This window comes from Anopheles coustani, chromosome X (assembly GCF_943734705.1).
Source record: "Anopheles coustani chromosome X, idAnoCousDA_361_x.2, whole genome shotgun sequence".
Taxonomy (NCBI): domain Eukaryota; kingdom Metazoa; phylum Arthropoda; class Insecta; order Diptera; family Culicidae; genus Anopheles; species Anopheles coustani.
In genome coordinates, this window is record NC_071290.1 from 160456 (window position 1) to 414147 (window position 253692).

At 45.8% G+C, this 253692-nt stretch overlaps 25 protein-coding genes and 1 pseudogene across 52 annotated transcripts; 18 read left to right on the top strand and 8 right to left on the bottom strand.

The window, feature by feature from the left end:
• Positions 1 to 15818: 15818 nt before the first annotated feature.
• LOC131269056 (receptor-binding cancer antigen expressed on SiSo cells) lies at positions 15819 to 70039 on the bottom strand. Of its 4 annotated transcripts, XR_009178986.1 has the most exons (5): positions 69867 to 70039; positions 69292 to 69800; positions 69050 to 69225; positions 53534 to 53708; positions 15822 to 17234 (listed from the first exon to the last, which is right to left on the bottom strand). XR_009178986.1 is itself a non-coding variant. In XM_058271369.1 (4 exons), exons 2-3 carry the CDS (start codon positions 69694 to 69696, stop codon positions 69076 to 69078), a joined length of 555 nt encoding a protein of 184 aa, XP_058127352.1. In that variant the 5' UTR covers positions 69697 to 69800; positions 69867 to 70039; the 3' UTR covers positions 15819 to 17234; positions 69050 to 69075. The 4 variants fall into 4 exon arrangements, 3 of the variants coding, with proteins under 3 accessions (XP_058127352.1, XP_058127353.1, XP_058127351.1); XM_058271369.1 differs by lacking the exon at positions 53534 to 53708 and having other exon boundaries at positions 15819 to 17234; XM_058271370.1 differs by lacking the exons at positions 15822 to 17234; positions 53534 to 53708 and adding an exon at positions 55592 to 55686.
• LOC131269057 (uncharacterized) lies at positions 28329 to 29750 on the bottom strand. Its single transcript, XM_058271371.1, has 3 exons — positions 29619 to 29750; positions 28756 to 28879; positions 28329 to 28683 (listed from the first exon to the last, which is right to left on the bottom strand). The coding sequence occupies exons 1-3, from the start codon at positions 29748 to 29750 to the stop codon at positions 28463 to 28465; spliced, it is 477 nt and encodes a 158-aa protein (XP_058127354.1). The 3' UTR covers positions 28329 to 28462.
• Positions 32842 to 36555, top strand: LOC131269059 (uncharacterized). Its single transcript, XM_058271372.1, has 3 exons — positions 32842 to 33045; positions 35819 to 35942; positions 36017 to 36555. The coding sequence occupies exons 1-3, from the start codon at positions 33004 to 33006 to the stop codon at positions 36232 to 36234; spliced, it is 384 nt and encodes a 127-aa protein (XP_058127355.1). The 5' UTR covers positions 32842 to 33003; the 3' UTR covers positions 36235 to 36555.
• On the top strand, positions 51355 to 53102 carry LOC131269055 (ELAV-like protein 2). The gene is made up of 3 exons (XM_058271367.1): positions 51355 to 51547; positions 51639 to 52137; positions 52546 to 53102. The coding sequence occupies exons 1-3, from the start codon at positions 51355 to 51357 to the stop codon at positions 52892 to 52894; spliced, it is 1041 nt and encodes a 346-aa protein (XP_058127350.1). The 3' UTR covers positions 52895 to 53102.
• On the top strand, positions 63261 to 65862 carry LOC131269054 (acetylcholine receptor subunit beta-like 1). The gene is made up of 5 exons (XM_058271366.1): positions 63261 to 63400; positions 63660 to 63796; positions 63899 to 64053; positions 64125 to 65166; positions 65698 to 65862. The coding sequence occupies exons 1-5, from the start codon at positions 63340 to 63342 to the stop codon at positions 65860 to 65862; spliced, it is 1560 nt and encodes a 519-aa protein (XP_058127349.1). The 5' UTR covers positions 63261 to 63339.
• Positions 70040 to 77396: 7357 nt separating the features above from the next.
• On the bottom strand, positions 77397 to 84654 carry LOC131268741 (fasciclin-1). Its single transcript, XM_058271018.1, is given in 13 exon segments — positions 77397 to 78800; positions 78858 to 79002; positions 79090 to 79249; positions 79335 to 79561; positions 79637 to 79727; positions 79811 to 79962; positions 80320 to 80480; positions 80548 to 80817; positions 80820 to 80827; positions 80924 to 81060; positions 81128 to 81330; positions 81415 to 81547; positions 84505 to 84654. Coding segments are annotated over 13 exon segments (2073 nt in total). The 3' UTR covers positions 77397 to 78564.
• Positions 84655 to 87405: 2751 nt separating this feature from the next.
• Positions 87406 to 108658, bottom strand: LOC131269252 (tropomodulin). 3 transcript variants are annotated; one of them, XM_058271592.1, is made up of 8 exons: positions 108581 to 108658; positions 100104 to 100256; positions 99862 to 100029; positions 99447 to 99791; positions 99056 to 99307; positions 98723 to 98870; positions 96678 to 96888; positions 92976 to 93009 (listed from the first exon to the last, which is right to left on the bottom strand). In XM_058271592.1, the coding sequence occupies exons 1-8, from the start codon at positions 108656 to 108658 to the stop codon at positions 92976 to 92978; spliced, it is 1389 nt and encodes a 462-aa protein (XP_058127575.1). The 3 variants fall into 3 exon arrangements, with proteins under 3 accessions (XP_058127577.1, XP_058127576.1, XP_058127575.1); XM_058271594.1 differs by lacking the exons at positions 92976 to 93009; positions 96678 to 96888; positions 108581 to 108658 and adding exons at positions 87406 to 88214; positions 102784 to 103689; XM_058271593.1 differs by lacking the exons at positions 92976 to 93009; positions 96678 to 96888; positions 108581 to 108658 and adding exons at positions 90898 to 91067; positions 102784 to 103689.
• Positions 103872 to 125461, top strand: LOC131269253 (J domain-containing protein). 6 transcript variants are annotated; one of them, XM_058271596.1, is made up of 4 exons: positions 103872 to 104105; positions 121631 to 121925; positions 123631 to 123732; positions 124182 to 125461. In XM_058271596.1, exons 2-4 carry the CDS (start codon positions 121839 to 121841, stop codon positions 124533 to 124535), a joined length of 543 nt encoding a protein of 180 aa, XP_058127579.1. In that variant the 5' UTR covers positions 103872 to 104105; positions 121631 to 121838; the 3' UTR covers positions 124536 to 125461. The 6 variants fall into 6 exon arrangements, with proteins under 6 accessions (XP_058127579.1, XP_058127578.1, XP_058127582.1 ...); XM_058271595.1 differs by lacking the exon at positions 103872 to 104105 and adding an exon at positions 120281 to 120575; XM_058271599.1 differs by lacking the exon at positions 103872 to 104105 and adding an exon at positions 120691 to 120824.
• Positions 125462 to 127741: 2280 nt separating this feature from the next.
• LOC131269250 (prolyl 4-hydroxylase subunit alpha-1-like) lies at positions 127742 to 140668 on the bottom strand. Of its 5 annotated transcripts, none has more exons than XM_058271590.1 (6): positions 140533 to 140668; positions 131129 to 131363; positions 130323 to 130983; positions 129487 to 130038; positions 129045 to 129210; positions 127742 to 128969 (listed from the first exon to the last, which is right to left on the bottom strand). In XM_058271590.1, exons 2-6 carry the CDS (start codon positions 131335 to 131337, stop codon positions 128884 to 128886), a joined length of 1674 nt encoding a protein of 557 aa, XP_058127573.1. In that variant the 5' UTR covers positions 131338 to 131363; positions 140533 to 140668; the 3' UTR covers positions 127742 to 128883. The 5 variants fall into 5 exon arrangements, with proteins under 5 accessions (XP_058127573.1, XP_058127570.1, XP_058127569.1 ...); XM_058271587.1 differs by lacking the exon at positions 140533 to 140668 and adding an exon at positions 140119 to 140341 and having other exon boundaries at positions 129487 to 130035; XM_058271586.1 differs by lacking the exon at positions 140533 to 140668 and adding an exon at positions 140119 to 140341.
• LOC131269248 (neutral ceramidase) lies at positions 134719 to 140339 on the top strand. Of its 2 annotated transcripts, XM_058271584.1 has the most exons (4): positions 134719 to 134897; positions 137623 to 138102; positions 138253 to 140078; positions 140157 to 140339. In XM_058271584.1, the coding sequence occupies exons 2-4, from the start codon at positions 137959 to 137961 to the stop codon at positions 140332 to 140334; spliced, it is 2148 nt and encodes a 715-aa protein (XP_058127567.1). In that variant the 5' UTR covers positions 134719 to 134897; positions 137623 to 137958; the 3' UTR covers positions 140335 to 140339. The 2 variants fall into 2 exon arrangements, with proteins under 2 accessions (XP_058127567.1, XP_058127568.1); XM_058271585.1 differs by lacking the exon at positions 134719 to 134897 and having other exon boundaries at positions 137984 to 138102; positions 138231 to 140078.
• A 785-nt stretch (positions 140669 to 141453) lies between the features above and the next one.
• LOC131269255 (nuclear receptor binding SET domain protein-like) lies at positions 141454 to 143309 on the top strand. 3 transcript variants are annotated; one of them, XM_058271602.1, is made up of 3 exons: positions 141454 to 142297; positions 142604 to 143089; positions 143163 to 143309. In XM_058271602.1, the coding sequence occupies exons 1-3, from the start codon at positions 141635 to 141637 to the stop codon at positions 143259 to 143261; spliced, it is 1248 nt and encodes a 415-aa protein (XP_058127585.1). In that variant the 5' UTR covers positions 141454 to 141634; the 3' UTR covers positions 143262 to 143309. The 3 variants fall into 3 exon arrangements, with proteins under 3 accessions (XP_058127585.1, XP_058127587.1, XP_058127584.1); XM_058271604.1 differs by having other exon boundaries at positions 141454 to 141859; XM_058271601.1 differs by having other exon boundaries at positions 141454 to 143089.
• Positions 143310 to 143704: 395 nt separating this feature from the next.
• On the top strand, positions 143705 to 146175 carry LOC131269673 (caspase Dronc-like; annotated as a pseudogene).
• Positions 143745 to 148973, top strand: LOC131269672 (caspase Dronc-like). Of its 5 annotated transcripts, XM_058272155.1 has the most exons (5): positions 143745 to 143776; positions 147232 to 147371; positions 147433 to 147990; positions 148057 to 148280; positions 148360 to 148973. In XM_058272155.1, exons 2-5 carry the CDS (start codon positions 147240 to 147242, stop codon positions 148739 to 148741), a joined length of 1296 nt encoding a protein of 431 aa, XP_058128138.1. In that variant the 5' UTR covers positions 143745 to 143776; positions 147232 to 147239; the 3' UTR covers positions 148742 to 148973. The 5 variants fall into 5 exon arrangements, with proteins under 5 accessions (XP_058128138.1, XP_058128137.1, XP_058128139.1 ...); XM_058272154.1 differs by lacking the exon at positions 143745 to 143776 and having other exon boundaries at positions 147152 to 147371; XM_058272156.1 differs by lacking the exon at positions 143745 to 143776 and having other exon boundaries at positions 147152 to 147371; positions 147773 to 147990.
• A 517-nt stretch (positions 148974 to 149490) lies between these two features.
• Positions 149491 to 151969, top strand: LOC131268745 (STAM-binding protein). Its single transcript, XM_058271023.1, has 5 exons — positions 149491 to 149556; positions 149635 to 150607; positions 150679 to 150791; positions 150857 to 150956; positions 151014 to 151969. The coding sequence occupies exons 2-5, from the start codon at positions 149666 to 149668 to the stop codon at positions 151071 to 151073; spliced, it is 1215 nt and encodes a 404-aa protein (XP_058127006.1). The 5' UTR covers positions 149491 to 149556; positions 149635 to 149665; the 3' UTR covers positions 151074 to 151969.
• A 552-nt stretch (positions 151970 to 152521) lies between these two features.
• On the top strand, positions 152522 to 161843 carry LOC131269693 (calcium-binding mitochondrial carrier protein Aralar1). 2 transcript variants are annotated; one of them, XM_058272183.1, is made up of 10 exons: positions 152522 to 153191; positions 156246 to 156386; positions 156677 to 157126; positions 157214 to 157437; positions 158603 to 158647; positions 159280 to 159446; positions 159530 to 159648; positions 159727 to 159897; positions 160280 to 160718; positions 160798 to 161843. In XM_058272183.1, the coding sequence occupies exons 1-10, from the start codon at positions 153162 to 153164 to the stop codon at positions 161061 to 161063; spliced, it is 2052 nt and encodes a 683-aa protein (XP_058128166.1). In that variant the 5' UTR covers positions 152522 to 153161; the 3' UTR covers positions 161064 to 161843. The 2 variants fall into 2 exon arrangements, with proteins under 2 accessions (XP_058128166.1, XP_058128167.1); XM_058272184.1 differs by lacking the exon at positions 158603 to 158647.
• An 838-nt stretch (positions 161844 to 162681) lies between these two features.
• LOC131268742 (uncharacterized) lies at positions 162682 to 163740 on the top strand. Its single transcript, XM_058271020.1, has 3 exons — positions 162682 to 163147; positions 163222 to 163391; positions 163504 to 163740. Exons 1-3 carry the CDS (start codon positions 162682 to 162684, stop codon positions 163738 to 163740), a joined length of 873 nt encoding a protein of 290 aa, XP_058127003.1.
• Positions 163741 to 167199: 3459 nt separating this feature from the next.
• LOC131268937 (corticotropin-releasing factor-binding protein) lies at positions 167200 to 171900 on the top strand. Its single transcript, XM_058271239.1, has 5 exons — positions 167200 to 167256; positions 169558 to 169633; positions 170149 to 170664; positions 170895 to 171043; positions 171109 to 171900. Exons 1-5 carry the CDS (start codon positions 167200 to 167202, stop codon positions 171361 to 171363), a joined length of 1053 nt encoding a protein of 350 aa, XP_058127222.1. The 3' UTR covers positions 171364 to 171900.
• Positions 171901 to 172203: 303 nt separating this feature from the next.
• Positions 172204 to 176510, bottom strand: LOC131268935 (phosphoribosyl pyrophosphate synthase-associated protein 2). 6 transcript variants are annotated; one of them, XM_058271233.1, is made up of 5 exons: positions 176389 to 176510; positions 175303 to 175843; positions 174569 to 174688; positions 174280 to 174399; positions 172204 to 173653 (listed from the first exon to the last, which is right to left on the bottom strand). In XM_058271233.1, the coding sequence occupies exons 2-5, from the start codon at positions 175320 to 175322 to the stop codon at positions 172783 to 172785; spliced, it is 1131 nt and encodes a 376-aa protein (XP_058127216.1). In that variant the 5' UTR covers positions 175323 to 175843; positions 176389 to 176510; the 3' UTR covers positions 172204 to 172782. The 6 variants fall into 6 exon arrangements, with proteins under 6 accessions (XP_058127216.1, XP_058127217.1, XP_058127218.1 ...); XM_058271234.1 differs by having other exon boundaries at positions 176361 to 176437; XM_058271235.1 differs by lacking the exon at positions 176389 to 176510 and adding an exon at positions 176067 to 176258.
• A 643-nt stretch (positions 176511 to 177153) lies between these two features.
• On the top strand, positions 177154 to 179709 carry LOC131268715 ((Lyso)-N-acylphosphatidylethanolamine lipase-like). The gene is made up of 4 exons (XM_058270975.1): positions 177154 to 177430; positions 177527 to 177594; positions 177708 to 178359; positions 178564 to 179709. Exons 1-4 carry the CDS (start codon positions 177345 to 177347, stop codon positions 178904 to 178906), a joined length of 1149 nt encoding a protein of 382 aa, XP_058126958.1. The 5' UTR covers positions 177154 to 177344; the 3' UTR covers positions 178907 to 179709.
• A 1352-nt stretch (positions 179710 to 181061) lies between these two features.
• On the bottom strand, positions 181062 to 190535 carry LOC131268743 (synaptic vesicle glycoprotein 2B-like). Its single transcript, XM_058271021.1, has 7 exons — positions 190514 to 190535; positions 186443 to 186896; positions 186015 to 186372; positions 185037 to 185484; positions 183995 to 184151; positions 182329 to 182456; positions 181062 to 181637 (listed from the first exon to the last, which is right to left on the bottom strand). Exons 1-7 carry the CDS (start codon positions 190533 to 190535, stop codon positions 181600 to 181602), a joined length of 1605 nt encoding a protein of 534 aa, XP_058127004.1. The 3' UTR covers positions 181062 to 181599.
• Positions 190536 to 199004: 8469 nt separating this feature from the next.
• On the top strand, positions 199005 to 201989 carry LOC131269073 (uncharacterized). The gene is made up of 4 exons (XM_058271390.1): positions 199005 to 199076; positions 199928 to 200081; positions 200161 to 200436; positions 200512 to 201989. The coding sequence occupies exons 1-4, from the start codon at positions 199005 to 199007 to the stop codon at positions 201987 to 201989; spliced, it is 1980 nt and encodes a 659-aa protein (XP_058127373.1).
• Positions 201990 to 205728: 3739 nt separating this feature from the next.
• On the top strand, positions 205729 to 214208 carry LOC131269072 (glutamate receptor-interacting protein 1). The gene is made up of 9 exons (XM_058271389.1): positions 205729 to 206032; positions 208260 to 208382; positions 208481 to 208678; positions 208793 to 208983; positions 209072 to 209373; positions 209442 to 209608; positions 211945 to 212758; positions 212822 to 213776; positions 213841 to 214208. The coding sequence occupies exons 1-9, from the start codon at positions 205729 to 205731 to the stop codon at positions 213946 to 213948; spliced, it is 3162 nt and encodes a 1053-aa protein (XP_058127372.1). The 3' UTR covers positions 213949 to 214208.
• Positions 214209 to 215940: 1732 nt separating this feature from the next.
• Positions 215941 to 217847, top strand: LOC131268744 (pancreatic lipase-related protein 2-like). The gene is made up of 5 exons (XM_058271022.1): positions 215941 to 216037; positions 216114 to 216379; positions 216461 to 216616; positions 216700 to 217490; positions 217562 to 217847. The coding sequence occupies exons 1-5, from the start codon at positions 215941 to 215943 to the stop codon at positions 217845 to 217847; spliced, it is 1596 nt and encodes a 531-aa protein (XP_058127005.1).
• Positions 217848 to 219304: 1457 nt separating this feature from the next.
• Positions 219305 to 221257, top strand: LOC131268746 (pancreatic triacylglycerol lipase-like). The gene is made up of 5 exons (XM_058271024.1): positions 219305 to 219434; positions 219537 to 219814; positions 219900 to 220061; positions 220133 to 220784; positions 220851 to 221257. The coding sequence occupies exons 1-5, from the start codon at positions 219305 to 219307 to the stop codon at positions 221255 to 221257; spliced, it is 1629 nt and encodes a 542-aa protein (XP_058127007.1).
• A 233-nt stretch (positions 221258 to 221490) lies between these two features.
• On the bottom strand, positions 221491 to 240108 carry LOC131268747 (guanylate cyclase soluble subunit beta-1). Its single transcript, XM_058271025.1, has 12 exons — positions 240087 to 240108; positions 231696 to 231889; positions 229026 to 229099; positions 227064 to 227164; positions 226423 to 226983; positions 225916 to 226278; positions 225732 to 225843; positions 225506 to 225665; positions 225331 to 225413; positions 224712 to 225258; positions 224487 to 224644; positions 221491 to 222749 (listed from the first exon to the last, which is right to left on the bottom strand). Exons 1-12 carry the CDS (start codon positions 240106 to 240108, stop codon positions 222617 to 222619), a joined length of 2508 nt encoding a protein of 835 aa, XP_058127008.1. The 3' UTR covers positions 221491 to 222616.
• LOC131268777 (uncharacterized) lies at positions 223324 to 224465 on the top strand. The gene is made up of 3 exons (XM_058271052.1): positions 223324 to 223645; positions 223710 to 223923; positions 223985 to 224465. The coding sequence occupies exons 1-3, from the start codon at positions 223324 to 223326 to the stop codon at positions 224463 to 224465; spliced, it is 1017 nt and encodes a 338-aa protein (XP_058127035.1).
• Positions 240109 to 253692: the final 13584 nt, after the last annotated feature.

Sequence of the window (253692 nt, forward strand, 5' to 3'; positions counted from 1 at the left end):
GCAGTCTCGGACCCGACCGAGTGCCCGACTTTGCTATACGCACTGCTAATGATCCCGACTGTTATGTTCCCAGTGCTCGGGCGATGTGTGTGTGTGTGTGTGTGTGTGTTTGTTTGTGTGTGTTTGTGTGTGTTTCACGGAAAATGAACAACGAAAAAACCCGGGCTCGATCTATTTCGAATGGTGCCGCTAGATCGCATGGCGCGTGTAGCAAATCTTGGAGCACTTTAATCGCTCAATCTCTCCCACTTGGGATGCATCTACATCGCTTGCACTTAAATCCCTTCCATGCCCTCCCCCCCTTCCCTCCTCCACTCAGCTCGCTGAATCCCGACTCACGGAAAAGTGGAATGAACCCGCTCCTGGACCGACTGTGTGTATAGCGACCGGGTCGGTGCGCTCTATTCAGAGCAGCAGCGACAGACATACACTAGAGTTTGGTTGAGTTGAAAGTGGGGGATTGGGGCGAAGAACAGCATGTCCAAGAATATCCACAAATATACGCCATCTTCTATTTTTTCTCTGTATAGCTCTTCACCGGGTGCAAATTTTGCCTGTACAGTTTCCTTCTTCTCCTTGTTTTCACCTGAAGCCTGTATCGGTTTTGGCTTTGGGACCATTTTCTATGGGTTTATTTTCTATCGTTTTCTTTACCTTCAACTCTTTAGCTGTCTGTAAGTATGTTTTACTTGTAGCTGCTTCTGCTGCCTTTCCTCAAGCTGACGAATTTACGTGGCGCTTATCTACGTGGCGTCAGCCCAATTACGCCGCTTACAGTGCCCGTCGAGGAAGGAGGTTGTATAGCTTTCACCCTTCCCAACTCATTGCGAATCCTTTTTGGTTTTTCATTTGAGATGAGCCTTCCAAAAATACAGAAGAGGAGGAAGAGGAGGGAATGAATCGATAGGACCCTCCCCATGCATCCTTCCAACAATGACGACATCATCGTGCGATCCCTATCTTGCTACAGCATTCGGCTTCAACTCCACAACTACAAACCCTACCCTGCATTTGCCATTATCCATTCAGCTTTTACATATTCCATTTCATGGCTTCCTTTTTCAACAGTGTCCACTCTGTGCTTGTCATCCTTTCCACTTCCCGCCCCTCCTCGGTGGACGCTCTATTCCATTTACGTTTACTTTTGGACTTGCATAATTTGCATGGAGAGTCCCAAAAGGACAGTGTGCAACGACGGTCGTCTTCTCGGTTCAGTTTTATGTTCATGTAAGTTTGACAACATGCAGTTTGATTCAAACTCATTCCAGTCTTTGAAATAATTATATTATAGAAAACGTCTTCAAGCTGGGCTTCACCCCAAACAAATGAAAAATATTAAGAAATGATTTAGTGTGAGTAGTAATCCTTTTTATTTGTTTGATTATAGGTCCACCATCCAGCCCACTGTGCGCCGGTATGGCTCGTAACCGCAACGAAGCTCGGTGGCTGCTTGAACAAGCTTTTCGCTCGAGCGCTCGGTAAGCCAGCCTTCACTCCTCCGGCAACCGTTCTTACCCCAAACTCGCGCTCCTGTCCCATTCAAGCAATTCTGCTTTATCCTGTGGTTTTGATTCATATTTTGTTTCATGCTGCTCGTTGCGCAGCAAATGTATGCAGAACCGACGACGCTCTATTTAGCACCGTACCACTGACATGGAAACCCCCACAGTCTCGCACTCAGTTTCTTCCTGATATCTCTCTTCCTCTCTTCAGTTTCATACCCACTACCCCTTTTTCTGGCGAACATAGTAGCCTCAATTATTTCGACGATTGCTGCGCCGCTGGAATCAAAAACAGAGAGATGAGGGATGGGGGGGGGGCGGGGGGGGGGGGGGCGGATCAGCGTCGGCCTGGAAAAATCTTTACAGACACGTATGCGTACTCATGGCGTTTAGAAAAAGGGGCTCTGTACTTCCAAGGCGGCCCAAGCAAGTGTGGAGGATAGTGTTGGGAACTTTTTCTGTTTTATTTCTCTGTTTTGGGTTTTTTTTTGTTGGAAACGCATTTAGGCGCCTCTTGCGACGCCAGGCTGCCAGTAACGGAAGTTGGTTGTGGTAAGGATGAGGCCGGAAGGGGATAGTAAAAGAAAATGGAGTGGCACGGGAGGTTCAAAAGCGAGCGGCTACTGTACGAGCATGTCGAAGGCAATCGATTTTTTGTTTGTTCTGTATGTATGTGTGTCTATTTTTGTTTGTTCTGTATGTCTATTTTTTTACTAGATGGCTTGCATTTTACCCTCCGCTACCGAGTGTGTGTGTGTTTGTGTATATATATATAGTATACTATATATATACACACATGTGTATGTGTGTATTTGTCTTTTATGTTCCATTGTTTCGGCGCACAGGCCCTGACTGGCAAAAAATGTGTGCGATTTTTCGCGAACTTTTTGCTCTTAATTTTACAAGCAATTATTGTTGGTGACGCGCGCTTCATCTCTCTTTCCTCCTACAACAACACTTCCCAACATTTTCCTCCCTTTCTATATAATTTACTTTCTTTATCAGAAAAAGAAAAATGAAGCAATTTCGGCATGCGAAAATCCACCAAAGTTGAGCAAAAACGTAAAATTGTGCAACTCAACCACCCAAAAGGGGAACGAAACGTAGCAAAAAGGAAATGAATAGATATGTAAACGTAAGTGGAAAAAGAAACGAAGCAGAAAGACAACCCCAAAAGGATTGGGAAACAATTTTTTGGTAGCAGAGAGCTCTATCGTTTTTGCCAATTCCTGTGTTCTTTCAGCTCCGTCTGAATTACGGGAAAATCCGTTGCATGAAGCAATGGAAACCGTGCACTTGCATCAAAAACAAAAGCAACAGCGAACAATGAAGTCGGCACAGATCAACGACGTCGGGAATTCGTCAGGTGGGTTACCAAAGCACGGAAAAGTCGCTCACGACCTTCGCCGGCTTATCTCATCTGTGCGGGCTCTTTATCAAGGTTTGTTTACTAAAACATTGCCCTTCTTTTTTGCGGTTATTTCCGTACCTGTTTTGCATTGGAGCCAAATGACTAAACCATCGACTTTTGTAGAGTAATCGCCCCAAAGGTGCGTTTTGCAAAGAAGCTAAATGTATAGTTTTAAAAGAACTTAACGTCTCCTCGTTCACCACACCTAATTTGCTCTTGTAATAAACTTGTTTGATACGGGTTGTGATTTAAACAGCATATTATAGAAAATTCGTGGGTTCGAATCCCAACCGAGACCGGACCCTCCCCTGTACGAGAGGACTGACTATCCACGTACAACAGGGAAACAAGTCTCGTAAGCCCTTAACGGGCAGGCATGACCAAGAGGTCGTTACGCCAAGAAGAAGATTATAGAAAATTGCCTCATATAGAATTTAATTTGCCTCGTTCTGTACGGGCATCCAAAAATTTACATTATGATTTGGCGGCATTGAAATTTATTCTTAAAACTTTTACAGACTTTCCTCATCCTCCATGCAAGCGAAATGGTAGTCATCAAACCGGTGCTGAATTTGAAATGGGGAAATCCAGATTGAGCAAAGTGCATCAGCAAGCTGCTGGAACTTTCGATACAAACTCCTTACCAAACGTGAATTTTGCAGGTTTGGCCTTTGTTAGCCAAACACTGCAGCTGCTGGCCGGATGTCCAGAAACGCCCGCCCTAGTGAGCGAGGGCGAGTTTCAGATCGAGCAAATGTGATGCCATTGTAACGTTTGTTTTCTTCTGCTCCTTCAAGACAGGTGTGGTCCCCTACCAAGACGCCATCTTGAAATTGACATTCCTACCCAACCCAACCGAAAAGGGAGACGATACAAAATGTTCGTTCACAACAAGACCTGGCGACTTCCGGTCAAGGCAAACTGCTAGCACAGAGCAGACTTTCCTTTCACGGGAGCACAACTTCTCCGGTAGAGACTGTCCCCTAACTTCTCGGCCCATTGCCAAGGCAGCAAAGATAAAAGGCATGGAAAGTTTACGATTTTCAGCCCCAGCATTTGGTTGGGAAACTTTCCATAATCAACTGCCACCGCGTGAGCGCAAAATATAGCCTTACAGATAGCTTGATAATTATAGAAATCCAAAATTTTAATTCCGTATTTTAGATAACTCATATTTAAATATACACAATCAAATACAACAGTACGAAATCCTTCCAATGCAATAAACATACGTTGTACGTCAAACAAAGTATGTTTTCTACGGAAACAGACTTTGGCACTTCAAACCAATGTTATCTTTTCGAGTGATGAAGTATTTGTTCTATATTCGAGACTGAATGCAGATCAATACTACTCTGATCTTTATCAAAAACACAACCAAAATAATCAACCGTGGTTTCGATAGTGCAGATAAGATTAAACCAACAAATCGATAGCATAATGTCAAAATAAGAGGTGGTTTTAATATGATTGCACGAACTGTAGTGCACACCGGTTTGTCAACGATTTTCGGGGCTCTGACGCGTTTCCATTGGGATCCATTTCATTTAAGTGCCTTTGTGGGAAGCGAAGCTAGGAATGCAAGGAAGCTAGGAGCATTTTTGTTTTATTAAGAATTCTTGCTTTGCACCACCGTGAATTAGGGGCGCGTGAAACACGAATTGCATCTAGGGCCAACGATAAAACACTTCTTCCGCGAAGATGCTAGTGTGCAACCCTACGGGAACCGGAATGATGTCTCCCTCTAAATGTCTCGGAGCGTGTCGTATAGGAATGAATTTAATTAAAGCCCTAGTAAATAGTGAGGAGGTTGTTCTTTTGCAGTTTCGCATGCAAAAGTAACCTCGCTCGGTAGCTGGTCCATGCTCGAGTACCTTCAAGTGAGCGCCTCAAGTGAATTTCTCAAGAGCCCTACACGACAGGACTTGCAGCCCGTTGGACCATCACACGTTTCGGGAAGTGTATTTTTGTCACCCCTTCCCGTTACAAACTACTCAAGGCGGCCCAAGGCACACCGAAGGGCGAATGTTTTATAGGGGAAGATTAGCCAGCGGCAATTGATTTTTCTCTCGTCTTGCTGATGGCGTCACTAACACACATACATTTCCCTCGTTGGACGCATGCCGTTGCTGACATCACAGCACGATACATCAACATCTAGCTCGCAGCGCACCTGTGGCACCAATAAGGGGGAAACTTATTGCTATTTGCCATTTCCGTTGCTAATTTCTTCGCCAGTGTAGAAATGTCCGGAACTAGTGAAAAATATTGTCTCACGTACTCGAAGACAGCCCTCTGGAGGGCAAACCCACACACACAACAAAAGACAAGAAATAACGGCTGATAAGATCCTTGAGCTGTGGCGAGTAGCGGTATCCTCGATTGCGTCAGCAGATTCAACCGGTCTTGATCTTCTGCGCCATCGAAATTGCTCTAGAGAGCATGTTGATATCATTTTAATTAAAAATAAACATATTTTAAACCATCCCCAGGGGGCAGTCGTCTTCCGATAGGGACAATGTCGTATTTCTTCGCTTGAAGCAAAAATTCCCCTTCAGACACTGCAGCACGAACGAAGCACGATAAAGTGAAGTGAACACATTGGTAAAATTTAATACTTTGGATTAATCCATTTGTTTTACTTTTTAACTTTGAATTGATGTTTGTATGCAATTACAGAACTGGGAACTGATCTTTGTCAAAACATTTCAATCTACGGAGAATCAAAATCGTACATATGACTCAGACATTTTTCATTCAGGTTTATCGTTACACAATCCGTCAAAACAAGAATAAGTAATCCTTGCCTGTATACAACATATTTTTTGAATCTTACATTATGTTTAATAATCACTGCTTGCTGGTATTGCTTAACAAACGTTCGTTCACTCATAAATGTTGCCAATAAAGCCCATCGTGCTTGCCTCCAACAGTTTTATTTCCGTTCTGCACTAGACTGGGACGTCCTTGTCTATCGCTTTTCACAGTCACTCATGCAAGAGCTATGAGAATTTTATTGTATTCCTGCTCCAGCGCCAGAAGCGTCCACTTCGCGCCTGGAGATTGATAAGATCTGTGCACAGGATTGGAAGTAATGAGCCTGCCAGCCTAAAGATCCAAAACATGCGACAAATTAAGTGGCTCGGTCGACGTCGTCGTAGTCGTCGTCGGCGGAAATCACGTACTGCAAATCAACGGAAACGGAAACGATGTTCTGCAAAGATTTCGGTAGCGGTGACGATAGTACAGCGGTGAAGCATTACCGTTAAGATACTTCTAAGCTGAACACAAGAGAGCAAGGAAAACAAACATAACCCCGAAGCATTAGTTCAAGAATTCAGGCGAATGTCGCTAATTCTACCCCACTCCGAAGTTTTTATCTCCAGCTTAATTTTTCCACTTTCCAACCGGGCTTCCTTCCGGGAAGGAACGAAGGGAGGATGACCACTTTCTGCCCAAAACATCATCATGTTTTCGTTTAACAACAAAATCATTTCGTTGGTGGCGTTGTCACCGACATTTTGCGTCTTGTGGCAGGCGACCGGGAAAAATGGTGGATCGGTGGGCAGGAAATCTAATTAAAACCTTGAGATATACTCATTTTTATTCTCCCCACCCGCTCCTTCATCGCACCAGCAGCACGATCCCTTGCCGTGAACGATCGAGATTAATTTTTGGACCGTGGCAAGATAGTCACTTTTATTTCCAGGATCCCACTGAACCTCTTAACGAACCGGTTTGCCCACCCCTAGGGTTACCCTGTGTTGCTACGATTTTGATACGTTTTTTCGGCTTGGCTTTGCAGCGGAGATCATGCAGTTTGCCCTTTCTTCACGCAGCGTGTACGGTTGATTAGAAGCAACGTAATGAAGGGGAAAAAGGAGAGCATCATAAAAAAGACCAGACGGGAAAAAACAAACTCGAATAGGGCAAACTAATTTTTGACAACACCGAACGGGACAGAAGAAGAAAAAATGTACGTGCATGAGTGACTAGCAAGGGAGTCCATAGAAAAACCATTCAAGTGGTGAGTAGAAAAAAAAATTTCTTTGAATATTAGAACGACCGTGACCAGCCGACCGTCGTGCGATCTCTGCTTCAAATTATAAGTGGCCCCATACCAGTGGAAAATGTTATTCTCATTTTGCACTTCTTTTCGATTTGGTTTCATATCGTTGGTTTTTTACGTTTTGGTTGGTTGGCTTCGTTTTTACCTACGTCAACTCTGACACCAAGCCTCGAGACATTCTGTGCGACTGGGGCTGACTTTCCAGGAGATGAGCCAGTCATGCACCAAATCCTTTCCCGACGGTGACCCTCTATTTTCCAGGCATTCAATGAGGTTGATACCTCTGATAGGTCGCGTTTTGGAAACAGAAAGAAAGCGGTTCGCTCATCAGCCCGGAGGCCAGGCAAGCAGTCTTTCGATCCCCCACCATCAACTTCCCCGGAACCATCAATTTCCCTGATAATGCCTGGCCTCGGAAAGAAACGACAATGAAACAAAAATACCACCACTAAACACGGATCGGCCCTTTTCCCGTGCCAACCGTCACGACGTTCCGTCTGTGGCCATGATGTACGGAATGGTGCGTATCTTCTAGTGACGAGCTGGGCAGTTGATTTGAATGACAGAAATTTGCTCATTTAAAATTCCACCAAACCTGCGAACCTTTGCTTACTCCAAATATGCAAGGGCTGCAAATCCAATTTGTCCTACGTGTATACCAACCGAACTCGCATGGCATGATGGCCTTTTCCACGTGTCTAGCTTGCGGTGGGAAAATCTAATATTCTTAAGCTGTGGCTAGACCGAAGCAATTCGACCGAGCGCTGCGCCGTTGACACGTGGCCCTGGTTGGAGATGCTTAGTTGCAATACAACTCTTGATTCTCCCCTAGCAAAATTTGGTCAGTAATGTAATATTTTAACAGTTCAACACTATTTTCATCTAAGTTTGACACTATTGTTTTTTATTCAATTGCTGCCGCTTTCGAGCATGTAAACAAACTGTTCATATACAAATTTGACTGCTCGGGCGAATAAGTTCGTTCGAGCTGGATATTTTGGCAATACTCGGCTACTTTTATTCATTCGCGTAAGGCGAATTTCGTGCTATTTTTAGAGACGGGCCAACACGATGGAGACGCCTGGTACCTCTCAGATGGAAACGCCTAGTATAGCCGCTTTAAACCCAACCGTATTGATGTATATGATCCACTTGTTATTTAGAAGCATCATTCATAATGAATGGGGTCCGCGACAGCCGAGCGGTAGCACCGGTTAGAAAAATCGGCCCATGAGCGCCGAGGCTCACCACCTTGATGGCGTGGGTTCGAATCACAACCGATACCGGTCCCTCCCTAGTACGACAGGACTGACTATCCGCGTACAACAGTGAAACAAGTCTCGTAAGCCATGGGAGGTAGGCATGACCAAGAGGTCGTTACGCCAAGAAGAAGAAGATGCATAATGAACTTGATAAAAAGAAAGTTAAAGTTACATAAAATCACGAGGATCGTTTGAACCAAATTGGTACGCACAATGCATTTTTGGCAGTATCAAGTATGTAGCATGTCAGCGAACCTTCACCAGGGACATATCAACAGATAGCAAATTACATAATTCTAGGCTTCCGGGAATTGCCCATTCCATAAATCAATGCCAAATAACGTTGATGCGCGGTATTGTCTTGTCTTTTCGTTGTGGGGTTTTTCACAAATTTTAGCCTACATTTTCCCCTGCAGAATGAAAGATTTAAATTATTTCCTCTAATTTTGGACTCGAAATTGATGGTGCACCATCGATCGATGGAGGATTGAAAGTCACACAAACTCGCGCTGGATCCAGCATCGATCGACAACCAGAAACGGACGGGAAACTCGCCTCGCCTTCGCCATAACTAATTCACACTTGTATGACCCACTTTGCCCTCGGAAACGCGTTGCGTATGTGATCGCAAAATCCTCTTGCTTGTGTATATGTTGCTATGTACCATTCGACGCACATGGGCGAGAATATGTGTAAATGAACGAACAACGGATTTGAGAGGCAAAGAACCAGAGATGCACTGGGGGATATTATTTCGCATATGAATTATTTAAAATCAATAGCCCAACACCCTCACCGGCCGGATGGGCTGGATTCTTGAGCACCAATTCCCAGACGGCCGTTTCATGGAGGTCTATAACTTCAGTTGCAGACCGCAGCACCAGGTGGAGAAATGCCACCGTTTTTCAAACTGTGATTTAATACATGCATACATACATACACACTCAACTATAAAAATCCCTCAAACTCATGCGCGCACAGGTTGCGTTCATAAATATCCGTTAGAGTACTCGGTCGGTGGACAAAAGGGCAATATGCTGTCAGATAGCCAGGAAATGCCCACATTAAAGAGATACGTTTCAAACATGCCAACACACACACAAACTCACACAACGCGGAACGCCTTGTGAGCATTGAGGATCGCTGTGTGAAGCGACGGACACGGTGCTTCCGAGTGAGAGCTGCCGTTCTGAATTATTATCATTATTCCGGCACGTATGCTTCACCCGGAACGGATTCGTCCTGCAGGCCGCTTTCCTATCGAATTTGTCGTCCGATGGGCCGTTCGTCTGCTGGCCTCGGGCCTGCTTGGAGCAGGTAGAGATTGACGATAGCCATCCTGAGAACGTTCGAGCGAGAGAACGAACGAAGGAATGAAAGAGCAAACACGGAACTATTGTGGCAGGCCGAGAGTTTGCAGGACTATCGGCCCCAAAATGTCTACTCTCCCGACGTATACCGACGACATCCGTGGCAAGCCTGAATGGGTTGTTCCAATAATGAACCTCGCCGGGCCAATGAAATGCAATTGAATTTTAATAAATTATGTGAATTCACCGAAGCCGAATTGGTGCACGTTATCCTGTTAGGTCACGGGACGCTATCGTCTGCGGATGTTGTCGCTATCGAGCGTGTGTGCATGTGTGCGTGTGTATTCGTGTTTATATATTTGTATATATCCTTCTTCTCCCCTTCCACTTTCTTTAAGACCATGGTATGAGCCGCTGGCTTACAAGTTAGAAGGACTAACGGACTGTTTAAAGCAATAGTTGCAGCACCTTGGCAGACCAAAGAATAGCGGAAAAGAACCGAAACGGACCTCCAAACGCTATTCCATTGGATTTTATTTAATTTCTAGGATCTATCTTTAAATCTCTAAAGCGCCCATTATAATTGTCTCGTTTCTGAGCTCAATAGACTGTTTAAATAGTAAACTATGTATTCATAGTTGAGCCCGCAATTTGCAGCACACTTCAATTAGTAACAGCCCGCTTCCCATGCCCCGTTGCACCGATTTCTACCACACTTTAAAGTATATCCCTCAACATTGGACTGGATAGCAACTCCAGCAAACTAAAGCACCAAAACGCAGGTGTTTCTGCGTTAAAAGGGTTTATCCCCGGTTATAATAAACAGTCGCTGCCACCAGGTAGAGTTTTGGATACAAGTTTTATACAGGGAATTTTTAATTTTGTTAGTTGAACTCCGACGTTCAAACTTTTACGCGTGAAACAGTAGCCACGGTTTTTGCCAAGTTTTTCACTCCCCAACCTTTTCCCAGCTTAATCTGATTGGGAGTAAATTAAAATTGCTTCTCTGGACTTTACTCCTCCTCTTTCAAACAATTAAAAGTTACAGAGAATCGATCACGGCACCGCCGTGAAATCTGCGAAACGTTCGTCCCGAGACATTTGAATTTGGTAAAAAATTTGGCAACATTTCCAACGAAGTGAATCCCCACGGTTTCTGATATTTGTGATTAACTCTCAGTGTAATGGTGGGTAATAAGACAATAAACTCATGTCTCGAGAATTGATTCGATTATTATAAATTCTGGTAAGCACAATTCGATTCCACGCTTTAATGGGATACGGTTTTTGAAAGTAATCTAAGAGACTTAAGTACTTATACCTACCATGAGTCAACGCGCTTGGTTTTTCTGCGAGACATACTGTGGGCAGCAGAAGTTTGTGCGGAATATTATCATCGGTACGACATACGGTCACTGGTTGTACTGACTGAATTGGTACAACCAGAATTGGTTGTACTGTTATGCTTCACTGCGTTCTCCATGTCCCAAAGTCTCTGTACTGTTTTACAGAAAAGGGGCTGCGACTTTGCAGTGCAAAGACCAGCACACACTGAAATTCGGTGCGGTTTCAGCAGTTCATATGGTGCAGCATGGAGCAAAACGCTGGGTAAGGATCTGCTGTAGATGGGACACAATAGACAACTCCTACACAATTCGTTTTCAGACACAAAGTCCCAACTTCCTACAGCGGGCTCCCGCGTACTTGATACACACCAGCAGGCGATAGGTCTTCCAGCATCAACTCCAGCACTTTTGTGAATGCGTGTCACCGGGTATTGTGCTCTTTCTTTTTCGCAGCGAAAAGCGAAGGAAAACGAGGAGGCTTCCTTCGGAACTGTGAAGCGGCTATAGAGCCCCTGTAGTTTCGTCGGATATATGGCACTACAACAAAAGCCATTCTGAGCCATATCGAGTATTTGTTCTATCTGCCATTCCTACAGGAATTTCTTTACTGATTGCCACACACATATTTAGCAGCAGCATGGAGCCTGCATGAAGCGGCCATGGACTGCGGAAAACAAAAACCTAGCCCGTAACCGAGTGGGATTGACATACGGCAAGGACAGCGTCGAATATAAGCGAATCGTAAAGTAGGCCACTGAGTAATGGAACGAGGTCACCGATTGGTTTGGTTGCTGCCGGGAGCCCGCAGGAACTATCTTTTATCGGCCCGGCCAAGTTACACATATTTCTGGCGCGGGGTCGCTGTGATGGCGCTATCCGATTCTGGTCTCTCGTATCGCAACCCTTCCATCTGTGGGGAGAGCGTTCTGCGGGATCCCATGTTCTGCTGGACAAAGTTTGCGTCTATAAACTCGGCGCCCAAAAGCGGTTGGCCCTAGGCCAATCTTCGTTTATCACCGGACCAGGTTTAATAAACTAACCAAAGGCCGCCATTGCCATCGTATGAGAACAAAACGACGGAACAAAAAAAGAAAACATAAATAAAATGTTCCACTCCCTGCCTCATTCAGCATGGTATTAGGCAACCGTTTCTTAACAGGAGACCTAGTAATAATGGCCGCTCGGGCTCAGTACCATTTGGCTGGGCTGAAGTTTTGCCTATTTGAAATGTCCGGAACCGTGTCCATCCAATACAAAGTTAGCTTTCGAAAGGCACCGGGACAGTGGACCGGCACATTCATCGAAAGTTTTCCCAGGTCCCCGATATCAACCTAATGTCCGATGGAAATTTTCGAAATGACTTAATAAAGCAGGAAACACATTCAAAATCATCTCGCCCACGTAATGGCTTCCGTTTTTCCCCCTGGAAAAGCGGACTAGCCTTATCCGCTTGTAATTGAATGGGTTTGTACAGACGCGCACTTTGTAAATATATATTGATTTGTTCTCGCTTGAGCCATTTAGTAACATTGGCTTACGATGCTTGCCATGCCAGTAAACCTCCTACTTTCCCAAGCGCAACACTTTGGTTGGTGGAAACTCTAGCCATTCTCTTCGGTCGTTTCATGCTCGAGTAGTGCTTGCGACAGAAAGCGAACCGACGAATATGGAAGTAGCGAGTAAAAACTGTATCGTATTTACACAAGATACTCTATTTCTTGTGCTTCCTAGAAACAGGCACACGCAAAGACACAATATATAATCGTGAAGGAACGCATCGAAACCAGGACAATCGAGGAGGCGTGGAGCAGGGATATTCACAAACAAGCACATCATCAGCATAATGTAATCAAAACGTAATCCCTTCGGTGTCTGCTATGCTTGTCCATACTCGCCTCTGCAATGTTGAAACTTCACCTTCACGCTACCGACGCCACTGAACTATGCTTAACGAGTCAACTGAACTCGCTGCCCCTCTAAGGGCAACAAAACAACTCGACAGTGCTCTGGCAGGACTCGTTTTTTCGATGTTCACTGTTTATTCTTTCTATTTTTCTGTTATTTATATATTTTTATAGTTATATTTGGTTTTGTTTTTGCAAACCCCGTGATCTCAGTTCATCAGCAAACTGTTTGTCAGCAGCACAGGCATGTTAGTGGTACCTTCTCCAGCTTTCGCGCTTAAATTTGGCTAAGCTGCATCGTTTTCCATCGCACAGCCTCGGGAACCGAAGACCAGGGTTCGTAATGTATCCTCGAGGTGTCGCACGCTGAGCGGGAGCACTCGTGCTGCCGCTAATTAGAACGTTTAAATTATTTTTCGCCACGTACCCGCTGGCAGTGGAATGGTTAGTAAAGGGCAGTCAATTTGGCACCATGGGTATCTATATATACTATAGCGAAGCTCCACAGCACGTGCGCTTTTGAGTACGCCGATAAGTGGAAAAAGAAGTATTAGCGATTAATCCAAGTATTGTGTACTCAACCCATGCCGAACCCACTCCGGTCCTTTTGAAGGTTTTAGTTTTAATAAAAGGTTATACGCTTTTGTGGAAGGTGTGCATGCAGCTTAGCACGGTAGCAACAGTAATTTGCATACATCTGTTGGAAAGTTTTACGAGAGTCAATTATTTTCAATCAAATTTAGCCCAGTGTGAAAATGACGCTGGCGCTAAATTATAGAGGATCTAGCTTTGGGTTGAGTATCATGACACTTCAATGACGATATCTTGTCCTGCAATAATGTGCGTCACGAAAATCGAAAGCAAAACTGTATAAACTGTCGTTTATGACTTTGGTAGATCCTGCTGAAACGACTTACGGCCTACTTACTAGCGGCTACACTTTTAATAAATATGTCTCAGAAGTTTTGTTAGCCTAGCAATCTATAGGGTCTCCGACACATGTAAAAAGTGTTAGTGGTACTTACCTGGAAGCATGGTGACAATTCCTATTAGCAGCGAGAGCAACTGCCGCACGCCGGCCGTGACCCAGTGCAGGTCTCCGCTATAGCACGTCCCGGTCACGACGGCGTGTTGGCGCGGTGTCACGAACCCGGGACCACCACGAGTCGCAGTGGCAATGGCGGCGGTGGTGGTGGTGGCAGTGGTGGTGATAACCAACGGAATACTACCGCTCCGTCTTACACTGGCTCCGGCGAGCGTGATCAGCGCCACCGTAAGGGTCGTTGAAACAGAACAGAGTGCCAGCATTGCATCAGGTAACACGCCGCCCAAAACACCGAAGATCACCGCCGTCGGGTGATCGTGTGCCGTGGTGTCGTCGGTTGCTCTGTTGGAAACCGGTGAGGCGTGGCTGCCAAGCATCGTGGACGTTGCCGCTGCCGCCGCTGCTAGCGTGAGCGAAATCGCCAGCAGCAGCAGTAGCATCATCAGCGTTACTACGTACACCACATCCATGCTGCAGACAGGAACCGGAGGCAGTTAGGGCGCCCGACGCAATGACAGGCGTCGGTGCACGTGGACACTGGAAGCTGCGTTTGCCGTCCGACGGCTGGGCGTTCGTGTTGTCGAATATGTTGTTGGTTGTTTAGGGTTTTTTGTGGTTGTTGTTGTTATTGTTGTGTTACAGGTTTTCGTTTCGTTTTTTTGGCAAAAAATGACGAAGGATTGCTCGTTCGATTGATTTAACAACAACGGGAAAGGCAGTACGAACCGGTCCGAACGCCGGAGAGTCGCAGAGTAGTTACGAAAATGTTCGTGCAATAAGGTTGGTGGGGGCGGAGGGTTTTGGGAGGTCGGGGAAAAGAGAGAAAAAGATAGTTTCGGTGTGTATGGGGTATGGTTATTCAATGTATCAAATACATGCTTATCGGGGGCGGGGACAGGGCGGGATCAAAGAGAAGTCTTTCCAAAACGTATTACGCCCGGATTTTGGGTTATGGGGCAAGCTTTTTTCGTTTTGGTATTTTCTTTTACGAATTTAACTAGTTAGAATTAGTTTAGTCGTTGTTTCTTTGTTCTCGTGCTTCACGTTCGACTGGTGTGTATGTCTCTGTGTATGTGTGCTTTTTAAGGTGTTTAATTGCGCAAGACTTCCTTCCTCGCGCTCGCGTTTTAAGATTTATTAGGTTGCGTAACCGAACCTTGCTACTTAGTGTTTGGTAGTTATTATTACTGTTTTAGGTTTAGCATTGCTTTGTTTTACTTGGTTTACTGTTTAATTGTCGCGTTGCGTAACCGCTTGTCCACCCAACCGGTCGCGGGCACATTTCCGATGGGAGTCACGCACCATTCTGACGCTTCAACGACACACGGCACATTCAGTTACGTTCCGATACTGTTTATGGGGGCTCTTTTTACTTTGCTTTAGGGTGGCGAAATTTAATGGAAGTTTGCTTTTGTTGTTGTTGTTTGTTAGGCATTCCGTTTGTTCGTTTGTGTTCGTTTTTTTTTTTAACAAGAGTTTGGATATTGGAATTTGTTAACTGAGCGAGCGTCCCTTGGTTGTGGTAGCGTCGTTTAGAAACCGCACAAGACACTACTGTTGCTAGAAACTGTCATGTAGGATGTTGGTAATATTCCTTTATCGCTTCCGCTTTTTCTCTTTCACTTCATCCTTTCCTTTCTCTCTCTCTCTCTCTCTCCCCCTCTTTCTCTCTCTATATCTCCCTCTTTTTGTCTCTCTCTATCTATCTTTCTTTTGCGCTCGGAGAAAACCCAAAGGTAAATAAAATTAAGTAGCTTTTGACAGACAACTCTCGGGAGCGGCTGGTTTATGCGCCAACGTCACTTCCACTAGACGCTCTAGTGCTCGTGTGTTGCAGGATCGGCGTGTTGCGACTCATCTGCCGCACGCTGGTGTCATTGGCGACCCACCGGAGTGGGGGAAATCGAAACGGATCTTCTTAGTTGCAGGTGCCACCGCTGTTGTGCGCTGTACCAGTAGTGGTACAGGCCCGCGATTGTGAAAAGAGTGTATTGCAAAGGGTACGGAACAGCACCCGAAAGTGCCGGAGTGACGGCGAGCAGGATCCCGACACTAACAGACGATACGAGCAGGCACTACAGCGACGCTGGTTTTAGCCGCAGAACATGCCGCCCTCAGTGCAGCTGTCAGTGGAGGAACTGTTTCGGGCAATATTGAGCAGATTATTGTGGGAGTGGTGAAGAAGAGTTTCATTGTTTCGTGTTCGTGAGGGTACAGAATCCGTGTGGTTTTTGCTTCTGCTACCTTTGAAACTTTCTCTTAGCGTCGATGGTTCGTTTCCTGTTGCTGCTTTAGTAGCTGCTGTACTTACGAGGTGTTCCTCTTCTTATCATCTTCCCTCCCCCTTCTCTCCCTCTTTTGTCCTCTGTTTACAGTCTGTTCATGGTTGACATGTTGTTGTTTTTGTAGTAGCAGTTGTTGTTGTGGGTTTCTTGTTTGCAACGGTAGATGATACCCTTGCTCTTGTTTCCTTTGACTTTTATTTTTACTACGACAACTTTTTCCTTGTGTGTTCTTAGTGGGACTGTGTTTAGCTTGTCTTTGGATGTAGTTGTTTTGCTTCTCAGCTGATGGTAAGTTTTACGTGATTTGGTTTGCTATTGTTTTGTTTATTTATTTGTTGCTCCTACCGAGAGCTTTAATGTGCAAGGATTTTAGCGGGTGGTTTACTCGTATGGCTGGGAGGATTTGTTTCACTTTACTTCATTCTTCCGGCAGCTTCCTCCACCGAGCGTAGATCCGGCAGGATAACCTGTGGCGATGCTACCACGCACCACCGGCATCACTCGGACGCTTGTCAAACTGCGCTGGAAAAACTATCAGGATATAGAATAACAAACAACAACCCAACGTGGCTAGCTTCGTGGTCACACTGGCGTTCTGGTACGCCCCAGTGCCTCCTGCACGAAAAACCTTAACCCTAAGTGTTCTCCTTGCCACGTGTGTGAAGTCACTCTTTTTCGCTCTATTTACTTTAGCACGTGCAGTCTACCATCTTCACTCGTGCTTCGCTATATCGCACACAAAATCGCAAACGCGAACTAACGTCGAGAAACCCCGATCAGCGATTGGCACCGATTAACATTTGATTGCACACACGCCTCACATACGCTATCATATTTTTCCGTAACCGGGGTGTTTTCCGTGTTGTTTCCTTTACGCAATAACGAACGTGACGTGGTGCAATGACATTTGTTTAACACCACAACATTAGCGTTTGCTCACTGCACCAGAGACGCTTTGTGCTACGGCGGTAGCGGCACTTGTTTTATTTTGTTTTATTGTGTACTTCTCCCTCTGTCTCTCTCTCTATTTCTCTCTCTCTCTCTCTCTCTCCTCTCTGTCTTGTGTGTTCGGGTATATCTTGTGTCTGGTCTGGCTCTTCCTGTAGGTAGAGAAAAAAAGAAAGCAACCACATGAAATGTACGTCTAGTTGGTGTTACCGAAAGTTGCGATGATGATCCCGACATCTGCCATCTGAAATCCAGCCGAACTAGCGTTTTGGACTGAACCAAAGCTAATGACAGAACCAATGTCGAAGTGATGTTAGGTTTCACCAAGATTGTTCAAAGAAAAACCTCAGTCGTATCCATCAGAGAAACTCCAGAAGAAGCTTGTATGAGGTGTTGGCGATCGGACCAATTAAATGATAAAGGCAATTAATACATCAGGGTGTTGAAAGCTTGTTACGTATGGTGTAGAAGTGAGAAAGTTATAATACCACGTGCACTCAAAGACACGATCACTTTGAACAAGGTCGGACCACCGAATGAGGTTCGGAGAGTATAAACACTAATGCATGGGCGCTGGCAAAGGTTCACTAAGCCTGCCACTACGAGACAAGGCTTTGCACTCACAACACGGAAACGGTACGGAACTTCAGGGACTATGCATTTCCTGCCGACGCACGTGTGCTCGGACGTTTGGTTGATTGAGGAAGCTTCTGCTTGTTGGGTGATTGTTGTGGTCCTTGGCGGCCTGTGCTATCCCTGAATAACACACACACACCTGAACAACAACACCGTATCTCCAATGGGTTGTTTGTCGAGGCCGAACGAGGTTACGCTTTTCCTGCAGTGCGTCAGTGTATGGGATAAAGGGGAGAGGAGGTTGGTGGAGGGAGGGTGGAGGGGGGGGGGGGGGGGTGTTAGGGGGTCAGTGTTTAGCTGGGCTTGAACTATGCAGAGCTCTTACTCCAACTATACCGTAGCTATCGTAGCTGGAGTCCCATGGAGAGCTACTCATGTTAACTTGCTAAATAAATTCGTACAGCAGAATCGAAAAAGCAGCAGCATGGGGTTGGCCAGGGAAAAACCTATTACATGATAGCTTAAATCGAGCATACATTTGCCGCCAAATAAAAAGCCTACATCTAAAAGAATTGTGTAATTCCACCAGCCAGCACCAAATTCATGTGTCCAGCTGTGGATTTCTGCTGCTTTCAAGCAGCAATAGATGCAGTTCGCAAAACAAATGCTTTTAAATCACATCTTCTGCTCGTAGAGATGAGATTCCAAACACGTACACACACATACACACACAAAGAGAGCACCAGGACGTGCAGATTTGCAACCACACTGCAGTGGCTGGCTAGAACATGCTGAAACCGAATTAGCTTGAGGAGGGAGAAACGCCAGGAGAGAAGCAATAGTAGAATAGAAAACTTAATCAACATTCCAGCTCCGGAAAGGCTGCCGCAGAAGCCGGCCAAAACTATGCCACAAGTTTGCCAATATTGTCAGGCTCTCCCGCTGCCCTACACCGGGCCACCGCTCCAGTACGTGGTGGTTCTTTCAACAGGAAAACCGTCCCCAGCATGGAATATGGGTGAGGAAGGGGCAAGGGAGGAGCGAAGAGGAAAGGCTAGGTGTGATTTGTGTCTCTTACACCGGAAGACATAGCGGCAAAGGGGACGCGTGATGGAAATTGCATCGTCAAATGCTGTCCCCAAAAGTGCAAGTACTTGCAGGCGTAAACCTCACTCCGGTTTCCCACCTTCAACAGTAGCAGCAGCGGTAACAACACCTTAGTACAATAGCAAACAACAAGCAACTGCAGTACAATAGCTCCCGTCGTACAACGCGTGGTCCGTTGGATCGGTCGATTGGAGTGTTCGGGGTTTTCCATCCGATGGGGTAAGGGTTTTTCCTTTCTGTGTTTTGCTGATTTACCAGCTAGCTATTATTCCACTTTACGAAATCACCACTAGTTGGTCTGGAGATAAGGTGTACTGCAAGGATATGTGCATGTTACGTGTTCAAGGATATGTGCATGATCAACCGATATATATCTATATATATATATATATATATATATATATATATATATATATATATATATATATATATATGTGTGTGTGTGTGTGTGTGTGTGTGTGTGTGTGTGTGTGTGAGCACTTTGAACTGTTACAGGAAGAAAGCGTTGATATAAACTTTTTTTAAATGTCGCGGCGCTGGTGGGTGGGTGTGTGTACGTTTGCGTGTGTGTGTGCGAGTGTGTGTGTATGTAATGTACGCGTGTAAAAAATTATCTACCCGGGACAGTCGTCGGCTTTGTCGAGGACCAACGTGCAGCCCACAAAAATCCCGTTCGATAGGATCGAGCCGCTACGGTAAACTAACGGCAGTCTCCAGCATCGCGCTGCATCGAACCCCGACTAAAACGCAAGAATGCCGAAAATTATACGAACTTACACACACACACACACACACCCACACACACACAAGAATTCTCATCGTGTCATCCTCTCGGGAAGAAATAGAGGAGCATAAAAAACAAAGCACACGAGCAGGATGCTGCGAACATACTTTTCCTTCCAGCTCGCACCTTAACAGGAACGTTGGTGGCGAGGATGCGATGCCAGACGGATCCAGCGCCTTCCATCACCCTCCTTAACCAAACCTCTCATCCTCCCCTCTTCGCAACTTGCTCTAAAGTAAACCCGAATGTGTACGGCGTGTGCGCATCTGGCCACGTAACGTTCTGTAACGCTTCGTAACTGGCGCGCGCGAATGCTTCGCGCTTTACCGAAGAATGAATGAACTGGTGCACCGTTTCGGAGTGGGGAGTCCAAGGGGAAATTCGCCCTCCTGCCGGTGGTCACCCACTTCCTTTACAAACTCTTTTCCCGATCCTTAGGACTAACATGGCTGCGTCAAACCAGTAGCGTTAAATCCACAATGTAGCTCCGTAAAGCTATGTGTGGTTGTGTGTTGGTGTATGCGTGCCAGATAATGATGGCATCACCCAGTGGGGTAGAGATTGGTATGCAGTAGAATGGTTGGGGGATGATCCATAAAAAAGAACACACAGAAAACGAGCAGGGCACAAAAGCCTTGCTCTGCTCTCGGAAGCGGCGACCCTCCGCACGGGAAGACAGGGCTCAAAATGGCGCAAAACGATGACGTGTCACATGCCACTTGGGAAAGGGGCTTTTCTCGGTGGGGAGGAGGGTGAATGAAATTGGTTCCACCAGCACCAGCACCAGCAGCAGCAGCAGCAGCAGCAAATCTCTTCTCTTGGAGCCTCGAGGGACGCGCGTTATGTAAGCGACTCGGCAATTCCTCGTGGAAATCATGGAGGGAAAGAGCGAAAGACAGTGAGTTGAAGAGAGCAACTGAGAAAAAGGGAGAGGGCAAGAAAAAGTTAAATTGCATCCAATGGGTTTTCGGGAATACGTCGATTTGCATAATGCATCATTTCGATCGCCGGACGCTGGGCCTGCGATGATAGACGGTACTCGGCGATTTCCATCGCGGGATCAACCGATTCTTGAACCTCTATACCGACCATTCCTCTACCGCAGAGCAATCAGGACCATTGGAAGGCACGCATCGAGAGCGAGAGTAAGAAAGAGCAGCAGAAGTGGAACAACAGCAAGCGCAACATAAAAGCACGCTGGATTCTCGAACGTGGACGCATACGATTGAAAAACCGCAATGTACCACGTGAGACGAAAACGTGCCTTCCTGTCCCCATTGCAAACCGGTGACGCCGAACCAAAACCGAACACCCGAGGTCCTCGTGGCCGGCTTCGAATCCGAAGACTACCCGAATGGCACAAATGAATGCACGAGCTGCTTCGTCGTTCGTCGATCAGTGCAGGTTTTTAGTACAAACAGCATCCGGTTTAGTACTTGCTCTGGCCGATGACGACGAGCGTTGGCAAATAAACAATGAAAACAGTTTTATTCCCATCATAATTGGTGCCTCTTTTATCCTGCTGCATATACCTAGCAGTTTTGAACAACCGAGCTGATTTTTTTCAGGTAATTATCATCATCGGCACTTTGTTTTCGAAGGCTGCCTTGTTATTTAGCAGAGTTGAATAACTGTTGAATAACTACAAAATGGTTCTAGAAAAAAGCAAAGCATCCTGGACACTTTTAATACATTTTCTTATAAAACATTAACATTGATCCATTATGCAATGGAAAATCAACAATAAAATAGAACAAGAGTTGTTTTGTAGAATTAAATTCAATAAATAGTTTTTGAGGCATGTGAAAGAAGTCGAAGTACAAAACAGTTTTCTGAAAGCTGTAAGAAAAAAATAATCCTCAAGAAGCGTTCCTGCACTGATTGTACTTTGCATTCTATCGGTAGGAAGAACCACTGTTCGTTATGGATTATGATGGCGCGTTGCTGAGTCAGCCTTCCGTGAACGGGTTTCACCATTATCAATGGTTCGATTTTGTTGCAAGATTGCTCCTTGGTTTTGTGCATCGAGTTTTCCCAAAAGGTATCGCTATCCCAGCGAAGCGAAGCGAATAATATTGGAAAGCGAGGACTCTAAAGCCGTTTTCTTATGGCTCACGTAATGGCAGAAACAAACCTGGGAAGCGGTAGAAACAATGCCAAGAACCAAGACATTCCCGGCTTGGTCGCACAATGGCAGCGCGAGCCGGTGGAAAACGGCAGCAGGATGGGGACAAAGCCGAGCTTAAAAATGCCCAGCACCCGGCAGAAGATTACCAAGGTGCTACAAGCGCCAACGAACTGTTCCTCCAACTTCTTCCTCGATGACACTGAGGAAAAACACAGCTGGACAACCCGATCGACCTGAGAAAGAGGAAAAGAGCAAGGGAAATAGAAAAATAATCAACGCCGGCGCCACTGGAAATGGTAAGGAATATTTCGCATTTAGGTTTTCCCTTCTACTGGGGCCATCCCATTTGCAGCTCAGTTTGCGTGTATCGTGCACTTCGACAGCATCAGGGACTCTCGCAGAGGCCCGCAAATCATGATGGCCCAGTGCCAATTATCAATTGGTTTGTCAAAATGAGCAAACGCACCCCTAAGACAATCCAGAACCGAGCCGAGAAAAGGCGATAGTCGAATGGGGAGACCTTAGGTGGATGCTAAGAGTACCGACGGGTAACGGTCGAATTATCTCAAGGACAAGAATTGTTTTCCAAGCCGACTTTCGTCGGATCGTGATTCGTAGAGGTATTATGATAGTGTTGGGTGGATTTCAAATCACTCTCCCTCCCTCTTGAGTAGCCGCTCTAGAAAACTTTGCAATCTGTGAAATTAACGAATGGTTTGAAAATTATTTGAAAGTGAAAACATCATCCTTAAAATCTATAATACATATTAGATCAAGAAAACTTGGCGATTTAAAAACAATATTATAAAATGAAGTGCAAATACATTGATTAAGTTCCTTTTTTTATCGTGTAGTGCATTTTATTTGTCATACAATACATCTCCACTCAACAAAAAACGACGCCCATGTAAATATAGGTTTGACGTCGAACGTCAATTGCCCGTATGTCAAGCATTTTACGACATGTAATGTATTTGATTAAAAATTCAAAACTTTATCTTTACAACAAATTTGCTGTAGTTGCATTTTGTTAGCATTTAGCAAATTGATAGCTATTTTAAATGGTCAAATTTTGCATCTTTACACTGTATAGGTTTAAGCTGCGTGTTTCCATTTGAACTGGAAGCCTCCATCACCATTAACAAACTGAGCCTATTCCAGAATTTATAAAAACACATTCTATAGTAATAAATAAACTCCCTTGGTCGATTCATTATAACACATTATCCGAAAAGTTTTTACGCAGGTAAGTAAAACTGCTTTATTGTCGTTTTAAATGTTTGCACTATTTTCAAGTATTTGCACGAAGCAAATTTCGCGGAATGTGCAATAGCTGAGATAGTGTTAATTATATTCGAACACAGTCAAACCACCACGATCGTAGTTTCTAGATTTTGAGCAGATTCAATGGAAGAAAATCGATGTTCTACAAATAAACTCCTTTCAAGCCTTTTGGATTTCCGCAAAAACGAAATGAAAAGCAATAAATGAATGTGCCAGGGCTTTTCTTCCGGAACTCCGCATTTTTTTCTTCTGGAACCCCACGCCGTTGTGTACGCCCAGCTGAAAAAAAGGAGGCACCCTCAACCGCCTATCCATTGGGCCACCACGTTGCACCACGAGGCGAAAAGGCAAACATCAATCGCCTGGAAAATATTGCAAACAGTGCTGCCTTGCGGAGGAGCCGCTTTGTGCTCCAAGGACCTGGAACTTTCTTAGTGGTGCACAGGCTCTTACTGGTCCGCTCACGTTCAAGCAACATCTATCCGTGTCTGCGCTCGGATGGCGCACTTGTAAGCTACACGGAGCGACAGGGATCAGGCCTTGAGGTACGAAGAGTTGCGCTCTAGAGACAGAAGTAGAAGAAAACAACATGTTCTTGCTCGAACAGTGTTCGGCACTAAACTTAAATCGCAATAAAGAATTAAGTAACAAGCTTAAAGTATTTGAATTTTATACTTCACCGTTGATATAAACAAAGATTAATGTTGATTATTCCACAAGCTACTTATTTTACTTGCTTCTATATTAATAAAAAATTGATAAAAAACTATTTGTGATGGATACATATTTCAATCAATGTTACCGCAGACTTGCTATGCAACAAACGTAACGTCAAATGTATGCAACTGTTCGGTACATTGCGGAAAAGAACTGCTTCACATCGTCAATACCCCTTGTGCCGGATCCTGGTCGTTGATGTAAAATATTTGAAATAAATCTTAAATGTTGCAATGATGAAAGTTACTAGATACGAAGGTACGTGCACGACCCGCATATAGTTTTATCCTTTGTGAATCCGGGTCTTACACTTTCCGCACGTTCAAATATGTAGCTACGTATCACAGTGTGTTTGAGTTGTCGTTGCATCAAAAATCTGGCCCCACCGATGCATTTTGTTTTGCTTTTCCGCCAGCACGTGGCCCCAGGACTGGCCGAAATTGCATGTTATCCATTCCTGTTCGCTGGTGCATTTAAATGGTTGACTGCTGTACGGTACTTTTCGATAGTGGTGTTTGCAAAGAATGTGAGACTTGATCAAAGGAGAGGATAAACGATGAGAAAAAAACGAAACAAGAAACTGGTACACATACGGCAATCAACTAGGTACTTCGTGCAAGCCATTTTCTTTTCCCGTTTTTATTTTTTGTGAGAATCAGTCCCAAAATTTTGAAGAAGTTAGTGGCTGTGGGCGGATGAAATGAATAGACTGAATAAATATGCACCAGTGTTGAATATTGGCGCAGATTCAAAATCATCTTCCAGCAATAAATAAACCAGCACGATCGAGTCTTCATGAGGAAGCCGCGGAGGACTGAAATGCGGAAAGGTGAGAACAAAGAAGGGAAAGGAGGGTACGGGGATTTCGCAGAGGCTCTAGCTCGAGCTCTGGCGTGTTGCCTTGATGTTGCCAACGTTTCTCCTTTCCTGATTAGGCAAACTCGGTGCAGTGCGCAGTAGGCGTGACTCTGTGTGTGTATGTGTGTGTTTGTATGTATGTTTTTTTTGTATGTATGTATGTATGTATGTATGTATGTATGTATGTATGTATGTATGTATGTATGTATGTATGTATGTATGTATGTATGTATGTATGTATGTATGTATGTATGTATGTATGTATGTATGTATGTATGTATGTATGTGACTGTGTTTTTGCTTTGCGCGAGTTCGCAGGTGGTCGAACGTTTGCCGGGCATGCCGTTGCATGGTGCTACATGACAAACGGCTGCCAGCACCGACTGATGAACGCCATAAGGAACGAGCTCCCGACGGCACCAGGCATTTGCAGTTGCCGACGAAGTGGAGTAAGGGATGGCGGAATTGGACGAGAAGGTGTAGATTCGAATTAAGAATGAACAAAGCAAACATTTCCCAGCTAACCTCGACTTCCGTTGAAGACTTCCAAATGGGGAGTAGAGGAACCCTTGGCGCTCGAATTTCCGTGCGAGCTTTTCAACGTAGCATCTAATCACGTACCTTCAATACCCTTCAACCTAGCACTTCGTAAACCACGACTCACCCCAGTCTTCTCAACGGTAGGCCAGTAGATTTAGTTTCAGCTGCTACTCGTACTGCTTCCAAGATAACGCTCGCAAGTGCCGTGGTGGAAGCCGAGTGGGTGGCTGGGTATGGGATGAGGGATTGAAGAGCACGGACTCGATCACACCGGCGACGAGAGAGCATGGTGATAGATCCCATCGCCACGTCGCCGTCAACGCCATCAACACCTGCAACCCTGGGAATGCAGGTGTGCATGCGGTCCTGCAGAGCTCTGCACCATAACGAACCGCAGCACGGTGGTGCAAAGGATTTGTGCAGAGCCGAAGTTCCGTTGCCACCGTTTGCCATCAGGAACCCCCATTTTGAATTCCCTTCAATTTTGGCCAAAAAAGGGGCGAAAAAAGTGGTTTGGAGAAAAGCGCGCATTAGAATGATTATAACTAGCTTATCTGAAACAATAAAAATCAAAACGCACAAAAAATAAATTACACTTTATGTTCTTTTTGTTCCGGGAAGGTAAAATGTATGCAAGTAAAATATGTTCCATATATCTTTTGTAATAGTTTCAACACAAAAACTATTCACAAAAGCAGACTTTATATTCACGATTAAACAAATCTTAAAGGCAGCTTATTGTATTCTATTTTTTAGAGCATATTTAATAAGAACTGCTTGTGTTGTCTTCCATCGTTTGTGCTCTTCGTGCACATCTGTCCAACTAGACGATCTGAAGGCGTCATTTCGCGACCCTCGACCGTTCAATATGTATTATTGCTTAGTCCAATTATGGGTGATTTAATTATTCACTGGATGCGCGTTTGTAAGATCTGACCTCGAGCGGCAGGAGGCTCGATTGGGGCGACCTTGAAAAATTAAGCCTAACACCTGCTAGAGAGAGCGGGGTGGCACAAAAATAGTTTTCCCACGACGTACGTTTTGCGGGCCCCGATAAGTATAAATGCTGGTTTTTGGTGGTAGGAACGTCGATCGATGCGAGCCGAAGCTCGTGCAAACACACACCCGAAAGTCCTGAATTTCGCGTGCAACCTCGATGCGTCCCCGAGAGGGTGCAAGAGGAGGAGAATGAAAGGAAACGTTCCAGACCGTCTTCATTATGCCTCGTATCTACACGTGGGGATGCTCATTTGCTGCTAGCGGCCACCATGCCAGTCTCGATTATGCATTGTTTAATTAAAATCATCAACGCTCACCAGTGGGCGGATGCAACGACCTTCTTGCTAAATTGGCTTGACTCACGCATCCCGCGCTATCATTTTCCATGCCTACCCCCTCTTCCCCTACACAACATAACATGAAAACATAACCTACCTCGGAGATGCACATGTGCTTCTCTACCGTTCGTCGACAAACTGGTCGAACTTCCGGTTGGTCATGGACGCGTTCGCTGCTGCGCACCTGCCACGCCGTGATTAATGCAATGAATGTTTATGAATAATTGCCAGCCCCAGCACCGGAGCATCCAACAGCCTAGCACCGGGACAAAATAAACCTAGCGAAACGTATGCACCGTGGAAGGGACGTTAAAATATTGTAGTGAATTTATTTTCTCCCGCAAGATGCAATATCCTTGCATTTCCTATGCAGGCGCACATTTTCTTCGAATGCTTTACCAATCGTGTGATTGAGATGTAGCTTCGCGTGATTGATGGCAATTGTCGGGGGACAGGAGAACTGAGTCGATACTTTATAACTTCCACCAAATGCACACCGGGACAGAATCGTTTCTAAGAACAAAACCGCTAAATTCCATTCTTCTAAATCCGTTTGGTATAGAAAATAGAAAAACTAAATATATGTGACTGATTTTTCTTTCTACGAAAATAAATACCATACATTTTTTAGAACAACTATGACAAGAACAAACAAACGATGCAAGACCGGGGATCCTGCTTTGTTTGTCCTTCAAAAGAATCATTTGAAAGCCTTTATCACTATTCCATTGATATTTGAAATGGAAATTGATTATTACATATTTGATTGAGGAACATTTTCAAGTAAACAATATGTTTAACGGTCACAGAATCCGCAATCACCTTGCGTCATAGTAACGCTACGTAACGCTCACGTGGCATGGTTTGAAAATTCGCGCTCAAACATTTTGCACCCGAAGCATTTTTAGTACTCATGCACACACTCATACACACGGACATCAGTGTAGCAACATCGGGTTTCGTTGTCCCGATTTGCCCTGACTCGACGCTTTGTAATGCGCTGCAGAATAACCAAAGCGGCGTTGGAGCCGAATCCTATGGCGTTCGTTCATCGTTCGTTCATGCGCGTCGTCTACTCCTTTCCTCCATTCCTCCCCCACGGTCAATGAAATCCACCAAGAATCATAGACAAGATATAGAAAAAAAACGGATTACCTCGGGTTTTGGCAAACGCACCGAACGCAGCATCAGCAGTGTCGTCAACCCGAGTTCCAAGTTCTGGAAAGTCCTCGAAGGCCTCGCACCGTGAAGCGCTTAAGTGTGTCACAGAGGAAATAAAGTTTTTTAATTAACTAAACCAGACACAAAATATATAGCGTGCTTCCAACATCAGCCCCTACACACAGCACCACCTCATTTACCCGCTCGCCGGGAAAAAATCAAACCCGGCCTCGCGGAACTAACGAGAATGTCACGCCAAATTGGAAATAAACAATCACAAACTCGCCCGGACGAGCAAATTGATTCATTCAGTGATTAGTCCTTCGTGAGCAATTTTCGATCCAACGCAAACATCCTGCGGGCTGCAAGTCTATTTGGGACATTGGTGTTTGCATTTGATTCGTCCGTTTGTTTACTTTCTTCGTTTTTGTTTCGATAAAGCTTCATTTAAAATATTTCTTTCGCGTTCGTAGTCGGGCTTAACGGTGACCGCCTGAAGCTGTTTCCGTTTATCCGTTTGATAATTCAACGCTACAAATGTAACACCTTATTTAATTGGGAAACTTTTGTCACTCACTGGGCGCCTCCATTTCGGTTTATTATGAAACACCAGGCGTCTCCACCATAGCCTGGTTAAAACTGATCGTGGGTGGAAAAGCTTTGCGTTGCTGCGTATGTTTTGATCTGTAGAATGATTGTGATAGGTAGCTCTCTCGTGCAACCAACGTTAAAACTGAGGAGGGAACTATAAACAACATAAACGCTCTTTATTAAGTTGAATGCAGCCAAGACCAGAGACGTGATGTGATGCAGAAGGCAGAGTAGGAGAGGGTCTTAGCCAGTTACACATCCGACCAAATGGTACCGATGCAGTGACACCGCTGCGGTTTACTTGCGCTCGCGAAAGGTAAATATGGTGTCCATCAGGAAGATCACGCCGTTGATGATCGCGATCGAGCCCTTGGTGATCGCGAGGTCACGCATTCTAGTCCGGAACGCGTGCTTCCACGCCTCGATGATGAACACGCCGGACGTGAGGAAGCAGGCGCTGCCAAGCAGGCTGTAGAAGATGGCCAGACGACGGTGCAGGTGTGCCTTGATGAGGTAACCTGGTGGAGGTGGAGGATCAAGACACGGCAACTTTAAAACTTGCTCCGCGCTCTCCCTTGTATCGCACTTACCGGCCATTATGGTTGACAGTATCACTATGAACCCACAAAACGTCCCAGTTGCAAGGAAACCCGTCACCAAATCACCATCGTCAAAGCTGTAGTAGTGCAGTGTAGTGCATGCTACCGCAAGACACTACAAAGAGGATGCATAGGACTGTTTTAGCCATTGGCTGTTCCAACATCTGTTTACTACGGATATTGTATGCTCGTTCGAGTTCTACCATGAAGCATCAATCTTTGAACTATTCGAACTAAAACAAGTCACGATTTGGCTAAATTATTTACTTTGATTACGTATATTGTCTCCAACAGCATAAGAAAGGTTGATTTACTGAGATTAAAGTCCTAAATCGGACCTGAGGAGAATGAATTTACGACGTGTTGGATTATGTAACCGAGATCAGTTCGATGAGCAGAGTAAACCTGCTAGCTGAACAAATTTTTGCTAATCTTATCAGAGATTTTTGGACTCGGTAAGTTACTTAAGAAGATAAAAATGATGAGATATTTTAGCATGTGGATCATACTGAAAAACAAAGTTGATGACACTTCGCTAGGCTACTAAGATATTTGTTTGACGCAATTAATTCAGAACTCATTGAAGTGATCAGAACAAGCTAGATGGTATACGGCTCAATTCTGCATGTGGTTAACAACTTATATCATCACAATAACGAACTACCAAACGCCAAAATAGATTGGTGAGCAAATTACTGGGAGAACAATTTTGATCACTTTGCCTCGAGTTCTAGCTCACGCCATGTTCAAACACCTGTACGAACAACGTGCGCTCGTGGTTAGCGGTCGCAAAATTGATTGATGTAAGTGAAAGTTGATTCAACCGGCTCAACACAGACAGACAATGGAATTACCAGTTCGAGAAATTTGATCACCGACAGCGGAGGCGAATGGTTTTCTCCAGATGGCACTGGAAGGATAGCGGGCGGAAGCGCCACACTTGAATGGTGATGCCTTGGTGGAGCCACTACTGTATTTTCCGGCATTTTTAGCACTAGCTTGAATGCTGCTTATCTTATATTCGACTCCTGCCTGAATGTTAGCTACACAATCTCACAACTGACGTACACTTGTTGTTCAGTACAGTCTAGCTTAGGGTCCACCAAAGCAACGACGACTGCTATCGTGAAAACTTCTTCGCCGACTAAACACTAACATCATTCCCGCTCAAAACCATGCGGTTGAAAACCAGACCTACTCCCGGATCTCACACAACAGTCGCTTCAATAAGTCGCGACTTACCAAACCCGTACCAGCAAGCAAACCTGATGAAATCTCGCATCGGCTTTCGGGCGGTGAGCTGGTGAAGTGGTTTCTCGTCGAAATCAGCTGCTACAGGCGTTCTTCCTCATCGCAGCCTTTCACGATAACCTCGGGAATCTAGATGTTGCGTTCTCAAGTGTCTCGCCATTCCATCCTTTCGCACTTCAGTGGCGACGCAAACCTTGCGTGTAAGGTTCGAATCAATGCACGGAACAACAATTTTTCCAGCGTGTAGAAAACTCCCAAACCCTTTTCCCAGTATATTTCAGACGAACCGGTTCGTCAAAAGGAGCATGGCGCGCAAACAATTAACTTAGGGTGGCTTAATTTGGAAACAGCGCTACCTATCGCTAGCTCCACTACCCGCCACAATGAGAGCAGGGTTGCCGATCTGGCAAATTACATCCGCAAGGTCGCAAGATGGCCACTCAAAAACCACAACTGTTCGGTTTCGACAGTGTGCGCCGCTTGACTCCAAGCGCCACTGACAGTGACCCCGATTGCGGCACCGGTTCCCATCCATTGCCCGTCGCGCAATAGATTAGATTCTTAAACAGACGGAACACAAGCGCAGATGTCTAGAAAAGCTGACGAAATGAAATCACGATGTGAGACGAGTAAGTAGGAAAGGAGAGGAAAACGTATAGATGGTCGATACATAAAGGGTATATTATGCAGCTACATTATGCGCGTTAGTTGTTGGAACCGCTGGGTCGTTTCGGTCCAACGGAGCTAGCCGAACGGAAACGTCGCCGCGATGGCGATGTTTTCAGAAGGTATAAAAAGATCGAAGGATGCGCTTTCGGGCCATCTTTACTATGGAAAACAGTGAAAAGCCGGACAAGTTTTTGGTTCACCGAAAAACCATTAACAGATGAATAGAAAAATTAATTCAAAGCCAAGCAAAGCTGTTTGGCTTTCATTTGATTCCATGACGATGGAGGGGTATTCACCAAAATTCTATTTTAGGCCTATATCAACAGAAAATTTATATAATTCCATATTGCATATGTGCGTTAGGACCATTCATGACACGGACAACAGCTGACCTACACCCCTACATACCGATTACGTTCATGAAAACTGGAACTTTAACTCAGAAGAAATTCATTTCAACTCAAATGGACGCTATATTGGTAAACCAAATAAAAGGTTATCCAATAAGGAAGCAAACAGGTTTGGTTCATATCGCGTGATGGAAACAAAAATCTAACGACACGATGGAATGACAAATCTAATCAAAGTGCATTGATTAGTAGCACCTGACTTGGAACCGATCTTAACAGCGTTTTATATGAGTTTACTGGGGGGAGGTGGGGCAATAGACCTCCCAAGACAAGAAAAATCGAGGTGTTGTTGTTTTACCAGCACATAAATAGCTTTCTTACGATTGTTCAATGTTTTTATGTTTCGCAACATGCCAGTTTACATGAACTCAGAAGAGATATTTGATCACGCATTCCCCTTTAAAAAATTGAACCCAGTTATGCACGTGCATTCCATGTGACGCTATGCGAAGGATAAGTTTAGCATAAGCATAGAAAACTTAAAAGCTTATCTGCCTTACAGCACCATCTAGCGTTCAATCATCCAACTTATGCGCATCGACTACTTTGAAAGTTGTGCCCATACGGCCGTGACTAAGAGACATACAGATGGCGCGTATTGCAGTTATACAAACAAAATATTGAATTCCATTTTGCTCATAAAAAACATACATGATTGATACAAGATTGATTAGAAAATAAACCAAGAAGATGATTGATGTACATCGCTGGACTCCGTAGTGAAAAAATGGGTTTCCCAATGATTCACTGCGAGCTAGAAAGCGTGATTATCCACACGATTTGTGGAATATACATTAAAAAGATGTGCGACAAATACAATTACCTTATTTGCCCCAGACATATTTAACCCCAACTTTGGGGTATCCACATAACTGTACATGTTTACCTAAAATCAGTATCTAGTTTACAATCCTACCTATGACGAAGTGGCTAGTTCACGCACTCCATGTGCGAGGATACATTGCTCGATCCACATATGACGATCTCAATGTGTCAACCGATGCATCATCGCTCGCAGACTCTCCTTTCTGCAATTCTAGGTTGCCTAGAAGTTCCGCCCATAAAACTTGTGCGATCATCATGCAGAGAGCTAGCCGCACAAAACAAGATACGCGTGCTAACTTCATTCATCTTCCTCTCGCATGATAGTTGAGGTGCGTTTACATGCAACAGACTCGTAATATTTCTAACAACTGGATCAAAATCATGTTTGACAATAATACTGTACCGCAAAGTCCAGACCCAACATAAAAATGTAAGTGCCAAACATATTATTCACGTTATTTAGATTATTCAAATGATTTGACCATTGACGTCGTGTGTGAGTATCAAATACAAATAATTTAACATTGGTTTCACATTCCTTTGGTAGGATGTTGGTTCTGAGGCAGCCAAAGAAAATATCCTTTGGCAGAAATATATGGCAGAAATTCTATGCGAAAAAATAAGTTTTCTTTTCTGCGACTGTGAAAGGTAAGAGTGTTTTGTCTGTTCATAGTACGTATATACACACGCTTGTCGTCTACAAACACCTTAAACATTCAAACAGTCGGGTAAAGCGTTTCGGAGAACCGATGACATCATCGCACCTTCAATGCATTAAGCATTCGCGCCACGTCTCGAAGATTGCGGGCTCAGCTCGCCGCCTCCCCTCCCCAACCCCCAAAGCGCACCAAGCCAGGGCTTAAACGCGATGGAAACCGGCATCATCGTCAGTCTCGCGCGAATCGTGCACGCAACCGGTTGATCTTCCGCTCCCAAGCATATTCACGAACACACCGTACCACGTGTTTTCCGCTGTGTCAAGACTGTGTGAAAGAGTCTCGAGCGTCCTTCCCCTATAACGCACCGTGCTCAACCTCGATTCCTCGTCAACCGTTCCCGTGACCTTGTGGGACACACATCCACAATGGCCGTCAGTCGATTGTCCATCGTCAAGTTTCTGGAGCTGGTAGGTAGCTGGGAACCGTGCATACCGTTCGACTTCTTCAGGAAACCTTGGAACGCAATTCCGTGTTGGTGTTGGAAAAATTACGTCGAGACGAGTGTGTTTACGATTGCGAGCGTTTTCCAACACCCTTTGTCTTCTGATTAGCGAAGCTCATGTGCAGGCGCCAGACGTTTTTCGCGACAGTTTGCCCGTAGCGAAGGAAACGTTCGATCATGGCGCACAAAAGCCGCTGTTCGTAGGCACTGTTCGTTCTGCGAATTCGGCGGGATGAGATCACCGTGGTCTACCCGTTGATGATTTGGCCACTTCCTGCTAGATGCTTATGCGTTCCTCCCCGAACGGGAAACGAAAGACGCTCGACGGCAATCGCGTCGCTTCGTTTAAACCATTGTCTATCTTTAGCTGGTTTCGGCCATTTCCTTTTGTTCCCCAATTGTGTGCGCGTCTTTTCACGGATGGCTGAATTTATTGAGCATCCTAACCCTTAGCGGTATGAGGTATAGCGCATTTAAGATGCAAAATATTGTATACGCAGCCAAAATGTTATGTTGATTCGTCGACCATGCCTCGTTTAAGGGCTTGCAAGACTTTACATGGAGTCCGTTCTCGTTAGGGATTCGAACTCACGCCATGGGCCCTCCTTGGTCGATTTTCCCGCGGGTGTAGCCGCGATAAAAACATAGAAAATATATTTCCAATTATTTGCATCAGTAGCCAAGTTTTCCAAAAGCACAAAACAACTATTGTTTTAAAACAATAAGGGTTTCCGGGAGCCATTCCCCACTGTGGTCGTTCATAGGTCCGGAGAGGTTTTAGTACTGAACACCGACGGAATCTAAATTTAACAGTCTACCAGACAAACACACTCCTGCACACAGTTCCAGTTGAATGTGAATCGCTAGTACGTACGTGTCCTCAATCCGTCATGCAATTGAACATTTGTGGGGAAAATATTTTGTTTTCCCCGGGGAATCTGGCAGAGAGCAGGGGGTAGCCATGTGTTACACCCTGCAAGGGCCCCATGTCACATGACTCATGTTACACCCTGCAAGGGCCACCCCTGTTCCTCAGCGCCCGCCAGTGGTGTAATTTTGATATCCAAAAAGAAAACAAACCATGCGGAAGTATAATTATACGGCTATGCTAAAGTCAACAATGTTGCGATCCACCGACACGTTCGGGAAGCTGCAAACGAAACATGATCGACATTCCCTCACACACACACGCACGCGCACACCCCTTTTAATACAGCTAATGATGATGATTTGCTGGTTTGGTGTCGGATGACATCACGTGTAGAATAGGTACGTCATGTTTAAAATAATCTATTTTCTCATCAAACGGACCCGGAGCGAGAAGCACAGTCATAAGGTCCATTTGTAAGGTGCTGGTTTTATTAATTAAGAAAATGAGACTGTTAGCAAATGAGAGTAAGGGGGGGTAGATTGCTTTTACATACGGTGCGTGCTGGTCGGCACCGGCTAAATGTGTATCACTGTCAACAAAACACTCCATTAATATTTCATATCAAAATTCATCCATGTCATTCCATTATTCATTCCACACTGCCTCTAATGACAAGAAAATCATTTAAAAAAAAACAACTGTAAAGAAGCAAACAGATGGGGACTCAGATGACCGCTGAGTACGCGCAGCATAAAGTTAAAGATTAACGCAGAAAGAAAACAGACAACTGAGATGGAGACTCGTTGCTTCCCATTTGGTTCGTTCACCAACAAACACGATGCGCGCGCATGTCGGCGATCAACTTCCCCTATGAACCCGTCGTTACTGGTTCAACTTGACCCACTTCCACCCTAACCATACCAAAAGTGCCGAAGGGTGGCCCTTGACACTCCAGTCGAACGAACAAATGAACTCCACGAGTATTTTATAACGTTTCTGCGATGCGCATTATAGCAACGAAAAAAAAAACCTGTTGCAAATGTGTATCTCTATGCCTGTATGTGCATATTCTTAGCACAAGGTTTCTGGCCGGGCTGCAACGAAAAACAACACCATCGCAGCGTCGTATGAGTAATCGCAACTTTACAGTCGGTAAACAATTACACCATCGTGCAACTCCCGATGGCCGCATCGTTGTTTCGCTTCCATGGCGATGATGAATGCACAGCGAAATAAAATAAACAGATTGCCATGTCTGGCTGACGAAAGTTGTGAGTGTTTTGTGAAAGGTGTGCGTGTTTCTGAATCGGGTTTTAAAAGAACATAATCTATGATTTCACATCACAGGATCTAAATCTTGCTAATTGTCCTTTTTAATATTGAGAACACTCTTTCACCAATGAGTTCTTCCATAATAAAACTCATCAAAATACTCTAAAAAGCATTCAGTACTCTCGCTTTCGTAGAAAAAACATATCAAAGCCCACTTGAAATACCAGTCGCACGCCAAAGAAAACTCAAAAGCGGCACAGATGTTAACGATTCGGATGAATGAATCCAGTGTTCGTTTGAACTGTGGCTTAAGTTCTCCATTTCGTGAATTGAGCTGTTCGTAGTGGACTAACTCGAACAATGGCGGGCAGTTTGCCAACCTCGGTGGATTGGATGACTTCACGGGGATGATCTCAGCGCGACGGCGCGCAAGGTGAACGAAAAAAAACACCACAAAGCGTACCCATGAAGCACGTGCGATACGATCGGAATCGGATCATTGCCACGCGCGGGCAATCTAGAAGCGACCTTTCCGCGATCTCGCCTATTAATTTTGTTTTGTGTGTTTGTTTCTATCGCTATCTGACTCTTTCAGGCCCTTGCCATTGCTTGCGTGGTGCTGCACTACAAAAGTCTCGGTGAGCGCGACCCCATCACTCAGCTGCTGACTTCCGGCACATTCGTAGGCTACAGTGTCATCCTGATCGCGCTGTTCGCCGGTAAGTGCCAATGCTGAAGCTAAATTCGATCCGTTCGGTACATGAATTCGTTTAACCTCCCAATCCTTCCACAGGCTACCTGCTGAGCAACCCGCTCAACAAGAAGCTGGACATGTTCTTCAGCCTGATCGGGTGCGCCATGTTCATCGCTTCCGGCGTGCTCATCCTGAGAGAGTGGGAAAATAGCATCTGGAACACAGATACAAAGAAGATCGCCATCTCGAAGGGCTCGCTCGCCATCGTGAACGGGGTGTTGTTCCTCTTCGACGCCGTCTTCACTCTGCGCGACTAAACACTCTGAGTAACCGTTTAGTTTCTTTGCTTAACCTCCCATCTTTGATGTACTAATCTGTGCCGAGCGAGAAGATGCTGCTATCACCTAACAGATTCGTTTCGCGTTATCAATCAACGTGGTGCCATTCACCAACCATTCAACATCCATAAGAATAACTGCTCTCCGGATACGCTGGTACGAACCGTTTTCTCTAGGCATCATTATTTGTTATCTAGAATTAAACCTTCTTATACTCATGCTACTGTTATGGTGTGAACTCGTGTGCGTAATCTCAGCTATCATGCAGAATTTGATAAACGTATTTGTTTTGATATAATATATTGTCTACTCTATAAACTGTTGTGTAATCCAAGGCTTAACTTGTTGGAAAACTGCGTACCACACAAAAGGCAACCAACACGAAACTACATCTCCATTCAAATGGCGCTGCAACAGTAGCCAACCGTTTCTTCCAAAGAACACAAACCAAATCCATGCTTCTGTCCTAGAGGGCGCTGCTAGAGACGATAAACTCACAACCAGGGGGGCGCTAGTAATGGTGCCACCGTTGTAAACCTGCAGTTTTCCGTTACGAGTAAAAGGTAACGAGCGCGTTCTTCAGGCAGGATTGTTCCAAGGAACGCCAGGACCACCACCGACTTGATTCTTTGACTATACTCAAATAGGAATAAGCTTTTATACGTCTCAGTGTGAAATAAAGTGTTATAAATTGGTCTACATGTAAGTTCTAGCGATTCATTTAATCTCGCTCAGCAAGAAAGAAACGAATATTTCCATTGAAAATTGATGCACCATTTCTCCCTAATTAAAAATTGATCCTTGAAGGTGTATGAGACGTACACGTAGAGTACTAAATGCAAAGATGAGTAACCAACCAAATATGTGTAAATACATAAACTTTTAAACACAAAAAGAAACATATGATACAGTAATTGACTGCTATCAACATCGTCTCAAATGATTCGAAAAAAATCTATCCAAGTTTATTCTTGCTACCATCTTACATATAATTTCCTCGGTGGTAGCTTACATGAAAGTAAAATGGTATGAGTGCATGCATGGCCTGTTTTTGTCTTTGGATGTTCACTCGACATTGTATTTAATCGAACTGATTGCAGCATCACGCCAATTGCTAATGAAAAGTCCACTTGCGTTACACTTTACATGTATGCAACCAAAAGTACACAGTAATCTTTCACGAAATTATGCTTCAGCTAGTATGACTAACAGATGCAGAACAACGTGCGTTCCTGGACTAATATATACAAAGAATAACGCTATTGTATTGCAAATGGGAACAGTTCTTTAGTAACTCTGAAAGCTGCTGCTAAAAGCACTTCTATTTGTAGGAAAACGCATTCACATTCGATGCAGGAATACCCAACCGTTAACGGTCGGAAAACGTTACAGCTGAAGACGCATTTTACGGTACTCGGAATGGAGCTTACTGACGCCACAAAAGGTTATCTCAGAAGGCCGGACGATACGTCTAGAACCTTCCAGAGTACACTGCTAGAAGTGGTTGCAACTAATAGTGAGATTTAATCCTGCTAATGGAAAATGACACTTGAAAGAAAAAGCGTGGACACTCCCAGCAGGCAAAGCAAGATGCAAGTGTAACCATCCGTTCCAGGATGAATTATCAATCTGCCTTCAAATCGGTCTAAGATTTTACGCAAGACCGAGCAACGAGGTCGCTTTGGAGCCGTTGATTGGTGATATTAAATTCTCTCGTGGAGAGTGCGAAACGATCAACACTAGTATGAAACATAAAATACTAAACGATCGATTCGATATCTCGTTAAGCAGGGAAATAAAATCGTTCGCCTGTTAAACTAAAGTAGAAGACTTATATACCGCTGAATGGTGCCTACTTGTATCAACTCATCCGCTTTTTTGTTGCCTTTCATGCGATAATTGCCATGAAGCAGACCCAGCGAAATGTAAAGACAGTAAAAAGGCCTTCGATGATGAGCGTGGAATCATACAATTGGGAAAACTAAAAAAAGGCTAAGTAAACTGATATAATTGCAATATTAAGCTAATAATAACTTGCCAACCAATTAAGCACATCCTGTTAATAAGAAGGATGCAGTTGGTGTTTGAATACAGAAACAGAGAAGAACAATATCGACGACGCTCGAGGAGAGTGATTATCCGACTTAAAGCGACTTCTAAGAAAGTGCAAACCGATGCAAAAGCCAATCATGCAGCCGAGCGTAAACGATAGCTTCAACCCGGGGCGGGATGACATTTTCTACGGACAGTGACGGACGTAACAAGATCTAATTGGCAATCGTCAAACGGAAAAGCGCTCGCTTTTGCGATTTTCTCAGTACTTCGTTCTCAGTATTAAAATCTATTCGCGAGCACCACCGAGCGACAATTATTTGCGATTTTCCACTTCACTGTCCGGGAAAGCGTCCGTTTCTTCATGATGCTGCCAGCACGATTTACTTTCGAAAAGTAAGACCTGATACAGAGAGAGAAAGATAAGAGATTGGGGCCTTGCAAAATAGCAATGCAATACGCAAATGATGTTCCAAAACACCCACCGCCTATAAACTCCCACACACGATACAGCACGGAAAGCGTCGCAGCGCATGAAAATGATAAGCTTGAGCGCCCCCGGAAAAGGCAGATTTGTTACATGCCGAACCGACAAATGAACCACATCGTCCATACTGGACAAAATGCCTACGACGCTTCGGGGAAATAAATTTTCAGCATACATTTCAAGTAATTTTATCGCCCGGCTTTGCCAGCGTCGGGCTTAAGCGAATTTCACGAATGCTAGAGACGAGTGCACACAAGTCTATTCTTACCGATGGAATACATTAAATCCCTCCCTCCCTTGCATTGTGCCATAACGTGGAAGAAACCCAACATTACATTACCATCAGCAAGCATCCTAGTGTTGTAGTGTTAAACTAGCTTTACACAGAAGATCCTGCGTTTAAATGAACAGAAAAACACATAAAAGGAGGTTTTACCCTACATTCCCAATATTAACACTGCATATCAGAGCCGTAGTGCAATGGATTCAATTAAGTTTACACCATTTCACAATTTCGACTTTTTCATTATGGATAAAACGCTCAATTTGTTCCAAAATGTTCGCTCTCTTGGCCCACTGTGCCTTACCGTGAAAAAGGCGCGGAGATCGTAGAGTCAATGTTAGTAGAGTGGAAGGATGGATAGTAGGAAGGGTACCTATAGGAAAATATAGGTTCATAACATCGTAACATCTTCAAACACTGACACATTAAAGATACTTTTCCAACAAGTTTCCAGCAAAGGTAATTGGCTAGACCCTGCAGAGTACTCTTCGTAATCAAATGAAAACGAGTACGAACGAGTGTTATGATTTAAAAGAACTTGTACACTCTATTGAGCATTAAACTATATCGAATCCACTAAGATAAATTCGCTTTAAAAAGATGCCATTTACAACCATTCGAGGAACCTCGTGTTACACGATCTTGCATGTTGCTGATGGGCTCGGAAGAGCAGTACGATCTTCTCAAACCTGAGGACAACGCAAATTACGGGTCCGGCAGCAGTGCTGCACTTTGCTGTTTGTGCTCTCAATCGTATTTCAGTTGCATTTTCTTTCGAACCGAAAGCTGCTTTACATTTTACTTCACACATTTTTTTAAAAGAGAAAGGAGTAGCCCATTTCATTTCCCAAATTGTATTCCTGTCTTGTTCTCTTAATGACGTTTCTTTTCTTGTCCTTCATCTTTTCTTTCTTCTGCCAACAGTCCAATCAGAAGAACAAGGCGCTAACTACCGATCAATTCAATTTTCCCGACGTGGCATAGAGATTTTCTTTTTAATTGTCATTCACGATGAGATGACTTTTTTACGATAAAGCAACATTGGTTCGCGTTCATCCAGGCCGGACTCCCTGTGCACTGCCAGGATGTCTAGTGCAACCGATGATGGTCGTCTTTCTACACCCTCTAACAATCAACCACTCCCTTATGCCCCTAGCAACTCCCCAGGCATGACCGATTACCCGCGGAAAAGCATCCGGTGTGTTCGGCCGAGATGCGCTTCAAAGACGTTGACCATCGTTTGGCTAGCCGGAACATCTATGAAAAGCCGGCACCGATACACAATCATAATCCATCAAACAGAAAAAGGATATGCTTGTCTGAGGGAGAGAGCGAGATAGCGATAGAAATTCATTTTCCTGTTTCGTGTGTATCGCCCTCTATGACATTCCTCTTGAAAGAGTGAGAGCGAACGCGAGACGGAAAGTGGTGTGTGCGCATGCGGCCCTGGTTACCGATTATTTTTCGGGTACCAGTTCAGACGTGCCACCGTTCACATCCACCCTGTGCCACCCACCCCATCGGCAAGAGTAATTCGCCAACTCCCCGGCTACACACTCGAAGTGAAAAACAATGCGGTTAGTGCGACACACGGAGGAAAGAAGACTTAATGTGGGAGAAACCAAACACAGTCACACACCGAACCATAAGCGGCACCCGGTGTTCACCTTTACCAATCCACAAAATCCGGAAAAGATCTCCCGGAAAAAAGTCAAGCAATGGCAAGGGAAAACATGACAAACTCAATTTTCGGTTTGAAAAATATTTCCTTGGGAAAAACAACGCCCTTACTGGGTGCTCCTCCACATCCCGTAGTACCCATACATCCCCTAACATCATCGGTCCACTTCCCAGTAATTCGATGCACTAGCACATGCTCGAATTCGGGGCTACGATGCGCAAAAATGGCCCACTTGGGCGTTACGCTTACGCTCCTGGCAAGAGAATGGTGCGAGACACAACCGACAGTAAGGATAACACTGGACAACTACTAGAATACAACACAAACACAAGAGGCCAGATAGAGAGAGAGAGAAAGATAATGTGCTCTGACCAGTATATCAAAGCAAGACGACTCAGTTCACCACCACCCCCTCCCTTCCCCACACACACACGCGCATATCGCACATTATCTGTGCGTGCGTGATCCATTCTGTTGATGTAAGTGTGCGAACGTGCACCCCAACTCGTCCTGTTCATAGTTCTCACTTGGCTCCGAATTTGTTCGTGGTCTCGACTCCATTCCAGTGTATATTTTCCCGTGTTAGACAGGCTTTATTTGTTCGTCTGTTCGTGAGTGCATCTCATCTTGGTTTTTAACCACACATTTTGAGTTGTGTTTTTCAACAAAACGCCAAACAAATCGCCCAAGCTTTAATTGAAGCCATAAACGAAAAATACCCACGTCGACGGTGCTTCGCAGCACGCAGCATTTTTCAGCACCCAGCAAACCAGTGGGAGGGAGTTTTGGCAGGTTGTGCTGCCGGAATATACCGGACGCGGCCACTCCAGAGGCGCGTGCAGAGTGCGGAATTTTCGGTACAAGATTCTTCCACCAGAAATCTGTGCTGTCCACGCAGTTTTTCACGCCCTACGTTCGTTTGTTTTCGTTGTTGCTGGAGGTTGTTGCGCAAAGTAAGAAAGTAAGTACCCCGTGGAATCCATTAGATCAAATAGACCCTGCAATTATCCTACGTACACTGTAATTTATTAGTCAACGTAGTAAACAGGAAGAAGGTCCCAAACTTGTTTGGCCGCCACGGACCGATTGTGTGCGTACGTGTGTGTACGAGTGTGTGCATGTATATTTGAATATGTGTGTGGTTTTCTGCACAGGACAGCCTACTCCGGGCAGAGATAAAACACTGGAATCCTAGCAAACAAACGAACGAAACCGACCAACTTCTCCCTTCTTTTTCTGTATCGGAAAATCTACCCTCTTCAAAAAACAACAACAACACCAACAACAACAGAACAACCACATGCCCGATAGCCGAATCAGCGAATACTGCAGCACCCTCTAAATACATCTCCACCCCGAAGACACAATCACACTTTCACGCAAGCATAAATCAATGTAAGTATGGGACCTGATATGTAGCCGTAGTTTGACGTAGATAGCATGCATTTTTGCGGGAAAAAGGGGTTGTTTTTACATGTTAATTACCCGAGCCTTCAACCTTTCCTGAGCAATGTTAAATTTGGGGTTTGGAATGGATGTTGGCCGGAACGACCTCGTAGTACTATTCATCAAAATGACGACCTACAACAAACAACTTGCTACTGAGCACTCCACAAATTTTGTTTTTGCCTAGTAGAATTCTTCTTTGTGATGATTTGCTAGTTTTGCGCCGTAAATCTGCAATTCGTGAAACGATCACCAATGATCGCTGGAATGGTCATCTTGAAATTTTTTTATCGTAGCAAATGGTTTCTGTTAGCTAGTCAGTAGGAAACGGGCTGAAATTATCGAGAAAAAAACACACGCATACTTCAAGCGAAAGTGATCGAGAAAAGGATGTTTAGTGTTCACTAACTCCTTCGCTTTGTAGCGGTCTTGCTCACAATACTATTCTCAGCCTGCTACGTCGTGGAGAATGAGAGAGAAAACAGCGTAGAAAGTGAAACGGAGCGAGCGAGCGTGTGACACAGGCTAAAAATGGACGCCCGGATCCTGTGAATGAATAAAATCAGGGTCTATTTGATTCGCGATCGATGCTGAAATCACGGAAAGACCGCAACCGAACACCATAAAGCAGCATCAACTGGCCACGAGCTCGGTGTGCAGTACCCCCCCCCCCCCCCCCCCCCCCGCTCTCTCTTTCCACGGCGAGACGTGATTAAGCCTGTACGTTTTGCTTCGGTCCAGAAAGAACGCGTTCCGATAGCCCGAAGTTTTTTTTTCGACGTAGGCGAGTACGCCAACGCACACGAACGACATACGGTCGGTCATACGGCATATCCTTGCGAATAGAAAAAAAAACACGCTAGAGCGGGAGGGAGAGCAAAAGACACAGCGTCGACAAGAGATGAGAGACATTTAAAGGGAGAATGGGACAGGGAAAGATATATAAAGACAAAGAGAGAGATATAGAAACGAGTATGACAGCCTAGTAAAGAAAGTGCGGTGATGCTATGGACGTAGCCTAACCTGGATCCTGGAGTCAGAATCAGTCATAGCGCGAAACGTTAACCACACATAGTGTTTACTGTCTAGTGTCAATCTAAGTCGAACCGAAAATAGCGCACCAATATACCACGAGAAACACAAATATACACACATCCTTCATAAATACAGAGGCACGCTACGCACGTACAGAGACACACACCGAAAGGCTAAACCGCGAGTGCAGGAAAGTTTCAAAGCTCTCGGTTCTGGTGCGGCTTTCAAACGCATAGTCCAAATTATAGAATCCTTTCGGTCGCGAGTTGGTGCGCGGTTCGTTGTGCCTGGCTAGTGCTACTATCACAACTAGTGAAAAACACGCGTTCCAGATCCTTTTACATCCAGCCATACCCTTTTTCGGATGCACTTTCAAGCCTAGTGGAACGAAACGATCGCGCTCGATAGCTTTGTGAAGCCGAGCCGATAGCAAATACCACGATACCACTCATCTTTGGAGACGTGAAACTGTCGAACACAGACGACGGATTTTGATAAAGACCACTTCAAACAATAAACCAACAAACCAACCCAAAACTCCCCGCAAGGGTGGCTGTTGACGATTTACCGTTTAGGACACTTTTTGGTAAGTCAGCATAACATTGCCGTTCATACCCATAGTCGATGGATGCAATAGCATTCTAAGGTATAATATTTGTTTTTTATTTTTCGCCGTGCTGTCACGTCGATTTTACGGTTTTCTTTAGCTTCTTTCTCATTCATTCCTATCGCATTAACAATAAAAAGATTTTCCCAAGGATTTTCGTTTCGCTTTCCTATTATATGCTCATGGGTCACTCGCTATGCTCTCAAAGGCCGTTCGATATTACTTTGTAGGTAGCGGTACCAATTTCGCGTTTGATCTTTTGCATAGGAAGTGGGAAGCCATGTTTAGTGTAACATAAAAGACCACCATTTTTCCCACCGCCGAGTGAATGTTCGCATTCGAGCCAGGGGTTGACGCACGGGCGTTACCGAAACCAAAAGACGCGAGTCCCGTGCGGTACGTACTTACAGCAGGTGGGAGATTTTCTGTTCCCGCGAGCTTAAGTAAAATGGAAGGTAGGGACTTTGGATGAAGGCAAAACATTTGCCGGAAGCCTATAAAGGAGCGCAAGAAGAAAAGGGAGAGCACGCGCACTGGTGGATGTTTCTTACTGGAATGAATGAGGGGAGAAGTAAAACTTAGGACAGCAAACACCAGCGGCGTGTGTTTGATACAAACTCTCGATTACTAAAATAATCTTTACGATTCAAGACCCTATGATAAGCTCATATGTTTTGAGCTAGTAAAAAGTAGTAGTGATTCATAACAAGGTAAGATTGTCATTCTAATCATGCTGATAACCAATCCGTTTTGCTAATCAGTAATATAATATAGGTTTATACTTGTTGAAGGTACGCTAATTAAAAAGATCTCACCAACACATTAATTTCTGGCATCCCAATACCGGTAAGAGCTAATTCTCTTCTGAACTGAATTGTAAAGTTGTCCTATCCGGTTCCAGGATATTGTAAGATAAATAGTTTTATATCCATGGTATTCAAACAAAAATATCAAACGAATGTGATAATCAACTATATAGGTGATAAGGAAGGCATACTTGTCACTTCGTTACAGGGTTCTTATAGAGCCGCTATTGCGTGATATTGGTCAGGAAAGGTCCATCTGTACACCTTGCTATGGGTAGCATCATTAGATAGCGACCTACTTACGGTAGCGTGATCAACGGTAGTTTCGTGTTGTTGTTATTTTTGATTCGAGAAGCTGAGAGTCACTCGAATCGACCCTGCCTGATCGAATGTGATTTTCCTAGCAACCCAATTATTAGCGGCACAACTAGAGGTGTTAAGAACCTCCCCATTAGGTACCATTCACTTCAGAAAGAGCTACAAACTTTTAGGTCGCTCTAATCAACGTATTTTGCAAATTTCCATCGCCTGATGGGATTTTTAAGACTAGCTTCAGATTTTAAATGTGTCAACGAAAAAAACAGTAATATAACCACCATTAGAATCCTCAGATACTGTCGCGTAGCTTGGAGTTTTGTGCAAGTAGAAAGACTTCTCAAAAACCAATTTAAAGTAACAAGTCTTTGCATTTAGACGAGAGGTATATTGATTCTGATGCCTTGTCTAGTGTCACGACCTGTTTCCCTGATCATCTTCTGAACAAAATCTCCCGAAAAGGACATAAATCCTTACAAACCCGTAGAATGAACCTATTACGCCATACGCGCTACATCTTCACTTTCACACTTCAGGTCCGTCTTTACCTCCGCATAGAACATCCGCTGAACGGTGCAACCAGCGAATAAGAAATAGGTCAAAAGGCACGGAACACAGCTCCTTCCTTGGCCGCCGATCGCACACTGTGTGGCGAGCTGAAAAAGAGAACACCCCCGTGCCAGGCATTAGACCGGAGAGGAATGCCGAGAGTTGGAAGCTCCTCGTATCCCCCCTGGTGTGATAGAGTGGCGAACTTCGCAGTACCGGTGTATGTGTGTGCGTTTCCTAAGGTGAAAATTTCCCGAAATTTCCGACCGATGGAACAGAGAGCTTCAATATTGAAAGAAAGTTAATCCTGCACGTCAATGTACGAGAGTATCGGTGTGTATGTAAATTATAATGGCATACTGTAGGTGTAGGAAAGCATCCTTTGACAGTTTCGCCACCAGGCTAGAGTCCCGAGAGACGAGAATCCCCTTTTTCCTACGACGGGATGATGTCCATGGAAACCGGCATCGGCCTCGGATACCGACATCTTTGATAGCTAGGGCACTCACACACCACAAGATAGGCAGGGCACAAATTGCATAATTTATTGTCATCTCCATCCTGGACACTAGTGACAATACAGGGCGTTTCCTTCACGAGCCTCCACAGGGATGCTTACCATTTGCGTGTGGTAACTGAGGAAACCGGTAACAGTTGTGTTCTGTAAGTTGGTGTTTTCTTTTTCTCATCAATACCTTGGTTCTCGCGTGTACCTTCAAGCAGATACGAACCCCGTGTCCTTCTTCCTTAACTTTTCCTCAACCATGTTAAAACGTGAGAGGCTGGCTGCAAAACAGTCGCGTGCGATTCACGTCTTAACGCAACTTCCGTTTTCCGTAACGACCGTCCGTCTTGGTCATGCCTGCCCATTAAGGGCTTACGAGACTTGTTTCCCTGTTGTACATGGATAGTCAGTCCTCTCGTACAGGGGAGGGTCCGGTTTCGGTTGGGATTCGAACCCACGCCGTCGAGGTGGTGAGCCCCGACGCTCATGAGCCGATTTTCAAACCGGCGCTACCGCTCGGCTGTCACGGACCCCCAATAGTTATAGACCCCTGTCGCAATAGTTATTACAAACGAATAACCGAATAAAATCGATTTGGTAAACCCTACCCTCCCCTGGTAGCAGTAAGAGCAAGAATTACTTTAAAGCAAAGCTGAATAAGAAAAGATCGCAATGTTTTTGTTAAGCGCCTCGCTTCGCCGGTCAAAGCCGTTTGGTTGCCTTACTTCACAAGATACTCTCTTTTTCACGAGCCTTAATGGTCTCCTTCTGTTTTGGATGGAGTGTAGCATTTTCTAATTTTCTACTGAACGCCAGAGCCACACACCCGCGCTGAAGTTCCTGTGTCCTTCGTCGAGCTGAAGGGCGGCATACGTATATCTTTAGTACTTCGCCCACTCGCTAGCCCAGGATGGATACAAAGCAGCAGGGTCGCGTCGAAGGACATGCTCAATCAGTGTGTGCGTGAGTTTGAGCGTGTGCCTATGTGCATGCGTGTTTATTTGTGTACGTGCGACAGTAACAGGAAGGGTTGACGATGGCTAGGTTATATGCGCCCTAAGCGAGGCACTGTTTCACAATTCCACTTCAACGCGCCGGCGATGGGCGCGCATTTTCCGCCACACCCTCACACACACAAACACGCGCACAGCGCGTGTGAAAGTAATGAAAACGATACTCATGGGATGTGCCATTTAATTTGGGCACGGCTTTTCAGTCCCAGTGGCTCGTTTCCGGTAGCGATTTTTCCATTTTCCACCCGTGTGTGTATGTGTGAGTTGATGTACCGCTAGGCTCCGTGTGTATGTGTCCCTTTTTGCGGTCGACAGGACCTGCTCTCGAGCAGGCGAGCCCCGAAGACAGAGGGTTTCGCGTGCACCCATTCATTCATTCTGCGGCCTTGTCTACCATCTCTTTCCGCTGACCGTGTTCTTCTTTTTTACTCTCCCCCCTATGCTGACGCTGCTGCTTGATATCCTTTCATTCACGTCCCTCTCGCTGTTCACTCCTTTGTTTTCCTGTCTTCATGTTTTAAATCGTACGCTCTGGTGATTTTCATCTAAGTTGCGAGAACTGAGCAATAATATCCGCTTGCACCGTACCCTCCAAACCCTCCGTTGAACAACCATCCTCTATTGCCGCTCTCTCGCTCAATCACCCCTCGATTTCGTTAAATTTAATCGCTCTCATTTTTTGGTTCGCTCGGAGGGATAACGGATCCTTAGCGACCGGAAGAGCAACCTTGGAGAGAAACAGGAGAAAATCGCCAAACTCGCACACTGACAAACGGCAAAAGAGCGCTCGTATATACGCACACATGCCAGCCCTCGCGGCGCTTGCGGGCACTCAGAATGCACCGGGAATGCTCGGGTAAAAAGGGGCCTTTCGGTCTGCGCGAGCACGTTCCGCTGGCGTAGTCGTGCGTCGAGTTCGCCAGCGATAACTCCATCCGTCGATCCGTTCTAGGGCCGGTGGTTGCTAGTGTACAGAGACAACACCAACTATAGCCGCAAGGGGCACGAAAATGTAAGTAAGCATAGTGGAAGCATACCAGAAGGAGCCGGTTATCCTTTCGAAGGGGTTTGCAGTTTTCCGTGTGTTGCTTACGGGGTCCGTTCGTAGACCCGTTTTGGGATAGTTGGTGTTCACACCGAGTGCACCGGGAGGACGATTCTCAGCCATTTCCCCCAGATGGAAATAGAAAACGGTTAATTATTTTTGGTATACGACCCCAGGTCATCGAACGGCCGGAGCCCAGTTTTTGTGTATAAGGGGCTGGCACGAGGGGGGAAAACCGTATCCGGTGTGATGTTCTGGGGCGCCTCCATTGAAGCACAACGGCTCTGTATGTGAGCTGTGTCATGTGCGAGTGCGCACTGCCGCCGTCCAGGACCTTTCCCCGTGATGTAGAAGAAAAAGCAAGCCGCAAAGTTGAGGGACGAAAAAAAAACACACACACACATACACGCGCGCGCGCGCGCACGTGAAGTACGGTACATCGACCGCGACGCTGAACTATCATCGTTCACGTTCGCTCATTTCGATCGATTTTCCTTCCCTCCTGCGAGAGAAGTAGAAGGAGAAGAACGAAGAAGAGTGAGAGCGCACTAGCTTGTCCCTTTAGAAGAAACTCGAAATACATGGTAGCCGTGCGCGCGGGGCAAAGGGGTGATAGAGAAAACTTGCGATCCCATCAACCTTACTGTTACTGTCCAGTTGCTTAAACCTAGCGGACCTCTAGCCGTAAAACTAACTCATCCACCCCCTTTTTTCTCGCTCATACTCTTATCTATGCCCACCTAAAACTACCAACCACCGTCCCCACTCTCAATTCAATCCGGTTTCATTGCAGATATTCGGAGATTTGAGGATTTGAGGCTGCGACGTCTTTTCTCGGATCCGCACACGTATATACACACCGGCAATAAAAAAATACAAAAAACACGCGTCTCCATTAGGGAACAGGTTGGACAAAAAAATAGCAGAAATTAAACAAGGACAACCATTTCAAAGAAGAGGTAAAAACGGTTGCCTGTGACTCATCAAACGAGGGAGGCCCTGCAACACGTGGTACTACCGTTTTCTTTTTTTCCGCGTTGACAAACAAGGATTGCAAAACAAACACAATATTTACAACGGAGTAAAGGACGAGAAGAAACCAAAAGCCGGCGAAAGAAAACCGAAACAACGGTGGGTGTGAGAGAGAAAAGAAAAAAGATCAATTGCTTCCTATTTACAAAATTATCCTAGTGAAGATTAATTATATAATCAAAACGGTAAACGAAAAAGTATTATAGTGCAAAGGAATACGAAGCACTCTCACGTAGACTCACAGACAAACACAGGAAACAACAAAACAACCACATACAACCGTGGGGCGAGGTAAGAATCTGTCATGTCCGGCTAAAGGACGCAACGCACGAAGCCATCGCTGGAACGAAGGACGGGAAAAACGAAACGACAACACACCAGCGAACACCCTCTAAGCCACTTTTGTGCAAAAACGTAAAACAGAAACGGAACGGAAGCACACAGGCAACTGAAAATTGACAGCACGCGGAAGATTCTCTCCGGAAAAAACAAGCCGAATCTCTCATCTTCCACGGACTAGAGTCTCACCGGACTTACAAAGGTAGGCCACAACTCCCTGGCAAAATAAAAAAAAAATTGCCGACAAAGCAAAATAATCAACTGCACCGGGTTGATAGATAAACGCTCGAAAAGGGCTAGGAGGAAATACTACAACCGTACCTTAAGCGTGAAGCAAAGACAAGCAGGCTTTAGTAAGAAGCGGTACCGGTGGGCTCCAGTTTTGGGTAGCCACATAAAAGGGTAGTCATCCAAACTATCACCACCGCCACCAAAACAACCACCTCACTAACGAGGCCGTGAGCGTCGCGTAATTAAAAAGGAGTCGCAGTTTAAACGACAATCAACATTAGCATTCAACACAACCAAGAGTGAAATTTAAAAGACAACAACTATCATCAAAGATCACCACCAAACTAGCAAAAAACCCATAAAGCAAAATCGGTTACACGACGGCGTGCGTGTGCGTGAACGAGAGCATCTGAGCGGAACCGGTTCACTATCGTGTTTGGAAGGATTTACCCCGAAGGAGCTGTAGCTAGTCTGCCGCTTTTCTCAGCGAGCAACCTGAAGCAGTAACCTGCAACATTTTGCATACATACACACAAATACACTCACACAAACACAAAGGAAATCAACTCCCTCATAACCCATTGCCACGTTAACGCCAGTTGTTGTTCCTTCCGTTGCGCTGGGATATCCGGAACACCGGCAAAAGGGTTTATTAAAAGAAAAACCGCAAAGCAAAGCTACACCGCCCGAACGACGTGTTTATAACCCTCATATAAAACTAAATATATGTATACATGTATAAATATATTAGCACAAATTCCATGTCATAACAAATCAACGAACGTGTGAGCACACGCGGGCTGGTCAATAACAGATTATAACGGGAGGCAAGGCAGTTTTCCCTAGAGACATCGATTCAAGCGCAGAACACGAGTAATACACGATAGAGAGTGAGAAGGGAGGACGAGCAACGCACAATAAAAACAATTGAGCAGGAGGAATCGTAAAAACCAACGAGGGTGTGCGTGTGCGCGTGCGCCAAAAATTTGTACTTATTATAAGCGAGCGTGTAAAGATAGTTAAAAGAAAGGATAGCACACCATTTTAACGGCAGCAGAAAAAGTAAAGTAAATTTAAAAAAACCACCCACAGCCAGACACACACATACAGGTTGGTGATTGCGCTGTGTTTGTGCTAAAGACTAAAGAACTAGCATAGGACTAACTAGGCAGAAAACGAGACGTCGGGGACGACGTTCGGTTCGGTGATCGCGTTTTTCCTTTTTATAAAGCGACAAGCGCCAAGCGCTTCGAGCCTATTCTTATCCATATTTTGCCACTACGCGAAGGAAATATACAAACGACTAACACGTGGAGCTATCCGTAAACATTCGCATCCAAGACTAGTGAGAGAACGAAAAGTTTGAACAGGATTCCAAAAATATAAAGTGCGCAAAACTTCAACCACAAAGCGAATGTACTAGGCGAATAGAAAAATTATTAGAAAGCAAATTACGAAACGAAACGGTTTTAAAACGAAACGGAAAGCAACTTGACGGCTGAGTGTACTGATAGGAGCAGAAATAGAGAGACAGAGAAAGTGGAGAATAAAAAAACTCATCAAGTAGAAGGTTCTGACTAGCAACAGCAGCAGCATCAACAAATTAAGCAACAGAGAATCCATCCATCTTTAAGATTAGCAACACCGAAAAGCACGGCAGTATAGACAGCAAGATGATCTCGAACGGGTTAGAAACCGTACAGCAGAACGGCCGGTCCGGATCGATCGGCAGCGGGCAGGAGGACAGCAAGACGAATCTGATCGTCAACTATCTGCCGCAGACGATGACCCAGGAGGAGGTGAAGTCACTGTTCTCCAGCATCGGGGATGTCGAAAGCTGCAAGCTCATCCGTGACAAGGTCACTGGTAGGTAGTCCTCGCTGAAAGCATTCTCGGAATCCAGCGAGGTTTCGTACTGACTAACACCATCTCCATCGTCTTTCCATCAAATTTGCAGGCCAGAGTCTCGGGTACGGCTTCGTCAACTACCACCGACCGGAGGACGCCGAGAAGGCGATCAATACGTTTAACGGACTGCGGCTACAGAACAAAACGATCAAGGTATCATTCGCGCGACCCAGCTCGGACGCGATCAAGGGCGCAAACCTGTACGTGTCCGGGCTGTCAAAGAGCATGACCCAGCAGGACCTGGAGAACCTGTTCAACGCTTACGGGCAGATCATCACCTCCCGCATTCTATGTGATAACATTACCGGCCTATCGAAGGGCGTCGGCTTCATCCGGTTCGATCAGCGCTCCGAGGCGGAGCGAGCGATCCAGCAGCTGAACGGCACCACGCCGAAAGGCGCGTCCGAGCCGATTACGGTGAAGTTTGCCAACAATCCTAGCAATAACATCAACAAGGCGATTCCACCGCTAGCGGCGTACCTGACGCCGACGCCGAACCTGCGACGCTTCCCACCGGGTCCGATCCATCCGCTGAGCGGCCGTTTCAGGTGAGCATCTGCCGTATGGCATAGGAATATTTCACGTAAAGCCCTCGAGTGGAGCTAACTCGATGCATGTACCTGTTGATTGAAGCGAGTGGACTACATGTGCATCATACACACACACTTTCATATCGATCAACCCGAAGAGACTAAAAACTCTGGTGAGCCAGAGTGTTGGTTATTAGCGTCACCAATCAAACTTAGCCTACAATCTGATACTGTGCATCATCGATCAACCGAGACGGTGTCAACCTGCTCTGTGAAGCTTGTTAGATGCACCAAAACGTGTAATGACTCAACGGAAGGAGTTTATCTCCGATTCTTCAGATTTTCGTGCATAAACGACACCATACTATTTCCCTAGATAACGTTTGCACTCTCTGTTCTTATTTCCGAACCTCGACTCGGGTGCAGCCTGCCATCAAACTTCAGCCGCTATTCTCCACTGACCGGCGACCTGGGCAGCTCAGTATTATCCGCCAATGCAATCAACGGCTCCGGCTGGTGCATCTTCGTGTACAACCTCGCGCCGGAGACGGAGGAGAATGTCCTATGGCAGTTATTCGGTCCGTTCGGGGCCGTCCAGAGCGTCAAAGTGATCAAGGATCTGCAGACCAACAAGTGCAAAGGGTTCGGCTTCGTCACAATGACCAACTACGACGAGGCGGTCGTCGCCGTCCAGTCGTTGAACGGCTACACGCTCGGCAACCGCGTCCTGCAGGTTAGCTTCAAGACCAACAACACCAAGTCGAAGGCCAATTAAAAATGGGAAAAATTTTAAGTTTTCTTTACGTTCGTTCGGAATTTCCATCCTCACCCGGGAATTGAAACAGCGAGAAACGCAAAAGATAAGGAAGGAAGAGTAGAAGAGAGGAAGAAAGAGTAGAATGAGAAACCGAGAAGGAGCGAAGAAAAGAGTTGGGGATTAGGTTGAGTTAGGATTTGGTATTCCGTTCGTCACCGTCATTCTCTGTTTGTCCCCCATTTCCATCTTCAAGATTCCTGCTTTGTGCATTCATTTTGCATTGCCAGGCCGTGTGTGCTTAAGTTAGTATCGGAAGAAATTGAAGTAGAATTACCTTACTTTATCGCTGAGAATAAGAACCGCGAGCAGCCGACAGAGGCGATACTCCGGAGCAGCAAATGATGCGCACAGATATTAATACGCACAACCCTGGAACCACGAACCAGGAACCCCATCGGAGTGGACAAGGAAGCTAACTAAGTAGCTTGGGATATCTGAGACATGTTTGGCTCATTGAAAACCAATGCAACACGATACCACGCCAACCAGCTATCGATTGTTTTGAACGGGTAAAACTTTGTGCAATATGTCCATAGAAAGCGAGCGAAAGGAATGAAACATCATTACATTAAACTAGGTATTTGTACAAGGACTTACGTGTGCTAATCAGGACGTCGGGGGCGTTTGTTCTTTTCGCTATGCGAGTACCTTCTCTGACTACCCAACGAGGTTTTCCATTCGTACTCGTACATGGTGTCAGACATCCCTGCGGCACCTGGCGTTCCGCATATCTCACCTCAGAAAAACCAAGGACCGTTTTTCCACCAGACACCTAGTGAAATTGAAACATAATTAGAGTCAAATTTGCCCGCGAAAATAATGAAAAGAAAAGCAAAACCAAAACGCTCAACTACGCAATGTAAAGAAAATATATTAAATGTAAAGATAATTTAGAAAACGATGAACAACTAAAGCCGGCGTCGTGGCAGGAAAGGGATAGATAAAATGGAGAAAAAAGAGAAGATACGAACGAGAAAAGATCAAAAAAGACGTACGCTTGCAAAAATCTGTTTTAGCTAGGTGAGGCTGCAATTAGAAACAATCTTGGCTGTAAAAGGCTGCTCTAGGTAAATATCGCGGGGAGGAAGAAAGAGTGAAGTGGCGGAGATGAGAAGAAACGGGGTGCAGTTTAGAACAATATGTGTGTATGTGCAATAACAAACGACGTCAAAACAATGCACGCGTAAAAACGGGGCGTAAATTCGAGGATGACTGTGAATTTATATTATATAACTTAGTCAAATCCAAAAAAGCAAGTATCGGTGGAAAAACTGGTGCCTACCGTCCGGTCCGTCGTGGGTTTGTGAGACCTGGAAACGCCGGAGGTCCGTTAGTTGGATGACTGGCAGGCGAGACAGTAGAAAGCCCCTCACCCCAGAGCTAATGCAAGGGTGAGAGAGTACAACGTGAGAATGTCCTTATTTAGTCGACTAACATTTATTTAAACTCCCACGCGTCGAGTCTTATTTATTGTACCTATATTCATTAGTAAGCAAATATCTCCCTATATTTATTATCGCAATGATTGATATTAGTATCATTACTCATAACTGTACACGACCCTCGGTTTTCTCGGGGCAGGCGCAGGGTATTGGTTCAAACTTGGGCCCTCGAGCGAGTTCCTTTACTATTGACGATGGGCCACAGAACACAGTAGAGCGTGTTGAACTAATCGTGCGGCTAAAAAAAGAGGTTCGTTCCACGTAATTTCTTTCCATTTCAACTATTTTATTCTTATTACTCGAATAATTGTATCATATTCTCCCTTCTATTCATATGCTAAAGCAAAAAGGAACACAAAAAAGCAAACATGAAAAAAAAACATTATGCATAGTAATTTTTAAATGGCTCCCCTACGTAAACGAAACGAAAAAGTGGGGTTTTTTTACTCCTACAAACTATATGTACTTAATATACTGTTGCTGAAAGTCCGATTGGATGCAAAACACACAAATGCCAGCTAAAAATTCTTCGGCAAAAACAGAATCAGTATCGACTTAACAAATCGATGCAACTCCAACCAAGGGGGAGGACTAAGGAGCTTCACCTTCGGCAGGGTCCGCGGCTCTCTCAGGAGATTAAAATATTAAATTAGATTAAAATTAAATGTTTACTAATTTAGACCTATGTTATTCCTAGCATGAAAGGTATGCAACAACAGAACAGGGCGACAAAGAGATATAACAGGCAAACAAATCTGACGGGAAAGAAGAGAACAACGCAAATCGAAAACAAATAAAAGGTGTAATCTAAATTCGCAAAACTTAAAGCGTATTAAGCGCTTAAGTAAGATTTCTCACCGTTTAGGCGCAACTAGTCAAAAAAGCAAGCTTTCCAAAAAACAAGCCTGAATGGAAATGTGGGAGCGACATTCAGTGATTTCACTAAAAATGTAATGTCTACAATGTATGGATTTAGTTTCTTTTTCCTTTTACCGGACCGTGGAAAACTCAGTAGGAACTCGGTAATGCGTTCTAAACTTGACAACTTTTAGAAATTGAATGCACAAATTATTAATTTAAACGCGGAGGCTGAGTGGAGAAGAACAAAAACAAAAACAGCTGCAATTACCATCACTTAGGTAAGAACAGGAGAGGAAAAAGATGGGAAAGACGAAGAAAACGAAAACGGAAAGGGTGGAGAATATATCTTGTAGTAAAATTTTATTCTGTAAATTTTCACTTTTTCAATGTTTTTTGTCTTCTTTGTCCATCGGTGGATTTTTTCGCTGAAGAAAACGATATGATGAACTAAAAAAAGAAGATCAGACCTTTAATTAATATTTAGCCGAACTAAGTTTAATAAATGAAATCTAATTGTGCTTAAACTAACCAATTCAATCAATTTAACCTATATTTGAGAATATACGAATAAAATGTATTTTATTTCTCTAACAGTCATGGAATTATGCACGTCACGTAAAAACCACTGTGCGTGTTTTGCGTGAATGTAGTTTATATGCCCAACAATATAAGGAACATTGAAGTGCGCCGACATAACGTGGATGTGAAATGAAATCACTGTGAGATAAATCAAGAATTGCTTTACTTTACTTCATCATTATATAAATTGATAAACTATATTGAGCATCCATAAAAGCAACCCCACGCGGATTGCGAAAAAGGAATATTTAGTCGTAGGATAAGTTATAATTTTGTTCCACGATGCAATGGATTCTACTAAGCAATTGAGTTGGAGCATGAAATTATATATTAAAACAAACAAAGCAGAACATGATGCGTTTGGGTTCGCAAAGACTTGGTTATGGAAGGGCAAAAACACGACCAAACCAAGCAGCAAACAGGCAAAGAGAAACGAGTAAACAAAGTATTAAGAATTGCACACGTACACACAAACACACATACACAAAACCTTATACAGCCAGCTTGTAAAAAATAAAAAAATAAACAAATAGAAGTGAACTGTGAGCAAACGTAAACGAAAGCACAAAATAAGACAAAAACACAACAACTGACGGTGGAAAAGGTTTGTCTATTCTCATGAAAACTGATTTCTACCATTTTAGTAAAAATTCTTACCTATTTAGACTATTAAAGTATGTCGGTATCCCTATATTGATTTACGTACCCATACGTAGGTATATTGATATAAATATATCTGCATACAGGAACTATTTATTTAGAAGTATACATCAATGTTTATCATGAGCAAATTTAACGATGAAAGCAAGAAGAAAGCTGGCATTAAATTAACAAATTCTAGTCTCTTTTGCGATGAGCAGGGAATCCGAAAGGATTTTACTTTTTAGAGAAGTTTCATTTTCGAGCTTCTGAAGTTCTATTGCATAGCCTATTGATGTCTAGAGCAGAGAAGAACACAGTTTTGCTATCACATTTGCATACCAACACACACAAACACTCACTGATACAAATGCGCTTGCACCCACAGGTATATGCACTCACTCACACACATACACACACACACACACACACAATCATGAAAATGTTATATTGGAAAAAATGCATATAATTTAACTTAAATATCAATACGTTTATGTAAACTAAGGTATTATCCCATTACTAGTTGTTTAAATGCTTCGCTGTATCTGCACTGACGTTAAAATTTAAACAACAACCAAAAGGATCAACTGCACAGTTCAGTACATTTTCCCCGTCGAATACACTTCACAGCATATTAAGATTGGAAGTAATAGAAAAAAACGCAAAGGTCGTAAAAAACACTTTCCACTCCATAACGTCCCTCACCAATCAAAGTCTGTTCTTTATTTGTTTGCATCTGAAGGGAGAAACAATGAAAACGCCTATGAAAAAAACAAATTATATAATCCTACACACTACCAACCGATTGTTTATTAGGCAATGGACAAGGAAAAACATTCAAATTTAAACCTTCTAAAATGAAAAACACGCAATCACGAATACAAACCAAATAATGCAAAAAATTCATGCATCGGTTTAATAGATAGCAGGAATCCCATTAAAATCCCCAGCAGAGCAGGGAAAGGAAAATCTTTCTTACAGTTAATTTCAAATATCTCCACCGCAGAAAAAATACAGCAGGAAAATAAGCGAGCGAAAAAATTAGAAAACTCAACCAGCAAAACAACAGAGCTAAACGGAATGGAACAAAGAAAACGTGCAATAGGAGCTAGGTTCAATCGAAGGGGCATTCGAAATATACACAAAATTGAAGAAACCAAACACGGAAGAATTTCTTTTCCTTTACAGTTCAATTGATTTTGTTTTAAATTCTATATTTTAGACTTCCAAAACAACCAAAAAGAAAATAACCATTTGATCAGAAAGAAAATTTCCCGCAGATCGTTTCATCAAACGAATTGATTTGTTTTAGTTTTCTGCTCCAATTGGGTGTCGGCTTTTTTCATTTTGTTTGTGTTTTTGATTCGCTTTATGATTTTTTGTCGTTTCCAGTGACTTGGTATTGGTGGAAACTACTATGGTGGGGTGCCGATTTCGGTTTTCGTCAAAACAAATCACTGGTCTCATTTGGACCTAGTACTGGTCTTGGTCGTTGAAGTGCCAGAAGAACTTCAACGTAACATGGTGGGAAGACACATCTGTGAACAATGACCAGACCGTACTATGTGATTTTGCTCCGGACAGCCAGAGGTGGAATTACTGAAGCAGTCCGAAATCGTATGCAGGATGCTGACATTATAACTGTTTCCCACTGAAAGAGCTAAATTTGTTTATAAATTGCAAGTTCCACTTTACTGTAAAATATATACTAGCTGTATGTGAGGCTGACGATAGGTAAAAATTTAACATCTAAGCAGGAAAAAGTTGGAGATACTGTAGAAAAAAAAATTTAGTCGTATGTTTGAGAAAACCCTTCATCATCTACTGTTCGAACTAAGTCTTACAAGTGCCCAGAGAAGGAAAAGCGCATCCCTTGCGGAAGTTGAAGCTACTTTCCAGAGAACCCTTTGATCAATGAACATGCATAAACACAGAAGAGACTGGAACTATTGTACTTATTAAATCCCATAAGCATATGTAGATGTGACGTTATGTAACGATGTGCAAAATTGGTATGTTTGACGTGGATGCTTCCCTAACGCTGCTAGATGTATACAACCAGAGGAAACATTTATTGGTGAGGAATGAATATAATCCACTTCCAGTAAATGGTCAGCTTAAGTGCAATGAGTGACCTTACAATTTTGGCCAGGTTCGCGTGGAAGGGCACGCATCAAATTCACGAGCCTATGCGTAATCCCACGCTCAATGCAGATACCATGGACATATGGATACAGGCAAATGATATACTTAATATAGCTATATTTCTTTAGGGAAAATTTTATAAATGAAATTTATAAGAAAAACTTAGAGCGTTTAGCTAAAGAGAAACGTGGTGCACATATGGACAGCGGTGACCTAGCGCCCAAGGGAAAGTCTTTGTGAAAAAGAAGCAGAAACCAGTCAGGACATTTAAAAAACAAAAAGGATACATTTACGAAAAAGATAAATGAAGGTAGATGTTTTTAATTGACGAAGCATGCGTAAAATTTTTGCAACCCCCTCATTAACACCACCAGAACAATAACATTATGCCAACAAACAAAAAAAGAACCGTAAGGCACAGGAAATTGGCACAGGAACCTGCTAGCAGGCAATAAACAAAAAAAAGGTGAAAACCACAACATACAACGACTGCGAAAGTACATTTGAAATACATATAAAACAAGGGTAGATACATCGGCAAAAGTCCGCTTCGCGGGTACAATTCATCACAAGAAAATTTAATAAAAAAAATTCACACAAATGAGCGAAGGAAATACACAAATACAAGTCGTGTTTTCATTCTTCCAAATTCTAGTATAACCAAACAACCAAACTCCAAGCAGGAACTAGCGATTTAGAGAAACTTTTGTGGAAGTGACACTATTGATTGGTTAATGCGTTAAACGAAAACTCAACTAAATCGTAAAACGAACACTGCGACAGAGTGGGAAAATTGCATGTGAATAGAATTTCAAACCAGCGAGACACCAATTTGAAGAGACGAATTGTGAAACAAGAAAGAGTGATAAAAATAGGATTAAAAACAAAAATCTTCGTCAATGCACACCTTTTTGGGGCGAATGCTACTAGTGACTCAAAGATCAAGCTAAACACCAGACATGCACAGTGCATTTGTTGATTGACATTCATCCCTTGAGCCGTTTTACAAATAGATCCATTTAACAATCTTTGTTGCCCCGCGATGAGCGACCAAGTAATTAAAATTCGCAAAATATGGTAGCTAATTTTGCCATTTCCACCAATGTAAGGCATATACAACCTAAAAAAGTGAAAAGTATGTCATCGCGTCCAAATAGTACACAATAGACAAAACATGTTACAGAAACGGTTCAGACGAACTAGAAATATAACAAGCAAATAAAAAAAAGTCATTGAGGGATATATAACTAGCAAGCCTCACCATGCAATAGCAGATAGAGCGAGCAACCTGAGCAGAACAATCACCTGAAAACATAGAAAATCGGCAGGATTTTCTGTCGGGGAGACGAGCACGTTGACAATTAAAATGCAAGAAACACACAGCATGCTAGAGTACGCAAAATCGTACTATAATATATACAAGTTACAACCAGTCAAAAAGCAGTTGACTGTGTCTGTTTGTATCAGTATTAAACGTAATCGGTGTTTGTTGGTGTTTAGCTGTACCATCCTACCAGCGTGGTGGAATAAAACCCCGTAGCAAGTGGACACATTCGATCGAGAAAAAACAGAAACACATGACGTAATACCGGAGAGGAATAAAGTGTGCATTTCTTTACGCAGGATTACTATCCTTTTCCTTTGACACACTACTTTGTAACTTAAGCATAAACGTGAAATAAATGGAATAAGATGCATGTATATCCAAGTATAAGTAATAACTATTTGATTTGGGCGTTGCACCTGGGAAGTGTTGATTCATTTATTACCTGCTCACCCGACCTTCACTGGAACTCAAAGGGAGAAAGTAAGTGATCACATACAGTTTGTGCTTCTATAAATTGGGTTTTCAGGCTTAGGTCATCATTGACTGCGGGCCGACATTATATACCGACAGTTTATGCGTAAATTTTGTTACATGAAAAGGCTTATGAAAGCATAGCATTTCTACACAACCCGCAGAACACTGAGAGATAATAAAACTCAATGATCGAACGAACGACAATTTAAAACTTTCAATGTATAGCTAAGACATTAAAAGAATACAAAAACACAAAAGAAAAAGAATAAAGAGCAAAATATCAATATTTTAAGTTGCCGGATCACTTTCACAAGCAAAACTTAAAAGTTAGAAGCATGCAATCGGTAGAATTGATATATCCCATCATCCCATCAACTATAACCAGAAGGCAAAACAAAAAAAAACTAAAAGCTCAAAATCATAATAAAATATTTAAATGATTTTTATATCATTTCAAAACAGGCCAATAAAACCAGGCAAACGGTAATATTTAAAATAAAACAGAAAATAAACTCAAAAAATGGTTCAAATGCTCGACAAAAGAAACGCGGTACAATCTCCGTCTTAAATTTGCAACGGAAGAAACTGGTAGAACAAAAACACGGTAAGATGTGCGTGGTGTGACGTTGTAGGGCTTGGTCCGTAGAAAGTTGGTATATAATTTTTGATGCGGGTAAATAATTACAATCTCCACAGTTAGGACAAAAGCAGAGCAATATGCACCGGCATGTATTTTGCTCAATTATGCGATTTAAACCCCAAAAAATATTTCAATATTTCCTCGTTGTTGTATGGGTTAAGAATTGCATAATTGAGCAAAATACATGCCGGTGCATATTGCTCTGCAAGGCAAATTTCAAGGTAGAGAGAAAAGGAGATAAAACTGTGAAGACCTGGAACCTTACAAACCGAGACGTCATAATTGGACAACATCTGGAAAGCGGTCGGTACATAAAAAGAGACCGTATTTTTAACTGCCCCCACAGAATCGCCAGAAACATTAGTAGTCGAAGCGGAGAATCATGTGTTGTTGTTTACGCAAATTGCTCTCAATGCAATGAATCACTAGCATGTTCAGCACATATTCTAGAGTACGGTTCTTTTAGTCTAGTTCTGCCATCATGTGGTACGCCCAAAACGGAACCAGACGGAATGAGGTTGCAAAGAAATTTCTCAACAACACCCACCATTGACTGGACCCCTACAGAGAAACGCTTGCCGGAGCTTGGGATGCTTGGGAGGTGGACAAGTTTTCCCAACGCTTACCCGTGGGAGAAAATGTATGTCACTCTGGGAGCCATGCTTCTTGGCATAGGTTGGATGCGCGTGTCGAGATTGTGTGAAGCACCCGAACGCCAAAAGTCGGAGCAGCCCTTTTACGATACACAATCAAATCCTTAAAAGCAATAAAAAGCAAAAACCAGGCGAGCAAAAGTGGAGATGCGCATGCCCAAAAGGGCACACATTGGTGAAAGGACTGGTCATATCCAACGTTCCAACTACCCACACCACACAGCTCCACCCGCCCGTCCATCCAAGATAAAAAGAAACCCATCACAAATATCCCTTTTCGCATCCTCATGACCAAGCGCTGGATAAATAGGCAGGTCCGGCGAGGAATGGCGGAGGACAGAGGAGAACAAGTGCCTTCCGTCTTCATCTCCCGATTCCTGACACATGCGCCCGGTTATTTTGGGGTTTTCTCCGATGGACCAGCACCACCACCAACACCACCACGGCGCGGGAGATCGCTCAGCAAAGTCAGAAGTCAGCAGCCATATCGTCGTTATCAGCAAGCAGCAGTAGTAGCAGGACTGGTGCCGTAGGATAAGCACCCACCCAAAGCGCGAAGGCATATCCTGCAGGTAGGTGCTTTTACCAACGACCTACCCACTCGAAACAAGTTCATAACCATCAGAAGAAAGAAACAACATCACAGTGAAACAGTAAAATAGAGAAAGAGAAAGTGAGCACGAGGAAGAAGGGAGAGAGAGTTAATGGTACAGAAAGAGAGAGATGTCTGAAGGTAGGAAAAAGGGACGGATGTAAAAAAGACATTTCTTTTTCCATCCAACCTCACCCTATCTTATCCACGTGCACAAAGGCACACAGGCATACACACACATACACAACCATACACACGTACACAAATACCAATACGAAACGGGCACATGATAAGGGAGAAGGGAAAAATCGATAAAACCATTCGTAAAGGCGGTGTTACTTTGTTCAACAACAGTCTCTCTGTGTTATTTTCCCGCAACGTTGGCGTGTCCTGTCCAGAGTACCTCGCACACAAAGGAGGTGCAGCAGCAGTTAGTAGCATCGCTTAGTACCTCTCTACGGAAGGCAGAGAGCCCTACTCCACACCAGGTGGTGGATGCATAGCATTCCGCAGAAATGGACCCGTCCGCTGGCCTAAGCGTTGCGAAGGTAGCTTGATTTGAGGCTTTAAAATTCCCGGAGCCCCAGCCATCAGCACGTCGGAAGCGTGTGAAAGTGTGTAAGCCTGCCGCACCCGAACGGACGGAAGCGCCTGCTAGTACCTGTTTTTGACACCCCGCCCCTGGTCATACGGATCCGAAATGATGTCCAGCTAACTAGACCGCATTTGCGAGCCTGACAGTGCTCTGGAAGGCGCATAACCCAACACCCCTCCTCTCAGCGTAGGACCTTCCAAAGGTTCACTTGAAAAACTTGGCGACCATCAATCTCTCCTCGTAACGAAATTCCGTGATACCCGAGTTGCTGTCATCACTGTGTGTTGGGTTTACGGGCGTGTGTGTCTGTGTGTGTGTGTATATGTGTGGTTGAGAACAAGGTGGTGGCCAGCGTGTGCTGCGCTTGGGTGATAGAACAAGAACGTGCAGAAGGTTGGCGTGACTTGACGCAAACGAAGAGCCCTGGGAATAGCACACGGCCGGTAGCATCCAACCATGCGTCCCAGCGTCCTGATCGTGTCGGTGCTGTTGGTGCTACTCCAGTACCTCGGTAAAGGTAGGTGACACCTGCGTCGCTCTGGAAGCCATTTTCTTACGTGACTTTTCCAACCAATCCAAAAACTTGAGATCGGCTGCGTTAATCAATAATTTGGAACAAGCTTAAATCTTCCTGCTCCTATTAACACAACAAAAAATAGAACTTAGTAACGGTGCCCTGTGCACTTCCCTTTATGTCTATCCGCCTGTCTAGCGGGCGGCACAGAAGAGCTATCTTTTTGTCCTCCTGCTGACATTCTCTTCTCAACGTTGCTTAGGTTCCTGTTCCGAAGATGAGGAACGTCTGGTGCGGGATCTGTTCCGTGGCTACAATAAGCTCATCCGACCCGTACAAAACATGACACAGAAGGTGGATGTGCGGTTCGGGTTGGCTTTCGTCCAGCTGATCAACGTGGTACGTACCTAAGTGATCGGAATTAATCTTTTCCATTTTAACCATAAAATCAACCATCGCCATTATTCGTTATTCGCTCTGCTCGCTACTTCGAATGCATAGAATGAGAAAAATCAGATCATGAAATCGAACGTATGGCTGCGGTTGGTGTGGAGCGACTACCAGCTACAGTGGGACGAAGCCGACTATGGTGGCATAGGCGTGCTTCGTCTACCACCCGATAAGGTTTGGAAGCCGGACATCGTACTGTTCAATAAGTAAGTTGATTGCTTCCATCGCCAGGTCGGAGGAAGTTCTTATGTGCGTATGTGTAATAATCTTCTCGCAGCGCCGACGGTAACTACGAGGTGCGCTACAAATCGAACGTGCTGATCTATCCGAACGGTGAAGTACTCTGGGTTCCGCCAGCCATCTATCAAAGCTCGTGCACGATCGACGTCACCTACTTCCCGTTCGACCAGCAGACCTGCATCATGAAGTTTGGGTCGTGGACGTTCAACGGTGACCAGGTGTCGCTTGCGCTATACAACAACAAAAACTTCGTTGATCTGTCCGACTATTGGAAATCGGGTACGTGGGACATCATCGAGGTGCCCGCCTACCTGAACGTGTACGAAGGCAACCCGACCGAAACGGACATCACCTTCTACATCATCATCCGCCGGAAGACGCTGTTCTACACGGTCAACTTGATTCTGCCAACGGTGCTGATTTCGTTTCTGTGCGTACTTGTCTTCTACCTGCCAGCCGAAGCTGGCGAGAAAGTGACGCTTGGCATCAGTATTCTGCTGTCACTGGTTGTGTTTCTGCTGCTCGTGTCGAAGATTCTACCGCCAACCTCGCTGGTGCTGCCACTGATCGCCAAGTACCTGCTGTTCACCTTCATCATGAACACGGTCTCAATCCTGGTGACGGTGATCATCATCAACTGGAACTTCCGGGGACCGCGCACACATCGGATGCCCATGTGGATCCGATCGGTCTTCCTGCACTATCTGCCGGCGATGCTGCTGATGAAGCGTCCGCGCAAAACGCGTCTCCGCTGGATGATGGAGATGCCGGGCATGAGCGTTCCACCGCAACCGCACACTCACCCGTCGTATGGTTCGCCAGCCGAGATACCGAAGCACATCAGCGCGCTCGGCGCAAAGCAGTCCAAGATGGAGGTGATGGAGCTGTCCGACCTACACCATCCGAACTGTAAGATGAACCGCAAGCTGAACAGCGGTGATCTCGGCATCGGCGCCGACAGCTGCCGTCGGGAGAGCGAGAGCTCCGACTCAATTCTGCTGTCGCCGGAGGCGAGCAAGGCCACCGAGGCGGTCGAGTTCATCGCCGAGCATCTGCGCAACGAGGATCTGTACATCCAGGTAGGTGGAAGCTGTTAATCAAATCAAAAGGCTACAACATCTATATAGCCTCTATAAAAAGCCATAAGAAACCTTCATGAACGAAAATGGTGTAGGCGGAAAGTATCAAGTTCCACACAAAAGACCTTTGACGTTAAATTAACATGTTGGCCTTCATCCATGAAACAGGCCGGGAGAATGGCCCTGCGACCAAGAAAGCAGCTTTGGCTGCACCTGGTTGCTCCCCAGGTGTTCAAGCAGTCCGAAACCCCGAACTGCCCACTCTCTTTTTGCCTTGACATGCATCACCATCCTCCCAAGGGTGAATTTAACCCGTTATGCGGGGCTACATGTGCACACTCTGTTTGTGCACGTGTATACATATATTACACGGTCTGTCTGTACACGGTACGAGAGCCTATGTAGGTTTCAAGAGGTATCGTAGCCTACGCCATACACAGCTCACTAGTCTCTTCTAAATAAGTAGAATAAAGATGTATGTTACAGTTGCATTCCAATTTATGTTCTTTTTCCCTGCCTTTTCCACAATAGACTCGCGAGGACTGGAAGTATGTGGCGATGGTTATCGATCGGCTACAGCTGTACATCTTCTTCATAGTAACAACGGCGGGAACGGTCGGCATCCTGATGGACGCACCGCACATCTTCGAGTACGTCGATCAGGATCGTATCATCGAAATCTACCGCGGAAAATAAATTGTAATACCAAAAACCGCCAGGAAAGCTGCGAAGAGTAGCAGCCGCCACTCACCCACTTACAACACACAGCCTTATACGTTAAAACATGTTTCACACTTTACCACGACACGAAAGCCCCTGCTTCCAGGGCAGCAACAGTCATCTGTGCGTGTGTGTATAGCGAATTCTCATTTCGCTAGCCTCCAACAAATGTTCTTGCTCACAATTTCAACATCTGATTGAAACAACAGTCGTTCCTCAACCCCAAAGCAAGGGGCTCCCAGGTTCTGCTCCATTTTCCATCTCCTGATAGTGGGGAGACGTTCGATGTAGACCGGCACCTGACACACTAGGATGGTAAGCACAAGCAAACCCGGACAGTTACGCACAGATGAATGTAGTACCATGTCTAATCCGAGTATCCGTTGCGCAACACGAGCTATAAATCTGTAGTAGATTAAGTGAAGCACGACACCCAGCAGTTAGGCCAGTGCGGGCTCCCAAAGTGTACCGTTCCGGCAGAGGGAACGCCAAAAACAAACTCGTCTGTGACTGGCGGCGATGTAACTTGGCCTCTCGGGTATACCGAAATGGCCAATGACGTTGACTGTTGATTTTTTATATCGAATAAACTTTAAGTAGCTCAATATATTACCTATTCGTTGGTGAAAGCCATACGGGTTATGAGTGTATGTGTGCGAGTGTGAGATTGCCCGTGGCGGCTAAATAGAAGTCATCTAGTTTAGTATAAACAATAAAGTGACGAAAGCACATGGTAATACACAAACTTGTTCACCAGCAATCGCCACGGACAGGAACGTTTCTAGCGTTTGCTAGAAAAAATGCTACACCGCCTAGCCGGTGGGCCGTATGTTACGAAAGTTATCGTTTTGTTTACGAATAGAATCGTTTAACCAATCCTGTAAGCTAAGAAAACCTGATCGGTAGGCAGCATAGCGTGGATATAGTCCGCATGCTCTCCATCCATGTTTCCAGTTATTCGAATAACATTCGATGTGCAACGCAAACACATGATGTGATGTCTGCGCATGAGAGCGAATTATGCACAACCGACACCTAAGTGGTAAAAGCGAAGGAACTAAACTCATCTACTCATTATCGCGCATTTCCAGGTACTCATCGTACCCCTTGCTATACGAACAGCAAATCAAAATAATACAAAAGTATAGGAATCTACATTAGCAAACGCATACGCCGTATTCGCAAATTTAAACACACACACACACACGCACGCACACACACACACATACACACACACAATTAAAGAAAACCTATTGGTTACGAAAGACAGAGGAGAGTAACAGTTCTAGAGAATATTTCTAGCGTAATATGATTGATGTTTCTATTAATAACAACCACGTATCGTATGCCAAAAGAAACTCTATAAACGACAAACTAACTAGCGAAACTTTTTCTGCCTCATAAACAGAGCAGCAAACAAACTAACGAAACGAATTTTCAACATCGCAGAAAAGTACTAACCACTTCCAGGATCCAGCGTGCTTTGCTAGCAATTCAGCATCGTCACACACGGAGGAACACACTCGAAGCAAAATAAAAACGAAAACAGAACGGGCATTTCTTGATGCCCAGTGCACCAAACGCATTTCGCAAGGCAAGTTTAGAAATCAGAACAAAAAACAAACAAACAAAATACCAACGTGATACACAGGTCACAATAATTAAGTAAATAATAATAAACAACGATCGAACCGATACGTTTAACCACGATAATGATAAACAAAGTACAGGCCATTTTGAACGGGTTTGAGGGAGGACTGGGGTTGAGGAGCAGGAGCTTAGCAAAAACTGGCGGTGCCGGAAAGACCGCAAGCGTGGGATAACGAACAGGCAAGCCGCGAACTGCTTGCGCTTAAGGTTATTGATCAGGCGTTGAACACAACGAGAGAACACAGAACCATCTCCACTTCCGCGCACGCAAGCCAATCTCACCAACCAGTGGTGGTCAAATTTAAGCTCAACCAAACAAACGTAAACATAATCGTGCAAAATTACCTAGTATCGACAGCGCGTTATGGCTCAATTTATATAAAAAAAGAATAAAAATGAAACTACACGAACGGGTGAGCAAATTTAAGAACAATATGTAGGCAATACTATTTCAACGTAAGTTACGCTTACACCGGATAGATTCGAATCAGTGGGCGGACGATGGAGGCGCATGGTGGAGAGCAAGCCACGTTGTAGCGAGTCATTTTGAGAATGTGTTTTTTAAGCATGAACTGGAGAATTTAAAAAACACACAATGGCATTACACTAGGAGTAGATAGTAACGATGGGATGGAGTGAGACTCAAAGAACAAAACAAAAGCCAAAAGAAAGTAATACCCAACCAAAACTATATTGGCACTCTCGAGGCGGGCTCGCCCCTCCTTGGTAGTGAAGATTAATTTATGCTCACAACATCGGATATTAATGTTGATTATTGTTGTTAGCATCCATTCGTACTCCCAACACACGTACTTTAAAACCGGGATGATCCGGCTAGCAGTTTTGACGTTTCTCTTCCGATAGTCTTACTTCATTCCCATTGGTACAAAATAAATCGAAACACTACCGCACAGTTAACCACGACGAGACACAACCAAGCATACCGCAGTACCCCTTATCAACGTAACGCATTAATGGAACGACATCCAACGGCTGCTGCTTCGACCGCTTGGCAAGGAAAAAGAATTGATTCGTTGACGCGGCATGGAACATCAGCACATCACTGAGTTCAGGAGTAGCAGCAACACCTTCAGCAGTAACAATCGCAGCGCGAAAGCGTTGCCGTTGGACGACGCTGACTCAATTACCAACATAACACGTACCATTGTATTGGATACACATTTTTAATGAAATATTGCAAAAAATAGTCGATAATTTTAAACAAAACACTCCCGTCTTTGTTTCTTTCGACCCACACTTCGAGAAACGCTTCCGTTCGACACCTCATCATCTAAATACGGTGATACCCTAAACCGGTTAGTTAAAATTAAAATTATTCTGGTTTTATTCGCTATATCCTATCCGAACCGACTGGCATCGAAAGCTTATACGCTCGAATTGCCTTCTGGCGGACTTCCACGAAGTGGAACATAGCCCGGTAGGCTCATAGAAAGAAACGTTAGTTCTTGTTATAAATGTACGATAAAGAGTGTAGGATAGTCTCTGTACATACTTGGGTGGTAATGATTACGATGCTGCTCATGTGTAGGACGCTTCCGGCTGGTGGCGATTATGGTATCGCTGCGCTCGTAGCTCTTTCCTAGTTTCCCTTATTAACTGTTTGGTCGTCGTTTCATCCGCATCGTCCCAGCCGTGCCTATCACCCTCGTTCCAATCCTCAAGTTCATTCTGCAGATACGATGGAACAGTGATCAGCTGAGCATCGCCTGAAACAGGGAACATGAACGTCCTTACCACGACCGGAATGTCGATTTTCGCCGTTAACCTGCTGAAATCGCTCGGCTCGGTGTCGGTAGCAATGCAGATCTTTGGCTGCGACGAGATCTGCGGAGCCATATCCTGAAAGTAGTCCATCTCTGCCTTTGGTTCCACCGGTGACGGGACCTGGGCCAGCGTTTCCCGGTACCGCTCTATGTGTTCCTCGACAGTCTTGGGCGAATCGTCCCACGAGTTCCAGTCCTTCTCCGGTACGTTCTTGAAACGCCCTTGGTCCCGGTCGACGCTGACTGTGTTTAGCACCTCGCATTCACCCAGCGACAGTTTCCGGCGGCGCGAAAAGCAGCACATCGCACGCTTTAGCACGCCGATCAGCGCCAGGAACAGTTGCCGGACCCGGTTCATCACCAGCTCCGTTATCATTATGGAGTAGGATATTATGTGTGAATGTGTTTTTGGGCCCAGTTGAACAGGCAGCAGTGTTTAGACAAGGAGGTGCTCGTCAACGTACGCGTGGATAATTAAACCTGCGATGGAAAATAAATCATAGATAACATTTGCAGAACATGTTGAACAGAGCCTGGGGAGCATACAAATAGAAACAGCTCGAATAGTGCAGACTGCGTAGTCGGCTTGCGCGGGATATTTTATCACAATCCCACGCAATGAGACTAAACATCAATGATGCCAGAAGTAATCTATATAAGTACGGTTAACAAACACACTAGTTTAACAAATTTCTACACTTTTTACACTTTTAACACTTTTACGCACCCCGACTGTGTTGACAGTACGGTTTGTTTACATGCTGTGCTGCTTTGACAGTTATCATGTGACCACGTTTTCGTGTGACAGATATCGTGTGAACCAACAACAACGTAAATGGCGTTGTTTGACATAAAATGTACAAACCAGCAATAGCGATTTTTAAATTAACCGTTACACGTAAAACTTTGAGCTTTACTGATAATGATCCATGTTCGGTAGTGCGTTATTATATGAGTAAACGCATTTAAATAATATTGCATTAGTTGATTGGTTTAAGATAATTAGATAATTTAGCAAATGCGTAAGTGAATAACTAAAAATACCATGCAGCGTTGGATTATTGAATAGTTTAGTTCATTCCTGTAAATAGCACACTTTCCCTTGTTAGCCATGAAGTCAGTCAAACTCTGCAGTCTGCTCATCCAATGGCAGTTGCACTCTACATCTGTCATCTCTTCTTCACGTTTACTCCAAGGTCTTTTTTCCTTCTCGCTCGGGAGGTACTGTGCAGTATGCACCTTACAATGCAGTTACCGTTGCATCCTAAGCCGGATGCTGCTACCCTGTCACCGTGAGGGCGTCGGGGAATCAGGAAACCCGTTCGTTGCCGCTTGCTAAATTTATTTTCGTGCACCGATAAGGGGAACCATTTTTTGTCCTATACTGGGCCGGATAATTAGGAGAGAAAATGCGAGATGACAGTAAAAAGAATAGGTTGGCAATCATATTTTTCCTATGCAAACACGACGCACCATCGCGGGATGTCGAGAAAAGAGCATGCACTCCAAGAAATCATCTTTTCCTAGCGAATCAATTTCACTTTTAATTATGAATTGATTTAGTTATTTTAACAATCCCTACACTCCTGTGCTCGTTCTCACTCGACCTTTTTAACGCGATAGGGAAGCGCGCTACCACCTCAAAATGAGCCAGTACAAGGACAACCAGCACCAAAATTCGGCCAAAATCACAAGCTTCGTTTAGTGTCTTCAACTCGACCATTGCTACCAGTAGCGAAGAGCGCTCAGGAGGTGCGATTGGAATGATGCCAAACGACCAGTTGATCGCAGTCAGTATACCGCTGGCACGCTTACACCAACGTTCGGGTGAAAGTACCGACAGTAGTTGACGGAAAATAGTCTAAATTTGAGTTTTTTCTCAAAATTTATCTATTGAAAAATAGAGATTATTTGTATACAAAACTAAGCTAAACCCAATGAACGAAATATATATGTATTTAAAACTAAAATTATAAAAATCTCATAAAAGTTTTACTTCCCGGTTAACAAAAATTCAAATTTTTTGCAGGTGTCATGTAGTTACAGAAAGTTTTTCCATGGCAGATTGCTGGGACTCTTGCTGGAACCACATGATAGCAGCAAACATTTAAGTATCTGTCAACCGGGTTGTATCTACTGCTAGCGGCTAGTTATATTGCCTTCAGCTCTTTCGGACGCTTCCGGTTCCGGTTTGCTATGGCGCCTTGCAGGCTTTTCGTCAATGTTTAACAACTTGTTTTTAGAATGTGGATTTAGATTCACAATATAAAAACGATATTGATCACCCATGCAATTCAAATTCGAGAAATAGTTCAGAGAATAAAAGCAAATACTACTGGAAACATATGTTTCGCAACCTACTGTACTATGCTTGGCTCACAATCTTCATAAAGAAACATGTACCAGACAAGGGAAGCAACCGAGTAGTGCCGGTTTCGTTTCGCACATGTCGACGCTTCCACTGCATTATGGCAATGCAAGCTCTGACAAGAGAAAATCAACCTTCACCGTTGGTGAAAACCAACTTTCACCAACAACCTTACAATGTAACCGAATGATCTTCAACGAGTCCACGCGTACCAGGAGCGCAGGCAAACGCAGAGCTGCTGTCATCATACAAGGCAGCAGCTTGCTTTAAAGGCGTAAGCTGTTATTTTATTTTATTTTTCGAGCAGTCGAGGACGGCTAATCTTCTTTCGACTATTGCCAACGGACGACGCGTGACGTTGGGTTATCAGTTCCTTGTTAGAAAACAAGAGAAAGAATATATTAAAAAAATAAAAATAATAATAATAAAATAGTCACAAATACAAGTGTGGAACTTGGTAAAGTCCGATGTCATGGCTGTGAAACCCGGTGTAGATTAGACCCACCTGGGCGAAGTTACGGAACATTTACGGAAAACTGTGCTTCCTAAACTTCTGAATGATGCAAGTGTGTGCGATGCCTCCCTTTGGTTGGCGCCGAGCGAACGCGATGACGAACCCGCCAGCAGCAGCGCTATTCAGCGCTGCACCCTCCGAATGGTCTGCGCTCCTGTGCAAACGTGTCTTCCAGTATCCCACTTGTGGGACTGTTCGTATGGCAGATATAAACGTTCAACCCCGACTGCTTTATAAATAAAAAAAATGGTCTAGAATCATTGATTAATAATTTCTTTCGTCGATTTTCTTCCAACTCCTCTTATGTGCAGCGGCATGTGACGGCAAACATGACAAATTAATCGCTACCATAGAGTTACATCATTCTATTAGAAAAGTCACAATTTCATTGCAACGCTGCGGCATAGCATCAATCCTCTATCGAGTAGGTACATACGTATGTAGATTATAATAAAACGTTAGATGATGCTTGCAACTATGTGCACATTAGATCTCGCAGTACGCAGTTGCTTTAGTGTACATTTAAATTTAAACTTCCACATGCATGATGCGTGTATATCAATCAATTACCTTTTCGTAAAAAAATACACCACACACCGTTTCGTTTGGTCGGTATGAGGATTAGAAACCCCACCATGTGTTTTACGTACTAGGATCGCATGATCCGCTGGCAGTGGATCTAACGCATGTGCTACCACATATGAATGCCTGCCCACATGCCCCGGCGCAGGTGTACATAGAGCGACGGAAGGGTGAGGCAAAAGTGAAGTGAACATTAGAAACCTCTCATGTGGCCGCCGATAGCTCATCGTCAACCTCATGCAACACGAGCGAGAAAGAAAAAATCAACCCAGCTGAACGTATAGTTTTTCTCAGCCGTTGCAGCGTGTTGCTTAGAAAACCGACTCTACACAGCTAGTAGGGACCCAGGATTTTCAGGATGTACCACTTGCTTCAGCCCGGTCGATTTGTCTGAAACAGACAAAAATGGTAGAGAAGCGAACCGAAGCAAAGATCGCAACGAAACTATTGCTAGCGATGCCAATACAAAAGACAAATCAACGATCCCGTGCTAGAACAACCGTCATCACCACTACTGCTCGAGGCAAGGTTTCTATCGCCGATGCCGCGTTAGCAACGCGTTGTCAACGTATAAAATTTGCCTGCCTACCATCCACGCTCGAAACGAATGCTTGTTCTTTATTTTGCACACCAGTTTTTTTTTAATTTTGCTATGCGAAATGAATGAAAACTATTTTGAAAACCTAATAAGGGATGATTTATGTGCACTATCATTTAATTGAAGGATGTTGACAAGAAAATATACATCAAACGACACGCTGCGAAGCGCTGTATTGCCAACACAAAGCCTGATCGCCTGGTAGCTAGAGTAAAGCTTGACCTGCATCAAAGCTAGTGCTCACATGCTAGATGGAGCTGCGACATCCGCCAACCGTTGTATGACGGTGTTCGATGGACACGCGCGTTCACAACACTGCCACACGCTGGGCCGTTTAGCGTGAAACGAGTGCTCTAAAAGCGCCGGTACATCTACACTGCGTCCTGCTTGCTTGGTATCTGATGAACGGCGAGCGACTTGCTCGCCGCTAGAGCCGATGAACCTGACGGAAAGCGAAATGTCCCCTGCCATGTCGCCTTTCGGCTGGCGGCCAATATGTGGACAGATGTGCGGGCTTTCGGGCGAGCTGGTTCGAGCGATGCGATTGCCCGAAAGCCATCCCTTTATCCACCAACCATCTCATGATTGAAGCTCCCAATTAATCGACCGCAACTTGATAGACTTCGGTTGTCAAGCCGTGGTTTTGCAAGTCTGCGAACGACGGGGACGGGGAAGAAAACCAATTTTTCCAATCAGAAACCGGGAATCGATGGAAAACCGATCGGTTAAAGCCATCGACTCTTCGAGTGCCTATCAGGCGTGCAGCACCGGCAGTAGCAGTGCTGGGAAATCGCACGCGTTCGAGCAGCAGCACCAGCAGTAGAAGCGCGCGCGGGATGTTCCGATGCGGTAGCAACGAGGGAAGCACGCAATACGAAAGGTGCACAAGGGACGACCCAAAGGGAGATAGAAGAATTTCCATCCACACTATTGGAACGACACGAAGCTCCAAACGGTTTACAAAAAAAAAAAAAAAAAAAAAAACGGTGAGCTTCCTAGCTCAAATTTGCTTTGTAGGAAAATGAAAGGGCACGCACTATCGACGCAGCAACTTTCGCTGAAAACTGTGGTGGACCAAACGAGCCGAAAAATAAAAGTTTGTGGCACCTACACGCAGTATGTACCCTAACACACGTTGGTTGGTAATTTTCCCTTTGTCAATTGGAACAATGATTCACAATGCTTCATATTTCGCATAATGTTCGCATAATTATCTAAAAGAAACTTTTACCATACCACCCACTTGGTCTGATTTTAACAAATGTTTTTAAACCAATTTGTACCGCACTCAATTTTAATATCTTATCAATAGGAGTACATCACTTAAAGGATGCCTGAAACAATAATATTGTTCATATTCTGAACACTAGCAAACACGAGCAAAAGAAGCAGCCATCTTTCCATTCTTATATGTGTCGTTAGAACAGAGAAAAACCTCACACAAAAATTACTCTCTCATTGGAAGACAACGGCCGAATGTTGATGAATTTTGATAGATGGATGAACATTTTTGCAAATCCAAAAAATGTTCGATTTGATTGGAGAGTTTCTTAGATTATTAAAATGTGCAGGGCACAATCCGCAGGGTTGGACGTCGATTATGTACCCCCATGCAGGGTATGGCGTAAATGCTGGCGGGCAACCCGTCCCCATCGGATGCTATCTGTGATGGATTTATTAAACCGAACCGTTTATTATTTTTTCGCTCGATAGTCCGCTACAGCGGTGGCGCTTCTTCACTACGAAGCAAGCAACAGCGAGCCCTTCCAAATATGGCCACCGCGGGACGTACCACAATCTGATGCGCTCTGCTCTACCGTTAGTGTGTTAGTTTTGGCCTAACACAAGATGGATCGAGGCATGCGCATCTGGCGTCCAATTTGTAGCCGTGTTCGTTTCAATATCGCCAGCAACAGTAACGATGGTTTTACGGTACACACTCCCATGTAATTGGTCTGACGCTCGGAAATGGGTTAGAAAATCCTAATACCTTTACTGCATCGGACAAGCAATATAAGTTGCTTTTCTTATCAAACAGAACGAGATGATAAAAAGAGTGGTTAGTGGGCACTGACTTCAAACATTTCAATTCAATCAACATCCGCTCATGCTACTCGTTTCACAGTACAGATTCTGCATAGTCCTACGTCGTAGTTTTGTTTAATTGAATACATTAAACAACTCTTGTATAATTTCTCCATGAATAAAATTAATTACATTCGATGCGCTAGAAAGCGATCCTAGAAGATAAGTCCGTTCGTTAAGATGTTCCTTTTTGGTAGAACAAGTTACACGAATTGTATTTATATTTGGAAGTTTATGCAGGTGATCGGTAACTCGCTTGAAGGCTGCCTATGGAACGCATCAATTATGCTGGCGTTATTTCTTACGGGACGAATATGCCCATCCCCAGCCAACCATCGCTGGGAAAAAGTGAAACGAACAAAAAATTATTGCCGGGGGAAAATGCTACAAAAAAACCCTCCCCTAGGCACGCATTGACGCCTGGTAGAAGTTTGAAATAGTGCATTGATTTTTTAAACCTCCGGCCCAACCAGAGGCCATTCAGGCCTTTTTCATTGAGTCACTTGAAACAGGCAACGCAGTTACAGCGGCACTCCAGTTGCACATTATTCTCAATCTCTGTCGCTGAATTTGAGCAGGCTTGGGATGACGCGTTGTCCCTCGACATAATGTCGCCATGGTACCGAGAAAGAAATCAACTAAAAAAAATATACAATGAATAAAGGTGGGTGCGAAAAAAAGAAAATCCAATTAACACCATACGTCTACATCAACGGCAAGCATAAGATTAGCCGTTGCTTTTTTCCTTTTTACGATTCAATTCCTCAGAGCTGTAAGTATAACAAACGATCTACCGTAGTTGCGTGTCACCGTCGGAAATATCCAATTGACCGGCGGCCACGAATGTGTGGTCCCTCTTCGCTTTCTTTGCCAGGGGTTCTTTAATTCCTTGTTAACTTAGATTAACCGAGAGGAAAGCAGGGATGGTGTTGTTGTGATTGTTGCTGGCATCAGCGTTATGTGGTTTCAGGTTTCGTTAGGCTTAGTCAACCGTAACAGAGAGGCTCCCGCCCTTCCTACTTTGCATTACCTTCGCCACGTCAACTGCTTGCTGGCTGGAAAAAAAGATACAATTTGGAGACAAGAAAATGCTGTTACCAAACATCAGTGAGCAAATTTTGGAAGCCCTAATTACACGTGGTTGCGCGGCTGGGGGTTGAACTTGTTACGTAACTGGATCGGATGCCCCGGTCGACGTCCTTCGAGCCGCATGTGGTCATTCCGTGCAAGCGGAACTTTGCGCTAGCCCAGTGTTAGTAACACCCCATCCGAGAAGATAGGTATTTCACGACAACTACGTTTCACGTAGCCAATGACGCATTTCTCATTGTTAAAAACACGTAGACTAATAAACAAACACTGCTAATGAACTAAATGTCTCTTATCGACCCGGCTTGTAAGTGCGTTCCTTCGGTTTCTGTTTTCTCTGCTCATCAGGCTTGCTTCATATCTTTAATAATTTAATTAATACATGTGAACCGATTAAATTAAATTACACACATTAGCCTTTTCGGATGGTGTGAAAGAGCATGTTCACGCCCGTCGGCTCGGATACAGAAAATTATTATTTGGTCACTGCACGTCTATCAAGTTCAAGCATTCGAGAATTCATATCGATATTCATACAACACTTTTGCGTTCCTAATGTATGCTTCTTCTGGCAGATTTTCACCTTAGCTTGAAACTATATGAACCTTAAACCAAGGTTTTGTGAATATTGGACAAACTGTAGAGCCAGACTGCTAGGCCTCCTGCCTTTATATAAATTTACGATAGCACACTTCATTGGTCTTAAATTCACCTGTTACTTATTTTGGCAATATAATATGTATATATATATATATATATATATATATATATATATATATATATATATATATATATATATATATATATATATATATATATATATATATATGTATGTCTATATATTAATTCTTCTTTCCTACCTGGCTTAAACTAACACAATACACTAGAGAAAAAGAGAGTTATGAAAATTTGATAGTTTCCCACCAAGTTCAAACGGTAGTCTTCAACAAAACGTCTAGGTTTTTGGTTTCATTTTTTGCATTGCCCTGTTCTACCTTTTTACGAGGTACACACTAATTTATTACGTTTGCGCACACGTCAGGAGTAAGTGTACGATGCATAAGCTTAAACATGATGTAAATACTCTGAAACCTTCTTAATATACCATTCACATTCAAATAAGGGCACACAAAATTTGTCTTCCAATTTCAGGCACGTGTTTGCTAGTTTTTTTCAATGTTATGTCCGTTTTGCTTCATACGGTTACCTTACGTTCGATGCTCTAGATCAGGGGTCTCCCCGTCCCTCCCCTTAAATTTTTTTTAACGCGCGCCGCATTGGGTGGAATAACCGTAGCGTTGGGCCACATGTTCCCAAGGGGAAAGGGAGAGCGGCTCTAGATGAATGGCTAACAAAGGATACGAAGTGAGAGCAGAGAGGGAGGGGGTTTTTTAGTTGACGACTACTAATCTTTTTCTCCCAAACTGAAGACATTTGTTAGTTCTAGGCACTATCGGGCATGAACCGTTCATCTGCAGGGAAGGACCTCTGTCGGACTTGTACATTAATTATGTATTTTAAGGCACACAAACACTTTAAAAAAGGAAAGAGTAGAGGAAAAAAGTCGATAGGACACGATGCCTGCGGAAGGGATTTTTAGCAACATATAAAGCGCGTAAATCATTTCATGAAAAAAGAGGAATAATGTAAAATATGCCTTACATCAAACTCTGTATGACATGACACTTGAAATTAAACTTCGCAACATACATCATTTAATGCACGTGCGGTTTGTCATGTAGTAACATGTGCAGTTCTCGCCGTTCAGCTACGTATAAGCGACGGAGAAACATTCGGTGCGCAAAGGAAAATTTGCGAGATTCATAAATGTAATCACAAATAAACTAAATTAACCTGGAAAGTTGTATCTTCAAGAATCTAATTCTCCGGTAATGCGGGAACTAAGGTAAGTAAAACCAAAACATATTCAACATTCATCGACACAAGGGCGGCACGGCTTTGTCGCGCGGTAAAATGCATTGGTGTGCCTTTGAAAAGTTTTTCCACACTAGTTCATCAAAAACACCGACACGGCAAGGAAGAGGTTGATTGCAGTCATAAAGACGGTCACCTCAACAGTCTGTTTCCACCGCATCATTGCAGCGTTCGTACCACCTGGTACGATGACTTCTTCCTCCAGCACGAAAGGATCATCGATGACATGGATCAACCCGTTGGTGCAATCCACATCAGCACGAAAAACGGTCGCCCACCGTCCCGTCTCCTTCCACTGGATGTAGTACCCTGGAACAAATATAATTTCAATCACTTGCTCGGCGAGGATTCACGCTTGGTACTTACGGCGATCTTCCTCTTTCACCTTGATCTGCAAACGATCCCGACCTAATGTAGGCAGGGTTAGCGACTCGTAGGACATATTGCGCAGTTCACCAATGGTGAAGACGCGATCGGCCACGACCAAGTGGCGTTGAAGAACTTCACGTGTCTGCAAGGCAAAAATTATGTTAGGTAGGTTAAACGATCCCTGATCCAAAGCGATCCTAACGATCGGACAAACGCCTGTGATGCATACCCGATCGTAGTTGCGCACGAAATCTTCCAAGTTAGCAGCCGGATGGTCGTGGAACCACTGTATCCAAGCTTTGTCACGCGGCACAAAATACGTGAACCGTTTGGTCGTCTTGTTGAGCTGCTCGTTGAAGCGATTCAGTATTCCAAAGTGATATGTTAAGCTGTGGGAAAATGTATACGACAAAAACCCGTGATTAAAAAACCTATCAAATGATTCCACAATGACTTCGGGATGCGGTACAGTACTTCAGCATTGGATCGGTTTGTAGCTTCTTCTGCACTGTCATGTACGGTACGCCCAGCATGCGATCGATGATGTGTATGTAACCGTCCATGGTCGCGATGTCACCCAGCACAACGGTAGCATTCACGCCACCACCCTCGATTGTAATCGATCGGGTGCGGCTGGTTCGGTTTTCGAAAACGTTACAATAGATGAACTTGCGCGTGGAGAGTGTCGGTATCTGGAAGATCTGGATCGTTGCAAGTTGCATTAAAAACGATTACCATTAAAATTATTCATAGGTATGAAGTAAACAGTTACTTACATGATTCTGGTTGTTGCGACGAATAATTTCGATGGTAAGTGCATCTGGTACAACATGCATCAAGAGCGCCTCACGAAGCTTCTGTCGATTGCTGTAATATTAAAGAAATAGAGAAAGAAAGAGAGGAAGAGAGTTGTTTAACCTTCCTCTTTCCTTCCTAAATAAAATATTTACCTCATAAAATTGGTTTGCATCATCTCTGCGATAGCATCGTTGTGCGGCACGAAGATCGTCTTCTGTGACATATCCCTTATGTGCTCCACGAACTCTGGTGCGTAGTCTTCGATCAGATCGCGAAACTTTGACCAAAGGAAGTAGTTGTTTTCCTGCGGTCGAAAAATGAAGAGTGTGTTGTTGATAGCAATTGGCTAATGAACTTTTAGAATAAAGCAAGCATGAGAAAGAAACGAAAGGATGGAAGGGTCTACAATATAATCAATTCGGTAAAAAATCAGTCATCCATGCATGCATCCTTTTTATAAAGGATAAAGTCAAATGGTGGAAAAATGATGTGGTAAAGCGGTGTAATTTACAAATATATAGAAAAAACTAAATAGGGTATAGAAAAAAACAAAACACGCGAACTGATTAGTAAAGAGATATAGCTTGTGTGGCAATTAGATCTTCCAAGCGGTGTACTGTTAAGAAAAAGGGTGCATCTTAGAAAAGGAACATAAAAGGACCGTCAGCATCGGCACGCCCTTCATATTGACGACGACCAGCGGGCGTTGGATCAGATGAACGACACCGTTTCGAACCGGGATATTGGCCTTGACGACCTCTGCTATGACCGCACCCGAAGTATGGCGCGAGTTACCATACATGGTGTTGGACACGACGTACACTGCGTGATGTAAAAAGAAAATAGCATGTAAGTGGGTGCTAACTGAGTTGAAAGCGGAACTACATACCCCGTGCCTCCTTTGCCTCGCCGTAGCGGAGGAAGGTCACCGTGATCCGCAGCGCATCCTCGAACGCCATCGTCGGCTGTGGCAGACCGTACGGAGCAGGTGCGATGAAGATAGTCTTATTCGGAATGATGTGCCCATCGATCACCTTCGAGTCGATCATGTTCACGAGGTTGTGTGGTTGACTCTTGAACGCGCTCTCCACAGGAATTAGAAACGTATTTCGGCCGGACTTGCGATAGTTTTGCTGTATATCTAAGCGTATGATCTTCCCCGGAAGGATCTAAGTGAACCGTAGATAAAATAAATACAATCTTGCGTGAAGAAATTTATTCAACGAGCCACAAAGTGATCCTTCTTGCCCTCGTTCTTCTCTTACCGAACACGATGCGGCTCGATATTCATTGCCTCGACGTTCTCCAAGAACTCCCAAGCGTCAGGATTGGATCCATACGATTTGTTCAATCCGGGCGTCACACTAACCGGTACTAATACATCGTCGATAACGTGCAGAATCTGCCAAATAGAAGACACCAATCATGATTAGCCAGCACGTCGGGTGTCCCCATCCTCCTGTTTTCACCTGATCATTGCCAAAACCGTTCCGAAACTGCATATCGGAGCGCTCGCGCAAGATCTTTGCATTGTTGACGTACAGCAGATCTCGAGCGTAGCTTCCATCTCCATAACGCGGCTGGCGAACACGTGTGATGTACAACTGTGGGTTACCTTCGTAATTGCTTATCAGAACATCCCCAAGTCGGTCCAGTTTGTACGCCGAATTAACTGCGCAAGACAAACAAAAACACATTTTGCATAAACGATAAAGAATAGCTTATTTCCCTCTACTCTTACCCCCGAAACACTTACCGAAGTGATAGAGCAGTTGCGTCTTGTTGTGCGCGAATCGCTGGAAGGCCTGATTGGTCGGGGCAAAAACGGTAGCCGCGCTATCCTTTACCCACTCCAGGGCTGCTCTGTCTCGTTCGATTAAGGAGTAAAACTGAAAGCGAAAGAACAACCAGTCATTAACGACATTTACGCGGTACATATAATAGTGAAGTTAAATAGATGATAAAATGAATTATTGACTTTAAATAATAACACGCCTATGTAACACCGTATCGCAAAAAATTGAAAAGAAAATGAGAAATATTTCGTTTTTATAATTACATACTTTGTTCAACATGATCTAAAACGGGGATTGGCATAAATTTAATAAAAGGACCAGATGATTAGTAGGAAACAAAAAGCGCGGGCCGGATACCTGAAACGATGATTTAATGTTTTGAAAGTAGTATCCTTTTGAATGGAGTATCAACTCTCTAAATAGTAAAGTTACATAAGAAGGGGGAAAAGATAAAATATTTAAATGTAATTGTTAAACTTTTTAAATAAATTTCATGTTTATTTTCGTTGAATTTTGATTTTTTTTCAATATATAACAGGAACGCCTCGTTAAACAATTTTAATCTTAAATTTTGGGAAGAAAACAAACCTGACGTCGTGTAGAAATCCGATAATAATTGGGACGGGTTTTTTGTATGAAGCACTAAAAGATTCTTACGGGCCAGATAAAATTGCTGCTTAAAATATTATTTCTCTGGTATAAGTATAGCAGTTGGAACTGTTAACAATAAAAGGAACAATGAATGTAAAATTTAAATTTGTGAAAAAATGGATACTTTAAAAAATTACTAAGCGCAAACAAACTTCCGGCTAACATAAACTATTGATGATGAAAAACAGAGTAATCAAATTTGCTTTTACATATCTGTCTGCCACTAAAATCGGATAGCCTGTTTCGAGATGCTATGCTTGAAACTAGGTTGGCAGGTTTCTCCAACTTCCCGAACTCTTAAAAAATGTTACTTTTAGGGGTTGTTATGTGTAAACCAAGAAGAAACCTATGAATCAAAACCTTCAAGCCCGCAGATAGTGCTATGCTAAGGATAAAATGCTTTTGCGTTACACATACCACCCTAGGATATCATCTTCCCTTCCCGGTTCATCTACGCCCCGGTCACAGTGTTTGCTGGTTTTCGGGTTACTAGACTTTTCCTGCTGCTCTTTTGGCTTCCTTCAATCCGGAAGAGAGCCGCGGGTATGTGTGTAGTGGAGTGACGTTTTCACCATAAACCGACAAGTGAGTGTGTATGCGTCATGCAGACGGTGCGGCGCCAAACCGTGGCCATTTCCTTTGGCGATGACGGTGGATGTGGCCGGATAGGACGACAGGGTCGACGAAAAACCAAGCCATTGCTTTTCCTTCCCCCCGACCGAGCGGTAGTGTGTTGTGTGCCAACAGATACTCACACTAACATCCGGCTAGTGGACGAAAAGGGAGGTAGGTTCATTTTCCGTTAAGCAATTTTCATCTGGTTTTCCCTTGTGATAGCGGCATAAGCAAGGCAGAAGCTGGCATTCATTTCTTGAATCCAAAGGGAGAAGGACACGCACTTTTCTTCACGTTCACCTCCTTCCTCCAAAAAAAACAAACTTCCTCGAGTCAGTCCAATATGAATCCTGCTCTCCTCCGGGGTGAGCAACTACAAAGCTTGGCGCCAACAAACCCACAGCAACAGCGAAAAAAATCAAATAAAATGCAACCAGTAAATATTCGCACTACAATCCTAACTCTGTCAAAAGGAAAGGGCTGGAAAAGTCATTCCTTCCTCCCCCCCCCCCCCACCCTCTGCCACTACCAGCACCACCACCACCATTTGTCGATTCGATACATCAGTCATTCTACTTCAGTTTTAGCATTATCGCGTGAGCACATCGGGAAAACTCAGAACGGGCTGCCAGCCAGTATAGCATTTTCATTCGCAGTTCGGGAAAATAGTGTGCTATGACATGAAGGGGAGGAGGAGATGGACTCGCATTGATTTTTTGTCTATTTACGTCCTGGATTACATCCAAAGGGAGTAGGAGGCGGAGCGGCTTGTGGCTTGATTGAACTAGCGCTTTTCTTTTCTATTGGCAAACTGTTCCTGTTTCCACTTTCGCGAGCTGGGGCATACACACATTGTGCAGGAGCTATTTCCGTACGCTGATAGCCTCACTCTATTTCCCTAAATAAGGGTTGACAGAAAAAGACAACATTAAACCGACGCGCACATCATCCTAATATACATTGTGGAGGTGTTTATGTTCTCTACGGGTTTGGATACTGCGGCCTGGACACTTGGTTAGGGTCACTTGGGTAACCCCGCAAGAAGCGTAGATTTAAATTTAAACCGCGTCATACGTTGAAAGATGATCTTGCGCGGGACATAGTTAAATAGCCCTCATACCACTACATACACTGGCGAACGCGGTGGCTGTGTGCAAATGACCCCGTTTTGCAACTGGGCTGCCGAACTTTTACTGTGCTATTATTCCATAACAGATAAATCCCGCTTTCCGGTTACGGGAACAACTATAATCTAAGATCTCATCACATTTTCCTTCCCACACGCACTGCTGCCGTTCGTTTGGAAGAGGCACAGAATCCGATTATATATAAATTCAGGCATCCTGGAGATAAAGGCGCTGATTCACTGTGCTCCGTAATAATATATCAGAGCCACACGGACTTTGTATTATTTTTTTTTTTTTTTAATCTAAATGTAGTTCGAAGTTGCCAACATCATTAACATACTTAGCAAATGCTTTAATAGTTCAAGAATATTCTATCTTCCGTCCAGAGAACGAGTTTTCAGGCAACAAGAAACCCACACTTTGGATTAGTCATAAAAAACAAGAGCCGTAAAGTGTAAACATTGTTGCTGATAAATAGGACTAAAGGAGAAAGGAAATGATCGGCGAAACTTTTAATGGGTTTCGAAAATGGAATGGATGTAAAAAAAGGCAGCAGAGAAGTGAAACGGTGTTGTTTTGGCGAATTTTCCAACGAACGAAATACAAATAGGGCTAGAATGTAACTGAAGAGTTTTAAGGCTTAGCTGGACTCCTTACCTCGGATAGATCCGGATCGTCGCGTAGGTGCATCTCGAGCGAAATGGCATCGGAGGATGTGATCGAGCCAAGAATAAGCAGTATGGCACCGGCGAGCAGCATCACGCAGCGCTTTAGCGTCCAGAGAATCGGAGAGTTCTTCGGTGCCATCTGGAAGCCACTGGAATTTGCAGGGTTTTTTGGCAGTTGTTGATTGATTGGAGGCTCGAACGCGAGCTCGCATAGGCGGTGACCCTTGTGCGGGTGTTGAACAGCAACTAATATGGCACTATTTTTCAAATTTATTCTTTATAGCCCGTGGAAGACAGATAACCTTAGTAGCTAATCGGGAACACAATTTCCAACCATTAAATCACTGCAACTGACGAACAACTGCGCAGATCACTAGATCTGATGTGGTTACCGTACACTATCCCGGACTTCCGGAGGCTCGTCTAGTTCCGTGAAACTTCAGGTAAGTTGTCAGGACCGCCGTAACAACGCACAATATCAAATAGTTGATTGTAGAGAATATCCAGAGGAACACAAAGGAACGCGTTGTTTGGCCTGTCTCACCCACCGTCAACCCGGACTAGGAATCGACCGTGATCACGATACAGGTGCGGTGCGTCTTAGCTCACACTCTCTTACTTTCTGTGTTCAACCGGTCGTTTCACTTTCCAACAACGAACTGAGCCGTGTATCATACGCACCGACCACCCGGACGAACATTGCAAGAAACAATAGTTCGAATCCGTGCGCCTCTATCCAACACACAAACTCTGACGGAGATTGTGTTTGTGTTCAGTATATGCCTTTGGTGCCATCCAAGAGTTAACCCTTGGCTGGCAAGTCGAACATATTTTATCCGTTTCTAATTTCAATATTTGAGTTAAATAAAAATATCAGAAAACTACTTCCAATACCTAAGACCCTGTTCATTAATGGATTTAATAAAATTATTACATTTCAGCTCTGGTAATTTTTAGTCGTGAGAGAAGGCGGAAATCCCATCCCGGAAAATTAACAATCATAATGGACTAGTGAGGCATGGTAAACCTAATTTAATGTGCAAGAACAGCCAGAATACGGAATTTGGCTTATTGTCGACGAGAGCTGTGGTGAGCAGATTTTTTTAAAGAAATTTGTAGCATCAATTAAAAATGAATGAAAATAAATTATACTTTTAAATGAAATGATCCAGTAAATAAAAATTAAAGGAATCGAACAACAAACAGGGCCTGAAATGTTAGCTTATATTTGGAGTAATGGCGGAAAGTGATGTCTATCTTTATAAGCCATAGTTTCTTAGAAGGGCAATCTTTAGTCTTAATATAGCTACTCTATTCCGTAAGGGTAGAGGATTGGAAGGCATGAAATCACCAAAAAGGAAGTGTTACAAATGGTTTGTAACGGTAGCTGCTTAATGTAACGGGCTGAGTACCAACAGATTACTTTTGCCCGTGGAACTCACGGACAAAAGGATATAAAGATGTGGCACACTCAGTGTGAAAAAATAGACTAATAAAGGACTATTTTTTTAGTTTTTCCCACAAACGAAATTCCCAAAGAATTCCTTTATTTCCCACTCACGTTGGATTCGCAACAGGTAGAGTCATCTCGAACCACGCAATCACATTTAGGGGTAATGGACCATAATGCATGAACTTGACCAAAAATCAACTCAACACTGGACATTCAACGGTTAAATGCAGGTCCGCAACTGTTTGATGTACCGATACACTACACATACAAACACACACGCACACGCACACGCACACAGACGACACACACACACATACACACACACAGCACATTCACACACCGATTCCCGTCTCGCGTATTTGTATGTATGTGTAAAGCATTATGCTTTATGCGCAGCACAGTCAACATTCCGCGGAACCGGTTAAGATGATTCACGCACTACCAAGCTTTTAATGAGTTATAGCTGCTGCTGTGAGCTGTTTATACTGTAGATGAAACAATGGCGGTGGACGAATATTCCTATTCTACTATTAAACAATTGTAAAACAGCTAGAACTATACCGAGCAACGCGTTATTCTTTCAGATAAATTATCCAGTGTCGGTTGGTCATCATGCCAGTCCAGCCAAACTATCTGCCGCTTTGAGACCAGATGGGCCACAGGTAAAGCTTACATTTTATTTTATACCATAAACAGTTGAATAATAGAATAATTTAAAATGTATCAGAACTGCTCCTGGTTGCCGCGGGATCACGACTTTCGGGTATCGAAGCTATAATTTGTTTAAAAGAAAAATATCCTTAAACATGCTTGCTCCTTACAGCGTTGTTCTTTTCAATTTTTTTTCATCAAAAAGCTGCACACCACGTGCTTTCTCCTACGCAAGGAGCATCTCCTCCAGCGAAAGGCTGTCAAAACGGGTAAGAACAGTTGAGAAACGGTTAGGGCATAATTTAAAATGTCAAAATAACTAATTCGAATACCAACATACCGCAACTGCGCTTTTCCGCCTACGCCTTTCTTTGATTGTTTTGTTTTTTTATGTTTATCATGTGATGTCTAACTAGTCTAGCAAAAAAAAAACAAAACAAAAACACATTCTTTTAAATATCTCGCGTAATTTATCATCTAAAGGATGCAGCCAAGCTTGAAGAAAAGGACCTACCAACCGAAATATAATTTTAAATTTTAGTCATCCTAGTAAACCCTCACCTATCAGGCCCTGCTACGGATGGAGTACGGACGCTAGGGGTTTTTTCTTTTGTATTTATATTTTTGGAATTCGGCGATTCGAAGTACTCGTTCGTCAATTTCGACTAAATAATACACGAATGAAAAATGGATGCCAATCTTATAGTACGTCGCTAGTCAAGCTTATTGAGCGTAAACCATTATCGTTTGTATCTGTGTTTTCGTAAGGACACCAAGCAAAAAGAATCAATCACATTTACGAGACGTCTTTATAGAATACGAAACAATTATGATATTTAAAAGATACATCTTGAATTGTGAACGACAAAACAATAAGACCTTTTGCTACTGAGACATTTTTTTTTGTACAATTGCGGAAATTAGAGCTAATACAGAAAGAAGAAAGGTTCACTAATCAGCTAACTGAACAATTTAATATTAACGCCCTTTTCTATTAATAAAGTATTCTTCTTGTATTGTTTCGGCGAGAAAATGATTTAGATAGATTTTTTCATCCTTTTCTTTGGTCGTTCAATGAACGTCTGTTTTTAAATGTTTTCATTTTGTATTATTCATTATTTGGAGAAAAAAAAAAACAAATAAGTTACGTAATATTAAACATAATGATCGGTAGAAGACAAAGCAAAAGTAAGCCCAAACGACTCTAGCTCGCGGTCTTATTGCTTTGTGTGTCACTAGTCGCTAGCTTTCTCGTAAAAGTTAAAGTATGTAAAACCCATCAATGGTGATTAAGAAGTAGTAAGATTAAAACTGGTACTCAGGAGGATGCACGGTTGCTTCCGGTTCTCTATTTCACCAGGGAGTGGCTGGTTGCTGTCGGCGTCGGTCATCTTCGGTTGGTACATATGATGTTTATGTGTGCGTGTGTGTGTGTGTGTGTGCGCGCGTGTGTGTATGTGTATGTGCCGTTTCTATAGCGCCACCATGCACCGCCGGGGTCTGTTGGCCGTTTTCTTTCCGGCTTGGTTTTGCTGAATGGACGGGATGTCCCTTAGGTTTCGCTTACTTGCGCTCATTCAGCCGCGCCTGACGTACTGCAAACGAAGATAGCAGATGAAAAATAAAATGGAAATAGTTAGTCCCGATCAGGTAAGTGCTATGCTAGTGCAGTGTCAGTTGTTTAGATGTAGTGCTTAAATTCATATTATTCATACAAGTACTCAAGCAACGAAAATACACACAACACACACACGCGTGTTTAGTTTCATGCGATTTGGGCAATCGGAAACGAGTGTTAGCGCGAAATGACAGGAGAACCATCCTAACTTTCCCGGTACAACCCGCACCCAGAGCGAGTATGCTAGCAGGAGATATGGTTGCTTTTATGGTTGCAGTTTGAACTTTAAAACACGCAACATTCAATTCTTTGGGAACATTCGAGCCAGACGCAATGGCATGTTAAAAAAAAGTTTGAACGTCACGCGTCAAACAACTCACATAATTTGCATGGACTTATATTCTGGAGGGGTTTTATTCTCAACCGCACAGGACGTGGATCTAGATGGTTCCTGTTGGGGCGGAAATGGTAGAAAAACGAATGAACGTTCTCTTCCCCCGGTGGCCGTGGGTGGCTCGTCGTTTGCATGCCAAGGAAAGGAAGGTTAGCATGGAGATATTGTTGAAGTTTAATTTAATGTTCGCTGTTTTTTTCTATGCACTCTTGCAAACCATGTAGTTGAGTTAGTTGGGTTCGTACAATAATATTAAATATTGTTTCTGTTCAGATTGATTTCGTACGGTGATGATGCCAAAGATAAACGGTTATAGCACACATAAAGACAGAAAGAGAGCAAACACACTACTGGCGGGAGCATTAGACAAACGATGCAGTAAAGCCAATCGAATCAATAAGAACACGCACGCGGTTGAAGGGCTCTCTACGCGGTCGCTCGAGCTGCTGATTCTGATGGTCTGTGTTCCACTTGATCCTTCCGCTGCAATTTCCTTCGTTGGCATTGTTTCTTTCCGGTGCGTCGCTGCAAACCGTGCCAAACCGGCACAAAACCTGCTATTAACGGTTTTAAACCGTGACACACGACAAAAACCCGCGAACACTAAGGTGAACCACACCCGTGACCCAAAGAACGAAGGACGGACGCATGTCATACACATACCCACGCGCTAGAACGTTAAGCTCTATTTCATTTTACCACCTCAACCGAAACTTTTCAACTAGCGAGAGACAGGGGGATTTTTCCCGTACCCTGGAAAACCCCTAATCTTTCTCTCTTTTTTCGCTGGGCCCTAGGTTCTACGGTAGCAAGTTTAATCGATTTCGAAAGTAGATGCAATATATTCATAGCTATACATACATGTATGAATATGGTTTTACGGTGTTTTTTTTATTTCTGTTTTATGATTAAAGCAACTACCACAAACTATTCGCAAACGTATCGCCTGCTGCTTCCTTTTGCTTCTTTTTTGCATTGTGCATATGTGTTTATGCATGGTGTGTAAGTGAGAACATTATTCCATATTCAAAAACACTAATGGCACAGATTGCTGCTGATAGTTCCGGTTCCAGTGGTTTTGGCTAATGCATAGTGAAATTATGTTCACCAGGAAAACATTTCTACACGCATACACACCCGCGCACACAAACACACACACACACCAACATACGCACGCCCAAGATGCAATCAAATGGACGAAGGAAAATCGGGTATCCTATGCGAACAATAACACTTCTTGTCGGCCGGAATATTGGGGACTTTTTAACATTCAAAACCGACTGAACCAATCTCGAACTAATCTTGCATCCTGGTAGACAGTTGATTGGGATGGCCAAAATACGTATTCAACAACCGCAACCAAGATCCTGACGCCATCAATTTATTTGATTTATCTCTTGCTTTGTTGTGCCTCTTGCACTCCCTATAACTTTAGGTGAATAACAAATTGTGCTATATATCTAAGTGATTGATAAGAATTGTATACTTTAATGATCGAAAACAAAAAAAACATGGTTATGTACTACCTTAAACAAAGAAAATTTCCAAATATTTAAAACCAGTACAAATGACCGGGCGCACAAAAGCCCGCTCTAGCACACACTCTTACACACACACATATTCGGATACCGTACTTGTTTTAAACTTTGTATAAAGAAGGCTCGTCAAGCAATTTCGATAAGGAGACGATGAACAAATTGTGACAGCAAAACACTTGATAACAAAATAAACACCGCTCCTTCACAGGCAATCTCTACCATGAACCGATGAAAAGCTCCTAATGCTAACAACCGAGGAAAGAACCCCCCAAGGGGTTTAGTTTGTTTTAATTTTTGTTCGATTTCCTCGCAAAACGTTGTGCACTTTCCTTTTGATTTTACTGATCATCTACAACCACTCAAAGGTTCACTATTCAAGCTGTCAAGATAACTTTATTTATCCTCCATTTCATTATCTTAGGCCTCATTGATAAATATCGAGTGTTAAAATTCAATTTTTGTTTAAAATCTAACTTTTCCCTCCACAAAATCGAATAGCTACTCGCTAGAGAGAATGAGCCGGCCAGGGCCAACAGGAAAAATAAACTATTATCTCAATTATTAGAGAAACAATAAGCGCATCCCGAAAGAGAAAAATAAAACCAACAACAAGCGAAAGAGGTACCATACTGGAAAATAACCGACATATTTTTAAACAACACGCTCTTGCAGCAAGCAAGGCGCACAACACTTCTTGTTTCGCTAGTTAAATGTTTTGGGAAAAAGACGTAAAAGGAAGCGCACTACGGCTTGGTACGGTTTAGCTCAACCTTTCTGCCTGTTTTTTTTTTCTTGCTTTGTTCGCAATGTTTTTGTTGTAAGTTTTTATCGTACTGCGTAGTTCTATATCTTCTTTTCTAGATAACATTTTTTGGTATCTTATAGTGTGATCTCCGAGCTACTTATAAAAATAAAAACCAAAACAAACAAAAATTATACTCCAACAACCATTTTTGCATGATTGACGATAAATGAAACCCGATAGCATTATTGATTCAATGAGAAAAAAAATATGAGAAATTTGGAAATAAAAAAGAAAAAAGGAAGAGAAAAGAAGAAAACAAACATCAATTACATCGTCCAATTAAAGTTCAGTAAAGGGTAAAACAGAACAAAAAAAAACAAAAACTGGATTAACATTGTTTAACAAGGGGGAAGAAAAAGTGGTAAAAACCAATCCAAACCCAAACGGGAAAATTACAAACAATAAAGCGGATGTGGTTGAGATCAGCTTGATGTATCGAACGAAAACAAAAAAACATCAAACATCAACGGAAAGTAAAAGATGTGGCTAGGTTTTGAATCAGCAAAAGAAGTGCATAAACAAACGCTGTGATCGAAATGGATGTGCAAGATGTGGGCGTACATAGTGGAGAGGTAGAAAATAGAGAGAGGGAAAAGCGTAAATAACGCGGCGGAGGCGAGAGCAATATCCTGTCCAGGTCAAGTGCTAACGTACGCCACAGAAAATGGAGAAGATGTTAAAAGGATCATCATAAAAATTGAGAAAAAATAATGTGTGTTATAGTGGTGAGGTGGATGTGTGTGAGTTTGCGTGAGTGTTTACAGTGAGGATTCAGCACTTTTTCAGCGTAAACATAAGACACACAAAACATTAGTAAAGCTAACAGAAATGTAGATTTTAAGCAGAAAAGCACTTTACACATAGTTGCAACACATGAAGGTAAATTAGTTCAAGATGATAAGAGGAACGAACTAACATGGAATCAAACAACAACCAATTTTGCTTATCCATCCTTGGAGTAAAGAACCGATTTGCGCGCAAACGGCATTAGTTTAAATTTGTTCAGAAAGCATTCTTCACTCAAAACAAACCCTTTGTGTACATAAAATAAGGAACAAGAAAAGCAAGGTTAGAAAGATGTGCTCTTTATGTTCGCAAGAACCAACAAATCGAACAATTTTAGTAGTTATCCACAACGGCCGAAAAACAAAATAACGCAGTGGAGCCAAGTAAAGCTTTCAATTACAGTATGTTATGGCAGTATGATTTAGTTAATCTTACTATGTTACAAGTACACTAGAAAAAATGGACGAAGAGCAGCATAAAGGAAGAAGAATAAAAAGAAAAGATTGTCAGATTTGCTCAAAACTCGTTAAAAGAAGGATTTACGAAACAAGAAAACAAGCAATGCTTGTTATAGGTAAGCAATCAACTAGCGAAAGTAAAATGTAAAAGTATACCTTCAGCTAGATCACATTCGGATACAGTTTTGTTTCGTTCTTTTTCTCTTTCCTTCTCTTATTGCCATGGCAGATAGTGTGTAAGTTTGATAGGCTTGACCTGCTTGTTTTGTTTGCATAATGTACTTTTTTGTTGGTCGGTTAAATCCTGTTGAACAATATGTGATGTGTTTCTAAAATTTCACTCATTATCATTCTCGCAATGACCAGGTGCTCTTCTTCATCTTTTCTTCCCCGCTTTTAGATCGACTTATTTGTGGTTTCTTGCAATTTGGCTGCGGGCTGGTTGTTTTTGATCTTTTTGATAAACCATGGTCCATGGTTTGGGCAGCAGCTCCTGTTTCTGGTTGCCGTAACTGAGTGTGATGACTTGAAGTTTCTTTTTATGGTTGTCGGTAGACTTGCACAAAAAGTTGCACACTATTGGTAGCAATGGTGGAAGTGGTGGTAGTAGTGGTAGTAGTAGTTACAGTACATGAAGAATGTGTCGGGGAAGAAGTAGACAGAAGTAGAAGCGGCCGCGCGCGTAAGACGCATGCCGGTAAAATCTGCGACTCACTGTATCATGGTTGTCTGTTTTCTATGCATGTTTTGAAAAAATCTAAACTGCAGCCGTTGTGAGAGATTTTTTCTTACTGGAAGTGGATGGAGAAACGAAACAAAAAAACGTCGAATAAAAACAAAACTCGAAAGGAATTTCGAGACACAATACACAATGTACAATATAGACAATTTAAGGATATGAAAAGCAACGAAAGTAGCATGGGTAGTAGTAATACTTAGTAAATAAGATACAATGGAGGAAGAAAACTGAGTCGCTACAGGACTCCCCAAAAATATGTTTTCATGGAAACGTAAATCAGTTGGGAACGATAAGTTACATGCAAAAAGTAAAAAATGAAACGATGCTATTTATGTTACAGAAAAACATCCGAAAAGTAGCTGTAACATGGAAAGCGCCAAGCCGAGAACCGATGTCGCGACAAGCGCATCAGGTTGGCCAGTGACGTTTCTTCATGAAAATGCGTCCAATGCCGATGATATGCTTTTGCCTAGTGTATACATACATCTACAAAGACATGCTGTAACATATGGAAAATCTTCAGAAGCAATATAGTGTTTCCCATTTGTAACATTTCCGAGGTTTTCGTCATTAAAAATGATACAGCAGAGAACATTCGGCCATTGAAATGGGCGATGAATAGCATGATGTTGGTGCTGACGATATACATAGATGGTACGTTCATCCGAGTTTTTCGGATAGATATTGACTACTCTAAGATGCAACCAGAAAAGAAAACAACGCGGAAGGAAGACAGGGAGGCTGGGGAAGCCAATGATTGTGTATACTATGAACAAGGTAATCATACACATACATATACACCCACACAAATACACAAATGTAGAATTATTCACATGGAGAGAAAGATGTCAAATTAGCATATATCATTGTGTATTTATATGATAAGGAAAACGGGTTACAACGATAGTCTATTGTGATTACTTGTTCCATCACCCGATATCGTAGGGGACTGAGGTTCTGTGAGTGTGTTTGTGTTTGTGTTTGTGTGTGTGTGTGTGTGTGTGTGTGTGTGTGTGAAAAAAAAATTTAAATCTCGAACCAAGAACGCATGACCTGGCAACGCTAACGGTAAAGAAGGAAAAAGACATGTTTCATATAATTTAATCAAAACGTGTTATGTTGGCGAACAATAAGGGAGAATGGCAATAGCACAACGAAGAAAACAAACTGGAAGATGAAGCGAAATCCTGTAACTGGAACAAATAATTGAAGAAACAACGAAGAAAGTATGGCTTTACGTTGTTGACTTGTTCTAATACAGTTGTAAAACTGGAAGTAGGCAAGCTTCAGATTTGTATTTTAAAATCTGTTCAAGCTTGATTCTATCTGTATATGTGTTTCTCGCCGTGCGCCGTACAAACGAGAAGATAACAAAATTGGGTCTTCAAAGAAAAAACAAATGAGAAGAAGTTGTACGAAGGAACATTCTGCCAGCAGTCGAGCATGACTGTGTGTGTGAATGTGTTTCTGGTGCACATGCACATGCAGCAAACCGGTAGGTGCAGACGAGGCGTTCACCGAGTGACAAACAATTTTTATTTTGAGGTGGCGGCGTCAGCCGATAGTGTGCTGAGGTGTGATGACTAACGGGCTCTGTGAATCGATGGAGGTAGCGGGTGGAACCGGGGCGAACACGGCCGAGAGTCCAACGGCGGTTGATGGACGTGATCGAACGGACATTTCCTATCAGGTCATATAACACAAAGTAGGGTAAAAGAGAATGGTTGTTGGTAAGAGGGTTGGTTAGCGATTGGAAGATAGAAATCTGTATTAAGCACAACAACGAAAGCAGGGGATATCAGGCGAACAATCCAAGTAGATGGAAACAAACTCGTGACTCACTTTTAAATGCTTCATTACTCGCGGTACCCACCAAGTTGACCCGTAAATGGTCAATTACTTAAGATCATACCAGGTCCAGAAAATGTGCAGACCAAAGAAAAATTTTAGAAAGGAACAAGCAATCCAAACGGTAAAATGAAATGAGATACAAAGCTAGTTTTACAAATCAACAATACATGACAAAAATAAAAACAAGTGTAAAAAAGCCTACAAAAACTATCAGAAGAACGAAAAAAAAATACAGCTCGATGTGAATTTTTATATTATCAAGTAATCTTAGTTGGTTACAAAGTCATCCAGATCAAAATTCAAGTAGTTACATTGAACTAGCAGGGAACCTGGCAGAAAATGAGGGAAAACAATTCCTACGTCCGTGTTCCTAGCGTTGTGATATTTGGTTTTTGATTGCCTCCGGGTTTCTGTTCTAGTGTCAGCCGATAGTGTGCTGAGGTGTGATGACTAACGGGCTCTGTGAATCGATGGAGGTAGCGGGTGGAACCGGGGCGAACACGGCCGAGAGTCCAACGGCGGTTGATGGACGTGATCGAACGGACATTTCCTATCAGGTCATATAACACAAAGTAGGGTAAAAGAGAATGGTTGTTGGTAAGAGGGTTGGTTAGCGATTGGAAGATAGAAATCTGTATTAAGCACAACAACGAAAGCAGGGGATATCAGGCGAACAATCCAAGTAGATGGAAACAAACTCGTGACTCACTTTTAAATGCTTCATTACTCGCGGTACCCACCAAGTTGACCCGTAAATGGTCAATTACTTAAGATCATACCAGGTCCAGAAAATGTGCAGACCAAAGAAAAATTTTAGAAAGGAACAAGCAATCCAAACGGTAAAATGAAATGAGATACAAAGCTAGTTTTACAAATCAACAATACATGACAAAAATAAAAACAAGTGTAAAAAAGCCTACAAAAACTATCAGAAGAACGAAAAAAAAAATACAGCTCGATGTGAATTTTTATATTATCAAGTAATCTTAGTTGGTTACAAAGTCATCCAGATCAAAATTCAAGTAGTTACATTGAACTAGCAGGGAACCTGGCAGAAAATGAGGGAAAACAATTCCTACGTCCGTGTTCCTAGCGTTGTGATATTTGGTTTTTGATTGCCTCCGGGTTTCTGTTCTAGTGTCAGTTTAGCTCACACATTACTCGAGATAATTAGCATCACAAAAAAGGGAAACTTCGCAAAAAAGGAAAAGGAGCTAACTAATGGAAAACAGTAGAAAACAAAAGAATGGGATAGAGTTGATTAAAAATAACACTGAACAGCGAGAAGAGTGGCAAGTGTCACGGAGAAGAAATCATCTATGGTAGAAGAGATAGTGTACATATTGGCAGAAGAAATAAAATTTACAACAATGTGGTGTGAAAGTTGTAAGAAGTGGAGAAAAAGAGGAAGAAAAAGAAAAATAAGTGAAAATAAAAACCATGCGTGCTGTTGACAGCACACAAGGTTTCCCGTCCTCTTTAATGGAGACTGGTTTTTTATCCATTTCGTGTTTCATCTGCGCTGTTGCAATTCATGTTTTAGGTTTGGCATCATTGTTGGCTTCTAGAAGGAGAAGGACAAGGACATGGAAAACAGGATGGTGGGAGCAGAGAAAGTTGTTACGCAAATGGCACGGTGGATGCGGCAAGCTAGAAGTTGCAGGGTGGGGTTTTCTTTGGCGTTATGCGTTTTCTGGACTCTAGCTTGCGGTACAATGGATGGTGCCATATAAAGTTGCTTGTGCTACTTTAGCTTTTGATGGATTTTATCGTAATTTGGCTTTTCTTCTTGGTTTTGATGTTTGCTGATGATGATTTTCCTTGTTTTTAATTTTGTTTTGCGATTTTTCCGCAAAGGACGACATTTACATCTCTTCGTCGTCAGATGGCGGTGGACGGATGACCACGTTGTCGGGATCCTCCTCGACGTCGTAGTCGCCCGCCGGCACCTCGGCCTCCGGCTCCTCCTCCGGTTCCTCCTCGACGTCGGACATTTCCGCCACCTCCTCCTCTTCTCCGAGGCGGACCGGGCGATAGTAGCTGCCACGGGACGATCGGCCATCGCGTTTGTCCACCCGAACTATTGTTTTAAAAGTTGGTTTTAATTGGTTTTTGTTTGTTTTTTTATGTGATTTTGTTTAACGTTCAATAACGTTCGTTCGTTCGGTAGGTGGATGTTTGTTTGGTTTCAAATTTGTTTTGCGCATTCAAGTTTGGTGGTTCAGAGTAAACAAAAATAAAAAGAGAAAGATAGAGATAGATAGACGAGCAGGAAACGCAACTGACTGGTCGATTTTGATTGACTTTGTAACGTCAAAACAAACAAAAGAAATGCAGTGAATAAGGAAATCTGAGCAAGAGTGGAGGATCAATGACAAGACTAACTCAAACCCCACACATTCAAGAGAGCAGAAAATTTATGGAGGATAGTTGGGTATTCACAACAAGATTCTATTGCAAACTAGTTTTTATAAAAAAAAAATCTCAGGATCAATAGCGGAAGACAGAAAGAGGAAGGTATCCACAGAAACGTAGCGAACGGGAGAAAAATAATAACGACACATATACAGATAGACGAAAACAGGATCAAACAGGACGATGCCACAAAAATGAAACGTAAAGAAACACAACGCATAAGTTTTTAGAGAAATAAATGTCTAAATGAAATAAAATAATGAGGGTTTGACAACAAAATCATTCGATACATCATTAATGTTATCGCAAGCACTGTGCCGAACCGTTAAGACATACATAACAGTCGAAGGAAATAAAACGTTTTATCTTTACGGGAGGTGAATAACAAGACGGCAGAAGATTTATCATGCCGGGAAAACTGAGAGGACACAGATGAAATAGATCCTGTCGAGACGATTCGTGTGTACCGGAAGTTGACATTATCCGGGCACGAGATCCCCAAAGGCACCGAATGTTATCCTTCTCATGGGGAATAATTTAGCGACGCATATCTTTTGGTTAGACACTTTTTCCAAAACGCACAGAGACACGATTCAAACCTGTTGATGCTGAGGAGAAGTTGCGATAGAAATACCTTCGGATGTACTGCCGCTTACCAACGAGAGCCTTCGCATGTGCCCTGATGCAACAAAACAGCAGTGCAACGGAGCATACAATATCGACTACGTTGTTGGAAAATACTACAGCCAAGAGAGGGGGGAAAAGGCGGAGCATCCAACGGTAAGATGCGGTGCACTCTTTCGGTGGTTAGCCAACAGCAAGCTAGGGAAGTTCGTCCCACGTTTTCGTCGGTACCGGCTCGGACGGGATCGGTACGTGCAGAAAGCGGTAATACGGTATCGGATGGCAGTGTTCCGGATCATCTGGCGGAATACATATGTACAGGGCAGTTTAAATTGGGGAAAATCTTTCCTGCTACAATAGGGTGCATCTTAAAATGATTGGTGGCTTCCATGCCTCGGCATGGCTGAAACACATATATGGAAGTCGTATAAATGCCACCAAAATAGTATACGGATTCTGTTAAGGTACTTCATTTTGTCTAAAAAGGTAGATTAAGATTGGGAACATTGCGATGCACCATGACCGAGATTTAGCATTTAGCAAGTTTTAGCATCCCACCCGATTCCTTTAATTCCGTTTCTACTAACACACGCAGTAGACAAACACATTTCATGGACCCAACCAGCTGTTGATGAAGCAAACGTTTCAAACGGCTACAGACAAATTATCCCAAGCTACAAATTGACAACCCTTTCTCGGCGAATTCCGTAGAAGTATGAAAGAGCGATGAAATCGGAAAACCTTTAACAAGACGAATGTAGGATGGTTGTATAGGAGAAAGGTAGAGTAAAGAGAGTAATATGCGAATATGTGGAACCTTTCCCTCCTCTAAAACGCAGGGCTGGCGGCCCAAAATTCGGCTACGCCGTACTCACTTCTGTCGATGTTACGTTGCAGATGGGCGGCTACCCGATGCCGGGCATCGTTGAACTCCAAATGCAAACCCAGCCGCAGCAGGGTGGTATTCTTTTCGACCAGCTCCGTGATCTCCATCTCGATCTTGTTACCGAACACTTGCGATCGCTGCAGTGGTGGTTTGATTGCGTATTGATCGAGGCGGAGACACAGCCACGTGTTGATCGGGGGTGCAATGCGATTGATGGGGTGTCAGCGTGTTGCCAATCGTGTTGCAAAAGGATGTAGAAGGTAGAGAGCATTAAAATCGATTCGAACTATGCCTCTCCCGTAACCATAATCTGAACCCATACCTGGTTCGAGGCTCGAAACTCCTCGATTGTCATCTGCGTCAGCAAGCTCTTGACCAGCGTCACGATGACCGGAGGGCTGATAAAGTTCGTTTCGACGTTCAGCACCCGCAGGGCGTGATTCTGTTCGATGGCCGAAGCCAACATCAGTGCGGTGCGATCTGTCAGTCCGACGTTGGTCAGCGACAGTACCTCCAGGTGTGTGTTGCTCTTGAGCGCCTCGAATAATTTGTCGAACTGTTCGTCTGAGATGGTCTAAAATGCAGAGAATGGTTTTTGTAAACAAGCTCATAACTGACCACTCGTAGTGTTGCTTTGAGTTACTACAATCCGGCAAAATAGGATAAGATTAAGATAAATTTCGGTTGCATTCAAACTGACAAGACAACCTCACCTTGATGTTGTTGAGGTTCACCTCGACCAGCTTGCCATCGTCGCTCTTGATGCGCTGGATCGTCTCCTCCGGGTCGGTGGTATTCGGTGCCTCAGCCGGGAAGATCTTCGGTATAGCCGACTTGGTGATGCCATCCCAGCCGAGTCCGACCGGCTGGCCCTTGTTCAGCAGCGACGCGTGGTATTGGTCCTGGTTCATCATGGAGTGGAAGCCGAGGATTGCGGCGAGATCGATAATCTCTTCTTGCGTGGCATCCGTGAGAGCCTGCTCGTACTCGTCGCCGAGATCAATCGCTATCTGCTCATCGGCGGCCTGCAGCTTCGCCGCTGGTGGCGGTGGCATCCACTAGGAAGCGGGAAGTGTAAGCAAGTTGTTTACAAAGCCAAGTTAAATCGTAGGTGGAAAATTTGCCTACCTTCTTTCCGCGCACCACTCCCGGTACGTACGGTTCAAGCTCTGGACGGTCGGGCGTTTCCAGTGCTTGCTTGTTAATATGTTCGATCAGCTTCTTGCGATCGAGCGGACCGGTCGGTGCCTTATCACACTCGTAGTTCGTACGCTGGCTCGGCGGTAGAAACGAATCCTACCGGAACACAAGCCAATATAAATGTCAGTCGATGCGACGCAATGTTTCTCGGGACGGGGATTTTTACTCACATCGGGATCGACCTCCTTTGCCAGCATGGTGATTTCCTCCGGCGACAGCTGGGCAAGCAGCTCGTCCACATCGATATCGTCGTACGCGCCGACATCCTTGCCGTACAGTTTGGCCGGTGTCGTGATGGTTTTCGTGGTAGTCGACGACGAGGTCTGCAGGTGAGATCATCGCAGACAAAGAGGAAGAATAAAAGCAATGAAACTGGCGTTAGTTTATGTTTCCGGGACACGATGCTAAAGCATGCTACAAGTGGCGATGATGACCACAAGCCCGCATACAATTATGGGCACGTCATCAGGGTTGATTGTGTCAACACTTCCTGACAGCGCACAATATGCACACTCTCGCCTTATTAGCAGCGCTTAGTCACAAACAGATGTATGTTGTATTTTCTATTATATATTTGCGGCTTTGTGTAGCATATGGTAGTTGATGTATGTATGCGTTTATCGTGTGTGTATGTGTATGTGTCGAAAAAACCAACGATCGTTATGAATTATGAGCTGCTGAGGCTTCCCAGGTCGCAAATGTTTTGGAGTTGGCGTTCCGCGCGGTTCAATCCAGCAGTCAAGGAGCAATTAAACAATCCATTCCAGCGCGTAGGCAACACGTCGGCTTGCATTTCCCATCTGAGCAGGCCGCGATAGTATTCCGCCACCAAGTGGTTAGCCTTTTCGAAAAAGACTTCCCGGGACCAATTGGCTTGCGCGGAGTAAACCATCCGGTAGCATAATTAAATTTAGCTGGGGTGGCGGCGGAGAGCACTGTTAGCTGGCCGCATTTTCTTCTCCTACTCCTTGGGATTGTTTTAAAATACGTTTCCCACCCCCCAACCCTGACCGACCCTTGTTGTTCCAAGCTAAATGCAAGCGGTTGCATTCGGGTGAAGGCACCGTTTGTCTTATTTAGATTCCTTCTCGCCGGGTGAGTGTGCATAAGTATATATGTAAGAGAATGGTGTAGTGCCATGTTTGCGTGGTCGCCATGATGTTGCCTGAGGTGCAATGTATGGAGATGGAGGTACTTGTATTTAATATTTAATGTTTTTCGTATCGCCAGATTGGTCGAGTGCTGTGATGTCAGTGTGAGCAACATGGAGGAGCAGCAATTTTTCACAAAAAATCTTCCGTATAATTCTGTGCTTAATTTTAAAACACATACCGTAAAATGTAAGCGAAAAATCTTTTTTTTTATGTGGCACGACATCCCCTAGTGGGACAAGGCCTCTCTCCGAAGAGAGTTTTTGTGACCGAAAGACGGATATATTATAGATCGGTGGTCAGCCTTTCGTCAGCCACAAAACAAGAATGGATGTGTCCTATTATCGCCTTTCGGTAACCTACCGCGATGGTGGTCAGATGACCATAAACAGCGCTGCGTTGGCTACTGCAGAGGCTCTGTAGGAGCTACTTTTGAGCTTGGCGAACGGTTTTTCAACTGCTGGCCCGGGCCTAGCAGGTTCAGTCCCTTTTCCAAGGTAAACGTGCTACCACTACTCGCTACAGCACGGTGGCTTCAGCACGAATCCGAAAGTAAGGAATTTGCAATGTAGCTTTACCATACCACCGAACCGACGAAGTGGGGGTGGTGATGCTGAAGGTGATCGAGCGCTATGATCTCACCCTCTCCTAACGCTAACGCGCCTGTACCGTTTCTTTATTTTACCCTCTTCTTCCCTACACCCCCACTGGTACAAACTCCACAAGGCAACAAACGATATTGTCACGATTCTGCCTTGAATCCGACTAGTGGATTGAATCTTTATGAGGATACAGTGGCTTTCGCTGTATTTCTTACTCTTGTAGATGGGGTATGCGTCTTGACCTGTCCAGTTGTATTCTTGTAGCAAATGCCTCCATGCCAACGAATATGTTTTCCCCATTTATTTTCTGTAACCATTGCTTGTTTCTCAAATCTATGGTAGCAATAATCCACCCAACGTGCCTCTCTGCTACCAAAACAACTGCCACTGATGCTGCGGTGTGACGGTACAGGGTGCGCAAATTGATGATGGTTAACACATGCTGTTTTGGTTGAGACAGTGGTCAGAAAGAGCAGACACGGTTCGCGCCATCATATGTAACATACCAACCATACCGGGCAGTAACATAACGAGCGAATGCAAACGATCAGCACAACGGCGACAAACAGTCGGAAGTCAATGTAGAAATGATAATAATAACAGCAAGAGCAGCAACAAAAACAACAACAAAAATCTATCCCGTTAATTTATCATCTACGATTGATTGGCCCTCGGCCCAGGGTACGCGTTACATACTTTGTGCCTCGCGGCGTTGTGCAAGCATCGAACGAAACGTGCAAAACCAAACCGAATGATGCAGATGTGGCGCGTTTAGGGGGGATATGCTTGTATTATGAAGGAAAACAAACAGACGTGGTAATATTATTATTACATATTCGCCATTGCTCATCGTTAGCAACTGGAAAACTGCGGATCGGTAAGGGATAAACGGACAGAAAGTAACACATTTGTCATCCAACAAACACAAAACAATGGGAGAAGAGACAAAGTATTTGCCGTGCAGAGCGCGCATCGTAAAGGGCAAACCCAAAGAAGTTAGACATATCACACAGGTCTTATGCTTTTGGTCCAGAGCGTGTGTCGAAAACATTACGATGTATTTTTAGGGTGCTAGTAATTATTGATTGAAAGCTTACCATGTTGCACTAGGGGTTTCTATTGGCACACGCGCGCACACACACACGCACTGTGAGCAAGGAACACACCCTGGATTTTCTTTTTTTTTTACTATTGGGTCTCGCCTCTACCTTCGCGATGGAACACAAGCACTTTTGGTTATTTTTCCCTTTCTCGCTCTCTCTCTCTCGTTTTATGTCGTTTATGCACGCTTTAAAAAGGGCCTCGAGTGTACGGCAGGGACTGGCAGTATGTACACTTGCGAGCGGAAGAAGTTGTCAACTGAATGATTCAATTAGCTGGTAACCCCCTTCTTCTGGTTCGTCCTCGCAAAATCTACCCACAGCCTTTGGTTCGCTCCTATATATGGACCACCTCTTATCAGTGCCGCCGACGATGACGATGACGGTGATGATGTTGCCTTGAGCACCCTCCGAGTGAGCCGTATTTTTACTGGAGGTTAATTTTTCGTGTTTTGCATGGGAGAGAATCGGTGGAAGTAGAAAACAGTTTTCACGTTAATCGAGGCTGGAAAATTGGGCTACTGCGATTGGAAAAATTGATCACGGCAACAATGGAAGCTCGATCGCGATTTTGGCGGGGCCGTGGACCACCACTGCCGATTGATTCGGTTCGAGGGGTTGGTAGGGTGCGGCTGAGGCCAGCGAGGAACAATTTACCCCGGTAACAGTAAAAAAAAAACAGATCGGATCGATGCACACAACGGAACGGTCCCGTTTGTTGGCCTGGTGTATGCCCAGAAACGACAACAAACCAGCGCGGGAGGTTCAAGCACCAAGGTACATTCGGTTGAACACACGCGACACGAATGGGATTTTCACAATTTCGTGATTGTTTCACGAAAAAAAACACAATGCAGAGGGGATGAACAAGAGAACTTAGCAGATGCTGACCCCGACGAACATCTAGACGCTACAAATGACGTACACAGACTGACACTACCCGCGAGCCCGTTGACACTGTGTGGCTACGAACGGACGAGTTCGATACTTGACTTTGACGTACCAAACACTATGGGCCACAGCACGAAGTGAGAGTAACGGGGATCGCCTTTCTTGCGTACGTCGTTAACATCGTCTGCGGAAGTTAACGCTGGATTGTTTGTGCCTTAAATTCCCGTGAAAAATTAATTGCTTTGATTTCTAATCAACTCCATCAACCAGAAGCACTGTTAGGAAAATGAAGCTTATAACAGCTGAAGTGTAGTTCTATTTGCTCTCCATTAGTTTTTGTTTCCTTTTCCCGGTTGTTTGCCGTCCGGTCCCAAAACAGCAGTTTACCCCAGCGTATACCATGACTGCGGTGTGTAAAGTTTATACTGGTAAGTTTAATGCTTAAAACAGAATTACTCGAGCGTCAAATCAGTTTATGTTATGTATGTTCTGTTCTTAACTTGCTTGCTTGCTATTCATGCTACATAAATCTTAGCAAAAAATCAGCAAAGATACGGTATAAAGCAGCAGAAAACCAACTGAATTATTGTCTGAAACCAACTGAGTCTTTGAAATCAGTTTTTACACTTTCTGTACTGGATTTTTCAAAATGTTTCTTGAGCTACCATTGTATTACCGTATGTTTGAACCGATGTGATAACAGTTTAACGTAATCAATCAACAATGAGTGACACTTTCCAAATAATATTTTTTAGTTGCTACACGGTATAAAAATATTCAGTCGTTTTTCCAGTATTTTTGTTAAAATGGATTTGCAGTAAATTATACTTCGCACCATCTCATCATTACTGGTGCTGCCACACAAAGGCTGAAGCCGTGAGAATGCACCTTCGCCTACCTGGCAGGAAGGTTGTGGCGCTAGAGGTAAAGATCACCCAGCATCTTTACGACGGTCCGATCTCATGACACGCTCACGTTTGCGTGTCCAGGAAGGGAACGTTTGTTTTTTCGAACCCCGCCATTTTTGGCTTCCTTTCCGCCAAGGACCAATTCCCCCCATTGGCCGGTGGAGTGCATTGTGGGTCGGCTTCCAACTCCGAATCTCCGAATCTATTCACCTAACAGCTCTGAAATCTAGACTTGATCACTCCTAGAAAATATATTGAAAATAAAGCAACAATATTGCGCATTTACGAAAATTCTCTGCGCAAAAACATCAAAGCTGCCAGTGAAAGAGAGCAAACAGAAAAAAACACATGCAGCATAAAAAAACATTAACCAGAAGACAGCAAGAAAACTGACATGAAAAAGTATTTATCAAAGAATACAAGAACGATCATTCGTTTAGACATTTCAAAACAATTTCTTCGACACACGTGTAGTAGCGATTGTTGCGCAAACGAAGAAGTGGTCGTTGAAAAACTGCTAGTAGGAAAATAACGTATTTACACAACAACGGCCCGTTCCGATTGCGTTTGCTTATTACGCGCAAGCACAGTATGTACAGCGAGTGGCCGCTCAAGTGGCCACGTGGTTTGGTGGCAACGTGTCGCCTGGCCGGGGGTGTGGCAAGTAGGGGCCGTACGCCGCAGCCCTGCCACATAAACCACGCACACACAGAGTGCTGACCATTGTTCTGCTCGTGCATGGGTGGTACCGCGTTGTCGATATGGGAGGTATGTGCGTATATAGTTGCAATAAGCCTTCTAAGTACGAAACATAATAGCTTCTATCTCTCTTCTCTTTGTACCTCATGTGTCAATGCTAACCCGAAATCATAGCGCTCACTCCACAGCAGAAACATGAATAAATAACATTTGCTCTGGCTGTGCTGCCAAATGTCGCCTATGGCTGTTTTCGAAATTGTACCACATTCCCATTGTGTTTGTGTATTACTATTGTGTGTATATGTGTTTCTTTTGGTGTTGCTGAGCCAAGTCAAGTCGAACCCGCATCTTCTCTTGTCCGGTCGTGGTACATTTTCCACATTATTGTACAGAGAGCTATGTTTTTCCTCATCCCCCTCCCCCGACGTAAGAACGTGACGATCAAACCCTGGAGGGATCCAGCAGTTTCCCTTGTTTTGTCTGTTGCTGTCCGAAAAGACCACCCTGTTCCGTTGATTGATTAGTTCTATTTTGCTGGTACTGTCGGCGCTTGTTGATAGGTGTGTCTCGGCGTGGAACGGGCTTTCGATTGATTGTTGCACTTGTTGCGGTATGTAACTTACCTGAAAAAGCAACCAAAGAATACGAAAAAGTTGAAGTAAAAGCCACAACAAGGAGTAAGATTTACTGTTTGGAAATATTTGAAGCGTCGAACGGAAGAAACAGGAAAATGGCTTAACACGGAGAGAATATTGCAATAGGAACTAAATCAAAACTATCACACAAGAAGGAACAGAACTTCGGGCCAAACTTATTAGTATAAGCATTATTTAAATTATTTTAAAAGCATGCTGGAAATTAGATAGTTGGGTTTGTTTTAAAATATTCATTGTTACGCGTAAGTAGTGAGTTAAAACCAAATACAGTCAAAATTTAGAATAACCTTCCGAATTCTTCCGAATTAGTCTGAACGTTAAAACACTAAGTAGTTGCGTTTACGACTTATGTAATCTGGGGGTCCGCGACAGCCGAGCAGTAGCGCAAGTTAGAAATTCGGTCCATGATCGGCCGAAGTTCATTACCTCGACGGCGTGGGTTCGAATCCCAACCGGGGACCGGACCCTCCCCTGTACGAGAGGACTGACTATCGACGTACGTACACATAGGGTAAAAGTCTTGTAAGCCCTTAACGGGCAGATAATTTTCTAAGTTTGTAGTAACAAAAAAAAGAGTTTGCCTTTTCAAACTTTGCGAGAATCTTTGCTGCCCTCGAACAGCTGCGTTGAATTGGAAAACTTACATGGGACGGAAAATCGAATAATTCACGTTCACACGCGTCAAGCTCTCAAAATAGGGTTGGGCGGGTTACATAACTTCCGTCGGAGCAGAATGGCAGAATGCCGTGAGACAGGCGGATTGTAGTGGTCCAACGGTTCCGGGTTGTTTGTGGTGATCTTTGGCAGCATCACTAATCGAGGTCCCAGCATCCCTCTCAGACACGCACACACAAAGAAGCAGAGAAATCAAAACCAAAATTTTGCTGGCCGGAAAGATTCACCCGAAGATGCAGGGATTGACGCATATGGCTGTACGCGTTAGGGTACTGCCACTACCGACCAGCGCTTCTGCTAATGTTAGTACATCCAACAACCTCAAAACGAGGAAAGCATCACGGACATGTTTGCTTTTTATTCCCTTTTATTTTTGCATCATTTTCCCAACTATCGCGATGGCTACTTTCCTCGCGACTGTTCAGCAGAAGTTTGAGTTTCTTTTTCCTTGAAAATTAAAAAAAAAAACTACGGTTAGATGGGATGGAAACCACTGTGTGTCGCGTTTGAACTTGTCTTTCATCGGACATGATTATTCGGTCGTCTGTTAGCAAGTTAAGATCTTCCTTTTGGTCGTCCGAAATCCGGCGGCAACTGTAACTGAGCACACATACACACACACGCACGCATGCTCACAGGTTGGGCGGAGGTCGGAAAACCTAGCTTCACCTAGACCACGAGTGTCCTTCTACCAGTTGCTGTTGTCTGTTTTGCTCCCCTTAGTGTTTTTTTGAAGTTATGTTTACCAACGAAGTAATCAATCTTCTCCACACACGGGCGAGGACAAACTCGAGCAAGGTGACAATGGAAGAGGTGACCAGTTGTCCGTGGGTGCTAATCGAACAGCGTGTACAAGGATATCCCTTTAACGACCAGTTGAACCGCTAAGGGCATCCACCGAGCGAACCCCGAGCGAACTATGGCAAACGGAAGTAAGTGTTTGTTAGTGCAAGCAAGCGTAGCTATTACCAATGTGCCGTAGCGATGGTTTGTCCTGCTCGTGTCCTATCTGCGCAATCCTTGCCCCCGCCCCTCCGCGGGTGTGTGTGTGTGGGGTGCTAGCGAGCACAGCGACTACACTAAGCAATACATCGGCTAAATTTAAATTGGTAGGACTACTTAAAATAAATAGTCAACACAAGCAAACTACAGATCTGCTCGCGATGGTTTGCGTGTAACTTCAGCGGTTTTGGTTTTTATTTTTCTTGTGTTCTGTTTTTCCTAGTGTGTTTCCTTTCGAGCCAATAATAAGCGTGTATGTATGTGTGTCTGTGCGTACACATACGATGTATACATGTATCCTATATGTACGGAATGGTAAAATCAACATTTAAAAATAGTCCCACAGACCCTGTTGTTGTTCGCAGCCGTTCATGCGCTTCTTTGGCCGTGCTCTTGCGTATCTACTACTGCTTCTGCGGATCTCTGTCGCTTGATAGTAGCAGCCCCAGTAGCGTAGACTACTTCTGCAACTGCTGCGTGAGTTATTTCACATCCTGCAAACCAGAAAGGGGCCACCGGAAAGGATTTGAAGTTTTCAGTCTTCAGATCTACTTCACCAACGCTGGGGGTGCAATATGCCCAGCAGCTGGCTGAAAAAGGGTGGCTGGGTAGAAAAACAAAACGAAGAACCTCGAGCAGCAACTATATTGAAAAGTCAACAGACGCAGTGTGGTCCACCGTACAGGCGTGTCCACTGTAATACCTCGTTTCGAGCGTGGCGGGGGCGTTTCACAATAAATATACCACACATCACCAAAGTACTATGCGGCTACAAAGTGCGCAATCGGTGAACGTGACTTCTGACTGCGGGGCTATGAAGTACGGGTGGCAGCTGTCCGTCGCAGTTGCAGTTGCAACCTAGCCCGCGGCAAAAGGGGTGGGGAAGAGGATAAGAAGCAAGGCAAGCTGGGACTCGCTGGTAGGGGTTTTGGCAGAAAAAGAATAACAAACTTCCTTACTTACTTCCTCGATCTTGAAGGTGGTCACGGACTTTCTGGTGACATGGTGCGTCTCCTCGTACTCCTCGTACGTTTCGGCCATAATTGGAAATTAAATCGGCTTAAAATCAGTTCAATTTCTATTTTTAACACCCGGAGTAAGTATTATGTGTGTGCGGCTGTGTATATATATATATACATAAATGTACGTATTATTTATATATACAGAGACACTGGCCGCTAGGTTGTGTGGCGCTTAAGGGTACCACCGAATACTTCCGTCTCTATCGTCCAGTCACTTTCTATCTATCTCTCTTTCTCTCTCTTACTCGCCTTCCCCTACAAACTCGATCACCCGTTTTTCCCGCCCGCATACCCGCTTTCGAGATCCTTCAGAGATGAAGGAAAAACTTCAAACAACAAAACACGCATGTTCCGCGCTGGATATTATGACGTTCAAAAAATCTCGCAACTGAATGTCCGAACCGAAGAAAAACTTCTGACGCATCGAAAAGATCGTATGCAGGAGCAAAACTGGAAAATTGTCCCTCGTGGCCTGCGTAATAGAGTTCCGTTTTCTATGCCGCTGTTGCCGCAAAAACGTCGTTAGAAAATATATATGTTACATAAAGGCGAAATTTTCCCCCAACTTTTCGCGCAACACGGGGTTGATGCGTGTCGCATTATCTCGAAAAATCTCGCCTTCGTTTGTCGCTTCGGAAACAGTGTGGTGCTAAACATTCGGAGATTCATGGGGTGAAGGAGAGTAAAACAGAAAGAAAGAAAAAAATGGAAAAAAGTCGCACATAGTCGCTCCCCTTCGTACGCTGGTCTACTGAACATGAAACGAATGCACAAGATCAAGAACTAAGAGCACACGTACATTCGCACACATACACATACACGCACACTTCAATACAGTATCGATAACAGCAGTAGAGCGGTGATCAATTCGGTTTGGTGGTTCGCTGGGGATGTCGGGTTCCCGGTTAGATTTTGATAGTGAGGAGTAACCGTATGGCTCGTGGCAAATGCCGTCACGGTGGGCGCCACCTGGAAATGTCCGGTGTCTATTTAAAGCCTGGCATATCTGGCAAGCCTCGGTGACTGGTGATCGGTTCAGCTTTTCTACTAATTGTTGCGCTAATTATTTGGCCCTGCCGGCAGCAGAACGATCGCCAAACCGAACTATATTTAATTTAATTGTTTTTCACCCTATATTTTCTAATTCTTATTACGGTCGGAACACGACACGGGATTGACAAGATGGGTAAGGCAACACGCACAGGCACACATACATACGCACATTTACATACCGCCACACACGAAAAAACCAAAAAATACTCTTCACGCGGTTGTAATGACCGTAACAATGTATCTTCGGAGAAAGCGTTCAATCCTGAAACCTATTCGCGCACCTAACAAATTAAAACTACATGTGTGCTCCACACCACACGACGGGAAGGTGGTTGAAACTTGAGCAAACGGTTCAAGAAAACCATCACCAAACTCTCGCTCACTATACGATCTTATTTCTGAAGTCTTTTGATCTTCTCTCCTTCTCCCTTTGCTTGTCCCATATAGCTCCGACATGCTCGATCCGCGATAATTACGTATTTTCTTTTTTTTTAAAATTATTTCGATTCTCTCCCTCTTTTTCTCTCTCTCTCTCTCTCTCTCTCTCTCTCTCTCTCTCTCTCTCTCTTTTTTCTTGCTTCATACGTGCGTACCTTAATCTCACGTCACGGGTTGAAAACCCACCCCAAGATTCATGCTGTGCTCTTAATAACGTTAGAAAATCATTTTTCCTCCAAACGCAACGAATTTTCCTAATGCATATTATTATTACTCGAAAGGAACTATTGCGTAGTGCGTATGCGTGCGAGCGCGTGTTACTGTTGCGAATGTGTATGCGTTTTTTTTTAGCCACAGTGTTTGATAGAGTTCGTAAAAAATCGACCCGCCAATACAGGATCGGTACACGTGATGCGTTGATAAGCTTTATCACTAACTGAGTATAACAGGTCTGTGTGTGTGTGTGAGTGTGTTTATGTATGTGTGTGTATGTGTGTGTGTGTGTGTTTGTGTGTATTTGATGTAAAAAAAACAAAAGTAGAGAGGAGGAGAGAAAGGAGAGCGAGCGAAAGATCGAAAGGATGTGTACGTTTCAATGTAGCACTGGAAATACAGGACTGATCGAGAATCTACGTCTAGACATAGAAATATAGAGTAGTACGATCTACGTTAACAAGCTGATCCACCACCGTCCCACACAAGGGCAACAACAAAAATGGCTGCACACGAACAGGGTGTGTTGGGTCAATATTCCGACGACCGACAGTCCAATGTAGCGATCGAGTCAAACGATGGTTTCGGTTTTCCGGACACTGTGCTACTCTGGCAACGTTTTCGAGCGAGTAGAAAATCTACACGGGGTTTACCGCGCGCACGACTTTTCTGAACCTCACACGGAAGCTGCAGCTGCAACCACACTGCTACGCTATGGCCGGACTCTGCTCTGGCACCGGGGCGGGACTACGGCACACACTGCCGGCGCGACCGTGTCATACAGCCGTTCGCAGCGCCGATCGGGCCCATCGGGAGCGTCAGTACCGCATCGGCGCGAACAGGAGCGGTACGCCACATCCGGCGCCGTCTTCTCGTTCTCACAAGTCGCGTGTGAATGGTGTGTGCGAATGCGCACTGGCCGCGCAGAACACCGGTGGCTTGGTGGGTCCAAACAAGGAGGTTAGGATCACTAGGGGGGAGCAGCTTTGAAATGAAATCGATCTTCAGTTCGAGCACTGTTTCGTTCATCTGGTTCGAAAAAGAGCGAGAGAGGGTAAAATACAGTTGTTTGGGAAAACTGAGTCGCACCGAACCCGAGATTTTAAACCTCTTCCCCAACCTGGGGCACAAGCAAACCTTTTGACCGGTGGCGCTAATCGTTTGCAGCACGCAGAAAAATACATTGATTGGAACAGTAATACCCGTAGATTACAAGCAAAACTTGTTGAAAGAAAGACTTGATTATTTGAAAGACTACAGTTGTAAAAAAACCAACAATTCACCAAAAACATTTTGAGTTTGCTTCCTCAAGGACCCACGTCAGTTGAAGTGCATCCACAATAACAAGGGTGAAATGTGGAGTGAGATCTAAATTGTGTGAGAACGCGCTCTATGGTAATAGGTTCTCTCTTGAACTCGACCAGCGCATTGTAGGTTCAAATCCCTAGAGTCGCTTTTTAAAGTAAAGTTTTAAGTAAGTAAAGATACTTTTCTAGACGCGAAAAGGCTATATCGCAGTGCACCTGCGCCAAATTTAAGAAGAAGCGTGAAGTAATCGCAGAAAGCATTGTTCATTATATGTCCATAATTTTTAAATAACAAAGTTATATATTAAACTTCAGTTATAATAAAATATAGCAAACCTTTGCTTCGTTTCGAATTGGTTTGATGATTGGCCTTTCGAATTTCTACTATTACTATCCTATTATCAAACCTGTCTGTCAAAACAGTGACCACCGAGAATCGAACTCACGACTAGTAATTATACCTAGTCATGATATGGCGCTCCTCCTTGACGATGACCTGTGTGTATCAAAGATCCTATGTTTAGTTGCTGGTCGCGATTTTCACAACCTACACAGTCGCGTAACCCTTCGCGCAAGATTCGCGTTTCCCTGTTCCCAGCTGGCGCTAAACTTCCTCCGAATCGAGATTTTCCTCTTGTTGCGTGTAACGTACGAGCAAAAACGGTTGCTTTGTAATAATGTGCTAGATGAAAAACGCGACCAACGATCGCTCGCACATTGTGTGCGTGTACTTATGATTGTGTGTGCAGGATTGCTTGTGTGGCGGCACAAATAATTGTGACGAAATATGGCGCGCGCTGTGTGCTCAGCAAGGCATAAACATATACCCACCCTCCCCCCACCGAGTGGATGCGATCATTGTGGGAGGAGTGGGAAAATAAATAAATAAAAGTAAAAACCGACGAACAGCCGTTGTCTGAGGAGCTAGCGACATCTCTTGTCGTCGCGACGATCTCTGGATGGTAATCGGTGATTGAGTTCATTGCGGAGAATTGATACGAGGACTTCCTAGCATTTGCATTCGAAAAATATACTGACCCCAAATCATTCCTTAAGCAGCCTTTTCCAAACGATAAAATAAAAAGAAATTCCGTTGAATTACTTCCTGAAACTCTTTCGCCGTAATTGAAAAGGTTTACTCCCATTTCCGTCGGTGCTCGGTCGGAAGATTGTTTTTTTCTCCGCCATTTTACTTCGAACTCCTCCCGCCCCTGTAGTCTACCTACCGTCCGCTGCCTATTAACACGGATTTTCGCACGAATAATACAAAGAATAAACTTTACTACCTCAAATTAAAAATAAAGGAAAGAAAAAAGCGTCAGGGTCTGTGTGCGGACAAAAAACTGGCGGCTGCGTGTGTCTGGTGCGTCGGGCTGGTCCGGTAGGTGGTTGCAGGAAAGCGGGGTAGGCGAGAGTGGATTAATGTTAAATCGGTTGGAAATTTTCCATAACTCATCTACCGTCCAATACGGACGTCACCATGGAAAAAGCACCACGATAAATGCGCGCATACACACACGCGCGCGCGCGAAATACGTTTGTCTCTGACATGCTCCTCGTGTCCTCTCCCTGCCACTCAATGTCCACACTCCAGCTCCAACCCCAGTATTCATATTCTACATCTTGTTGTATTTTTTATGTACGTGCAAATTACATCGAGGATATCTGCGTGTACATGCAAATCCTACGACAGCAGGGACGTTAAGAACCTTTCCTTTGGTAGTTGCATGGTTTGTCTATTCGTTCGCCCACCCAAGGCCTGTCAGTGATTTCTGCCTCTTCTCTAAACACTAACTACTCTATTTGCTTAACATGCACGATATTTATACTTGTTTGCGTGCACGGACGTGTAAGGGGTAACGGTGGGTCAACTCGAGCGAAAGGGGTTATATTTGCAAAAATGCGTGAGAGTCCGTGGGAAAATGCGGGAGGTACATCCACAACCGGGCAAGAGCAAACGGACAGGGATAGCACCTGTAGCGTTTTGGGATGATGAAAATCGCCCAGCTTGAAAATGATTTGAAAGTAGAGGATTTTTAGCCAAGTGTGTCGAACGCGATCACATCATGACTACCTTAAATTTGCTGCGATAAAGGAAGTATTGCGATGTTTAACGAAACGTAATTTTGTATGTATAAAATGAAAATGAAACCTTTATATTATAACTAATCCTCCTACGAGGAACTAGTTTGCCAGCCCTGATACAAAACGTCTATGTTGATGGAAAAAGGAAATACGGTTTACAGAGAAAACTCAACCATGAGAGGCAGTGAAAAGTCAGAGAAAAAGAGAAAAATGTAACGATAGAGAGTGAATAGCACACACATACTCAAACGCACAGTGATATGGTGATATTTTCATTTTCTACATAAATACATAGAATGGGGTGCGCCTCTGTGTGCAAAGCGCAAATAGTACCCTCAGTGCAAATTGATTTGTTTAAGCGTGGGGAACGGTAAAGCCAAGACCAGCAGAAGGAGGAACGGGGTGTTAGTTGGATGGAGGAAAGCACATGACACACCGAAAGACACAGACACGAGTCGAGCAAATAATGAAAAGCAAGTTCTCCAAAGGCAACCGAGCACCGACAGGCATTATTTCGCAGATACTTAGCGCAAGTTTTTCCTTTTTTCCTCCCAACACCCCCTTTGGGAGGAGGGATAGGGAAAAAAACCACCCGCCTGCGTGGGTCTGGCTAAACTTCCCTAATCCGGTCGGGTCGGCGATTTTCCATCTGCAGCTTTCATGCTTATCCGCATCCGGTGGGGCTAAGATTTTCCGCAAGGTATTTTGTTTTTGTTCCTTCTACCCGATATTTCCAGGCGCACAATTTCCTTCGTGTGCCTTGTCTGGTGATCTACACCGTTTCTTCATTTCTGCCCGCTCCACTTGTCTCGGATGGCTTCTTAATTTGATTGCTTTTTGCTCGTTGTTTTTTTCACTTCCAACTCGGAATGCCTGCGTGTGACCCTCGCTTCGGCGTCGATGGAGGCGCCTTATCTTCCACGATTTCCCTGTGGGCGCGCAAAATCGAATGACCTTCCGGGGGTGTTTTTCCTGGCATTACTCACGGTCGAGATTTAGCTTGCGAATTGCAAACACTGGTTTTGACGTGTCGCCGCAGACCTTGGCAAGAGGGAGGATGTTGGAAGAGAAGAGATGATAAGAAAAGATAGCACATATACGCCACACCGCATCTTGAACATCCTTGCTGGTGCCCGTAACTCCATTCCGTTGTGTTTCCCATGTTTTGCCCTTGTTTATTGTTTTCCCAGCTTGCAGCGCTTTCTTTATTTGCTGGTGGCAAGCGTATTTTTTGTTTCCATTTTCCAATTGCGTTCTCCACAACCCGGAACCATGCCTTCCCCACTGCTACTCCTTTGATCCTCACCGTTACAATGCAGATCATACAACACATCTTTGTCCATGCTAGGAACGGTGGGCGAAACATCTTGAAGGTCGGATGTTTTTTCCAGCCCTTTGTGCTGCTTGCGGTTGCGACTTTGACATTTTTAATTGCAAACAGCTTCCGGTCGTGTTGAAGCAGCGAAGAAATGCTGAAAAAGGTGTCAATGTCGACCGCTTTCTTCACACCCCGTACAAGGAAGATAAATAAAACTATTTTTAATTCGATCAATTAGTCAATGTCATCCCAAGTACCGTTGAACTGGCGGGGGTCGCTGTGGTGGGATTACCCATAGCGGAGTGTTTCGGTTTCAGTTTCGACCGCATGTCCTTGCCAGGGTGCAATCGCCACATTTCCACCCCTTTCCACCGCGCTACGACGACCGGTCGGTGAATTTCTGGTACGCCAGAGGACGCGCGCGCGCGCTCGCGAACTCGCTCGTTCGCTTGCTTTGTCGGAATTTAACGAAGCTCTTTGTTCTTTGCAAATCGCATAGCCGAGAGCAGGACTTGAAGAGTGGTTGAGGTGGTGAAGAATCTGTTGTCGGTCGCAGCAGCTCAAACTTGAATGCTATACTGTTGCGTACGTACATCATCGAGTGGCACAGGTCACTAAGATATGAACCTATAGTGGGCTCCCTGTAGGTTATTTGTTAAACTTGTTTTCAACGAAACAAAATACAAGACCCTGAGGTACAAGAACAAATGTGCTATCTCGAACATTTCAAACTTTTCCGAATCTAAGGATAAGTGTTTAAATTTTGACCGTTAGTTATGGTTACTACTATTCGCACGCTACCATCAAACATCGATCAAATTGACTACCCGAAAGCATTCGGGCATGACCCCTTTCTAGTATTTAAAACAATCTAGTTTCGTTGGTCACGTGATAGACACGAAACGAACTCGATACTCTTGAAGCCACGGAGATGTGTATAAGTTTACATAAAAACATTCTCAAGTACAGGGTGGAATTTTTAAGGTCCGTAATATACAACTAGAAACTATAAACTAGTCCATGCAGTATTTGGAACTCTACAAGCATGGAGTAAGGATACCCTTACCATATTACCTGTTGAGCTTTCGACGATGTTCGAAAATTGATCTCGAAGAATCTTTGAGGACACAAAATTTTCTGTCATCAAATGAAATTTCCTTTCATTGCAACAGTGGTTGAAAAGGCTGCTTTAAAACCCATCCAAAAAAAAAACTCCGAATGTGAAAATCCATTACCAGTTCCATAACTAGTTGGAAAACGGTTTCTAGTCGGTAGGCAAAAACTGGCGACGGTCTACCGTACGAGAAGTAGCGCCAGAAGTAGCGAATAAATATCGATCACTAGAACGTTCCAATTGCTTTCACAAGAGACCGAAAGAAAGAAGCGAGTGATGGAGAACTGAGGGCTCCAAACCCGTTCACATCTGCTCTTCTCTTCCCGCAAATTCCGTGTCAAAGCAAAAGGTTCACCAACTCCCTTTTTAACGGCATCACTCATCACGGTTGGGCTGGTTCGGTCAGGTATCCGTTTTTCCGTTCTTACTCCAGTAGTCCTACTGGTGGACCCTAAAGAGATGTGTTTGCTGATGCTGGGAGCATGTGGGCGCGACACGCAACTCCCCGTGGTATAGTTCTAAAAATGGGACTAAGAAAGTCGAACGTCTTCGGCGTGGTTTCACTGTCAATAAAATACACACACAACGAGAGCAGACGAGCAAAGGTTCAGCTTTTGGATAACTCACGAGGGTAGTTTCGGCAGTCCTTGACCTTTTGGAGAAATCTTATTAAATGATGGGATAACATTTCACGAAACTTGTACTTTGAGCATAAATATGCTTCGAAAGACAGCATTATCCTATTATGTGATAGCTGGACCTTACCCCAATTAACTATTTCTACTGTAGAGCTAAAGAACCCACATCTTCAGCTGAAGTACTCACCGACGGCATTTCGACATTTTCTTCATTTTCATTTTAAATCAGCCCACTAAACGTCCCGTCAGATACTTCTGGAACATCCCTCGTACATCGGGTATGGAGGAAAACGTCCTGCAAATGGAAAACCAGAAAAGAAATGAAAATCCACCCCGCCTCCAATCACCGCGTTCCCCCGCTGCAAACATCACCATTGATAGTGGTAAATGATAGAATGTGTCGGAAGGATTAGAACACCCAAAAGCAGGAAGGAAGTATATTAAGTAGTCATAGAGAACGTGGGCCGGACTGCCCACCTGTAAGGCCACCGTTAGTCGGCAGGCCATCGATAAAAACTTCATTCTAGCGCTACAACGTTTAACGATGGAAAACGGGGGAAATAACTGATGGCTGTTCGGGTGTCGGATAGCAAACTAACATACCGATGGAGACGAGAACGATGTTACTCATGATGATGATGATGATGATGATGATGATGATGATGATGATGATGATGGGGACGTGAGTGATGCATTGACACGCAGTGGATACAAGTTCCCGAAATCTGCTGACTAACCATCAGCTCTAGGTTAGTTAGTCGTACATAGGCCAAGGAACAGGGCCCCATATTGAAAAGTGGCGGGTGTTGAACTTGTTTCTAGAACACAAGGATTAGAACCATACACCATACGTTGTCGATGCATAATTGGTTATACTTCTCCGTCCATCCAGCTAGTCGGGACTGGCCATTTTCGAAACGGCCGATATTATTGGGTTCGTCATGATATGGAGGCTCATTTCGTAGGGTCCTGTCGGTGTATTACGCGAGAGAAAAAGAAATGGGTAGACACAAACACACCATCACACACTAGCAGAGTATTATGGCATCTCTCTACTCTGCTCGGTGAAAAAGGGAAACGGGTTCAAAACCGAGCGCAAAAAAGGATAAAAGACATCCAGGAACGTGCGCTTCTGGAATCCGTAGCCGTGGGAGGCTGAGAACAGTTGGATGGTTTGAAGATTGTTAAATATGGCTATTTTTAAAACTTGGGATGTGGCCACCGGGGCGGAGATGCTGCAGGGATGCTGAGTGAAAAGCTATCCAGCTACGGCAGGCTGGTTTTATGATTCCTCGTACGGATGAACACGAAGCGATGGTTTTGAAAAGCTTGGTTGGGTCTTGAAACGAATGAAATGTGCGAATGAAGGACCCGTTATTTGTGCATGTAGGTAGCACTTTTAACCTTTTAAGTGCAGGTAATTTAATGGACAGTGCTGTGCTTTCGAAACTTAGTTGTGGCACGTACCGAGGAATTTTATTTTTTTTTTTCAATTAAAATATGTTCGAAGTTCAGTAAAGAATTACCGATGCACTTTTCGGAGTTGCTGAGATGTAAATTCTCCCTCACTGAACCTCAGCCTGTAGAACACAAACACGAGATGATGGTTACATGCCATTGCCCACTAGAGTACCTGTGGCTGACACTATCACTTGGAAAAATTAATCAACTGCACAGTAATAATCTGTGAGCGAACAAATCCAATTGCCCATCACGCTGATCCTGACTACATCCAATTTGCTGAATGACAATGTCTTACTTACGGGTAAAAATTGTAATATTAAAAAGTAATTAGATCTAAACCTGGCCTTCCATCAAGCCAGGCGTAACTTTCGGCACTTTTGGGGCCCCCTGAACAGTGTGACTAACAATTCCATTGATTTGATTTCAGCCGACATGCAAACCGATCGAAGTATTTCAGCAATGCACGAATGTTTTCTTTGATGTTTTATTTTCTTTCGCTCGGTCTTGCTTCTGGTGAATTGGACAGTTTTTTCTTTCCGTTGCGGCCGAACCCAGCCTCCAAAGTTTGCTAAAATAGTACAAACAGCGCAACGAGAGCAAACCGCGTGGGCAGCGTAAGCAATTATAAGGGGAAATACTTTGAATTTACGTTCAACAATTTCACCGCATAAACTTGGCACGAGAACTGTTAAACGTAGGTAAACCTGTTGTGTACCAACAGTAGAATAACAATACGAAACGCTTGCTTGTGACGACAATCGATAGGAATTTCTTGTTTTCCTACCGAAACACAGTTGGTTTTGGATGCACGGGCCACGCGAAAGAAGTGTGGAAGTAATTGTTTTCCTACCAGAACACAGTTGGTTTTGGATGCATGAGGCAAGCGAAAGAATTGTATAAAATTCTTGCTAAAGCAATCTTTAATGATTCCTACAAACACTCAATGTAATTTTTTCTATAAAATCTTTTGATATAGTACAGATAGCTTGCCATTAAAAGAGATATTTTGTATCAGATTAGCTTGCAAACGTTAGGATTCCCGAAGAATCCTCCGTACAAGATAAACCATATATGCGAAAGGCCTTAAGAATTATATTTCTTTTGTTGTGTTCATCGTAGGTGAAGCATCTTCTTAATTTAAGAGCGTACTTTACATGATGGCCTTAGCACACACAAAACGCTAGCTGATAAGCTCGTGAACGAGAGAGTGCATGTGTGGTATCCATAAACATAATTTACGTTAAGGTAAATCGAATTCGGTAACAAATTAACCTTGCTATTTAAATTATCTTGTGAATCTCTAACTGTATTGGGGCGATGATGTCACTATACCAGACTAACTATGGGGCAAAGTTTGTGAATCGCAGATAGCTATATAGTCCTCAACCGAATGGTTTTAGTTTGTTTATTAGACTCCACTATCATTTCCTACTTTGTGTCTGTACGGAATCATACGCGTTCCAAAGGATGTGTCCTTATTTCGGCGGTAGCAGATTATCCGCATTGTATCTGATGCGTGGCAAGCAAGACCGAATTAAAACAGTTTTTCTGTTTTGTGCTGCTTAACACATCCTCTACCGCTGAACCTAGGCTTCAGCGTGGATAGCTTTTTGACGGCAGTCGATGTAGTTAATGAAGTGTGTCACATCCGGACGGTACTTTTGCACCAACCTCACGACCATGGTGTGTGCGCTCTCGCGTGCCCACCGAACGAAGAGCACGATTACTCATACCTTCGGCTCATCGATCGCTTACGGCCGCGGGTTCGAGGCTGCTGCGCGCGGGCCGTCGTGCTGGAGCACCACGCTTCCGCGTCGGACCAGCCAGCAAGCCCCACTCGCGGCTCTTGCTGGAGATGAAACGATAATGGCCCGCGCGCACCTCCCATTGCCCTCGCTCCTCGCGCGAACACTGGGATCGGAGCCTGCTGATGCCGCTGGCTCGGGTCGCGCTGGTTGTCCTGAGCTGTGTGAGCTCCAGAGTGCGGTTCAGTCGGTCGTTGGCTACAGTCGGGCTTAGAGGTCGGTTCAGTTTCGGTGTTCCTAACAGTCGAGCAATAGCGCAGCAACGGTACACAGACCCAGACACGCATACATATCAACACAACATTCACTTGCAGTGCATCTCACAAGGCGCTTGCTGCAGTGCGGTGTGCAGTGCGGTGCAAGGCCGTTTTTTCGGAGGTCGACTGTGTGTTGTTGCGTTGTGTGGAGCCCAGGAAAAAGGGCGGCCCAGTGTTGAATTGTTGTTCTCTTCGATTGACCTCGTCGATCAGCCTTTTGCGAGTGTGTACGTGCGAGCTGTGGGTAAGCACGCATTACGGCGATTAGATTTATTTTAAAATCCAAAAGAATAACAATCTCTACGCGCTAGTCCCCTGCCTAACGGACACTCAACCAAAAAATACCCGAAGCTATCCAGCCAGCCAGCAGCGATGCAGGCAACCACCCAATCAAACCGCTCGTCAAAGTCAAGCGAACGACATTTTGCCGCACTTCAGCATACAGCAGCAGCCGTCAGCTGCTTGGTGGGAAATATTAAGAGATTTGGACGGGGTAGGAAACACCTAAGTGAAGAAAAACCCCGCTGCCAACAACATGCACATATCGACCGACTATGAACAGGGAAACGTTCCGGACCGCAAAGCGCGTTAACGAAGTCACAAGCAACAACACCAAAAAAAAAAAGGGAAAGTTTCGCGGGTTCGCCAAATGCCCGCCACTTCAGCTCGCGAAGGTCGTTATATGTCAGTGTATGTGCGTGGGGGCTAGCATGTGTGTGTGTGTGTATCTGTGTGCCGTGCACCTGCACAAGAGCCCACCATAGCCCAGTGGAACCAAAAATCAAAAACCGGGCTCGCTCCGGTGCTGATAATCCTTTAGACGAACTCTTTATTTTGGAGTAATTTTGAATCTGTACAAGTTGGAAAGCAACATAAAATATTTGTTGCAAACTGGCGAAGCTGTCAGAGGATAACTTGTTACCATGTTTGGTAGACGATGTTTTAACAACTATAAAAAGAACTGTAGGGTGCGTTCGCGTGTAAAGTTGGCGTTTTAAAAATTACTTACAGAAACATTCAATAGTAATCAACAAAAATATGAATACAAATTCATTAATTATCGTACTTTATTAGGGCTTTGTCCTTTTCTGTCCTTAGACCCTTGTCTAGACCCCTGCTTTAGGCACTCGGGTGGGTTTGTTTCCTTATTTATTTATTTATTTCGATATAGTTGTATTGTTAGAGCCAATAAGCACAAAATGACATTTTGCTACCCCGCGATTAGGCCTTATCCCGGGCTTACTCGGTTGATATATTGCTGATTTTTTTTTTATATATTTATTTTTCCAATCTCAAAAGTTGGTCGGTTAGCCATTGACGCCGTGTATCGCTAGATTATTACTATCACTGTGCGTCGTCAACGAGTGAAGCGCAGTAACGGGCAGGAAGCGGCCAGCTTGGACGTACCCCGTCACACGTCTATCAACACCCGCCTGGCGAAGCGACCAGTAAACACACATACGCGGTAATCAGCAACCAAATTCCCTCAGACAACAAAGGGGCAACCATGAGCGGGGTTGATGAAATTCTCGCGTACAAACGCGACTCGAAGGAGGACCTGTACGCGATGTTGAACTGCAACGAAACGTCCACGGTAAGGCCGCGTTTCGCATTTCCAAATTTCCCGCCACTCTTAGCGCTTTCCACTTTTCTACAACCTTATGACCTTTTTCTTCCACCTAAGGATAACAATTTTCGAATGCTCTTATCTCACTTACTCGTCTTTTAAGGATCACTGGGACACCCATTCACTAAATGTCACCATCTTCCATTCCATTGACGTTGTACCCATTTAACAAAATAATGATCTATAGAGCGTCTTAAATAAGTATCAGTTGTCCTACCTCAATTCAATTAGAGACAATAATTTGCAAGCAAAAGATAGAGAGAAGAAATTTGAAATGTTTGAAAACCATCATAAGTGTTTGCTCAAGAAGTATGTTTTTAGCAGGAAGCAAATACATCCGAGCTTTCACGTGCGTGCGAAAACGGTTGAATAGCTTTCCACCTTGATAAATAGTGATTAAAAAAAATTAACCTTTGCTGCAGACAATTCTATCTGAAAGGGTGAAGCAGAGATATATGTGGTCATTAAATGGGACCGAAATTTCGAACATTTCCTTCAATTTCAATCGCTCTCATGCAAATCTCTAGAGCCAAAAATGTTGACTGACAAAAAGGTTCTATGTGGATGTCATCGGTATGACCCAATTCTACTCAGCATACGAAGATGCTGGTGTTCTCTGTCACACTTGAAAATGCGCAGACACCAGTAGTAATTCACTACGCAAAACGCAACAAAACAGCATTACTGAATCACGCTGTTCCGATGATCGATATCACCTGACCCTGGGAGGGATTCCCCTTGGGCCGGATTTTCTCCCCCCAACGTTTGGCATCATGTGAAAAGTGGCGCGAATGCAACCAAAACACGCACACATTTTTCTCGGATCGAGAATACTTGCATCCAGCTGCTATCTCAATGTTACGTTTCAGCTGCCGTCCAGCTGCTATCTCAATGTTACGTTTTCACGGCCCTGCCACTTGCCGTTGTTCTGCTCAAGAGACTATGCTTGGTGGTAGCGTGAAGCTTGCCTAAAGGGTAAGTTGGTGGGTTTTCCTTCGTTTTTTATGCCTCTTTTCGGCTCTGCATCTACCAAAATGCATGTTACTGCAACCCTGAACCCGTTGGCGCCGATGTGAAGTTTACATTAGCCGCCATTTGTAAAATTCATGTTCTGTGAGCCGATTTTTCCAACCTCACCACCTCCTTTTTTCATTGTTGAAGAATATTTGAAACACTTTATCCCCACACCACGTTCTCCTACTACCCGTGTTCTACTTTTCGCACAACAACGGTTATTAAGGGTCGGAAATGGCAGGTACCATGCATGGTTTATATAAGAACGACCCACAGAATAGGGCCACCATAGGTGTGTAGGCATAGGCAGACATGGATAGGTTATACATAAATTATTTCTGAACCCTCTTGGTCCTTCGCACGGAGGGATCCATCCCAGAAGGTGAATGAATGAATGTGCACAAATGGGACGAGGTTGTGTGTTGATGGTGGAGGACAGTGCGGATTTGCTGGGCTGATCAGGGGAAACCCCGAGACTGGTTAAATGCCACTGCACATGACAAGATGAGTTGGTTATTTTTTCAAGTCCCCACCCTACCTCAACACACGTTGTTTATATACTCCCACACTTTGCCCCATTTTCTGTTTCTGTCTCTTTCTCGTTCGTACACGCTGCGTTTCTCATCGGTGCCAACTTCTGTTCTCTTCTCCATTACAGGTGGACCAAATCCAGGCCGAGTTTAAAATACTTGCCCTGCAGTACCACCCGGACAAGAATGATGGTGACAAGGAGTCCGAGGCCAAGTTTCAACAGCTGAAGGTAATGACGACTAATGATTACGAATCGGGGAAAGTGTGGTGACAAGAGAGGAAGAGTGGACGATAAACCATCCACCAACCACTCGGGAACATCCGACCCATTTGTCCGTCCTTAAGCTGGTTTTATCCATTAACTTTGCGGTTCTTATCCGTGCAAGAGAAGCGATACGCACTTGTTTGCTTTATTTGCAGCTATTTGCTTTATTTGCAACCTGATCGATGCTGACGAATAGACATGGCAGCTCTTTTCAAAATAAGATAGTTATTGTAAACCATTTGAAACTGAATGACAAAATGATATTTGTTTCAATATCTATAAAACTTTCCAACAATTTTACTTTACAAGATTCCAGTACAGTTGTGTGACTTTTTTATTGAGATATTTTTTTGAAATTTTCCTGACATTGAGTATCAAGTCTCAAATTCTTTTTCTTCCATTTTTACCCGCAGGAAGCGAAGGAGATCCTGTGCGACCCGGAGAAGCGGGCCAGCTACGACAAATGGCGTAACAGTGGCATCCAGATCAGCTACAAGAACTGGCTCGGGATGAAGGAGCACGTTCAGCAGAGCATGCACTGGGCCATCCCTAAAACCAAGGACCGCATGCTACCGGAGGGCGGTGCGGCCGGCTCGACTACCGGCGCGGCTGGGTCCGCGTCGGGCCTGAGTGCCGCCCAACCAAACCCGGCCCATCGGCGCGCGTCCGAGGGGGGGGCCGCGCTATACTATGGTGGCCGCAAGGGAGAATGGGGCTCGGAAAACTCCAGCGAGGTCGTCAACAAGTTCCGCAACTACGAGATCTAAGCAAACAGACCTCGGTCGAGTGGTGCCAGCAAGGATGGAGAAGTGAAGTGCCACAAGAGGCTTCAAGAACAATTCCGCCGGATTCGCTCCCTCTCTAGCAACTTGCCTGTGCATATAGGCTATTTCTGGCATTTGCCGCTACCCGTTTGAATCTCACGTGTTTTTTCCCAGGATAATACCAACCTCGAAACCCATGTGCTAGAATGAGTGGAGCAGCCTTCACTGCATCGTTCCCGAAACCACACTCAAATATTTCACTTCCAGCTGCGGTTGCTAATGAACTCATGGTTGAATTCATAATTAGTGCAGGCAGTACGCATTCAACAACACAGCAGGAAGAAAATGCAATCACCATGTGGCAATATACAAATTCCCCAACACCATGACAGTTTCTTTCCTAGTTGTTATCTCGGTTGTATTGTTTTATTAGGTAGATAATCGGACATGTATGTTCGTGTTGTGTTATAATTTGATTATTATTTGAACGGATAGTTGTTACTTGTTTCATCAGTCGCTTGTGACATACTTCTATGTCGAACGATTTCTACATGATGATGCAAATGTAATACGTAGCAGCAGGATCAATAAAAACAAAACAAAGTGAATTAGTGAAAAGCGTGCAAAAACGGTCATCGGGCCTTAGGGCCTTTTGTCTTCTTGTTAATGGGCGTAGCAAATCATGCAAGTCGATTCAAACGAGAGCAGATCTCTCTGCAAATCTACTATCTGAAAATCCTCCTCCTTACAGTTAACACAGATGCGAGGTTCATTATGAGCGAGTCAATGTAATGCCAATTGAAAGCAAGAGTGCAAATAGCAGAGGAACGGATTAATCTATACTTCCTGTCGTAGACAGTCATCGTTGATATTATTCCACCTAGGAAATAAATTCCTTGACCGTTTGCCATCGGTGTTTTACGACTGTACTAGTTGTTGTTGTTCGTCTGCTATGAGAATACAGCAGCAGTTAAAAATGTATTCATAATTCATAACAAAATAATCATACACAAAAAAGAGTGTAGAAGCTGCAGAAAGAAAAGATCGATAGCAGGTGCCCCCTAAGACGATAATAATGATGTAAGACGACAGAGACAAAGGGCTTCATGGGGGAAGCAAACAAACAAGAGCAAAAAACAAGAGTAATGATTTCCATACCATATCGGGCGCTAGGGTTCGCATTTGTGGGACCTTTCAACGTAGGGGAGTTTTCACACTGTTTAGTAATGTAGTTTGCATATTGTACGTGTAGCTTGTTAGAATATTACTATATATAAGTATATGTATATTCATATTGAGTGTGAACAATCGCTAATGGTGCACCACCGCATATCCCGCGTGCCCGTAAATTCATTCCTACTGTAAAGCTGCCACTAGCAGTGTCGAAAAACAGGTTTTGAAATCGGTTAGGTCCGAAGTTCAAACCTCCACTCTACCAGTCAACTTCAATCTCATTTGAGTGTGGATAAATTGAATTGAAAATGAGAACGAAGAAAAAACTCTTAACGTTTTTATATAAATACGATGATATTGTACACTTCGTTGCCCTCGTCGAGGTTGCCGAAAGCCGGTCGGAAAAAGGTTGCGTGAAATGGTTGTTTTGTCAGCGGTATGTACGGCTAGAGAATGAATCAAACAAACAAATTACATGACTTTGATTATTACTTCACAAACGCTGCACGAACATTGTGTGATGAGATGGGAATGGGACCTGCCATGAAGATAGATCTATATTTACGTCCGCTCGTAGACGCCCAACCACTTTGGACATCTTTTTACGGTAATTCTTACGTTCACTTTATCCTTTCTAGGAAAACTTTCTTACCTACTAAGATGCATTAACATCACTGATGAAAAAACATTATTGTTATACAAAGGAGCACTGAAAAAAAACCTACAAATCACTTGTACATCAACAGGCAACCATGAGCTATCAAATATATACACATACTCCCACCACCAGCGGTTGCTTCATCTTTTGAAGCACCCTCTTTACCTACCGTTTCTTTGTGAAATTTACAATCTTCATCGAGGAATGGTCAATGTTTTTGAAAAAAAAATCCATTCATCGCCAAAACCCATACACGTTGAGAGAAACCTAGAACTTGAGGGCCGGGAAAAGGTGCGATGGGAGCAAACAAACATACGTGAAGATGGGCACGAATTTCCCTCTTCAAAAATGCTGTGGCATGTTGAGATTGTTGTTGGAACATATTTTTCATAATTGAAATCATAGCTAGCAAGCGTTAGGAGAAGGATAATTTCGAACAGCAGGATGTCAAAAGGCATGTCGGTCGATAAGGCAGACGGATACGTTTAAGAACGAACCCACCTTCCAACCTCCTTTCCTGTCGGAGGGATACTCCCATATGTGATTTTCTGTTGCCTATCTCTCTCCCGTTCTTCTGCGAGGACACTTTTTGAGACATGAAACGATTTAAGACGGGCGTGAATAAGATAACAAGTGAAAAGCATACACACAAAAAAGACAAGCGTGAAGGGGGCATGACAACCGTGAACCAATAGCATATTTAGGAAAAAGCGCGATTTACATGCATTGAGTAAAACGACATATATGCAAAATATAAATATAAACTGCTTATGAAGCAGGATAAGAAAAAAAATACATACATCACGTACAGTATTACGAATGGGCAAACGTTACATTCAAATTATGATAATCGAATATGTGGATTTAAAACTGTGTGACAATGATGTTTGATATATTATACAGATGATTAACCTTTTACACGCATGTCCATATCCATGCCCTGCGTCAAACAAAAAAAGTAAATGGAGTAAAAAAAGCTGTGTTAAATTGCAACACAAGAAAACAAAACAAAAAATGTTCAAAAAATTATAAAAAATCTTTGAAATCAAAAGCCACACACACACACAAAGGATAATAAAAACAATTAATGGATCAATGTTCATATCCTGTAGGGACAAGGCACATTCCACTATCGTACCGCTCCGGTGGAGGGATCGCAACCGCGTACGGAGGTTGGAGTTTCCGCTGGATCGTTTGATGCTATTGTTTGTTTTATGTAGAAGACATTTATTTATCTCTGTGCTGTGTTGGCCAAACTGCACCACCCGGTGCACCGTGCACACTCCCACTTGGAACACCTAAATAAAGCCTACCTTTCGCAAGCTGTGCCAATCGCTTTGTTTTACGCCGTGAAAATAATCCGAAATACTCTTACGGATATAGCTAGGCAAGCCGTTTGCTTTACGTAAAAATTGTCTTTATTACAATTTATGTTATTGTTTTGTTATTTCTTGTCGCTCTCTTCTGTTACCTTTTGCTACTTATTTTCGACAAAAAAAAGTTAGTTCGATATGAGCATGGCAAACCGGTACGATACCATCAACAGTAAGTAGTAAAGTTTCAACAGAGCGTCTGCTCGTTTAACAATTATGTTTGTTGGTACGCGTTTCTTCTCCATCTACCCACCCGTTCGGTTCGTTCATTGTGTCTTGTGACAACAATCCTCAAAAGTGAAGACGACGAGCGAATGGATGCCGGGTTGGCAGTGTTATCTAATTAGTGGTATCCTTCTCGGTTTTTTATTTTTTAGTTTTGGTTTTTTGGTGTTTCGATCAATTGCAATCATTTTCCTTTGCTTCCAGTAACCGGTCAAATTTAAGTTTGCTCAACACACGCGCCAGTTTACAATTTAATTTAAACTGTATCCCGTCAAAATGCGTGTGTTTGATTAGCGTAGTTGTTGATGCTTTTGAAAACCAACATGGAAGAAACGAAATATAAAGGAACTTTCTTGGGGCACAAAATAGAAAATAAAAAAGCGATAAACTCCGAGAGTGTTCTTTCGCTAATCCTGGCAGCAGCGAGAAACGTGACTAAAGCCTTCCAGAACCTGCCTGCTATTGGCTTGCGCACGCTTTTGCCGGAATGCGAAATGCGCTCAATTACCTTACAGCTAGCTATTTGTCGTTCTTTACAAATCACTCGCTCTCCTAACACTAACGATCAATTCATCTGAATGGGTGAGAACTGAAATTACTGGTAAAGAATACATCAATTCTTTGATAAAATGTTCACATTACGATTAAAACGACGGTTATTTTATGGCAACCTAGAGTACATAATGGCATATCGTTTGTGCGTGCAGAATGCTTCGTCGCCACGCGTCGAATACCATAATTGGCTAATGTCTATTCAGTTAGTGACAATTAAAAAAAAAACATCCTATGGCAGATTCGTTTTGGTTTTTGGGATCATTAATAGTCATGGAGTGCGCTGCGGTGGCGGTGGTGATCATGATGCGTACGAATCCACGCCAGTCAGTCCTCCAGCTGCTGCTGTTACTGCTGCTGCTGATCACTATCAGAATTCTTCTACGCCATGGTCCGGCTGCAAACCGCAAGGTCGCCGGAACTCCTGGCCACGCTCGTGGATCCATTTATTCGACACTGAAAGGGGATGGGAATTGTGTTAGCAATATAGTCGATGATGAGAGCGAGTACTCTTCTTCTTGATTACGTTACCCCACTTGGTACCGGTGAGAACCGGGCAGGCGGCATGCCGCGTCGCGTAGTCACCCTCACCCGAGGGGAATAAATTGAACCAGAAAGCGGCCGTACCCTTGCGGGGCCAAAGCGCCAAATGGAGGGATGGAAAAACGGTGGCGCCACCCTGCGTTACATCGCTCATCTGAAGGAGAGAGAAAAAAGTAGATTTAAACGTGGATACTTTGAATTTATTTTAATTTAATATACTTCTAATCACACGATGAAATAAAAGGAATGTTTTGTTGTAATGCAAGACTTTGCGTCAGTGATGCAAACTATTTTGTTTTAGACCGTTTTACTATCAGAAGAAAGCATTCGAAACCACCGATGGAAGCCCCTTAATTCCGTTAAAGGAGACAATGTAGTTAATTGTATTTGTTATGAAATGTAGCTCCCGACCTGTCGCCCAATTACTTACGTAGAACAGCACGGTGGCGATCCGGTTGCCCGTGCCGAGGCTCTTGAACGCGTTGCGTTCTTCGCGGCGCGCAAAGTCAAAGTGCGGCTCGTAATGGCCGCCGATCCCATAGTTGACCACCTGCAGTTCCTCGGCCGTCTCCATCGTCAGCCCGGTCATGTCCTCTACGCGCTGGCTAATCGTGCGTATCATCTCATCCTCGGCGTCTTTCAGCCAGGCAGACTTGCTGATGCGATAGTTGGCGAATTCCAGCTCACCCGTCTTGTAGTTCTGCACGGTCGCGCGACGGAATCGTGGCCGAGCATAGTGCTTGATGCGCTCGATCTCCCCGTCGGACATCACCTCGTGGTAGATAACGATGTACGGCCGGAGATACACCTCCTCTAATTTGAGTGGTGCGAGCCGGAGGAACGCGGACTGGTTGCTGGTGTACCGGCAAACCAGACGCGAGCGCAATTCGATTGGCGGCTGTTGCTCGCCGCGGCACAGCTGCTCGTACAGCTTCCGCTCGTTGCGATCGTAAACGTGCGGGCTGCCATCGGTGACGATCTTCTGTGGGCAAATCCAGCGAGCAACACAGTTGAAGGAAGGGTTCAAACAAGCGAAAAGTGCCGGTCAATTGATTGATGCGAATTCATTCGATTGCGCGCAGTGATGTACCGAAATTGGATTATAAATCAAACATCAAATAAAGTATTCTTCTTACAAGTAACCATACATCTTAAATAATTTTAAAGGATCGAAATCATCGTCAAGTCAAAAGTATATGCAAGGAAATACCTTTTGAAATACGGTGCATTACTGCGGTTACACGCATTACACTACACTCTGCTTACCGTGCTCGTGTCGATGGGGACTTCCTCGCTGCCGTCGTCGCCACGCAGCACCTTCTGCAGGGCCTCTTTTTCCAGCTCCTTTACGTAGTACGCCTTGTTGCTGACCGCCCGCTCGTGGTCGGGCACGAGCTCGAGCAGCTCTTCGGTCATCGTCAGTGCAGTCTGGATGTTGCCCTGCTTGAACGTTGAGAACGCCAGGTACTCCAGCACGTCCGCCTTTGTGGCAGTCCGGTTAACCTCGTGCGTCAGTTGGTCCATCGCCTCGCGCATCCACAGCACCGTGTGGTAGTAGTCCCCGTTCAGGTAGCTCTGCCGCCCGAGCTCGAAGCAGTCGCCCGCGGACAGTTCGGTGCTGTACTGGACGCCGTTAAGCATGCCACGGGCCAGGCTGGCGGTGTCAAGGTTGTATGTGTCCTGCAGCCGCATCAGTGCCACCGCTGCCCCGTTCAGATCCTCGTCCGACGGGAACTTCAGCACGCTCCGATAGCTGGTCACGTTCTCCAGAAACTCCTTACCGACCTCGTACGTCATCAGCTTTTCCACGTACCGCCAGTCGGTGGTGAGCCGCTTCGTTAGCAGGAATGCATTGACCGGGTTCGACAGGTACGCACTGACATCTCGTGCAGCCTCCGAGTGCTCCCTCCGATACTCGTTAACTTTCCTGAACAGAACCAAAACAAAATGGCATTGCAAACGTTAGAGGTCTAGTAATCAATACCACTGCAGAAGAGAATTGCTTAACCACCGAATTCGACTGATTAGTCTTACCGCCTACCCTGCATGCACAGTAACCCTAGAGCACTTACTGTCGTAGCTGCAGCAGCTTCTCTTCCTGCGCGTGTACGTAGTTATCCAGATTGGTGATCAGCACAGCCTCAGTCTCCAGCAGCTCCTCCATGTCAGCGAGCGCCGTAAACAATTCACCGTCAACGTGCACCGACTGGAGTTGCAACACGACGGCAACAGCTACCAGCAACGATACCGTAAGCAGCGAGCGTTCGATCGCGGGTCCCATTATGCTTCGGTGAAGGTGATGTTCGCCTAAAAACAAACCCAAAAAACAAATCTATGAAAATAAAAATTCAGTAAAACCGTCCGGTGTTATGGACGCTGGAGTACTTGTCGCTATGACGAGGCACCGTGCAATGACTACGACTGTCTGTGAGGAAAATTCTAGACGGCCAGCATAGTAATCCAACCGGCGCAATGGTATTTTCTTTTCTTCCCTCGTCTTCTTTTCCTTTGTTAGGCCCCGGCCGCGCAAGATGTTGTGGCGTACGTGACGCGGGATGCTTTCATACCGCGACCAGGCTCCCCCTGTTCACGCCTTTCGTCTTCGGCGAGTTTAAAGCCCTTTCGCTTTCCAGAGAGTTTACGTCTGCTCAAGACGCAGCGCCTCCAGGCTGCGCGAGCATGAGGGGCACATATGCGGCTAGATCCGACAATGATAACGATCATAACATATTTCTACCCCCGCGCACGCTCATCTCGCTTTTTCTTGTGCTATTCTATCATTATCCTCCTCTGTCGCTCCTTCGCTAGCAACGAACACTCTCCCTTTCGATTGCATGATATTTTCTAAACATTGTAGAAACAAGAACAGGAAGTGCCTGGCCACTTACATACACACACCCACCGTTGCCAAGACAAATTCTACAAAGGAGCAGAACTACGTGGTCAATCGCTTTACATTGCATGCAGCATGCGTGGGAGCGTTTCGGCCACGGTCCGCTAAACAGATGTGAAAGGCATTAGGGTGTTGCTTTCCACCGGAGACATTTTGAACGACGCGCGATGGGCGAAGCGTTTGATGGGCGAAGGACCGGCCGTTTGATTGCTGATTTCACGATGCCTGACGACGGTGAGGTGTGTTCTTTTCTAACTGTGTTTCATCCTTGCCACTGATCAGTCGCAGATAATCTACAACAATTCCCAACCATCTTCCGGCAGACCAACCTCCAACTCACCACAACGCAGACGTCTTCTTGCGTTATCCGCTGCGGCAACGACGATAAACTCCTTTTGGACCTTTCCTAGCTATTACTGCTTTTTCGACGGTTTTGGCACAAAGGATAAGTTGACACTTTCAGTGCTGACAACAAAGTGGTCACACGCTCGCACCAACAAGGTATCACATCCGATGGAGTTACCTATCGCAGACGCAGAACGGCAAGAAACGGTGTGTCTCATTCGAGAAACTACAGCAAGCTAGAGAAGCAACCGCATCACTTCTCGTCTGGCACCGCTCGGATAGAGGCCTTACGTCAAACGCCACTGAGCTAGGCGAGAGATTGCCAGTGCTATATGTACATCCGGACGGTAGTTGTGGCCTGCGCGATGCCGTGCTGCTGGAACGCTTGTTTCCTCCTCTCCGTCTCGCGCAAGGGCGGAAGATGAGAAAGAACGAGAATAGCCGCGTCCTGTATCTGCTGTCAACAACGACAGCACAATGGAGGACCAAAGTTTGCCGGTAAAGCTTTCACTCGTGAGCTTTTTATGGAAGTACTTTTTTTAAAATTTGTTACGGACAGTTTTCCTCTGGAGTTCCTTACTGAAAGAAAAATAGTTATTAGCCTTAATTTGCAATCTCCTTCCTTATCAAGCAACACCACTCATCGGAGTGACACGGTCGTTTAGTTGGCCAAAACACGTGTTTTCCATATTTAAGTTAAAAAACAATCCCAACATTTTATGTTAAAAAAATTGCTACAGAAGAATGGAAGACAAATAAAAACCTACTTAATGACGAATTCCAACAATGACTAAGGCTATGGTGAAGCGGGGAAGAGGAATAAAACTGGATCAAGGTCGAATGGGACGCGGCTCTGGGATATTCAAAAGCCGTCTGGAAATGCATACGCTTCGGCACAACTGTTACGTAAAATGGGACGGTGCAAAACCTATTAAATGCCGTCTGCAGAAATTCTCCCCAAAGGCAGGGATCAAACAACAACATCTGGGAAAAATCACAGTGTTTTTGCAGGTGTTCAGGCATAAAACCGATAATAAAATTCTGCACATGTAAACAACGCGGTCGGAACGATCTGCACGCAACGATCGCGGTACGGGAGAAGGGACTTCCCCAGCACGTGTACCAGATGTTGTTGCCCCACTCTTCGAGATGCTCTTCTTATGCTCAGGCCGAGGAACGCGGGCACCTTGGTGTGTGCGATTTCGGGAACAAAGAGAGAAAGCTAGAGCAGGGGTCGGCAAAGTGCGGCCCGCAGGCCAAATCCGGCCCGCCAAATAATTTTATCCGGCCCGTAAGAATATTTAAGTGCTTCATACTAAAAACCCATCCCAATTTTTATCGGATTTGTTCACGACGTCAGTTTTATTTTCTTCCCAAAAATGAAGACGATAATTGTTTAACGAGGTGTTCCTGTTACATGTTTATCGATAACATTTTAAATGTTATATCTTTTACCACTTTTTATGCAACTTTGCTATTTAGAAAGTTCCACTCTCCATTACAAAGGGTATGGAAAGGGTTGAAACATTGAAGCATCGTTTAAAGTATCCGGCCCGCGCCTTCGGTTTCTCTTTAATCATCTGGCCCTTTTTGAAAAACGCGTGCCGATCCCTGAGCTAGAGCATCGGTATGTAACGGGAGGGGTGGGGTTCATTGTTCCCGCTCGGCATATCCACACATGTGGCGCCATGACAGAGCGAAGCATACAAAATGCATCGCCGGCGGAGAGCGTGTAGTGTCCATTTGGGAAGCGTAACGTCACCATGATGCATACTCCATCATTCGGTGGTCATATGGTTTGCATTGTTAAAACATATCAACCGAAGAAGTGGTCCGGCTGGTGACTTCTGGAAGGAGGAAATGTCACTTAAATCCTTAATGATCAGGTATGAACGATCGGATTTTAACAATTTTGCGTACCTTACGAAGGTTTATTTTTGACACAATCGCAAATTAAGGAACAAAATGCAATAATTAAACCAAATGAAGGTTGCGTTGATTCTTATCATTTGTGTACAATTACTAAATCGTGTTTGATCATTTACATTACCAAAAATCATGACTATATAATAGTTTTAATAAGTTGACAAAATTATCAACTCATTCAATAATCGGTTATGACCGACAAACAAAACCGGCCTGCCCACTGTGCCGGGGTAGCACGCTCTTTCTCCGCGGGGCCGCTCCCGGTTGGTTGCTCCGTCCTGCTTGTTCAAGCGGAGCCATATGCGATGCGTCGGACTCTACGGTGTCTCCTCGTGCTGTCGGATGTCTCCATCAGTTTAATGCGCCACTGTTTTGTCCACACTGTTGTCGCTGCTGCTGATGCCTGTCGATCGAGATCCAGTTTGTTGTTGTCTGAAAGTTGAACGGGTTATTTATTTTATCGGCGGTGCTGACTGTGTTCACCGTCGGAAAGTTGCATGGAAGATATACGGTAGTAGTGAAACTCGTGAGGACGAAGTGCTGCTCCGGGTCCGGCGGACGCGAGATCAGGCGAATCGGATTAATCAGTGTTAAGTCCCGTCATCCCGAGTGTTGTTCCGGGAAATGTTACCTTTGTGCATCAAGACGTCCACGAGCCCGAATGCAAGCTAATGAGCGTAAGTTTCAACGCCCTCGCAAAATGCGACAGACAATAGTTGTGTGTTAGAACCACCGATCGACGGCAAGAGATGCCCAGTGTTCGCTCGTTTGCCGCGGATGGCCTCAAAGTGCAGCAATCAATTTACATACCCACACCGCGCTCAAGTATTCACGTGAAGCGTACCACACTAATCCGGATGGATTCGTGCAAATGTAGCAATCAATCCGGCGAGTTATTAGGTAATGGTAAGGTTTGCGAACACGGTCGACCTGATAGCAGCGCGCTGGATACACAAAGAGTGCTGAAAAACGACAATACAGGCAGAGACACAATAACAGTTCACAAACGCGTAGCGGCTACGGGAAACGTGGTTTTGCTCTCGGATAGCGCGCATCCCGATGGCATTTTTTTTTACTTCATCTTGTTCTCCCTCTTTCTCTCTATCTATCTATCGCGCATACCTTACCCAATGTTGGCCGACACCATTACACCCGAACGGTGACCCACCGGGAGAAATGTCCTCGATCAACAGCCGCCTCGATTGGGTTGCTTCGAACTGTGGAAACTGTTCTGTATGAAGATGATTGTGGAGTCAACCGCACGAAACGTCCAGTCTCCCCACAAGCTACCTTCCGTTCGCACCCAGTAGCGCGATGCATCCGACTGCATTCTCCTGCGCTAGCGTCCTTCCCTTATGGGCCAGTGAACAGTGTGGGATTCACACCCTTCAGACTGCTTTCGCGATACTGTAAGATCATCATCATAAGATGAATGCACTATGACCATGCGCACGATAGCGCAAAGTAGACCCTTATCGGGAGACGCCCCTAGCATTGTTCTTGCGACAGACCAGGTACAAGGTTCATATGGTAGACTATCGTCTATCTTCCAGCCAACAGATTAACCGCGATCAATCACCTGCATTTGTACTGGTCGAGTGGTATCCCGGGTACAGGGCATCATAAACATTATGTAAAAAAGCAAAAAATATGATTAAATTCCGACAACATTTATGAACAGGACAGAGAGTAAATACGCCCTATTCGGTATGGTCAATTACCCTAAATGGCATACTTGTATATTCAACGAGTACAAACTCGGGCTCTCAAAACCAAAACTCTTTTTCCTCAATTTGCATTTTTGCCAGAAATTATGACGATATTGTTTACGGATAGTTTTGCTTTTTAAATCATATGCTTTGTAAATGCCGTATTTGCACCATCTTTGGCGTCAGGTGGTGCATCCGGTAAATCCAGCCTTGATGATAGGCAATCCACTAGAGGGAACAGTTCTGCCCTCTTCAGAGGCACTTGTCCAATAAAATCCTGTATATAACTGAACTGTTTGCCGTTTACTTCCCAGTTGCCGTTTGATTGAGGTGAGCAGTGAATTTTAGTTTGCGACTTTTAGTGGTGCGAAAATAAGTAGGTGTGCTAGGTGTTTTAGCACGTTAGGGTTCGGGTTAGCAGTAAAAAACGATACGCTATATTCACTTCAACCCGGGTGCCATTCCTTTACAATCCGATACAGCATCCAGATACTGGTGGTTTGTGTAACGTACGTATGTTCGAAACAAGATATGTAATCTTGACAAGCAACCAGTGGTGATAGGGGAAACGAGGAATCCAATTATCTGTACAACAATTCAATACCTTCCTCCAACGCCACTGGCTTGTTAATTGTTTTCGGTAAAATCATTATCAAGAATGTCCAAATATTTGTTAAGCTGTGTAGTTCGTATGTTTGTTCTCGTCTGTTCTTTTTTTGTTTCGCACAATCCGAACGGACTCTTGCTCGTAGCCTTTCCTGTGACTTATCAGCCTCTAAATTGTGCATACCACCTGGGGAGCAAGCGATTTTGATAGGGGAACGAAGACGGAGCTGATCCCGTCTCAAGCAAATCGAAACAATCTAGGGGAAGAAGAAAAAAATAAAATCGAAATCCATATAAACATACAAACATGCTGTAACCGTTAACAATGGTGGCCGTTCCGTTACATAATCGGTCCCGATCAGCGGCTTCAGTCTGGTTTTCGGACCGGGTCCGATGCGAGCGAACGGCACGCAGAAATGCGTCGCACACATAGCCTTTGGGGGTCGTGGTGGCACACCTTGGCTGGCCGACACGACGACGAGCACATCCAAATGAACATCAGGTGCCGAGAATGAGCTTTTAATAGTGCATTGACGAATAGATGTTCGAATATGGTTGTTGGCCTGCTTCTCGAACGACGATCTCTTATGCGTTATCGGCAGCAGTCTTCTGGACTAAGACATTTGCAGCCCAAAAAATGACAGTATTTTTTTTTTTTTTTGAGAAGATTAGAAAAGTCTTCCCTTATCCTATTTGTGTGCACATGCTGCATGGGAAGCCATTTTAAACATGCAGAGAGATATCATCAACAGGCAACGTAAGACTGGAAGGAAATCTCCGAACCAAGTATGAATTTTGAAGATCAAATCTGAAAGATAAACGTTCGAACGTGCAGAGATTCTTCATGGAAGGGCTTGCGTGGCGGCGTTTTTATGCAACTCAGCGAGATGTAGTCCGGGATCGGGAAGGAAGTGAGATAGCGTTGATTACGTGCACCATGGGTCGTGATCAACACGCAAAACAAAACACAAAAAACGTTGTAGATAAGGGTAACAATAATAAGAACTATTGCTGCACTCTGCCTATAGACACTTATCGTCACCGATCAGTGACCGTCATTTCCTGCTCCATTCGGTTCTTTTTACAGTCTCCAGCGAGGCTGCAGCATTCAAACGTTCGCAGTATGTCGGCCGTCGACGTCGCCGCCGTCGTGTGTTTCTAGTCTCCAGGACCGTGCCATATCTTCCGGCCTTGTTGCTGACCCTCCTCGGATTAAGGCATCCCCTAGTGTTCAAGATTCATATCCCAGCAGCAGCCACAAGTCAACGGCGGCCAACAAATAAGAGCCAGAAGGCAACGAACGATAGGAAATCACGTCAGCATTGTCACTCGTTTTTCCTCAATCAAATAAACGATCGGTGTGCCAACCAACCGTGCAAAACCGATCAGCCATCAAACCGGCCGGGTGACCGGAGGACTAGAAATGTTCCAGCACCGGGCGCGATCTAGGTATGTGATGGCATTTTTGATGTTTGGCCTGCTTGCGTTGGCAGTTCAAGTTGCCTGCGGCTACAGGGTCGGTGTAGGACGCGCCGACTGTACCGGTCCCTCGGTGGAAATCACGTTCGTAAGTACATATACATTATGCAAAAAGTTTATGATTTAAACGAATTTCAACGAACTAAATCGTGCAAAGGTCACTGAAAATAATTTAAATGATACCTTTGTTATGGTTTGGAAAATACATTTTCTCAGTTTTCCATCCTCTCCCTTCCAGATGGGATACGCACAGATCGCGCAGCGTGGAGCTGGTATTCACCTGCGCCAGTACGCGCGCTCGTTCATTATCGACGATAGCAGCGGTGACCAGAACAACCGGGTCGTGTTCGTAAGCGTCGATGCCGGGATGATGGGCCACGCTGTGAAGCGAGATGTGCTGGCGGTACTGCAGCAAAAGTATGGCGCGCTGTACACGGACGCGAACGTCGTTATCAGCGGCACCCACACACACTCGACGCCGGGTGGCTTCCTAATGTACCTGCTGTACGATCTAACCTCCCTCGGTTTCGTCTCGGAGACGTTCGGGGCGCTGGTGCACGGCATCGCGCAAAGCATCATCCGGGCGCACAACAACATGGCCGATGCGCGCCTGTACGTGGCGGAGACGGAGGTAGTGGACGCCAGCATCAACCGGAGCCCTAGTGCGTACGAGAACAACCCGGCGGAGGAGCGCGCCCAGTACCGGCACAATGTCGACCGAACGCTGGTACAGCTACAGATAGTGGGGGCACGCGACGGGCGCCCGCTCGGTGCGATCAACTGGTTTGCCGTGCACCCAACGTCGATGAACAACACGAACCGGCTGGTTTCGAGCGACAACGTGGGCCTGGCGTCAGTGCTGCTCGAACAGGAGCGCAATCCAGGCGTACTAGTCGGCAAGGGCGAGTTTGTGGGAGCGTTCGCTTCCTCCAACCTGGGTGACGTATCGCCGAACATCAAGGGACCACGTTGCGAAAAGACGGGCCTACCATGCGATGTGCTAACGTCCTCGTGCCCGTCCGGTGCTGGCGCTTGCTTTGCGTCCGGCCCTGGTGGCGATATGTTCGAGAGCACGGAAATCATTGCGGGTCGTTTGTATCGGGCCGCGTCGGAACTGCTACAGGAAGCCGGCAGTGGCGTTGCGCGTGAGCTACGGGGCCCGGTCCGTTTCGTGCACCAATATGTGGATATGACGGTGGCCGAAGTAATGCACCTAGAGAGGCACTCGGGTCGGCTCGAACAGGTTCGCGGGTGTTTGCCCGCGATGGGCTACAGCTTCGCGGCCGGAACAACTGATGGACCCGGTGCGTTTGACTTTCAGCAGGGCACTATCACTGATAATGTGTTGTGGAACGCAGTGCGCGATTTCATCGCTGAGCCAACGCCTGACGACAAGGAGTGCCAAGCGCCGAAGCCAATCCTGCTAGCAACAGGACGGGCTCGGTTCCCCTACGACTGGCAACCCAAAATTGTCCCCACGCAATTGCTAATGGTGGGCGATTTAGCTATCGCGGCCGTGCCCGGTGAGTTTACCACGATGGCCGGTCGGCGACTACGTACTGCAGTAGCGCGGGCTTCGGTGGCGGCCGGCGGCCCTGAGCTGCAAGTTGTCGTTGCCGGATTGTCTAATATGTACTCAAGCTACATCACCACGCCTGAGGAGTACGAGGTGCAGCGGTACGAGGGAGCCTCAACACTGTACGGTCCGCACACGCTCACGATTTACCTCGAGCAGTATCGGAAACTGGTGCAGGCTCTCACAACTGGCGGAAATGAGACACTACCACCTGGTCCTACGCCCCCGTACGAAGATGACAAGCAAATCTCACTCACCACCGGCGTAATTTTTGACTCGCACCCGCTCGGCAAAGATTTTGGCGATGTGAAGGTACACCCCGCGGGCGAGTACGGCCGGGGTGACACGGTTACTGCCGTATTTATTGCCGGCAATCCGCGCAACAACTTGATGCACGACAAAACCTTCTTTACGGTCGAGCACCAGCAGACGGAGGGTCAGGATGAGGCATGGACGGTGGTTGCAACAGACGCCAATTGGGAAACCAGGTAAAAGGTTGCGAAACGCCGTCTGCCATACCGTACTCACTGGACAATCTTTTTCCACTCCCCGCTTTCATTATCTAGATTCCGTTGGGAGCGCACCTCCACCATTTTGGGCTTTAGCGATATTGAGTTTAGCTGGACGATCGGCCCGGCGACACCACCCGGCAAGTACCGCATCCGACACTTTGGCAACTATCGCTACATCCTCGGTGGCATCTACCCGTACGTTGGCACCACGAATACGTTCAATGTTAAGTGAGGAGCTCCAATTGGTCTTTCAACCCTCCGGAGCAACGTTGGCGCATAGTGCCGGTCAGGCCTGCTGGATTCACTCTACGTACGTGGCGTAGCACCAATCCACTGTTTTGCTACCAAACTAGACTAGTCACTCGATGTTTGTGTATAAATAGGTAATAAAACGATCAATAATGCACTTGCAAACCAATTCACTACTAACCATGCACATAATTTTCTGTTTTGTATTATTTTCATTTATTTCAAAACACTTGACAGAGGAAAGAACACTTATCGGAATATGTCGTGATGCATTGCGAAATGTTTTGTCCCATTGCAGCAACGTCATCCGAACCGTAAATCAGCTTTGCTAAACGAAATGGCCTGCCTAGTATACACCACTAGTAACCATACTTACGCTAGTCTCCTTTCACCAACACTATCACTCCAGAACTTACTTCTCTAAGTACAATGGCATCACGGAAACCTACATACCGCGCAGGATGCTGCGCTTTGATTCTTTGGTCTGAGTAGCAGTGCAACAGGATCATGAACATACGAAAAGAATACAACGAAGGAGAGATATATTGGGGAACCCAAGACCGAAAATCTATTCATTGGCAGTGCATCGTTCGAGTTTAGCCAACAACGGATTGTCGTACTCGCAAGCGATCAAACCACAAAGTGATACATAAAAAAATCTTCGATGATTGAGAGCGCCACGGCTGGGTCAGAGGAGGAAATATCTTACCATTTCGAGGCCTTGCTGATAATTGTTCCCAGGTGGACATTCTCAAATACGGGAGAATTGTTCAGCAGGTGTTGAATGTACCTTCGCGTCAAAACTGCAGTTTCCATGAAAACTAGCATTCGAGCAAACTGTGGAGTTGCATGCCATTGAACTTGCAAATCGACTGCAACAGTTCGTTCGTTCGATCACTTGGGCTGGAAGGAGTTCTTTTGGCTGAATAGATGCCGGCTTAAAAAAGACGAAGAGACAACGAAACATAAATTAGCTGTTCCTCCTCCGAGACTGCATCTTACGAAACTATCCCCATTGTGTTCGAACATACAACAACAAAAACTAGAATACATCCTAGCAAGAGGTGGAAACTGAGGTCCTTGAAGAATTAATCGGTGAAGAAATGGTCCATAACGTTGCTTCTGTGGCCCAGCAGGCAAAGGCAGAATCTCCTACACTGGATGAAACGTTTATTTTCTCGATCGACCCGAAATCAATTATAAAGGGTCTACCGACAGGCAATGTGTGCTGCGTTTGTGAACGACCAGAAAACCTAATATGATGTGGTAAGTGCCACCGCGACATGCATTTGGATTGTACGACGGCTCAAGGACCGACAGTCCACGAGCGTGGTTTCAAATGCAGCGAATGTAAAGCTATGAAGGATAGTTTTGAGAAACAATCTTGTTTTGTGTGCAATGATGAGCGAGAGGAAACTAAAACCGAATCGAAAAATCGCTGCATATATAATTTATGCGCTCGTCAGTATCATATCACCTGTTTGTGCATGTTTCCTCAGTATAAAGCGGTAATTCCTAAGATCATCATTTGTCCGCTTCACGTGTGCCACACCTGCGCACACTATTCAATGGCAAAAGCGTCTCATGCTAGAGCAAAACTTGTACGATGCATTAAGTGTCCGTCTGCCTACCATCCAGACTTGCGATGTATTCCGGCTGGGTCGGAAATGGTTACCACGAAACAGCTCATCTGTCCGAAGCACAGCCTCGATCAGATAGCTCCACATGTTAATTGGTGTTACTTATGCTCCAAAGGAGGAGATTTAGTTTGTTGTGAAACCTGCCCCAACACCGTCCACCAGGGCTGTCTGCCACACAAAATACACGGTGGAAGATACTTCTGTAAAGAATGTGTATCCGGTAGATTTCCTTTGCATAATGAGATTGTGATGGCAAAGCTCGGTAACTATCGTTGGTGGCCAGCTTTAATTCTACCGCCATCCAAGGTATCAGAATATCTATTTCAACGGCGACCGAGAGCATCATCTATTTGCGTTAAATTCTTCCAATCCCACAATGTAGCTTGGTTAAATAGAAGAAGGATGTATCTATACCATAATTCGGAAAATCTTGGCACGAAAAAAACTAGAACCTTGGACAAAAAGTATAACATTGCCATAGACGAAGCGAGATCAGTTTATAAATCATTGCAGACGCAGAAAATGCTAAATGTTCCGATCAGCTCTAAAACTAAAAAACTCGCTCCAATGTTTACGATACTTAAAACAAACCGTTACGTTCTTCCCCTTAAGCGACGACCAATTTGCATCGATTCGTATTGCGACTGCCGTCCAGATGATGCAGATCCATGTGGCCCGACGTCTTTGTGCATCAACCGAATAACAATGATCGAATGTATTCCTAGCACCTGCCCAGCGAAAGATCGGTGTTTAAATCAACGCTTTGCCAAACGGCATTACCAGTCTTTGGAGGTCCGTGACTTTGAAGAGAAAGGTCATGGACTAGTGGCAAGCGAATCGATCACATATGGAAAGTTCATCATTGAATATGTCGGCGAGGTGATCGATAGGAACGAGCTAAACCGCCGAGTCAAGGAAAATCGTCAGAACACGAATTATTTTTTGAGAATAGACCATCTAATGACCATTGACGCTGGTCAGAAAGGTAATGTTTCGCGGTTCATTAACCATTCTTGCAATCCGAATTGTAAAATGCAAAAGTGGAACGTCGGATATGCACCTGCCATTGGATTATTTGCCACCAAAGACATTAAAGCGGTAAGCGATATAATTCAAATTAATTCCAATCGTTATCCAAGTTTAAAAAACACATTTCTTTCAACATTTACAGGGAGAAGAGCTAACCGTCAATTATAACTCGAAATACTTTGCCAGCATGAAACAGGAGTGTCGCTGCGGATCGTCCAAATGCTCGGGATACATAAAGTAGATGTATTCGTCCCCAATAATAAAAAAATCGCTTCCGTTTAAACATGAATGGTAAAAGGTTTTCCTTTACACGATTCTTTTAATAAACCCGTTAGCGTTCAAATATTCGAAAGGAATCCATGAGCCACGCATTGCATACCTTCAGGCTCAAACGTGAAACATGTTAACTCCTTCATGGTTTTGACCGAGCCTGACTCGATAATTGCGACAGCAGCCTCATCTACCCATTTAGTTTCACGGAGAGCACAAGGAGCTTATGTTGCTACGGTAATTCGTGATAAAAAACTAACTTCTAGTTACCTAACGTCAAACTCAATATGGCTCTAATAGCTATCAAAGAAAAGTCGTGTATGATCCTACCTACTCTATACCTACTCCGCGTCTTCTTTGCTGACATTAGGAAATGTCACTGCAGTGATATGCAGACAGTCTTTGTTTGGCAAACAGTATCCGGTCTTCCGCGTTGAGTGTAGTAAGCGTAAATTCGTTCTTAGAAAAGCAATTGTGCATTGAAAGGTAGCAAGATGGATAATTTACATCGACAAAGAATCTTTGATTCCATGGGCAAACTTATCCATTACACCAACTATACGACTTTGCGTAATGAGTGTATCCAACGGGATATGCTTTCGCTGGACATGGTTCTCCGGATTGAGGTGAGTCATACCGATGCTTCATGGTTGCTGTGTGAAACTAACTACATGATGTCTTTATTAGAGCTTAGCGGCGGACGAGACGACCAGGCATAAACTAATGTTTGAGAAGATCACTAGACGTGGTCCCAAGGCTTTCAATACACTACTCGATATTTGCCAACGCAACTTTCCCAAAGCATACGCCGAATTGAACCCCTCTTCAAACGATCAACAAATGCATTCTACGTTAAACACACAACGTTTCCGGTCAGTAAGTTGTAATGTTGATTCGCTTTCTTGATTCGCGGTGCACTCGAAATAGTGGACGGAAAAAATTATAACTTCGCAGCTGAATCAGTCCCCGAAGAGAGTAAATGTACGCTTCAAGTCCATGAAGATATTCGCCTTCATTTTCAGTAACGCTGTCAAGTGGCCCGACGACGACACACCCGAAAGTTCCAGCATACCCGATGAAAAGCCCTAATAGAGGCGTTGCATCTATTGTAAATGTAATAACCTTCGTACAAGATGTCCATGGAAAAAGAAATGGAGCTGATATCAATGGACAAACCCTAATTTCGCTGTTCCAGCAACTAGGATAGTATTTTACTATGAACACATTACCATGGGGGTAAACAACAATGGCTTGAGAGAATGGTGCACCACGGTACTCACTCATTATCATCTTATTTTACAGGACTTGAAAGAATTATTTGCAAAACTGGAAGAGTCGGATTATTTATCATGCGACTGTTTTGCATTCTACATTCTTTCCCATGGCGACCATAAGAAAGGCAGCGATTTTATTTATTTACATGATAATTCAAACCTCCGGGTTGAGGACATATTGACTGAATTTAACACAGTGAATTGCTCTAAACCAAAATTCTTCTTCATATGCATTTGTCGGTAAGTAACAGTGCTGAAACTTATGAAACACATACAAAGATTGCTTGAAATATTCTGGTGAATATTTGCTTAATGTACTTACTTGTTTTTCTACAGTGGAGAGCAGTCGGGCCTTGGTTTTTACTATCCACCGATCAATACTGAGCCAGATGGCATGATAGATCCACGAAAACAATTGTCATCGAATATGCTATGCTACGGTACCAGGTTTTGCTGCTCACCGTGACCCGAGCGCTGGATCGTTGAAAGCATGTGCCGAGTATGGGTAGAATATGCACATGACATATGAAATATGAAGTTGAAGTTGGTGGGAGAAAATGCCACCACATATCGAACTGAAACGGCGGCACTACAAACTATATGTTCGATGATGTTAAAATGGTTTACACGGTATGCTCTCTAGTTTTCTAAATTTAATGATCTTTTTTTACGCTATTGCTATCGTATACGTTTAATAATGTTATTATGGTTGAAGAAAAAACTGCAGCCTTTATTGCAAGACATTCTCGACGCCTAGTTGCATTTCACCATTGTGTACAATTGATCGGCAATCCATAATATTATATATTATAGTTTCTAAATATTCCTATACGTTCAATAATATTTACTGAGGACGTACAAAAATAGCTATATAATATTATAATGACATTTAAGAGCAGTATTATTTAAAAGGTTTTCAACAAAAATGGATTCTAAAGTTTTTATTTCGTATTAATACGATCTTATGTAGAAAATCATTTTTCAGCAAGGACGAAGAGAAACGCGATCATTAAACATATGTTTTTGGCATATTATATTTTCCAAAACATAACTCAAAGGATTCTCTAACACCGAAACCAAAACCAAGACAAAAACCCTCTCAAAATTTCAAGATTTCTTCCAACAAAGTGCAACTTACAGTTTTTCATCCGTATTAAAGCTATCTTGTACGTTAAATTATAAATATCAATCAAGAAAAATGTGTAGGAATCTTGCCATCCAATCTATTTCTTTGGCAGATTATCATTTTGTTCTTGATCCTTTATGTGAATATATTTAAAAACAGTATAATTTCGTCGATCGAATGAGTGTTGAGGCTGATTATTAATTTTGAGGTATAAAATATCAAAGTCAAATCAAAATCCGGTCAAATTCAAAGCAATCTTCAAGTAAAATGGATCTTAAAGTATTTCTTTCATATTATTGTTCTCTTATACTTTTCATAATTCACATAAAGGATCAAGAACAAAATGCAGCCATAGTTGCAGCAAAATCTCGACTCGAGATGGATTCACAAATTGAACATTTAATATTTTAATATACACAAAATCAGTATTATTGCCAAACCAGTATTATTAAAACTTATTAACTAAATGGGTCTTAATTTTGTTTATAAAATCATACAGATTTCTAGAATATGTTTGAGCAAATGAACGATAGTTAAGATACGGAACCGGATAAAGAATAGTATCAATAAAGAATTTGTATATTTTACATTCGTTTGTGGAATTCTCATTATCTGGAAAAATAAATCTTAATTTAGCCATGATTGGCAAAGACTTGCGACGCTAAGGTAAACCGGGATACTTTGGCCAGCAAGTAGGGTTTATTCCTTGCAAAAAACCGATGCACGAAAAGATCTGCTCTACGCTCGAGAACCAGCAGGAGGGTCAGGATGAAAGCAGGTCAAAGTTTACTTTACTGAAACGTTTCATGTAGCTTACTGTGTCAGTGGTTTGGAAGAGGGGTTTCTTTAACCGTGTAGAATAAAAAATAAAAAATTAAGTATCTGAACAAGTTTATACCGGTTTGCATGAAGTAAACATTATTTCCTTAGCTATAGCATATATGCTTACACCATTGTGATCTGTCAGCTCTAATGTAGCTCAAAATAGATGTAGAAGGAAGGTAAAGGCATCCTCTACAAATTATACAAAAATCATCGTCATTGGTTGCGGCGTGATTGTTTCTGATGTGCTCAAGTCTAGTCTTCTTTGTTATATGTAAAAAGTATGTAAAAAGTAAGTATGAAACTAAAACTGTTTCCATGTCATTCCATTCTTTGTTCGTAACTATTTTTCGACTCATCGAATATAGCAGACACCGAATACTTTGAGGTACACATTTTGTTAAAAATACCTAATGATAGCAATTTTGTAGCTATAATTTGAAATTGGTAGAACCATTGGTCAGAATTGACTTCCTGGTAGCAACATACTTTACTACTTTATACAATATATTCACTTTGTGCAATCAAATTAACGTCAAATTCAAAATGGCTATCATAGATCTTTCTGTACACACCTGTTTTTCATCTACTTTGGTGACGCTTCTACCATGTAGCAGAATGTCTTTGTTTGGCAAACAATATACATTTCCTGCGTTGTATGCAGCGAGAGCTTACACAGCGTACCGAGTGTAGCAATTGTGCATTGAAGGGTCCTAAAGGTTGCAAGATGAATAATTTACATCGACAAAGAATTTTCAATTCCATGGACAAACTTATCCATTACACCAACTATACGACTTTGCGTAATGAGTGCATCCAACGGGATATGCTTTCGCTGGACATGGTTCTCCGGATTGAGGTGAGTCATACCGATGCTTCATGGTTGCTGTGTGAAACTAACTACATGATGTCTTTATTAGAGCTTAGCGGCGGACGAGACGACCAGGCATAAACTAATGTTTGAGAAGATCACTAGACGTGGTCCCAAGGCTTTCAATACACTACTCGATATTTGCCAACGCAATTTTCCCAAAGCATACGCCGAATTGAACCCCTCTTCAAACGATCAACAAATGCATTCTACGTTAAACCCACAACGTATCCGGTCAGTCAGTTGCAATGTTGCCCCTAAACCTTTCTTGATTCGCGGTGCACTCGAAATAGTGGACGGAAAAAATTATAACTTCGCAGCTGAATCAGTCCCCGAAGAGAGTAAATGTACGCTTCAAGTCCATGAAGATATTCTGCCTTCATTTTCAGTAACGCTGTCAAGTGGTCCGACGACGACACACCCGAAAGTTCCAGCATACCCGATGAAAAGCCGTAATAGAGGCGTTGCATTTATTGTAAATGTAATAACCTTCGTAAAGGACGTCCATGGAAAAAGAAATGGAGCTGATATCGATGGACAAAACTTAATTTCGCTGTTCCAGCAACTAGGATTTGTAGTATTTTACTATGAAAACATTACCATGGGGGTAAACAACAATGGCTTGAGAGAATGGTGCACCACGGTACTCACTCATTATCATCTTATTTTACAGGACTTGAAAGAATTATTTGCAAAACTGAAAGAGTCGGATTATTTATCATGCGACTGTTTTGCATTCTACATTCTTTCCCATGGCGACCATAAGAAAGGCAGCGATTTTATTTATTTACATGATAATTCAATCCTCCGGGTTGAGGACATATTGACTGAATTTAACACAGTGAATTGTACTAAACTGATTCGTAAGCCAAAACTCTTCTTCATATCCATATGTCGGTAAGTTACGACTCTTAACCGTATACAAAGATTGCTTGAAATGTTCTAAATATTTATATATTTATTCATTTTCCTACAGTGGAGAGCAGTCGGACCTTGGTTCGTTCCGCCTGTCAACCAATACTGAACGCGATGGCATGATAGATCCACGAAAACAATTGCCATCGAATATCGCTACGTTCTGCGATATGCTGGTATGCTATGCTACGGTACCAGGTTTTGCTGCTCACCGTGACCCGAGCACTGGATCATGGTTCGTTGAAAGCATGTGCCGAGTATGGGCAGAACATGCGCACGATACGGATGTAGAGATTTTGATGAAGTTGGTGGGAGAAAATGCCGCCACATATCGAACTGAAACGGCGGCACTACAAACTATATGCACTGAGCAAAGAGGATTTTTTAAACAACTTTTTTTAAACCCGGGCTACTATGAACGACCCGAAGATACAACGGCCTGATGCAGATAGAGGACAACGGCCTTTTAAAATTGCTTTTCACACCATGATTTTTATATTTTAAGTTTAATGAGAGCATTTTTTATGTTATTGCTATCCGTTCAATAGCTTATATTAACAAAGGATAAATGTAGTCTTTTTCGCAAGGGAATCTGGCTATGTTATATTATCCAAAATTTAAGCATTAAATTTATTTCTTCGGGCTGAATAAAACTCCTCATCGAATTTGATTAACAATTTGAACAATGTATTTATTTCTTCGGGCGATTTATAAAAGTATTCTAAAGGATGTTAAACTTTAACTGAATAAATTACATTAAGATTTCTATGTGAAATGACTTTTAATATTTTAACAAATCATACAGATTTCCTGAAACTGTTTACATGAACCAATTCACATTGTACTTGTTCATGTGCATTCGTACAAGGCATTTTAATTGACTGGAACCGTTTATGGCTAAAACTCCAAATAAAGATTTACACTGCCACTGCCACTGACGAGAGCCCAAAGTCGACAACGAGATCGATGAAAGAGAGGTTGGATACCGTATAACGATTTTGTTCATAAAATAAAACAATTATATTGATATTTGTAATTTCAGTTATCATCATGATATCAATCTGTTGTATCGTTTTGCGGAAACAATAGAGCATATCTAGATAAATTATAAAAAGAACCAAGGTAAATGCAATACTACAAATTGTAGTATTCCTTAAGAGGAACCTTGGCAAATGTCAAATGCACGGTCTGCCATCGATGGAATATTTACAATGGATTATTTCTGCGAAAAGTCAAAACGGCACTTCTGCATTGAATGGTATGAGTAATTTTCGTTTGGCTGTTATTATTGCCAGCATAAAATGTGAGTGAACAAAAGTCTTACATTTCGTTTTAGCTGATCGTCTAGTCGTGAATAAAGTTGGCAAATGGCAGAAAAGCAGTGGAATACCGTGCAAATGGGAGCTATTGAGCCGCATCAACGCCTGCAGAAGCTGATTGCGGACAGTCAGCGCGTCTCAATTGATCCGACGATGCCTATAAATCGCTACTATCGCTCGGGGAATCAAATAGTGGAAACGGCCGATAGATCTCTGAGAGAGGGAAACTTTGAAAAGGCTTTCACCTTCTATTTGCGCTTTGTAACGATCTTCGTGGAACTTATTCTGGACCATCCCGGTTACAAATCTGTGCTGCCGGGCGATAAACAGCAAACAAAGGACAAAATCAAGAAAATTCTTCCGCGGGCTGAAGAAATCAGAAAAAAACTGTTGGCAAAATACACGACCGAGTACGAGATTTACTTGAAACAGATCAAGCTGCAAGCAGAGCGCGATGAGCAGGATCGCAAACAAGCGTCGACCTCGAACCCGGTGGAGCCAGCCACTGTATCACCCGCTGCCCCAGCAGCCCCGACACCTAGCGCACCAAGCCAAGTGTCATTGATAAGCGACGAGGATGCAAAACTCATGGATAAAGTTATGTACCCGAGCGATTTCCTGTCGGATAGAAATCATGCGAGTGGACTGCCCGGCACCGGACTGTTGCTACCTGGTGCGGACAAACGGTTCGATCGCTCGCTGAAACCGCAACCGGTGCCACCGATGGTCCCTGCCATGACCGGGTTTCGTTCGATTGTCGTGCCTACTAACACGATGATGAAATTTCTGGAGCAAGCTGCACAAAACACCACAGCAAATTTGGAAACGTGTGCAATTTTGGCCGGAAGCTTAGCGCAGGCCAAGTTCACTATCACGCATGTGATATTTCCGAAACAGTGTGGCACGGCGGACAGCTGTAATACGATGAATGAGGAGGAAATTGCCGTTGTACAAGATCGACACAACCTTATTACGCTAGGGTGGATTCATGTACGTGCATTCATTATTGTGTTGGGTTGAAATCTTCTATTCTTATAAAACAAAACTTCATTTTTTAATAGACGCACCCATCGCAGACGGCATTTCTTTCGTCGGTAGACCTACATACTCACTGTTCTTACCAGCTTATGCTGGAAGAGGCCATTGCGATTGTCTGCTCGCCAAAGTATCAAGAGTAAGTTACATTACTTTGATCTTGTTTTTCATGAAACTTATTGCTAAGTTTGTAATCTACGTTAGAACTGGATTTTTTAATCTCACCCCGTTCGGAATGGACTCAATCTCTCAGTGCCGTCAGACCGGCTTTCATCCGCATTCTTCAGGTCAACCATTATTTTCGGTAAGCTTTGTAGCCTTGACGCATTATTTTCAAAGTATAATTGACCCTTTTTTGCAGGAAGCCCAGCACATCGTACTGAGCGATGCGGTGGCCGTTAAAGTGATTGATCTGCGATAATTAAACGGATACGTCTGTATCTTGTACATAGTCACAATGAATGTGATGTATAACGATAAACCATTGTGAACTTTGGTGTCTAACCAGTGTGAAGTGGTACCGGGATATGCAATCGATTGTCTTCAACTCCCGGTCAGATTGTATATATACGTATATTATATTTACGCACGCACATTGTCTGAAGCAACAACACTTTAAATTAACCGATTTCCAATCAACGCCTACAGCCGGATTGTTGCTGTACTTTTCGTTTGCTTTGCTACCCGTATCGAAACGTAATCGTGGCGTCAAACTTTAACGGCTTGAACTTCGGAAAGACAGACCAACATTGTCATAAGATATTCAGAGTCGAAATGCACTTAGTATGCCGATTATCGAGTGCTCATTCGATAGTGTTTGTTTGCCGGTGGCCGGGCGAATAAGACAGCTGCAAAAAGTTGTTTGTACCCTTCAACGTTTCAATGCATACTGAGCTGTTGTTAGCCCAAAAACAAAAAAAAACAATCAAGCAACACTGTGTGCCTAGTCGTTTTGAGTATCCGTTTACCGAAAAATAATTAGAAACCTTATAGTTAAAGAGTATTTATATGTGTCCAACAGCAGAAGCGCTAGGAAAATCGATATTACGCTATGTCATGAAATAAAGTTTAAAATATTGTCCAACGACAGAAACAATTTTTCACATTGTTACAGAATAGCTCTCATTTGAGAAACATATGTTGCATTCAATGAATCATTACATCTCGTGGCTCGTGACAAAGCGCAAAGAAACGATAAGCCGTTTTGGTATTAAATGGTTTTTCCTTTGTAATGATTGGACGGCACTAAGGTTATTATTACTTTTGTAATCGTTTTACTAATCAATAAAATGTTGTCTAATCCAGATCCTTTCTGCACTCGTGTTTTCGATTCCTCCACTTTTTTAATAAAAATTTTGGTTGAAGTACATTTGCAGATCGATTCGCCAGTTTGTTCTAAACATAACTCAAATGTGTACGCGTGATGAGCAAACAGTATTCGGATAATGGAAGCAATAAACTGCTGTTAACATCACGCTAATTGGAAAGGAGCAAAGACACGTGCTGCGGTGTGTTCAACTTGCAGCGCGGACATGTAGTGTGCCTTAAAAGAGTAGCATAAAAAAAACTGCATCGCGTTCCATTCGCCAATTGGGGGGTCACCGTACACCGTGGCAGAATATTAAATTTTACTATCTGGCCGATGGTACCGTTTTCTACCGTTTTGAACGGGGTTTCGCATTCGCAGGAACCGGTCGCGATTCTGCTCGCTTGACGTAAGCACCGATTTGCTCTCGCGGTTGACAGCTGCTGTTGATGTTAATGCTAGTATGATTCCAGCAGTGAAAACAATGCTCCATTTTTTACTCGTTGCTCGCCCCCATCCCCCCACCCCTTCAGCCCCACCCGCATTATGCTGTGGCACTGCTGACCTTCTCCAGCTGCGCTAGTGTGCATCCGTCGAAACAACATCTCTGCTATCAATGGCACTGCGGGGATAATCGCGGACCGAATTGCGGGACCAACACACCGCTAGCGAGACACCGCCCGCGGAGCTGCCTTACAAACAAGCGCGACGCCGTACGCTGGAAACAATCGATGATTAGTACGTTTCCTTCCATGGGCACAGACGGACGGCATCAGTGAAGGGCGAACAAAGTCTCAAGTGTACACGCCAGAGGTCCGCGGTTGTTTTACTTCGCTGCAGGTCGTGTGTGGTGTGTGCCTGCGTGCGTGCGTGCGCGATTGTGTCTACTCGCGTGTGTGTGTCACTTTAGGCAAGGAACCTGCCCTGGAACCATCAACAATAACATCTCCATAATTCTCATCTCCAGTCATTCAGTGCAATCAAACGAGAACGAGACCAGCGTTCAAACAAGAAAACACATTCCAGCCGACTGTCACCGTCTGCCGAGGCTGTGCTGATTACGGAGTAACATACGTGCTTACTGCGGTGGGTGCTCCGGAAGCAGTGTGAAATAGTGTGTGCCGCCCACGAGGGTGCAACGTGCGTGCGTGCAGGAGCAGACAACGGTTTGGAGACGGCAACGACGACGACGACAGTCTCACGATGAAGCTAGAATCACGACAAATTACCGAGGTAAGTGGTACAGCAAGAGGTGGCGGTGGTGGTGTTGGTAGCGGCGGTCGTACCATGTGAACCCGTACACCGCTCGCCCCTCCCCGCATCCAATCCACCAAACAACTATTGATCCTTTTCGGGTATCCTTCCGGTGACCTTCCGCGGCTCGAATTTTTTCTTCGATGCTCCGCGTTCGTTTCTTCGCGGTTGTGTCTATCGGCGCGTGTGTCGCTGACTTCCCACCTGTCTTCCCCCTTTCCCAGACCGGACCAACTCAATGCGGGCCCATCAATCGCAAGATAGTTCATCTTGGCTGACCGCTAATAGGCGTTTAATTAGCAGCTTTGACAGATCGGATTTGTTTTCCTTCGTCGTCATCATCACCTAGCGTCGTGGTGTTCCGTGGTTATCGGGCTGCCGGTATCGGATTGACGGACGTGTAAAACCCCACCTCAACTCAGCGCCGGGTGTCAGCGCCGATGGCTCAGCGAGAGATAACAAACGGTGCGGATCGGTCTTGAACTACAGGTACCTCCCATCGACCTTTGTCCTGGGGTCGCACTCCGATTAGGATTGCCGCAAAGTTTCTCTAAAATATTTGTTTTTACAACAAGGCTGTTTCTAGGCAATCTAACTATATCTGAACATCTAGTAACTCCTTTTATCGATGATTAATTAACATTAACAAAACGTTTGACTGTTTGAGAGGGAATCATTCAGTTTCCTTCCTTGGTTGAGTTTTGTTGCGTATAACAAAAATTCAAAGATCAATAAAAAAATCATTTCGAGCATTTGTTAACAGCACATATGGCCTTAGCAGCCGGTCCATAGATTAATAGATGGCTATGTCACCATATTACCTGGTGAACTTCCATCCTCGACGTAGAAGAAGAGAATTTGTTGGAATATTTGGGAGCCATACTTATTTGGCCTAGCGAAGTCTCCTTCGCTAAGTTTTTGTTGTTTGTTGTTAACTAAGCCAGCTGATTGCAGGTGCCAAGTTGGCACTTTTTAGGTTTGCAGTTTTGTAAAACTAGCCCTCCTAGGCCACTAGGGCATCAACATAAAGAAAATCGAAAACTACAGGAATGTGCTTCACCCTCTTTTCTGAAGCCCAGGCTCCCCCGTCATATCCTCCCCGTTTCCCTTCAGTATGGTTGTTGTTGTTGGTATTGTTGCCACGGTTGTGATGGAGAGCCGTTGTTATTATTGTGTTTTCGTGTGTGTTTTCACCCCTATCTCTCCGCGGTTACTTTAAGGTCAGATGTGACGTTAGTGGCTGTTGTTTTTCACTTCAGGCCAGCTGCGGTTAGCGGGTCAAGATGAAGAGGAGAAGGACGACGAGGATGGTTGAGGAGCAAGCTTCACTGCTCCATCCATTGCAGTCAATGCCTTTTTGTTTCGGAACCTGTTGGAAAAGCATCCATCCATAAAACGGGACATTCCGTGGTGTTCTAAGTAGTTTCTTATTTCTGTTTTTCCTATCGTCCTTCAAAGGGGCGCAATTCGGGACTAGTTGATCGTAGGATCGTTGATGGGAGAACGTCGGTTTGCCGCAAGCGATAAGCTTTCATTTACCATGCTGCTTCAATGCTTGCAATGATCATGCGATGCGAGTAACAACGTTGGTAGAACTGGACGGGCGTCACGTGATTTGCCTTGGACAGAGGACTATTCCAGACTTGCGCGCAGGATTGCTCCAACCGAAACGACCTGATCCTGGCTTCTCTTGTTCAGAACTGAGTCGAAATCGGGCAAGAGCGATCATCGGGCAAGAGCGGATGCTGCATCAATGTCGGCAAGATTGAAAGCCAAACTTACGCAATTTCACTGAACTGTTACAAACACCGCCTAGCCCGAAATCTAAGCTGTAACCGCGCAGGCGTACACCACTCGTACCGATGTGTATTTTTGGGGCAGGTTACAAACAACCGTAAGGTAAAATTCTCAAGTGCCACAAGTACGCGCGTAGCGTGACCGGAGCCAGAGGGGGCCAGGAACGCATTGCGTACGGCGCAGGCGGACAAATCCGTGACCACTGCACAATTTGTATGGTGGCCTGACGATCGTTCCGGTCAACTCAGGTGCCGTTTTTGCCATTCAGTATTCAGTCAGCTGCTGGTTCCCGGTCGAGATAGAGAAAAAAGAGCGCGCGCGGAATATTTTTCCAACCACCGGACACCAGACCCATCCTCGAGACTTTTCACCTCCAGCCACCGGTCGCTTTTGTGCGTGTGTGTGCGTTTGTGTGCGCAAGAACGCGCGCGCGCGCATCGAATCTGAGAAAGGAAGCCAAGATCTCCCGTGATCCGAAGTCGAAGGAAAAAATCGGAAAAAACTAATCCTCAAACGATGCCCGTAGCGTACCAACGTTTCATTTCAAAAGATCAATAATAAAGATTTACCGTGCGCCAGCATCACGCGCCGTGCGTTGTTATCTGTCCTGTGTACTTCTCTAATCTTCTCGTGCGTGCGTGCATGCGTTTGTGTATTTGCGCGCATTTTCACTCAAGCTGTTCGCCCTTGAAAGTGCGCGGGTGGTTTTTCAGTGTATGTCCTGTCTAACCTTCTGACCCCAAAGGCGACAAAAAACCCAAAATCGACGAGTAGCAACTATTAAAGGGATTTTTGGCACACACATTTTGCATCGTCCTTCGTCGGAAACGCAAAGAAAAATACAAACCTTTTTCCATAATCACGCATTTAATCGTTTTCTGTTTGTGTGTGTGTGCCGCTCCCTGTGGCCTGCATTTACCTGTGTGTGTCCGTCGAGGAAAAGAGAGGGAGGGGTGAAGAAAACGAAAACACCATGACCACCACCAACGAAAAGCGGGTCGAGGAAAAGGATGATAAAGTGTGTACCATCTTGGGTCGGTCGGGGTGGAGGTGCTGGGTTGAGGGTCACTTTCTTAATTCTTTTCTTCGACATTGCGACTTATGTAACGGCGTGATAACAAAAGCGTGATTGCGTAATATCATTGTCGAAGTTTTTGTTCAAACTCCATGCCGGTGGTCAGCGGCAAATTTATCTTCACACCGATATCTGATTTCTCTATTTCTTTTCCTTTGCAGAATCCGATGCACATAAAGCGGGCTTCCACGGAAAAGCTGCGGGAGATCTTTAGCAAATATGCGACACAACAGATCAACGGCGAACCGCACATGACTAGCGCGGACTTCGTACGGAGCTTCCTGGGGCAGTCGTACAATGAGGTGACTGGGTTGAATCCATTCCATTTATCCATTGTGCACCGTCCACGCATATGCACGTCATACCCGCATGCACCCGTTGCGAGCGCTCCGGAAGCGCCGGTGTACGCTGCTTCAATTTGCTAAGAGAGAAACAGGAGATAAACAGAAAAAATAGCACAGATAACAGATATCATTGCACCATCATCGCCGCGTTCGTCGTCGTCGTGAAGAAGCACAAGTACCGCCACCATCGTCACCGAGCAGCCAGACTTATGTTTGCTTTGGTTTTTTCTTCGGTTTCCCTCTTTTAGGAATCGATCAAACTGATCGCCGGCATTGCCGACACCAGCAAGGACGGGCTCATCTCGTTCGCCGAGTTTCAGGCGTTCGAGGGGCTGCTCTGCACGCCGGACGCCCTGTACAAAACCGCCTTCCAGCTGTTCGACCGTAACGGGAACGGCTCGGTCACGTACAGTGAGTTTGTCGATGTTTTCAAAAAGACAGATCTGCACGCTAAAATCCCGTCCAAACTGGACGGCCCTTTCATACAGCTCTACTTCGGCAAGGACCGGCAGCGTGTGATCAATTACGTCGAGTTCAGTCAGTTTTTGCATGACTTCCACGAGGAGTGTGCGATGGAGGCGTTCCGCTTGAAGGACACCTCCGGCTCCGGGTTTATCTCGGCGCTCGACTTTCAGGACATTATGGTGAACGTGAAGAAGCACCTGCTGACCAGCGAGGTCCGGGATAACTTGATCGCGGTAAGTGTCGACGGTGGGACGACAATCGGCATAGTCGATCGGCGTATCTAATTATCATCGCGCTCGCCTTTCCATGTTCGCTTGCAGGTGACCGAGGGACATAGAGTGAGCTTTCCCTATTTTATGGCATTTAATTCGCTGCTCAATAACATGGAGCTGATCAAGCGCATTTACCTGAACGCGACTGGCGGCAACCGACTGGAGCCGATCACCAAGGACGAGCTGCTGCATTCCGCGCAAACGATGAGCCAAATCACGCCGCTGGAAATCGACATCCTCTACCAGCTGACCGGGGTCATCCACCAGACCGGGTAGGTTTCTCCACAATACCGTTTTCTCTCTACTGATGCTTCATGTTCCTAATCAATCAATAACTTTATTATTCTCCCACTAAAACCGATCTTGAAGCCTTTACTTATGTGTATGTTTTTTTGTAATCATACCGATATTCGATCTTTTATTTCACAACCATTTTCTTATTCGTTTTGTTTCGATATTTAACTTCGTACTAAACCGTCTATAGGACTTCCAGTGGAATCGGATGGTGCCATTTAACGATAGTCACACATGTTCTAAATAGAGGCAGTTTTTTAAAGGTTCAATCTTAAATGATATTTGAGAATGATCGAAAGAGAAGAATTGGTTGATAAAAGCAAGTAAAGTAGGCACCTTCGCGTTCTCTAATTGTTTCATAGGGTGTGTGTGCTCAAGTGTCCTTCGCTTAATCGTCGTTCACTTTATTTTATCAACCGTTTGTTGTTGTTGCTGTTCCTGTTATCGTTTTCGTTACAAGTGTGTTTTCGTTTTATATGTTTGTATAACTATACATCGTACAGCAGGAGCACAAATTTTACCGCTTTAGTTCATTAGAACGGCCACGGCGGTATGGAACATTGTACCGTATTAGATTGGCCGTTTGTTTGTCGTCGCCTTTCCAACCTTTACATGCCACGAGCCTTTGGCACTATACCTATTTTCTTTTATTTCATTGTGTTTCTCTTTGAGTCTATAAGAGTTTTCTGTCGATCAAATTGGTCATGGGTTCGATTACATTACAGCATATAATAGTTTGTAGTTTTACCCCCTTTCACATTAATCACCTGCGTCGGTTTGTCATTCATTTCCTTGAAATGTCTCTGAAGCGTCACAACAGTAAATTATGATTTGTATCTCACGTCAATACAACAGACTTTTGTTTTACTAATATGACCTACTATTTGTCGTACAGTCAATCATGGCTTCGCTCTAATTGTTTATGTATATTTGTTCATTCCCCCCCCCCCATTGAATTCTCTCTTTCATCTAAACTACATCCTTCGATACTAACACGCTTGACGTGCCGGCATCATGTGCTGCAATAATCGTAAATATAAAAATAAACCACGAATTACTTCGATAACATAACCGAACTACTAATCGCGTACCATACCATCGCACGTCGCCATGCCTTGGTTATGGGCCAATCCTGGTGCGTAGAACATCAATTTGGCGGAGGCATAGCAAAGCGGTAGAGATGAATAGGCAAGTGCTGACATAACTACTTTAATCACGACCTCTTTGGCGTCTTTCTGATGCTAGCTGTCCCTTCCCCGTCAGCGAAAGCACCCTACACGTTTGCGATTTTCTCCCCAGTATAACGCTTGCTAGATGAAAAAAAAAAAAATAAAAAAAATTGTATTAGGAAGCCCACGGTTGTGTTTAGTGCTTGCATACCGTTCCGTAAAACCGTTGTCGTCCTACCGAAGAAGTTATCAATGTATTCGAGTTATGAGCTATCCGTTTTGCGCTTTCTTCCACCTTTTTGTTTTGCAGCTAACAATTAATTACTCTATCGGTAGATTTATTTTTCACTGTATATACATACATTATTTGGTTTAAAATTCTCTCCTCTCTAGAAGTGTGATTTGATTCGCATGTATGCTTCTTTCTTTATGTGGCTTCTTTGCGAGACGGTTTAATTGTGTTTATTTGCACCACGTTGTGTCTGTTGTAAAGCATTTCTCTCACGTGTTGTTTGTTTCTGTTACAATATTTTGACTGTATCGTATGCTGACTATGCTGTTTTTCAGTGAATTTGTATGTGTATTGGATGGCAATGGTGTCTAATCAATAAATGTATTTTTTAATATTTTTCCATGGAACCGTCCGCGCAGACGGATCGTGTACAACGATCTGAGCAACATTGCACCGGAACACTACATAAAAAACATAACCCATCGACTAGCGGAAATCAAGGCCGTCGAGTCGCCAGCCGATCGATCGATCATGATACAGATGCTGGAGAGCACGTACCGATTTACGCTTGGTTCCGTTGCCGGCGGTAGGTTGCACCGGTGTGTATTTCGTTCCTACTCGGTTTGCTAATGTTTTGCTTTTTTCTTTACTTTCCTGCCCCATGTGTAGCTGTCGGGGCAACGGCCGTGTATCCGATCGATCTTGTAAAAACCCGCATGCAAAACCAGCGTACCGGCTCGTTCATTGGTGAGGTGGCCTACCGGAACTCGTGGGATTGCTGCAAGAAGGTAACCGTTTCAGATGGACACCGCCACAACGGTATAATGAACCTTTTCGCTTGTTATTCTCGCTTTATCTTTCTTTAGGTCATACGCCATGAAGGGTTCCTGGGGCTGTACCGCGGACTGGTTCCGCAGCTGATGGGTGTTGCCCCGGAGAAGGCCATCAAGCTGACAGTGAACGATTTAGTGCGCGACAAGCTCACGGACAAACAGGGCAACATTCCGCAATGGGCCGAAGTGCTGGCAGGCGCTTGCGTAAGTTCATTCCGCGTTTGCGAAGCCATGGTGAACTGCTCAAAATATTCGCTACCGAATCGATGTCGACCGTTGAAGTTTAAAGTTTGAGAAACGAAGAAAAACTGTTGTATGTTTTCATCATTCCATTTCTATTACATTAGAATGTAGGTCGTTAGTTCAATGTTGGTACAAAAGAGTTCACTGTTTCCGAAGATCTGTGTTAAGCATGCCAGTTGTTACTCAATATTGTAAAGGTACTTTTATAAACACTGTACAAGCTTTTGAAAGTGGTACCAACTATTTTGTCGATACATGGAGTGCAGTGATTATCGTAATTAATTAAGTGCAGTGATTTTCGTAACTATTAATCATCTTTATTTTCTGTCTGCAACCCTCACAGGCCGGCGGATCGCAAGTAATCTTCACAAATCCGCTGGAGATAGTAAAAATCCGACTGCAGGTTGCCGGTGAGATTGCGGGTGGTGCGAAGGTCCGCGCGCTGAGCGTCGTCCGCGAGCTCGGCCTGTTCGGGCTGTACAAAGGAGCTCGGGCGTGCTTGCTACGTGACGTCCCGTTTTCCGCCATCTACTTCCCGATGTACGCGCACACGAAAGCCGCGTTCGCCGACGATGAGGGCTATAACCATCCGTTGACGCTGCTCGCGGCAGGAGCTATCGCCGGAATACCGGCAGCGTCGCTCGTTACCCCCGCGGACGTTATCAAGACGAGACTGCAGGTGGTCGCGCGCACTGGCCAGACGACCTACACCGGCGTGATGGATGCGGCGCGCAAGATCATGGCCGAGGAGGGACCGCGTGCCTTCTGGAAGGGAACCGTTGGTAGGTTTGAGTCCAAATCCCGTGTCGGCAGTGAGTGTTGTTTGCCTAAAGATTCGTTTTCCCTTTTCTCTTTTTACAGCGCGCGTGTTCCGGTCGTCACCGCAGTTTGGCGTGACGCTAGTTACGTACGAGCTGCTGCAGCGCATGCTGTACGTGGACTTTGGTGGATCTCGCCCAGCTGGTTCGGACGTGGCTAAATCGAAGGTCGATATGGCGCAGGCCAATCCGGACCACATCGGAGGTTACCAGGCGGCCCTGCCTATGCTGAACGGTATAGAGACAAAGTTCGGGCTCAGCCTGCCGCGCTTCGGCACCAACGCAGTCCTGAACCGCCAAGCTTCCTGATAAGCCACCACACACGGTTTGTGTGCGCTGTTAACGGCTGGAGCCAGCAGTAGTTATTACTGCTACACGCTACTTTCACAGGCCCGAGGCTGGCAAACAACCGTCTGGAGGACAGGCAAACTTTTGTTTTACATTAGGTTTTTAATTTGAAAACGGCAACTAAGGCGAGCTCTAAACTACGAATTTACGAATTAGATACATCCATACCCCACGCTGCTCCTAGACGACACACGTTCGCCTTCCCAACCCATTGACCGGCCAGGCGTTTTCCAATCACAAGCAAAAGGAATGCTTTCGGTTCCACATCAATTCGTTGCCACCAACTGGTTTGTGCAATAACAGCACCGCGTTCCTTACTAAAAAATCCCGGGTTTCTTACGGTTTAGGTTTGCTACTCTGGCCGCTGGGTTTGGGATACAATAGCCATCGGCTGCGATACTACGCTTCTTGTATTAACGTAAGCAACATAACAAGCAATAATGGAATTAATGGACAAACAAACTAACTAACAATCCACGAACTACATGCAAGAGCAAACCTATCACACCAATCACACGCCACGTTCGTCGGTTGAACCGACTAAACTAAAGTGCATTGCCACAAGTGTTATCCGATGCAGGACGCAGTTGTAGTGCAACAGAGATAGAGTTAAAAATATGTACACAGACGTGTAACAAAATGGTAAAAAAAAAACGGGAATAAAACAGAATCACCTCATTTGCTGAATAGTTTGATAAGTAGACAAAATAAAACAAAACAAAATAAAGATCCAACGATTTCGTGTTCCTAGCTTGTTTTGCACACTTAACACACGTTCAGGATTTGGCACAGCACGAACATTCATGTTTGAATCAATGTGTAAAATGTAGTGGCTTCGTTCATTTTCTTGCTTCTTTGTCGCAAACCTACCTACGGTAGTTTTGTCCTGTGGAAACGATTGATGGTGGGTCTACGAAGGTTCACTTTGAAAGCGCTGATCGTTGTTGATTGATTGCTGTTTGTCCAATAACTGTGCTCAGAATCGAGCCAAACAGTTCAGTATCCAACAGTCCCAATCGTTTTTCTAACCTCATCGATGCATTGGAGTATAAAATCACTTCATTTGGCTTCAATCAAGAGGTCATTTTGGGTCGCTTGGAGAGCTCTGCACTTGCAGTACTGGAGAACAAAAACATCTGCTAACTACTTTTCTCAAAGGGTTCGTCGGAGAGTGCAGCTGCTGATCGGCCTACATATTAACGAGAATGAGTGGCCTACAGTTGACCGGACTATGTTATTTGTGGTTAGAGGCCACTCGTCCGTGGCGACATCAATTATGAACTCGGGATGCGAGAGGAGCAAATCCAACGAAGTGGAAAGCCGAAGGTGTGGCAAATGATAGGAAGGAAGGTAGGTAACTCGGATCTAGACTTGGCAACATGCGCAGCAGGTTTTCCGAGCTCGGCACTGGCCAAAGTATAAAATGCGGTGCATTCTGGAGCGATGGGAAGTCAGTTCGCATAAACCGCCATCGGACTGTAACCCGCGGTGTACCGCTTAGCAGCGCACGTTCATCGCGTCTATCTGAAGTGTAGTTAGACTTAGTGTGTGGGAGGGCCGGAGCCCTTGAGTCTCCTCCATGAAGTGTCACGTATTCTGGACGTCCCTGGTCCTGCTGGTGCGGGGGCTTCCGGTGATTCCTGTTGCCGTGTCCGGGCGGGGTTCGTTTGCGAGCCAGCTCGGTCGGGAAGTTGGTGATCTGGTGGCGCCGTGCCTTGGCCGTGTGAACAACGCGTCTGGTCCCTGGGCATGCCTGAAGCAGGAAAGCCTTGCTGCCGTGGAACGGCTTTCCCTAGCACCGAGGATCACGCTGCTGGACGGTGTCAGTTTGGTGCGCGCCAGTACCAATGGATCGGCCGTGGCAGAGAGCCTGCGATACAAGACGGGTTTGACATGGCCCAACTCGGTGCTGGAAGTGTTGCGCCGTCTGCTGCAGTCCCACATCCTGGAAGTTGATCTGGCGCTGGGGGCACCGAAACCGCCTCAGCTGCTTACCTTGCGGTTCGTTGGACAGAACATGCCCGCCAACATCGATCGAACGGAAGGTGAGTAGGTGTGCAGAGTTAGCTCCCGCTACCAAGAGGCACCTAACAGAGGTTACAACGACTTCTTTGCGCAGGGCGCCATCGCCGCCGGCAGCAGATGATACCGATGATGATCTTCGGCGTGACGGTGTTCGGCATGTTCATCGTCCCAATCGCCTTCCAGTTCCTGACTGCCCTCAGCGGCAAGGCGTTCCTGATGGCGAAGCTGGCCCTACTGCTCGCCTCCATCAACGGCCTCAAACGGGTAAGCTAGTGCGCGGTAAGTCGAGCCCGGCCCTGTAAGAAACAGCGCATCTCTAATCTCTTGGCATGCCTAACCCGACTGTATGCATTCTTTCCCTTTTTCCCCGTCCAAGGTGGCGTCGACCGGAGTCCATTACGGTCTGTACCATGCGGTCGACCAGCCGTACTCCGCTGGCCCGCATCATCCGCCACCGCCGCTTCACCATCCGTTCGGGGCGGGACCGATGCTTTACGAGCGGACGGATGGCTTGGGCTACGCAGAAGGGCCTCGGACCGACGATGGCGACGTACCCGTTGGCGCTCAGTTTGCGCCAATTTTCACTCGCATGAAGAACCGTTTATTTAAGTAAACCGACGTAGAGGCAATGTTAAGCCACTAAAATAGGAGCGGGTCATGGTGGTGGAACCCGCCCCAGCGTTTGAACATCCTCCCTCCGCCCGCTAGTAGAGCTCGCATGCTGTTTATTATAATTTATTTGTTAAATTCCGGCTTTATTGCTAGGCTTTATAGGTTCGCCCACCCCCGCAACATAATGCCGGAGTTCCAAGGTTCCTCTAAACCGCTAATATAGTTGTTACGTGTAGTATGCTGTTTTGCTACAGCACTTCGTATGTGTGTGGGCGTTTGAATTTTCCTTCCGGCGCCAACAATGCCGTAGACTTTTGTGGGAGGAAGTGCAGTCCAAAAATATCACCACGATGCTGTCAAGGTGTGTGAGGGGGGAGGGCACATCAGGGGTAGATTATCACACTTTTCCATTCGAGTTCGTGCAGTTGTTTCGTTGCTTCGTCGTCCTTTCACGCCCCTTCATGGACATGGTCAGCGCGGAGGGTTTGACATGGGGAACGAGCAGGATATTTCGGTAAGAAAGTGTGGAAGTAGTGCCCAGCGCAGGAAGGTCAGCCATCGGGGTGGGGTAAGCTGTGATGTGGTGACCGAGCGCAATGCAATTCGAATAACGAACTGACGGACAAATTGGACCCATTGCTTGTCGCACGCGCAATTATCAACGTCCTTAACGAGGATGAGATGGTGTGTCGGTGGGTGTATATGTATTTCATTGAGTGAGACCGAGAAAGGCTCGCTGTTTTCCGTACAGCGGCAACAAGTCGTGATCCATTAAAACGTAAGTTCAACCTAATTCGTTCGTCTCTGCTTCAACACCTAGTATGAGCCAGTGGCCACAAACTTTCCCTTTGACGAGGGTTGCATCACAGACTATTCTTCAAACATAGAAAGTCTACAGATCTCACCCCGACCGTTCCACTAAAAGAAGACATCACAGGGTTGTCGACCCCTGATTAGGAGCGCCAAAAGAAACAAAATCGAGCCTGTTCGTTTTGATCAAATCCACCAAACAGTTTTTTGTGTTAGTTGCGCAAATGTTGACACTAAATGTTTCCATATTTTCAAAAATCAAAAGATTTATGATTTGCTTTAAGAATGCAAAGCTGGTATGATTGAAAAAAATGTAGTAAACGACTCAATTTATAATATTTTAATTACTCCACCGTAGAGTAGGGGGCGTTTTGTGAAAAATAAATCGTCTCTTAACACCTATTAATTAAATGATTTTCGGTAGCTCCTGCCGACCCCTGTAATAAGCCTGCTATCCATTCCTATAACCCTCCACTCTTCCGCCTCATTCCCCAACGAGCCACCTAATGTCAAGTAGGGCGAGGGGAGTGTAATTGCAAATTCCTTTCACGAAACATTTATCATTAGAGTCGGGTGTAATATAATCACTGTTGGTCCTGTTGTTTGTCTCCATATCGGAAGCCAAGGGAGGCTTCCCATTACAACAGGCGTCGGGAATGGGGAAAAGAAAAGGGTGCTTCAAACTTAGTTTGCCCATCGGAAAGGACGGCAAAACGGCTGCTGATGCTGGGTGTCGGATGTTTGGACGCGGTTTAATACAGTTCCGGATATCGGGTCCGTGTCGGGTACCGTATGGTCGCGACCAGCGTTACTCATCGATGGGGAAGGAGCAAGCGAAACAACGCACACGAAAACAAAGATGCACACACACACACACACACACACACACACACACACACACACACACACACAATCAGAGAGGCTCACACGTACCACCCAACGTTGGGCGAAACTTCGAAGACGAATCCTTGCTTCGGGTGCGTATTCGGCCCATATTCGGGCTCGGCGTTCCATCCCTCGATCCTGTGACGGAGGGATCCTTTCGGGGTCTTTCGTATTCACCAATTCCTGCCACTCGTCCGGTCCCTTCACTACCCAGAAGCCGTGCGGTTAGTAGCGCGATGTTGGACCGAACGGAACGCAATGATCCGGAGGTGCACAGTGGGCTTCACAGCGGACGCAAACGCCTACTTTCGTTGATCTTGAGTTAATTCGAATTTTTATGATGGCTCTTAGGTCCTAAGTTTACAATAGTAAATACCTTTTTTGACATAATTTCAACTTCAACTTTTAAAAACTCAGCCCGCTGCGAGAAGCATTGAAAAATATTAGCTACTAGTATTTACTGACGAAACATTTGAATTAAAATGTTCACTTCCTTCCAACAGGTACTTGGAAGCAGAACACTTCTTACTCTGCGTGACATCGGTTAAGAGCAAATCGATTCAACCAAATGACAAACCACAAAGAAATGTCATCCATTGGACCAGTGTGCGAGGCACGAGCGCGAAATGGGATACGAATGGGGGTAAAAGGACAGGGCGTATGGGGAGGGCTAGGGTAAGAAAGGATCGTCATCCGAAACGCCGGATCGGCGTCAAGCTTTAAAACGGGCCCAACCGTCATCGGAGGCTCGCATTTGGCGTTTCACAAACCGTCCGACTGGATGCTGCTCCTGCTGCTCCTGCTACTACGATAAGGCAACGTTTTGTCAACAATTTCCTGGCTCCTGCGTGCGTGCGTGCGTGTTTTGTGCAGGTGTGTGTGTTTGTGTGTGTGCTTGACGACAGTGCAGATCGGAAGCGAGCGGCTACCAACAGCAAAACGAACCACCTAAGCAAGCCCAACGAACCACCCCATCAAACTCAGGCTCATCCGGAGACAGGGAATTGTGCCGACCATTTTCTTCAACAAACATCGTTCGTCTACCGTTTGAATATTCCCCTACTACTTCGACGTTTTCCGCGACCAACAAAACACCTTTAAGGCATCTTAGTTTGTGTTTACTTTTGTGACAAAAAAACATCCTAGAACTTCATCCGTTAGCCACATTTCATCGCTTCAGATGCTAGATGGAACCGCTTTCCCGGAACCGGATGTGTTGAATTCAACGGTTGTTGCGTAGCGGACCGTCCCGTCACTACGATCCTGGCGTGCAGTATTTGTTTAAATAAGCTGGAGTATTTTAGTTTCAAAATCAACCATTAGTGGATGAGGCGAGACATGCACCACCCGTTTTCAACTCCAAAGAAGTGTTGCATTTTAAATTCCAACAAAATTAAAGTTCTAGCAGAGTGTGATCGCTTGATGCGGACGTGTTTGCAGGTATACAGGTTTCACTTCGGGTGTGCGCTGAACTTCGCAAACGGAAAATTTTGAAAAAAAAAAAATAGCAGTTGATATGTCAGAGACGGCTTCCGGTTGCACTGTCCATCATTTATTTTCATTTCTCCTTTCAGCGTACCAATCAACGGATCGCGAGCACTTTCTTCGACGGCTGCCTGTCAAACCTACACCGCTCAGCTCTGTTTTGTGGTTTTACATTTTTCCCTTTCGGTTTGTTTCTCTCCCCTGTATTTTTCCGCAGCCGCATAACCGGTGGGAAGCCCCGGTCCAAGTCAAGAGGCCAACGCCAGCAACGATGGCGGCCATGCGAGGCGTTACGATGTTGTTTTTCCAGGTCCTGATTCTTTGCTTCCAGGCGAAGGTAATCGTTATCGGCCGGAAGTTGGGTCGCTTTTCTTTCAGCTTTCCCGTTTCACACCACCCACTTGGCCTTGGGCGCGATGTTTAATAACATTTTTATGTTTACTCTCTCTCGATTTTGAATTTCCGTCCATCGCTTAATATTTGCATATTTTCTGCTACCCTTAGTGTGTGGGTGTGTATTTTTCCTTCTCCTCCAAGCCCGTTATCTACACTGCGGGCGAAGTGCAGCTTCTATCTTTCCACTGCACCACCTGTTGCATTCGCCAGGGATCCGTTGCATGCATTCATGCAGGGAATGGGGGATGGGAGGAGGGGGCAAATGGAGGGCTATATTTTTACTCTTTCCACCACTCCGGTTTGACTCCTGGTGTTCCGGAGCGCTTCAGAAGCTGTGCAGCATGGCTGCGGTTCGTGCTGCTTTCGGTAGCCGTTGCATATTTCATGAGCTGGAAAAATACGCCAGCAAAAACACAAAGGAAAACGTGTGCGACGCGGGTGTACCTCCGAAAACATGCATCTCGCCAGGAAGGCGAAGAAGGCCGAAGGGATTGTGGAGGGGAGGGAAACACTTGGCGTGGCAGCGAATAACATTGGAGCTTTCATCCAGCATCCGTTTTTGTTTTCCTATGCTGCCAAGCAAGGACTCGGTGGGAGGGCTTTCGTGGTGGGCCCTCGGTTTTGATCAACCTCCACGGAGAGCCCCATTTACGTCATTTGATACGTATGTTTTCTTTCAATATTTGCACATGAATATTGAACAGTACCTGTTGAGAAGGAGGAGGGAAGAGTTCATGCGTTGCTCGGCTAAAAGCTTCTTTGCCCACTTTCACATTCATGTAAAGGCCCTGATCGCACGAGCACACATGATATTTTGGAAGGATTTAAAAGGATACATGAAATTTGCACCACCCATAAAACGGTACCGTTTAAGGATCGTGTTTATCCCGTGTTTAGGCGTTTGCAAAACTTGCTAGAGATATATTTCTCACGCAGTTGCACCGTTATCAGCGTACAGTATCCATTTGCTTATTCAGCCTCCAACTATTTATCACACGTGTGTACCAGGCGTGTTTGCTTTTCTTTTCCCGGAAAAACAATCGACAACCCTTTTTCAAGACCGATTCGTGCCAGTTTATCTTAGCACCTCTAAGTGCGAGGATCCTATTCGGACTTCGCTAGGGCATGGGGCGGGCCAGCGAATAAGCCAAGGGCCTGCGGAAAAGGACCCGAAAAGCCTGGGCCAAGAACCGGAAGCGAGATCGCTAAGGGTCCTTTCGTTTTGTGGAAGTGGGCGAAAGTAAAATACATGAACACAATTTAATTAAGCGATATTTACGTTTCATTTTCTGAACGCTTCCGATCTCCACGCGGATGGAAGGATGCGGTGTAAACTTTTGATACTTTCCCATTAACTGGCGTTTAAACCCAAACAGGAAGAAAGGCGATTCGCTTGGGAAGCATAACGTTAAAAAACAGCGTTCTGTGTTTTGACTTCCTTTTTCCACGATATAAATGAACGGGGTTCGGCTGTATGCAATTTAAGGCAAAATTAATTACACGAACTAAGCCTCCCTCACCGACACCATTTTCCGCAGCAACCATCTCGAAATGGGACAAAGAAGGAATGCAATGAATCAAGAACCGGGAGCGCTAGAAAACAGGCACAAGATGAATGATGGTATTGGCTCTGGAAAAACTAATTTAAAAGCTCCCTGCCTTTAACACTCGCCGCCGTTTAAAACTTCTTTCCATTGTGAGACAGATTTTGGTACCCGAAGCAAAAAAAGGGGTGCAGTAAAACTTTTAAGATTGAAAGCACGATTAGCTTAGCGCTCGGGCGGGCAAAACAAAAGCTAATCTAGCTAATTACCCACTTTGGCCGGCAGCAACTGGACCGATGAAAGGTAAAATTGGTATTTAAAATCGGGAAAAAGGTTGCGATTTTTTGTCCTTCGCATAACAGCGCTTTAGTTGCCTTTGTTGCATAATTCCCAACTTTTTAAAATTCAACTTTAACGAAACGAAAAAATTATTATCACTGGGTAGTTCGAAACTATTACGAGAGCAGTGGATGGAAGACTTCGAAAGGCTAAACATGAATAATTATCAATTATTTGCCCTGCCCCTATTATAGTTTGAATCCTGTGGTTTAAACCAACATGCCACTCACATTTTTACCTTCTATTGGTAATACATCATTCAATTCTTCCTGCAAATCGCCTACTCTTTCCAGACCATAAACAGTTTGCCTTTTTGTTTTCTACCATCTATTGGTAAATTATTAAAACAACATTTGCAGGCCTGGCACGCGGTAAGAAGATCGTTTGAGCCCGAACAGTCGACCCCGCTGCAGGAGAAAAGTCATCTCGTTACAGGTACGTGTATGTGGCTATGTTTTGCGCGTCAGTGTGCGAGCGTCTCCATCCTGTCCGCCACTTGCTCCCATGGAGTGGCATGTCTTTCGCAAGGACCTTTAGTTGCCATTTGCCGAGAGCACTCGAAAGCACTGATTTGAAGGGTGCACGAAGCGCGGACGAAGATGAATGTCCCATTACGATGTTTAACTCGATCGCTTTCAGCGACAGGCCCTGGCGGAAGGGTGGGCCAACGCGCGTCAATTTCGTACCGAGCTGTCACGAGCGTTGAACCACAGTTCCGCACGAAGCAGGGGAAGAGGCACACCGGTGTGGTGAAGGGGTTGTTTGACGGATGGTGACGAGACAAGTGTGCCTCTGCCGCTGACAGGACTACATGGCAATGACGAAGACACTTGTCGCTTGTTTGTGGTTTGCTCTCGGTACGGTATTTTAAGGCGGGACCTGTTTCTGCTGGGTTTGGTTTTCTTTTCTCGTTTCTTTTCGGCGGGTTGGTGAATCCGCCTGGGCTGAAGACTGCATGCACGTCACATCCGAGGAGGGCGAGTTCTCCTTCGTCAAGCTGCCCGCGACCCGCTCGACGGCCAAGCACGGCCACTGGTCGATGGACGGGGACCTGTCGGCAGCGCTCAACGCGGACGCATCAGCGGAAGGGTCTTTGGCGGAGTCGCCGGACGCGGCCACCGTCTGCGGCATCTACTTCGTGGCCGATCCGGACCAGCTGATCGAGGTGACCATGCGGCAGGTCAACGTGGACTGCCGTTCTGGCGGGCTGATGGCGTTCGTCGATGGTTGGGAGCTTAACGGGCAATACTTTCCGGGCGAACGGGACCACGAAAAGCCGCTGGCGTTGCGCGTGCAGGAGTTCTGCGCCGAGCGTGGTGACGGAGGGCCGTGGCCGGCGGGAAAACACGCATCGACACCGGGCGCCTGGGTGTTCCGGTCCAGTCAGAATGCCGCTCTGGTCCAGTATCGCATTCCGACCCGGGGCTCGTTCGTACTCTCGGCACGTTTTCTTCGCAATCCCAAACGTACGTATCGAACATATTTAGTCAAACCTGTCCTATCGTAGAAAAGTTTATGAAACCTATGCTGTGTAAATTATTTGTTTCGTATAAGCCTTCTAGTAATAATTTGATCTAATCTTAAATCCATTGTTGAAAAATAAATAAAAAAATAAGTTCCTAAGGGAGCTTTTTGTTTTGAAAATGTGTTTGTAACTAATATAAGACCTAATTATCCGGGCTTGGCTCCTCCACAGCTTGCCACATCATGGCGGAAGGGTTAGCACCGTACTACAAGCTTAGAAACTATGGCCAACGACGCAACTGCACCCTAACTGCGCTCTTTCCAGCCGTCGTCTCCGTCGTGGCGCTGGAAGTCGGAGGAATCAGCGAGAACGTCCGATACGTGAGTGCTAGAACGCCTTGCGTTGTCGGTGTTCCACTAGGCTAATGTGCCTTTTTCTCCCGCAGTGCGATCGTGTCCGCGTCGAAGACAAGCTAGAGGTTGGCGGCTCACCCGGGCTCGATCCGGCGTATCAGGCGGTGCAGTCGAGCACCATCTGTGGCCGCAGCGGCGGCCGTATGGACCTAGAGCAGACGATTCTGTGCGGCACCACCACGGTCCGGCTGGTCTCGAGCGGACGGTACAACAACCAGGCGATGGTCACGATGCGCATGGCGGACGAATCCGATCTCCGGTTGGCGACGGCGATGTGTGAGATGTAAATTCCGCACGTGCATCGCCACGAGTCAGAGCACTGGCTAAATCTCTTGCTAGAAGAATGAAAAGAAACCTGAAACAAACAGAAAAACATCATATGGAGACACAAAACATCTTGATGGATCCAAGCTGGGGCTTACTACGCAACATTAATGAAGGAAGTCATAAACTCAACATACCACGAACGGTGAATGGATACGATGGTGAAACGGATAATAAAACGCTAAATGAAAACAACACTCCCAAATCCAACCCTGTCCGCACCTAGCTCCCCAATTCCTGCACAAAACGGACACCACCGAGTAAATAAATTATTGCACAACCAATCCTCGGCCCATTGCAGGTGGAGCATCAAAATGGAGTGAGTTGAGAAAGCGTGATCATGTCCTGCGGAAAACGCAAACGAAACTGCAACCAACCCCCTTCTTCCCGCACTACTTCTGCTTCCCTGTCACATCAAACGATACTGAGAAGTAAAAACATAAAAACAAGATAAATAAGAAAACCAATACAAAATCAGATTGCGAGTGCGTTTAGTATAATTTCACATTGTAGGACGCACGTCCTGGCTGTCCCTCATCTGGTCATCGTTGCCTAGTACAAAAAAAAAAAAATAGAACAGCAATATTTAATGCTATCATTGTTTACTACCAAACGATGCTTTATAAAATCGCAAATCGGTTCGGTTTTGCTTTATTATACCACAATCTGCCAACGGATTCTTCTCTCGTTGAAAACAAATAAAAAAAAAAAACACAGTGACGCGAACACGCTGACGTAGAAGATAGAACGGGTGCAGGTGGTGGAGAGAAGAATACTCGAAATAGGGTGGCTCCACCCTGGTGTTTGTTATTTGGTTTTGCCTGGCAGGGTTTTTACACTTAACACTTTGCTTTGCCATAATTTTAATCATTTTTTGCTCCTTCTAGTACGTTTTTTTCCCTATTGCCTAGATTTTCACTACCATTTATATATTGCAGGTGGTATGTACGATTACTGTGTGTGTGTGTGATGGGGCGAGGGGTTTTTGATGATGGGATGAACATCTCTCGGAGTTTGCGTCCTACTCCGGATGCTGCTCTGTTGAACGCTGTTACTTCAGACAGGCGAATGATACAGGATACTGTTAAAACGATCATAAAATATATAACATTGGTTTTAAAATTTGTTGCTTGTGTTACGAAATACGAAAAGTAAGAAATCACTGGTCCCAGCGGGCGGCCGAATGGCGATGTTAAGGTCCTCCTGGTTCTCATTCATCTCTTCCTGCCATCGTGATCCAGCGCCGGGTGCGGCGCGGCGGGGTGTGTGTTTTTCCTTTCAAACAAAAAATGAAATGAGCGTAGCCACCAGCCGACCTCTGGTATACGCGGGGGAACGATGGTGCGGATCGTGTAGGTGACCACACGGACGCGCTGTCCAGCTCAGTCCTCGAGCGTGACGTTCTTGAACAGATACGACATCGATTCCTTGTTGTGTATGCGCCGGATCGCCTCCGCCAGCAGAATACTGATATCGATCGTTTTGATCTTGTGACACTGCATCTTCTGGATCTCGTGCGGTATCGTGTTGGTGACGACGACCACGTCGATTGCCGAGTCTTCGATCAACCGGGGAGCGTCCTGGCTGAGCAGACCGTGCGTCGCGAGCACGTAAATCTTGTACGCGCCCCGGCCCTTGAGCACTTCGGCCGCGGCCACGAACGACTGAACGTCGTCGATCATATCGTCCACCATGATCGCAATCCGGCCGCCAACGTCACCGACAACGTTGATCGGGGGCTTTTCCTTCGCCGGATGGATCGGCACGCCACCGGATACGTCCATAGTGCGCGATTTTGGCAGCGTTGGCGGTGAGTTGCGCCCGTCCACCTCGTCCGCCTCCGACTCTTTTTGCTCGCCATGGATGACGGCGATGCCGAGACGCAGCCGCTCAGCGTACGATGTGGCCTTCTTTGCCGAGCCGGGGTTGCGGGCGACAATCACTGAGTTCCGGTAGTCGGGGATGCTCTCCTGAATGTATTGTAGCAGAAACGGCGAAGCACGTAGATTATCGACCGGGCAGTCGAAGAAGCCCTGAATTTCTTTCTGATGCAGGTCCATCGTGATGATGTGGGACAGTCCGGACGTGCACATCATCTTTGCCAGCAGCTTCGACACGATGCAGCCGCGCTTGCGCATTTTGCATTGCTTCGAGTACGGCAGGTATGGTATCACACCCACGATCGACTTGGCCGACGAAGTCTTGCACGCGTACGCCATGATCAACAGCTCCATGATGTTGTTATTAACATCCCTGTAACAAAGTACGGTGAAGATAAATTGGTGCACAAATCTATTGTAGCCCTGTATTCACCTAAACTATTTTTAAATATATCCTTGGTTGGCTAATCTTTTTACTGTGAGATAAACAATGTACAAATACATATATAACTATTTGAGCTATACCAGCCCTTTTCCATAGGAACATGATTTACAGATTTAAATTTCTAAAAGTCCTATTCATATAATTTATTTCAATCTAACATGTAATGCTTTTCGTCAAACAAAGTAGCTTTCCAATTAATTTAGCAAAATTATTGAAATTGATTGAAACATACTAGATTATACATTCTCAAACATCAGCTGATTGCATAGCGTCTTTTTCCGTGTAGGGCTTGTTTGTATCGCTTTCTCTTTCCGATTATGCCGCATAGTACCGAGGTATTCGACGACCCGGATTGATAGGTTTGTTTATGTAGATACATGCTGCAGTCCAAGAAAAGCAAACAACCTTGACGCGGTACATTTCCTTTATCGCAATGGTTACGAAACAAAATGCAAAGCAAATGTAAATCGTTGGGCTGCTTTCTAAACTATCGACCGTCTGAAGGTGGCCATCATAGATCGGATCGCTTACCGCGCCCCCTCCCGGATACTCACTTCGTGCCGGTCTGTATGATGTAGATGTCCTTTCCGCGCACCGAGTCTCCGATTTCGACCATCGTTTCGCGATTGGTTTTGTGATAAACTGCGCATCCTCCGTTGGCCACACCGAGCCGGCTGGTTGCAGGACCGGGAAGAAGAGGAGAAATGGAGATAACAACAACGTTAGAAACGTGTGAAGAGCGATGGCCTTGCGTCAGTCTGAGCCGTGAATCCGTGTTTGATCGATAGCCATAGCCTAGCCCTTCCCCGATGACTATCCCTCCCAAATCTCCCGATGACGTACTTGGCAATCAGATTCGCCAGGTCTGGATGCGAGTTCCCGTTGATGATGACAATGTCCGAGGTGGCCGGAGCGTCCATTGCGTCGAGCTTTGGTTGCTTCAGCGGGCGTATACTGCCGAACCTAAGGGAAAAACGAACGAATAGATTCGATCATATCGGAAAAGTATGCATTCGATCGGGAGTGAGAAGAATCGGTTTCCCTGAAGGTGACCGTTTTTCGGGGTAGCACGGAAAGGAGGGGCATTTATTATTAGTGGAGCAGACAAGATGGATTGCTGGCCCTGGCAGGGGAGCGGAATGGGTAGGTTTGTTTTTGTTGTTAGTCGAATGTCTGCTTTCGTTTATTAGAACTACATACAACTTCCGTTTGTTATATGTCCATGGATTTAGGAGCCCCGGAGCGGCCACCGTGACTTGGTTCCGATCAGGTAGAAACCGTTCCCGATTTCACTCAGCCGGGAGAACAGCTCGCTCGCAGGTGTTAGTAGCGCGAGCGGAAAGGGTCGTATTAGCAAACTTCAAGTGTCAAGGATGAGGTTGTTTTTGTTGGCTTCAATTGGTTGGTGTTAAAACAGGACGAAGGTGGCTACCGTTGGAATTGAATTGTCATGACAGCATGGAAATGCGGAACCGCACGGCCCGTGGTTGGTGGTGTAAATATGGGAACGGGCATAGGGAGAGGGTTTAAAACTAAATAAAAATCAAATAAAATAGGAAGGTAAAATCAACAATTACTTATTTCGGCTCAGAAGCATCGTAATAGAGTTTGAGTTTCTCCCTGTGTTTATGCTTCTTCTTCTTCTTCTGTTTTACAATCGAGAACACACTACTACGGGTACGGCGACCGCGAGCCAGATAAAATGACGCTGTGTGGCGTTATCGTAACGATCAAACAAAACGCGAGTTCGACGCAAAACAGTGGTAGGATGATTTTACTTGCGATTGGTTTCTATTTGATCAGGCAAACGTGTGAAATACTAGCGATCCGCCTCCGGGATTCACGACAGCACGAGGATCGAGGCAAGCCAACGATCGACTCGCTAGAGCACGGCGTGCACGCCAATGTTTTGGGCCGCAGGGAGGCTGCGGACTTGTTGGCCGGCGCTAATTTAGACCGCGTTCCGTTAATTTAACGTTAATTCGACGTCTTCCGGTTCTTTCTCTGTCTCTCTACTTCACTTTTCTTTGTATTTCTCGCTTGCGAAACCGCGGAGCAGCACGACTTATGTCAACGGCACACTTGGGGCAAATGATAAAACTCAAGATGTCTGGAACCCTAGCAAACACAGGTGGAGCGGAAAGAGAAAGAGAAGAGAGCATAAGAGAATGAAATATACGGGTTGATACAGGGGGTTGGTTTTGGTTTGGTTTGGTTTGGCTGATTGGCACGGTCCGGTTGGTTGCTGGGCTGGCCGGTAGGCCACAGAATGTCGGTGGGTTGGTTGGTAGCTGTGTGCTTCTTTACATTTAATGCTTTGGAACATTTTGATCGGTATTACTTGCTTAGTTTTATCTGGGGTAAATTACATCTAAGTATGGGCGCCACTTAAAAACACTGTACGAACAGACACGAACGCAATCGCACGGATCCGCGGGCTGGGCTGATTCAACGATCAATGATGAAGGGAGGGCAGGAAAGGTACAATTGGGTGTTTGGGGGGTGTAACAATGACTTTGACCAAGGCACACAACAATGCACAACAACACAGAACGAACAACACGCACGACCGCATGGAGAAATTTATGGGAGAAAATTGAATGAAGTGTCGTATGTTGGCAGTGTTCCGCACTACCGGAGTATGGGGACAACCCGCAAAGAACCTTTCTGGACGATGTCACACCGCCGCCGCACCGCGCAGGCCGAAAAAGACGTTCACCAGAGAAAATGGATGGATAACAGCAGCGGCCGAACTATACGCACTCTTCCCTTTCCCTTTTGCTGCTACTACTGACAGGTGACAGCTGACAGCACGAGGTATTGCTTCAGTAATCTTGGTCACAGATGTCAGAAACAACATCACTTGAACGATTATGAGGAAAGCTGCCGGTATGAAAATATTATGCAGTTCGTAATCATTGTTAATTGTGCTAAAATTCTAAGATGGTAAATACAATTTTTACGTGTCTAAACGGTGATATATTTGATGGTAAACTGTCGAAGTTTAGTGCTTGAGTTGTCAAAAATGACAGCTGTCAAACATGCTGGAACCACATCGGTTCACTTGAGCACCGCGCAGGCCGAAAAAGACGTTCACCAGAGAAAATGGATGGATAACAGCAGCGGCCGAACTATACGCACTCTTCCCTTTCCCTTTTGCTGCTACTACTGACAGGTGACAGCTGACAGCACGAAGTATTGCTCCAGTAATCTTGGTCACAGATGTCAGAAACAACATCACTTGAACGATTATGTGGAAAGCTGCCGGTATGAAAATATTGTGCTGTTCGTAATTATTGTTAATAATGCTAAAATTATAAGCTGGCAAGTACAATTTTAACGTGTTTAAACGGTGAAATATTTGATGGTAAACTGTTGAAGTTTAGTGCTTGAGTTGTCAAAAATGACAGCTGTCAAACATGCCGGAACCGCACCGGTTCACTTGGGCGATTAGTACGCGATCTGCCAGTGTGAAAATATTGCGCCGTTCTTAATTATTGTTTCGAGTGGTACCCTGCGGTAGCAATGATGATGTTGCCGAATTTCATAACATTGTCAAGCGTTATCCGGTGAGGACGTAAGATCTGGACGTTCAGGTAAGGCGTAGCAATTCATCGCCATGGCATCGGAGGTGACGGCAACACAAACGGGGTTTCACAAGGCAACCAGCAATAGTGATTGTTCTCACTGCGCAAAGGATAGAAGGTACATACCGTTTTCGTGCTCCGGTTGACCGTGGTAGATTGTGCTGTTGATACATTTCTTCACAATCATTCTTACATAAATCCATCCCCTTTTTAGTTGGTTTTACTGGTGGACAGGCGCATCGTGCGATATGCTGCGAACACTGGAAAAGCGAATCCTTTCCTGTAAGTGTGACAATAGTGGGATGATGAAATTTCACTCTGATGTTTACTAAACTTCCGCTCCGTCAGCCTATAGCAAAGTAAGAGCAACTAATAGGACATTTTGTTATTTTTAGATCTTAAAACACCGTTCCGGGGTAGCTTTGTTGACATTGGAGATTGCGTCGGAGAAGCAGACAAACTATGGACCATCTCGTTGAACACTAACTCGCAAAACGTGCCGTTAGTTCTTTTGCATGGTCTCGGTGCCGGTGTTGCCCTGTGGGTGTTAAACTTGGACGCTCTCGCACGCGACCGTCCGGTGTACGCGATCGATGTGCTCGGCTTTGGGCGTAGCTCCAGGCCGCGCTTCTCGTCCGATCCTCTCGTGGTTGAAAAGCAGCTGGTCAAATCGATTGAAGAGTGGCGCCGGGAGCTTAACCTGCCGGAAATGATCTTGCTCGGGCACTCGATGGGTGGTTTCATCGCGGCCAGCTACGCCTTGTCCTACCCGGACCGGCTGCGCCATCTTATACTCGCCGATCCGTGGGGTATGCCGGAAAAACCGAAAGATTTCGAAAGCAACGTACGCATCCGCTTCTGGCTCAAGCCTATATTCGCTGTATCGAAAATGCTCAACCCACTCTGGGCGATCCGGCTGGCGGGTCCGTATGGTTCGTCGCTGGTGGACCGTTTTCGACAAGATATTGTGCAGAAATTTTCATCGGTCATCTCGGATGGGAAGGACATTTCGGGCTACATTCATCAGTGCAATTCGCAGAATCCAACGTAAGTACCAGTTTGTTGTAAGAGATTTTAGTTAAACGAAAACCCATAGAAGTAAGATGTGGTTCGTTCACAAAACGGATGAATGTTAAAGTGACACTAGTGAGATTAGTTTGTGCTATGTTATACGCTTCAATCAACAATCAGAGTCTTACCAGCGTTACATTCTCTTCCTTTCAATCAAACGCACTTCGCTTCTGCTGGTAGTGGCGAGGGAGCATTCCACGCGATGATGCAGGACTTTGCGTGGGCAAAACACCCGATGCTCAATCGTTTTGGTGAACTGAAGAGAACCGTCCCGGTGACCGTACTATACGGCTCCAAATCGTGGCTGCTGCACACCAACCCACCCGATACGCTGAAGCAGCTCGGGGAGAAGAGCCATGTACGCGTTCGGATCATCGATGGATCGGGCCACCACATCTATGCCGACGATGCCGAAAGTTTCAACCAGATGGTGAATGAAGCGTGCCAGACCGTCGATGGTGACGCTGGTTTGGCAAGCGGTGTTGCGGAACAGAAACCGCAGCAGGATACGACAAATCTTTAAAACATATCTGTTGCGGCCGATTCAGTGGCACGTCTAGACAAAGTCCAGGGAAGGAAGGAGTTTCCAGTACTTCCGGGTTGGTCCCAGGTGCAAATGCAGCGATTACTGGTGATGGTTTTGGTGACGAAATAATGTGCGTTGTCATCGCGGTGACCTCAGCATTACTCAATGCCATTTCTCTCGCCCCTCATCACCGTATCAGTATCTGTAATGGATTCTTTTTATTTTTCCAAAAAACGCCATGTCATGATGAGTCGCGTGTGGGTGATGTGGATGTTTTCAGATAGAGTGGGTACCGCGCGCGCTTGGTTACAAAGAGTACATGTTAACGGCCGCCAGTCGTCGCAATAGAGCTAGATATATAGATTTTGACGCACAGCGTCGTAGAGAAGCCGTCGCCAAACCACTACCTCCTAGTGAACGAATAGTTGGTGAGGATTGAAAGATTGGGGTAGTACAGAAATGAAATACGATTGTATAATTGATGCATTTTTGTCAGTCGCGATCGCCAAAAACTGAAAACAACATGCTATCGTTTAAATAATGGTTTTAATTGTAATGAAATATCTCTTTTTTTATCAACCTTGATGACGGCATCTTTGCACCTTAGCTGTTAGAACACCGACAAAATGTTTTATTGTTGCAATATTTGACTTTACTTTCAAAATAGTCACATGTCATTTTCATATTCAATTCCAATAAGTGTCCTTAATAAGTGTTAATCATCTTTCGAGTAAGGTTTTCGTAGTAAGTTATTTGTTATTGAATTCAATACTAGTTGTAATCACAGATGTCTTTAATTGATCTAATTTTTTAAATATAAATCTAAGCCTATTATTTTTAGAAATCTGTAGAACATAAACTAGAGTTCTGTACATTACGGTAACTATGTTGGTATATATACATGTTCTGGTATATTTTGACAAAGTCGTAAGGCATCGTTTAAGCTTAGGGGGTGACCAAAGCTTTGCTGCGTAGTTATTAAACTAAATCAGCAAAAGATAGTGTTTTGAATTGCATGATTGGATTGATTGGGAAAAATGTTCTAATACATAAATGGCGTTTGTGGTCGTTTTTAATAGTGAGCGGATGGAAATGAAAAGTTTAGGTAATGTTGCTGTGCTTTTATCTTAAACTATGTTTTTTCGTAACAACGGTATATATGTACTCGTATTATAGTAAAGAAGGATCACCTCGCCAATAGCTATCTGGTTTACTGAAAGTAACTAAACGGCGATTGTGTTTGATAGGAGGACACTTGATTGAAAACAGAAATCTTCACTATCGCTACACGGTGCGCTACCACTTCATTGGTTCCACCGTCTGCCTGTTGGCAGATATCTACCAGCAATAGACACATTCCGACCTACTTCTTCCGAGCACTCGTCCAGCAGCTCATCTACGAACGCATAGCTCCGGAAGAGTATGATTATTTGTCGTGCTGCGTACAACCACATCCATCACAATCATGATGCGAATCTCTTTTGACTGTTTCTCCGCGAAAGGTAACACTTTTAATTGAATAGTCGTTAACCACCGGATGGTCTTGTGATGCGACACTATTTTTGTGAGCCGTTTAGAAAGGGGGCTAGGTGTTGCTCGAATGCTCATGTTCTTGTTTGCTGTATAAAGGTGGGATGTAAAGATAGAAAGTGTGCCTCCGTGTTGTCGTTTGCTAATGCTCCTGATATTAATCATTACTATATTTTCTTTTTTTGTGTAATGCATTTTATTTACTCCAAGACACATTCGTTACACCTTAGTACCGACCATTCGATATGTGATCCACACTTGCTAAAAATATTAAAATCACTCTATAGTTATGGCCGGGTTGTATCGACACATGATCTCCACTGCTAAGAGGCAAACTTGATCGACCTGTTTTTGCCTGCTGATATGTAGTACGGGTTACTTCGTGCCTCGCATAATTAACTTGCTTGGGATTTTAGCTAATGCTGCTCCATGCGCGTTTCGTGTTTTTCTAACGTGTTTTGATCTAGCAGCAGTCGCGATACACTGTTTTCAGGGTCAGTTTGTCCGTATCAATCTGTTCTTTGCCGGTACTAGTTTTTGGTATTGTTATGAAGCACTTTAAGCTTGTTAAGTGCAACTTTGGCGTTATCTCTAGGCGTTATCTTACCAATCAAACGTTCCAGGATTGTTTTTAATGAACCGTTATTATATTTCAAAAAGAAATTAATCTTTGCAAAAAACAGTTTGATGCTGTCTTACTGCAATTTACTGCCTAGGCAAAGAACAGTTTTATACAGAAGAACTAGCTCTGAAAACAGTGTAAACTTCTCTTTTGCTCTAACGTGACACTTGATTTGTTGTACTCACTAACCGAGCTTCATTACCTATTCTATCTGTTTAGTATTGCGATGTGGCCGGTCCATATTTGGGAAGTGCAGGTTTTGTTGTTGTGGCCATTGCTGCTGCTGCGGTAGTTTTCGTTTTGGTTTATTTTTTCTCTTGTTTTCATCTGCAGCAAGAAAATATAGTACAGCTTCAGTCGAGCTGCCCTCTTCTGAACGCTCCTGGTAGTTGATTTCTAGCTTTTTTTTTGTTTTTATGTTTTTGATGTTTTTTTTGTTGTTGTCGACATCGACACCAGGCTACGATCGAGCATGCGACGAAGCGGGCGGTGGGCCCGTTGGCCAGCAGCAATTCAACATTTTTGGAATAGTTGTCCGTCACGTTTCCGTTAAGGTTGCTCCAATTAAGGCACAGACTGCAATCGATGAACGGCGGCCGGCGGATGGATGGGTGAGGAACGGTTCGGTTCCGTGCGGCCGCGCGGTCAAGATGGGAAGGGTTATCATCATATCCGTTAGAGTGTCGAGAGCAGCGGGAGTCCGACAGCCACGCGGGATGGAATTGGAATTGGGAAGGGTAGAAAAAGATACGGTAAAGACGATGGACTTAAAAATAGAGAGAACCCATGCATGTCTTCGCGTGTGTGGTCGACTGGCCAGACGAACCGGTCGAAGGACCACGCGAGCAGATATCAACGGTACACGTAGTGGCAGGTCACAGGAAAGCGTGGCAGGGTGATGTTAATACACCATCGTCACTGAACCAATACCGATCAGTTAACCGAATGACTGAAATGACTTCCGTGTCGGTTACGCGGGGATTGTGTGTAACAACCCGTGTACTTCGATAACAGATCTGTTCTCTAACCAAAATTGTGGTATTCAACATCCACAATTCATAACAGCCTTCATTTGCAGAACTTATCGCTTGATACCTTGATGGCGTTCACCATCCTACAAGTGGAGTTGTTATTTTTGATCCCATCATCTATGATCGCGTTCTCATTTCATCACAGTGTCTGACGTTGAAGCGTCTTTTGCAGGAAGTTCTACTGCTGTACCTATAACTCTATGAGACAAAAAAATCCCCGAATGAGGTATTCTTACCTAGCAGTAAACCACCGAACAGAATGAATATTAGATCGCAGCTGTAGGTTAGCAGATAGGCGATGAGATTACTGCCGGCCATAGCACCCAGCCGACCGGTCATGAGAATCAGACAGAGCGCCATCGCTCTAGTAGTTGTTTGTCGTTGAAACGGTTGGCCGGCGTGATGAGATGGATTGAACGATCGGCCCCGTTAGTTTTCCGGGGAAACAGTTGCGGCGGGGATCCATAACGGAAGGTGAAATAAAGAAATGTGTTAATAATGATTGGTATACGTCTCTGCAGGTCGAAGGAACGAGTTTTAGTGCGGAGCTTAACTTGCACGAAAATGAGTATGAACACATGTTTGCGGGTTGCAGACGGGCTTTAACCTCCTACGTATGAGCTACAGCGACAGTTGTTGAGTTTGTCTCCTAAAACAACATATCATTCTCACGTTGACGGCCTAATGAATTTATTATTGAAGAAATGGGTTCATATGTCACGATGATGAATGAAAGTACAACTAAACATGTTTTGCTCAATCTTTTTATACCGATATGAATTGTTTAATCATGAAAAACATCTTCCGCAATATGCATCTGCCTATTTTTAAATGGAATGGCAGTGAGCATACCATTTTGAAGTTTGTTTTTAGTGTGGAATGATAAGGCTTTAAGGTTTATGCATTAATAAGTTGAACCGTTATTCACAGTGACCGACAAAATGATTGCTAGCCTGAAGATTTACTTTTTCATTGCTACAAATATTTGAAATATTAATTATGTATTTAGTATAGTATCACATTGAACTGTGTTAATGTTCTTGACTTCAAGCATCACCATTTGTACGAATTGGGGTTCAATGCAACCTTGACACGCTTTAATGGAAGCACTACTGGTTCCACTTTTAAACATACAATGTTTGTTCCATTGGTAGTAACACCTTGTTAGGGTAACTCTTGTTTGGTCTGAAAACCAGAACGCTAGTGGACAGTTCTTTCTCTATCTCTAATTGTACGCTTTAACGGTAACGCTATCCGCTTGGGAGGGAATCAAACAAATAGCCTAATGATTGTACTGTTATGTTTACTATCTGATGACCCCTCTCCTAATGGTATCGCGGAAAACTTTTCTTTTATTTGTCCAAGCATTGAAATCGAAGAAAGTTTATTGGTTTGGTATAGCAGTAAGAAATTAAAATGCAAAAAAATACGCGGGCTACACCGGGAATCACTGCGCGCGGAAAAGAAACTCTCCGAAGTGAATTAAATTGATGATTACTATTAAACATCATTTCGATCCTTCCGCCACGCCATCCCCATGCGTGCATTGCGGCGTGATGGTATGGTTGGCCCGCTTTTCCGCGGTGGTCGTTTAGATATATGCCGCCCTTAGCGCCCCGAAACCCGTGCGCCCATATCGGAAACGACGCGAGCGTTAGCGTGGCAAAACCCATCGACACCTCGTGTCTGCATCCTCCGGACAGCCACCCGTTCGGTGGAACGTTTGAAATCCGCAAAAGAAGAAGAAAGTAACACAGACTCCCATAGATAGCATTGTGAGGGAGCTCGAACTGGGATGACTATGGCGGTGGAAGCCTAGCTGTGGCCTAGGAATGGGATGCGCTGAGGTGAAGCCGAGAAGCGGGTGGAGGGAGAACGGTAAAATGGTAGAGAAATGCTTACCGGTAATTAGTCGGAAATAGGTCGACCGATATTGCACTGACGAGGCCACCGAGGCAGCCAGATGAGAGGAAGGCTGCGATCAGTATCAGCGTCAGATAGAAATCGGAAGTCCACAGCACACCAATTCCGCAGACACCGCACACCACGTACCAGCTGTCTGTAGTGTTTTGCGAGGAAAAGGAAAAACGAAAATTGGAAGCAGCAAGTGAGCAAGAGGAATCAAAACGCTGGAAAACAACAGAGAAGCGCAAGAAAAACAAAACAAAACAAAAAAAAAAAACTGGAAAAAACTCTCCGGCCGATGGCGAATGCAGCAGTTTTCCATATGGGTAGAAGAAGAGAGAGCCAATTGGTTGTGGAAAACGGAGCACACGTATGTGCCGGATTTGATCAATGCAATTTAACCGTGGCAACCGGTAGGGGTGCAGAAGAACTATCATATTGCGCAGGTTGGGTGAGAAGGCGAGAGGTGGAGAGGTGGGGGAACGAGGGACGGCTGCGTTAATGATGAAGTTACGCGCGGGTCGAGGCCCCGCTCGCGCGTTGCCCTGTTCAAGGTTTTCCCAATCCCTCCCCTAAGTGAGTCTGGAGTTTTCCCCATGAGCGGCATGAAAATGGTTCGATTTTACGATGGCTTCTCGCGCGCGGGGAAATTTTCCAGCTGGGAAAAGGTAATTTCTATTGTGTTGTTTCGGTGGGAAAGAGGGCTAGAGCGGGTTTAGCCATCGCACGGACAGAAATCGAAATCAGTGTCAGGCCTAGACGTAAATTAAGCCCGGTGCGCTGTTTTCGCGACACTCTGCGACGATGACTTTAATGTGATAACTGACGCAGCCATTTTTAGGAGCCAAACCTTGCTTGGGAGTGTTACTAATTGGGTTTATGGCAGGCGGTCCGCTAGTTCGTTCGGCAAATTAGTTGGTAGCTCTATTCGAGCCATTTTCCACAATCAACTGCTGTTTGGGGTTTGATTGATTAGAAGGATAGAAGAGTTGTGGAAGGTTTTGTCTTTCGTGCCGTATCTTTGGCCGTTTCTACTTACTTAGCAGCGCTTTTTTGCCGACCAGGTTGATGATGAAGCCGTTCAGAATGTAGCAGGCGAGGAAGACTACACCCATCGCGGACGTGATCATGAAGATGTTGGCGTCGATCGGAATGGGACAGTGGTCCGCCGGTGCCCCCGAACCGGCGGCCCTTTGCTTGGCTGCCTTGTTCGCATGCATCAGCGCGATGACGTCGCATAGCTTCATGTCCTTGTGCTGGAGGTACGTGTTCAGGATGTCCGGTAGCCAGAGGAATAGACCGGACGAGGCGGCGAACAGGCCGAACATCAGCACCGACGCCTTGAGCGTGTGCCACAGCAATGGTATCCGGAACAGTGGCACGGTCTGCTGCCACATGTATCGCAGGCCGAGCTTCGAGCGACGCTGTACCTCATCCGCGTAGCCACTGTCCATCGCGTCCAGGCGTATTAGCTTGACGGGGAAACTCTGCGGAAGAGTGGGTAAGGAGTCGTAAATTCGGCCCTTGTCAGACTTCACAACTTGCAACATTTTAATTTCTGCTTGCAGTCGTGTAGGAGCAAGGAAATAGAACTAGCGCTCGAAGGGATGTAGTAACCGATGAGGTATGAGAAATTGGGCTACGAGCGTAGGCAAGAAAGTCGCACGAAACCGAAACACGAAAACAATGGCACTCATTAGAGGTCTCAGCCTTTACGGTCGAGCCTGGGCCAGGGAGATGGTCAAGACGGTGGACCGACGCTCGTTTTTCCCATTTCCCATGTTCAATTATCGCCGGCTCATCAGCATCACGCGGCGGTGCTCGCGTTCGCTATGGGGTTTTTCACCCGGCCTGTTGGGAAACGGGGCACAGCCGCGTCGTAGCTGACGTGGGCTTTAATTTCCAACCGCTTGAACTGAACTAGCTAGTAGCTAATAACTGCCAGCGCCTGGTCGATTGTACCCCCATACGGCCGGCGATCGTCTGTGAGTTTTCCACCCGTTCCTCGGGTACTTACGTGCTCCGGCTTGCCCTGGTTGTAGTGGTAGATTTTCGCCAAAATTTGCAGCACTTTCTCCGTGTCGCCTTTGGTGAGCAGAAACTTTCCACTCTCGGGCAGCCACAGCAGCCCGCCGATGATGAGCGTCAGCTCGAGTGAACACAGCAGCAGATAGATGCGCCACATCGTGTACCGCATGCCGAACAGGTGCAGCTCGAACCGGTCCTCCAGCGGGATGACCAGCCAGGCCAGCGACGGCAGGAAGATGAGACCGATCGCCATGAACATCGCTGCCCAGGTGATCACCTTCGGCCGGCTGGCCTCGCCATGGAACTCGGCCAGATACGCGTACGAGGTGGCCGCATTTCCGGAGACACTGTGGATGGAAATGCGGGATTGCTCCCAGGTCAGGTCGAATTTTAGGTTGGCGACCGTGCGCGACTTACAGCACACCGACGAGGAACCGCGTCCCGATGAGCACCCACACGTGCGGCGAAAAGGTCGACAGAATCGACATCGCGAGCGTGCCACTCGATGCGAGCAGAAGTACCTTGCGCCGGCCCCAGGTGTCCGAGAGGAAGCCCCAGATGTACGAGCTCGACACCACGCCGAGAAAGGCGGCCCCGTTGAGCAGACCCTTGTCGGCGAACGTGAGCCCGAGATCGCACTCGGCGGCCGAGATGATGAAGCCCACGGTGATCGTCTCGTTCACCACGCTCATCAGGCAGAGACCTACGACGAACAGCAGCACCGTGTGGAACCATCCCTGGCCGACGATGTCGAGGGCCTCGCTGTAAGTGTGTGTAACTGGCAACCCGCAGCCGTTCCCGTTCGCAGGAAGCTGCGTGGGATCGACCAGGATTTCGACTCCATTTTGGGTGTGACTGTCCGCTGCTGGTGCTTATGAAAGGAACAAAACACGCCGTTAGATAGGCTGGGTACGCCCGCCAGTGCCCTAGCTTAATCGAAAACAGCATTCAGTAGCTGCACTAGCTCAAGAATTGCAACTATAAGAGCAGTCCTCGTTATGTTGATCGTTTGGATTCACTTTTGGGGTTGATTGTTGCAGTAGGCATTCTCCGATATGCCTAGAGCTCTCCGCTATACCAAACGGTACTTCACATAGATACAGTAGATTACACGTGCCGTGTCTGTCTCTTAAGAACTATCGCCGCGAGGATAATCCCTACGCCACTTCATCCAGAATCATTCCCACAATGGTGCAGGTTATCAGCAAACTAGCGCAAAAAGGCTAGCAATAACTAGACAAGTCCATTCGTGCCACTGTTGTAGATAAGGTTTCGTTATCTATCCCTGCCCACTGTGCTGTCCGCTTGCAAAAGATAATCCACAAGCACGCAAGTAAAAAAGAAAATACACGAATCGAGCTCAGCATGCATTGGCACCGTCGTTGTTCCCACTTCACTTTTAAACCTCCCCTCCCCCCTTTCTGTTGATAATCCTGTAAGGCTGCATCTCATTTCTATCACATTTCACGCATGAATCATGCTGGTTGCTTCGTTCTATATACATTTTATTTATTTATGTTTTTTGCGAAATTACACACTAAACCATTTCCTACCGCTTTTTCCGTTGCGTTGTTCGTTTGGCGACGACATTGCACACAGTTTTCGGGTTTGCCTTTGCCACTACACCTTAGGACGCACCGCAAATCGCACAGTGATCGTGTCGCCAGACGAATGTCCGGGACTGCTGCTGCTGTTGTTGCGATGTGAGCTACTAAGAAGCCAGCGATGCTATGTCCAGTAGACTCGAGGTGCGCTACTCGTGTCAACGTCCCGTGCCGAACTACTACGGCGCACGTCAGATTGCCACAGTATAAAGGATGATGGCCTCACGCGTTGCTGGTCGAGTCCCGCTGAAATCTACCACACACCCCGTCTGTTCCCGGCGGGTGTGTGTGAAGGGGTGGTGATGCTATGCCCGGTGACTGTTTGGTCGCGAACATTCCCCCCTACCGCTGTAGACGGTACTCTGGTGTGTAGGATCGTTCTACAATTAAGCACGGTGTGGTCTATGTGCTGTACCAGTGCTGTGTACACACCGTCAGCGGCAGGGTAGTGGTGGAGATGGGGAGGGCGCGGAGGGTATGTAACAAGCAGCAATGTGCATGCGTTCTCAGCATCACCCGCGATGTTATCAATCGATCGAACAACACTAGAGCCATCGATTGACGTGGATGAGGCCAATGATCTTGAGTCCGGAAATAGGACTAACAAGTGCGAACGGATTTCTGCCCGGGGATGCGTTGTCGGGATATTCGGGGGTGTGTGGACTCCCGGGTTCGGTCTGGCCGGCCGCATGTTCCGTCCAATTGGCAGCACGCCAATAGCATCAGCTTATGATGCGCATGCCTCTAGCTCGAGGGAACAATACTCAACGTTGCGTTTCTAGCCTCTCTAGCCTCTAGAGCCGGCCTGTGGAGCATGGCTTGAGTGCTAGCCCTCGTCTTCGGCATTCTCTGCAGGAGTGGAGTTACGCGTTTTCGTAAAAGTTGATTCAGCTTAGAGTTTGTTATCTGTTTTTCTTCGCATGCGCTAGTTTGCCGACGCACGCGTTGCTCCAAGCCGCCCGTAACTGCAGGAGTTACGTGTTTTCGTAAAAGTTGATTCAGCTTAGAGTTTGTTATCTGTTTTTCTTCGCACGGGCAAGTTTGCCGTCGCACGCGTTGTTCCAAACCGCCCGCAACTCTTCGGATGGATTGCCCGAGTGCATCGAAGCAGTTCTGAGATTCGGAACATGCGGAACGCGCCATGAACGGACGACGTACATAATTTGCTTCGACACCCGCTTTTTAACCAAGGCCTTTCGAAGCATCAACCTTTCCACTGTTAAAAAGATATACAGACCTTGTCATTGACATGTTCATTAGGTGCGTGTGCGCGAGCATAAATGTGTGCGGCACCGAATATCGATAAAAAGTAACAAAACTATGGTTTGTTTATGACGAATGCTTCGATCGACCCTTGCGTAAGTTGTTAAGCAAACCTTTTGCCACGGGCCAAAATAGGTTTAGTTGCGTAGGTCGAGCTGATTCGCTTGGGGGTCAGACTAGATAATGAATTCAGACGCCTTACATCGACCAAGAACAAGCAGTTCCCGTTGGCCATACCTGTTTGCTACGGTTTGCTAGGCAAATGGCAACAGAAACGGAAGTTGTATAACGTCCGACTGTTGAACAGTGACGAATCTCTGTAATCAAACAAGCAAACAGCTAGCGTCCACAGCAAAAGTGCGTTGTAAATCAAATTCTAGACATATCAGAACACGGTGTAGCTGCATCATAGCCTTCAGGCAAAGCATTCCAGTGCTATCCTGCCAGTCGTGGTGTAGTCGGTAGTTGGTGTGGCTTTGAATGACTTTTTTTAATTCACATTTATTTTTTTGAAATATAAATAGGGAATTAAAGCGAGGAAAAAGAGGAGGATACAAGATAGGCGAGGTTCTTATCAGTGTTTGGAAAATTCCATAATTTTTTTCAGATACCATGATACCGTCGATAGGCTGTAGCTTACTGTTAATCTTTGTTACAACAAGTGTGCTATAAATATTATTCAAAGGTGCTCTTCATTTAAGGGAAAAGCCGAACTAAGTAGACCTCTTAAGCCGGCACTTAGGTCGGTACTTCTGGCACGGTTTGTTGACGCATACTTAGCTGCTGTGCATTAGAATTTAGATGATTTTTTGCACAGCAACATGCAAGTCACTGGATCGTAGATAGTATTGCTTGATTAACACATGGGTTGTCAAAGGTTTAGCGACAAAAGGCCGCTGATAGGAAGTGCATATTGGTGGCATATCTTCAAAGATTGATCGTCATCGTCAAAGCGTGAATACGCTCATAAGAGCAGGCAACATTTACGGAGCCCTACTGGATCCGATGCAGATCTAGATCAGCCTTACCGAACAGGGCTATGGCCGTGGTCGTGGCGTTCTGGTTAGGTTCGTGCGTGTTTCTTAAAAAATGGCAAAGCAAAGAGTTTCTCGTTCGTAAACCGTTATCTTCCCGTGGTCCCACGATGCGTAACGTAGCTTTAGTACGCGCGCATTATCGGCAGTCGAGCATCATCAACCGGTCCGGTGCCGTGGGGGCAGTTCCGGAAGACTGCCCGAAGGCCGCCCCAGCTTTTCTTCCCCCTTGTTAGGCGCACCTTCCCACCTGCAGCTGCAGTCCAAAAACGGCCCACTGGCGGCGCGTGGTGAATCTAAACGATGCGTTAAAGTCTGCTGTGCAGACCTTATCGAAAGGTTCATCTTGTTTGCCGCGACGTGCCATAACGCTGATCTAAATCCGCATCACTAGAGGCAAACGGAGCTTGCCAGAGTTGTGAAGCTCAAGGTAACATATGTCACACGACGACAAGGCTATGTGCACAACATTGTTTCCCATGTTGTCTCTAACGTCTTTTGCAGCCTTATGGACTGGTATTGATATTGTTGGGGATATCACACCGCAAGTGCAGTGCCCTAGCCGTCAGTTGCGGGTATGCCGTTACTTGCACCCGCTTCCACTAACATCTGTACGATTCTTCATCTTCTTGGCGTAGCGACCGTCTTCGCGGGCTCCTTAGGGGCTTACTAGACTTTTTCCCTTGGCGTACGTGGATTGCCAGTCCTCCTGAGCAGGGAAGGGTCTTTCCGGTCACAATTTTCGGATTCGAACCCACGCCTTCAAGGTGGTGAGCACCGGCGCTCATGGGCCAGGCTGTCGCGAACCCCTGTGTCTGTACGGTTATATCCTCTACTATAACTGATTATAACGGCTCGTCTTGAAAACATAGATGATGGCCAATCGTGTTTATGAAAATCATTTGGCCTTTGGTTATTTCAAGGATGTACAGAATTTTTGGTTAGTTTGGTAAGCGCGTCGTTTTCCAAGTCCCGGCTTTCGCTTATTGCTTCTTCATACCGCGCTCGAAGTAAAAGTAGAGCACGATGTGCCGGGGGGAATTCGATTTCCACCTGCTGTAAGAATGCCACTGAATGGCACCAAGCTCCCGTTCTTGCTTCTCGTCTCGTCTCCTTAGAAAATTTCTTGTTCTAACTTATTGCTAGTGTCATGTCAATCTTTTGTTTTCTGTTTTCCGGAGCAATTGACTTACACCAAACACCAGCGCCAAATGGTGCCTCGGTCCAGCCAGGTACTCCTGTTGGAGTTTAAGCCAAATATCTTCGCTGTAATGATGTCTTCCCAAAACGTCGCTCGGTCAAATCAACCAAAACTCCCCATGGCACGGTTTGTCGCCGGCAGATCTCGCAAAAGGTGCGAATGCGACGCTATGTGATAACTTTATCTTGCCCTCGCCATTGGGGGCACACATGGTAGAGGTAGCACAACCGCCGCAACCGAAAAGCTCCGGGGAGAAAGCGCGTTAACGTTGTCGTCGTCGTCGTCGTCGTCGTCGTCGTGCGCGACGCGATTACTTTGGCCTTACAGCTTTTCTCATCCTTCGCGCTTCTCTTCGCGGCTGGCTGTGGACAAGTGAGGGAACGAAAAGGAGCTACAGAATACAACAAGGAAAAAAGAGGCCAGAAACACAATTCCAGCTCGCGCCGTCCGTCATAAGTTCGCGTCCCGCGCTCTGGTCCCACATGCGCTCGGGAGCCCGGTGGAAGATCCATGGATGGGATGGGTTGCTGCGTCTCTTCCGTTGCTCCTTTATCGTCTTCGCGTGGATCTCTCTTTCGGTCGGTGTTGGCTGGTGCTGCCGCGATACGTTTCCCCGGTGGTTCGTGGTTCCGTTGGCATGATCCGCATGTGCGCCGCGGATCAGGTTGAGCGAGAATGAGAGAAGAAGGCAGCCACGGGGAACGAATACACGGAAGACAACGGGGTTCGGGCTCGGGAAAGCAAGAAAGAAAGCAGCGCCTTTTTTTCCTTCTTTCGAACACGATAAACTGGCTGTGTGTGTGTGTGTGTGTGTGTGTGTGTGTGCGTAAGAGAGAGAAAGGAAAGCAGGGAGGGAAGTGGCCGGAAAGAGAGAAAGCGAACCCCGATGTGTTTTGAAGCTGACGGTGTGCCAGGCTGCGTTCCATTCGAGTGGCCGTCCGGTTTTGGTATGTTTTGGGGTCCGGTTGGTGGTAAACCCCTGATGCCGCTGGGTACTACAACGGGTTGGCCAGGTCGCTCGGTTAGACATTTACCGATTGCCTCTGCTCGCAGCAGCACGTGCGCCCGTTTGCAGTGCGCCTGGATTCGCAATCACTCGCATCTGCGACTCGCTGTGCCCACTCCGGTGGTGTTGGCAGGGCTCATCACCCTTCTTTCCGAAGCCTCGTCGACCGTAAGTTCAGTGTGTGAGTGCGTTTGCGTGTGCGTGTGCGCGATTGTCTGTGCGCGGGTTGTTGTCTCCAATATTCTGTTTGTTTGTTGAAGGGCAGATAAACTTTAAGCCTTCCAACGGAACCATCTGATCCAACCGACGTAGTTTCCAACCCGGGGGAGGGGAAAACGAGTTTTCCTTCACCTGTGCAGTGTGCTACTGGGAAGCCAGCACCCGCCATTCGCTGCCTGCGTCGCAGCAGTGGTGAAGTGGTGTCCCATTACCTGTAGGTCCCGCGCCAACCACGTGGATCGATTAGTTCGTCGGTTTGTGCGACCAAGGAAAAGGCCAACGTACTTAGAAAGTAACGCAGTGTGCGCGCGTCAAGTGTCCGTCAGTGAATCCGTCAGCGACCAGTTTCCGTCGACGTCAATTTGGGCGCCGATCGGCATTATACGAAAGTGAAAATCGATGAGTTCCGGCTAGTAAGTTAGTTTTGCGCAAACGATCCTTCCGGGACGCTGTCGGCGTCGCTTGCATTGCTGCCGGTTTTATAATCAAGCTGCTGCAAACTGAACGTACAATCAAAACGACACTCAACCGAGCACCAATACCTACGTCCTTCGTCAGGCGCCACCCACGCTATTCGTCGACAGGCGCAACCAAACGTCAGCTGAACGAGCGTGATTCATCAGGAGAATAATTAAGGTATGTATTGGGAGGGGGAGGGGGGGGGACTATGTTCCGGGCCTTCCTGGGAGCGGATGTTGTCTCAAGGAAGAAACTTTCAGAATTCACACTCGAACGTCAAAAGTCCGACTTGCAAAAGTGTCTTCGTATCTTCTGATAGCTGACCCCAAAACTGACCACATGAAACGGACCAACTGGTGAACTGCTCTTCCTTCTCTTCGGCTGAAATATAATACTGCTTTACAGGCGCACACCCTTTGGCCGTTTAGTGCGGAGGATGCAGAGGGCGCCCTTCTTCCGTGCCGTGCAAAAGAATGCGGTCTGGGACTGGTGTGAACCCTGCTAAAGTATGTCGCCGCGAGGGCAGGTTCTGCCAGTCGAAATAAGTCGAGAGAATGGAGCAGAGAACCAACGACGGCCGCACCCCTTGGGCTAAACCCCAAAAGAGGATTGCGTGCATCAAGAAGCTCGTGCTGCTTTCGAGATGTTGCGGTAGGAGCAACAGGTGTAAGCGACCGGTGTCGGGAAGCAGCGATAAGAAGAACTGGCGTACTGGTTTGCTGGCACACACATGTAGAATGTAGAATGGGGTCTAGAACGAAAGTAGCCTGTAATGGGTGCATACGTAGGGGTTGTTCGTAGTTTGGTACGGCCTCGTTACGCTCTCGGAATTCGGAGGGCTTACCGAGGTAGCTCTCACTCAGTGCTGCAAGTTTGTTGTTGCCTGGCACGGGAAAGCTTTCCCCGCCGTTCGGGGTGCTCTAAATCCGGATTTCGCCGTAATCTCCACGCTCGGCTCGGTGGCTCAGCGGTTTCTTGGGAGTTTGGAATGTTGCTCAGTTCCGCGTCGTTCCAACGTCGCCATGACACATTCCCCCCCCCTCCCCCCCCCCTCCCCCTCCCCAACCAGCACCCATATATGATACCGCGGTGGGCCACTGACCGTAAGGGAGCCTGTTCCCTGACGGCACAATTTCGAGCGTTCGTCTGCCCACTTCCTGCCGCACGTACGTATGTATGCGCCCGCCCGGCGAGCAACGAGGTCATGCGCGCCATTGCGCACGTGGCTCGGGAACGTGTGTTCAAGATGGATTTGAAAAATGCAATCCCGCAATGCTGCACAGTGTGCGCGCCGGGAAATCCATCTTCGCACTCGTCGCGCCGACGTTCGCCAAACGGGCAAGCAATCGGCAGATTGGCTTTCCATCGGCCGCCGGAACCTGACCGGAATCAGCTCATCAGATGGTGGCGATGGTGATACGGCAAACCAGCAGACGGTTGAGAAAATAGTACGCGTTCGCGCGCGCACGAGCCCACCGAAATGGGGTTGGTGAAACAAAGCTCATTCTTTCGATCTTCACTTTTCTCTCCCGGGGTTGCATCCTTTCTCGCTCGTTTGCTCTCTCCTGCCCCGGCACCTTTCCCTCGGTATACATATGTACGTACTGCGATGTATATAAGTCAACGTCTCCGCCATTCGCTCGCCGGTCCCGTTCGCGCCTCATCCGCGCTTTCTGGCGTCTTCTGGGCAGTCGACATGGGCTCCGCTGGTGGAGCCCTTGCTGGACCGCTTCCCTTCGGCCGCTCGTTCTCACACTCACCGACACAACGCCATTCGGGGGCCCCAGCCGCGGTAGCTGACAAGGCGGCAGCAATTTTCGCTCGCCTATATGCTACAGATACGCCTTTTTTCCTTTTTTTCCTTTTCGTTGCCTTCTTCATCCCACCGCCATCAATCCTCCCTTAACCAGGGGGCCCCGGTGTCGGCGAAATCGGTCAGCAGCAGGTGATGAACGCGCGGCGGTGCGGCTACAAAGTTTTGATTCGATGAATCGCTAATATCGGGGTTAATATCGGCCCCGGCGCGGGTTCCGGGCGGACGACGCGCGCGGACTCATCGCCTGCCAAGCATGTTTAATTCATATCATTTCTTCGTGCCCGGGTTTTGGATTTGTCGAAGTGCCCGAGCAAGTGAAACGCGGAATAGCGGAAATGTCCGATGCGGGCACATAGCGGAACAGCTACGACCCTTCCGGAGACGATCAGTTTATTATCTGCGTGGATTACTGTCGCTTTCTGCAAGCTTCCCAGAAAATCACTGTCGGGGAATGTGTTCTCTATTTTTAAGGGCAGCATGTTCGTTACTTCGTCGATAATTTGTTGGGAGACGCTTTGCTACGGTATCTTGCACATTGGGCATGGTCGTTGAAAACCTGCTACAGCCACAGTAGGATATTGATTAGCTGTGGTGTATTTGAGTAGGAGAAAAACAACTTCTGTTTTCACACAATTAGCAGAAAAATGGAGGCGTAGCTACCGATAAAGAGAAGGATCGCGTGAAACGCGACCGGAGCGGCGCGCGGTGAAATCTATCATACTTTACTATGCTTTCACCGATTATTTCGCTCCCCCACAGCCCACCGAACAACGTTTCCCAATGTCTTCCTCCTGAGGTTCCCAGTGACTGCCGAAGCGTGTCACGAGAAAATCTCCGCTGCTGGAAAAACCAAATGAATGGTCTCGAGCAACCTCCGGTACGCTACCGGGTGAAAACCCCACCCGATAACGATACACTGAACGTTATTAGCTGTCATTATCCGAAAACGGCTCCGCTGTAACGCACCGCCAGCTCGATGGGGCTCGCGAACTAGCCGCAAACTACCAGCCGACTAAAGGGTAGAGTTTCTCTCGGTGGCCCCGTTATAAACGTCACACAGTTTTCGCCTCATTGACGTTTGCAGTGCTTGTTTGCCGACTGCAGTAGGCGATGGTAGCTACGTACTGTGGCGTGGTCCATCAGATGGTCCTTAAAATAATTCATCTGGGAAATATCTTGCAAGTTGCGACGTAGAACATCGGATGTGAGTTATTTTACGAGCTGTGGAGGTCTCTGGGGTGTGAGTCGTAGTATGCTGACGATGTAGCATAGCGCATGTAGAGCGGTGGGTAGTGCTCCGGATGAACTATTTGATAGATCCTACATCGCTGAGTTGGACATCAATTTGACAGTACGCCAACTACGGGTAAGCTCCGTTTCAAATCAGAAGAGTACTCCGTTGAGGAATTGTGTGGCTACCGGATTGAACCCAGCATACACCGTTGGTGTTTGCTTACCTTCGCTTCTTTTGGTTTTTTTAGTGTGGATTCATAAATCCAGGTGCTTGCCTTCAACGCAGATAGTTCTAACACATATCATCCAAACGTAATGTAATCCTCCTCCCTCGTATTTTGATGATGTTGAAAACTCCAACTTCCGACAATCATTTTTTATAGGTTGTCGGTAGCAATCCGAAGGATTTATTACTCAGAAGACTAATACCCAGTACTGTTAATGATGCTGTTCTTATTATCTTCGATTCATCACACTTCGAATGAGGTACGGCTCATGCTTTCGGGAACACCCTATAGCAAGTGAGGGCTACTGCTGCTCAGAGCCAGATCCATTGCACCGGGGCCGTATCGCTGTGTTTTCGTCTTCAGCTTGACCGTAATTCACTCGGAGGCCGGGTAGAGATCACTCACTAATTAAAAATCCATTAAGTTGATGATCGGCTACGCTTGCTGTAGGTCGCAATTCGCGCGCGCGCTCGGTCGCATCCACACCCATACAAACCGCCGTCCACGGGAGCAGGGCCTGCCACGGTAAAAGCACCACTCCGAGATTCCAACCACGGCCACGCAGCTTCCTTAGCTGCCGACTGCGGTGCGCTCACGGAAGATCCCCGGATCGGCCGGTTTTGCCGATTTGACATCGCGCCGCATTCCAGGGCTAGGTGCGGCGAGTCCAAAGAGGGAAAGAAAACCAAAATAAAAGGAAAAAAGAAATAAATAAACCTGCTGCTCCTGCCCGGTCCCCCGGGGGCGGCGACGGACGAGGGAACGAGCTGGAACGCCAGGGCAGAAGGCAGAAAAAAACTTTCTTTTTCTCATAATGCCCTCTTTTCCCGGGCTCTTCGCACGAGAGCTCGGAGCCCCGTTTCCGCTTTCGCTTTATGCTGCTTCCCGCCGTCGCCCACCGGACAACGGAACCACCAGTGGAGAAAAGCACATACCATGCGCGGGCAGGATTCTCACATTGTCAATTTACTGTTTTCAACCATATTAGTTTGTGCTAAACTGTGCAAGCAGCGGGCTGCCTAACGGGCTTTGCGGTCGGGAAAACAAAACACTACAGCTGCTACGGTCGCCCTCTCAGATCAGACAGGTTGCTTGCTGTCGCCCTCGAGCCTCGAGCCCGATACGCGCAGTACCCCGGGGTAACGTTGGTTTGATAAATGGTAATTTCTGTATCAACTAGACAATTTCCACATTTTTTTGTTTTCACACCACTAGTCCGCTGCTCAAGTTCTCACGAGTCTCTTGCCCCGGATTGCACGAAGCTGGAACCATTGGAATGCTGGTGTTGGTGACGGTGATTCACGCGCTGCGTGTTAATAATAATGCGGCTAATTTAGTTTCATCCCGCTACGGCTGCTGTCCAAGTATCGGCACTGGTTGCAACGTTCTCATTCCCATATTACCCGGTTGATCATTCATCATGTCTCGTCCAGTTGGTGGCGAGGAGAAACTCTGGAAATTCCTGCTTAGGAGCAATCCCGGACACCACGCTACGAAGCGAGTGTTCCGGTGTACAGTGGCCGGACTTCGGGGGCACGGGCACCGGTGGAAAGTGAAACTTTACCGCCTTGGGAATCGTAATGGCGAGCTCCGGGGCCAGCGCTGTTTTGCAACACGAATCGAAAATCAGTGTGCTTATTTTTCGGTTTTGTTTTCGATGTTGTGTGTGTGGCTTGCGATGGAGTACGGGAGATAAGTTGCACCGTTACATTGTGTTGCAACCTGCACCAGCATATGCGTCCGGTATCAGTGGAGTAGAGTACACTTTCGTTCCTTGCAACTGGACGTTGCTCCACTAACACTGAAAATTATGAGCCACATTTTAGCCGCGGCTACAATGTTTGGAGTATTGCTGCCTCAAAACCGTGCTGACTTTCACCACCAGCGTTGAATTGTAGCAATCAAAAGTCGCAAGCTAGTGCGCTTCGATCGCGCGCCAGATGAAGCGACTTATATGAAATAGATTTGAAGATCGACCATTCGATTCTATCGATTCTCGTAAAGCGAATATGAAACCACTAATCTTAGCGGTCGATTTTAACAGTTTGTCTGAGCCTCTCTCAACCGCTTAGGCACATATACCTGGCCTCAGTCGAAGCAAGAGTCACCCAAATGGTTAGTCTGCTGAATCTGTCGGCCATCCGAGCGTGTTGAGTATTTAAAAAAAAGAAAGCTTCCGGCATGCCTTTCTGTCCCGTTAGGCGACTCCGACAAGACGCTAACTGTCCACCGAAGCGTTCTGGCGGAGGCCATTCGGTTGTGATGGATGTAAATCACCGCTTTTCGACGACACTAGAAAGTCGTACGGCTGAGGGTTGAGCCCGAGCGGAGGCTCATAACATGATTAACGAGGTTGCCAGCACTGCGAAGCTTCAGCATTCAGGTGTTGCTACAAATGACTCTAAGGCTGCTGGTGAAGCTGGGGCCATCTAATTTTAACGTTGCAAGAAGTCAAATGTATGGCGACGAAACTGTATCACGTTCCATTTATTGAATCTATTTATGACTGACGATTTGGACGAATATGCTGCGTCGATTCTTTCATGAGTCGTCTGGCTGGTTCGAGTGGACAGCAATGGTAACCTGTTTTACTGTCCTAGTTTAAAATTTGACGCGTATCTTATCATCATGTAAGCAGCCGAATAAAATGGTATACATTACACCACTTGCTTAGTCATTACCGTGTGCGCAGCTCAATTTCAATTCCAAGGGGTCCAAGTGAAAGTGACTTCAAGAAGAAACAACCAGCCGTGGGATGTAGCGAAATAATTTAACTTCTCTCCCATGTTCTGCCTATTAATGTCTTCATGTTCATGTTTATTTCCATTTTTTTATCAGGTTCTCCAGACCAGTGCGATAGCGTTACTGCAGCGTGCACATCTGGCATCGACCCGTACACACAGAAACAGCTCCAGCCATGTGGAGCTACGGCAGGGGGCCTAGCCAGTCCAGGGCCCAGCGGATTGTTCTGATCGCACTCTGTTACCTGGTAAGTCTTGATAAGAAGAATGTCTAAGAAGCAACAGTGGATCCTCTTCCCTGAGATAGCTTTACGATAGCTAGCTGTTGAAAGTTGTAGCCTGGAAGACGAACTACGCGCACAAGAAATGGCTCGATAAAACAACACCGAGGATATTCTGAAATAGCTCTCCCAGCGAAATACGCCAGCTCATGCTAATTTCATAATATTTCCCATCCGGCGAACCTCCAAATTATGTGGCGTTGCTTTCGTTTGTTTCCCCATCACAATGTTCGCTCGTGTTTCTTCCTCGCTTCCACTTTCCAGTCTTCTCAGCCACAAACGAAAGTCCTTCACCCACCATACCTACGCCCCCATATTGGTGGCAATTGGGGCGCGCAACACAATGAAGAAATAAATAAAAACACGCTACATCCCGATAATGACATGTTTGGTCAACTCGGAATGCCTTCTTTACCTTTCGGTCGGTACGTTCATCCGCTGCCTGGCGTTACTGACTTTCATCTCTCCGTTCTGCTCCGGTGAATGGAGAGCTATTCCAGGCCCTATGTGTGCTAGACGGTTCAAAAAATGGACGTGCATTAAAATGCGGTCGAGGTCAATGCGTTGGCACGTTTGCCACGGCTCACGTGCTCATTGAAAAGGCTGGCGAATAGCTACAATCATATCAACGGAAATGATAGAACAGGTTTCAGAAGGGAAGATGTTTGAAATTTCAGTTGGTGAGCTTCAATTCAGGGTGTCCGATCAAAGTTCCTGTTGAACACTGAACAGAGCTTTATTTTACATTGTTATTGGCGTAACGTGTTCCAATGAGTTCAGTTAAAAATAAACATTTCTAACGCTGCCTCCTGTTTCAGATTCGTCTAGCTGCACCGACGAACGAAATATGGCCAGTGGAACGTCCGGATGGAATGCCTTCGATAACGGCATTGGAGGTGATGTGTGGTAAAGATCATATGGATGTGCATCTATCCTTTTCGGCTCCATTTGAAGGCATTGTAAGCTCTAAAGGTAAATGATTAACCGGTGGCATAAACTTGACATCAAGCGCACGCAAGTTCTAACCTGGCGTATTTGCACCCTTCCCTAGGGCAACACAGTGACCCGCGATGCATCTACGTGCCGCCGTCAACGGGGAAGACGTTTTTCACGTTCCGCATTTCGTACTCACGGTGCGGTACGAAACCTGATCTAAACGGACAGTTCTACGAAAACACGGTCGTGGTGCAGTATGACAAGGACCTGCTCGAGGTGTGGGACGAGGCAAAGCGGTTGCGTTGTGAGTGGTTCAACGATTACGAGAAGACTGCCTCCAAGCCGCCGATGGTCATAGCCGATCTTGACGTTATACAGCTAGACTTCCGCGGTAAGATTATGATGCTAAGTTGGTATACTGTTGGTTTGGTGTTAATTTGTCTATACTTTTCACCCCCATGTCTAGGAGACAATGTGGATTGCTGGATGGAGATTCAACAAGGTAAAGGACCATGGGCGCCAGCAGTGAGCGGCATCGTGCCGCTCGGCTCAACAATGACGCTGGTGGTTGCGATTAACGATTTTCGCGGTGAGTTCGATATGCGTGTGAAGTCGTGCGTTGCCTCTGACGGTGCCGGGCACGTGATAAAGCTTTCGGACGAGTACGGGTGCGTGCTGCGCCCGAAGATGATTTCCCGCTTCCTTAAGGCACGTGCACCCGATGATAAGGCGTCCGTCATCACGTATGCGTTTTTCCACGCGTTCAAGTTCCCGGATGCTCTAAGCGTGCACATCAAGTGCAAGGTGGAGATCTGCCGTCACGGTTGCCTCGATCACTGCCAGCACAGTGGGGTGCCGGTCGGAGGAGCTCCGGGCGGTTTGCCGGCCGGTGGCCTCAAACAGAACGATCTGCTCGAGCGTAAGGACACGCTGGTGAACCAGAACAGCAACGACATATTGGCTGATTCGGCCGAAGCTGAAATTGATTCCGGAATGAACGCACAAGACGTGTACTATGATGATATTATTCACACCGAGAAGCATCTCAACCAGTACCGAAAGCCGGCACCAGGGCCTGGACCCGGACCAATGGTACAGAAGAAGAAGGATGGCTACCTGCAGTTCCATCATCAAGGGCGCGAACCGATGGACGATATCGAGTCGCTGTTCCTAAGTGACCACTCGACCATGTCGGCGGAGATGATGAAAAAGTCACAGTCGCAACCGATGATGCATGGTCCGCCACCCGGTATGCCGGGCATGCCGGGCATGCCAGGCGTAGGGATGGGCCCGGGCAAATATCCACCCCAGCAGCAACAGCTCAGCTCAAAGCCAATGCCCGGCCCTGGCACGCCGATGGAGGATGACAAGTTCCCGCACGGACCGCGCCAAATGGACGCCGAAAAGCGTATGGGACTGCCGGCGGTGGCTGGACCACGCTCGCTCAACCTCGACGCGGAAGATGTGCAAAACCAGAGCTACTACACCTCGACGGGAGGCTCGCACGTGCGTCAGCGGCGCTCGGTACGCGTGGTCGATCGTGCGGCCCGTTCGGCGGACATCGGCGTGAGCGGTATCTATGAGGTGATTTCGGAGGCAGATTTGGCCTTCAATCCCGACAGCAAGCAGGAGGCGGTCACCGTGTTCCAGGGCAAGATTACCGAGGAGGTTGTGTACGGTATCTGCATGCCAGTGCCGGGCTTCAGCATTCTCTTTATTCTGGTCATCTCGGCGACAATCATTTCCGCGCTTATTGCCGGCTCGCTGCTGTACAGATACCAGCTGCAGAAGGAGATGATCGCTAACCGATCGGCAAGCCACAACGCACCGATGAACTCGATTGCAACCTGGATGACGTTGCGTTTGTTCCGCTCCCGGCACAGCGCTTCCGTTGTTGGTGGTGCTGCTGTGCGCCCGATGGACCTTAACGCTAGTAACCAGTGAGATTGTGGAGTAAGTGTACCGCTACCGTGCTCACCGTTTCCTTATGTTCCAGTCGTAGAAATAACCTATGTCCTACTTTATGAGCATCAAGCATGATCATACTCATATCAATGAATATTTATCTAAAGAGTCTCCCTGTGTCTCACGTTCGTCATCCTATTTATTCTATTCGTACTTCGTCATGAAATTGTCTTCATTAAACCTCACGGAGCGTTCTAAGGTTAGCTGTCGTACAGCTTTTTTCTTTCTCAATCCACACATACACACACACACACATTTCTTTTCCTCGGGTTTATTGCAATATTCTTTAATCAATAATTAATCAATCGAGAATGAGGAAACCATGGTCGGACGAGAGCAGTCTGACGGGATAAGCGAAGACGAGAGGATAAGCAATTATACTGTAGCGATTTTGTTATAAGCTAGGGTGGTAGTTTAAATTACTTTTGGTGTGCGTGTTTACTAGTGTCTCGAATGAATGTCTAAGATCTTTATGGTACCCGGTGATTATTGTTATAATTCAGCACTTAAATGTTATTATCGAAACTGTTTGCTAAAGTTGTTCTGCGCTATAGTTATCGACGGTACCCGTTTGCAGTTTCGTTTCGCGAAACTAACAAAGATTAAACTAAATCCGTTTTAGAGTTTACTTATTTAATCTAAATACCTAGCAAAAAGGCATACTGTGTGCATACTAGTAGATGCACTGTACGCGCCAATCGTAGGCGGCGGAGGGCCCTGGTGACGACGCGCTGTACACCGGCTCGTTTGTTTTTCCGAGGCCTTTCAAGCCCAGGAGCGGACTGACATCAAATCTTGGTAATAATGGTATCAACAATGACTTTAGTCCACGATCCATTGCAGGATCTCGTAGAACAGTAAACAATACTGCTAGATAGGTGAATGAGATCAAAATCGGAATAATGCTCAATTTATTACTTATCAGTAGGTACGCGGCGTACGCGTTGTAATGTATTTATTTATTGAAAATTGCTCCGCTAGTTGATACTCCTCCGTGCAATGTTAATATTTGTTGACTGGATGTATATTGAATTAGACTCATTTACTGCAAGGATAGTGTACTGTACTGTACGACTATCAACTGGTGGAACAAATAAAATCATCACTATACATATAATGGCGATCGTTTTCCTGCGTAATTAATTGAACACTATGTAGAACGTAAAAAATAATTATAAAAGCGACATAACGATGTTTTATAACGGTTTTTATTACTTCAAAATTTAAAAAGAAGAAAAGCCAATAGCAAACAATATCGTACGCAACTTAAGAATTGTAAATGGAAAGCAGTCTTCTGTGAAATTTGTTGCCGATGTTAGAGCCCTTCACCGGCAATACACTCATAGTATGTTGTACCGAGATTGGAGTCTGGTTGGTACCGGGCCCTGCCACTCTCTCGTATGCAAGAAAATGTTGTATGCTAAGACCATATTGTAGCATAGAATGTTGTACTTTCCTTTTCCCAGTGCCTTTTGCGTTCTCTTTCGCTCCACTCTAACGTATGTTGGGCACGCATATCCATAGCTCTGTATTCTCGCTCGAATCGATCAAGAAGCGCTTGCCACATAGAAGACGGCCATAAACACTGCAGTGGTAGTGAACCACGATTTGTGGAAGGACTGCTGCAGTTCAGATGCACTTTTAGAAAAAGCATGCAATGCGTCAGAAAGTACACCATGATACGAAGAGGGAACCAAATGTATTTCTATTCTTATATTGTATGGCGTTTTTTCAAATGTTTAAAAAACAAAATCTTTTATCGCGATCGCTGTAGAACCACTGATGGATGTTGTTGCGTTTCGTCAGGGCCAGCCATCGTGTCTTTACCGGTCACGGACCGTTTGGTCGCCAGAACCGCGACAAAGCACCAAAAATAATAATCTACACACACACTCACGCGCGCGCCAGCTCCTTGGCGACCAAATCCCTCCCGCAAATCGTTCCACCCTTCGCGGCCGACCACGGGGGGTTTTCCCCGGCAGAACACACGTTCGGGCGAGCATCATCTCTTCTCGCGGGCAGCCAACATATCGCTCTCATTCGCGACACTTGTGTGTGTGTGTGTGTGTGTACCGATGTCGGCTCGGTTGCGCCACTAGAGCTGGCTGCCTGCCTTGCCGTTGGTTTCCGAAATACACTCCGAAACATTTCGATCGCGCACGCCGTCGGTGCGGACCAGTTTTCCAACAGCGCGCGCCAGCGAGCGGAATTAACTAGGTGTGGGTTAGTTTTTCGGGGGTGGCGCTCGGTATTGTGTTTTGTTTTTCTTTTTCCTTTTCTTCTTTCTTTCTATGTCATGTTTTTCGCTAACTCGTGCTCAGTGTTTTGTGTGTGTTGTTTCGTGGCGCGGACGGAACGAGAACCATCATGCAACCCTTTTCTTTTTCGCTGACAGTAAATCAAGTCAGGATCGTGCCAGGAAGCGCCAGGAAAAATCCGATCATTCGGAAATGGCGCACCGAAATTCGCCCATCAAACTGCCATCAATCAACTGGAACACAATGAGCATTGTTCGGTGTTCCCCACGCGTTACACCACACCGTTTTCCCACCCTCCCACCCATGCGCCCGACTGCATGCCATGCGTGTGTTTCGTGACACATTGTGCGCGCTTGTTTGTAGAGGTGTGTGTGTGTGTATTTTTTTAAAGTTGTCTTCCGCCCCCGCCCGTTCTGTTCCGGAGGCAGTAGAATCAATAGCGATACCAATTGACTCCCACTTCCCGCTAAGTAAAAGCAAAGGGATTCCACCGTCGATCGTCACGCGGAGTCTGGTTAACGATCCCCGGTTCCCTCTGGGCCAGACGAGCCATATGGTGCGCAACCTTTTTTTTCCAGAGCACACCGGGAACATTGCGTGCAGCTGACGGTGCCCTTCTTCGGGCCTGTCTACAATACAACGCACGATTAGTCTCGCAGGCACCCTCAACCCCTGTTCGATCGAGTGTCATCCCGAGCCCGTGAAATTCCAGCCACATGCGTATGTGTTTGTGCTTTTATGTATGCACATTCCCCTGCACTCGGGATCGATCCCCGGAGATGCAGCGTGTGTCACAGCTCACGGTTTGTGATCAATTACGTTTGTGACTTATCCTACTCCATCGTGACGCATCGTGCACGCTCGCCTGTTTTCCTTCTACCTGTGCCTGCTTCTCGGCACGGTGGCCGTAAAAATAGACCTCCGAGTAGAGGGGAAAAACAAAAAAAAAAAGAAAATGTCTATAAACGGTTGGAAAACCCGTCCTTGCCTCGTTCGCCAGAAAAACTTCGCTAACGCATCGCACGCGTTAGGCGTTTGTGCTTGCTTTCGTTCCATTAGATATTAGTTTGCGCTTCCTACGGGGCTCGTCCACGCACGCTCTGGGCGGAGGAAAACAGTCGTGCTTCAAAACTGCGCTGCGTGGCGACACCGCGGAGACGATCGATGTCGGGAAGTTCGGGAAAAATAGTGGAAATTGCATATCGGAGCTTCGAGCACTGGTTCACGTTGAATAATACGCAGCTGTCCATGTGTTTGCTAACAGTGCGCCAATTGGCCAGTCTTGGAGAGGACATCATTTTGCAGCAATGGCGGAACTAAAGTTGCACGGGTGTGTATTTTTTTAACGGCTGGCATTGACGAAAGACATCACAAGGCCCAGTGTGTGTGCGAGTGTGAGAACGAAGAGAAGCGCAGTGTAGAAAGAGATCGTGGCGTGATCGAGTCGTGAGTCGCAAGTCATGAAGCTGTGGAAGTCGAAGAAGAGTGGCGGTGCCGCTTCCGGTGCCGCCGGGACCACCTCGACGAGCTGCGTGCCGGGCTCGGGCAGCACGAAAGGCGCTGGCATTCTCGCGAAAACGTGCAAATTCAACAGCAGCAGCACGCACAGCGGCGGCAGCGCCGGAAATGGCAGCAGCCTGGACGATAGCAGCGCAGAGACATCCTTCATCAACCAGGGGTCGGCGGGAGGTCCGGGCGAGCTGAACGGCGGAACTGGAGTGCCGGTGGCCATGGTGCAGCACTCATCCGGAAACATATTTGCGAGTAAGTGAGCCGCTAGCAATTACTTTGCATTGCATTACAATTACCAACAAAACTTGTATAAAACATGACTTTATTTTGTCGATTTAAGATTAAAAGACTTTTAAACTAAAAGGTTGGATCGTCGGGACTAAGATATGCACTAGAAAATATGTTTGTTTAAAAAGGGAATAATTACTCTGAATCAACTGTCGTCAGTTTTTCCTCGCTTATGCTTCCTGCGTGAGGTGAGGTGTTGAGGTTTTGGAAATTTAAAAAGTAAAAACAACAATGCCACAATTTTGCTTGGATCTCACTCATTACTAAACCCTTTTATTTTTACACCGATTGAAAAACGCAGCAAACCGTCGAATGGTTATTGAGATGGGACTTGATTTTCGTTGAATCAGAATGTATTGTGTAATGAGGCGAGCTCACGAGGTTGATTCATGGATGACGCGGATTTTTGCGCGTTAAGTGGATGTATTTTAGAGCCGTGTTGGTTTTTGGCCGTCGGGTGTCGGAGGCTGACGCATAGGACACTCGTCTCGCCGGTGTTCGACTGTGTTTCGGGAGGAAAACTTCGAGGAAGTAGCACATGACGCGGAAGCACGGGTTTGTTTGCATTTGCCAACGTTTTCGTGTTTTTGTTTTTGCCGACGGAGCGATCAGCGTTGGTTTGGCAACATGGTACCGGAAAAGCGTGCACGTCGTGAATGACAAGAAGTGGAAAAGAAAAGTGTAAAAGTCCGTGCGTAGTGTGGTTATATTTTTCACCGATTTGTTTTGTTTGCCTCCTCAGCGAGTCCAATGCTCCGGAAGAGTCCACACACCAGGGGAAAATGGTAAACTTGGCACAGTTCCATAGGCGCGACCCGAACTACCCGATGGCTCCAGTGGTGCCGGCCGTTCTCGCCTCGATGTCGCCGAAAACTGCTGGCATGCCATTCGGACTGGCCCTTTTTTTTTGCTGCCTGCATATCGTCGGGCGAGCGGGTTTTACGGCTCAGATGAATTACAATTTTGGAACGCCATGCGAAGGAACAGCGACTCGCGACTTGCAGGAAAAGGCTTACGTCCCGTTCCACGGGGTGGTGAATTCGAAAGGGGTACTTCATTCGGCTGATCCGTATTAGTTATTATAATAAGGGCTATTTTCGAGATGAAACCATCGGCTGTCGAGTGTATGCCCATCCTCCAACGCACGCAGTACGCCGAGTACACCCTCGGAGCAGGCGAAGACATCTTCGTTTTGCAAGTGCGTGGGTTGCAGCTTGCCTCACATTTTGTTTTTTTTCACATTTCACGACGGGGTGGCTGGAGACATCAAGAACGTACCCATCCATCCGGTCATGCGAGGGTCGCTCGGTCAGCGCACTCTCATCAATCATTGATCTGAAGATAGGCCACATACCGAACGGCGATGACCAAACGGAAACGGGTTAAAGCCGGCCCCCGTTTTTTTCTTTCTTATCATGCAAGGGGAAACGACTGGTGCGGGGTGCAATTATGGTGCCAGATAAACTCAGGCTTCTGTTCCAACGCAGACGGAGTTTCGTTTCCATCTTCAATCTCCCAATATATCTCTGCTCCCTTGCGCCAGCAGCCATGGCTTTCTCCTTTTTCCGGAAGAATAATGGAGACGCACTATTGCCTAACCGGTATAAATATAATGTAATTGAAAGTGTCTATTTGTAGGAGATACCACATTTATAACGCAAATAATTTACGATGTTCTCGAACTCGGTGAGTCAAGAACATTCCAAGCGGAGCTACTTGAGTTTTTTACTTCTGTTGTGTCTGTCTGTCTGTCTGTCTGTGCAATGTGGCATGTAACTACATTCGACTCTATGATGCAAACGAGATTGGCTTTAAATTTGGACAAAGTTGGTAATGAAAACAACTTACGGATTATTTATCCTATTAAGATCGAGGAAGAAATTATTGATGTGCCGAGCAGAAGAATTTTCCATATTAAAAAGCGTTTCTCAACTTAATAAAAAATTAAAGGTAGTAGTTATTATATTGATGTGCTAAATATGCATTTCATACACTTTATGCTCACATTTAGAAGAGAAACCATACCGGCAAAGAAATTGGCTTGAAAAGTTTGATTAGAGGTCAAATTGTTAACCAAACCAAATCAAATTATGCTAATCAAAAGACATTTCAACGTAATTGGACGACTGATTCCGAGATTGTACTTATGACTAATTGAAATGATTCTTTCTTTCGCTCTGTTCCGTTTCAGCAAGTGACCGCGCGATGAGTCCCGCTCAGTCGGAAGATTCCGGCCTAGCGGCGGATCGTGGCACTACGTATGCGACCATTTCTATACCACGAGACAACGGACAAATCGGAATCGTGCTAGCGGGTATGAGACATCATGCGGTTTTATTAACGACTGGTTGCAATGTTTGCAACCTGGGATGAATTCGTTCACGCGACAAATGTATTTTATTTCATTTCCAGACCGTAGCGACCTGGCATTTCCCCCAGTGGTGGAGTCCATCAGTGGTCCGGTAGCCGATTTGCTTGCTCCGGGAGATCGCATTCACCAGATTGACGGTATCTCCACGATTGGGCTGACAAATCAGCACATCTTCAGTATCCTGTGCCATGGTGACGGACCGGCCGTGATTGAGATCGAATATTCCTTCCCGGAGTACAGTGAGTTTGTCTAGTTTCCAATGGTATCCCTGGTTGGTCTAGGCTACGATCTAGATTTCATTTTGCTTTCGTCTTTCAATCTTTCCGATTTGCTTTGTTGATCGAACTGAACAGTTTCCCAGAATAGCCTGTGCGTGACGACGAAGATTGCTCAGATTACGGTTGAGCGTGAAAATGGCTGCCTCGGGTTGACGCTGCGGGGTGGAGGCGACTACCCTCTGGTGGTAACGAACGTCCGCATGAATGGGCCCGTGTTCAAGACGGGTCAGATCAAACCAGGCGATCGAGTATTACGCGTCGACAATGTATGTAGTCAAAACCATGAAGGTTTTGGAAATCAATTTATACTAGGAGAGGGGGAGTTTCTAACACGCTTTTCGCCTTTCCGTGAAGATTTCGCTGCTCAATAAGAGCCTTTCGGAGGCGCAGCACATACTGAAGGATGCACACGTTTCGGGCTACACGAACCTCACGATCGAGTACGACGTGTCGGTGATGCAGACGGTCGAGTTGAGCATGGGTCCGCTGCTGCTGGAAATCGAGCGGCCGCTCAATGAGAAGCTCGGCCTCATACTCAGCAACTACTCCAGTGCGGTTAACCTGAACGACATCTACCACAGCAGCTACAAGCTGAACGACGTCCAGCCGGACGGCATCTTCATCGCCAGCATCCTGCCGGCCAGCATCGCCGATCGGTAAGCACAACCGCGGTCGGTGTTCCGGCGGGCCGCTGCCTAAATTCTCCGTATTTTTTCCCACTTAGCTGCGGAGCGCTCACAGTGGGCGATCAGATACTGTCGATCGACGAGATGGTCGTGGATGGTGGCGTGTGCACGCTAGAGGAGGCCAGCACCCTGCTGGATGCTAACTGCGTTAAAGGCTACACCCAGCTGCACATTCTGCCGGCCCATACGTTTGTACGACGCCGTGGTAAGTAAGCATGACGTCGCCAACGGTAAACTAGTGTTGTTAAGAAACCTCATAGTTTCAAAGTTAAGGGTTGTAAGATGCATGAAGTACTAGGATAAGCCATATACGGGACATTGATCTCCACTTCAGATCCACTCGCGCGTTCGATGCGCGATTTTAATTATAACGCAACTCTGCGTCTTCCACCCCGGGGTTACTCTTCGTCACTCTCTTCTACCATTTCCTGTCACACCGTGACGACGACGACGACGATGTGCGCACACAAAAACACGCTTCCAGCGCACACATCAGCGCGTAATAAACCCTCCGAGCACGGTCCCGATCGCTGCTGCTCGAAAAATGATGCATTGCGTCGAGGGTTTGACTTTAGCTGACGTGAATTAGGTTGATTAGAGGGTGTAAACGATCGGCTACGGAGAGCCGCACGCTGTATGAGATGGACTGATTTACTTTTCAGCGTTTTTCGTTCGCCACAACCATCGTGACCTTGCTCGCAACATGGAAATCTCAACTCGCAAGATCAACCCTACATGTGCTGAACATGGGTTAGGGTCAGCCGCAAGTATGGTTGTAATAAAGTTGTATTGTTTCAACACTTCGGCACACCAGGCGTACTTCGGCGTTGTCTTAACGGGGCCTCGCAACATAATAAATGATGGCCGGATGAGAAAATTATGCCCGGGTGTGAGTTGATCCAGAACGGGGCATCAGAGCGCCCGTTTGAAGCAAATGAAAACCCGTTTTCCCCATTAGAATAGAGCACGATTGCCTGGAAAATATGGTGTTGAGTTAAATCAGATGCGTTCTAAACTAGGGCTTAGGAGGGCGCAACATTTGATTGGATGTCTCCGGTACGTCGCGCCAAACGAACGGAAAAAGGGGATTTCTTTCCATTCTGTCATGAAAGTCTGGCGTCTTGAGACGAGTTTGGGCCCTGCGCTTGGCCGGCACGCTCTTCTCGAAACCGAGCGAAAACGCGCGCTTTGCCTTCAGGTTCTTGCCGCAGGAGTCCCTAAGGGTGCCGAAGGATCCCACCCCAATGGGAAGAAGGTGGGAAGAGTTTTATTTTTAGCCTCATTATAATTTGTTTTCTTCCAATGGCGTTGTTTTGCTTCGAACGCCGCCATCATCGTTCGCATCCCGCTGCCGCCGTCGCCGTCGTCGCCGCCACCGCCGTCCTGTAGTAGTTGTGCGTGTGTATGCGTTTTTATTTTCGCTCTTTTGGGCCATTGCGTCCTATTTCCCTCCACTTCCCTGGCTCCATCCATTTATCTGTCGCATATTTACTGCTAGCGTATGCTCGTGTGGGAGTTTAGCTCAGAGAGTGGTCTGCGTTGCCCATGTTTTCCCCATACATCGATCGTCACGCCAGCGAAACCGGGGAAAAACCGTCAGCGGGGGTTTGAGATGGGATGGAGGAGGAGGAGGAGGAGGAGGAGGTGGATGGGGTGCTCTCAACTCCCCACCATCCCGCTCGGGGATGGTTTTATTCAACCCGACATTTTTCCGAGAATCATTGACATTACGCACTAAACAGGCATACACCGATCGGACGCATATGTGACTTTACGAGCCTGAGGACGACTAACGTTCTGAGGGGAGTTGCGTTGGCGATGATCGTGCGCGTCGCGTGACGAAGTGATCACTCAAGCTATACAGCGTGAGGCAGCTGCATCTTAACAGAGAACGCCGACGCCGAGCAATGACACTGAGGCAGGGTACACGCCCAAGAAGCCGCCCAAGAGGTGGGTAATAAATCTGTATTCGAAATAAAATGATGTGCTTAAGAGTGTACGTATACGGGCACCGCACGAAGGGAGGCTGGGACGCGTCGTATAGGTAACGGAAGGGCAGGGTTTTGCCGCGGTGACTTTTCTTTTCTTCGTTGTTTGTTTTGGCTGCTTACCGTGGACTGCTAATTTTATCTTTTCGGCGTGCGCAAATATGAGTGAAGAGATGACAAGGGTTTGGCCAAAAGGGTTTGCGGTTAGTTTTTAGAAGGGGACGGATCGAGCATCGAGGCGAAGACGAAGGGGCTATTGTAAGGAGGAGGTGCAAACGTGACCGTAATTCAAACACTTTTCCTTCCTCTCGTATCGAAATGGAAGAGATCCAGCGTGAATGGGGGCAACAGTGGAAGAAAGCCTGGCTTGCCTGCAACTATTCTTCAACACCATGGTAAATCTCTTATTGTATATCTTGCATTCTTGTTTGTAGTAATACATTGGTTCAATAATCAAAGTTTAGATTAAAACTATTTTAAATTTATTCAAATGATGGAGTGGGCGACCCTGGGTTAGGAAACGATTCATAGATAAACTCATCTCTTCCAAAAGGAATTTCTTACTCGAGCCCTCGTAACGGCTTCAACACGGTCGACTCGCGGAAGAACGTTGCTAGCAACAAACATCGGCGGCTTCTACGCAAGAGTTCACTGCCACAGACCGCTGAGGATGGGCTGCTGCATCCCACGGTCGGTCTATGCAAGATAGAGAAGATTCACATCATCCTGGACTGCTCACAGGGCTCGGGCATATGTCTCGGGCCGAAGACGTCGTGCGGGCGCGGCTTCGTCATCGCCCAGATTCTGCCGGACTCGGTCGCCGAGCGATCGGGTTGCCTGCAGAAGGGCGACCGGATCGTGGCGGTCAACAAGATGTGCAACCTCGATGCAAATGCCGTCCGGCAGATACTGGGCGATTTTGGTCCGGTGACGGCCGCCAACCTGTACCACAATCAACCGCAGACTTCCAACTGGGTGGAGCTGGAGATTGAGTTCGATATGGCTGACGCGGTCGTGCCGTCGAGTGGCGTCTTCAACATCAAGCTGCTGAAGCAGAGCAAGTGTGGCCTCGGCATCACCGTCAACGGGAACGCGCACGGTTCGTTCGTGATTGCTGAGGTGAAACCGGGTAGTGCGGCGCACCGGACGGGCTCGCTGCGTGCTGGCGACCTGCTAATGGCGGTGGACGGTCGCCCACTGCAGCACTACAACCTGGACCTGCTGCTGAAGGAAAGTAAGAACGACTGCATTACGCTCACGGTGAAGCGGAACTCGTTGCCAGATTTCCTGTTTGACGCGCAACCGAAACCAAGCGCCATCTATGGCACGGTTGAGGATGTCGGCGCAGCCTTCGGCTACGGAAACAGGTGAGTTGAGTATAGTGTTGTGAGTATCAGGTACATTTGAATTGCGATCTCATGTCCTTAAAGCTATGCGGATGCGTCGATACTGCGGATGAACAACTCGGACTCGTACCAGCTTGACGAGCAACTGCGTCGCCCTGTGTGGAGCAACACCGGTTCCTACGAGGCGCCTGGTACGAGTCAAAGCACTGGTACGCTGAAGGCACCCAGCACACAGGGCGGTAGTACAGAGCACCTGCCACTGCCACCGGCACATATGCTCAGCAACGACGGGGAGCCGGGCGAAGGCGAACGCTACGACGACATCATGCACTACAAGATGGCATCGATGAACATAAGCAACACGAACTACGTCGGATTCGGCTCGAGCGGATCCGTGGACCAACATCAGCAGGCCACATCGACGCCCCGCGACGAGTCCCAGCAGGCGATTCACATGCCACAGCAACAGCAGAAGCATCAGCGAGTGTTTAGCGTGCGTCTAGAGCCCAACGGTGGCCCACTTGGGATTACCCTTGCCGCAAGCGAAGATCTGCAGAAACCGATCAAGATCAGTGCCCTCACGGAGGGTGGAATCGCGTACAACACCGGCCAGCTCAAGGTGGGCGACTGTCTGCTAGCCATCAATGGCGAGAGTATCGCCGGTGTACCACTAACCACAGCCACCAAGCTGCTGCAGAAGTTCGAGAACGTTGTCGACCTGCAGATAGCCCGCACGGAGCCGCTAACGGGCATGCAGACCGAGCCCGGCCAGTCCCAGACAGCCGTGTACGCGGCCGTTCAGCGCAGACCACGCAGCCCATCGGTCGGCAACGATGTGGCATCCAACAACTCGTTTGGTGCCGGTTCGGGCAACTACCGGACGCTTCACGTGACGCTGTTTAAGGATCGTGTGTACGACGACTACGGGTTCTCGGTATCGGACGGCCTGTACGAGCGGGGCGTCTACATCAATCGCATACGATCCGGTGGCCCGGCGGACCTGGCTGGACTCCTCAAACCATTCGATCGCATCGTGCAGGTACACGTTGACTGGTAATCACCAACTAACACTCCGTTACACTCCTGTTCTATCTGTTTTGCAGGTAAATGGAACCAAAACTCAAGATTTTGACTGCTGCCTAACCGTGCCTCTGATAGCAGCTGCTGGCGACAAGATAGAGTTGGTCCTGCAGCGCCCACTGTCGGAGTAGTGGATAGTACTTAATACCTGGCATCGTCCGGCGATTGCCTGGCAGCACCACGTACACGCCAGTTCCATTAACGGTCATTATTCCGCCCGCTACCTATATATCTCTCTCTAATCATATCTCCACTTCACTAAACATTCAACTACCCCTCTACTACTGCTTATTTATTTGCATCCTGTTTTTCTTTTCATTAGTCAATACTAACGGTTTAGAGTACGACTTTGTTCATAACATCATGCGAATGTTTCTCGCTCGGGAAATGTGCCTCTATTTCACAATAAACAATTCTACAACACAAACAACGTGAGGGGTGTTTTCACTATTCTTCTGTGCCGGCACATGGGATCGACGGACTTCCCTCCTGCTGGTTTCGCACCAATAACATTGTACAGCAGCCTTCGGTTGACGTCACGGAGTCGTGAGAGGTGTGCGGGTACCCTTCGTTCTTATCAAACCGCGATTCGCACGTTGTCTGTCGTTGGCGCCGCGATTCTCGGGAATCCGGTTGCGAACCGATTCTTGCTCCTTGGGCCAACGGGCATCGAAGTGAACTTTGGTATTGACCGATATTGTTGCATCCGCGCGGTTTACTTCGCAGTAAGTAGGTATTTTTTGTGATTTCGGGGGCCAACTCGAAGATTCCAGCGTTACGCGATGGAATGTAGTTGTGGGTGGATGTTTTGTAATCATGATAAGCTTTGCGGGCGAATACCACGGTGTAACTTTCTACCGTGTAAACAAACGAAGCTCGTCCACATTCCGGTACACTCTACTTGAGGAAAGAGTGTAAAACCTGGGCTAATGATGCATCATTAGTTTTCCCCGTTCTAGGCATTTTCCTTTTCATGAACACATTTAAGTGTATTCTTCTAAAACAAAATTTCCGGGAGTCATATGAGTATCAGAGTGCAATGGCATAGAACGATAAGTTATAACCGCATAACTACAGCTGAGATAGCAGCTTAAAGCAATGAGTTTCGTGACGAGGACGGCGCCGGTTTGGCCGTACAATTATTCTGTTAAAAGTTTCGCTCAGTTTTGTGGTGCGCCCCAGCATCAGCTAATTAAAAAGAACGAAGCTGCTTCGTTTATTACTTCTTTGGGTTACGGTGGTAACGTAGTAAAAGTTGGCCCCCGTTTGATGCGCCGCCCAGCAAATTACGAGCGGAGAAAAACATGGGAAGCGGGCTGAGAAATTGGATTCTACAATCATTCGCACATGGTTTATATTCGCTCTCATTGTTCTTCTTGATTACAGTGTCAGACAGCTGTTAGCTAAATTGTAAAAATCGGAGGTTGCGTATCGTCGAATGTCCTGTTGCTAATAAAAGATAGGATTGGTTTAAATTGCTCGGTTTCCCGCTATTCCAATCAATAATCATTCGCGGTAAGCAGATGGTTTTGAAGCACCAGCTTTCGCAAACTGCTGCTGCATTTGTGGCACGCACTGTAATTGCGGCGTTTTGTTCTTTTTCCGTCGTTCCGCTCCGTTTGATGCGCAAGAGAACCTCCTCGCAAGGAATCGAAGGCGCCACGGGCCACTTTATTTAAAGAGCAGGGACAGCCGGCGACAGATCAGTCGCAGGAATCTGCTCGGAGCGAGTGGAGTTAAACGCTGATAGCTGAAGAGCCAACAGGGTTTCATCGGCACAACGATACTATTATTAGCGCATCGCGGAAGTGGTGCAGTGGTGAAAGTTATTTAGCTGTCAAGAATTGCGTCGGTCGGGTCGATTGAGAGAACAAAGTACAGGTGTAACCGGATGTTGTAGAATCGACACGTGCAGCTGGTATTGCTTTCGGGAAAAGGAGCTTACGAGCGGGCCTCAATCACATCACAATCAAACGTTTGGATTTACAAGTTCATCACTAGCAAGTATCCGTGAGAAGTAACACTAAAACATAAACTACAACTGAATAAACTACTTAAGACCATTGGTGCAAAGGAACGATTCTGAGCTGTTCGACCAAATCCCCTTGGGTTCCGGTCTAGTGATGGTGAACGAGACCGGCTTGCTGTTTCCCACGTTACTCTTTTTTAGTAACAGCTTTGGTGGGTTCGTTCACAACGATACGCCGGAAGTGCGTGCAGGTAAGTAGTTGTGGCGATTACTGTCCTTTTTCGCGTCCGGCACCAACACAAGGGTACTGAATTTTCGATTTTTCAGATCCGGATAATGTCGTGTGCTATGGCATCTTCGACTGCTTTCCCATAACGCCCCCGTGGACCAGTGTCCGGCGTCCGATCGCCCTGTATCCGGAGGAACCGTCGAAAATCGATGTACGGTTTGCCGTGTTCAACGGTGGGAACCGGACGTATCCCAAGTTCCTAAACATCGATGACCCGGACACGGCGCATACGACCGGCATCAACCCAGATGGGACGATATACTTCGTTACCCACGGTTTTCTGGAGTCTGGCAAAACGAAATGGGTACGTAATGGGTGTGCTGGTTTCTTCCACTGTCGGCATATTTCTGTTCTTACGTTTTCTTTTGCTTTACCTCTTCTTTAGATTCAGCGATTGTTAAACCTCCTGCTGGATAAGGATCCGCGCTCTACCGTCATCGTTATCGACTGGGGAAAGGGCTCAAATCCGCCGTATAATCAAGCGTGTGCCAACATTCGACTGGTGGGAGCAATAACTGCACATATTATTCATATGATACACGTATGTTTTAGAAACCGCATGATTATTCCGCTTGTCTGGGTAACCTGAAAAGAAACTGATCATCCTTTGATGTTATTTTACAGGAAGAGCTTGGCATGAAGAATCTGGACAAGGTGCACATGATAGGACATTCGCTTGGAGCGCATCTCTCCGGCTATACTGGCAACACGCTGCAAACAAACTTTGGTTTACGCCTCGGGCGAATAACGGGGCTCGATCCGGCAGAACTTGCCTTCACCGAGACGGACGAGTTGGTGCGTCTGGACCCCAGCGATGCAAAGTTCGTCGATGTTATCCACAGCGATGCCACACCGTTCGTGCCGAAGATTGGGCTGGGTTTGTACGAGCCGATCGGCCACGTGGACTTCTACCCGAACGGCGGCTTCAACCAGCCCGGCTGCCGACGCGATTTCTGGAAGCAGCCAAACACGCGGTTCGTTTCGGAGATGTTCCAGTTCTTCAGCTGCAGCCACTCGCGCGCCTATCTCTACTTCATAGAAAGTATTACAAACCCAGTGTCGACAGTGGCATGCAGCTCCTACGACAAGTATAACGCTGGCGAGTGTTTCGACTGCAACATCGCCAACCCAACGGCGGGTGCGTCATGTATCGAGTTTGGCTTGAGCAGCATAGTGGGATACAACCTGTTGGTGGGGCAAGGGATCATCAATCCGCAGCAGTACCAGCCGATTCAGCTATTTTTCAAGACCGGACCAAGCGAGCCGTACCTGACGGAGAACTTCAAGATAACGGTTAGAATCTCTAACACACCGGAGAGCGTCGCTCATGGGGCGGAGATAGGCAAGATATTCCTGTACATCCACGGGCCGGGGGGTGTAAAATCGGAGAAGATATTCTTCAACGAACAGTCGATGTAAGCATACAATATTAAAAACAATAGCATTTCCCCAAAATGGTCCTAACAAATATATTTTTCTCCCACAGGTTGTTCGAGCCCGGCCACAACTACTCGAGCGTTATTGCCGGTTACAGCAGCGGCCATCCGAAGTCGATGACCATTGGATGGGAGTACGATACAAACCTGCTGAACCCGCTGACTTGGCGCATTCTCACGGCCCCACGGGTGTTCATCGAGCACCTCCAGGTGCAGTCGTTGACGGAACACGTTCAGGCGAAAATGTGCCCAACGTACAACCAACCAGTCACCACCAACGAGCTAAGCCAGGTGTCTGAGGCAAAGTGCAAGCATAAGTTGAGGCCCATGGTTTGAGTGTAAATTTGGCGAAAAATCACAACCCTCACCTCTTAAGAAACATCATTCATATTCATCTACGATTATCCATCTACCACAGGCGGCCTTTAGAAGCCGTCAGCCTTATCAATGCAATGTATTAATATGTAAGCTGTTTAAATATACGTATTACCTTCCTATAATCAAACTACTGCGTATTGTGGGGTCTGCGTACTGTGTTTGTCGCCGATTCAAGGCGAACGGGCCGTCACGATAAGACGGCCAAATGTCAAAATCCGACTTTCGCCCCGATTAGCCACCGATCCGTACGCTACGGTTTAAAGAAACGCAATGGAAAGCTCGTGGCGCAGACGCATCTATCAATCAACATTTGTTGGGACTTGAACTTTGGTCGTGTGTTTGCCATTATCAGTGACGTAAATGAAGTCCAGGCCAATCGCTTGCTACGATCGTGAATTGTTCCACGGAAGCTATTGGAATGAAACACCATCACGGAATGGCTACGCAATCATGAGGCATTTGGAAACAGTCTCTCTCGTTGATTTCCTCTCCAATAGCGGGTTGTTACAGCCTCGTGGAGCAACTCAAATCAGCACGCGTGAAACAGGAAATGAAAGGAAATGTTACTGATAACGGTCATCCTAAAAATCAATAATCTATATCGCATAGTCAAAACGATCTTCATTCTTTATCTAAAAATACGCTGTCAACGCTCATTACGCAATGTTTTTTGTATGTTGAACAAAAAAAAATGCAGTCGATTTCACGCTGGTCAATTAATGACCTTGACGCTTTAAAAATGTAGATCGTGAAAAACTATCCTATCCTCTTCGAGCATAAATTTGGTTAGAATAGAAAAACAAAACAAGCTTTATCTGACCTTATTATGCGTGATGAACCTTATTGATTAACATATAATAACAATAACGGCATATAATAACATTGTAGCACTGTGGACGGACGGTTTGGTTCTACTCACGGTTTAATTGCCTGTTGATAATGGATAGAGCGAAAACATGTGCCAGTAAAACAATTTGTACTTCAACCTCTAGTACATCGTGCCGAATCGAACGGATTTGGAGCAGTTTCGAAACTTGTTTGCGCCGGGTTGGACTGTGCGCCTCCTGAGCGGTGTTGGTAAACGATCGTGTTTTTTTTTTATAGTTTCACAATTTGTTTCTAGGACTCAATCGCTTGAATCCGGCCCGTTATCAGTACTCTTTGTCCGGGCTATGGAGGGTGTCGATTGTGAATCTGGCAGCGTGAGACGGGGTTTGTTTTAACTATCATCATCAGCTTGCAGCATTGCACAGGTTTTTAATGTTGTAGCTCTGACGGGCCGCTGAAAGCCTTTTCGCCGCCGTGTTGCTATTAGTTGAGGGACGGACAGTCGAGCGATCGGTAGCTAATACGAACCTTCAGGGAGAGCATTGTCGAGTGTCCTGTTCAACCGGCGTTTTGACCCTCGATCAACCATGGAGCTGAGCAATACCACCGGGTTTTTGCTCCAAACAATGCTCTACATGGCAAACCATGAGTACAACAACTCGTTGATCAATCTGATTCACAATAAAACGTTAAGTGCAGAGACCAATCAAACTACTGGTAGGTGTCGGTCAGGTTACAGCGACCTTGATACATTTGTGCGAGAGAAAAGTGAATGAACCTGTGCCAGTGACTTCCTTACCACGTTGTCCTTCATTGCAGGTGAGTTTTCGCTGCCGGAAGAGGTTCGGTGCTACGGTGTGTACGGGTGCTTCCCGATTACCTACCCTTGGGTGGACGAAAAGCGACCGGTGGCCTACCATCCACAGTCACCGTCGCAGGTTGACGTGCGATATCCGGTATTCGTGCGCTCCAACACCGACCATCCGAATTTTATTGACATCAACGATCCGGCCGGTGTGAGGAAGCTTGGTATCAACCCGAAGGGGCGCATCTACTTCATTACCCACGGATACATCGAATCGGGCGATCGCCCTTGGGTAGGGATGAAGCGAGAGTGCATAGAATATTCGAGCAGATCAGCAGATTTGATTGTGTACTAATCGCTACGCTAATCGATTGCAGATTCAGCAAATGGTGAATGCACTCATCGATAACGATCCGGATGGGACGGCGAGCTGCGTGGTGATCGACTGGCGGAAGGCCTCGAACCCACCGTACACCCAGTGCTGCGCCAACATCCGGGTGATTGGGGCCATCACGGCTCACGTGATTTACATGCTCTATGTAGGTCTTCCGGGTTACGAGACTGTGGTTTGGCAGCTGATTGTAAAGAATTTCCTTTCCTTTCTCCACAGGAGGAACTGAACATGGAAAACTTGGACAAGGTGCATCTGCTGGGACACTCGCTAGGATCGCACCTGTGTGGGTACGCCGGTTATCACTTGCAGAAGGACTTCGGAATACAACTCGGCCGAATTACGGGACTGGATCCCGCCGAGCCATTGTTTTCTGATACCGATCCACTGGTGCGGCTGGACCGAAGCGATGCGAAGTTTGTAGACATAATTCATACGGACGGGTCGGAGTGGGTGAGCAAGGGCGGTCTCGGCATGTATCAACCAATCGGGCATGTGGATTTTTACCCGAACGGCGGCTACAATCAACCCGGTTGCAACGACCCTATGACAAAGTTCATCCGTAAACACGACGAGTCCTTCTTCTGGGGGTTCCAGGAGTTCTTCGGGTGCAACCATCTGCGCTGTCACCAGTTCTTCACCGACAGTGTGCTGAACCCCCAGTGTCCGTTCGTAGGCATCGGGTGCTCTTCGTATGCACAGTTCTTGCGTGGCGAGTGCTTCAATTGTGACGCCGACGGCCACTACTGCATCGAGTTTGGGCTGAAGGCAAGGGACAGCTACAGTCGGCTAATTGAGAATGGGATCCTGAAAAATCCTAATCAACCGCTGAGCGTATACATGATCACTGGCGACGAATCTCCATATTGTCGTAAGTGCACTACTACGCTTGCTGCAGTTTTGTAAATGCCCCACTACAACACGTATGTCATTGCAGGGTCACACTATCGCGTCACGCTGAGCCTATCCAGCGACGAGGAGAGCCTTATCCACGGAGGGGAAATCGGGAAGATGTCTGTGGAGCTACAAGGCGAAGGAAACATTCGCTCGGGAAAGATGGACTTCTCCAAGGACCCTCTGTACTTCGAGCCTGGTAGCAACTACTCGGCCATCATGGCTGGAAGGTACGTTACCAAACCTCTCCGCGTGCTGCTCACCTGGGCCTATCGGACCAACCCACTCAATCCGCTCACTTGGCGTTTGCTGGCTGCTCCTCGCGTCTACGTGCAAGAGATCCATGTTCAATTTATGGAATTGCGCATGAGCATCCGGGTGTGTCCGCTGAACAAGTTTCCCGTTATTGCTGACCAGGAGAATGAATTTAAAACCTCGTACTGCCCATGAGGGTGGTAAAATTCTTACAGCAATCTGGAATCAGGATATTCCTCTCATTTTTCTTTTTCTTATCATATATATTCGTCGTTTCTTAAAATTCGAATTCATTCATTCAAATCGTAAAGCTATGCTATTGAAATAAACTTTTCTCCGATTAAATACCGTTTGTGTGATGCTGTATCCAAATACATTGCGGAAACAGCGTTTAGAAGTTCATCGTCAGGACATAATGGTGTTCGCTTACACAGTCTACACCACACGGTGCTACAGCACATCAGATTGTAGAGAGGTTAGATTTAGATTTTATTTGTTGCACTGTATAACATCATTTGCATGTTTCGTTAGAATCACTCACAATTAATCATGATTCATCCACCACTATATTCCTTCCTCCCTCCCCTAGCCTGCTTGATTATATTCGTTAATGTGGTATGTTTTTCCCAGTGTAGGTGTGAATGTATGATGCCATGTGTGTGTGTGTGTGTCTTTGTGTGAAAGTGTGTGTGGGAAAGTGTGTGTTATTGTTTTCTTGTAGGCGTAGGCTGTTTTTAGACACCGGAGTTTTCAATAGTTGTATCTACGCTGACTCGACTGCCGGCGTACTGCGTTCAATTAGAGTTACATCTATCACGGTTGGCCCATTCTATTAGCTAGGGTTTTTATTTGCGTCAATCTACTAATCTTCAGAAGACTACTAGTTTACCTACACGCTACTCTTTTAACGTCCAAACTATATCCATTTCTTTTATAAATATCTTCCATTGTACAGCTATCTAAAAAGGCTACAAAAGTATATCCAAGAATATATATGAGATGAAAATTATATTTGCTCAGATCCAGTTTTTGCTTTGTTTCAAAACATAAATATTTTCCTCAACATGGCGCTTGTTAATGTATGTGTCTGCGTTTGTGTGTGTATGAGTCTATGTGTATTGATGGTTGTAAGTTGGAAGGCCGGTGCCGAGAGCTGCTGAACGGTGCGCTGGAGAAAGTTTCCGGCTCGGAACGGAGCGCTTTGACCCCGTGCCTATGTATAGTAGAACAATAACCGCTTTCTACCGGCCACCGATGAGTAATATCAGGACAATCGTTTTGGCAGAAGTACAAAAAATACATCTACGCTAGTACATTAAAGTATCGAAATTAGTTTGGTTTCGTTTTACACAACTTTGTCACATCGTTACAATCAGGAGGGGCGATGCCGCGCCAGGTATGTTGTATATCGTCTTCTGGACATCTAGAAACACTGTAGTGCGCAGTGGAAAAGCTATCAGGTTGTTTTACTATCAGTGATGTTTTACAATATTGGCTCTCTTATTTTTCTCTTTGCTCCCGATCGGCAATACCGGATGACTCTTGCCGAGTAAACTACTTTGCTACCGGCGTTGCTTTGCGGGTCAAAAACCAACATTCCATTGGCTCCGGTTTGCCCTTCATGACAACTGGTCCACGATACTCCAGATTGAAGGATGGGTCATGGTTCACCGGATCGCAGAGCAGCCTGGTAAAACGAAACAGAACAGAGTTGCGGAAGCGATTAATATAATTCAAATTTTCATGTGAAAAATCTGGCAACGTTTTCGGAAAAGGCTGCCTTCTTGCAAAGTTGTTTGAGTTATCAACTCCCAGGAAAATAACAAATAGGGCATTGCGTAACAAAGACGCTGACACACTGTCCAGGGTATGGGTTTAGTCCATCGATGGCGTCGGTTACGGAAGTGGCAGGGGATCCTCGATATTCTGGCTGTGCCTTGCATTGTGTAGGCGTATGTGTAGCAGAAAGTGAATCCTTACAACTTTCCTGGGTAGACAGGTGTTCTAGCTGAACACGAACGGAGCGTCGTGGCGTTGCTTAGCACGGCTTCATCGCATCACGGCATGGCAGGCTTGCGTGGTTCCATCGTTTCCTTCGCATGTTTCTTCCACCGTTCTCAAGCTATTCCCAGGTGAACCGGGGAGTCGGTGGTACCAATCAGCTTTGACTGGAGTATTGATTGTGTGTTGGGGTTTTGAGAGAGCGTTTTGAGTCGCCAGGTGAAGGTACGGGCTCATACTGTCGGTGACTGCAGACCACGATGGAGTACGTGTTCGATGTGTTCTTCGACGAGTGCTTCGAGAATATGGCGCGCAGTGGGCTGATGTCGCGCTCAGGTAGACGTGACATAATAAGCCACCTGAACTCGGTTATCTCCGGTTGCATCCAAGGGCGCCAGACTGCGTCAACGCAGCTGGCCGTCGGGCTGGCGGTGACGTCCGCCATCGACTATCACAACCGGATGAAGGGGGACAACTATGAGGTTTGCCTGATGGGCAAATATCACAACGTGCTGTACATAGCACTCCGAGTTGCCTGGGACTGGGGGCTGGAGGATTCGGAAGTTGTGTGCAAGCTGCTAGGTATGCTGTTATCGTACGGAGTTGCTGTGTTGATGCTGGACGCTATATATGTTTCCATTTTCAGAGGAAATTTTTCGATGTGAGAATACCTTCGAGCGTCTATTCCTTGGAGCGCTCTTCGGCTGTAATGCACCGCACTTCATCGCAGGCTGGAAGAGTGACTTCAACGATCAGGATGAGAACCTCAGGGCGGTTGTGTTTTTTCTGCACCATGCAGCAAAAGCACGTGCGACCTATCCAACCTTCTCCTACCTCTACCAGCATCTGCGTCCAACGAAGTGCGTTCGCGCCAGGTAAAAAGCTCACTCCCATGATACTAATGCTTTGTGTTCCTTCCAGGTTTATTGATGTGCCGATTGAATCCTGCGGAAAAGCCTCGCCGCTGCGCGTAGCCCTGCAAGCCTCGGCTCCGGACATCGTGCTCATCCTTCTGCGCCACGGAGCGAATCCCTGCCCGGACGACGGTGGTGCGAGCCCGGTGCTGGCTGTGCTGGACAAGCTGGCCGAGAGCGAGAACGGTTGCTACCCGTACCAGTTGGTGTCCTGCCTGAAGCTGCTGCTGCGCACATCCACCATGATCGAGCTACCCTACAAACCGCACCTGTTCGCTATTCGGCGCGAGATGTTCCACGGTAAATACGGACGCCTGCTGGACGACGGTCTGCTTCCTATCGAGCAGGTGTACGGCATACCGGCGCTGCGTCATCTCTGCCGTTGTGCGGTTCGCGAGGTGTTACGTGAAAACTTCGCGTTGCCCGGCAGCGTACTGAAACTGCCACTACCACGCAAAATGCAGAAATACATAGATTTGCTCGACTGAGTAGATAATTATGATACTTACTTGTACGTAGTTTCGCTGATGTTGATCCGGCCCGGGACTCCCGTGGTCTCGGTACGGCTAGTTAGGTTGACCGTGTTGCCGAACAGACAGTACCGTGGCATGCGGTTTCCGATAACCCCGGTGACCACCTCACCTGAGTGTATGCCGATGGTAATTTTCTACGAAAGAGAGTAGGAAGTGGTTACGGAAGATATAAGGAGAATTTTTACCTTTCCAGTGGCTTACCAACGCTTCGGTGCCCATCTTGACGTTCTTCGCCATGTCCAGCATGTCGAGCGCGAGCCGGGCAATGCACTTGGCGTGGTTCTCGCACTCGTCTGGAAGCCCCGAGACGGCCATGTACTTGTCGCCGACCGTCTCCACCTTGTAGATGTTCGAGTTGCTCTTCGAGTCGGTCAGCTCGTCGAAGATGGTGTACAGCTCGTTCAGCATCTTGACGATCTTCATCGCACCCTCGGCGTCGGTGTTTGCCGCGCAGTACTGCCCGAACCCGACAATGCCGGAGAACATCAGCGTCACCGAGTCGTAGCGCTTCGGCGCTACCGGGCGCTGGTGGCGCAGCTCATTTGCCACCGTCTTTGGCAGGACGGAGTACAGCAGCCGGTCCGTCTTTTGCTTCTCGCTCTCCAGGTCCCGGTAGGTCTGCTGCAGCCGGTCCGTCAGTATCTCCAGGTTAGTGGTAAGCTTGTATTCGGCTTCGAATTTTTCGCTCAACAGCACCAGATCGCGCGACGCATCGTGCAGCGGGATGTCGGAGATGTGTAGCCCTTTCCTGTTTGTCATGGGGAAGGGTCGCATAATGAAAAAAAGGGGCAAACAACCGTCGGTTTCCGGACACACTTACTTGGTTAGATCGTCTAGGTTCATCACGCTAGGATAGCACTGGAATAAAATCAGATCCGACCCTGGAATGTACATCATTTGTCCCTGTCGTGAGAAAACAGAGTGAATCGTGATAAGTTCCCCTTGCAACACCGAACGAACCACACCTCCCTCGCTGATAAAACCATCTCACCTACCTTCAGTCTTAGATACCTCTCACTTTTGGACATCACACCCGCCTTCGTCTTCAGCACGTAGATTGTGTTGATGTGGGCCAGAATGTTTTCGAAACTCAGCTGCAGATGCGGCCGTACCGCTTCGAATAAGGCCAATAGGGGACAGTTTTTCTCGTAGATCCTGCAAGCGAGATCGCGTTACGGCGATTAGTTTGACATTTCGGTTTGTTTGGTTGGTGTAACCTACCGGGGAACAACTCTGGAGACCGATCGGCCAGCTTGCACGATGTGCATGCTCCGGTTGAACATCAAGTGAAATGGGAAAATCTTACAAAACGTCGTAGGCGAGATCATTGGTTCTGGAAGGCGAGTGAAGGAATGCCGTAGACATAAGGGGCTTTATAGAGTCAATAGTCCGGAGCAGGACATACCTTTAGCAACCAGCTGGTAGACTGCCTGCTGGTCCTTGTCGTCGGAGCGCCGTGTCGGCGTTTTGGGCCCGGATATCTCCGTGATGAGAAACTGGAAGTGGTCCGAACGCTCCACCGTGGGTCCCGCCGTCGCCGTCGGCTGCTGGTCCTGCTGCTGATGCTGCCCGGGGCTGCTATCACAATTGGTGTTGGTGTCTTTACTAGTCGCACTCACTTCGCCGTAGAGCGGTATGCTATTGCTTCCGTTTTGACTACTGCTTATACTAATTTTATTGCCATGACTAGCTGCCGACGATGAGGGCGAGGACGAGCTGTCGGTAGGCGGTTGCTTGAGCGCGGTCGAGCTCTTGGAGGTGGCTAGATCTAGCGGAACAGGGAGCGAATGAGTGGCGAGGGGTTGATGATGATCCGGAAAAATACAGAACAACGTGCTACGCGTTAGTACGGGACGGGCTCTGGGGATGTTTCGCGCAAGGCGCTAGCGGCGGGGACCATCGTGAAACCTACTAGTTAGTCTATGCGAAAAAAAGGATTCACCGTACGTTTTGGAGGCCAGAATGCGCTTGCACAGACCTAGGTTGGCCAGCTCGGGCACGCCAACCGGATCGTGGGACGTTATAGGAACTGTCTTGGCGGCCTGCACCGGGTACGGCAGCCTGGCGGAGGGTTGCTGGCTCTGAGCGACCTTGGCCTCCGCCACCTGCGGGGCACCGGCTGGAGCTGCCGGCTCGATTGGGTCGCCCTTGCGGCGGATAATCTTGATCTCCACGTCGACGCCGTGCAGCTTCGACGCGACTGCCTTCACGATCCCGATCACGATGTGCTCCAGACCCGGTCGCTCCGAGTAGTAGTGCAGCACGAGCTGGCCGTTCGTCTCCGTGCAGCGGAACGACGGTGCCCGCATACCCGGGTACAGCGTGCCCAGGTGGTCGTGCAGCGCATCCAGGTTCTGGAGGAAGTCACGCGGCGTCGCACCGAGCACCTGCAGGATCTTGTCGTAGCCCGAGTCCTGGCAGAACTCGAAGAACGTCTTGCCGAACAGCTCGAGGATGTCGCCGGCGGGAATGTCTACCCGTACGACCGTAAAATCAATGCAGATAAGAGATGCTTAACCCAATGTCCTTCCAGAAACTTTGGCCAACACTTACTCAGAATGTCTACGGCAGCCTCTATCAGGTTGTACGTGATGTCGTCTTCGTAGATCTGTCTTACCAGGAACTGCCCCTCCATGTTTACCTGTGCTTTTTTCCTGTGAACGTCAACAAAATCGAGTAGTTGTATCTTCCTTTCAAATGAATTCTCTAACATCCTAAGGGAATGTGAATGAATCTATTTTTGTGCTCAAACAAGAAACTTTCGCACGAGCCATAAAGTCAACGATTTTGTCATCTTTTGAAAGTGCATTTAATATGCGCTAACTATTATTTAATCAGCGTTTGGGAGGTGTTTATAAAACGATTCCTTTCGGTTTGCAACCCCATCCTATGACAATGTGTTACAATACGCAAGTTTATTTATTGATCACCCCCTAGTTGTACCAGTTGTGTAACGTTTAATTTGGTTTAAAACAATATTTTCACCATCGTTCGAGAGCCGACGGTCAACGTTTAATTAAAAGTACCTCAATGCAGGCGATGTTGCATAACGGTGTGCCGTAATTCACGTCTGCCTTATATGTGTCATAGTGAGTGTTTATGTGTGTGTACGTGTGTGTGTGTGTGTGTGTGTGCCCCATTTACCCTCGTGGAATGTAAGCCGATCCTAGACGTCGGTGGAAGCAGATTTTTCCACTCCTGTCATTTCGCGTGCGGAGGTGGAGGCGCCCAGTCATCCAGTCCCGGAAATGAATAAATGGTAAGTGAAAGATGCAGCAATTGGGATTGATTGTCAACACAACCGGGGGAAAACCGGTCTCGTTGTGCATCCCGGCGGTAGGGATGAGTCTACGTTTCCGGGACGAGTTTGACGCCAACAATCGTGCTCTATTGGTTGTTTAATGATCTACTTATTCGTTGATCTCCTGTCTCTGTTTAGTTCTTTTGACAAATGGGGCTCTACTGCGGCAAGCGGAAGCTCACTGGCATATGCCGTATTTAAAGAGCATGCCGGAATGTTTTAAATAATGTTTAAAGCAACAGCAACGACTTCATGGTCGTTTTAAATTGTTCCTTGATAATATTAATTACACAACCGAGAAAGCCCGGGATAAGGCCTAATTGTAGGGAGGAAATGCCCTAACAACAAATTCGTCAGTTAGAGCTTGTTGGCTTTAACAATACGGCAACGTCCGTAATATCATAATAAATAAAAAACATTAATTACATTTCAGCATGACCTTGGTTGCAAGCAAACCCCACGGGGTCTTACGAAGTTTGTTTTGGTGCATTTTTCCTCTGGATGACGCAACACAGTGCAGTTACTCCAATGCAGCAGCAATTTGGTGCGCTGCCAAAATGTCGCACACCTTCGTGCGGATGCCGTCGGTGGCAACGAGGGACTAGAAGGTATCATTTTAATGTGGCGCCAGGGTCATATTGGCAACCATTTGGCTATAACGTTCCGGCTCCGAGAAAAGGGGACCTTTGCGGTCGTTTTTCCTTTTTTTCGCTGCAGAGTTTTCTGTATGTCATTGCAGCACCGGTGCCCTATGGCCTATTTTATACACAATTGTCTTCAGTATTCGACTTACATAGAACCTGAAGGTAACATCTCATTGGATGTGTTTGTGTCTTCTGTTTATTTTGGCTTCCGATTCTAAAAGCGATCGTTTTTAAACGAAGTGTTCAAGCACTCCATTGTTTTAATATTTGTAAATGCACGTCCTCCAGTCACATATTGCGACTGCATAAACGCCACTTTTCATGCCGGAAATAATCTCTTTTAATAAAAATTTCAAAATCTAAAAATAAATCATACACTTTTATAAGAAGGACACTGTTCGGAGTTAGAACAAAATGCAAACAACTGACGACAAAGTCGGATTTACCATTTCCCTAAATTGCACACACCGGAATTCATACATTCGGTACCTCTCATCAATCATTCCCCCCTCCCCCCCCTCCCACCAACGAGTGCTTGGTTGGAGGGGGTGCTGGCGACGCACAACTTACTTTATTTGTTCCCATATCGTTAGGCCGAAGTTTTTTAAAACTAGTAGCTCGAGCGCGTAGTTGACGAATCCGTACTAGTGCCGTTCGGTAGCGGGATGTTTTGCAGACGTTGCGCGGGTCACACGATCAGGATGGAGACGAAAAGCATAAAGCAAACGTGATATAAACGAGAGAAAGAGTGTGTGTGTGTGAAAGAGAGAGAGAGCGAGAGGGAAGAGAGAAAGAGAATGCGTAAGGTAGTGTCGATTCAGGAGTCAGAACACATCGCAGGGCAGCGTTCCGCCGTGGTGCTGCATCAGTAAATCGAGTGAAGGACAGTGTCCGACGCTAGTTGACAGACACGATCGATTTGCATAACGCAGTGTAGAGTCATTCGATCAAATTGACGGCATTACTTTAGGAAAACGCCGACACGCGGAACGTATTTCCACTATACTTACCATCTTGACTCAAGGTGGCTGTTTACTATTTCCCTAATAAATTTAGCACTTGGCGTCGACTCCAGTCGGCCCACGGTAGGGCGCTTTAATCTACTGCGACGGTGGTTGTTTGTCTTAAACTCCCGCAATGCCGACGGTCATCTATCCGCACCGCCGGTTTGCTTGCTGCCGTACGCGATGATTCTGGCACTTGTACGGGCTGATGCGAGGCGCCAGCATCTACCGGACGTTTGCAAAACGTTTGGCCTGTAGCCACACTAGCGTATCGCAGTCGATACCACCTCAAGCGTTCAGGGTTCGTTGGGTGTTTGCCTCTAACGCTGCACTTTGCACTCTACTTTCGGGAACTTCAATCACCATCGCAACTGGCCGCTGAAAGAAAGGGGGCAAGACGACGACGAGCTTCCGAGTTGATTGGCTCCACTAACGCTATCCTGCAAAAGGTAGAGGTGATGTGTGGTCGTGAGAGTTTCGTTGGCACGTTATGTTTGTTGTATGTCCAGGTCCAACTTTAGCTACAAAACACTCGTTGCTCGTTGCTTGCTACGTAACCGGGCACATACAGTTCTTAGGAGCTGTTGGTCTGCTGGAAATGTGGTTACCGCGGATTTGCCTATCGATTCGGGACAACGTTCGCGACACCAAGGCACGCATGCATCGAAACACACACATCGGGGCACCGTGTGAGCCAGCTGTCTTGCCTGTATGTCCGTAAAAGACTAATGCAATCGCTTGCTGGGCCTTACTCTGCACTTACTTCGAGGCTGTTGTACGTATCGGTTACATACGGTTACGACGGGAGTGGATCATTGATTGCTGTTAGTTGGGTTCTGTTTGATCGAAGTAATACGAATCACAGACCCAGACTGCTGAGTCCCCGAAGAGTTTAGATCAGCTGGAAGTTTCGTTGATTGTTGTTTAACTTGCGCGAAGAAGGAGTGGTAGGTCGCGAGGTAGAAGTACAACTAGTTGGGTTCTCTTCCACCGTTTGAAATGACGTTCGATGCAATTGGAACCTTTTTCTATATTTTGTAAGTTCTCTTTTTCTCGAGGGACTCACATTTTGTCACGCTGGTAATCAATCGTTCTTGTCACCGCAAGCTGTCTTTGTTACATCCCATTAGAAAACTCTAGTGATCACAAGAAATAGGAACCAGTCTTCTAATATTTCTACAATTATTCTAACATCAATCACTCATGTTTAAAAACCTCGTGTCCTCGTGTTAAAAACGCCCGTTCGTTCCTTCTTTTCCTGCACATTGTTCTGCATTCTTGCACTAATGCTACCTACCGAGAAAGAAGGGACCGAATGCAGTAGCAAACGGAAAATCACATGCCATGGCCGCATTGTTAACTGTTACGTCTTAATGGGACGGTGTCAGTTACGCTTTCGTAAAACAAACTGAGCTCTAACTTGTTTCCCTTTTGGTGCCGTTTTCCCGAAACATGCTCGCCCTCTAGAGGCTTGTGTTTCCCGCGGACTTCCAATGAAATGCCTTCGAATAGGTCGCGCTTTTTATCTCTACCCCCGTCCCCATTCTCTGGCTACCATCTTCTCTTGATTCCTTCCGGTGCTTTGGCTGAAGTTCGCACAACTTGCGATGTTCGTCCTTTGTTAAAACCGCTGGCCCACCCTACGATTACTACACTCAAACGGCGTGGTGATTGTCGTTATTTTTGCTCTGCCCTTCCGTCCACCAACATTACATCAATTTCTTTTTCTCCTCTTACCCCCTGCCGTTTTCTGAAAACCTCCCACCTCTATCTTCCCCTCCATCCAATACACACCGAGATTACAAGAAAGCAAGTGAGTTCATTTCAGACAGCCAACACACGAACCACTCATTCAGCATCCGTTTTAAACCCCTCCCAGGAGGCATGTGGGCTGAGAATGGGGGGTAGTAATAATACGGCCCCAATAACAACATTGTGCGTGTGTGATCCCGATACCACGGAGGTTGCTGGCGGCACGCTGCGAAGTGTTCTAATGGTTCACCAGACCCAATCGGTGGGAGGCTTCGGGATGCGCGCGGAGTACTTCCAACGAGAATGGAATAACGGAAGTCCGTTGGCAGAGGGATGGGAGGTAAGAAAGGGGGAGTGATATCAGTGTAACCGCGCACCATCTACACACGCGCCCGTGCGCTCCCCCCTGCTGTTCCACAACCCACTGAGAGCCTACAGAACGCCTCGTAAGAAATCAAAAGAACCAAGCGGAAACACGACGTACGATGCTACCGAAGCCACCGAAGAACTGCCTGCCTTGCTGTTGCTGCTGAGAGGTGCTACCAACACCAGAACCACCACCACTACCACCACCACCACCGCCACCACCACGGCCGGAGGCACCAGAAGTCTCCCCGTCTCCTTTTTCCTGTGCGGTCTGTGCCCGACAACTCTTGGTTGCTCCGCTTTCCGTGCTCGCTTCCGTGTTGTTTGCAATCGCGACAGTGACTGGTTACCGCTGGGAAAAGTGAATTGCTTTAAGGGCTGGCACGGGCCAGTTCGTGCCCATCCGAATGTGGCTACGAAGAGCCGAGCAGCGCTAGGACGAGAGCGGAGAGATTGTCAGCTTTTCGCTCGAGGGGTCCATCGATTGGGAAAGCGTAGCGTTCGCGCTCCTTGGAAGAGGAACTGCTTTTCGACAAAGCGAAGTTACATCAACCGGCAAGTACTTTCGACAACTAAAGGCACAGTCAATCAAGTCAAAAATCCGACGGACGATTAACTTGCACCAGAGACCTTGCTTAGAGTATTCGTTTTTGAGGCCAAAACTCAGCCTAAACGTCTTAGAGTTCGCTTCGTTGCTAGGGCCACAATTCATGCTTTTTCAATCAACCCTTGAAGGCTCTAGAAAACTGAAACAACCGTCAGTAGGGGAGATGAAGAATCGGAACTCTAAGTACAGCTCATTTTTAGTTTCACAGGAGCGGCTTCTATAAATTTTTTGATTAATTCAATTTAAAAACTCCGCCACGACAGTGACAGTTAGCTTTGACTTGTGCATGATTGCTGCAGATCCCTCGGTTCCGTTTCCGTGCAATGGAACTGCCTTGATTCGTAGTGTATTGTCTTTTTATCTCTCCTCAATCCTCTCTTATTTGGCCTCTTTCTCTCTCTCTCTCTCCCTTAGATTAAACTTCTTTCTCCACTATGTTTCTCTTAATAAAGGAAAATTCATTGTGAACCAAGGGACTCTTGAAACTCTCGTGGAAATCGGCTCTCCCATTGATTGAGGCACACGAAGCTCAATTGGGATTTTCCTTCAGCTTGGAGCTTTTCATAGTGTGCATCTCCGCGCGTACGAAACCCGAAAACCTTGCTCGGGAAAGCCGTGCCAGTTCGGAGTTTTAGAACAATCGCGCGCTTGTTCGCAGCGTAGTCCAGTGCTCGCGTGCTAGTATTGCTGCACCGTCGGCTGCGAGCAGTTTTCCAAGGGTTTTCCCATCACTGCATAGCTCTGCTCGCTGCTGGCTATTTCTTTTTTACAACCCGGGCTATGATTTTCCACCTCGCTAGCATACGAATGGGATGGCAAGTGTATTTTCACGCACCACTTGTAATATGGCACGAGCGGAAGGGGATGATGAGGGTGATTTTTTTCATTTTTCTTCCCCATTTTCCACCACATCTGAGGAGATTTGTTCGCGGGCGTTAAATTCGGTCCCTTTTTCGGGAAATTCGGGTCAGGCTGGCCAACTTTCCGCTTTGCGTAGCCTGGCCGTGAAAACCGGGGAAAACAATGGGGGACCGAAAGGTCCCATTCATTCCGGAATGTTTCAAAAGCGTCGCCAACCTTCCATTAGGGGTTGGCACCTTTCGTTCGCAAAACAGAATTGCTTGTCTCGTGAGTTCGGGCGTTGTGTTAGGAGCTGAGAAACAAAAACATTCACATCAGAAGCGTTAGCTCTAGCTACGAGAAACAAAGTAGCACCGGGAAAATGATCCAGCTACTCGCGGCAGGTCGAAAGCAAACATGTAACACCTACAACAGGGAAAATCGAGCCTGCAAGCAACAAAGTTTCAACAAAATAAATCCGTCATAGTGCAAATGATTGGCATCTGAAAGGGTAGCAGGTTTTCGCCTTTTTTTTATTTTTTGGCGATTGAGAGTTTGAGAGTTTTTCCTTCCTTTTTATCCTAAGGGAAATGTGGCTAGACTTGCCATGTGGAACGGTTCACCATATTACGTCTCCCATGCAGGCTTCATTCTGACACAATTTACGGGCAATCGCTGGCTCTGCTTGCAAGCACAAGCCTTTGTTTTCTACCAGCAAACGCGACGGTGAGTTTTCCCGCCGGTAGTTCCGTTCTGTGGACAAACTGCTGCGTTTCTTCCAGCATCCTTTCGTATTCCTTTTCCAGCAACGAAAGCGAAGCACTTTCTAGGCGAGTCGGGACTGATGCTTTCTGTGACAACTCGGGGGAAATTGGTCTCGTTGTTTCGAAAGTTGGCCACTTCCTGAAACGGCTCTCAAGCCCGAGGGCATGGCTTCCCCAGGTTTCTTCATACCGCGCCTTTCCGAATCCGATGGTGGTCTGTTCGCTTCTGACAAAACAAAATCTCCCATAAAAATAGCGCCATCGTTTGACTGAGTTTCGTCATCCCCTAAACTGTGTTCTGCTCAAGCTCGCAATCGAACCCCGGGAAAGGCACATTTATTATGCAGTATTGCTCACCTGCCATCTGCTTCTCGTCAAAAGAGCCAGCTCTGGACCAAAACACGATCCATAAATCGAAAGTAACGGGGACCAATAGCGGTAGAAAGCCCGTGCGGTGCTGCTGTCCGGTGCAATAAAACATCCGGGCACATGGTCACCGTGGATAAGCGGCAGGGACCACCGTTGAATTGATCGTTCAGTACGATTTCCTCTGCTCCCTCGACCGGCATGATTTCATCTCCCGGAGTGGACTGAAAGACTTTCAGAAGGGGACGAAGACATCAAAAATAAATTACTCTGTAGCTAGCAAGTCTGCCAAACACTCCCGGGTTGGATGGTTGATTCCAACGGATCACAATCTCCGGCAGCTGGCAGAAATTCATAAAAAACGATCCGCGTAGCGCCAAAGCGGCTAATACCATTCTTGACTGAATCGAAACAGGGAGAAAAATACTAAAGAAAAACATCGCAGAAGAGAGCGTTTTCGTAAAAAGTAAGTTTTGATATGGCTTGTGTGTGTGGGCGAGGAGGTTTTATCATCCACCCTGTCCTGGCTGGCGAAGCGATGAAACAAATTGCAATATGTATGGTGTATAAAATGATCCTTATTGCGCAAGATAGTCGCTAGCGACTCGATTGCATTGAAGGTAAATTGTGCAGCAGGCACGTTATACAGCGTTGCCCTTGTTATTGAAGTCACAGTTGAAACGAAGGATTTATGGGTAGCGAAAAAGCAGTCAACTGGAGATGAACAGTTTTTGTTGCCTCGTCGGAAACATTTTCTATTTTTGACGTGCTTTCTTTCCGCTTCTTAACGCCAAGATAAGTAATTAATTTGCAAGTGCCCTCCCCGGAAAGCGCCTGACTGACCGTCGTAATCAGCCACGCGGAGGAGGTGCATGATGGGCGGAAAAATGTGAAAAACATTCACCAATGACAACAAAAAAGGGATAAAAAAAATCAATCCAATTGTTTTCCACACCTCCGTCTGCAGCCCGCGTCCACTTCCGAGCGTCTGAGCAAACGGATTGGTTCTGCTTCCCCGATTCTGAACGAATTTTCCCCCAGCAAACACCGGGTTGGGGGAAACAATAAAGGGGGTTGGAAAATAGACCCGTGGTGGTTGTCAATGTGTGGGTTTAAAAAAATGAAACAAAATAAGATAAACCGGGAGCAACACGAAAGAGAAAATACGAAAAAACAACAAGACAAACCGATATGGATCGGTCGAAAGGTTAAAAGTTCTGAAATAAGTTCCTGGAGCGGTCCGAGAGGGACACTCTTCCTGTTCCGTTTCCCCCTGCTTCTTCTTCTTCTTCTTTCTTGGGCTGAGTCTCGCTTATTCGGGATCCATTGTTGTTATCATCTGCTAGTGGCAGCACACTGCTGCCTTTATCCTTTATAATTTGGCCGACTTTCGACCGCGCCATATTCGCCCTGTCGATGGCTGATGCAGAGCAAGAGAGTGAGGGAGAGAGGGAGAAAAAAAAAGAAGAGGAAGAAGCAATAGCGTGAGGGTGGGTGGAGTGGACAAAAACTCATGCCGAAGCGGTCCATGTTTGTGAGAAAACCAGAAATTTTTGGAATAAGAGTTGATTTGACCTACGGAGAACCAAAAGGGAGAAAGGAGCGTGGAGAAGGGTTGTGTTTTTCCGTTTGCCATACCAGACCGTGCAGTGCTTCTTGATGAGGGCTGCTGTGACGCTTTCTGGAGCCATTTTCCGTTGTGGAATTTAATCTTCCCTTCTGCATTCTCTCAACCTTTTTTTGCTTTCACATTCATTCGGTTGCCTTTTTAGTCCCTGCTTTCCAAGCGGTTTGCGGGTGGGTGCGGGATAGTATGACCCAACGTGACAAGAGGCCCACGCACCTCGCTGCCCCTTTCGATGAGGGGGGTAGGTTTGCAGCAACTGGTTGGCGTTGGCCCCGTTTTCCAGAGCGGCTTTCCTACTGTCGGCTTGCTGGTCACGGGTCGGCATTCCAAAGTTTCATCAAACGCAGCAATCCCGCCAATAAGAAGTATAGCCTACTTTCCAAATTGTTGTCCATCCCGGCCATGACTTTCTGGTTTTTGGTTCTGAACTAATTACTGTTGCGTTAGATTTGAACTTTAGTGTCACTGGAATGATATAGACAAAAATTCTACTTAATCTTTCCCTTGCTGTTCTTTCCTGCTTATGTTTCACTTCGCTATCCAAGAAAATGTAGTAAGCTATGAAAGATCACGCGGTAATCCGATTTACTCTTTCGATTTGTTGCAAAGATTGTAATGGAGGCGCCTGGTAGTTGATAAACAATAATCGGGCTTAACAAATGAATGATTGAAAATATTACTATACTTGCAAGCATTGGTAAGAGTTCTTCGGAAATTGCAAAACAAAGAAATTTGATAGAAGTTCTATTTGATAGCCAGTACCATGATTTCATTCATTTGATAGCCAGTTCCATGATGGAGGCGCCTGGTTGGGCACAAACGTTATAATTTTGATTTGCCCCAAATGACTTAAGCAATCTGAATGCATTATCGCAGACAAAGTTTCCGAATACTTGAGATTCAAATCGATTTAAACGAACGGATTTGCAGGACACATTTTCATTGCATGATGTGTTGCATATGCAATTGGAATGTCAAGTACACAAGTTCAGTGTAGTCAAGAGTATTCGAAGCTTACTGATGAGATTTCAAGTTGAGTTATATGTTGTGCCGATTGCCTACCTCTAGGCTCAGTTGAATGTTACGAAGAAGTCACTTCCCCAAATTTCCGTTCCCGTAAACAACGAGTTTCCGATAAGAGCATCATCGAGCTCCAAGCCAGCGTTTTGCTAGCGAAGTAACTGTCCTCTGCAAAGAAAACCAGCGCCCTAATACCCTAGCGTTGTTTACACACCATGTGGCTATCGAGATCAAGACCGTTTACCGGATGTCATGTCCGCTCGCACGGTGGAAAAGTCGACCAATCGGTGCGACTTCTCGGCCGTGTCCGTGCTCGATTGACATTTCCGGCGGCAGTTTGGTGGTCGATTTGCGCTTTCCTTCTTTCCATCTCTCCCTCCCTCACACACTTTCTCCCCTCGTTCCGCGGGCAGGATATTATTCTCCTCTCGTCAGAGACCAATAAATGTGGCAGCAAATCCAAACAAGCTCGGAGCTTCCTTTTTCTTTGTTTTGCTTGACTGTTGCACCCTGCCTGCGTCCCCGGGATGATTTGTTTGCAAATCGATGTCACCGTGGTCGTTGGCAGCTGACCGGTTCTCGGCCTCGTCCTCGAACTGCGTGCGTGTTTGTTTGGGGAAGGAGTAGCGTTAAAAATAAAACAGCAATAAACAGCCGGCGAAAAGCAAACAGTGGCAAAAACCGGTAAAAACTACCGACGGCAGCAACCCTGCTGCAACCATGGACTTGAACCACGAAAAGAGCAAAGCCAAACCCATCGAAGAGATCGAAACAATGGAGCAGGAAATACAAAAACAACAACACACGATAACATTAAACAAACACAAAACCAACATCGAACTAAAATGAACAAGGATCGGATTTTCTCCGCCTGCGAGCCACACTCGCATCGTGAGCATGTGGTGGACTGGTGAGTGTGTGTGTATGTTTGCTTTTGCCCCTTGCTAGAGGGGAAAAATGGAGGAAAAACCCGGTCCTGGCCATGTCACTTCAATGGGAAAATGGTTGGCAGAATGTGGCGTCGTTAGGGGTTTCGGGTGGCTATAGAAGGGAGAAAAAACACACACAAACACACACACGAGAGTGGGGGAGGCGGAGGTGGGGTGACGAGGTGGCAAGACGTTGACCACCACTACCACCACCAGCCAATATTGACTGATGTTAACGTGCATAACACAGGAACGGAATTCCGGTCGCTTGCCCGGAATGAGGTTATGTTAGGTTATGTTTATTTTCCATTATTATCCCGTACTCCCTGGAGGAGTGCGGTGGGAGGCGAATCGTTCGTTCACATGCCGCCCGGGAAACACATCTGGGAAAACGGGATTGTCTCCTCTCCTTCCGCCCTGACACTTGCCCCCGTTCTGCTTTCCCACTTGGAACAGCTCATTTCACGGTTTGGTTCACCTCGAAAGGACATTCGTTCGATGGAATCATCTTTCCTCGCTTTCGTTGACCTGGGCTGATGCCCTCGGAGGGTAGGTATCCGTCCTCTCTTACCACACCACTCTTCTATCCTTGCTTTTCCAATCTAATCTTTTGTGGCAATGATTTGTTACCTTTTTCATCCATATTCCGGTGCTTACTTGCAAACATCTTTCAATCACATAGTCAGTTCGATCGCCTGAAAAAAATATATAAGTATACAAACCATTCAACTGAGATTCCTAAAGTGGGTGCTTTTATGTAATGTACAGTGCAGTTACTATATTAGTTATATCGACGCGCAATACCACAACTTACCTGAGAATAGTTATCCAACAACCCGCACAAACTTTGTTAATAACAACCGACAAAGCCCGGGATAAGGCTCTATCGAAGGGAGGAAATGCCCTGCGAACCAAAGTTTCATTTTTTTAAATCAACTTAATCAGTCTTGGTTAAGAAACGTTAAGTTTATTTTTACCCTAGGTTTAGTGGTTCGTATGTTATAGCACCATGTACTTGCATGCTGACCTTCTCGTACGCAGTTTTTCTTTCGAACTCGGAAAGCTCGAGCAGGAAGGATCGAAATTTGGAAACCTGTTAACGCGCCCAATAAAGGGTTAGCGTTAAGCTGCTTCTTGCCGATCTTCGCCCCATTTTTTCAAACCGTCCTACGTTCTCATAACCAAAACACTCTTTGTGCGTGGGAAATTAAGAGGCACTACGTGTGATTAAGCTTCGTCACGCGTTGACGTCACCGAAAGGCCTTGGAGTGACGGGGAAGTTGAAAAAATGTGCAACCCCGAAGGACGGTATTAATTTTGCCCACTGGCATCTGTTTGCTCTTTTCTCGGTTTAAATTGCACGGCCTCGTCCACCATCACGGGCGTTGTGTTGTCGTCGTCCAATCGAGTTGATGGACGTCGCGTTCGCTTCTCTCTATATATTTCTAACCGATCCCTTTTGGTTGCCTTTTGTTTTAGTTTCGACCCTCCTCCCCCCCCCCTCCCTCCCTTCTCCGGGATGTGCGTGCTGAAATGCACTTTAATAGCGAAATATTTTCATCCCCGCCTGAATGACCCTGCCCGCGTAGGCAAAGGGGTTGCATGCCTGAAGGTTCGTTGCTTGTGTTTTGCGTTTCCCTTTTTCATTCTTCATCTTCATCGTTTCCGGAAATGGACGAACCGAAGGCCGAAGCTCGCGTCAACTTCCCGAGAAAAACACGTCCACACAAATGGCCCTCGCAGCTTTATTTATTTCCTCCTCCACCTCCTTCACTCATCGCGGCCTGTGTCGTCCCTCCTCTGACAAGTTAACATCAATCAACACCAACCCGAGGCCATCACGTACCACTCAAATAGGTGCACAATAATTTTCCCTTTCTCGACACCGACGTCGGAAACGCGACCGTTAATCGCTGTAATGTATTTGCGGCACACCCCGCACCACCTACCCTGCTGCACCTGTTTTTTTTTAAATGTCACATGGGGCGAAAATTGTAACGTCCAACTTCGATGGTCCATCTCCCCCCGTCTTTTCCCTTTTCCGAGGGCGCGGTGCATCGGTGGATCGGATCGCAGATTGGCCACACTTAATTTGCGTTCCGTGCGCGTTAATGACACTTTTGCAGTCGCATTCTGCAGTTAAAGTTTTCCTTTACGCCGGTCCAAAACGTTCGTCAGAGTGTTTCACCGGTCTGGACACAATGGCGCCAGTCCGATGTGGGTGCCGAGGAGTATGTGCGTGGATGAAATAATTTTTAGTTAACAGCCACGATGGAGGCGCCCAGTACCTTTGGAGCTGGAAATAATTGAAAAATGTATCCAACACAGTGCTCCGTAGTTTTATATTGTGGCTTACAGCAATAGTTGTTGGTATACATGATGCTGTAGACTTACATCCCCTTACATGCCTACTGCATGCAATCGAAAGGCGTCGTTGAGGTCCGAAAGGGTGGGGAAACAAAGTATTGTTGCGAGTTTCCCGTTCGGTTTTTCACGTCACCATAATGGGTGTTCTTGGTATGTGTGTTTTTTTTTTTTTTTTTTTTTTTTTTTTTTTAATTTGTTACGCGAAGAGGAAATCTTCAGTAAGACACCCCACACACTAGGGTAGTGTGGGGCTTTTACCCACTAAAACCTCTCCTCGACCACATCCCCTGGGAACTGCCGCAAGGCTTTACTTCCAGGGGGGGTTGTGCTCCCGCACACGGCTAGCGATTGGTCAGTGGCTCCAATCCGTCGTCAATGCCCAACACGGGCCTGCCTCTGCTCCTCTCTCCACCTTATCTGCAGCTTCGTCGCAATCGTCCGCATTCCAGCACCAACTGCCACCCAGTTTTCCTCCGAAGCACACATCACTTGCGTGAGGTTTCTCGCCGTCAGCACCACTCTGCAGCTCTGCACCATCTCGACGCGTTCCACGCGGAAACGCGGACAAACAAACAGGACATGTTCTGCGTCCTCCACCATCTTGCTGCACCAGGAACACCACGGGGCGCTGGCATGATTGAACCGATGCAGGTAGGACTTGAAGCACCCATGACCGGAGAGAAACTGCGTGATGTAAAAGTCAATCTCTCCGTGTTTTCTCCCTACCCACGACGCGAGGTCTGGGATAAGGGTGTGTGTCCATCGTCCCCTGCCAGAACTGTCCCATCTGCTTTGCCACTTCCGCATCGTCTCCTGCTGAACCGCTGATCTCACCGCACTGGAGCTGCCACCTCCTGCCGCCTTCCGTCGATAGCACTCCGCGTCTTCCTCCACCAACAACCACGTGGGCACCATCCCTGCGATCACCGCTACTGCATCCAAGGATATCGTCCGGTATGCACAGCTTACCCGTATAGCAAGTAACCTATGCACCCTTCCGATCCTCTCCTGGTACGTTGTGGCGCTCAGGGCGTCTGCCCACACTGGTGCCGCGTACCGTAACGCCGACGTAGCCACCGTCGCTAGAAGGCGGCGTTTACTGCTTCTGGGTCCTGCGGTGTTCAACATGATGCGCGAGATAGCTGCTGCAGATCGCGTTGCCCTCTCACAGGCATACTCGACGTGTGCCTTGAAGGAAAGCCGGTCGTCCAGCATCACTCCCAGGTACTTCAGCTGCCGCTGAGCGATGATCTGGGAATCACCCATCCAGATAGACGAAGACTGCCTCTGCTTGTGGCTGCTCACCAGTAGATACTCGGTTTTGTGGTGAGCAATCCCGAGCCTGTGCTGCCTCATCCACGACTCAATCCTACTACAGGCCTCGGCCGCAAGGATCTCCACTTCGGCTGCGTCCTCCCCAAGTACAGTCAAGGCAATGTCATCGGCGAAGCCAATGAGTTCTGCACCTTTGGGGAGGTCGAGTTCCAGCAGCCCGTCGTACATAATGTTCCATAGGGTAGGCCCCAGAATGGAGCCCTGTGGAACACCTGCAGTTATGGCCATGGACTCCTGGCCCCGCTCTGAGTCGTAGACTAGGCGACGCTGGCTGAGGTAGCTCGCGAGGATCCTGCACAGGTACTCGGGTACGTTGTGCCTGCGCAGAGCTAAACCGATCGCGTCCCAGCTGGCACTGTTAAAAGCGTTCTTAACGTCGATGGTGACGATTCCGCAGCAACGATCTCCCGTCCTCTTCTTCTCGTACGCTGCTCTCGCCTTCCCCACTACCGCAAGGATTGCGTCCACCGTTGATCTCTTCTTGCGGAAGCCGAACTGCCGGTCGGAGAGTCCATTTTGACCCTCAGTGCAAACGCTGAGGCGGTTCAATATGACTCTCTCCAGCAGCTTACCGGTTGTGTCCAGCAGCCCCAGAGGTCTGAATGAAGGAGGGCCGCCCATGCCTTTCCCTGGCTTCGGCAGAAGCACTAACTTCTGCCTCTTCCATATAGCCGGGAACTCTCCCGTTTCCAGCAGCCGCTGAAACGACTCCCTGAACACTTCCGGATACGCCTGCACCGCAGCTTTCAGCGCCACATTCTTGGTATGTGTGTGTGTGTGTGTGTGTGTGTGTGTGTGTGTGTGTGTGTGTATTCCATCCAGTTATTGGTGCTTACTCAATCCAAACGCCAGCGGCGATTATCGGGAATGAAAATAATCTCCATTGCGAATCCGTTCCCCGTCCGGGTGGGTTTGCGTACCATTTGCAACATTATCCATCCATTGTGTCAACTTTCCGACCGACTGTTCTACGAGCCAATTGATGGTCATCATCATGGATGCGCCCCAACTTCGACTGTAAGCCAGCGATAGAGGGTTGCGAGAGGGGAAGAGAGTCGGAGCGGAGATTGTAAATGAGGTCATTAGAAGTAATTCTGCATCGAATCGGGTCAATTGACGTTCATTAGGGGCACCGTTTGTGCAGTGATGGAAAGGGATTCGTTTAGGGACCATTATGCATCGTGTGTTCCATTCCCGGGAACTGCATAGTGAAGGTATTACTTCCTCATGTTGTGACGAGCTTGTTTGACTGTTTTCTCAGTAATTTGTAATCAAAACAAGAGATGGCAGCTTCAGCATCCGCAATGCAGTTTAAATGCTATCGATAACGATAACATTTTTAATACAATCTGAATGTTTCGCCAATCTTTTGAAACTGCTTTAAGGATTCATAAATCGACAATATCTGGTGCTGTAACGTTTTGCGATTTGTAGTTGAATCACAAACATTACTTGATCGTAACTATGAAACTCTATGACTTGTACTGTTGTTGTAAAGATTGCAAGGAAATTTGTGTGTACCGCAGGATAGGAATCCTACACCACCTCCGTACGAAGGCACGAAATTCGTGCGTCTCCGCTGGCATACGGTGTGTGTGTTGTGGACGCCCCGTTGGAAGGTTTATTTATCCCCACCGAAGATGAAAAATCTTGCCGGATTGTTATGCAAAAATGTAACGACATGTGGCTGGAGTTCCGGGCGCTTTTCACCCATCGCTGTGCTCCGGAGGTGGCGAAGAATCCGGTCCACCGTACGATCGTCGGTGCCAATGCCGTCTACACAGTTCATTGATTTGGACGACATCGGTTTTTCGGGAAGTCGATTTACGGAACAAAACGTTGACATCGATAGCCATTAGCCAAATTGGGGGAACGGCTTCGGTTCGGGTTCCGTGCGGTTCGCTGTTGGCGCAGAGGGCAATCTGGGGTGTGGGGGAGTGAAAGAGGGGCTGGTGATTTTGGCTGGACCGAGCGGAAAAGAGAATTGTTGCTTTGCGGGCAGACATTAACATAAAACTCTCATAGTGGAACAAATGTGCTGCCAAAGAATGGATGCGCTTGCTCGTTTGTGGTTCTGGTGCTGCATTGAAACCCGTTCCCCTTTCGATGCCTGCTTCCCTCCACCCCCCCAACTAGCGGCATCCTTCTTCCTCACCGTTCCTGCCCCGGTCCATCTCAAATGAACATTTCACGCGGGTTCGATCCTCACACCGGAAGCAAGATTGTGGCCCAAGGCTAAGGCAATCGCTCCGTTCACCATATTCGACATTGGCTTTTCCCGAGCGACAAGGAGACACACACACACACAGCCAAGCACGGCCATCAGTTTTGGCACAATCCCTTTCAGCTCCGGGCGGGTCTCGGTTGACTGTAAACTTGGCTGCTGCACCCCGGACGATGCTGTGCCAAAACCATAAATCGTGCCCCCAACTTCGTAGTTCGGCTCATGTTTTCCTCGGTCGGTGGTCGATGGTTTCACATACAGTCGCTTCGGCAGTGCGGAAGTGATATCTCTTACCCCGGGTCGTATTTTTTTCCGTCCCCTTCTCCCGCTTCAGCGTTTCATGCGCTTGCGAACGGGCGCTGGGAAAATTGTCAATTCCTTCCGTTTTTCCTCCAAGCACCGGGCATTATCTGTACTTTCTCGTTGCATTGCTTTTTCGCCGCGATAATATTTTCTACACCAGTGTTTCGCAATCTGTAAATGTTGGTAACTGTTTTACAACACACTTTGTAATCCAAAACACATTTTTTTTATTTGTATCGTAAGCGTTCTCGTAATGCTCGTAAACTTTTTTAAAGGTTTCAGTTGGTGCAGCTACTGTGGCAAACTTTTAGGCGCATTCGTCCGGTTTTGGTTAAAATCACTTTAATTAGTAGTATATTCTTCCCCCGGAGAGCTCTAGTAACTGTGTGTTTTCGTGCATCAGCATCTTAAAGTCGTCGTTTGGCAGGTTGCAAACCACTGCTTCGCTTTATACCGGTAGACGTAGCGGGAAAGTAATAGCCTTCGAGCCCTCGGGAGAAAAGAAATGCTGTCCCCAAAGTCCCGCAAGGCGCTCTCCGGCAGACAACCACGTCGATAATCGGGGGTAAAGACGTGAATTCAATATGGTCTACCTACCGGGTAGAGTCGGTAGCCGTCGACTCTCTTTCTCGTGTCACTTGTTTTATGGGGCATTAGATTCACGGTGCGTACTTGATTATTTTATCCTAATTGAATTCGGCGTCCGCCACGAAGAGGGAGTCGATACCGGGAGGGGAGAAGGAGCGTTTTACGTACCTGAGGACACTCCAGAACTGTGCTGGTAGCAGTGGGTGGTTCTAGGACTGGTTGACACCGGGGTCGCACTACGTTGGGGTGGTAATCTACTTACGATGCTGCCGTTTGCTCGTCTTCCAACTAATTTACGCTTGATCAATCATTCAAAGAGGGGCGCACGAGACGTAGTTTCCTTGGAATCCGCCCGAGGTGGAGAGCGGAGTCCTTTGCTGGTTTGCTACGTTCTGTAAAATCTCTCCAGCGCGCTCAGCCTCGGGCTCGCCACCCGGACGTGGTTTGTTTATTTTGTGTGAAAACATACCCCTCGCCTCATGCCTTGTCCGCCGAATCTCGACAGTCCTCCGTCAAGCAAAACGTTCGACTTGCACCGTATTTGCTAACCACGGACCGTTTTCCATTCCGCGCCGCTGTGATCGTGGCGGCTTTTTCTCAACGCAACATTGGGGACTCCAAATCGTAAGGTAAACACTGAGGCGCAGGTAAACTTGCCAGACGCCAGCGAAACTTTTACCATTGACAATAACACACCATTTATTTCACATGCAAGCCGATTGCTTGTGCAAACAAAGATTGCTGAGGGGATGGGAAAGAAAGAGGGGGGCGTCATTATATTTATGCTAATCCGCTAGTTTTTCTTGCGTGTCTTATGAGGGGGGAAAATTGGCACAGAGTGATAAAGTTGAACTTTTGTCAACAGCACGTTCACACTTTTGATTTCGACTTAACACCTTTGAGTTTGTATGTCCAAAGTTAAAAAGCTTACGTTCGGTTTCAAATAAAACATAATCTCCAGCCCATTTATCAATCTTCTAATGGGATGATATTCGACGCATTCGTTACGCTTGCTTTAACGACCAAAGCAAACAGCACCTTTGTACTGGAAGCAATTGTGTACAATTCAGCTGAAGCCTTCTGCCGTGAAAGTGTGCTTTCCTACCGATTGAATCCAACAAGAACCCATCGGCGGATGCATAGCAACTACGTTTTGTTGATTTCTTGTTAAGAGTATCATCCAACAAACGGAGAGGAGAAAAACGGAGAGGACTCTATTTATAGATGGTAAAGATGGTTGCGCAATCGAACCAGGGCTCAACTCGAGAAAAGGAAAACAGTTTTCGCAGCACAGACTTCGATTATAGGAAACACGCTGTGCCTACGAAAGGTGATTTACGTTGCATGGACAACTCATTTTCCATAAACAATTGTGAGGTACTTCTTCAGAAATTCGCTTCAATAACAATTCTCCCTTGTTGATTTGTCATGTAGACAGATAGAGTACTGAAAGTGGAGCTCATCCTTCGTAAACTACTTTCCGCCAACTATTTGCGATGGATGGAGATAAAGCAGCTTCACCAGCTCGTTTAAGTGATGGGTAAAACGGGTTCCGGACCGAGTTATGGGATTCAGAGCAATCAATGATCGAATCTAGAATCGAGTGAGTTCATTCTGAGATGGGAGGATTTTCTCAGAACCAGTTTGTTATGCACGATCCTGAGAAGGCGTGAGTACTTAGTGCGATGCACACTTGACAGGTTATGGTAGTGTTGTGTTAAAAATAATAAAAACAAAACATAATGAAACTGCTACATATACTCTCTGGCGTTGCTGTGTGAAGTAGACAAAGCACATTGCTTTGATGCTTAGTGTCCTCTGCGCTCAGTTTTACAGCCGGGCACGCGGCTTAGCAGCATGCTACATACACAGAGGGCATGTACATCCTAACACTAGCTTGGGCAGATCGGAAGTGGTAGAATAAACAAAATGGCTAAGCCCCCCCCCCCAGTTGAAGGGTGAAGGAAGGCGTCTCCCCTCCAACTCTTTATCGTCTCATTTTCAAGCAGGACCTGCTGGGTAAATGTTTGCCCTGGTACTTAGCTGCATGAGTAACGCGCTGATGTATTCATTTGTTTTCCCACGCCAGGACCTCCTCTGTGTTATTCCACCCTTCCTGTGCTTCACTCGCACCAGGGATTATCTCGTCTCCGTTGGCAAAACAAGGCACGTGCACGCGCTTGTGTATGTGTGTGTGTGTGTGTGTGTTTGTATTTTTAACTGCATCTCTGCTGGGGCAGAGCTAGGCGGGCATGCAGCAGGTGTGCGTATCGCCATCGGGAAGGGCAAAGCGTCCCTTCGCCAAGAGGTTTGCTGGCAAGCTGTTCCTGCGACGAGCTCGAAATTGCACTCAGGTCGTGCATGTGTTTCTTTGCACAAATTCGGCACAAAGGAAAAAGAAAACACGCATACACAAACACATACAGACACAGCAATTGTTGGCATAACCAACACGATCCCTTGACACGGCTTGGGTGTGGTTCTTGTGTTGTGGGTGTATTTGGTTTATTTTTTGTCTTTGCTCTGCTTCTTTTTGCAGATACTCGAACCATTACGCCCTGCCATCGGGTTCGGGGTGCGGAGGGGGGAAAACCCGGGTTGGATGGCGAAAGGAGATGCTAAAATTTAATTTAACCATCCCCGTGTTCCACCTGGACATCAAGTGGCATCTTGGCTCGGGAAGTGAAAAATGTACAGCAAACAGTGTAAAACTTTACGATTTCCATCGTCGTAAGCGTTCGGTTCGGATGGTCGGTCGTTGGTGGGAAAACGCCGGAAAACGTGGGACCGTCACTGGCTCGTGGCGTCACTGCCTTGGCAGCAGCAAACAGGGGCATCAACGTGGGATGGCTTTCCAGCGCGAAGGATGCACCATTATAGGAGTATAATTCAAGCAGTTCAAAATATCGTAACATTTTCTTTTGTGGAAAAACTAATATGGCTCAATAACAGGGCGCTCCGCCCCAGCAGCCCTTCCAGCTGACAATGAAATACAAATCATGCATTTCGTTTGTGAGGAGAAAAACGATTTTCGTTCACAATTCCTTAACTTATGCTAGGTAATTTCCTGCCCCTGTGGCAAGGTAAACAGTTTCATCATGTTTCCATTTTATTTTCCCCCGGTCGTACGATGTACCAACTGGTAGCAGTAAACGACTGCTCTGCTCCGCGACCGTGACGCGTGATAAATACCACACATTTGCGTGAAAACTTTCCTATTTTATCACCCGCGACCTTCGCACGCGCACCGACAGTTTGGCAACGTTGGTTATGCTTTTTCTTTGGTTTTTGGAGGGTTTGCCGGCACGTCGGGTGCGCAAGAAAGAAGTATGAGTGCAATATCCGGTGCTGGTCCGTGTCCAAAGGCGAACCTTGTCGGCAACGAGAGCAAGGTTTTGGGAGCAAACATGAACCATGGGAGCAGCACGCAATGCCAATCTTGCTCAGACGCTCGCCTACGGGGCACCAGGCGGCTCCATTCGCGTCACCAGCCACCAGGCGCCTCCATTTACCGAAAGGCTGTTTCTCATCAATTCCGTCTCTCGGCTCTCGATGCCTATTCCACAACGCCGTGAAATATCTCCCGTTCGAAGGTGACGGTTTATTTTTAAGGACACATTTATGTTGCAAAGAAACCCCGTAGGGTTATGTTACGTAGGTGGAGAAAAGTTGTTCATCGGTGGGGAACAATGGGGCATGAAGCCAACTGACTGGCGGCATAATACAATGTTGCGCTAAGAATAAAATAAATCAAGCATATGTGTTCATTCAGTCGGCACCGGGAGCGTATGAGAATGAAAGCGGGTTTTGTGAAGGGCTTCCTCGCTTGCGATTGGTTTCACGTTCGGTTTTCCCCTCAACGCAACAGTTTCCACCCATGCCTTCTCTCGTTATTAAAAAAATTGATGAAAAAATATTTTAGAAGATGCCACCATTTACATAATTTATAAAACAGAAACTACCATGCTCGAAACGTCTTAATTAATTCGCTCTTCAGTCAGCTTTCCCTTTCGGTGCGCCATACATTTTCCTTCGCCGTAAGCGTATGCAATGCAGCATGATGATGCTGATTCTGAAATATAGTGCCCTTCGTGAGGCATGCGGATTTTAGCAAGCGTTTGCCTAGGGGTTTAAAAGAAGCCCCAAACAAACTTACACCGAAGATGCAATCGGGTGGCGAACTCAATCCACGACGGGCTACGTTTAATTTTTCCACCCCGGTAACTTTGTGTATTTGGTTTCTTTCCTCTTCCTTGTTTGCTTGTGTAGAACAGAAGGTCTCGTTTGCAACGTTGCCAGCTAAACGGGACGGATGATCTCTGGCTCTTAATTTTCCCTGAAAAGGCAGGCAGCAACTGGAGCGAAAAAAAGTGAAACAATTTTCGGGCAAACCTTTGTGGCTCGCGCTCGAGTTCGTTACTTTTTCACTCCCACTTTCACTTTGCATTTTCGCGTGCCATTTATTTTGCCATTTTGATTCGATCATTTTCCTCTCCTCCTCACGCTCTTTTGTGCCGATCGCCATCTTCGCTGGTCGTGCTTTGTGCTGCTGGAAAAGCTGCTCGTGTACCCGCGAAGTGGGGCGAAACCGAAACAAACCGTGTGTGGCGCGAGCGTACCATCTTTTTCATTTCCATTTCTATTTCACTCTGAGCTGGCGTTTGTCACTCCTCGTTCTTGCCTTCTCTTTTCCTACTTCCGCCCCGCGAAAGCATCTCGATGTCAACATTCGGTGTCGTTTCATTCATACTAATTTGATTCCAACATCAAAGCGTGCTCGTCGGGCTGAAAAATGGTCTCCCGGTTGGCTCCCGACATGACGCTGGGTCGAGGTTTACAAGCCTTGGTGGAGGAAGATCTCAATCACCACCCCCATCACCACCATCCCGGTGACGGCTGTCTGTGGGCGGAGAGGTGGGAAAAAATTATTAAAAGCTAATTCACGTAATATGAAACAGAACTCAGCTACGGATGCTGGGTTTCGGCAGCAGGGATTATGGGAGGGAAGCAGCATCATGTTGGCATGCATCATAAATAAACGAATCGAGAGGATACCATTTCTGCTCCATCGGCCGTAAACCGGGAATCGCTACGCAACGCCGCCCGTCTTTACATCCGGTGCCGCGTGCCTTCACCGTGGGGATCGGTGATTATTTTAGTATGCTTGTATTTTGCTGTTTTGACTCCCACATGCAGACACACGTGCTTGGTGGAACGTCAAACCTGGACATTAATTGGAAAACCGAGTGTCAGTTTTTCTTTACTGCCTCTCTGATATTCGACGTTTATGATGCCTTAAATCGTTTTTATAGGTTTCACGCTGATGAATATAGCATAATCCTATTATTTTCATTACTTTCAATGATTGTATCTGGATGATACTTTTCATTGTCTCTGTTGTTGTTGGACAAGTGCATTTAATTTTTTAACCAAAACAAGGAGTTAAAACTACAACACTTTTCTCTATAACATAAACTGATGTGATAAAAACACACGGTTATGTCGTACTGAAGAGATCAGCTACTTTAAGAAGCCTTGCCTCCATTTGTAGCGGGTTGGTGTTCGCATACAAGCGAGAAACTTTTCCTCACCGAACTTGGAGAAGAGCCTGTTCTGGCTCCTCATATCGGGTTGATCAGCGCTGCCTGGTATTCAGTTAAACGACCAGACCGGCTCGTAAAACCCCCCTCTTTGCCACTTCCTCCCTGTTCAAACAGTGACCATTTGATTTTCGGTCTTTAGGACACCTTTTCGTTTTCGGGTGAGTCGTTTCAGGTGGGTCGAACGACGGGTTGCCAACCCGCGGAAACCCTGGGCGATCGCGTGTGAAACATCCGGTAACCGGAAAAATCGTCCAAAACCCGACGGTTTCCAAAGAACACACCGGAAAAACCGATTCCCAAATTAGCGGCCACCTTTAACTGAGCGAGTTGAAATGACCGTTGTGCTACCGTGAGCGGAAAGTAATGTGTGTGGCTTGGACGGGTTAAAAATCGTTAATTTACGATTTGTACACACATCCAAACATTACCCATGATACCGGGCTGGGCTGTATTGTTCTCTTGAAGCCGAACCGTTCGCTGGGACATGCACTGCGTATCAAAACTCACCTGTGGAAAGCAAAACCTCACCGCTTGCTGTCACTTGCACTAAGTATGGAACCTTTCCATTCCATGCGAAGCAAACAAATGGAAATGGCTTCAATTCCCGTTTGAACGCAGCATGTGTAGGCCGCTGTTTCCTTTTTTCAGCTCGACAGCGTGGCTAATGGCAGTTAGATTGACCTTTCCGATTTCCGACCCTATTGGGGAAGTATTTTTCAAGCCTAGGAACACGCTGTGCTCTTTCGCTGCCGGAAATTGGCCTCCGCAATACGCCCTGAGTCTTTGTCGAGCTGCACAAGCGCTTCGCTCCATCCGATATCGGTTTCGTTTCGTCCTTTTATTTCTGTTTCTTTCGCTCGTCGTCGGAAGTGAATTTCGATCTGCTTGAGTGGGTTGTTCTGGCGAGGAGGCGAAGGGCTGATGAGATGCTGAGGAAGGCGAAATGGGGCTTGATTTCCATCTGTGACAACTATTTCCATTTTCGATTTCCGATTTCGGTAGCCGATGCTTTCAGCAGCACTGCTTATCGCTAGTTTCGAGGTTAGCATTCACAAGTTGTAAGTGTCGGTCTATGGGCGTATGTGTGCATGCGTTAGTGTGTAGAGCTTTTCAAAATGTGAGAAGTCTTTTTTTGCACAGTTTCTGAACCGTAATATAAGCTTATTGGCGTGCTTTTGGGCATGTTTTTTGGCGTGTAAAATTAAACACACGTTAAGATATCGGAAAGAGCTGGTTTGGTTTGGAAAGAGCTGTTTGAGCAAATAAGAAATTGCTTACTTATATTATTAGTACTAGTTCGAATCTTTGTGCACTTTCTAGGAAGCAGAGCTGCTACACTTTGCTTCCACTCTTTATTCCGATTTGCTTTAACAGATATTTTGTTTTGGCAACTTAGCATGTTTATAAAGCTGTTCGTAAAAAAAATAGAGAAGAAGTGTATCCTTATCCATAAATGCAGTAAACAGAGGTTAGAATCTTCAGATGAGACATCGATGTGCGGGCGGATGTTCAACGAAATCAGAAAATGCCTTTCTATTCTCCCAGCGTTCACACTTTTTTCCGTACCGACACTTGTTCGCTGAACCGATGGAAATAGCTCACACCCCTTCTCTTCCTTGATTGGTCGGCCGAGCTGGTTGTTTGTTCCTAGCTTTATGTGATACGATGTACCACAGTTTCGAATGCGTGTTCCTTCGCATCGCGCAAAGCTAGCTCCCTCTAGTCTAGTGCACTTCCTCCAAACTGTCAGTCGCTTCAATGTTTTCCCGTTCCCGCGTAGGAAAAAGAAATTCGTTAGCATTTTTATTTGTCGAAGTCTGTTCGTATGTGTGTGTCTCGTTTGATGGCGACATTAGTCGATGGAAATAAAATTAAATAGAAGGCAAAAATCAGCGTCAGCCGGCCCTGATTGCTTCGGTATTCAACTTTTTTTTCCCCACCCGCGTCAGCAATAAAAAGGGAAAATCCTAAAATTCATTCAAGACCGAAAACAAAAATAAAAGGTGCAGCAAAGACAAGCGTGAAACCGTAAAAGTTTGGTAGCTCAGGCAAGAAAAAAACGAACGGGGTGGAAGACGTCGGGACAGCCAAAGACCGAGTGCCGGCACACCAAGACGGACACGCTTTGTCAGCGAAACAAACTGTGCTGAATGTTTTTACACCGACGTCCGAGGCTCCGATAAGTTTAATCGCGCCGAAGTGTAAAGCTTTGTGCACGCTAGCAAGAGATAAATAGAAATACGGGGGCAGCTGATACACGGCGAACGATTCTTGGCGGTCACGGTCCCGGAAAGCCGGGAGGCAAAGGAAAACTTGAGCAACAACAAAAAAGCAGCAAGGACAACCAGCTAAATAAAGCGAAACAGTCTCGTCCGTTTCCCAAAAACCAACGGCTAGAGACAGGCAATAAAACATCGGAAACGGGAAATGTACCGCCAAGTGAAAGAGCACCATGAAATATATCAAACGATATGAATCCAAATCGAATCAGAGAGGGGAACTGGGTGGGATTCCATTTTAAGGGCTTTTTCTCCTCACCACTCTTTGCGCTGGTTGTGCTTAGGTGAACACTTTTACGAAATTGAATCTTTCCTTTTTGCCTGCACCGTCTGAGGCGCGTAAAAAAGGCCGTTGCCGGACAGGAGGAGCCGAAATAAAACTCAAAGAACCTAGCCATTTAGTGTAGATTACATTCGACCGAGCCGAAGTTATGTCGTTTATAGCGAGTAGATAAGATGCAAATAGTTATCCTTAGTCAGCAAAGTAGGGGTTGGTGGAAAAGGAAATCACTGGTTGGTATCAGCCTGAGCATTTCAATAACCAACTTTCGACCGGGGAGAATAAACCAGTCCAAACCGGTGGCTTTGCTCACTGCTGGTGCTTCATAATCAATGTAAAACAAATAGCATTTAATCTAATACTCTGATGTTGCTATGGTATCGTAAATCTTGGCATACATTGTATTCTATATCAAAACTAGTTTTTACAGTAAGCTTCTGATCACGTTAACGAAAATTGTAAAAAATTGCAACGTTCATTTCGCGACAAATTGCACGCAAAACTTCGCAAAAAGAGGCTATGGTGCATTGAGGTACTCTTGCCCAGAACCTTTTTCCGACGTTGCCTAGTGAGTTTTCTGATTTATTTTCTTTTTTGTTCGAATCCATTTTTCGTTTCCAGCTGAAAACCAATCCACGATAGCTTTTGGGAGAAATAGTTTTCCACACTCGCTTGCAGGGGGCAGAACGAGAATGAAAATGAAAATTCGCTTCCAGTCCTCCAACTCCGGCGATTGAGATTCCATCCAGACCGGTATTGATTTTATGTTTTTCCCTTCGTGGGAGTATTCTATCTCGTATATGTTTCGTTGTTTTTTTTTATTGTTAATGTTGCTCTCAACTGCCCCTTTCATTCCTACCTTCCCGTGTATCTCTGCCTCAATTCGGCATTTTCAAAGGGCACTGAGATATTATTTATTCATCATTTTGTCACGAAACCGACATAGGCGTAGCGCTTCCTTTCCATTCGCCAGCCAGCACCTT

What these genes read in the sequence shown, in the direction of transcription:
- LOC131269073 (XM_058271390.1), top strand. Translation starts at nt 199,005, where the DNA reads ATGTGGAGCTACGGCAGGGGGCCTAGCCAGTCCAGGGCCCAGCGGATT. An exon ending in AGGCATTGTAAGCTCTAAAG is followed by an intron (nt 200,082 to 200,160) that starts GTAAATGATTAA and finishes ACCCTTCCCTAG; the next exon opens with GGCAACACAGTGACCCGCGA. An exon ending in TATACAGCTAGACTTCCGCG is followed by an intron (nt 200,437 to 200,511) that starts GTAAGATTATGA and finishes CCCCATGTCTAG; the next exon opens with GAGACAATGTGGATTGCTGG.
- LOC131269056 (XM_058271369.1), bottom strand. Translation starts at nt 69,696, where the DNA reads ATGATAACGGAGCTGGTGATGAACCGGGTCCGGCAACTGTTCCTGGCG. An exon ending in AAATCGACATTCCGGTCGTG is followed by an intron (nt 69,226 to 69,291) that starts GTAAGGACGTTC and finishes TCGTATCTGCAG; the next exon opens with AATGAACTTGAGGATTGGAA.
- LOC131269253 (XM_058271596.1), top strand. Translation starts at nt 121,839, where the DNA reads ATGAGCGGGGTTGATGAAATTCTCGCGTACAAACGCGACTCGAAGGAG. An exon ending in ACTGCAACGAAACGTCCACG is followed by an intron (nt 121,926 to 123,630) that starts GTAAGGCCGCGT and finishes TCTCCATTACAG; the next exon opens with GTGGACCAAATCCAGGCCGA. An exon ending in CCAAGTTTCAACAGCTGAAG is followed by an intron (nt 123,733 to 124,181) that starts GTAATGACGACT and finishes TTTTACCCGCAG; the next exon opens with GAAGCGAAGGAGATCCTGTG.
- LOC131269252 (XM_058271592.1), bottom strand. Translation starts at nt 108,658, where the DNA reads ATGGCCGAAACGTACGAGGAGTACGAGGAGACGCACCATGTCACCAGA. An exon ending in GAGTGGTGCGCGGAAAGAAG is followed by an intron (nt 99,792 to 99,861) that starts GTAGGCAAATTT and finishes CCCGCTTCCTAG; the next exon opens with TGGATGCCACCGCCACCAGC. An exon ending in GCAACGTAACATCGACAGAA is followed by an intron (nt 96,889 to 98,722) that starts GTGAGTACGGCG and finishes TTAAAACAATAG; the next exon opens with TTCGGGTGGACAAACGCGAT.
- LOC131269055 (XM_058271367.1), top strand. Translation starts at nt 51,355, where the DNA reads ATGATCTCGAACGGGTTAGAAACCGTACAGCAGAACGGCCGGTCCGGA. An exon ending in CATCCGTGACAAGGTCACTG is followed by an intron (nt 51,548 to 51,638) that starts GTAGGTAGTCCT and finishes TCAAATTTGCAG; the next exon opens with GCCAGAGTCTCGGGTACGGC. An exon ending in CCGCTGAGCGGCCGTTTCAG is followed by an intron (nt 52,138 to 52,545) that starts GTGAGCATCTGC and finishes ACTCGGGTGCAG; the next exon opens with CCTGCCATCAAACTTCAGCC.
- LOC131269057 (XM_058271371.1), bottom strand. Translation starts at nt 29,750, where the DNA reads ATGCCGGAAAATACAGTAGTGGCTCCACCAAGGCATCACCATTCAAGT. An exon ending in TGATCAAATTTCTCGAACTG is followed by an intron (nt 28,880 to 29,618) that starts GTAATTCCATTG and finishes TCCTCTTTGTAG; the next exon opens with TGTCTTGCGGTAGCATGCAC. An exon ending in ACTGTCAACCATAATGGCCG is followed by an intron (nt 28,684 to 28,755) that starts GTAAGTGCGATA and finishes CACCTCCACCAG; the next exon opens with GTTACCTCATCAAGGCACAC.
- LOC131269255 (XM_058271601.1), top strand. Translation starts at nt 141,635, where the DNA reads ATGCATTTGGATTGTACGACGGCTCAAGGACCGACAGTCCACGAGCGT. An exon ending in CCACCAAAGACATTAAAGCG is followed by an intron (nt 143,090 to 143,162) that starts GTAAGCGATATA and finishes CAACATTTACAG; the next exon opens with GGAGAAGAGCTAACCGTCAA.
- LOC131269693 (XM_058272183.1), top strand. Translation starts at nt 153,162, where the DNA reads ATGAAGCTAGAATCACGACAAATTACCGAG. An exon ending in GGGGTCATCCACCAGACCGG is followed by an intron (nt 157,438 to 158,602) that starts GTAGGTTTCTCC and finishes CCTGGTGCGTAG; the next exon opens with AACATCAATTTGGCGGAGGC. An exon ending in CTTCTGGAAGGGAACCGTTG is followed by an intron (nt 160,719 to 160,797) that starts GTAGGTTTGAGT and finishes CTCTTTTTACAG; the next exon opens with CGCGCGTGTTCCGGTCGTCA.
- LOC131269248 (XM_058271584.1), top strand. Translation starts at nt 137,959, where the DNA reads ATGTTCCAGCACCGGGCGCGATCTAGGTATGTGATGGCATTTTTGATG. An exon ending in CCTCGGTGGAAATCACGTTC is followed by an intron (nt 138,103 to 138,252) that starts GTAAGTACATAT and finishes TCTCCCTTCCAG; the next exon opens with ATGGGATACGCACAGATCGC. An exon ending in GACGCCAATTGGGAAACCAG is followed by an intron (nt 140,079 to 140,156) that starts GTAAAAGGTTGC and finishes TTCATTATCTAG; the next exon opens with ATTCCGTTGGGAGCGCACCT.
- LOC131268745 (XM_058271023.1), top strand. Translation starts at nt 149,666, where the DNA reads ATGGCAGAAAAGCAGTGGAATACCGTGCAAATGGGAGCTATTGAGCCG. An exon ending in TTACGCTAGGGTGGATTCAT is followed by an intron (nt 150,608 to 150,678) that starts GTACGTGCATTC and finishes ATTTTTTAATAG; the next exon opens with ACGCACCCATCGCAGACGGC. An exon ending in TGCTCGCCAAAGTATCAAGA is followed by an intron (nt 150,792 to 150,856) that starts GTAAGTTACATT and finishes AATCTACGTTAG; the next exon opens with AACTGGATTTTTTAATCTCA.
- LOC131269672 (XM_058272154.1), top strand. Translation starts at nt 147,171, where the DNA reads ATGCAGCGAGAGCTTACACAGCGTACCGAGTGTAGCAATTGTGCATTG. An exon ending in ACATGGTTCTCCGGATTGAG is followed by an intron (nt 147,372 to 147,432) that starts GTGAGTCATACC and finishes TGTCTTTATTAG; the next exon opens with AGCTTAGCGGCGGACGAGAC. An exon ending in TTCTTCATATCCATATGTCG is followed by an intron (nt 148,281 to 148,359) that starts GTAAGTTACGAC and finishes ATTTTCCTACAG; the next exon opens with TGGAGAGCAGTCGGACCTTG.
- LOC131269250 (XM_058271586.1), bottom strand. Translation starts at nt 140,149, where the DNA reads ATGAAAGCGGGGAGTGGAAAAAGATTGTCCA. An exon ending in AAGCTGCTGCAGCTACGACA is followed by an intron (nt 130,984 to 131,128) that starts GTAAGTGCTCTA and finishes GGTTCTGTTCAG; the next exon opens with GAAAGTTAACGAGTATCGGA. An exon ending in TCTCACCGGTACCAAGTGGG is followed by an intron (nt 128,970 to 129,044) that starts GTAACGTAATCA and finishes ATCCCCTTTCAG; the next exon opens with TGTCGAATAAATGGATCCAC.
- LOC131268777 (XM_058271052.1), top strand. Translation starts at nt 223,324, where the DNA reads ATGGAGTACGTGTTCGATGTGTTCTTCGACGAGTGCTTCGAGAATATG. An exon ending in AGTTGTGTGCAAGCTGCTAG is followed by an intron (nt 223,646 to 223,709) that starts GTATGCTGTTAT and finishes TTCCATTTTCAG; the next exon opens with AGGAAATTTTTCGATGTGAG. An exon ending in CAGCATCTGCGTCCAACGAA is followed by an intron (nt 223,924 to 223,984) that starts GTGCGTTCGCGC and finishes TGTTCCTTCCAG; the next exon opens with GTTTATTGATGTGCCGATTG.
- LOC131268747 (XM_058271025.1), bottom strand. Translation starts at nt 240,108, where the DNA reads ATGTATACCAACAACTATTGCT. An exon ending in GGCTGCCGTAGACATTCTGA is followed by an intron (nt 226,984 to 227,063) that starts GTAAGTGTTGGC and finishes TCGTACGGGTAG; the next exon opens with ACATTCCCGCCGGCGACATC. An exon ending in AGATGGGCACCGAAGCGTTG is followed by an intron (nt 224,645 to 224,711) that starts GTAAGCCACTGG and finishes TCTCTTTCGTAG; the next exon opens with AAAATTACCATCGGCATACA.
- LOC131268715 (XM_058270975.1), top strand. Translation starts at nt 177,345, where the DNA reads ATGGCATCGGAGGTGACGGCAACACAAACGGGGTTTCACAAGGCAACC. An exon ending in GGAAAAGCGAATCCTTTCCT is followed by an intron (nt 177,595 to 177,707) that starts GTAAGTGTGACA and finishes TGTTATTTTTAG; the next exon opens with ATCTTAAAACACCGTTCCGG. An exon ending in TGCAATTCGCAGAATCCAAC is followed by an intron (nt 178,360 to 178,563) that starts GTAAGTACCAGT and finishes TTCTGCTGGTAG; the next exon opens with TGGCGAGGGAGCATTCCACG.
- LOC131268935 (XM_058271233.1), bottom strand. Translation starts at nt 175,322, where the DNA reads ATGCTTCTGAGCCGAAATAA. An exon ending in CTGGCGAATCTGATTGCCAA is followed by an intron (nt 174,400 to 174,568) that starts GTACGTCATCGG and finishes TCCTGCAACCAG; the next exon opens with CCGGCTCGGTGTGGCCAACG. An exon ending in ATCATACAGACCGGCACGAA is followed by an intron (nt 173,654 to 174,279) that starts GTGAGTATCCGG and finishes ACTTTGTTACAG; the next exon opens with GGATGTTAATAACAACATCA.
- LOC131268742 (XM_058271020.1), top strand. Translation starts at nt 162,682, where the DNA reads ATGAAGTGTCACGTATTCTGGACGTCCCTGGTCCTGCTGGTGCGGGGG. An exon ending in CAACATCGATCGAACGGAAG is followed by an intron (nt 163,148 to 163,221) that starts GTGAGTAGGTGT and finishes TTCTTTGCGCAG; the next exon opens with GGCGCCATCGCCGCCGGCAG. An exon ending in CCATCAACGGCCTCAAACGG is followed by an intron (nt 163,392 to 163,503) that starts GTAAGCTAGTGC and finishes TCCCCGTCCAAG; the next exon opens with GTGGCGTCGACCGGAGTCCA.
- LOC131269072 (XM_058271389.1), top strand. Translation starts at nt 205,729, where the DNA reads ATGAAGCTGTGGAAGTCGAAGAAGAGTGGCGGTGCCGCTTCCGGTGCC. An exon ending in ATCCGGAAACATATTTGCGA is followed by an intron (nt 206,033 to 208,259) that starts GTAAGTGAGCCG and finishes GTTCCGTTTCAG; the next exon opens with CAAGTGACCGCGCGATGAGT. An exon ending in TACGTTTGTACGACGCCGTG is followed by an intron (nt 209,609 to 211,944) that starts GTAAGTAAGCAT and finishes CTCTTCCAAAAG; the next exon opens with GAATTTCTTACTCGAGCCCT.
- LOC131269059 (XM_058271372.1), top strand. Translation starts at nt 33,004, where the DNA reads ATGGCCGTCAGTCGATTGTCCATCGTCAAGTTTCTGGAGCTG. An exon ending in TCGTCAAGTTTCTGGAGCTG is followed by an intron (nt 33,046 to 35,818) that starts GTAGGTAGCTGG and finishes TGACTCTTTCAG; the next exon opens with GCCCTTGCCATTGCTTGCGT. An exon ending in CCTGATCGCGCTGTTCGCCG is followed by an intron (nt 35,943 to 36,016) that starts GTAAGTGCCAAT and finishes ATCCTTCCACAG; the next exon opens with GCTACCTGCTGAGCAACCCG.
- LOC131268746 (XM_058271024.1), top strand. Translation starts at nt 219,305, where the DNA reads ATGGAGCTGAGCAATACCACCGGGTTTTTGCTCCAAACAATGCTCTAC. An exon ending in AGAGACCAATCAAACTACTG is followed by an intron (nt 219,435 to 219,536) that starts GTAGGTGTCGGT and finishes CCTTCATTGCAG; the next exon opens with GTGAGTTTTCGCTGCCGGAA. An exon ending in CGACGAATCTCCATATTGTC is followed by an intron (nt 220,785 to 220,850) that starts GTAAGTGCACTA and finishes ATGTCATTGCAG; the next exon opens with GGTCACACTATCGCGTCACG.
- LOC131269054 (XM_058271366.1), top strand. Translation starts at nt 63,340, where the DNA reads ATGCGTCCCAGCGTCCTGATCGTGTCGGTGCTGTTGGTGCTACTCCAG. An exon ending in TCGTCCAGCTGATCAACGTG is followed by an intron (nt 63,797 to 63,898) that starts GTACGTACCTAA and finishes TCGAATGCATAG; the next exon opens with AATGAGAAAAATCAGATCAT. An exon ending in GACATCGTACTGTTCAATAA is followed by an intron (nt 64,054 to 64,124) that starts GTAAGTTGATTG and finishes ATCTTCTCGCAG; the next exon opens with CGCCGACGGTAACTACGAGG.
- LOC131268744 (XM_058271022.1), top strand. Translation starts at nt 215,941, where the DNA reads ATGGTGAACGAGACCGGCTTGCTGTTTCCCACGTTACTCTTTTTTAGT. An exon ending in TACGCCGGAAGTGCGTGCAG is followed by an intron (nt 216,038 to 216,113) that starts GTAAGTAGTTGT and finishes TCGATTTTTCAG; the next exon opens with ATCCGGATAATGTCGTGTGC. An exon ending in TTCTTCAACGAACAGTCGAT is followed by an intron (nt 217,491 to 217,561) that starts GTAAGCATACAA and finishes TTTCTCCCACAG; the next exon opens with GTTGTTCGAGCCCGGCCACA.
- LOC131268743 (XM_058271021.1), bottom strand. Translation starts at nt 190,535, where the DNA reads ATGTTAGTGGAAGCGGGTGCAA. An exon ending in CGGTTCCTCGTCGGTGTGCT is followed by an intron (nt 186,373 to 186,442) that starts GTAAGTCGCGCA and finishes TTCCATCCACAG; the next exon opens with TGTCTCCGGAAATGCGGCCA. An exon ending in CGGCAAAAAAGCGCTGCTAA is followed by an intron (nt 184,152 to 185,036) that starts GTAAGTAGAAAC and finishes AAAACACTACAG; the next exon opens with ACAGCTGGTACGTGGTGTGC.
- LOC131268937 (XM_058271239.1), top strand. Translation starts at nt 167,200, where the DNA reads ATGCGAGGCGTTACGATGTTGTTTTTCCAGGTCCTGATTCTTTGCTTC. An exon ending in TTCTTTGCTTCCAGGCGAAG is followed by an intron (nt 167,257 to 169,557) that starts GTAATCGTTATC and finishes CAACATTTGCAG; the next exon opens with GCCTGGCACGCGGTAAGAAG. An exon ending in TCAGCGAGAACGTCCGATAC is followed by an intron (nt 171,044 to 171,108) that starts GTGAGTGCTAGA and finishes TTTCTCCCGCAG; the next exon opens with TGCGATCGTGTCCGCGTCGA.